The 288358-nt window shown below is 42.9% G+C and overlaps 3 protein-coding genes across 5 annotated transcripts; 1 reads left to right on the forward strand and 2 right to left on the reverse strand.

Moving 5' to 3' along the window:
* Positions 1-24423: 24423 nt before the first annotated feature.
* ATP5PO (ATP synthase peripheral stalk subunit OSCP) lies at positions 24424-34435 on the forward strand (the record flags this gene model as incomplete). Of its 2 annotated transcripts, XM_080696348.1 has the most annotated exons (7): positions 24424-24481; positions 25489-25539; positions 27807-27917; positions 29753-29882; positions 30947-31059; positions 34000-34086; positions 34322-34435. In XM_080696348.1, exons 1-7 carry the CDS (start codon positions 24446-24448, stop codon positions 34433-34435), a joined length of 642 nt encoding a protein of 213 aa, XP_080552474.1. In that variant the 5' UTR covers positions 24424-24445. The 2 variants fall into 2 exon arrangements, with proteins under 2 accessions (XP_080552474.1, XP_080552473.1); XM_080696347.1 differs by lacking the exon at positions 24424-24481 and having other exon boundaries at positions 25362-25539.
* Positions 34436-48475: 14040 nt separating this feature from the next.
* On the reverse strand, positions 48476-221517 carry ITSN1 (intersectin 1; the record flags this gene model as incomplete). 2 transcript variants are annotated; one of them, XM_080695676.1, is made up of 38 exons in its annotated part: positions 48476-48624; positions 50351-50524; positions 51338-51421; positions 51605-51687; positions 53596-53717; positions 54785-54997; positions 58831-58998; positions 62590-62688; positions 65850-66033; positions 72901-73007; positions 74799-74920; positions 97118-97309; positions 98878-98995; positions 103892-104013; positions 106305-106350; positions 109980-110146; positions 116475-116557; positions 117342-117547; positions 121859-122018; positions 124252-124499; positions 135493-135614; positions 137893-138122; positions 141080-141207; positions 158247-158386; positions 158634-158721; positions 162503-162643; positions 162734-162883; positions 164918-165180; positions 167977-168092; positions 170524-170661; positions 174250-174313; positions 178578-178678; positions 182389-182485; positions 188390-188569; positions 199934-200094; positions 216548-216611; positions 219181-219273; positions 221490-221517. In XM_080695676.1, 38 exons carry the CDS (start codon positions 221515-221517, stop codon positions 48476-48478), a joined length of 5151 nt encoding a protein of 1716 aa, XP_080551802.1. The 2 variants fall into 2 exon arrangements, with proteins under 2 accessions (XP_080551802.1, XP_080551803.1); XM_080695677.1 differs by having other exon boundaries at positions 135478-135614.
* LOC308262912 (small ribosomal subunit protein eS1-like) lies at positions 205028-205825 on the reverse strand (the record flags this gene model as incomplete). The annotated part of the gene is made up of 1 exon (XM_080695678.1): positions 205028-205825. One exon carries the CDS (start codon positions 205823-205825, stop codon positions 205028-205030), a length of 798 nt encoding a protein of 265 aa, XP_080551804.1.
* Positions 221518-288358: the final 66841 nt, after the last annotated feature.

Here is a 288358-nt window from a genome sequence, read left to right on the forward strand (position 1 = left end):
ACTCTGCAACTTAATGAGACCCTGTTTCAAAATAAATAATAAGAAAATAGGGCAGGGGATGTAGATCAGAGGTCGAATGCCCCTGGGTTCCGTCCCCACACCCACAAAAAATAAAAATAAAAACTATGCATTCTAATAAATTTTTACTCTTTTTAAGATGATGATCTCAGGAATTTTGTTACAGTAATGGAAACCTGACTAACACATAGCCCAAAGAAAAATGAGCAAAATATGAATACTTAACTTCACAAAACCACATACCAAATTGCTACTATACTTTAAAGTACACACAATCATTAGTCTTCATTGAAATGCAAATCTAATTGGAGGGACTAAACCAAAGCTGGGGGGGGCAGTATCAATTTCTGGGGAGGATGTAGAGCAACTGACAGCACGATCAGCTGAGGGCCAAGCCTTCAACTCATGAGCTTTGGAGGACATTTACAATCCAAACCACAACATCCACTTAGATGGGAAGATTCTTTCTGGCATTGTTTTTGCAGACTAATGTTTGGTTGTAAAGGAAGAGAGGAGGACAGTGAGAAAAAGAGAAAACACTTTCATTGATAAGCCGGGCGTGGTGGCGCACACTTGTCATCCCCGCACTTGGGAGGCGGAGACAGGAGGATCGCGCAGGTTCGAAGCCAGCAGTGCTGGCTTAAGAGACCCTGTTTCCAAATAAAAATATATTTTAAAAAACAGGTCTGGGAGTGTAGCCCGGAGGTAGAAGGGTTTCCAGGAACCCCAGTACCACCAAAAAAAAAAAAAAAAAAAAATGAAAAGACTAAAAAATAGGGCTGGGGATGCAACTCGGAGGTACAAATGCCCCTGGGTTCCATCCCGGTGCTGCAAAAGAACAAAACAGAAACGAAACAATAAAGAAAAAGATATGTTTGTGTTTTGTTTTGTTCTGTTTTGTTTTGTTTTCAGATCATGGTTCCAGAGGTATTCAGTCCATGGTTGCTTGACCCTGTTTCCTTAGTCTATGTATGATGAGGCAAAATATCATGATGGGAATGAGTGACAGAACAAAGCTGACTTTGTGGTGGCCAGGAATCAGAGACAGACAGACAGATAGAGACAGAAAGACAGAGACAAAGAGAAGGGGCTGGAGCCGCAATACCGCCTTCAAGAGCATGCCCTCAAAGACCTAACATCCTTCCACAAGGCTCCACTACCTCTCAACAGCACCACAGGCTGGGGACCAAGCCTGTACACATGGGGCTTTGGGGGACACTTAAGACCCAACCATAACAGAAACTTAATCCTCAAAGTTTCACGTTGATGGGCTTTGGGATGTGGGGCCTTTAAGAGGTGATTGGATCATGAGGGCCCACCTTTATGAATAGATGAGTCTGTGAATTAATGGGTTAGCATGGGGACTTTTCTTTTTTTTGCTAAAGTGAGCTCTCTCTGGCATGCCTCCCTGTCTTGCCATGTGATGAGGCAGCAGGAAGGCCCTCACCAGATTCCAGTGTTCTGCTCCTGCACTTCCCAGCCTCCAGAACAGGGAGCGAAAGAAACCTCAGTTCTTCATAAGTCACCCAGTCTCAGGTACTTTGTTACAGCAATGGCAAATGAACTAAGACAACATCCTGTGCCAGAGTGAAGACAGTAACTTGCCAAGATGCCAGAGCAGGCCAAGGGAGGAAAAGGGATTGGGTCAAGGTCTGTGGACGTCTGAAGCCGGTACTCCTTCCTGTCCAGCACACTGCCAGGTGCTCCTTACCAGCTCTGCAGCCTGCCGCCTCTAGACACACAGTGAGTGCATGGACAGATGGCGCCCTGGCAGACACCGGCCCTGCAAATGGGTACTTCTGGAACAACACTGCCCCAGTGAAAGGCTTGTAAACAGCAGCCTCCAGCCACTAGCCACGGGGTCTTCTCACCTCCAGAAATAGACTTCCTTTTGTCCACACATCCCTGTACTCAAACAATAACTCCATCACCCAGGAGACCACAGCACAAAGGAAGAGAGAGGGATAGAGCAAACCGAGAATAAATAACACGCTCTGTGGGCAGAGAGAAAAAATGATTTAAAGGCAGAACACATCAAGAGGCATCAGGAGGGACTATGTGACACGCAGCCGTTTCAATTGTGCCTACACCCCTTCTGCGAGGAGTGGGCACAAACGGGTCTGTATTTTCAACTGTGTCACGTGTCCTGCTTTGCAACCAAAAACAATATTTGTGCTCCGTGCGCTGCACCGTGGTGTTTTATACACAGGATCACCTGGCACAGCTCCTGCCCCCGGGGATGCAAATTAACATTTTCATGGCGGCTTAGGGGGAGGGAGATGGTCCGGAGGCAGCCCCGGGGGAGGAGAGCAAGTCACCCTGCAGGCCACGCGCAGGCGCTGACTTTGCCGGGCATGACGGATGCTGCCCGCGCTGTTGCTTAGCAACCCAATACCCTTCCAGACAATCCAGCAGCCTCCCTGGCTTGCAAGAGCAGGCAGGGCTAGTTCAGTATGGTGTTGAGCACGACGGAAAGATGATCGTTTTGGTTTTTTTTTTTTTTTTTCCAAGTCATTAATAATCATTCTAAGTGGCTTGACTGATAGACAGGCATACCTGAGTCTGCCCAGACTCAGTAATCCTGCACTAGATTGGGGCTGGAAAAAGCCCAGGCCCTCTCGATCGCCTCGCACGCGGCTTCGGAGCAGTGGAATTTTACTGGCTGGTCTCCCGGTGCCACCGCCGTGGAGAAGCAGCGATCAGGCGTGACTCACCAGCATACCTTCAGATCGCCTTGTTTGTGGGCCCTGGCATGACTCACGGTTCCTTCGGCTTTCTTTCTTTTTTTCCTTTTTTTTTTTTCTTTTCTTTTTCTCAAAACTGAAGCAACTTGACATTTTAGAATGGGGCTGGGGGAAGGTTTAAAAAAAAAAAAAAGATCTTAAGCCACCCTGCGGCTTTGTGTGCCAGCGTGGGGGCGTGTGGGAGGAGGTGAGTAATGGCTGCGGGAACAGGTAAACAGGAGCGGGCTCTGCACGCGCTGTCACCTGCAAAGCCAGCAGCCTGCAAGGACGCCCCAGCGGATGGATATGCCCCGCCGCTGCATCTTAGCTGGCCAGCAGCCCCTCCTCCCCCCAGAGCCCCCTGAATCCCAGCAGCCTAGTGCTCCCAACACCCCCAACAAAGAGGCCGGCTTTCTTTTGCGCAACATGCCAACAGTACCACGTAAGGCTTTAAGGAAAACATCCTTCAGGGATTCTAAGGAACAAAGAATCCTAGGGATCTAAGACCAGAAGAGAGAGGGGCACTGCCGCCCAGCAGTTGCGCCACAGCAGACAGACGGCCTGCGTGCCCCTCCTGAAGCCCTCGGTCCCTGGGGTTCATTTACTTAGCTCACTGCCTGTCGCCCCAGAGGGTGAGCCCCCCAAAGCCAGGCACCTCGTGGGCATCTCTGGATCGTTAACAACCCAGAACCGTCTCAGGTATTATAATACATGCTGGACGCCAGTTGCCTGTTTGTATACAGACATGGGAGAATGAAATAATTAATTAGCTAAATCCAATTAACCTCTCGGAACCCTTATTTGTTCCCTTGTCCAACAGGATGGATTCGATCTGCCCTGTCGTTGCGCAGAAGAGTAATGGGCATCTAGGAACGGTTGCAACTGGAAGCCTCTTAAGTGTTATGTGGTGTCATGACATTATAAGACATCATTAGAAAGGAAAAGGTAGGCCGGGCGTGGTGGCGCACGCTTGTAATCCCCGCGCTTGGGAGGCAGAGACAGGAGGATCGCGCAGGTTCGAAGCCAGCCACGCGTGCTGGCTTAGGAGACCCTGTTTCCAAATAAAAATGTAAAAATAGGTCTGGGAGTGTAGCCCGGAGGTAGAAGGGCTTCCAGGAACCCCAGTACCAAAAAAAAAAAAAAAAAAAGGAAAAGGTAATCAATGATCAACAGTGCTCCCCACGGCAGGGATCAGAACCAAATCTATATATGGGTAAGTTGGGGAACGATTCCAAGCCAATACAAAATCTCTCCCCTATCAAGATGTAAGTGACACAGAAAATTGTCTCCAGCATTTGCCTCTTTGCCTTAAGAGATTAAAGATCCAAAATGTAAATGTTTCTTTGCAGCCATAAATTACCAACCCTTTATTAGCCTCAAGTGTTTTAGTTAAACTTATTAAATCGACTTCCAGCTTGTAGGGGATCTAGGGTTAGATATGATACAGGTATTTTGGGTCTGGTTTGGTTTCATGGAAATATCCAAACATATACAAAACAAGAGGGTGATGTTGTTATAAATGAGCCCATGGGATTGGCTGTAGGACAGTACACTGACGCTGTGGGCTCCCAGCCAGCTCTAAGCACCGTCCTTCTACAGCCAATCCGATGGGGTCATTTATAAGAAATGAAAGGCCTCATCGCAACTCGCTCACACCTAGTTCAGCGTCTACTATGCTTTAGTCTGTTCTCTCCCAAATGCTTGCTAAAATTTGATTCCATTGTAGTGGCTTGGGAGATGGGCCTAAATGAGGTGACTGGGTCATTAAGAGGGATTAATACCTCTTCATTCATTCTCTGTTGTGAATTTTTGCTCTCAAGGGACTGGATTACCTGCTGATAGAATGGGTTGCTGCTCTTACTATGATTATTATTACTGTTAGTACTGCAGTGCCAGGGATTGAACCCCGGGCACGCTACCACAGACCTGTATCCCACCCCTTTTATCTTTTACTTTGACACAGGGTTGTCCCTAAGATGCCACGTGCTGGCCTTGAACCCTTTGGTCCTGCTGTCTCAGCCTCCTGGGTCATAGGTATGCCACAAACCTGGCCTGTGTATCGCCCCTCCTGCAGGTCCTCATTTGCCCCTCCACAAAACAGCACAAGACCCTCACTAGAAGCCAAGCAGATGCCGGCATCACGCTCAGCCTCCGGGACTTGAGCCAAATAACCTTCTTTGCCTTCTGAGTTATCTAGTCTAAGGTAGTCTGTACAGCAACAGAAAATGAACTGACAGTCTCCAACAGACTCTTTCTGTAACACAACCACAATGCCAGTAGTCATTTTTGAAATATCAATTACTTAAGATCACCATATATCTAGTCGGTAGTCAATGTTTATATTTCCCAGATGAAACTCTTCCCCTTTTTTTCAAAATTAATGAACTTTATATTTTTGTTTTGCTTTTGTGGTACTGAAGGGTGGAACCCAGGGAGGGGCTTTCTACCTTCATGCTATACCCCAGCCCTACTATTTATAATTTATTTGGAAACAGAGTCTCACTAAGTTGCTGAGAGCCTCACTAAGTAGCTGAGGCTGGCTTCGAACCTGTGTGATCCTCCTGTCTCAGCCTCCCAAGTGCTGGGATTACAAGCGTGTGCCACCATGCCCGCCTATTTTTTTTTTTTTAAAGAGTAATGTTAGGTTCACAAAAAAGTCCGGCAAAAATTATAGGAAGTCCCCACAAAACTCCTGTACTTACAGACATACAACCTCCGCCACTGCTGACATCCCACACAGGGGCCTCATTGAGACATCATTGCCACCCGAAGTCCATAGTTTGCATTAAGTTTCACTCTTGGTGTCATATCTTGTATTGGTTCTGACTAACATAAGATAATTCTACAGGTTTTGACAGATATCCACCAATATAGTGTCATACCCAGTAATTTCACTACCCTAAAAATCCTCATATTCTGCCTAGTTCTCCCTCCCTCTCTTCAAAAACTCTCAGAAACCACTGATCTCTTTCCTGTCTTCATAGTTTTGCCTTTCCCAGAACATCACGTATTGGTGCTATTGCACATGCCTGTAATCTCAGGACTTGGGAGGCCAAGGTAGGAGGATCACAGGTTTGAGGCCAACAACTTAGCAAGACCCTGTTTTCAAAATAACAAGCCAGGCGTGGTGATGCACACTTGTAATCCCAATACATGGGGGGGGGGGCTGAGACAGGAGGATCACAAGTTCATGTCCAGCCTCAGCAACTTAGTGAGACTCTCGGCAACTTCGTCAAACCCTGTTTCCAAATAAGAGATAAAATAGGACTGGGGGTATAGCTCAGAGGTAGAATGTCCCTCAGTTCAATCCCCAGTACCACAGGGAAAAAAAATTAAAATTAAAGAAAATTTAAAAGGTTGGGGGGGGGATGTAAGTTGGAGGCAGAATGTCCCTAGGTTCAATCCCCAGTACAGGAAGGAAGGAAGGAAGGAAGGAAGGAAGGAAGGAAAAATAAAGAAAGGAAGAAATTTAAAAGAGCTGGGAAAAAGCCAGGTGTGGTGGTGCACACCTGTAATTCTAGTACTTGGGAAGCTGAGACAGGTCTGAGGACAGCCTTAGCAAGTAGTGAGACTCTCATCAACATAGCAAGACCTTGTTTCAAAATAATAAAATAGGGCTGGGAGTGTAGCTCAGAGGTAGAATGCTCCTGGGTTCAAGCCCCAGGACCACAAATTTTATATATATATTGTATGTATGTATATATGTATATGCACACATATAGCTATATATGTATATATACATATACATACACACATATACCTATATATATGGAATAATACCTTGTATACCCTTTTCATATTTGCTTCTTTAACTTGGTAATGTGCACTCAAGTTTCTCCCATGTCTTTTCATAACTTGATTGTCTATTTCTTTTTAGTGTTGGATAATATTTCATTCACACATGTAGCACAGCATATTATCATTTGACTACTGAAAAGTACCTTGGTTGTACCCAACTTTTGGCAATTATAAATAAAGCTTCTATAAATACCCATCAGTAGGTTCTTGTGTGGACATAAATTTTTAATTTCTATGGGTAAATGCCAACCATATATTTAGTTTTGTTAGAAACTGCCAAACTGTCTTTTCTTTTTTTTTCCTGGACTATGAATGGAACCCGGGGCATTCTACCTCTGACCATACCCACAGTCCTATTTTTTAATCTTTATTTTGAAACAGGGTCTCACTGAGTTGCAGAGGGCCTCCCTAAGTAGCTGAGGCTGGCCTCGAACTGCGATCCCCCTGTCTCAGCCTCCCGAATGCCAGAATCACAAGCGTGTGCCACCACGCCCACTTCTTTGCATTCCCACCTACAATGAGTGAGAGTTCCTGTTGCTCCACATCTTGTCAACATTTGACATTGTCGGTATTTTGGATTTGGGCCATTCTAATAGGTATATAGTGGTATCTCGTTATTTTTATTTGCAATACCTTAGCAACATATACTATTGAACATTTTTTCATATACTTTTCTTCCATTTGGTATATTTTCTGTAGCAAAATATCTGTCCCAGTCTCTTACCTATTTATTTATTCTATCATTCATTCATTTATTGGGATTGAACTCAGGGGCATTCTACGTCCAAGCTATATCCTCACCTCTTTTTTTATTTTCTGTTTTGAAACAGGATCTCACTAGGTGGCAGAAGGTCTTTCTACATTGCTGAGGCTATCTCTGAACCTACAGCCATTCTGTCTCAGCCACCATACCCAGCTCTTGTGCCCATTTTTAACAAGACTGTTTCTTTTCTTTTCTTTTTTCTTTTCTGTTGTTTGTTTTTTGTTTCTTTGTTTCTTTGTTTGGGGTGTGTGTGTGTGTGTGTGTGTGTGTGTGTGTGTGTGTGTGTGTGTGTGTTTGCAGGTCTGGGGATGGTACCACCCAGGGGCATTCGACCTCCGAGATACACCTCCTGCCTTATTTTTTATTCTTTATTTCATTTATTTATATTGGTAGTACTTGGGGTGTAACCCAGGGGCTTTTCTACCTCCAGACTATACTCCCAGACCTATTTTATATTTTATTTGGAAACAGGGTCTCACTAAGTTGCTAAGAACCTCACTAAGCAGCTGAGGCTAGCTTCGAACCTGTGTGATCCTCCTGTCTCAGCCTCCCAAGCATGGGGATTACAAGCGTGCGCCACAGTACCTGGCCTTTTATTGTTTATTTGGGGTTTTTTTGTTTTGTTTTGTTTTGTTTTTGGTGGTATTGGGGTTCCTGGTAGCCCTTCTACCTCCGGGCTACACTCTCAGACCTATCATATATATATATAATATATATATGGTTTTGTTTTTTTTTTTTTTTTTGGAAACAGGGTCCCTTAAGCCAGCGAGACTGGCTCCGAACCAGCATGATCCTCCTGTCTCCGCCTCCCAAGCTCGAGGATTACAAGCGTGCGCCACCACGCCCGGCTTATTGTTTATTTTGAAACATGGTCTCACTAAGTTGCAGAGGGCCTCACTGAGTAGCTGAAGCTGTCTACAAACTGCGATCCTCCAATCTCAGCCTCCCAAATGCTGAGATTACAAGTGTGCACCACCATGCCTGGCTTCAGGACTGTTTCTTTTCTTATTGTTGAGTTTTAACAGTTCAAGTTAGTTTTGTTGTTATTGGTGGTGGTGGTGGTGGTGGTACTGGGGATTGAACCCAGAAGAATTCTAACTCCAAGCTACACCTTTTTTTTTTTTTTTTTTTTTTTTTGGTGGTACTGAGGTTCCTGGAAACCCTTCAACCTCCGGGCTATACTCCCAGACCTATTTTGTACTTTTTTATTTGGAAACAGGGTCTCTTAAGCCAGTGTGGCTGGCTTCAAACCTGCGTGATTCTCCTGTCTCCGCCTCCCAAGCATGGGGATTACAAGGGTGCGCCACCACGCCTGGCTACCTCCAGCCCTTTTTAATTTTTATTTTGAAACAGGGTCTTGCTAAGTTGCTGAGACTGACCTTGAACCTGCAATTCTCCTGTCTCAACCTCCCAAGTACTAGGATTACAGGCATGTACCACCACACTCAGCTTACAGTTTGGTTTTGAGGTAAAGGTAAATTCAGAATATGGCAGAAGCTGGTTGCAGGAGAACACTCAGGGGAGGATGGAATGTGAATTCACCTATTTTACTGTTTGGTTTTATTTTCTTGTTCCATGGTTGTTAACAGTAACACAATACACGAGGAAGGACCTAGATGTTTAAGCTGAAATAAAAATTATACTCCTCTTGGCCAAGGACTCACCATTTCTCCTAGTTGTTATAAAAATAATAAAAGCTGTATTGTCTTAACCTGGCAATTGTAGGATTTGATTATTTAATCCTTTTGTCAATTCCACCTGATCATAGATAAGTCAGGCACATTTGTCTGAGCCTTGGTTTCCTTTTAAAATGGAAGCAATAACAGGAATCACCTTATCAGGCTCTTAAGAGAATTAAATATAATGAATGTAAAGGTTTTGGCACAGCACACCCAGAATGACCGTGAACCTCCTTCTCTCATTCCAGTCTCCTTGGAAACAAAGCTGACTTGTGGGGAGGGGAGAAGGGGAGTTCTGGGGATTAAACCCAGGAGCATTTTACCTCTGACCTCCAGCCCTGTTTCATTTCTTAATTTAAAACAGGGTCTTACTAAGTTGCTGAGGGCTTTGCCAAGTTGCGAAGACTGGCCTCAACCCCGTGATCCTCCTGTCTCAGCCTCTCCCAAGTACTGGGATCACAGTGTGGTTTTCAGACTACTTGTATCCAAATAACCCCTAATGGTTATTCAAAATGTAGATTTCTACCAATATTAAAGTATGAGAACTTTTGCTTCAAGCTTACTGGAAGGGTTGTGGAATGGCTTTCCTAAACAGAGAGAAAACATCATTCCTTAAAAACTGGGGATGGAGCTGGGCGTGGTGGCGAACGCTTGTAATCCCAGCGCTTGGGAGGCTGAGACAGGAGGATTGCACAGGTTTGAAGCCAGCCTCGGATACTTAGTGAGGCTCTCGGCAACTTAGTGAGACCCTGTTTCCAAATAAAGTATAAAATAGGTCTGGGAGAATAGCCCGGAGGTAGAAAAGCCCCTGGGTTTCCACCCCTAGTACCACCAAAAAAATAAAGACCTGGAAATGGAGCAGAAGGGACTTGGGGCTTGGGGTTGGGAGACCAGCAGTAGACCTGGCCATCCCTTTACATTTGGAAAAGAATGACGCCTCTCTCGCGGGGCCACAGGGAGAGTCAAATGGGATCCGGAGGTTAGGCAGATGCATTCCATTAATCAGTTAATGTGCGGTGTTACTTGCTTGTGTTATTATTAGTCCTACTCCAAGATCCTAAATATAGCATTCCTATTTGTGCCTCCAAAGGCAGACCATGTGGTCTGATGATTTCCATAATAAAGACATCATTTCTGAGAGCCTCATCCATTCATTCGTTAACAGATATTTATTGGGCGTCAATTCTTTTCCAGGCACTGGGCTGGCAAGGAACCAGAGAACAAAGTATCCTCATTCCCTGCCCTCTTGTTTAGAGGGCTCTGAAATATCCACGGACAAAGAAGCCACAGGGGGAAACTCAGAACAACCCTCACAGAATTCTAGAGCTACAAACGGGCCTTTGCGGACTCATGCTCCATTTCCCTCAAGAACTAGGGAGAACAGAAGAGGTAGACCAAAGAGGTGGGCAGCTGCAGCCGCCATGAGTCTGTCGCTAGGAAATCGCGTTCCTCGGTCCTTCAAATTCTCCTCCCTTTGTCTGTTTTACCTTTTCCTGCACCAAGAAAAGCAGAGACACAAAACAAAGATTGAGTTGCTCTTTCCTGTGTCATCTGGATGAATCACTTGAGTTGACGAAATTCTTCCCACTTAATGCCGTGCTATTAAATTTTCATTTTTCATTTAATTTAAAAGCAGGTTACAAAGCGGTGTAGAGTGGGACTCATTGTTATCAACAATGTATGTGTGGGGCTCAGAAGAATGCCTGTACAGGCCAAGAATTCTCAGTAGTATATGCCTGGGGGATAGAATCACGGGGGCTTTTCATGTTCTTCTTTATATACTTGGAACTTTCTTAGAAATTTCTAAGTCTTTAATGAACACAAATTACTTCTGTAAAAAATAAAAAGGTTACTTCAATAAAGCCTGGTGTTCCTCTCTCTCTCTTTCTTCCTCCTCCTCCTCCTCCTCCTCCTCCTCCTCCTTCTTCTTCTTCTTCTTCTTCTTCTTCTTCTTTTTTCTCTCTCTCTCTCTCTCTCTTCTTCCTTCTCTCTCTCTCTCTATCTCTCCCTCTCTCCCTCTCTCTCTCTCCTTTCTCCTCTTTCTCTGGCCAGTAGTGCATTTTGCCATTTTAAGACTCAATACAATCTCATGAGAATTTTCTAGAAGTGTGTGTGTGTGTGTGTGTGTGTGTGTGTGTGTGTGTGTATGCATGTTATGGAGATTGAGCTCAGGGGCATCCTACCTCTGAGCTATAACTCCAGCCCTGTTTTATTTTTTATTTTGAAACAGGCTCTTGCTAAGTTGCTGATGCTGGCCTCAAACCTGCAATCCTCCTGTCTGTCTCAGCCTTCCAAGTACTGGGATTACAAGCATGTGCTACCATGCCTTGCTGAATTTTCTAAAATCTTATTGTCCAGATTATACCCAAAAGTTAAACCCAGTCTTTGTCATCCAGCAGAAGAGATGTGACACAGAAATGACAACCTCTGCCCGAACCCCTAGGATCTTCTTGTGTTTATGGGGGCAAAGGCTAGCTGTGGTCTTGAATGCAAGCAACTCTTCTACAGATATTCACAGAATCCCTACCCAGTCCAAGGAACAGTGCTGCATCCTGTGCCAAGAGATCAAAGATGTCTAAGACATGATCTTGGTCTTCAAGAAACTTGTAGTTCAGCAGAGGAATGAAGGGACAGATACAAAGTTCACCGATAGGAGCATGATGCTGGCTGCGCCTCATCTGTTGGGAACCAAGCAGTAGACGGGAGCTAGACAGTGTTCCCCGAGTTTAAGGCAGAGGGCCATGGGAAGCTGCGAGGTTTCACTGTTTGGTGAGCAGGGCTATGACAGTGAGGTCTGTGTCTCAGGAAGATGAGGTCTGCGGAGTGGACACTTGTGTTGAGCAGAGGAGGATTAAGGGGTGGTGAGGAGAGAATCATTGTAATCATGGATCTGGGTAAAGCAAGCTGGGGCCATCCCAGCTTGGACACTGAGCAGGCAACTCTGAATCTGTCCCTTCTACAGCCTGGGACAGGAGTTTTCACCCCGCACAAATGAGAGAGTTGGGCTGGAATCTCGAAGGCCCTTTTCAGCTGCCAAAAATCTTTAGTTGTATGACTGAGGCGAGAGTGCTAAGGCCTGCACCAGCGTGTTGGCGTGGCCAGGACACAGATGGCTGGATCCCAGCACACGTCTCACTCGGGGAGAGGCTGTACCATCTTCAGCAACAGGCTCCAATGGAGTGAGACAAGATTTTCTTCCTCTTGTTTTTCACCCCTCAGAAGACTTTACAGCATTTTTCTTTTATTTTTTTAAAACTGATCTGATTTACATACTCTAAAATTCACCTTTTGCAGGTATTCAATTCCCTGTCCCGTGGCATAGTCACAAAGTTACGCATCCATCACCACTAATTCCAGAAATTTGGCATCACCCCAAGAAACAGTGCTTCATCCCCTTGGAGTCCCCCAGCCCTTGACGACCACTCATCTTTCCATCTCTATGGACTCACCCACTTGTGGACAAGTTTTACAAATGGAGTCATGTGACACGTGGCCTTCTGTGTCCAGCTTCGCTTGCTCAGCCTCATCTTTTCAAGGTCCACCCACGTGACAGCATGCGGCAGTACTCCGTTCCTTTTCACGGCCAGATAATATTTCCCTGCATAGATATGCCACATTTTTATTCACCATTCCTCCACGGATGCACATGTGAGTGGAGTCCATTTTTCAGCAGCACATAGATTCTTATCCTCTTTGCTTATCAGGAGAAAGATGGCACATGAACTACTCAAATTTAAAAAGAAGTGGGGTTGGGGAGTAGAAGGGGGGATGGTCCCTGCTGGACAGGAGCAATTCTGTCTTTGTCTGCACTAACCATAGCACTCATTCTAGGAAATTCTAGGAAGCCTTAACAAGCATACTGCTACAGTAAACAAAATATGTCCATCTCCAAAAGAGCGGGTAACTTTGAGTGGAAATTTTCGAGCACCAAAGCCCATTGCATGGATTAAACGCACGCCGCAGGATTAGAGGGTAATCTCCAGCTTTCACGTCCTGCCAGCGCCAGGAAATTGAGTCTGCGGGTTCCCAGGCATGAGGGAGGCCGCCTCGCAGCCAGGGTGACCTGCTTTCCATTCTGTAAACAACCAGTTCAGACCCAGGCACATTGGAGGTCCAGCCTGCTCCTCCCTTCCCACAGTCCGAGCTGTGAATTTCCTCCCTGTGTTTTTAGGAGCCAGAAAAAGATGACATGTTCCTGAACTATCATTGTGGGACAGTAAGATCTGAGATGCCCTTGTCTTTTCCTTAATCTGACTAAACTAAAAAGAAGGCCAAGAAAGCATGTATTCTGCTGCCATGTGATCTCCGGGTTCAGACTTTCCTAAGTAGCAGGAAAGGGGAAAAACAACCTGATATATGTTTTCAGATTTTATTCGTTTGTCATACAAATCAGAAAAACGAATAATAATTCTATGATTATTAACTTTGTCACCAAGAAAAAGTATTTTTTAAGTACCTATTATGTCCTGGGAAGGGCAGTAAGTTTCAAAGATCTCTTGTAATGTAATTGAAGAGATACAACCATTAAAAATTGTCTGGACTTGCCAGGGAATGAGCATGAGGGTTTTTGTTTTTTTTTTTTGTTTTTGTTTTTGTTTTTAGCTGTGGAAATGGATAGCGGTGATGGTTGTCAAAAATACGTACACTTTAAAAGGGTATTGAGAAGTTGGGAGTGGTGGTATACACCTGTTATCCCAGGGAGGCTGAGACAGAAAAATCACAGGTTCAAGGCAAGCCTCAGCAACTTAGTAAGGCTCTCCGCAACTCAGCAATACCCTACCCTGTTTCAGATTTAAAAATAAAATAGGAGTGTAGCTCACAGGTAGAATGCCCCTGAGCTCAATCCCTAATATTGAAAGGGGGGAAAAAAAGGTTAGAGGGTTCAGGGATGTGGCTGTAGCACTAGAATGCTTGCCTAGTAGGCTCGAAGCCCTGGGTTCAATTCCCAGCACCACAAAAATAATTAAATTAAAACAAAAGGGTACATGAACTTTACAGTATGTGTATCACACTTCAATAGAATAAAAACTAAAGCAAGTGGTAGTAACACACCACAGGATATTTAAAAGAAACACAAACATGCCCGGGTGGAGGGAAAGAGAGGTCTTCCTTCAAAAGAGAGTTTTACCACCAAACAAAAACTGTAATAAATTTTCTTACACTGTCATCAACACCCAGATTTGCAGAGACCCTCCCCCAGCTGACCACCCTGCAAGGGCCCAGCTGCAGGGCCCCAGTCTCCCTGAACCCCCAGGTTTCCCTCGTTCAACAGCCCCCCAGGCCACAGACTTGAGTGGGAGTTGTCTTGCTTTACTGCTTTGCCCCCAAGGAAGTGTGTTTCTGGGAAACACTCCCTGGCTTCCAATGTGACCTGGAAATTCGCTGCTGGCTGTGTTTTATGTGCGCTGTCAAGGGTTTCTGACTTTGTGCAAACTGGGACCATGAAGGGCACACAGGTTTAGAAGGTTGAAGTTAAATAATAATTTCACCCCAGGAAACAGGCAGCCAGGGTCAATATTCTCGAACCCGGGAAGGCAGTCTTGCAGACCAGAGGTTGCCCAGTAGCTACTGGTGGAGTTTGCGGCTGGATAATAGAGTTCAGCTCTGGGTACGAGCCAACTGATTGGCTGTGGAGACTCAGGCAAGTTAGTTAACATCTCTGTAAACCTCAGTTCCCCCACCTGTAGAACAGGGATCATTCTACTATAGTTAATCCAAGGGATTCAATAAGTGGATGAAACTAGGATTAAATGAATCTAAATCCTTATTAAGCAAGGGCTTAATACATTGTAGAAGGATTATTACTTCCTGAGGTATTGGTTTTTGACTGGCCAGTTTTTGGAAGGAAGGAAGGAAGGAAGGAAGGAAGGAAGGAAGGAAGGACAGATGGATTGGTTCACCACATCTAATAATCTTCAAGAATGCCAGGCTTATTTGATCATCTTGCCACTTGAATCTCACATCGTAAACAAGACCGTGCAGCTAGTTGAGGAGCTTAAGTACAAAGACCCTCCGAGAAACCTTAATTGAGATTCCATGCCGGAACCAACAAACCAGGTCTTCACATTCCACCAGTTTTCAAAGGCTTTAAGCCATTTAAGTCCAAGCACACACTTCTCACAGGTTCTTAAGGAACGGGCCAGATAGTTTGTCAGAATCACATCGGGTGTTTGTTTTTTATAGGAAATTCCGAGCCAGATGCAGTGACTCACACCTACAATCTCGGTACTTGGGAAGGTGAGACAGGAGGATCGCAGGTGCAGGGGTAGCAAGCCATAACTTAGCAAGACTCGGTTTAAAAATAAAAACTGAGCCGGGTATAGTGGTACATGCTTGCAATCCCAGTACTTGGGAGGCTGAGACCGGAGGATCGCATGCTCACAGTCAGCCTCAGCAACTCGTGAGAGCCTGTTTCAAAGTAGAAAATAAAATAGGGCTGGGCATGCAGCTCAGAGGTAGAACGTCCCTGGGTTTCATCCCCAGTACCACAAAAAGGATAAAATAGGAAGTTCCCAGGCCCCACCCAGGGTGTTTTGCTGGAGCCTCTGAGGAGGGCCTGCCTGTCCACGGAGCTGTGAGCCCGCATGCAGGATGTCAGGCTAGACTTGACAAAATAGACCCCACAGCCCAGTGCCTGAAACTGTCGGTGCTGAGCATAAGGCAAGTGCTTAAGACATTTTAAAATTAATGACAACATTTTAAAGCCTAAAATTAATGACAACATTTTAAAGTCTAAATAAAAATAATCATGAGCAAACAAAGCAGCCACTGGAGTCTCCTTCTTTTGCCCCTCCTCCTCCTCAAATTGTTTCCGAAGAGGAAGCTGTTCGCACTTATTGAAAGAATATCTTCCTGGTCCAAAAACAATATGAGATTGATGCTTAAAATTTAGAAAACACAGAAAAGTGCCAAGGAAGAGACAAACAGAAATCACTGCTCAGACATCACCTCTGCTAATCATTTTTGAGGTTCCTTTTGGCTTTATATATGATGTGTATAAATAACTGGTTATTTAACAAAAATGACCGCATATTATAAACAGAATATTCTCTTTAGTTTTTGCTTCTTTGTGTGTGTGTGTGTGTGTGTGTGTGTGTGTGTGTGTGTGTGTGTTACTGGTGATGGAACCCAGGGGCCTTCTACCTCTGGGCTTTACTCCCCAACCTATTTTATATTTTATTTGGAAACAGAGTCCCACTGAGTTGCTGAGAGCCTCACTAGCAGCTGAAGCTGACTTCAAACCTCCCAAGTACTGGGATTACAAGTGTGCGCCACCACGCCCGGCTTGCTTCTTTTTTACTTACAACGCATTCTGAAGTGTAAGTAAAACCATAAGTAAAATGGTCAAAATGGCAGCATCATATTTACTTATAGGTCTACAATAATTTATTTAATCCCAGTTCAATGCTTAGACGTGCAAATTCAATAATTAATCAAAAATAAAATATGCATGGTAGATCTAACTCATGTCTTAGTGAACAGCTGTAGTCCGCTTTTGTTTTTAAGTTTCATCATAGATTCAATCAGTAGCCAGGAATGATGGCTACCATGAAATACAGCTCCTAGACTAGTCTCAGGAAACCTTTGGGGTTGGGACACAAGAAAAACATCAAGAACTCAAGAGCATCCGCAAATCTGGATTATATAAACGCCATCGTTCCAGGGTGAACAACACTGTCACAAATCACAGGAGAGAACGGTGTCCTCTTGTCATTGCCGCAAGGGGACCGATTTGATCCAGAGCCAGAGAACTGGGACCAATTTCATTTTTGATGAACAACCACTCCGAGAACTCTATAGCGATGCTTTGCCAGATGGAATAACTTATTTTTATCATTTTTTCTCTCTCATTGCTCCAACTAGTCGCTGAGATATGACATGAACTGTGTTATGTTTGGGGCCCAGGTGTAGAGGAAATCCTACATTCTAGAAAACCCAGAGCTTATAAAATTACGTGTGAGTCAGTTTGATGTTAGACAAACGTCCATCCGCTCGCTTCTTGAATGTAGAACTAGGAAAGGTAATTTTTTTTTCATTGTCGTTCTCATTGTTTGGTTTTTGGGTTTGGGTACTAGAGATTGAACCTAGGGACATTCTGCCTCCATACTACACCCCAGCCCTTTTTATTTTTGAAGCAGGGTCTTTGCTGAGTTGCTGAGACTGGTTTCCAACGTGTGATCCTCTTTTTTCAGCCTCCCAAGAACTGGGATGACAGACCTGTGCCCCCATGCCTGGCAAGAGAGATGATATTTAGAAGTGGAATTGACTCAAGAAAATTGGGGGTAGTCCTTGGAGGCCAGATTCCTGTTCCCTGTCACGTCTACCATGATCTCTAAGACTCAGTGAATGTTTGGTGAATTCGTGGCCACATGAAGGAATGAGGAGTGAATTAGGAGGTGGCCCTCTGCCCCATTTGGAGACATATAATACAGATGATGTGAGTTATCTTGTTTTCCTACAGATTTGGCCTTTGTCTCCAAAATACACCCCAGTGATAGACTCCTCATTGCTTAAAAATGAAAATATAGAGCTTTTATCCAGCCTTGGGATTCTAAACACAGAATCAGAAACCTACAAAAATATATCACCAACCTGGTCTCTCCCTGGCCCCCCAGGAAGTGCTCAGCAGAGGGGAAAATGTGGGCATCCTCCAGCCTTTCAGATCCCAGGCTCATCTGCAAGGTCACACTGATTCATTCCCTTCGGACACTGCGACTGCCTTCAAGAAAAAACGTCACCTGTCCCCGCTGTTCCCACGGTGCTCACAGAGCTCCGACCTCATTTCCTGGGAATCCCAAAGTAAGCATTCCTCCCTGTGTGCTTAAAATCAAATGATCGCTCTGCACCCAGGTCTTGTCAACAATCTCTTGGGCTGTACACCCCGCAGTGGGGTCTGGGGAGATCCTCTCACTACGCTAGGACATTTTGAAATTTGTCTAGAGACTTCCCTGCATGTCTGAATTTGGTCTTTGCCTTTTTATTTTTGCTTTTCCTACAGCTAAATGTTCATGTGAAGAAAAAAATAGATACGTAATTTCCTTTTTCACCCTGAACTCCTGAAAAGCCTCAGCAGATCTCACATTTTGTTTGTTAACCAAAGATAAATATTCCTCTTTTATTAAGTAAATGGCATTAAATGTTTGTCTGTTTGCCAGTGTGTCCTGATTGCTAATGGTTCAAAAACCAGTAGTTTTCCTTCCCCTAAAAGCTCTCAGATGAGGACACCCACTTCCGGCCTCTCTAGCTGTTGTTCCCCAGGATCAGGGGCCTCCAAAATGGGGGGTGGACAGTGACCATTCCCCAGTTTGGGGAGGATACAGTGGGGCTCTCATACTTTCTGGAGACACAACCCAGGAAGGAGATGAAATAACACATTAATGTTCCATCGTAAAGAATGACCCGCATCTGTGTTCTTCTCACCTCTACAGAAAGACATGAGGAAAGCCAGGTGTGGTGGTGCACGCTTGCATTCAGAAGGCTGAGACGGGAGGATGTAGGTTCAAGGACGGCCTCCACTGCTTAGTGAGAACCTCTGCAACTCAGTGCAACCCTGTTTCAAAATAAAGAATAAAGCCGGGCGTGGTGGCTCAGGCTTGTAATCCCCGCGCTTGGAAGGTGGGGACAAGAGGATCGCACTGGCTTAAGAGAGCCTGTTTCCAAATAAAAAGTATAAAATAGGTCTGGGAGTGTAGCCCGGAGGTAGAAGGGCTTCCAGGAACCCCAGTACCACCAAAAATAAATAAAAATTAAAAATAAAGAATAAAGAATAAAAATAGGGCTGGGGGTGTAACTCGGAGGTAGAATGTCCCTGGGTTCCATCCCAAGTACTGCAAAGAAAGGGAAGAAGGAAGGAAGGAAGGAAGGAAGGAAGGAAGGAAGGAAGGAAGGAAAGACAGACATGGTGTAGAGTGCCAGGATGAGGATGAAACAGCCCTCGAGTTTATCCTGTGCTGACTCCCTGCCCGCACAACAAGGAATGTCTTACAGGCTTTACCTCGCATGATACCTACTCTTACCACAGAAAAAAACTGAGCCCCAGAGATGAGGTGACCTGCTCAAGGTGCCCAGCCGGGGAGGGTCAGGGCTCAGGAGTTCCGGAGCCTGATGGCAACCGAGCTGACCCCAGGGACAGAGGTCTCCCCAAGCCTCTAGTCCCAGGCAGGGCCACCGAATAAATGTCAACACTGCTACAGCTCTGGATTTCATCAGAAAGGGACCGAGAGGTTCAGTGCACTGGTCAGGACACGTGACACTTACGCCCATACTTGATCCAAATCAACTGCAAGAAGGTCCTGCCGCGGTTATCCACGCCTCCCGCTCTCCCCGTCCTCCACCAGGGGGCGCCCACGTGACTGCGCCGATCGCCCGACCTGTCCCAACCCCCCAAGGAAAGGGACTTTGATAACCAAGTCAGACCCCTGCCCCAGCCCAGTACTGACTGGCGGTGGAGCCGGCGCCCCAAAACCTGGGTTGCTACGGGAAATCTGAGGACCAAGGAGGGAGGAATGTGCGGCCGAAGGAAAGACCATTAGGAAAGGCGCCTTCGAGGGTGTCCGAGGCGGCTTTGGCCCCTGGGGTCTGAGACACTGTAGCTGTATAGATTACGAAACCCCGGGATCCTGGAACACAGCCTTCTCCAGGATCTCTTTTGTTTGTCCGTCTCACAATGCTCCGATTCTTACTTCCAATGTGAGCACGACACCGCGGTTTGGACGCAGAAAGCTCTGGAAATAAATTAATTGCCGACGCCAGAGGCGCTTTATAACGCGAGGAGATGGCGCCCCCTCGTGGCAGGACCATCCTGCAAAAACCTGCACGCGTCGGAGCGGTGACCTTGAGCCCCGGCAGGTGGTGGCTTCAAGGTGGGCTGGGCCCCCAGGCCAGGCGAAGAGGGGAGAGAAGAAACCTGTGCCCGGAGGTGGGTGAGCAGTTTCTGCAGCTCAGGGTCCTCCCTCTGTCGCCTTCCAGATCCGAGAGGTTTGTACTGCAGACCCTCCTGATGTAACGTCAGCCAAAAACAAAAACCCAAACCATCCTGTCCCTTTTTTTAATGTATTTTATTTTATTATCAGAACCGCAGGGGAAAAAAGTTTTTTTAAAAAAAACCTTTAACAAGTATAGAGCACAGACCTCGTGAAAGCTGCCAAGCTCATTTTCCAGTTCTCCTGGTTTAAACGGAAAGATAAGTCACGTGTAAAAGAATTGTTCTAAATCAGGGCTACTGGTCTGTGGTCCCTAAACGGCAAGTGGCCTGCTGTAAAAGTATCATGTACAGTTCTTCAAAGCAACTCAAAAAAAGAACCAAAGAAAGAGAAATGGAAGCAGAACTCAATCCAAGATAAGTAAGCACATGAATAATGCAAACAATATTCCATTTATAACAGGTCCTTTCAGTGTAACGGAAAAAACCTTACAACTGCCTTTAGCCCCTGAACAAATACAATCCTTACTCTGGATTCTGCACAGCTAAAGGAAATTCCCCCAGGCTGGTGGAGTCTGTGTAGAGAATAATCTTTAGAAGGAAACTGGTTGGTGCTTTGATCCAACTCCTCCTTTGCCTTCATGGACTTGATAGAACTAGAGCAGATATACCCTCCTTTTAAGGGTGTGGTAGTCAAGTGGTGATTGTTTTTTTCTTTTTCAGATCATAGTAGTGACCCCTGCTCATTGTTGAGAAATGTAGTTTGTACTTTTCTTCACATCATTAAATATTTTCTCATGTCATCAAGACTTTCTGACAATCTCACTTTAATGGCTGCATAATATGCCACTTAAAAAGTCACTCCCTAGCCGGTGGCAGTGCATGCCTCGAATCCCAGCATTTGGGGGGCTGAGACAGGAGGATCTGGGTTTGCAGCCAGCCTCAGCTACTTAGTGAGGCCCTTTGTAACTCAGTGAGACCCTGTTTCAAAATAAAGAATAAGTCGGGTGTGGTGGCGCACGCTTGTAATCCCCACGCTTCAAAGTCAGCCGCGCTGGTTTAAGAGACCCTGTTTCCAAATAAAAATATAAAAATGGGTCTGGGAGTGTAGCCCGGAGGTAGAAGGCTTTCCAGGAACCCCAGTACCACCAAAATAATGATAATAATAATGATGATGATGATGATGATGATGATGATGAAAGAATAAAAAATAGGGCTAGGTATGTAGCTCAGAGGTAGAATGCCCCTGGGTTCCATCACCAGTATTGAAAAAAAAAAGTCACCCCCTGGGGCTGGGGATGTAGTGCAGTGGTGATATGCTTGCTTGGCACGCAGAGCATAGTGGTGCCCGCTTGTAATCCCAGCATTTAGGAGGCTGAGACAGGAGGACAGCCTCAGCTAGTCAGGCCCTTTGTAACTCAGTGAGACCTTGTTTCAAAATAAAGAATAAAAAATAGGGCTGGGGTGTAGCTCAGAGGTAGAATGCCCCCTGGGCTCCATCCCCAGTACCGCAAAAAATAAAATAAAATAAAAATAAAAAGTCATCTCTTTATACTTAGACTTTTTTTTTTTTTAATTTTGGTGGTACTGGGGGTGGAACCCTTCTACTTTGGGCTACACTCCCAGACCTATTTTTTTATATTTTATTTGGAAACAGGGTCTCTTAAGCCAGGAAGGCTGGCTTCGAACCTGAGCGATCCTCCTGTCTTCACCTGCCAAGCGCGGGATTACAAGCATGCGCCACCACGCCCAGTTTTTTGCTATTTTAACATGAGTGTATGGCCAGGCGTGGTGGCACACAGCTGTAATCCCAGTACTTGGGAGGCTGAGACAGGACGATCGCAGGTTTGAGGACAACCTTAGCAAGGTAGTGAGACTCTCAACCTAGTGAAATCTTGTTTCAAAATAAAAAATAAAATAGGGCCAGGCTTGATGGACATGCCTGTAATTCCTATATTTTGGAGGCTGAAACAGGAAAATTGCAAGTTCGAGGACAGCCTCAGCAATTTAATGAGACCATATTTTGAAGAAGAAAAAAAAGTAGGGCTGGGGGACATGGCCTAGAGGTAAAATTTCTCTGTATTCAATACCCAGTAAAACACACACACACACACACACACACACACACACACACAATGGGGTTAGAGTATACTAGAGACAGCCCTGGGTTCAAGTTTTAAAAAAGTGAGTGTAATGTATACGTTGCACATTAACCGTATCCGGATTTCTGAGGAGTACAGTTGGAAGGGCTCTTCCTGGATTCAAGGGAAAGTCGCTTCATTTTCTAAAACTGTCCATTCAGTGAAGGCCCCGTGCTGCTGCTGCAGTCTACGACCCCATATGGCGCCTTTGTGTAGGAAGTAAAACAGTGAGCAATATTTGTTTTGAATTGAAGGTCAGCATAAAAAAGTGAAGGTAAGACTTGATAGGAAATAATTGGCAGCAGCGGAGCAAAGGAAGAGTTTTCATAAACTGTTAGTGAAAATGTAGGTTGATGACCAAGTGTCTTGAAACGCAGCTGGACCTCATGCACCAAAGTGCTCAGAGTGCTCATACCACGCTGTGCAGTTCTGACAACCTATCTGGAAATTATCCTAAAAATGAAAAAAAAAATGTCTAAAGGTGCTCAGGAGGCACAGAACTGTTCAAAATAGCCAAAACCAAAGATGGAAATCAGCTGAACTATGTTGAAAAAAAAAAAATCACAGAATGACTAAGTTATAGATACTCATTTGATGGATTATTCTGCAGCCGTTAAGTGGTTGTTTATGAAACTTTTAACTGAGAAATGTGCTTATAAGAATGTTTTCACAATCCATATATAATTCTGTATTCTTTCTTATATTAAGGAATAAAATCAGGATAGTGAATTATGTACAGATGATGATTATGCATGTAATAATAATAAATGCAAAATGAAGAACTAATATTACTGAGTGCCACTCTGTCAGACAATTATATATATATATATATATATATATATATATATATATATATATATATTAAGATTTATATATATTAAGATATAACCCAGGCATGGTGCTGCATGCCTGTAATCCCAGGCTTGGGAGGCTGAGACAGGAGGATTACAGGTTGGAGGCCAGCCTCAACAAGTAGTGAGACTCTCGCCAACCTAGCGAGATCCTGTTTCAAAATAAAATAGGGCCAAGAGTGTAACTTGGGGAGGTTCAATCCCCGGTGCTGAAAAATAATTATATATATAATTATATATATAATTATATATATATATATGTTATATCTTTATCACATACATATAATCTTGATTGCCCAAGTAACTTATAAGACAGGCACTACTTATAATACCCATTTTTATAGCAGTCTATAGCCTAAAAAGATATATTGTGAAACAATTTGCCAAAATAATGACAACAGCTGCCTCTTGGGTGGTTAGAAAAGAGAACAATTACATTTCTTTTCTCCATTAAAAAAAAGGAACTTTGATAAATTGTACTGTAAAAGGATAAAATAATGAATTAATCTGTGTTCCTATACTAGATTTGAGAAGATTCATTTTTCTTTTAAATTGATCCCAGAACCCCACTGTTGGGATCGGGAACCTTGACCCTCGCCCTTCCAGTTATTTCTCTTCCTCTACAAAAGAGAAAATTAGAGCATGCCCTATTTGTGGGAAATGGGTCAAAGACAGGTTGTTTTTATGAACACAGCAAAACGGGCCAACTCTAGTGTTGTTTTTGAAGGTTTCATGTCATATTTGCTGAAACCCAGGTTTTTCTCCCTGCCCAGATCAACATTTAGGCCCAGACTCTCCCGTGCCTTAACAAATGAACCCGCCGTGGCCGGGGAGCGGGACGTGGCGGTGGCTCCTGGGACCCAAGGGCTTGTTTTTGGTCTTTGTTCTGTCGTGTTTACTATACAGCGTGAGGAGCAGCCACTGACGCACGCCGTGGCGCGCTAGGGACGAAGGGGAAAGATGCCAATGACGGGTGCGAATGGAACAAAGGCCACTGTTTTTGTTTAAATGTGAATTGTAAAACTGAGGCGGCAGCAGTCGGGCATGGTGACACACGCCTGTAATCCCGGTACTTGGGCGGCCGAGACAGGAAAACTGCAGGTTCAAGACCAGCCTCAGTCATTTAGAGAGACTTTCAGTAACCTAGTGAGACCCTGTTTCAAAACAAAAAATAAAAAAGGCTGGGGTGGGGGTTGTAACGCAGAGCTAGAACACCTCTGGGTTCAATCCCCAGTACCACCAAAAAAAAATCTTAATTAAAAAAAATACAGGAGACAGCAAAAACATTCTATACCAAAGGATGCTTAATGACACCGGGTTTTATTTTCAGACGCAGTACAAGCCCACCTGCCCCGTAGCAGCCCTCCGGGTATCTTCCCTTGCCCGTTTCCAAGGACTACAACTCCCAGTCTGCCAGAGGTCACTGCGCATGCGCCGTAGCGACCTGCGCCTACACTTCCCAGTGAGCCTAGCGGCCACGCTGCCGCACGCTTGCACCGTCGCGCCCCCTCGCTTCCGGCTCGGGTTTGACCTACAGCCGCCCGGGAGAAGATGGCCGCCCCTGCAGCCTCCAGGCTCTCCGGGCAGGTGAGGGAAGCCAGTAGGAGGATCCCTTTTGGGGTGACCAGTGACTGGTGACAGGCCCCGAGCTGGGGCGCGAGGCCACGGCTGGGGGAGCCTGGCGGTCGTTCGAGGTCTTGGGGGCCACGCAGGGGGCCCCGCTTTCGGCCCCGGGGTCATTGGGCGCGGGAGGCCGAGGCTGGGCTGCCCTGGGCTCCGAGGACCGGCCGCGGCTTGGCCCCCAAAGCAGCTTCCTTGGCGTAGTGGTGGAACCTGTGAGGGGTCACTCGTAGCGCTCAGGAATATTTGTAAACCACATTTCGTATTTTGATAAAGAAGAGAGAAAGGCGTAAATGACTCGCCCTTGGCTGCGCTGCTAGTGTTGAGAATAGCGCCCGGCCGAGTCACTGAAGCCGAAATTGGACGCAAAAATGTGCTCCTTGTCCTACATGCACCAAGATGCATAGCGTGACCCCTGGCAGTTTCCGTCGTTTTTCCATCAGCATTAGAAAATCTTTTCATCTTCACAGCCAGTTCTGATGGAGTTCATTCCCGTGCTGGAAGTATGTGAAGGTGACCTGTGCCCTTAGAGGTGCTTTTTACACTGTGGATCCCAGCTTCGGCCTTTGACAGACAAGATTCCATCTTTAAGAATTAGGGCATGTTGTCCTGTCGAACCCCATATGCTGCAGTACATGTTTGCAGATAACGCTTGGATTCCTAAGAAGGTGTATTTGGTGCAAATCATGAAGTGAATTCACACTCGAGTATGATAATAAATCCCAAATTTTTCTTAATTTTTTCTGAAACATGCACTCAGGAAGCTATCTTTTTCCTCTCCTAAGGGTGTGCTAGCTAGCCTTAGCGCATTCACAGTAAGCTAGGAAGTTAGTGGGAAGGCATTTACCTGACATAAGCTTGGTGGTGATAAATACATGAAACTAACCGATTTGTTAGTTTATGCAGAAATCTTTCAAGTGACCTTGTTCGATTTTTTTTTTAACTTGCTTTTTTTTTTTTTTACTGTTTTGAAGGTGCGATGCTTCAGTACATCAGTGGGCAGGCCTTTTGCCAAGCTTGTGAGGGTATGTGAATTTATGTTCTTTTTGTAGTTGTAAAGCAGACAAAAGATGTGAATCAAATTAGAGTACAGTTAGGGTGTGAACTGTTGTGCACTTAATGTCTGCACCTTTCTGTGCGTGGTTTGTGGTTCTTAAACTGCAATGTGTTCCCAGTGTTGAGTGCTCGCTGTACACTGGGCTCATGCATAACCTTTAAATATAATAATTTATTTTTAAAAATCATGTGTTTGTCCCATTAATCTTCCAAAATAGCCAAGCTAGCACTTACCTACTTTTTAAACAAAAGGAACAGATCCAGTGAGTTGAAATGGCATAACTCAGGTTCTGTTACAATTCTAAGCTGGGCCTGGTGGCACATGCTTGGAATCTCAGCATTAAAGAGACTGAGACTGGAGGATTGCAGTTTGCGGACAGCCTCACCTAGTTAGTGAGACACTTTCACAACTCAATGAAACCCTGTTTCAAAAAAAAAAAAAAAAACTAAGGCCGGGAATGGTGGTGCACGCTTGTAATCCCAGCTTTCAGGAAGCGAAGACCAGAGGATCGCCGTTTGCAGCCAGTCTTAGCTACTTAGCAAGGCCCTTTGCAGCTCAGGCCCTGTTTCAAACATAAAAAGGACTAAAAAAATAGGGCTGGGGGTATAGCTCAGAGGTACAGTACACCTGGGTTCCATCACCGGTACCACAAAAAAATAAAAAGAAAAAAGAAAAGCCAGGCATGGTGGTGCACGCTTGTAATCCCAGAACTTGGGAGGCTGAGACAGGAGGATCGCACAGGTTCAAAGCCAGCCTCAGCTACTTAGTGAGGCTCTCAGCAACTTAGTAGTGAGACCCTGTTTCTAAATAAAGTATAAAATAGGTCTGGGAGTGTAACCCAGAGGTAGAAAATCCCCTGGGTTCCAAGCCCTGTACCTCCAAAAAAATAAATAATAAAGTAAAGACTAAAAAATTGGACTAGGGATGTAGCTCAGAGGTACAATACCCTTGGGTTTCATCCCCAGTGCTGCAAAAAAAAAAAAGTTCTATTAAAATTGTGTTGCAACTCCCTGTTCTATCTTGCCTTCCCCCTATCTAGTAAGTATCTGGACACCATTTCTTCAAACAAAACTAGCATGGACAAAAGAACTGCTCTACTTGACAGAGAACAGTCTCACCCTTTCAGTAATCTGGGAGTCCCTTTCTTTTCAAACCAGAAGTAGCCTCATTGACTCCTAAGGGGAAAAAAAAAAAAAACGAGTGTCACTAAGTCGCTGAGGCTGGCCTCAAACCTGTGATCCTCCTGTCTCAACCTTCCAAGTACTAGGATTACAAGCATACACCACCGTGACCAACTTTACATCAGGGCTGCCTTTTCTATCCACCCCAGCCAACAGTGAGCCAATCCCCTCGGAAAAGGTCTAAGGGAAAGATCAAAATACCAGGTCTATGTTCTTATGAGCTGCATCTGATGGAACTTAGGAAAGTAATTGTTATTTGCACTCTCTCACTACCAGCACCAGAACCACTGGTAGTCCTGTTTTATCCTTTATGTGAGGACTTCCCCAGAGTCCAAAATAGTGATAAGGAGTGGCTGCTTTTCCCACTTCACAAAGGGAGAACTGAGGCTCTGAGAATATTTGCTTGCGGTTACTCAGCTTCGTTTTTGAACTGGGCTGGAACTAAATATTTCTCATTCAGCGCCTAAGCGTCCCCACAACCATAGCAACACTGAGCGCTTGTGATCATGCATTTATGGTAGCGGGTCATGTGTAGGAAAAGTCCATTTTATTGTGAAAGATGATTCAAGCCTCAGGCATTTTGGGGATTACTAAAGCACTCTCTTAAGTTGACCATTGGCGGGGACTTGAGTGTGTAAAGTATACTTGTCTGATTCATAGATGCCTTTTTCCTGGCTCTATTCAGAACCGCCTTCTACCAGTGTTCAAAAGCACTCATATTTGGAACTGAATAGTTGAGTCCAAAGGAAGCACAAACTCGCCTTAAAGTAGTTGGTTTAAGAATTAATAATTAAATTCCAGGTAGATAGAGCTGGAAGGGTCTTTAGACACTGTCATCTCGACCTCTCATTTTACAGCTGAAAAATTGGAGGCTAAAAAGAGAGGGACCTAGCCAGGGAAATAGCCCTCATTTGCTGGGGAATTGCTATGCAGAACACCTTTGCTGGCATATTTAAGCTGTTTTGTATTATGAGGTGTGTTTTTAATCATACTGACTCTGTTCACAGCAGAATACTCTGTTATTAACTCGTGTCCTGTTTCCTTCTTATGTAAGCCGCCCGTTCAGGTGTATGGCGTCGAAGGTCGCTACGCCACGGCGCTCTACTCAGCAGCATCCAAACAGAACAAGCTGGATCAAGTCGAGAAGGAGCTGCTGAGAGTGGGCGTGAGTAGCCTTCTCGTTCATTGCTGCTAACTTCCTATTTGTATATTTTTCTCTAATTATTTGATGATGTGTCCCTAATGAGGTAGGTCCTGAGGAAAAACACCACTCAAAAAAAAGAAACTGTTTTCTGTAAACGTGTTATTAGTGATAATACTGAGTCTTACTCGAAACTGTTGTGTAATAGGAACAAGCAGACATATATGTAAGGATGTAAATATTAGGAGCCAAGATTTTCAGTTTAAAAAAAAGGTATAAAATCAGAATATAGGGTGATGATTTAAGAAAAATTGCTATTTCAGAAGAGAAGTCAAAGGTCACCTTTAAAAATCTACACCTATAATTCCGGTATTTTTATCAGTGGTCTTTAGGATATGTTGTGATTTTGTTTTACTGAGAACTTATTTTCTTTTGGAAGCTTTTTCCTGGGTTTGAATTACTTATTATTTTGTTCCAAGATGTGAGGAATAGTGACTGAGAAAAACAGGCTGGGCATAAAGTCAGAAAAGAGCCTTAGCCGGGCACGGTGGCGCACGCTTGTCATCCCCGCGCTTGGGAGGCTGAGACGGGAGGATCGCACGGGTTCCAAGCCAGCCTCAGCTACTGAGTGAGGCTCTCAGCAACTTAGTGAGACCCTGTTTCCAAATAAAATATAAAAAAGGTCTGGGAGAATAGCCTGGAGGTAGAAAGCCTCTGGGTTCCACCCCCAGTACCACCAAAAAAAAGAAAGAAAGAAAAAAGAAAAGAGCCTGCACTCCAGGGAGCCAGAGGCAGAAGGGCCCGGCCACCAAGGGAGTTGAGTGGTTTGGGGGTACTTTTTTGTTTTTGTTTTTGGTGGTACTAGGGATGGAACCCTTCTATCTCCAGGCTACACTCCCAGACCCATTTTATATTTTTTATTTGGAAACAGGGTCTTTTAAGCCAGCATAGCTGGCTTCGAACCTGCGCGATCCGATCCTCCTGTCTCCGCCTCCCAAGCGCAGGGATTACAAGCAGGCGCCACCACACCTAGCGGGAGTTGAGTTTCTTAATATGATAAAAAAAAAAAAAGTAAATAAACTGGATTAAAGAAACCTACCTAAATTAGAGAATCTGTGCTTTAATTTTCAGTGACCTTTCTAGTTAAGAACTTTCTCTGCATTTTATTATTTCCCCTTTTTTATTTTCTGGTTGCCACCTCTGGCAATAAGATCTATATTAAAGAAGTGGAAGGAGACAGAATAGTATATAGTCTCTTAAAATGAAAAAAAAATTTTTTTTTTTTTTTTTTGGTGATACTGGGGTTCCTGGAAACCCTTCTACTTCCAGGCTACACTCCCAGACCTGTTATTTATATATATATATATATATTTTTTTTTTTTTTTTTTTTTTTTAATTTGGAAACAGGGTCTCTTAAGCCAGCAAGGCTGGCTTCGAACCTGCGCGATCCTCCTGTCTCCACCTCCCAAGCGAAACTTCTTAAGGAATTTTACTTTTTATTCAAGGATCGTCATTTTGTCCTGTGTAAAATTATGCTGCAGTATATTCCTAAAGTCGATCGGAAATGTGTTTGATGATACCGGCTTTTCTTGATATGTGCCAGAGAGTGCTGATTGTCTTAGTTCATAAGAAAGTGTGTGTGACTGGGCACAATGATCCTGGTGCTCTGGATAGCAAGTTCCACGCCAGCCCTGGCAATTTGTCAAGGCCCTATCTCAAACAATAAAAGCTGAGGCTAGCTCGGTGGTAGAGCACCCTTGGGTTCAATCCCCAGAACCACAGGATAAGAAAGAAAAGTGTTTGTGGCAGCTGGGATCACTTGTACCCTAAAGGATTACATTTTCTTTTGGTACTTTCAGCAACTCCTGAAGGACCCCAAGGTGACTTCTTCCATCCTGAATCCCTACATTAAGCGTTCCATTAAAATGAAAAACGTAAATGACATCACCGCGAAGGAGAGGTTTTCCCCCATAACGGCCAACCTGATGAGTGAGTACCGGAACCTTCCCCGTGTTCTTAACGCTTGGCTGCCAGGCATGTGCCACGGGCAGGAGCGTGAGCTTCGCGTGGCAGCTGTGGGCAGTGCATGAGCTCAGGAATCTCCCGGCCCACTACGTCCAGATCGGCATCGTGGCTGCCCAGGGAGTTCTTACCCAAGGAGCAGTCTAGGGGCTGCTGCGCTGTGCTGCCGGGGCAGGAGTTTCAGCCACGGAGGCACCAGTGGGATTCATACCCACAGGATGGTGTATGCCCAAGTCAGAATATAAGCCCCAAGTGTAGTTATGTCATCGTTGTTGAATAGACAGTGTATCGATTGAGGGTTGGGGCCAGACATTGGAATCTGCAACGTAAATATGGAAATCAGCTGCCAAGCTGAGTGCAAGAGGTCTGCTGCAAATCCATGCAAGCAAGAAAGACACACACACACACACACACACACACACACACACACACACACACACTTAGATGCTCATTGGGGCAGTAAGACATTGAATATATTTTTAAATAACAAGTCGTAGCTGGGTGTGGTGGCACACACCTATATTCCAGTACTTGGAAGGCTGAGAGAGGAGAATTGCAGGTTTGAAGCCAACCTCAGCATCTTAGTGAAACCCTGTTTTCAAAATAAAAGGGTTGGGGTGAGGTCGAATGCCCCTGGTTTGATCCCTAATACCAGGGGAAAATATAGTTCTATATTCTCCATCCACATTTTTTTTTTTTTTTTTTTTTTTTTTTTGGAGATACCAGAGACGGAACCCAGGGGCATCTACCTCTGAGCTACACCCCCCAGCCTTATTTTTTATTCTTTATTTTGAAACAGGGTCTCACTGAGCTGCAGAGGGCCTCACTAAGTAGCTAAGGCTGGCCACAAACCTCCTGTCTCAGCTTTCTGAATGCTGGGATTACATGCGTGGCCACCTTGCCCTGCTCCCATCCGCATTCTTAGAGGACATGGAGTCTGGTGTTTTAAGACCACAGATGCTTCTGGGTGGATAAAATAGTTATAACCACATCAAGAGTTTGATGTCACTGAGACTCCTTCGCTTTCCCAGACTTACTTGTTGAGAACGGCCGCGTGAGCAGTACTCCAGCCGTCATCGCTGCCTTCACGACCATTATGAGTGTGCACCGCGGGGAGGTTCATTGCACAGTGACCACTGCATCTGTAAGTAATAGGTGGTTGCACCGCGCTGCAGTGACAGACGGTAAAAATCGAAAAACTGGAAAGGGGGCTTGTCACGTGTGCGGTTCCTCTCCTTGTCGAGCCTCTGAACCTCTTCTTCGATGGGGCCCTTGTATCTCTTATTGGTGTTTCTGTACTAGTGATCATTCATAGGGACTACAGGATTAAATGTAGGAATACCAAAGCCTGTTAGAAAATAGTGGTTTATGAGCCGGGCGTGGTGGCTCACACTTGGAATCCCAGCATTCGGGAGGTGGAGACTGGAGGGTCACAATTTGCGAACAGCCTCAGCTACTTAGTGGGGCCATTCATGACTCAGTGAGACCCTGTTTTTAAAAAAAAAAGACTAAAAACTAGGGCTGGGGGTGTAGCTCGGAGGTAAAATCTCCAGTACTGCAAAAAAAAGAAAGAAAGAAAAATAGAAAAAGAAAAGGAAGGACGGAAAGAAGGAATGAATGAATAGTGGTTTATGTTCTTCATTGATTTGAATTACGTTGTAAGTGCCACTGCTGCATAGTTTTCTAGAGCTAGAGTTTGCGCTTTCCTCTGTTGTCAATGGGAACGGGGAGGATAGAGAGGCCGTCTGTTATTTGATATAATAGCAAAAGATTCATATGAAGTAGAACTGTCCTTATTTTATAGATGAGGAAACCAAAGCCCAGGAAAATGAAATAGCTTGCTCAAAGTTACACAAACTAGAATGCAGGTTTAGGGCCAGTCTCAGCAATTTAGCGAAGCCCTGTTTCAAAATAAAATTAGGCTAGGGGGTCTAGCTGAGAAGTAGAATGTCCCTGGGTTCAGTCCCCAGTACCACAAAAACACAGGGTCTTTGTCTCAGAAGTCTGTGCTCCTTAAACTGTGCTGTATTCATACCTCAGAAGTAATGTTGTTACTGTCTTAAATATGTATTGCTTTTCTGATGTGGTTCAGTCAGTTCGGGAAAACGGTATACAGTAGATCTGCTTGCAGTATACAACACTTAACCTCATCTAGATCAATAGTTTTCACTGGGCGTGGTGTCGCACGCTTGTAATCCCAGCATTCAGGAGGCTGAGACAGGAGGATCGAGGTTCATGGACAGCCTTGGCTACTTAGGCCCTCTGCAACTCAGTGAGACCCTGTTTCAAAATAAAGAATAAAAAAGGGCTGGGGGTGTAGCTCGGAGGTAGAATGCCCCTGGGTTCCATCCCCAGTACCGCCCCCCCCAAAAAAAAAATATTTTTTGTATTTAAAAGATATTCTAATTCTCTAAAAGAGCTTTTCTGGGTGGGGGGTACTGCCCAAGAGCATTTTGCCTCTAAGCTATGACCCTAGTTTTTATCCTTTATTTTGAAACCAGGTCTCACTAAGTTGCAGGGGGCATCACTAAGTAGCTGAGGCTGGCCACAAACCTGTGATCCTCCTGTCTGCCTCCTGAGTACTGGGTTTATAAATTGCACTGCCATGCCTGGCTTTAAAAGAACATAATTTTACAGGGAGGTATTTTAGCATATCAATACTTATTTGCATATCTCTAGTTCAGTACATAATTGGTGCCCCCCCCCCCAAAAAAAAAACATGTCTGGCTGAGAAGCATCGCAGCCGTAGGGTTGAGGGAGCCACTGTCGTGACCTTCACAGTGGCCCTGGCACTGTAGCACAGGCCAGAGCCACCATCGGCACGGCCACGCACTGGTGCCGGCCAACGTCCAGCGCATACAAGGATGAGGGCAGGGCTTTTCTAGAGGAGAGTTACTTTTGCAGAATTCCTTAGGACCAGCTGTAATAAGCCATTTGATGTTGATACTCCTGGGTAAAAGAAGTTTCCACTATTTGGGGGGGAAAACGGTTTTGCTTTATTAGTGATTAAGTACATGGGCGTTAGAAATACATAGACCTTTTGCAGATATCAGTGTTGATCTTCACTTGCTGGTGTTTTTAGTGATGTGTCATAAGTACTCTGGGCCTCAGTTCTCTCACAGATAAAATGAGAATAGTGACCACTGGCCTCAGCCCGGCCCGGGTTGGCTGAGATGGAGGGTGTACGCACCAGGTGCCATGGAGGTGTGGATTAGTTCGAGAGATGTCCAAGTCTCAGCAAAGGGTGTTTTGATGGGATATTAGTAGACTTTCACCACCAGAGATCCTGAGAGGTTCACAAAGACATAAATGGTTTGTTAGCTTTGGACTCTGGGCTGGGGGCGGGGCGCAGGTAAAGAGCCTTTCCTGCAGTAACCTTTCCCTTCTCATCTGATGACCGGGAGTGAGAAGGGCCAGGAGAGTCAGCGCCCAGGCCTCTGGGGTGCGACTCAGCCCTGCCGACCTCAGGAAAGCCAGGTCCTGTTTTCAGCCAGGCTCAGGAGTGCCACGGCATGCCAGAGCTCCCGGTGACCGTGGCCCTGGGGAGCGGCGATAGAGCAGGGAAAACTGACAGAAAAGATAGAATCCGAGCCGGGCGTGGTGGCGCACGCTTGTAATCCCAGCATTCGGGAGGCTGAGACCTGGAGGATCGTGGTTCGCGGACAGCCTCAGCTACTACTTAGTGAGGCCCTCTGCAACTCAGTGAGACCCGGTTTCAAAATAAAGAATAAAAAATAGGGCAGGGGGTGTAGCCCGGAGGTCAAATGCCCCTGGGTTCCATCCCCAGACCCGCAAAAAAAAAAAAAAAAAAGAAAAGAAAAGATAGAATCCAAGTGGTCTGCAGCTTCCCCCCAGGAGGTGACGGGCGCACGGTGACCACAGGGCCACCAGAGGAGAGGCCGCACTTGCTCCGCAGGCTTGGGGGGGTCAAGCTCCGCGGACTGCTGTGCGGGAGCAAGTGGGCGTCGGTGCGGCTGCTCCCTGGTCCTCAGTGCTTAGGTGAGTCCCGAGGCCCATCTTGGCGAGGGCCTTTACCTGTGATGGCTTTGTCGCTTTGTCTAAAGAGTGGCTCCTTCTTTTTCAGCCTTTGGACGATGCTTCTCTCTCTGAGTTAAAGACAGTCCTGAAGAGCTTCCTAAGTCAAGGGCAGGTCCTGAAGTTGGAGGTCAAGGTGGGTTATTCAAAACTCAAGATAGAAACTCTGGGAAGAATCCATGAGAAGTTAGATGTGTATACTTACTTTAAACGTAAATGATTATCTGACTCCATACACAGTTTCACAACCACTTTCTTCTAGATGGGATATCTTGTGTTTATAGCACATTTAGTCATTTCAGAGTACGTTTCCATTGATTTGATGAGTGGAATAATATGTCTTTGCGTTTCTGACCTGTTTTCTTTTCTAGACTGACCCTGAAATTATGGGGGGGATGATTGTCCGTATTGGAGAGAAATACGTCGATATGTCTGCCAAAACCAAGATTCAGAAGCTGAGCAAGGCCATGCGGGCCATTATCTGAAAGAGTTGATTTTCTATCATGAGTGACAGTTCTTAAACTTGGGGTAACAATAAAATGCTTCCTGAAGAGACAATATTATGTTTTTTTTTGTCTTTAAATGTGTGACACAAAAAGCCTTATTTTCATAGCTATCTTCCAGTATCCCCCTAGTTTCGAGGTTAAAAGCTCCTTTTGGCTGGAGAATTTGGTTTGCGTGCGTTACTCCTACACAGTCACTCGACACAGACCATCTGCGGCTGCCTTCCAAAAGCTCGTGTCTTTAAGGGCTGATTGAGGGCTCCTGGTCCCTGGTCAGCCTTCTTCAAGTGGCCGTGCTCCATCAGTCCTCCGGGGCAGCCCCTCCTGCTGAGGTACTTTGAATCCTGCCCTCGCTTAGTCACTGTAGGCCACTTCATGGACATCTCTTGGGGCTGCTTAAAGCCTTGTGATGCAGATGGTGCAGGCGTTGGCCCTGGACAAGTTTGAGGGCCCTTGGGATTAGCCCAGAGTAGCATGCCTGGGCACTGGTGGCTCAGACCCAGGTCTCCTGCACATGCTCAGAGCCACATTACTGGCAGCAAGAGCAGCAGGCTGAGCCAATCAGCAAAGTCCCCGCGCCCCTTCCCACTGTCTTAAGATGTTGCCGATATACCCATTAGTGCATCCCAACGCCGAGGCCTGCTCAAGTCTACACAGCAACACCACAGCCTTCATGGGGAGGTGTGCCCTGCGCCCCACCTGGCCACCATGCCAGCTTAAACGCCGGCCTCCTAGTAGCTGGGATTCCCTAAGCCACCATTCCCTAAGCTTGCAGTGGGCCTGGAGCCACCCATAGAGACTGCGTTGACCAGTCTATGTGTGTGCCCTCCCTGCGTCCCCTCAGCAGCGACATGCTTGCAGTCCTAGTCATCATTCACCCTGCCTGGACACACACCAGATGGTGGAAGCTGGAACAGCCCCACAAAGGGGCAAAAGCCAAGGCATGCCAAAGAAGCCGCCACCAGGCCTGGCCACTGACCCCAGGCCGCACCTGGCTGCAGTGGGTCGCCTGTACAGCAGCTCCCCGGCCTTCACCTCCTGACTGCAGAGTCGCCCGCACTAGGCAGCTCCACACTCACCAACAAGGTCTGCAGACCTGGAATGACTGACGCCATCTTTGGGGAAACCCTCGCCCTGCTTCCCAGATACTTGAGAATCAAACGCAACCACCTCCCTGCTGATAACACACACGCAAGGGGAAGTAATCAAGTGCCTCCTACCTCCAAGCTACACCTCCAGCCTGAATGTATTTTTTTTTTGTTTTGAAACAGGGTCTCGCTAGGTTGCTAAAACTGGCCTTGAATCTGCAATCCTCCTGTTGCAGATTATAGGATTTTATGTGTGGGCCATCAGCCCTGGCCCCAAATAAACTTAAAACTAAGATAAAAAATAAATCTGTAATTAGAAAATAAATATTCTTGAATAAAATATTGCCGTAATTATGCTGGTTACTGAATTTGATTAAGGATATATGTTGAACATGTTTAATACTGTTTTTCTGTTTGTGTGGTGGTGTGTGTTATTGGGGATTGGACCCAGGGGTGTTCTACCTCTGAGCTATACACCCCCCAGCCTTATTTTATCTTTTTTATTTTGAAACAGGGTCTCATTTAGTTACTAAAGTCCTTGCTAAATTGCTGAGGCTGGCCTCAAACCTGTGATCCTCCTAGTCTCGGCCTCCTGAGTACTGGGATTACAGGCCTACACTACCACATCCAGCTTTTATGATGTTTTCAGTGTGATTCTTTTCACCCTCCAGGCTGTGCAAAGACCTTTGTCAGACCCGAACTCGGTGTCATTTGGGAAAGTAACCGTGTTTTATTTACTTACGATAGTTTTTTCTTTGGTTTTTACAATGCCAGGGATTGAACCCGAGGCTTCAAGCATGCTAAGCAAATGCGCTATCACTACCCATTTGCTACACCCCAGTCCAAATTTTTTTTGTGTGTGTGTGGTACTGGGGTTCCTGGAAGCCCTTCTACCTCTGGGCTACACTCCCAGACCTATTTTATACTTTTTATTTGGAAACAGGGTCTCTTAAACCAGCGAGGCTGGTTTTGAACCTGCTCGATCTTCTTGTCTCCGCCTCCCAAGTGTGGGGATTACAAGCGTGCGCCACCATGCCCGGCCAAATTTATTTTTAAAAACTTCGAATAAGCCAGGCATGGTGGCGCACGCTTGTAATCCCAGCATTCGGAAGGCTGAGACAGGAGGATCACAGTTCACGGACAGCCTCGGCTACTTAGTGAGGCCCTCTGCAACTCAGTGAGACCCGGTTTCAAAACAAAGAATAAAAATAAAAAAAAATAGGTCGGGGCTGTAGCTCGGAGGTTGAATGTCCGTAGGTTCCATCCTCAGTCCCGCAAAAAAAAAAAAAAAAAAAAAAAAAGTCAAATAGCAACTAAATCAGTGTTGAAATAGGGAAGAATTGCCTTTAAAACCCAGAAGATATAAATAATACAATACAATTCAGTGCTGGTTTTGCTAATGGTATCCAACACTAAAACACAAGAGTCTGAACCTGGAGATCTGTCTATTAGAAGCTTTGGCGAGGGTGATCCTCTTGCGTCTCTTCAAGAGACAATCTTAGCTTTCTGGTCTTGCATCAACCGCTCATGGCATTTTTTACATTAAACAACACAGGACTTCCTAGAGTCTCAGAAGCATTCAGCCCAGGGAAATCTATCTCCAGTTGGTGCCGACATTTATGTGAAGAGGAGTTGTTGGTTCGTTTTGTCTTTAGGTTTCATCTTGCAGAATTCTTGTACATCCACTAAACCTTACATGTTGGAAAAGGAAAGACATTTTGGAAGAGACGCCATCTGTGGGGCCACTAGCTTCCTGTGTGCTCAGCAAAGAGGTGGGGCGGAGAAGACCCGAAATAATCCACCGTGGCAGGGTTGGCTTTTCTCATTTTATTCATGAACTATGTGAAATTAAACCATACAGGTCAAAATGACCGAAGAATTGTTTTGATGAGATTTGTTCGTTTTAAGGTTCAAGATGCACAGGAATCGCTATTTATACTGATGTTCTTACTGGTTTAAAAAAAATTAAAAATTAAAAGAACCTCAGGTGCTGTAATCCAAATTGGTAAAATTAACATTTCACACATCATAAGGTGCCGAAGGGACACGCCAACAACAGAACCACCGCAGCTTCTTCCAAACTAACAGAAAAAGAAACCTAATATTTTGGCCCTGCTTTACCAAACCTCAGACAAATACAGAATTCCACAGTTTATGAAAGTGTCTAGTAATTTTTTTAGAACTCCACTAACATTACATAGCAGACAATATAGTCTCCCTTTTATGGAAAATTAAATAGTACCATTATTTGGCAACGGAAGTATATTACAATCAACAGGATTTCTTTCCATCAAGAAGGAGGCCTAGCGCCATCCTGGGCAGGGCTCAGAGGGAAGCAAGATGTCACCAGCACTATGGCCGAAGTGTCTGGAAGTCCGAGGCCCTCGTGTTACGGTTGATGACATTCTTTCGCAAATGAGCAAAGCTCTACCAGGGATGGCTTGCCCGCTGTACTGGGTAGGGCTCTATGCTCTGGCTTTTCTCCTCTGCAGACTCTTTTAGAGCAGCCTGGGTCCAGGGAGCAGCTGACCGGCCCGTTCCCACTCAGAGCCCCTCTGCACCCCCAGCCAAGAGGCGTCACTCTGGAGAGGAAGGGTCGGGCCCATTCTGGGCGGATGGACCGGAGCGTGCCTGCTTCTGCTCGCTATCCTGACGTGGCCTTCCTGCGCTGCACTTGAACAGAGAGCTCTCGATGGCTCCACCCGAGGGAAGAAAGGCAACTACAGAACGTGCGGACAGTTCCTCAAGATGATGTGCGGAGGATTCATCCGCCTCCGAGGAAGCTTCCAGACAGCACAGCTTCCCACGGCCCTGAAGTCCAGGAAGTGGCTTGGACCGAGTTCAGCAATGTCAGGCCTACAGGTAAGAGACTTTCACTGTGGCTTGACAGCGTGAAGACGCTCGCAGCCTGTTGGAAACCTAATGCTCAAACTCACTATTGTCCTTTCAAGCCATTGGCCCTAAACTTTCCACAAACAGTGATGAACGTTCAATGCCCCTGAGTCACCAAACACCAGCTCGTCTCAATCCAGAGACACTTCCGGGCCATTCGGTGAGGCTGGGCTCATGTCCCACCTCCTGAAGTTACTTCTAAATAGATCTCTTGGGGGTTGGACACTGAGTTTTAAGGAATTCTCCCTGGGTCACCTGCAGGGACATGTCACAAACCTGTGCCCCAGAAGCAGCCTGGACTTGAACTTTTCCGGGTGTAGGGAAGGAGAGGAAGACTTCTTTGCCCTTGGAGTCTCCACTGGGGACACTGCCTGTCCACAAACAGCTTAGCCCAGAAACCCCAAACTTTGCCCCCAATCCTGGGGCTGTACAAGGGTTAGAGAGGGTGAAGCCACACCAGGACCTCGCCTGGAACATGCAAACACTAAAGGGGACGCTGATCTGTCCAGAAAGAGAAGAGGAAACGGTCCCAGGAAGTGGCCCCCCTGAGCTTCTGAGCTCTCTGGTAGGACAGCTGGGTCACGCCCGGATTCCTGACCTCTGACAGAACCCAAGAAAGCTTCCTTGGCACACAGAAGGACCTGGTGGACCACAGGGTCTCAGGCTCTCATCCTTCCGGACACAATCACTCTCCAGAAAACGCTGTCTGAATACATGGGTTTTTAATGCAACACAGAAGCCTCATCTGAGCTTATGGGGACAGGGCACTTTGACCTCAACACATCGCCACACATTTCGTGGGAATCTGTCATATTCCCTGCAGGGGAAAAAAAAGCCCAATTCCTGGAATTTCTAAACATATACAACTTGGACTTTTTTTAATATAAGAAATTTAGTTAGTTGGGTTGAACCCAAGTATTCTGATTAAGCATTTCCCACTCTATTGGGATAGGTTTAAAACTTTTTTCTATAGTTTTATGCACTTAAATTAGATTCCTAAAATACTCTCATATACATACAGAAAAATAATCTCTCGATGACAAATCACATTTTACAGTAACAAGCTGAATATTTTAGACTACACAAGCTGTGTTAGTGTGTGCAACACTTGACAGCATAGTCTTGCATACCGTATATACATTTAGTCATGGTCATTCCCGTAAACATACAGCAGAGATTTCACAACTCACTGTTTGAAGCGCACAATCTTTTTCACGTTATGTAGTGGGACTCTGCCTTTTTCTTAGCTGGAAACAGCAGAAAAACCAGACCCCGTGAGCTGATTATCATACACAGCACATTTTGTGGCAGTTTCTCACTTGGATACATCTATTTACACCTATGTTCACGCAGCTGATGGAGCGAAGGCAATACATCAAGGGTGAGATGGTAGCCGACTCCCCCATACACGAGACACGAAGGGCGCGAGGAGGGCACAGACTTAGCTGGAGAGGCTACAGCAGACGAGATTTGAGGTTGCTCTCACAGCTGAAAGATACTTTAGGTTATCGGTAATGCATGCCTTCAGTGCATGTCTAAAACTAAATGTCACTAACAAAGACCTTGCTAGAATATCTACTTCTGACACAGTGCATATTTAGTCGATAACATATCAAGGATGTTGACTTGGAAAATGGGCCTCAAAATATTCATTCATTCAAACGGATGCTAACACCATATTAATTAATTAAATGCCTCTAGAGAACACTTTGGGAGCTTTTCTACTTTGGAAGATTGTATGATACGTGGAACCGAAGCTATAATTTGCTATTTTGTTCAAGGTGACTTAACCAAATCCACTCGAGATGGGTTTGCAATTTCTGTTTGTCCTGTCTGTCAATGTTTTTTTTTTTTTTTTTTTTTTTTTTTACATAGCCAACAGAACCCCAGATAGAATCCAGAAACACAGTAAGGATGATTGCTGTAGGTGTGTAGAAATGGGACTTCATCTGCAAAAGCAAGCCCAAGTGCAGAAGTTGGAGCATCTGGCCCAGTGACAGCAAAAGCCGCGACAGGAAGCATCACACAGCAGGAGGGTGAGCCGGGGTGAGGGGGGGGCGCACCCAGGCGGCCCTTGCACCCCAGCTCCATCCTCTCTGCTGTGGATCTGGAAAGTCCCCCCAAAGCTGACGTGGTCCCCAGTGTAGTGAGGTTCAGGGTGGCGCTCGTAGGTGACAACTAGATCCCGAGGGATTTGACCTCGTCAGCCGACCCATCCATTTGGTCCATTAAGAGCTGAGTGGGCTCCTGGGAGGTAGGCCTGAGCTGGAGGAGGTAGATCACCGGAGATGTGCCCAAGGGCTTGACGCGCTCTTTCTCTTTCTCTCTCTCTCTCTCTCTCTCTCTCTCTCTCTCTCTCTCTCTCTCCCCCCCCTCCCCGCCCCTCTCTCTCTCTGTGGACTGAACCTGTCTGATGGCAGAGGCTCAAAGGCCGCTTCCCTTCCAGTGGCATGACCAGGGCTGGGAAGCCAGGGATCAGCTCCTGCCTCTGTGGGTGACAGCTCCATCACAGGCCTCGGGGGGTATCTTAGGGTCAAGTCGGGGCTTGGGGTTTGCATCCTCTGATTAGTCCAGCCATTTGCACTTTTAGGAAATAAAGGCTGTTTGTTTGTTTGTTTTCAGTACCAGGGATGGAACCCAGAGGCATTCTACCTCTGAGCTACACCCCCAGCCCAAATTTTATTCTTTCTTTTGAAAGAGGATCTCACTAAGTTGTGGAGGGCCTCACTAAGCAGCTGAGGCTGGCCGAGAACCTGCGATCCTCCTTTCTCAGCTGCCCAAGTACTAGGATTACAAGCGTGTGCCACCATGCCCAGCTCAAAAGCACATTTTGAAAAGCATTGTCAGCCCAGCTGTGAGCAGCTGCCAGGGAGCATGGCTAGGACTGTGTGTGTGTTACCTGTACAGTCACCAAGGGCCTGCACCCAGAAGGGACCCAGCTCAGCATGATACCCTCCGGTCACCATCTTGAAATTCTTAATCACGTAGAGCAAAGGGCCTCAAATTTTCGTCTAGCACTTGGCCCATAAAGGATGAGCTGGTCCTGAAGGTGTTGGGACAGCAGGCTCCAGGAGCCTGTCTCTCCCTCAATCCACACGCCTATCCCCACCTTACACAGACACACATACTGGGGCCCACACAGACACATGTACGCACACAAACATACACTCATACGCACACAAACACCCACACACATATACCATTCAAACTGCTGCACCCCACCAGCACCTCATGCCACTGAAATATTCCATAAGTCAAAGTCTGCAAGCGGAGACTGTTGTAAAGCAGGCCTGACTTCTAGAACTCTGGCTGGGGAGAGGAGCCTCCTCCCACCTGCTCTGCAGTCCAGCCAGCAACAAGGGGGCACCTCCGACTCACACACGAGGTCTGCGAAGGCTGAACGGCAGGGGCACCGCTAGCACAGATGCAGAGAAGACAGGAGGGCTGCTAAGGTGTCCGGCCCCCACCCCAACCCCAGGCAGCTGGGAACAGCAAGGTCTCGCTAGGTGCCCCAGGAGCGCAGGGCTTGAGCTCCACCTTCTTCCCTCTCTCAGCTCCAGTTTGCCCTCGCCTAGGAGAGTGCTGGTGCTCGGCCTGGCTCTGAGTCAGTTTCCCAGCCCTTAACTTTGCGCAAGCTCCTTTTGTGCTTTTCACAAGAGCAATGCCCCAGAGCTCCAGCAGATGGAGCCAGAACCCCGGGACCTGCCGTGGGTGCGCCCAGCAAGTGTCCATCCAGACGCTGCAAAGCCCCCACCCTGCCGTGTGTCCCGTCTGCCCGAGGCCCCAGCTGCGTCACACAGAGACCGGAGGGGGCGGGAGATGGATGTGTACCTAAGAGGAAGACGGCAAAGGAACAGAGAAGCCACGATGCTCATGTAAACAACAGAAATATAGAACCAGAGCCCAAGACGAGCGCAGGCAGCCCTTCTGCAGCCTAACAAGAGCCCCTGCTCACTGCTCGGTTCTCAGGAGTCAGAGGGACACTGGGTACCACGAGGCTGACTCGAGCCCGCTCCCTAGCACGCTTGCTCTTGGTGGGCTTTGACTCCTAAAACACTCATCACACAACAGGGGGGAAATAGGCTGGTACAGGAAATAGCACAGAATCTCATTAAAACACAACTCACAAGAGAACTCTGACCCACAGTAGGGGCAAATTTACCCTGAAATATGACAGCCTGCATAGTACTGAAAATACTATTATGGGAGTGTTATCTGGTCCCCCGAGGCTGGAGTAAAGAGGGTTCTTTTTTGTGGACTTGACGGAGTCTGCAGGGAAAGGAAACTGTTATCTGGAGGTGGATATGAATTTTTATAAGCATTGGGCGTTATTTAAATGACTTAAAGTTAGACCTGAATTGGACCTGCCTGAGAGCCACAAAGAGCAGCCCCTTTAGGGCCCCCTGAATGCACCGTTATCATGACCGGCCACGTTTCCAAGAGGCAACAACCCAGAGATAAGACTGTGCAGTGTGCCGGCGTCCGGGTCTGGATGCTGCCCAGTTAGAGAGCTCTGGGGTCCTGTTCCGTCTTCTCATGGGCTCCGCTTTCCATGCTGATCATGAATGGAGTCCTTTCTGACTCCCACAGATATAAAGTCATGCACCATAGTTAGGCTGATGACCTACAAACACACAGACTCAGTAAAACATAAGGTGAGGAAATGTGGGTTCTAGAACTCTCCCTTCCTGGAGTTCAGATACATATCTGCTTTCCAAGTACAAGGGAGCCTTGGGCAGAAAGAGGAGGCTTAGTCTCTGTGTCAACCAGCCAGGCGCCTCCTCGGAGTCAAACCTAACAATGAGACCCTCCTTACGTCTTTGTCCCCTCACAGGGCAACAGTGATTGATCAGGACTCCAGAGAGAACTGAAGCAGCCAAGACGCGTGGGGACCGGTCACTTCAGGAGGCTGGCGCTGGTTCCGGGGCCTGCTGCCCTAGAGGGGCCAGCCAAGACACAGGCCAGCGACAGCGGGGTGAGCCACGCCTTCATCAGGGACAGGGCACGTGGGGGCAAGTGGGTCTGGGGCCACTTCCCTGGAATGGCCTGACCTTTGGAGCCCACCCCCAAAGGAGTAGGTTTCAGGGAGTGAACCCCTCGGCCTCCTTGGCGGCTCTCACCAGGCCAGAGGGCTGGGGGATGCACGCAAAGCCCTATTTGGGCTTTTTGTTTCGGGTCCTTTGTTTTGCTTTTTCTTCTACTGTTCTACGTTATCTTGTGACGTTATCCTCACCAAATGCTTACACGCCTGCCTTGCCTTGGAAGGGGTCCAGAGGCAGGTAGGCAATTACAGCGTAAAGGAGAGAGAAGAGAGAACGAAGGAGGAATGTCTTCATTTTATCAAGCCCCGGCCCTCCCCTAAGGGACCTACATATTTATGTGCAAGAGATCAAGGGAGGCTGGCAGCCCAGATCATGGCACCTGTGTTGGGATTCCTGACTCTCTCTTACTGGTCTACAGAGCTCAAGGTTGTTCCAAGTTAGCACCTACCACTTACACAAGCCTCTTCCTGTCCCTGAGATCAATCCCAGAACAGAAGCCTGGCCCACCCACCCTCCTCTAAGCCAGCCTTCCCAGAAATGCCATCTCCAGTGTGGCCTTAGAGCCAAAGAATCAGAAACACAAAGAAACACTAGAATCTGGTCTCCCGGGGCCGCTCCGGGAGGGAAAAAGAAAAGAGGAAAAAAATCTCAACTTTATTTGCAAAATACAAAAAGATAAAATGGCTCGGTAAATCTTGGTAGTTGACCCGGGCTATCCCCAGCAGCAAGGGGAAGTCCCTGGCAGGGATTTCAGCACCCTAGGGTGCAGAGCGGGGACGCTAATTCTACCAAATGCCTCTTCAAGTGGCTGGGGCCGCACTGTCTGAGGGCTTCACCACGCCATCGGTCTCTGGGGATACGTATTATGCTTCTGCTGGTATGAACCAAAGGCCTTAGACTTAAGAGCAGAACAAAGGCATCCAGCCTTGTTTGTTTTCAACTCCTCACTCTCTGGCATAAAATGCTCTAGGCTTGCAAAGCAAGCATATCTGAGACGAACAGATCTCGTATAAGCTCACACTGGCCTCAAGTCTGAAGCGACTCGGTGACATCTAAAGTATGCCAGGCGTCCATGCAGAAGTGGAGTGAAAAAGTCAAATCAAATCTCACTTTCCGTTTCCGGTGGAAAGTCTTAAAGTTGTTACACACTCCGGTTTTCCTCCTATGCATCAAAAAGGCCCAACCAACTAGGAAAAAAAAAACTGCCTTGGAGGAGAGACATACAAGGTATTAGCAAAATCTAAAACACACTCTACGCCGGGCGTGGTGGCGCACGCTTGTAATCCCCGCACTTGGGAGGAGGAAACAGTAGGATCTCCCAGGTTTGAAGCCAGCCTCAGCTACTTAGTGAGGCTTTCAGCAACTTTGTGAGACCCTGTTTCCAAATAAAATATAAAAAAACAGGGCTGGGAGTATAGCCCAGAGGCAGAAAGCCTCTGGGTTCCACCCCCAGTACCACACACAAAAATAAATTTAAAAATAAAAAAAAAAATAAAACACACTACGATTTCCATCTTTTTTTTTTTTTTTTTTTTTTTTTTGCGGGTCTGGAGATGGAACCCAGGGGCATTTGACCTCTGAGCTATACCTCCTGCCCTATTTTTTATTCTTTATTTTGAAAGAGGGTCTAAGTTGCAGAGGACCTCACTAAGTAGCTGAGGCTGTCCGAGAACCGCGATCCTCCCATCTCAGCCTCCCGAATGCTGGGATTACAAGCGTGGGCCACCACGCCCAGCTAGATTTCCATCTTTCAAATAAAAGCAGGGGGCGGGAGGGCCTTGTCCATTTCTCCCTTTATCTCCAGCCCTAGCACATCCTCACTCTATATGGTCACCCTTGCCTCAGCCAGCTCCAGAAAGACAGACAGAAGGCAGACCTTCGATCCCTCTTGTCCCCAGGAGATAGCCCTGAGGATATCACGGGTGTTGGCACCTTATCACCAAGATAAAACATGGTGCATGGGGGCAATTTACCCAGTTTGTATGAGATTTTTTTCTATTAAGTTCAGGTCAACTCAACCAGATGTTACTGGATACTTTCATATGCTTAGGTCACGCTTTTATACAAAAAGTAAAGAAGAAAAAATATCCCCCCTCTTTCATCAATATTCTGTCATTAATGTTTTTCTCTGCCATCAGGGGACAGAGGCATATACTCCAAGCAGTCAAACAGGAAGACTGACCTGTTTCTTGAGCATTTCTAGTGACCCAAGCCTAGAAAGTTCTCTCCTCTCTAGTTAGCCCACTCTGGATCTGGATGGACCATGGGCATCTTCAGGTTTCCATGGTCCTGGTGCCTAGGAGATGATGCTGTATATTTACTTGCCAAGAGAGAAAATCAGCCAGAGAAGCCCTGCCCCAGAGGAAAGATGATGCAAAAAGACCCTTTGGGACAGCTGGTCTAGGAAGAAGGCCTGGCCCAAGGGCTCCTGTCTTTTGTGCTCCCAGGATAACTCATAGGGATGACTGAGTATCAGAGCCTAGGATGTAACCAGCAACACTCCTTTGAGAGGAGGTCAGAGCGTGCAAGAGGAATTAGCAATGTGGCTCAGGGAAGAGGGGCATTTGCTGAAATGTCTAAAAGATGGGGATCAGAATGCCAGGACGCATGGCCTGGAGAGACCCTGTACTTAGAAAGCAAGGAGCTAGGAGGCAGACTCCTTCCTGCAACTGTTTCGTCTCTATCGGGCAAAGCGAAGGAGTAGATGGCCCAGGGCTTGCGACTTCACGCACTCCTCGTGTTCCTCTACCCCCCAATCCGACTGCTGCGTCTGAGGGCCAGCTCAACTCCTCCATCAGTCCCAGCAGTCACCCCACAAATGACTCCAGTGAACAAAGGGACGGTAATCCAGAACTTGTTACACCAGGAGCATCTCAAAGATGCGCAACAGAGTCACCTGGGAAAAAAAGACTGTCGTGTTGCTTTCTCAGGCTTAGGTTAAATCCCAGGATGGGACTCTACGAGTAGAGGACCTGGAATCTAAAAGGTTATAAGATGTTTGTCATTGTGCTTACCACACGGCCTCTACAAGAATGGTGATGTCCAACATTAGCACGAAAATAAAGCCAATGATACAAAAGAGAGAACAGAAAGAAAAAGATTGGAATGGTAACCCAACGCTATCCCATTTGTACATTTAGGACTTTTTTTCTACTATGGTAACAGGTCCTTCACAAACTCTATTGGCTATAGAAATAGGAAAGCATGAGTTTCATGTCTATTTATAGATTTAAGAGCTTCTTAACAACATCAACAAATATAAACTTAAAGGATTTTAACCATGTTTTGCGCAGGGAAGTGGTAAACAAATGCATGCCTGAAGTTAAACCTGGTCTCTAACATGTTCAGTTGAAAGTTTCTAACTAAAGAGGGTATCTGCTTGTTTCAAAAAATACTTGTGTCTGATACAAAATTCTGCACTATCTTCAATAAATAAAGTGTTTCTTAGAAGTATGAAATGTAAACTTTGTCGTCCTTTCCAACACACGCTTTTTAAAAAAATTGCTTGAAATATGACAGGACCCTCGTGAGAAGTAGTGACGCCAGGCATTGGGTTCCCAGCACTGTAGGTACTCTGCCACTCTGGTGGCACCATCGTGCTGAAAGCACGTCAACAACCTTCATTCAATTCTAAGGCCCTACCATCAAGAGACACCACCCCACGCAGAAACCGGACTCCAGTACCAAGAGGACACGCAAAGAGCATTTGATGCCACGAGGAACTGCACTTATGAGAACGTTAACATGCCAACAAAATATGGCCTCCACTTTGATTAACAAATCAAGTTGTCCAATTAACCAACCCATCTCCTGGCATTTAAGGGAAAAAAAGAGAAGCACTTAAACCAGATAGCTTGGTACGTGGTCGTACACTAACTCCCAACTCCACATCAAGCACAGGTAGCTCCATCACTGAGAGGCTGGTCTGCATCTGGCGAAGCAAGGGTAAGTCTTGGGCCTCCTCCGCAGACTCGTGGGGCTCATGTAGTCTTGGGGTCGTTCCCTCATCTCAGATTGCATTTTCTTCACATCTTCCTACCCCACCTCCAGCTTGTCATTTTTCAATTTTCAAACATTAAGGATGCAGGACATGCCTCTTTTTTTTTGTTTTTTGTTTTTTTTAGCTACTACCAAAGACAATATTGACATTTGACTCTTGTCATGAAATATCACAGGGCCTCCAAGCCAAAAGTAAGTTTTCCAACAATGGCTAGCAACCAGAACCCAATGACATTATAAAGTTGCCTTCCCAGTGACCTCGGGGATCTAATCCAGCAGAGATAACTTTGTAGATAATGAGCTGCTGTGAGCATCTTCCAAGCATGCTGGGAATCAGAACTGAATCACCCGATGGTACACCAGTGTGTTTTCATTGACATATATTAATACAGGGCCTACAAGGGAATGGAAGGGCAGGAACCACACACATGTTGGAACCAGCTCTTCAAAGAGCTGTCAGCGCCTGATCAGGAGACGGTCACATGGAACGGTCGGATCCCGGGCAGCGATTCCCTGCGGGGGAATGAGATTCCGAAGCAAGAACAATTCCATCACAACTGCTTCTAAACACACCAAGGACTGGACCTTGAAGGCTAAGGAGTCCACCGAGGGGCTGGTGAGGTGAGAAATAAGAAGGTCGCATGAGTTCTCCAAAAATACAGACATTGTGTTTATATATCTACTTTGCAGTAACCAGACCCGTGCCTCAAGCCCAAGGCTGGGCCAAGCTCCGAACCGAGCCTGGTGCAGGGTTACGAGATTCAGAGACCTTATACGCCAGGACAAGGCCTGTATTTAGGACAAAAGGAAACAATTTTTGTTTCATAAAATGGGAAACTGAGGGGACAAGATTGTCAAGAATTGTTCCTAGAAGCTTTGAGGGGCCTGTCTTTGCTGTCCCGTCGCTGGACGCCAAACAGTGGTTTCTTAGAAAAGGTACGCAACTTCCAGACAGCGCGTGTGGTTTGGGCTGGAACCGCTCTGAGCGCAGCCGGCTGCTCCTACGGCTCATCAAACAGCTGCAGGTCCAGGCGGACCACGATCTCCCCCGTGGGGACCTCGTGCAGCAACAGACATTTTGTAACTGGCCCCTTGGAGCCCTGGTCCTTCTTGATGTCAGCCACACGGATTTCTGTCCGACCCAAAAAATCTGAAAGAAAAAGCAGACCCCGGATCAGAGAGAATTACTTGTCTTGGAGGCACGGATCTGTCACCCTGGAACCTCCTAATATACTCTCCCTTCTTTGATCTTTGATGTAAGACCGGCGCTACAACCTCCAATTTCCTCACCAGTAGAGTTGTCAATGTGTCGGGGCATTTCGCTTTTGTGTGTGTGTGTGGTACTGGGGATTGAACCCAGGGACATTCTACCTCCATGCTACACCCCCAACCCTATTTATTTATTTGTTTGTTTGTTTGTTTGTTTGTTTGAAATAGGGTCTTGCTAAGTTGCTGAGACTAGCCTTGAACCTGCAATCATCCTGTTTTAGCCTCCCAAGTACTGGGTTGACAGGTGTGCACCACCACACCCGGTTGGGTATTAAAAAAAAATAGAAGCTGGAACACACCTGTAATCCCAGTATTTTAGAGGCTGAGACAGGACGGTTGCAGGTTTGAGGATAAACTTAGTGAGATCCTCGGCAAATCAGCAAGACCCTATTTCAAAATAAAAAGGGCGGAGGGGTGTAGGTTGGATGTAGGATCTGCCTGGGTTCAATTCCCAGTACCACAAAAAAGAAAGAAAGAAAGAAAGAAAGAAAGAAAGAAAGAAAGAAAGAAAGAAAGAAAGAAAGAAAGAAAGAAAGGAGGGAAAGAAGGAAGGAAAGAATGACAGACAGACTGCATCCCATACCTTTACTTATCAGAAAAGAAACTGACAATAAAACACAGTAGTTAAGATCCCAGCTTGGAAGTCATACGGTGCCGAGCATTTTCTGACCTTTAACAGGCAATGTGACTGTCTTTGGGTGAACCAACAGCATGTAACTTATGTGCGAGAATTCCTATCAAAAGTTACCGAAAGACCAAGACCACATGGAGGCGCTGAAGCCTAGCCTGGGTGTTGCTGCACGAGACCTTCATTCTTGTCACTAAATTATAAATACTCCTCTGATTGTATATGCTGACTATAATTGAAACATAATCCTTAAATTTACTGTCTGATTTGTATTGGGGAATCCTTTTTTTTTTTTTTTTTTTGCAGTTCTGGGGATGGAACCCAGGGGCATTCTACCTCCGAGCTATACCCTCAGCCCTATTTTTTATTCTTTATTTTGAAACCGGTTCTCACTGAGTTGCAAAGGGCCTCACTAAGTAGCTGAGGCTGGCCATGAACCCAGATCCTCCTGTCTCAGTCTCCCAAGTCCGGGGATTACAAGCGTAAGCCACCATCCCCGGTTCATTGGGGGATACTTTTTTGATTCATTGGCCAGAGATCCTTCTTTTCCAGGCTTAAAGCAGAAACAGAAGGCTGGTTAAAGGTGGTGCCCCCCAACAGAACTGCCCCCTGTGCCTGACCAGAAGGCCACCCAGAAGACAGTGGCCAACTCCACTGTACCTGCCGCCATCAAGCGCTCTTCCAGCACTGCCAGCCAGTTTTATCCCATGGCTTTCGCCAAGGATTACCCTTTTGCGATTGGCCTTGGGTGCACCCCTCTACGCCCTCACCTGCCCTGCGATCTTTGTCCAGGGCAGCAGGGACTGCCAAAACCAAGCCTATCTGCCCACATCCACTCAGACACCCCAGCATCTCCTATCGTGTACCATCGTAATCTCCCAGGAGGGAAGGGCCGCGATTCCAGGCACATGCACCCTGGTAAGGAAGCGCGCACACACACCATGAGAGACCAGGAGGGAGGGCGCCACGTTTTACTCACCGTCTGGGGAGAACTGGTCCCTCTCAAACACGGTGATGCAGAGGACTTCCTGCTCCAGGTCTCTGATGAAGAACTGGCAGTTGGAATTCCACTTGGGGTTGAGCGTGTCCTGGATGGTCTTCGTGATGTGACACTGGGAGCCCATGGTCACCTCACAGTACGGGTTGCTCTTTCCTGGAGTGAACGAAAGCCCCTGCCACGTGGGAATGATGCCCCCTGGTGCTCCCCTCCACTGTCACGCTTAGTCAGGGCAAAATCTGGGTGAAAATTAGCCAGGCAGGGTGGGGCACGCTTGTAATCCCAGCATTGAGAAAGCTGAGACTGGAGGATGGCGGTTCCAGGCCAGCCTCAGCTACTTAGTGAGGCCCTCGGCAACTCAGTGAGACCCTGTTTCAAAATATAGAATAAAAAAGAGCTGGAGATGTTGCTCAGAAGTAGAATGCCCCTGGGTTCCATTCCCAGTACCAAAATAAAAAGGGCTGGGGTGTAGCTCCAAAGTAGAATGCCCCTGAGTTCAACCCCCAGCACTGCAGAAAAAAGTCAAACAAAACAAACCATAAAAAAGGGTTGGGGGCTGGGCGTGGTGGCGCCCGCTTGTAATCCCCACGCTTGGGAGGCACAGACAGGAGGCTCGAGCAGATTCGAAGCCAGCCACGCTGGCTTAAGAGACCCTGTTTCCAAATAAAAATGTAAAAAAGTAGGTCTGGGAGTGTAGCTGGAAGTAGAAGGGTTTCCGGGAACTCCAGTGCCACAAACACACACAAAAAAGGGCTGGGGCTGTAGCTCAGAGATAAAATACCCCTAAATTTAATCTCTAGTGCCAAAAAACAATAAAATCATCAACAACATAATTTTTTTTTAAAAAAACAGCTTTTTCACAAGTGCTAGAGAAGCCAATTCCAGAGAGAAATTAAGACAAGAAGCCATTCTCTGGCCTGCAGGTGCGGTGGGCGTGGGAAGCAGACCCAGGGCTCCGGGGGCCCTTACCATGCGACCGGCAGGGCTTGAGCTCAATCCCTTCCACGACGTTCACCATCAGCCTTCCGATGCCCGTGGCCCTTTGAGAACGAACTGCGCGGGGGAGAGGAGAGCACACGGTACCGACCCGGGGAGCACACGGTACCGGCCCGGCCGGCCTCCAAGTCGCCCTCCTCTGGAGCCTGCCCTCCGCCCCTCAGCCGGCCCCAGCCGCCCCCTCCCCACCCCTCCCAGGCTTTGCAGGGACCACGGGCCCTGCGCCCAGAGGTGCTTTACCAAGGTACGCCTTCTCTCGCTTCTTTTTCTCAGTCTCTATGTAGAGCTCCGAAGCCGCTTTGATTTTCTGCACCCAGGCAGTCCTTGGTCGGGAAAAGACAGAATGTTGCCAAACAGAACTCAGGAAAAAGGCGTCAGGTCTGTTCAGAGTCTGTTTCCAGGACTCTGTTCCATGTGCTCTTTTCCTTTTAATGAGGAAGGCTCAGGAGAGAAAGTCGGATTTTATGATCCTAGTAATTATCCCTACCATTAGTAAGAAAGACATGAGTGGGGTGTGTGTGTGTGTGTGTGTGTGTGTGTGTGTGTGTGTGTGTGTGTGTGCTGGGGTTGAATCCAGAGGTGTTCTACCTCTGAGCTATACCCTCAGCCTCCCCTTTGTTTTTTCAGTACTGGGGATGGAACCCAGGAACATTCTACCTCTGAGCTACACCCCCAGCCCTATTTTTTTTTTATTATTCTTTATTTTGAAACAGGGTCTCACTGAGTTGCAAAGGGCCTCATGAAGTAGTAGCTGAGGCTGGCCTCAAACCACGATCCTCCTGTCTCAGCCTCCCAAATGCTGGGATGACAAGTGTGCACCACCACGCCTGGCTCCCCTCAGCCCTTTAAAAAAATGTTTTTCTCTTATTTTGAAATAGGGTCTTGGTAAGTTGTGAAAGGTCTTGCTAAGTTGCTGAGACTGTCCTCGAATTTGCAATCCTCCTGTCTCAGCCTCCCAAGTACTGAGATAACGGGCATGCGCGAGCAGTATTTTTAATGAATGTTCTCAAGCTCTGCATCTGTGTCCCCTGGGGGAAAAAAGCCTGTGGTAAGCCTGGTCCTGGAGCAGGTCTCAGCACACAGCTTTCTTCCCACGTCAGAAAGCCTCACATATTTGGCCATCCCAGTAGGGCAGAAGGCTTTCTCTTACAAAATCACCCACGGGAAGAACAAAAACCCTTTCCCAGATTGGGAACAACTTCGCATGAAAGAACGAAATTCACTGCAGGAAGCGCTTTGGCATGGGGCTTTCTCCTAACTCTTCCTGAGAGCCATATGCACGTAACTTTAGCCAACTTTCTTACTTGGCACACATCTTTGGAGCCTTGTTGGCCTCTGTCAAGCTCACCCTTGGAAAATGATCTGCTGTAATTACTTGGACTCAGGACACCGTCTTGAAGACCAGCCTGGAAGTAAAATGTTCACAGCCCAAGATGCTAAAATGAGCCGAGTGCCAGGGGAGAATTCAGGTGTGGGTGGTCCTACTGGTCCTCAATCATTTTTCCTATTTGTCTCTGCCACCCAGAAACCGGGACAAACCTAAAATGCTCCATTTAGCTCGAAGAACACCAAACATTTCTTTTAAAAAAGATTTTCAGAGCTGGGTGTGGTGGCGCAGGCTTGTAATCCTAGCATTCGGTGGTTGAGACCTGAGGATCGTGGTTCACGGACAGCCTCAGCTACTTAGTGAGGCCCTCTGCAACTGAGACCCTGTTTCAAAATAAAGAATAAAAAATAGAACAGGGGGTGTGGCTTGGAGGTCAAATGCCCCTGAGTTCCATCCCCAGACCCGCAAAAAAAAAAAAAAAAAAAAGAAAAAAAAATATCAGCCAGGCATGGTAGCACATGCTTATAATCCCAGTACTTGGGAGGCTGAGACAGGAGGATCACAGGTTCCCGGCCAGCCTCAGCTGCATAGTGAGGTCCTCTTCAACTTAGTGAGACCCTACTTTAAAGAATAAAAAAAAAAAAAAAATAGGGCTGGGGGTGTAGCCCAGAGGTAGAATGTCCCAAGATTTCATCCCCAGTACTGCAAAAATAAAAATATAAAGTATAAAAAGATGTCCAAGCAAAATTAGTTTTGACTCCATTTTATTTGGGTGGGGGGAGATTCGTGCCCTGTGTCGAACTTTTGAGAGACGGTGGGAAAGAAGGTAAGAGTCTCCCCACCCCACCCGAGGTCATGGCTCTGCCTCTGCCGACCCAGGTCCTGTGCCAGAGTCGGGTCTTACCGTTCATTTATGCTTTCTGCTCGGAGGGTGTAGACTCGGTCAATATGGGAAATGTGGAAGATGGGTTCGTCTCCGGAAGGGTCAGTGGGTAATTTTACTAGAACTTCATTTAGGAAAATCGGCTGGAAAGGAACGATGCAAAGTATTACAAAACAAAGCCAGGGGTCTGTGTGCTCCAGTGAACTCTGACCGTGTGTGCGCGTGTAAGCATGTCTTAGTGGGTGAGGCTGCAAATAAGTAGAGCGTGCACCCTTGTACGTGTATTCCAGTAAACTAGACTGTGTGTGTGTGTGTGTGTGTGTGTGCGTGTGTGTGTGTGTGCGTGTGTGTGTGTGTGTGTTCCAGTAAACCAGATTAAGGACGTGTGTGCTTCCTAGTAAACAATCTCAGAGGAAGAATTATATATTAATATTGTTTTTATCTATTGCACATTATCAGTGTGAATCCCCCCCTTAGTTTTTCAGGTATTTTTTAAAGCCTTCAAAATATGATCCAACTGGCCTCTTTGGCCTCTAGTAAGTACGTCCTAAATAAAAGCAGACCCCATCAGCTTCACAGCTAAGCGAGTCCCTCTGAGAAGTTTCCTGGGAAGTTTCTGCTAATGGTCTACGTAATACATTGTTCTTTTGTCCCCAAAATAAAACCAACTGCTGCTTCTGAGGAAATTCTCCAGTAGAAATATTCCCACACAGATAAACTTAGGGAAACACCATCCTACAACAGAGATGCACAGACACAGCCGTGCAGCAGGCCTGGCACGGCTTAGGGCACAGACGTCTCCAGTCCCGTGAGAGTTTGGGGAGGGGGATTCAAGGTGGCGCGGAAGGGGGCAGTGGGCGCTTGGGCTGATGATGTGTTGTGGTGAAGCTTTTCGTGCTGTCCTTAAAGGTACCCTAGACTGTGGAGACCGTGAGCTCCTGCAGGGGGAGGTATGCATCTGTCAGTCCCTGGGGGTAGCACAGTAGCCACTCGGCAGCTGATAAAGATGGGACCGATGGGACTGTGCATTAGTGGAACTGCAGGGGGCACAGACGGCCCTCCACCTTGGCCACCCTAAACCCTGGCTCAGCCCCTTTGCCTTCTCCTCCGCACTGTAGCCCCAAATCTTGCTGAATTTCTGGGCTTCTGGTGGAAGCTCCTTTCTCCCAGACACACCAACTCTGCTAGCTCAGTCTGGAATCGAACTCACCGTTTTGTACATTTTATACTGCAGGTTAGATTTGGGGCTGAAGACTTTGTCGGTGCCGGAAGACCCTAAGGGCTTGGTGATCTGAGTCAGCAGGAGGAAGTCATTGAAAAGGAAACCATACAGCTCCTTGTTGCTTTTGGCCTTGTAGAGCTTCCCGCTATGCAAAAACTTGCGTGGCCCCAAGCAGTTGGTCACTGAGTTGAACACCAGTTGCTGAGAAAGGAAAACAAAAGCCAGAGAAGACAGGATGAGGGAAGGGAGGCAGGCAGGAAGGAAGGTCACGGGGTCATTCAGTTCCTCTGCACCTGAAAGCCTGGGTCCCACGGGAATCTGAGGCCTGTATCTTGGGCACAGATCAAGGCTGGCTTTCAAGACTTCTGGCAGCACCTTGCGGAGCCCAGAAGTCCACATCAAAGGCGTGGCCCTGGGGGTTCCAAGTGTCAAGGTGGTTATAATTCCCAAGGCCTTTTTCCTAGGAGTTTTCTGGGGTCTTAGAGCGTGGTAGGTGTGTCTCTCCCTTTTATTTGTTGGGGAAACAGGCAGTAGGGAGAGAAATGCCTCCCTGGTTCCTATCTTGGTGACTATCCGCTGGGTACAAGGTGCCACACTGGAGTGGTGGGAGCCAACTCCAACACGTCAAACACAGTCCTCCTCACTTCTGGAAACCAGCAGAGCTTTTCTCTCTCTCTCTCTCTCTCTCTCTCTCTCTCTCTCTCTCTCTCTCTCTCTCTCCCCACCCTCTCTCTCTCCAGGTTTTATGGTTTAGATATAGAATGTCCCCTGAAAGAGCTCATGTATTGATGTTCAGAGTTGATGTCATGAGGGTTGTAATTTCATCAGTGGGTAAATCTATCTTAATGGATTTACTGGGTGGTAACCTAGATAGGTCGGGCGTGGCTGGAGGAGGTGTGTCTCTAGGGGTGTGGCCTTGGAGGTTATATTATGGTCTCTCCTCCCCTTGCTTTCTTGCTTTTAGCCTCCATGATATGAAAGTAGAGCCCTTATATTTTCATTCATTTTCTCTTTCTCTCTCCCCCTCCTCTCTCTCCTTCCCACCATCATGTCCTAAACTCTACCAACTAACCTGGCCCAACAAGGACTGAACCCCTGAAATCTCCAGAACTGTGAGGAAACAAATCTTTCTTCCTCTAAATTGTAGTGGCCAGTCATTTTGGATTATAGCAGTGAGGATGCTGACTAATAAAACAAGTCCCAGGACAGATGCTACTTACCCAGGTCCACTCAGAGTCCAGGCCCCAGCACCCGGGTAACTGCAAAGCTCAGTGGTGCTTAGTGACCCTCAAAGCTGAATGCAAGACATATCTCATGCACATTAAATCTCACCCAACACACTCATCTTGAAACCGTGAAGGAGTCAGCTCTCTCTGGGAACCTTCCCAACCCGTAGGGATGACTGTGAGTGTCGAGACGTAGCTCTAACATCTCCCTGGTGTCAATCATCTTATGGTTATGAAGGAGCAAAGGGAGGCTGAGGTTGAAACTAAGGAAGGCCAGGCCACAGCCACACTCCAGACAGTGAGATGAGCCAGGTAGATGCTGACCTTTACCATCGCCACCTGCCCACACATCCTCTTGTGGTCCCCCTCTGCCCAAGGGGACGCTCTGCCCAGCATCTTTCAAGCCCAGAACTCTCTCCAGAGCTATGAGCCCCACAAACCTCTCTGAGGACAGTGTTTGTGAAGGGGCCACAAGGCTCATAACAAATGTCTCCCAGGAAAGCTGTCAGTGATCTGGTCAGCTCCAATGTGGGAGAAATGCTGGGCAGTGCCTGTGACCAAAGAGGTGACAGGGAAAGTGGCCACTATGCTCTGCTCTCTGGTCCAAGGAGGAAGGACAGTTTCTAACCTCTCCTCCCACCCTGAGGCTATTATGGAGCCTGAAAGACTGAAGGTAAAACCCCAAGAGGAGCCTCCAAAGAATATCCTTCACCCCATACATGCTTAACTGGAGCCTGGAGATCAGTCCAGTCTTTCTTGCTTGCCAAGACAGGGTCCAAGGCACTTGGTGACAGTGGTTCCAGAAAAGGCAGATGTCGCTGGATCTGATGTCACCAAGAGGATATCTCCCACTCATACTTGAAAGTTTACAGCTGGCCAGGCTGACACTGGCCACACATGAATCGGGAATCATTTTTACATTCTTTTCTCTTCACCCATGAATACCAGAGTCATAATTAATTTGAAAGCTAACCATGAAACTGGGCGTGGTGGTACATGCCTGTAATCCCTGTGCTTAGGGGGGCTAAGACAGGAGTACTGCAAGTTCTAGGACAGCCTAAGAGGGTAGTGAGGCTCTCATCAACTTAAGGAGACCCTGTTGCCAAATAAGAAATAAAATCAGGCTGGAGGTATAGCTCAAAGGTAGAATGCCTCTGGGTTCAATCCCCAGAACAAAAGAAAGAAAGAAAGAAAGAAAGAAAGAAAGAAAGAAAGAAAGAAAGAAAGAAAGAAAGAAAGAAAGAAAGAGCAAGCTAGCTAACCACTTGTGTGTCCAACTCTGGGCCACACATGATCCACAGCAGTCCACATGTTCCCTTCCCATTACTGTGAATGCCATAAAGACAACCACAGCTGGATATGATAGTCAGGAACAATCAATCAATAAAAAACAATAGTCAGCTTTCAAAGGAGAAACTCTCAAAAATAAAATGACAGGAACTTATTTTATTCTAATATCTTGCAGTGAAGGCCCAGACTACTGAAGCTCTCTGATTGAAGCGGCCAGACAGAGGGAGGGCTCTTTCTAAAATGCACGCTGCCCCCTTGGCATCTCTGCCTGGAAGATTCAGGGGTTCTGTGGGTCCACTGTCTCCAGGACCGAGGTAACATTGCTTTAGATGGTCTACAGGCCTTGCGTGGCCAGGCCTCCATCCACGCTACATCCGAGGGCCTGCCATTTCTCAGCATTCCCACCGATGCCCTGTGCAGGCTAGGTGCTCCACTCAGGATGCTGGCCCTGGAGTCCTTGCTGGGGGAGAAAGAGAGATGTTCATCTTCCTACACCCAGGCAAGCATCCCCCTGTCCAGTGCCCCCTCGGACACCCTGCACGACTGTCCTCTCCTCATCACACACTTGTCCCCAAGCTCTGCCTCATCGTTGCTCACATTTTGCTGTTAGCTCAGCGTCAGAGCACTTGCCTAGCATGTGCAAAGACCAGGGTATAATCCCCAACACAGTAGTAATAAAAATAATAATAATCACAAAATATACATAAAACAAGGCCCGATTAGTGAGAGCTAGCAGAAACAAAAAAAAAAAATCTATAACTAGGTGTTGGGACTATTAGATTTGGAAGATACAGGAATATGCTTAAAATGTGTTAAGAAATAAATGAGTGGCCATGTGTGGTGGCACACCTGTAATTACAGTAGTTGGAAGGCTGAGACAGGAGGATCACGGTTTGAGGACAGTCTCAGCAGTGTCGTGCAGACTCTCAGTAACCTAGTGAGACCCTGTTTCCAAACAAAAAAGTAAAAAGGGCAAAGGGCTGAGAGTATAGCGCAGAGGTAGAATGCCCTTGGGGTCATTTCTAAATGAACACTTGAGCAATGAACAAGACCTATGAAAGAAACCAGCAGATTAGAGAACATAAATGGAGCCACTGGAAATGGGAAAGAGCATGACCAAAATAAAAAGCTCAATGGATACATGAGAAGCAGCCGAAGAGAGAATTAGAAAGGTGGGAGCTGGAAAGGAGGATGGTTCACAATTTTGGTTCCTCTTTGTAGTGTGTGTGTGTGTGTGTGTGTGTGTGTGTGTGTGTGTGTTGCTGAGAGTTGAACCCAGGGGCACCCTGCCTCTGAGCTACACCTATACCCCCAGCCCTACTTCATTTTTTATTTTGAAACAGGGCCTCGCCAAGTTGCTGCAGCTGGCCTTGAGCCTGTGATCATCCTTGTCTCAGGCTCCCAAGTACTGGGATTACAGGTGTATGCCACCACGCCCAGTATCTTGTCTCCTTTCCTACTGGCTTCTGAGGCTGGCCAAGGGGAGACCCAGGGCCCCCCTCGCCTGCAGGCAGCTACCTCAGACAGGCCTTCGCACTGCACGTGGGCTTGGATCCACTCGAGCCGGTCGGAGTTCTCCTTTTCGCGCACGCCCTCGTTCACCTGGGAGCACAGCTCTTCCGCCTTCTCCAGGGCGTGTTTCAGGTGGCTGTGGTCGGGGTGGTTCTCAGGAGTGTTTTCCAGGATCTACACAGGAGAACAGAGGACAACCATCTCCTTGGTGAGCTATCCTTCAAAGCCACATGGGTGGCCTGGGGTCTGTGGTCCTGGAGAAACCAGCCCAGCAGAGGCAGCGCACGGCCCTTTCCTGAGTGGTGCCCAGCTGAGCAACCACAGCTCTGAGCTGCCACCAAGGCATGGCACTGGCATGGGGTGTGCTGGTCCCTCCTCGGAGGCCCTGGCGAGTGGCCTTGCTGGAGACTTCTCTTCATGGGCTCAGGGAGGACAAAGCTTCCCACCAAGAGGCACCGAAGGTCCTGCCCCCGAGGCCTCAGCCCAGCCTCACATCTTGAGGGTCCCCAGAGTGAGCAGTTGACCTGTCCTGCAAAACGCTGACCTCCCGGGGTTAACTCAACCATACGGGCAAACTCTCAGGATCTCGGTTGGTACCAGAACCACGGAGCTAGAAGGGACCTGGAGAGTCTCTTTGACGACCTTCACCCTTTTTCACAGAGACCAAAGCCAGAGGCCAGCATCCCAGCGGGGCCAGCTGCAGCTCTTTGCCAATCTGCCTACTCACCTGAGAGAACCTGGAATGGGAGTCCATGACCGATCTGACCAATGCCCCGTTAATGCACTGGTGAATGTGTGACAGTGGGCAGGGGGGGCACGATCGCTGGGTAGCATGCAGCCCCCGGTATGAGGAGAATGGGGCACAGGTGGCTCCTAGAGGATGCCTCTTTCTCCGGTCCACATGTAGTATGGGCATCATTGTGTCAATGAACTGCCTGTAAATGGGTGCATCGAAGCAAATATGTAGGGTTTCTTATAAGACTTTTCTGAGCTAGTGGTCAAGAGTGCCAGTTCCTGAGCTAGACCTCCCGAGTTTAAATCCCTGCTCTGCTACTGAGTGGCAACAACTGAGATTGGTTGCATAAGGCCTCTGGATCTCAGCTTCCTCAAATGAGAAATGGGGGGTGTAAATAGCACCTCTTAAGTGGCCTGACACAAATGAGGCACTTTGCTAAGCACCTGCCTCTTAGAAAGCTCTCAAGGAGTTATAGCAATTACCACCAGATTCCCAAAGGACTTTGAGGCCCCTAAAAATAGTCATCACCCTCTGCCCTAGGACTGAGAAAGCCCATAAGCCACCTTTGAATGTGCCCGGAGAATGTCAAGGGTCTGCTCTCCCGGACCTTGTACACGTACAAATAATTCAAGTGGACCTTCCCATGCACATTACTCACCTCAGAGGCATTCGCCTTAAAATCCTAAGTAGGTGTCCAAGTTGAGACACATCCTATTGACATGTTCTGGTTTTGTACATATCCACTTATCAATTCCAAGTGATGATCTCATCCTCTCGACCAATTCGAGCTACACATTAGAATTTCTTTGAAAAATCTTGAAGCCTCATGATGACCATATGAGACTCCTGGGGGGCAGAACTCAGGCTTTGGCATTTGGGGGGCTCTGCAGGTGATGCTAAGGTACAACCGAGTCTGAGGACCACTATTACTGGCCAGGAGCTCACACACTGGCTTGTATAAATTTGTTCATTTTGTTCCAAAATAAAAACAGGTTTATTGATTTTTCTAATTGTAAAAGTAATATGTGCAAAACTTAGAAAATTCATAAAGTTGCACAGAACCTAAAAATCACAAATAAGTTCCTTATCTGGAGAGAACTTCTTTCTGTATGTTGGTTACTACATTCTGCCTGAATACATTATATATATAGTGTGTGTCTCTGTGTGTGTGTGTGTGTGTGTGTGTGTGTGTGTGTGTGTGTGTGTAGCTGGGGATTGAACCTAGGACCTTTTTTTTTTTTTTTACTTCTGAGCTATACACCTAGCCTATTTTATTAATTTTTTAACAGAGTCTCACTAAGTTACCACATGTTGGCCTATAATCTTTGATGCTCCTTTCTCAGCCCCCAGAGTACTGAAATTACAGGCATACACCACCACTCTTGGCTCATGCACAATTTTTTAAAAATTAAAATTGAGCCAGGTGTGGTGGCACATGCCTGTAATCCCAGTATTTGGGAAGCTGACAAGAGGGTTGCAAGTTTATTATTAATAATAAGTTATAATAATAATAATAATAAGTAAAGTTTCCCCCTTTTTGCAAAATAGAACATCCTATAGGATTATTCTCTGAGTTGTTTTTTCACACAAGAGCATTTTCTGAATATCATTCCACGTTAATATATAGAATAGAAATCGTCCTCCAGCTTTTAAAATATTTTCTTTCCTTTCTGTGATACCGGGGGATACACATACTGGATAACAGGCAGGCACCACTCTGCCCGGCTTAGACTACCTCTCTGAAAGTTGGTTTCCAACTTTAATTTGCAATTAAACACTGGGGGAAGTAAAGGAGTACTGAGCTAATTAAACGGAAACCACGGAGTTGGGGGAGAAGAAACAGTCGACTGAAAGACATTTTCAAAGCCAGTGAGCTCAGCCAAAGCGCCTGCAGCGGGCTCTGTGGGGCCGAGCTGTGGCTGGACTGAAGAGATGGCTTCTGTGGGAGGGAGCTTTATTACAGAGAAGGAGAAGAGCAAACAAGGTCACACCTGAGGAAAATGAGAGCCAAGCCTCTCACTGAGGGCAAAGTCACAAATCTAGAAAGGGGAAGCTATTAAAAGAAACTCTGTGGTCTTGGATTAGAATAGGAGGCATTGGTGTGAATGTGAGGGTTTTAACATATATAGATAAATAAACTGATCTAGAAAGAAACATAAGCATATGGGTGTATACATATGCATATGCAAATATATGTATGAATATACACACAGGCATTTCCCAGTTCTGCCCTTTGAAAGGTCCAAAAGGCACTGACAAAGGAGACATGGTGGTGCACCCCTGTAATCCCAGTGTCTGGGAGGCTGAGACAGGAGGATTGCAGGTTCAAGGCCAGTCTCAGCAATATACTGAGACTCTCACCAACCTAGTGAGACCTTGATTCAAAACAAAAAATAAATAAGAGTTGAGGGTGTAGCTCAGAGGTAGAATGCTCCCAGCTTTAATCCTCAGTACAAAAAAAAATTAGAAAAGAAGGTATTGACATCCCACTAGTAATGAGCACATCCTGCCCAGATTCAGGTTTTTAAGTACCATTCTCCATTAAGAGGAACCACATCTACAATATCTCTCTAGGATCTATACTCCCTGTGTGTTCCTTTCTCTTGGTATTGGCTTTCTTGAAGTGACAGGAAAAAAACAATTGTCTGACATCAATGCAGAGGGTGTTGGAATGGCCTTCTGAAGATGGGTGATAGGAATCAGGTTTCTCTCTTTCCCGGTAGGAAAATCCAAGCGCAGAGTCACTGTGCCCGTACTAGGAGAAGAATTCAGAACTGAGCTCTCATTTTCTGGCTTAGGAGGTAGGAGCCATGTGGTCCCAAACCAAAAGCTATGTATTAGTGGCTCTTTTCATGCTAACCCAACTTTTTCTCTGAGTTACCAAGCAGATGAACCCCCACACCCCATTGGTACATGATTTCTACACAACAGCTACCAGGTATGTTGACTAGGGCCCCCACCCATGACCCCAGACCCCTCCAGGGCTGAGAAAGCATGCCTCTGTTCAGCAAGGCACGACGGGTACTCACATTTTTAATGATCAGTGGGTATCTCGTTACTCGTTGCATGGGCTTCAGGATAAAACTAGATAGTGGCATCCCTTTGCACCGAGGGTCCATTGCCAATCTCTGAAATAAGATATTTATTTTAATGTGCTTCGGACATCTGCCAAATTGAAAATCCGTAGCATCGACACTAATAACATCTTGGACTCCACAATCTATTATATCCTTATCTGGAGGAGAGCTGAGGAACCTGGGGTGGGATGGGCCTGGCTCGTCATGATGGTCCAGCTCGAGACAGCTCCCAGTGGGAGAGTGGGAAACGCCTGCTGTGACCCCTCCACCAGGGGCCAGGCCCAGCTCTCTTCCATGGGACATGGGTCCTTTCTCACAGAGAAGAGATTCTGGCTTTACACATAATACTCCTTCCAGTGTCTGAAACAGCTTTCTAACATTCCAGGGAACGAGAGGAATCAGAAAACTATCTGCTCAAAATGAAAATTCCCCTTACATCCTAGAGATGCTGAAAGGACTGAGTGTCCTTGTCTGGTTTTGGGTGGAGCCAGCTCATGTCTCTGCAGTCTGAGCAGGACAGAGAAGCAGCTGAGACTCGTGGGTGAAGACTCTCCCGGCCTCCTTCCTCCCACCCCTTTTGCAAATTCCATCAACCCCTCTGGGGACTAGAGTCCTGCTACCCTGAGAAGAACAACCCGTCTACAAGTCTCAGGGTGATATGGCAACTTATTGCTCAAAGGCTCTGGTCTGGGTTACTTGGGTTTGTTTTTTATTTTGTTTTGTTTTTCCCATACCAGGGATTGGACTCAAGGGCATCATTATACTCCCAGCCCTTTTTATTCAGTAATTATTATTAATTTTTTTTGCAGTATTGGGGATGGGGCCCAGGGCATTCTACCTCCAAGCTATACCCCCAGCCCTATGTTTTATTCTTTATATTTTAAAACAGGGTCTCACTGGGTTGCAGAGGCCTCACTAAGTAGTAGCTGAGGCTGTCCAAAAAACCCCCAGCCTCCTGTCTCAGCCTCCTCAATGCTGGGGTTACAAGCATGCGTCACCATGCCCAGCTTTATTCATTTTTATTATTTTGTTTATTTGTTTTGATATTGGTGATTGAACCTAAGGGCTCTATACATTTGAGCTATACCCCCAGCCTTTTAAATTTATGTATATTGGGTGAATTCATTCAACTCCCCCCCCCCCCACACACACACACACCACTCCTGAATGGCATGGGGCTGTAATTGTTTTCTGTATTTCTATCTTTTTAATAAACTCATTTAAATCTTAAAAAATAAATGTATTTATGTTTATTATTGTATTTGTTCATTTGTTTTGATACTGGGGATTGAAGCCTGGGACATTCTACCTCTAAGCTATACCCCCAGCCCTATTTTATTTATTTATTTATTTATTTATTTATTTATTTTTATTTTGGAACAGAGACTCACTAAATTGCTAAGGCTGGCCTTGAACCTGTGATCCTCCTATCTCAGCATCCCAAGTACTGGGATGACAGGTGTACACCACTACCCCAGCTTCTGGTCTGATTTAATGCCCCAGCATAGGCAGCTGCTGTGATCTGGTGCCCTGAGAACTGATGGACCCCTGGACCTGCTGTACAGCTGTGGACATCGTCATTCCAGAAACACCTCAGGGCAAGTAAAGGCATGTTAAATTCCTACCCAGAAAAGGAGGGAGGGTAAAGATGAGAGGAGGGGAGGGACAATAAGCCCCTGCCCTAGGCTGTGCCAGCATGTTCCTGAGGTTCAAGTGTGTCTGATGGTGACCTCATCCTGCCTGTGACCAGGAACTGGGCCTGTGGCTGACAACCCAGGCAGCCCGTGGTGCCAGCAGCCCAGCATCTGCTCTCCCATCCCCATCTCCCCTGGGCCTACTCTTGCCCATTGTTTTCACGTGTGAATGGCCTCAGAATTTCTCAGTCATTGGCTTCAAATCTAAACATTTAATGTTGAGAAACACCAGAGGGGGAAAAACCCCCAAAAGCTTCTATGTGAATAGAAGAGGCCACTCCATCCCTCACAGTGGTGACTCAACAAACACAATTCTTTGGGAGGTGAGTACGCCCCCTACTGGATGCCTAGGGTACAAATCATTATAGTGATTTGGTTATTTATTCATTAGAGTGCACCTGTTTGATGGAAATTACTTTATTCCCTTCTATTACGGTTAGATATAGAATGTCCCCTGAATGTTAATGTTCAGAGTTTATATAATGAAGCCGCGAGGACTGTCATCTCATCAGTAGATAAACCCATTGTGATGAAGTTACTGCTTGGTAACGTAGGCAGGTGGCATGTGGCTAGAGAAGGTGGGTCCCTGGGGTGTGGTCTTAGGTACTGTGTTTTTTTTTTTTTTTGTCTTTGAATCCTCTTGCTGGCTTACTCTCTTGCTTCCAGCCTCTGTGATGTGAGAGCAGAGCTTTAATCTCTCCCTTTCTCTGCTTCCCACTGCCATGCCCTGAGCTCCACAGACCCAGCCTCACATGGACTAAACCTGAAATCTCCAAAAATTGTGAGCAAATAAATCTTCCTTCTTCTAAGTTGTGTGGTCAGTCATTTGGGATTATAGCAATTAGAATGTTGTTCAAGACACCTTCTATTTGTTTCCTGGGTAAAGTGGAGGCTGTCTGGGAGCCTAGTGTAGCCAGCATGGATCCACTCTGGCCAACATCACATCTCAGGACTGGGTCCTAGGGTAGGGACCTCCATCAGCTTGGTCATCTCCTTCCCAAATGGCCCCTTAGTGGGAACATGGGTCTTCAGGCCACACTTGTCCTAAGGCAAAGGCCATGGCATTCCATACTGAGTCCCCTGGGCTACCCAGAGCTCAAGTTCATCAAACAGAACCCACTGGGACAGGGATGAGGAGCCACTAAGACTCCAGGCAACTCCCTCTGCAGGTAAAACCTGCAAAGAACCTAAGATGCTGAGAGTAAATAGCAGGGAAACTTGAGCCCTGCTGGGGCTGGCAAATGGCATGAAAGACTTAAACGTGCCTCAAAAAAACATTATGGGCCCCAGAGAACAGTTTGCTAAAGCCACTTCAAGACTTCCTGGCCCCTCCTCTTCAAGCCTTGGTGACAGCCACACCTTCGACCTAGTGCCAGGCCTCGATTGCTTAGCCAGGACCTCCATCCTGCCAGCCTTTCCTGCAAAGATGCTTGCAGACTTTTGGACCAGGCCCTCACACGCCCAGCTGCCTGGAGATGCCCACTCTGGGAAAGTCTCTGTGCACCTGGGGTGCCTTACTTTGACAAAGTCCTTGAAGTCCGGGGCCTCGTCAGTCTTTTGCTGGATCAGGGCCGCTCCATTGAGCTGGCAGCTGCAGAAGCGGATGTAGGGCTGCATGTGCGGCAGCTGGGCGCTCAGGATGTCACCAATCATCTTCACAGGCATCTTCTCCCCAGACATCTTCTTGCGGACCCTCAGCGCTCTGCACGGAAACACGGGAGGTGAGCCCCCACCTTCACGCATCCTGACAGCTCTGCAGTACACCTCTAGGTGGTACAGAAATGGAACGTGTGTGAGGGGCACAAGACCCGAGGGCCACTAAAGCAGGTGTCCAGGAGACAAGGAACAGAGAGGAAATGGGTCTGTGCTACAGAGAGCGCTACAGAGAGGGATCACTCACGGGGCAATTTTCTTTGGCTTGGTGGCTGTTTGTCATAATTTTTTTTCTCATGGAGAAATATGGAATCCTTTTAAATAATTCAGATGGGACCCCTACACAGATTAACCATGGTGAAAACCCCAGGCCAGGATGCCCTGAAGGCTGAGCTTATTTCTGGGGCCACTGCCACCCAAGAGAATTGTCACCAGGACATGGGGAACGATGTTTACAGACCACACAGAATATGATTAAGATGGCTAAGCAGTTGCCACAATAAATAATCTCCTTAGGTTTACCTAAGCCAGGTATAAATGATGGTTTGGACTATCTCTGCCAGTCACTAGTTCATTGCTAATTTGAAGTTAACCAGATTAAGGGTTCTGAAAAGAGGAGTCTTGTACTATAACAATGGACCAATGAGCTAAAACAACTTATATCCTGGGAGCTGAGGAGAGGCGTTGGAAGGACTGGGAGGTGCTTGTTCCGGGGTCCACCGGCAGCCTGAGTGTTCAGAGCCAGGACTGCACATCCATATTTCCATGTCTAGTGTGTGACCTCACAACCCAGCACCTGGAAGAGGCTGAGCTTTTACATGGTGAGGAGAGCAATGCACTATGGGTAGACCCATGACGCCGAGGCCCTGAGTGTGACCCGCTGCCCTAGTGGCCACAGGTGGGCTGGTGGGTGGGTGAGTGGGTGGATGGAACAGACTGGTTTACGATTTTACAAGAATGTCCCTGTGGCTTCATTTGGCTATTTTCACGGTTCTGTTGGAGAAGCTCTTGAGGTATATAGCTAATATGTAATTCTAAGGAGGCTCTGGAATACTTGTATTAGGCTTCAAAAACTTGAGATAATTTTCTTTTCATTTCTGAACTTTTTTTTCTTTTTTGACTAAGGAAAATTTCCTTGGACTAGGCAAACCATGGAATAAAGCTTGGGGGACAATAGATTATGTGCCCATCACCAAGGCCATGTCTGGTGGACAACCGCATGCGAGGTTGGCACTGACTGCCCCGGGGTGAGGAGTAGCGGTGTGGTGTCCTTAGATGGCCTGGAGGATACTGTCCTACTGAGGGGTTGCTGTGGAAAATTCCTGCAGAAATTTGTTCAAGGCTGGTATTATTACTAATTATGGGAGTAAGAGTCCATAAACCCTGTGACAAACTTGTCGGGGTGGAAATAGGAAGAAATGCATCCTTTTCCTCTGCCTGCCTGCCTGCCTTCCTTCCTTCCTTCCTTCCTTCCTCTTCTTCTTCTTCTTTTTTTAATCTGGTATTGAACCCAGGGGCATATTACTTCTGAGTTACACCCACAGCCCTTTTTATTTTTATTTTGAAACAGGGTCTTGGCAAGTTGCCGAGGGTCTCACTAAACTGCTGAGACTGGCCTCAAACCTTTGAGCCCCTTGCCTCAGCCACCCAAATCCTGGAATTATAAACATGTGCCATCACACCCAGCTGAAGAAGCAGGTTTTCTATTAGGGCCTAGCACCTACTGGGTTCAGTCGTGGGCCTCTTTCTCGGATGTCCTACTGCGCAGACAAGGCTTGGGAGGAGTGGGGGGTGTTACCCACGGGTCACGTGACTCTGTGTGTGGCCCTTTGGTGGGCTGACTTGCTATCTCATAGAAAGGTCTGCAGGTGGGAGGTCTTGAGCTGCGAAGGGTAATGGGCCAGCTACTGCGCATTTCCTAGAGCATTCCATGTGTGCTGAACACACCCATGTTCCTCGTCCTCGGGGGTCCACAGGCTGAGTAGACAGTTGTAAGGCTAGTATTTATTAACGTTTCCCATGTGTCAAACACTTTTAATTTACTTAATAGTTTGGATATGGTATGTCCCCCAAAGACCCATCTGTTGAAGGCTTAGTCTCCAGCCTGTGGCACTGGGAGGAGGTGGAACCTTTAAGAGGTGTGTCCTAGTGGGAGGAAGTTGGGTCATGGGGGCATGTCCTTGGAAGGGATATTGGCACCCACTACTTCCTGTCTCTCTCTTTGCTTCCCAGCTGCCACAGGGTGAGCAGTCTCTTCTGTCATTAGCTCGCACCATGATGTGCTGCCCCATCATAGGCCCAGGAGGAGTGGGGTCAAGTGACCATGGACTGAAACCAAGACTCTGAGCCAAAGTCAGGCTCTGTGGTGCACACCTGTAATCCCAGTACTTGGGAGGCTGAGACAGGAGGATCTCAGGTTCAAGGACAGCCTCAGCAACTTAGCAAAACACTCAGCAACTTAGACTTTGTTTCAAAATGAAAAATAGAAAAAGGGAGTCAGGCAGGTGGTACACATCTGTAATTCCGGTACTTGGGAGGCTGAGACAGGAGGATCCCAGGTTTGAGGATAGCCTCAGCAACTTTGCAAGATTCTCAGGCTAACCAAAGACTCTTCTCAAACCAAAGAAAATAAATAAATAAATAAATAAATAATAAATAAATAAATAAATGGACTGAAGGTATAGCTCAGAGGTAGAATACCCCTGGATTTGATCTCCAGTACCACAACAAAAACAAAAAGAGTTGGGGGTATAGTTTGGAGGTAAAATGCCCTTGGATTCAACCCCCAGCCTCAAAACCCAAAAAACTATGAGCCAAAATAAACCTTTCCTCTTTTTAATCTGATTGTCTTAGATGTTTCTCACAGCAACAGCACTAATACAATTGCTTATTAGACACACCTCCTATTGGGGGAAACTGAGGCAGACTGAAATTGAGTGACTTTACTAAAGCCACACAGCTCATAGGTGACAGGGCATCCCTCGGACCCACGCCCAACTCCAGGGCCTGCAGTTGAGACGGCTGCTCAGGCGCCTGCTCAGCTCCCCAGGAGCAGGCCCCCCTTCCTCTCCTCCTGCACCCTCAGTCTCTGCACCCCTCCTCCTCCTGCAGCCCACCAAAGCTCCTCAGCCCCTACTCTCTTCTGATCTAGTCTTAATCACCAAGATGCATTTTTATTTTTCTTTTATTTTCTGCTTAAGCAGGATAAAATGCCATTCATTCTTAAGTTAAAAAGTGAAGACGCCAGGCGTGGTGGCACACGCTTGTAATCCCGCGCTTGGGAGGCGGAGACAGGAGGATCGCGCAGGTTCGAAGCCAGCCGTGCTGGTTTAAGAGACCCTGTTTCCAAATAAAAATATAAAAATAGGTCTGGGGGTGTAACCCGGAGGTAGAAGGGCTTCCAGGAACCCCAGTACCACCAAAAAAAAAAAAAAAAAAAAAAGAGAAGTTTTTAAAAAAAGAAATGATTAACATTCTTTATACTGAAGAAAAACACTCTATGGAAAAGAAAATTTTATTTTTTCTCTTAAGCTTTCCTTCCTCCTTTCTTCCCTCCGTCTCTCTTTCTGTCTGTCTTTCTTTCTTTGCGGGGGGCTGGAAAGAGTTGCCTTGGCCACCCAGCCTCTATTTTTGCTTCCCTTTATTTTTTCTTTTTTCTTTTTTTCCAGTACTGGGGATGGAACCCAGGCACATTCTACCTCCAAGTTACACGCTCAGCCCTATTTTTTTTTTTATTTTTTATTTTGAAACAGGGTCTCACTGAGTTGCAGAGGGCCTCACTAAGTAGCTGAGGCTGTCCGTGAACCGTGATCCTTCTGTCTCAGCCTCCCAAGTACTGGGATCACAAGCGTGCGCCACCACGCCTGGCTCCTTCTGCTTCCTATCTGCTGCATGCGGGGCCTGCACCTGGGTTCTGGACATTAAAAAATTCTAGATCTTTCTGCCCTGCCTGCTTTTTGAAGGCATCTTCCTGAGCTCCCAGCTCAGCAATGAGAAAGCCAAACATTTGCTCTAACCTCCAAGCAGGGCGTCATTAGTAGGGAGCTCAGAGGTTGCCCTTAGCTCCTTTACTTTCCACACAAATAGAGTTTGTATTTATTTGGTAAATCCTAGGGCTCCTCTACGTACAAGGTGTGTACCCCGATCCTGGGGTCCGGGACAGCAGACATGAGGAGCTCACTGGCAGCTCTGCCGGGTCTGCGGCCGTCGGTTCCCGGGACCCCAACTGCCTCCAGAAGCTGGGACCCCCAACCTCCCCACCGCGAAGGCCGCCCCTCGCAGGGAACATCACGTCTATGCCGCCAAGTGAATATAGAAAATGCTCCTTGTATGATTTAGCACACAAGTGTGCTCTCTACAATTCCTCCGAGTTCTCTGTAGGTTTGGAATTGTTCATCGTAAGATCTGGGAAAAACAAAGAAATCAGATCCGCAAAAGGCTGTGGCTAAACCTGAAAGTATTTTATCTGAAAGATGAAAACTTTAGCCACTCTGCCCAAGCAAGCCCATCAGCCATCAGAGGAGCAGGGACGGAGGGCAGGGCCTGTGGCGAGAGAGGGGTCAGATACAGGACTCCTGCTCCTTTTAATGACCCTGACGATAGACAGGACGGACGCCGTGCCTGCAGCCTCACGGGTCTAAAGGATGGGACAGTTACCTGCTCAAGGTAGTTGCCTGAAGAACTTAGAAGGTGCTAGAGCCCAGACAGAAACTCGGGGCATCTGACGCCCGGTTCTACATTCTTTGCACTGGGGACAGGACCAAGTGGAGCCCTTAGCTCTGGGATGTGGAGGTCAGGCACAGAACAGCCAAGTCACCGGCCTCTCTGAGCTCGCTGTTCCCAGACGCCGCAGCGCTTCCAGTTCCCACTTCAGGGCTGGAAGCAGGGCAGAGCTAACAGGAGGAGCAAGCACGGAGGCCTGGCTCGCTGGAACTCAGGCAAGAGCTGTCTGTCCTGTGATGGGAGTAGGAGGGAGGGTAGCATAGGAGGCTGATGGGAAGGCCCAGAGAGTGACAGCCAGCCCTGGGTGGGGATGGGGTGTGAGTCGTTCTAAGGGGTAACTGGGAACATCAGGCACACCCCACACCCCATAGCTGCCCGAGGAAAGGGGTGCTAACTCACAGGAACATTTTCTTTTGTGTGTGTGGGGGGGAGGTGGGGCCTAGTGCAAGGTACTGAAGTCACTGGAGAGAACCAGTGTGGCTTTCACAGGAGCTTGGTCAGTTCCTGCAAAAGCAAGTTGTGATGAAAGAGGGAGCCTGGCTCCTGCAGCTCTCTGGCTTCGTTTCTCTTCTGTGATCTCTTCCCTGCCCTTGTGATGCTAGGGGTCTAACAGAAGGGGATGCCTGACTTTAGGCTTTTAGCCTCCAAAACTATGAGCTAAATAGTCCTCTTTTCTTTATAAAGGACCCAGCCTCAGGTATTCTGTTATAGTAACAGGAAGCAGACTAATAAAACCCCTGTTTTACATATAAGAACACTGAAGCCCAGGGACTGACTGTATGTGTGCCTTGCCCACCATAGCCAGAAGGCAACAGCATGATATGAGTCCCAGACATGTAATCTTTCCATGGCACCCTCCTCCAGGAGGACAATGGAAAAACTCTCTTGAAGTGTCCCCCCCAGGTCTATCATCTGTGATTATCTTCCAGAGCACAGAGTGAACAGGCATTATATAATGGTTTGGATTTAGAATATCTCCCTATCCTCCATGGAAACAATGTAGCAATGTTAGAAGTGGGACTTGGTTGCCAAGGAGGGGTCCCTGGGGGTGTGGCCTTGGGGATTATGTAAAGCCTCTCCTCCCCCTGCTCTCTCTCTTGCCTCTGGCCTCCATGATGTGAGAAGATAGCCTTACTCTCTACTTCCCAGCACCATGCTCTGAGCTCCGCAGACCTATCCTGACATGGACTAAACCCTGAAATCTCCAAAAACTGTGATCAAACAAACATTCCTTCCTCTCAGTTATGTGGTCAGTTGTTTTGGATTATAGCAGTAAGAATATTAACTGAAACACATTATATATCTTTCTTCATGTTCACCTGTCTAAGCCTCTGTGACCATCCCTGCATCCAGTGTCAAACATACACCCAAGAGAGTGGGGACCTGAAATTACTTCATGAAAACAATGCGGGGTCAACATTTAGGCTTCCCAGTGACCTGCATGTAGACATCAGGAAGGGCCACAAGCTTTGGGGTGGCCACACTTCACTCTCCCGCCAAGGGAAGGGTGCCCCTTGCCCCCAGCTGGTGGATCACACGTTCTGGAGGCCGGCACTTCCTCTGTGATCCTTTATCATGAGAGCCTGGTAGACATGGAGTCTGGTTATTTATTTATTCATTTATTATTTATTTATTTTAGAATGGGAGGGGACCTTCGTGAGATGATCTATTCCAACCTCCTTGCTTTATAGATGGGGAAACTGAGGCTCAAAGAGGGAGTACAGTGAGGTGGGATCCAGGCCCAAGTCCCTGGACTCCAGCCCCCACAAATGCCTCAGCAAACTGGAATAGGAATAAAATAGACATGGCCCCAGGCCAGCTACTCAAAGCCATTTCAAGGAACTGCTCACACTGGCAGGGAACAGTTCTGCACTCTTCCATCTGCAGATGGAGGGATGAACTCCCAGGATGGAGTCGGCTAGCAATCAGGAGCCAGAACTGGCCCCACTCTGAAAATTCTGGAACCATAGTCAAAGCAGAAACTGGGGTCCCCTGGCGATCTGCTCCCTGCAGCGAGAATTTTCAGAGCGTGTTTCTGGAAAGCACAAGGACACAAGGGCGATGGCGCTTGTGAGTAGCAACGAGCAGAGCAAGACAGGGGTGGCATGCAGGCGGGACACAGGACCACACAGACGCGCTAGTGTGTGAGCCGGGGAGGCGCGGTCAGGCTGGGGATTAGCGGAGAAAGGCTTACTTCAGAAGTTTGATATTACACATAATCAGCTCCTTCCAGTTAACAAAAATCATAGCAACCTCTTTTTCTGTCAGCAGCTCAGACTCCATCAGGGGTTTCTGAAAGATCTACAGGTGCAGAAAACGAAGTGGTTCAGAAAGCAGTTAGCTCACGGCCCGCACACACGCGCGTGCACGCACACCAATCTGTTCAGAGCAAAAGAAAGGGCAGCGGGGGCCTGTGACTTGCCCAGGTGCCCACCTTCCTGGCAGGGGTCTGCGGCAGAGGGGAAGATTCCCACCAGGGCTGCATTGTTTTACATGGGAGAGGGGACAGCTGGATCTTTGGAGGATTAATCTTGGCTCCACAGGTAAGAAGTTGGGAGGCCGGGTGATCTCACCTGCCCACTAGTGGGAAAGGAGCCTGCGAGGAGAGAGGGGGCCTACCAGTGCTGGTGGGGTGGACCACTCCTTCACTCCCAATAAGCTTGGGGCAGCCCCAGGTAGCTGGGCCTCTACTAAGCAATGCTACCCAGGGGACCCTCAGGGGCTGACCCACTGCTCCATCCTTAGCCTCCAGGGCTGGGCCCACACACGCTACCACGTGCAGGGGGTGGCTCTGCCCTTTCCAAACTCTGTGTGGTTGGTAAACCAAAGATCTCAGTGGAACCCCACAGCTGAGCCCCTACCCACACGGAGATCCTTATCTCCCACTGTTCTTTGGGGACAGGGACAGCCTGTCTTTGAAATAAACTTGGCCAGGTTGCAGCTGATCCCTGGGGGCCGCTCCTCTGGATGAGTCCTTAAGCTGATGATGGACCAGGCATATCCCAGGGCCACCACGTATGGCACAGAAAGATACCGCTCTGAGGAGCCGAATCTAAGAGGGCGACACACAGCCTAGACGCCGGGAGAGTATTTTGAAGCTCAGCACTTCCTATGTGTCAGTGCCATCTTGTGGGCCAGCAACCCATTCTGTACTTAATCTTCACTGGCTGGGACATATATATGGACCATAGATGTCAAGAGTATCAGACAAGATGGCTTCACAATGTTTGGTGGGTAGGGGAGATTTCCAAGCTCTTACAGTACTTTTTTTTTTTTTTTCAGTACTGGGGATGGAACCCTAGGGCATTCTACCTCCAAGCTACACCCCCAGCCCCATTTTATATTCTTTATTTTGAAACAGGGTCTCACTAAATTGCAGACGGCCTCACTAAGTAGCTGAGGCTGTCCACAAACCGCGATCCTCTTGTCTCAGCCTCCCAAGTACTAGGATTACAAGCGTGCACCACCACGCCCGGCTCTTAACTATAAGAGCTTTTCAAGTTGTAGAGTGACCTTCAGGTGCAGCTCTGCAAATCCTCATTTCTTACTAGGATGGCCTCCCCTGCATATGGACCAAAGGCATCCCTTTCCTGCAGTGCCCCGCCCAGAATCGCCCCATCCTTCTCAGCAAGTGACTGAGGCCCTTTGGCAGCTACCTGAAGGGACAGACCCAGCCAGGGGGCTCCAGAGGCCTTGGAGAAAACACCTTAATATTCAGTGATGTTTGTTTGTTTTGTTTTTCCTTCAGGAGCTTAGCACTAAGAAGACTTTGAGAGATCAGCCACTGGGCTGCCATCTTCAGACGCTAACACCAAGGGCCAGGGGCGTTGAGGACCAGTTCTGTGCGCTCGGCTAGTTAGTGATTGAGCTGAGATTTTTCTGACTAGAGCCAGGATTCCCAACTGACAGTCTGTAGGTCCCCTTCCACCAGCCCTTGGCACGGGTGGCTTGGAGATGGCCACGGTGAGGACCCGACCATCTCCTCTTGGGTAGGATCTCCTATGTCATCTGCTACCGACACATGGGAAAGTGTCCCGAGCTCCGAGTCAGCACACAGGCCTCCCTGCCCCCCGCCAGCCCCGCTGCCCTTACCTCTGTGACCAGCTGCAGGTCATTCACGTAGTTCTCCTCTGTGACGATGAGCTCGTGGATGTATCCTTGTCGCTTTCTTTCAGTTGGGGTCAACATATCCAAGAGATGTAAGTCTGAACACCCTGGAAGACACAGCCATTGGGGATAATTTAGGCCAGGTCTAGGGTAGCTCACACCACTTTCAAATGATGGTACCCCAGATCCTTGTGGCTGCTGGGCCCCAGGGCCTCCACACCAGCTCCGCAGTGTTGTGGGTTCAACTGTGTCCCCCAAAAAAAGATTTGTTGGAGTTCTTAATCTCCCTACCCCATACCTGCCAATGTGATCTTATCTAGAGATAGAATCTAGAAGATGTCATTAAGATGAGACCATGCACAATGTGTGTGTATGGGGGCTAATTCAATATGGCTGGTGTCTTTAGAAGAAGAGGAAGGAGAGACAGAGACAGACAGAAAGAAGGCTATGTGGCCATAGAGGCAGGGATTGGAGCGAGGCATCTGTGAGCCAGGGCCTCTCTGCTACAAGAGACCAGAGCCTCCACTACATCCTTCAGGGGAAGCACGGCCCTATCCACACCTGGACTTCACATTTCTGGCCTTCAAAACTGGCTGTGGCAGCCCTTGGAAGGAATACGGGTAACACACTCCTGTTTCATCAAAACTATAGAAGGGATGTTAAAAAACTTAATAACAACCAGCCATATTTCCAGGCCAGGCACTTGACACTGACACCTGCCTCGAAGCATTGATCCTGGGGTCAATGGTCCTGGGATCATTCCCATTACACAGACAAGAAAGCCGAGGCTTAGTGAGGTGAGCCCTCTTGGCTCAGCAGCAGTGAAGTCGAGTCCAGTCCCAAGACATCGGCTGCAGAGGCCGTGCTCAACCCCAGACCATCAGTAGTGACCCCAAGCCACAGGAGGACACGAGGTTAGCCTGAGGTCAATGTCTGGAGGGTGAGATGGCCGTGCTGAACTCCCCATGAATCTGGGGACCAGGCAGACATGAGATGCATCCAGACAGAGAGTGGAAAACTCTCCCAGACAGGGCCTGGCCCCTGCGGATAGCAAAGCCCGTCTGGCTGCAGACAAGGTCACCCGTGACATGGGCCAGCCCTTGACTTCACTCATGTAGCTTGTTATTTGGTCTTTGTTTGCCTGGAACGTTTACCTCTTAGGGGAGAGGCTGCCCCTGCCCCAGATGCACTGTACTGAAGAACAGAAAAGCTTAATTCTCAGGAGCACACCCCACACGCAGGTTTGGGCCTGCCTCTTCCAAGCCAGTGGTCCTCTGCTTTTTTTTTTATTAGAGTCTTTATTTAATCACAAAAGTCACAGATTTGTAAAAAAGGATGTGGTGGTGGTGTGGGGCACAGTCCCGTTCAATTTGGTTCACTTTTACTTTGAGTTCTTCTCTCTTCCTCCCCCAGGGGGAGCAGTGGAGCATGGTGAGAAGGCTCCGGCCAGAGACCAGGGTTCCCAAAGTGTGGCCCAGGCCTGGCAGCAGCAGCAGCTTCATAGAGATGTGAATTACCAGGCCCTTGCCAGGCGGGCTCTCCAAAGTGGCACTCGGGAATCTGTGACTTCACAAGCTCTCCAGGTGAATTTTTTACTTACACAAAGTTTGAAAAGGCTGTTCTGGACATCCTGGGTTCTTCAGAGATTCCATGTCCTTCCTACAGGGATGATCCCAACTCATACCTGAACTACTCTACGTGCTGGAAGCTTCTGGAATAGAATAAACCCTCTGGGGCATATGAGTGCCACGGACTTCTTGGCAAATGCTTTGCTGCTCCAAAGATTAGCTCTAGGGCCGGTTCCTCCCTGGGTCTTGTTCCCTCCCCTGGCCAATTGCCCTTTGTTGGGATAGGGATGTCGCAGGACATGCCGGAAGATGCCAGGAAAGCAGTCAGAATGAGCTATGTTATAAAAACACCCTCCACACCCTGTATCCTGGACCTCACTAAGCCACCATGCGGGGCTGAGCCAGGTCTCTCCCGGAACTCCACGGTCAGTGTGAACCTCAAAACGATGGCAGATGTCTCTGCACCCAAGCCTTCTGCTCAGCCACCCATCCGGCCTGCTTTTCTTCCTGCCTGGGGGAGTTGAGTGTGTTTTATGAAAACAGCTGCATTAGCGGCGAGCTCTCAGGAAGGAAGCGGGGTGGACTGCTCACTCCCGCGGGTGGGCCGGCGCTCCCAGCTGCTCTGTGAGCTCAGGGCTGTGGGAAGCTAAGGGACCGCCCTAATTTCTTTGATTTTGTTTTGGGAAAGTCACCCAGGAAATACTCCTGAGTTGGGGGGAGGGTGCATATCCAGTTGCTGCCCTATTTTTACCCCCATTCTCCTGAGAGGGAGTCGAAGGCGCCAGGACCGGGGCCACGTCTTGTTCTGGGGTGAAGTGCTGCCGTGCACCTGGGCTGTGTGCCTCACAGAAGCAGTCTCCTCTGTGTTTTCAGGACAGTCCCTTCTGGTCACTGGGCAAAGCAAATAAACAGGCCCAGCTCCTATCTATCACAAAAGAGGCCAAAAATATAATAAATTGGCCAATAAATACTTGTAATGTTCCTATGAAGTCCAAGAGACAGAAATAAGTATCTGTGGGGATGCTGGAATACCGGCATGGAGCTGGGGTTCAAGATTCGCTTCACAAACAGGGGGCCATGACGCGTGCAGGGATGCAAACGTCAGGCAGGCGGTGAGCACTGATTGGGCCAGTTTTCAATGCCCCTTTAGATCATAAAACCCTTGGGGAAATCTGGCAGATGCTATGGGCTCTTGCCACAGCAATTGCATGTGTACCACACACACACACACACACACACACACACACACACACGCACACACAGCGTACGTACACGTTTGGCACACGATTTTATCAAGTTTGCAGTTTCTCTTGAAGCCTGTTCAGAGACCCCATTCACTCATTCTACAACTTTTTATTGATTCCAATGTGAGTCTGTGCTGGGTGCTGGAATTCAGAGAGATGCGCCTTCCAGAGCACAGCTGAGAACCCGGGGGTTCAGAGGTCCCCAGCTGGAGGCTGTACTACCCACCCCCAAGCTGATGATAATACTGCCCCTGCCAGGCTAACGATGGTACTGCCCTCCCAAGGTTCCTGGTGGTACAGTCTCCTGAGGCTTAAGGTGGTACTGCCACCACTAGGTCAAAGGTGGTACTGCCCTCCTGAGGCTGACAGCGGTACTGCCCCCTGAGGTTCAAGGTGGTACTACCCACTCCACACACCAGGTTGAGGGTTGAACAGCACCCCCACCCCATCCCCTGGGGGTAGAGAGTGCGTTCTTGTTCTAATCACAAGAATGAATTGGCTGGCTGGGCCAGGGCTAAAATGACTTGCAGTATTCGCAAGAACTGCCCAACCCACATGCTAACAGATACCCTTGAAGAACAGCAACTTTACTAGAAACTGACAGTCAGACCAGGTTACACTCTGCAGCAAGGGGGTGCCAGGGACCAGAAGCCACACCTCGAACTACTGAGGACTCAGAAACAAGCCCTGCCTGCAAGACGACTGGCCCACCTTGGACAGCCTCTGGGTCCCGGGATCACTTGGTGCATGTTTTGAAGAGGCTCTGAGCCACAGCGACTGCAGAAGGTCCGGGGTAAATGTGGGCCACTGAGCCCAGGTGCCTGGGGCTGGCTCGGGACGGGCTGGAGGGCTACCACACAGCCTCCGGCCCCGGACAGTCCTGGCCTGGTCCTCACACCTGCAGGGGCCGAGTCTCTGGTGGTGGAGCAAGAGGCCTTAGAGAACTAGGTGGATGTGTGCAGCTTGTCCAGTGAATTCCACCTAATGCAGGTCCAACTGCCAGCCTTCCTGGAGGCAGGGGACCGACGCTGATGGCCCTTCCAGGACCCAACGTACAATGAAAGGAGAAGGTTTTTTTTTTTTGGGGGGGGGTCTGGGGATGGAACCCAGAAGCATTTAACCTCCGAGCTACAGTCCCTGTCCATTTTTTTTATCCTTTATTTTGAAACAGGGTCTCACTGAGTTGCGGAGGGCCTAAGTAGCTGAGGTTGTCCGCGAACCACGATCCTCCTCTCTCAGCCTCCCGAATGCTGGGATTACAAGTGTGCGCCACCACGCCCGGCAAGGGGAAGGTTTTGTGGAAGCTCTTCTCCACAATACGCACCAACCATGTTGGCTTGGAATGGTCCTTTTAGCGCCTAAACTGCCCCACAGGATGCTGTTTAAAAACGTTCTTACTGGTGAATGCCAGACCAAGAGAAACATGAAAGATTTGAAAGCAGCATTTTGAACTAAAAAAATATAGCCTTTCTCTGAAAATTTAATATTAAAAAAAGAGATAATTTTTTGGTGGTACTGGGGTTCCTGGAAGCCCTTCTACCTCCAGGCTACACTCCCAGACCTATTTTTTTTTTTTTTTTGAAACAGGGTCTCTTACACCAGAGCGGCTGGCTTCGAACCTGCGCAATCCTCCTGTCTCCGCCTCCCAAGTGCGGGAATTACAAGTGTGCGCCACCACGCCCGGCTTAAAAGAGAGAATTTTTAAAACCCCTCCATTGTTCAAGGCAGGCCACTTCCCACATACCAATCTGGGTCAGTATCAACAATTACCTGTTAATTGGAGCTGCGCCTGTACGAGGCCAGCCTCAGCAACATAGTAAGGCTTTCAACAACATTAGCAAGATCCTATTTCAATATAAAAAATGAAAAGGGAAGCCGGGCGTGGTGGCTCACGCTTGTAATCGCAGCATTCGAGAGGCTGAGACCGGAGGATCGCGGTTCATGGACAGCCTCAGCTACTTAGTGAGGCCCTGTTTCAAAATAAAGAATAAAAATAGGGCAGGGGGTGTAGCTCAGAGGTCGAATGCCCCTGGGTTCCATCACCAGACCAGCAAAAAAAAAAAAAAAAAAAAAAAAGGAAAAGAGCTGGGGGTTTTATAGAATGTCCCTGGGTTTGATCTCCAGTACAAAAAAATTAATAAATAAAAAAGAGACAGCAAATACTTGTTCATTAGACTCCTGAAGTCTACACTGTGGGCATCTATAGGGTTGTCCTGGATTGAGAAACGGGGGCCCTGCAGCCCTCTTCTGTCCTGGCAGGTTACCCTACATCCCGCCCCACCTCTGGGTAGACTGACTCCTCCTGGGAAAATGAATCTAACTGCGCACTCCTCGACGTCCTGGGCAGAGTGGTACGTGGGAAGTGGCCCGTCGCTTAGGAAAAGCAGGTGCAGCCCACGTGGCTATGACGTGAAGAAGGTTCTCTGGCCACTGTTCCTCTGCCCCACGGCTGATGTCCGAAACCCCAGCACTCTCCACGCAATGACGGCGTGTGTCCCTGCTGTGAGCCAGCATTGACTGGAAGCGGGGTTCGGGTTGGGGTGAGGTGTGCTGGGTCCCCGGTCCTTCGGGAGCCCGCCGTCTCCTGGCATCCCAGGTGACCCCCATCCTTGGGGGCTGGGCACCTCTTGCATAGCATCACTGAGGGTTGTTACAAGTGCTTAAGACCTTGGAGCTGCGAATCCTTAAGATTTTGTGTTTATGGGGTCTAGAGAAACTGGGGAAAGATGCCTGCGGTGAGAGACGGGGATGCCACCTGATGGCACCAAAGAAAGACCTCCACGCCTCGGTTCAGCTGGGCCTGGGCATCCCACTCTGGCCTGCCCTAGTGACCCGCTGTACCCCACGTCGCTGGGACCCTCCATGGGCGTCCGCTCAGCTGCATTCAGCTCTAACCCAGAAGCTTACACTTGATGTTGGCCAAAAGGCTAAGAAGCAATTAACCCAGAAGCCTAGAAGTTCCAACACGGCCTCTCAGGAAGCTCCGTCCTCCCCCAAGAAGGGCCGTCCTGTCTGCGTGGGTTGCCAGGCAGTCTAGTGACTATTGAGAAGCGATGAAAATTAAATTCCCCCCAGGGATAAATCATCTCTTGATTGGCCATTAATATGAATGTTAGGGGAAAAGATTGTTTATGGTCTTGAAACTGATGATGTAATTCCTGGCACGGTGTCGCGGCCCTCAGTGGTACATGCTGTAGCTCATTCCCAGCGCCACCCATGTTTCTCTTTCCTCCCGAGCTCCCACTTTTGGTGGGCCCTACTCTGTGGGGGTTTAGGCGCCCTCAGTAGCTGCTGTAAATAAATCCTCAGGGGCATAAGGCAGACAGGTTGAGGCGTTATAACTGAAATACAAGCTTGCTTTCTTCTTTCTTTCTTTCTTTCTTTCTTTCTTTCTTTCTTTCTTTCTTTCTTTCTTTCTTTCTTTCTGTGTGTTACTGAGGATTGAACCCAAGGGCATTCTACCTCTGAGCTATACCTCCAGCCCCTTTTTAATTTATTTAATTTATTATTATTATTTTTTTTTTTTGTGGTACTGGGGGTGGAACCCAGAGGCTTTCTACCTCCAGGCTACACTCCCAGACCTATTTTATATTTTATTTGGAAACAGGGTGTCACTAAGTTGCAGAGAGTCTCACTAAGTAGCTGAGGCTGGCTTCGAACCTGCCTGATCCTCCTGTCTCAGTCTCCCAAGCGCGGGGATTACAAGTGTGCACCATCACGCCGGGCCTTTTTGTTATTTATTTGTTGTTGTTGTTTTGAAATAGGGGCTTGCTAAGTTGCTACGGCTGGCCTTGAACCTGTGATCCTCCCTTCTCAGCCTCCTGAGTGCTGGATTACAGGCATACGCCATCATAGCCGGCTATAAACATGTTTCTCTGGCAATGTACGGGAGGAAGCAGCAGTTTTGAGTGGAGGGTCTGGAAATATTTCACAGAGGTTGGAGTCGGGCTTCGTGATAGTCGAGTGTGTCCCCCAAAGTACTTGTGTTGGAAACTTGATCCCCATGGCGACCGTGGTGAGAGGTGCGGCTCGTAGGCGATTAGCCTTCATGAGCGGGTCATGTCATTGCGTCAGGAGTGGGTTCCTGCCCCCCCCTCTCTAGCACTTCCGCCCTGTGTCCCACAGCTGTAATGATGTAGCGGGAGGGTCTCCTTCAGATAGAGCCCCTGGATCTGGGACAGCTCAGCATCCAGAACAGTGAGCCAAATAATTAAAAAAAAAATATATATATATATATATTACTCAGCTTCTGGTATTGTTATAAGCAGCACAAAATTGACTTATGACAGACACCATCAGGCAGTAGTGACGGACTCAGAGAGGATGGTTGGCGCCAAGGTAAGGAGGACCAGGGTGCTTGAAGCCCTGGGGACAGATATGGACAAGGGAAGCAGACATGTGTGTGTGTGTGTGTGTGTGTGCGCATGTGTGTATGTGCGTGTGCATGTGTGCACATGTGTGCATGCGTGTGTGTGTGTGTGTAGAGTAACAAGAGTGAACACCGAGTGCCGTTCTGAACCCGCAGCTCTGTGCACGTATTAACTCACGGAATCCTGCTAAGAGCTCACGTCCTCCGCGTTGCGCAGATGAGGAAGCTGAGGCACGGAGACACTGAACAAGTGGGCAGAGTCTCAGCTAAGAAAAGCGGGGAGGGGCTGAGGCCTGGAGCCGTCACGCCTGCTCCCCCCGGAGGCTGCAGGTCTGAGGCCGGTCTCGCAGGGCTGCTGGCCTTGCGGGGAGCGCCTTCTCACATGCTCTTCCTCTGTGCGCTCACCCCGGGGTCCTCTGTGTGTCCGCCTTCTTCTATGACACGGCTGGGTCGGATGGTATTCGGGCCTCCTTTGAACTTAATTACCCTTTTGAAGATACTATCTCCAAATTTTGGTCACGTTCTTAGGTACCTGGGCTGAGGCTTCGGCCTGGAGAGGCCGGAGCCACCGTTCAGGCCGTAGCAGGAGGGAGCACAGTAGGGAGCACAGTTGAGGAGGCTCCGGCTGAATTTCGGGGGGATCAATGCGGCCCCTGTGTGTAGACGGATGGAGCCGTGGCCTCCGGTATGGCTGCACACTGGAGCCACTCGAAGAGCTTCTTTCTTTCCCTTCCTTCCTTCCTTCCTTCCTTCCTCCCTTCCTTCCTTCCTTCTTCTTTCTTTCTTCCCTTTGGGTATTGGGGGATTGAACCTAGAGGCATTCTACCTCCAAGCCACACCCCCAGCTCTTTCTTTTGAATCAGTCCTTTTTATTTTGTCTCACTAAGTTGCTGAGGCTCGCCTTGAACCTGCAATCCTCCTGTCTCAGCATCCTAAGGACTGGGAATTGCAGGTATGAGTTGCCATGACCGCGGTGTGTGTGTGTGTGTGTGTGTGTGTGTGTGTGTGTGTGTGTGTGTGTAATTTAATCCAGGGGTGCTCTAGCACTGAACAAGACCCTCATATATATTCATATATATATATATATATATATATATATATTTTTTTTTTTTTTTTTTTTTTTTTTGCGGGTCTGGGAATGGAACCCAGGGGCATTCGACCTCTGAGCTACACCCCCAGTCCTATTTTTTATTCTTTATTTTAAAACAGGGTCTCACTGAGTCACAGAGGGCCTCACTAAGTAGCTGAGGCTGTCCGCGCACCATGATCCTCTGGTCTCAGCCTCCCGAATGCTGGGATGACAAGCGTGCGCTGCCACGCCCGGCTCCCTTTTTATATTTTAAGTCAGGAGATCACTAAGTTGTTGCGGCTGGTCTCAAACTTCCTGCCTCAGCCTCCCAAGTACTGGGATTATATGCACCACCATGCCCAGTTTACTCAAAGAGCGTTTGCTTGTTCTGTGCTGGGGAATGAACCCAGAGGCGCTCTACCTGGAGCTTCATCCCAACCCTAGTTTATTTTTTATTTTGAAACAGGGTCTCACTAAGTTGCTGAGGGCCTGGCTAAATTACTGAGGTTGGCCTTGAACCTGAGATCCTCCTGTCTCGGCCTCCCAAGTACTTCGATTACACGTTCACATCATCAGGCCTGGCTGCAGAGAGCTTTTAAAAATCAGTGTTTCTGCTGTACCCAAGACCAGTGGATTCTGATTGACCAGAATGGACTCCAGTGTCTGCCATCTGTCAAGCTCTAGGGTGGTTCCACATGAGCTGAGGGAAGGCCACTCAGGGGAGGGAAGATGGTCTGCGAACGGAGGCGCCTCCATGGAGAGGGAGCCCAGACCTGTTGGGCACATGGAGCGTGAGGGCTGCTCAGCTGAACCCAGCCTGCCAGGTCACTGGAGCAATTGTCCAAGGGGGCTTGACGGCTGTGACCCCGCTGTCCCTCCAAGGCCGTCCACAACCTGAAGTCCAGAGTCCCTGACGCTCTGCTCCCAGGCCCCGGCAGCTGCACATGGGGCCACAGCTGTCCCCCAGCTCCAGGACGATGGCTTTGAAGGTCCCCCCACTCAGCACTCTCGGTGTACAGAAGGGACAGCGGAGCCCGGAGGTGGGCTCTGACTTCCTCCATCTGGAATAAAGCCTTTGCTTGCAAGGTCTCAGGAAATGGAAGCACAGGGAAAGCTCCAGTTTTTCAAAGGATGGGCCAATGGGGGTGTGCACCCCTTCCAGGAGCTTCTTGTAAGGACTGACGGAGAGGACACACTTGGCTTTGGGGCTCAGGGGTGCTGGGGGCTGGTGGCGGCCAGTCCAGGTGAAAGCAGATGGGCCTTTTCCAAAACAACCCTTGGCTGACCAGCCCCAGGGGCAGCCGCAGCCCCGGGAGCCTCTGGAGGCTGTGCAGAGGCACAGGTGTGCCTCCCAGCCCAAGGTCGAAGAAAAATCTGGTCCTTTTTTCTTTTTTTTTTTTTTTACAGTCCAAAGGATTAAACGGAAAAGTGCCCTACTACTGAGTATACCTTTTTATTTATTTGTTTTAGTGACAGGGTCTCACTATTTTTTATTTGTTTGCTAGTTTTCGGTACTGGGGATTGAACCCAGGGACATTCTACCTGTGAGATAATACCCCTATCCCTTTTTATTTATTTTTTATTTTTATATTTTTTGTGGGTCTGGGGATGGAACCCAGGGGCATTTGGCCTCCGAGCTACACCCTTTGCCCTATATTTTTTTTCTTTATTTTGAAACAGGGTCTCACTAAGTTGCGGAGGGCCTAAGTAGCTGAGGCTATCCTCGAACCGCGATCCTCCTGTCTCTCCCTCCCAAATGCTGGGATTACAAGCATGTGCCACCACACCCGGCTCTTATTTTATTTATTTTAAAACAGGATCTGGCTAAATTGGTGAAGGTTCACTAAATCACGCAGGCTGGCCTCAAACTTGCAATACCCCTGTCTCAGCCTCTCAAGTACTGGGATTACAAGTGTGTGCCCCTGGGATTATAGGCATGTGCCACCACATATGACCATTTTACTTTTTATTTTGAAACAGTCTTGCCATGTTGCTTAGGCTGGCTTTGAACCTGCATTCCTCCAGCCTCAGCCTCCTGAGAAGCTAGGATTACAGGCATGAGCACCACATCCAGCTCTTGGAGTCTCTCTTAACCTTGGAAGACTGACCCATTGGAACACAAGAGATACCTTGAAATCAGGACTTCCTGCTCAGCTTCAGCACCTGCATAGACCCGCCTGGGGCTCCACTTTGGGAAAGACAAAAAAAAAAAAAGAAAAAAAAAGGAAAAAAAAAAGAAATGTGTGATCAGGTGGTATGTAGGGGTCACCAGAATGATGAGAAGTCGCTATGATTAATAAACTCCCTTCCCGCCTTCGGGTCTTTTCATGAGACTCTATTCTTTCAACGACAAAGCCCAGCACAGGCACTGTGCTGGGCTCTGAGCCCGAAACGAACGCCATGACACCTCAGCATCAGGAGGACTGAACTGGGGGAACGGGGGTGGGCAATCCAGGCCCTGTGGTGGCCCGCACTTCCTGAGCAGCTTCCAGAAGGGAGGTGCCATGGGAGACGTGTGGGGAGATGCTGCCCTCCAGCTCGTAATCATGGGGAGACAGTAAGTCAACTCTACAGGAAAGGGCACCATTGCTCTTGACAATGGTTCTTCCTGGACTTGGGCCCTGGGCTTCGTGCTTGCTAAACACTGGCTTTACTGCAGCCCCTCTGTGCAGACCGGTTGGTTTTTTTTTTTGGGGGGGGGAGGTGAGTACTGGAAGTTGAACCCAGAAGCATTCACTCCTGAGCTATACTTCAGCCCTATTTTATCTTTTATTCCAGCCCTATTTTATCTTTTGAAACAAGGTCTTGTTAAGTTGTTGACGCTGGCCTCCAACCTATTCTCCTCCTGTGTCAGCCTCCTGAGCACTAGATTACAGGTGTGGGCTACCATGCCTGGCCTCTGCAAGACCCAGAGATTTTTTTTTTTTTTTTTTTTTTTTTTTTTTTTGGTGGTACTGGGGTTCCTGGAAGCCTTTCTGCCTCCAGGATACACTCCCAGACCTATTTTGTACTTTTTTTTTTTTTTTTGAAACAGGGTCTCTTAAGCCAGCGTGGCTGGCTTTGAACCTGGGCGATCCTCCTGTCTCTGCCTCCCAAGCACGGGGATTACAAGCATGCGCCACCACGCCCGGCTTGACCCAGAGATCTTAATCTGAGAGTCACGGGTCTTGTCCCCAGGAGCTCACAGCCTAGTAAAGAACTATATATTTGTGCATCTATGATCTGTGCATTAGTGTACCTATGTATTTGTGTACCTATGATCTGTGCATTTGTGTATTTATGCATTTATATATCTATGATCTATGCATTTGTGTACCTATATATTTGTATATCTATGATTTGTGCATTTGTATACCTATATATTTGTATATCTATGATCTGTGCATTTGTGTACCTATGTATTTGTGTACCTATGATCTGTGCATTCGTGTACCTATATATTTGTATATCTATGATTTGTGCATTTGTGTACCTATATATTTGTATATCTATGATTTGTGCATTTGTATACCTAGGTATTTGTATATCTATGATCTGTGCATTCGTGTACCTAGGTATTTGTATATCTATGATCTGTGCATTTGTGTACCTATATATTTGTATATCTATGATTTGTGCATTTGTATACCTATATATTTGTATATCTATGATCTGTGCATTTGTATACCTAGGTATTTGTATATCTATGATCTGTGCATTAGTGTACCTATGTATTTGTGTACCTATGATCTGTGCATTTGTGTATTTATGCATTTATATATCTATGATCTATGCATTTGTGTACCTATATATTTGTATATCTATGATTTGTGCATTTGTATACCTATATATTTGTATATCTATGATCTGTGCATTCGTGTACCTAGGTATTTGTGCACCTCTCTGTCCACTCACTGTTACGTGTGATGCAGAGTTCAGTAAAGGGCTAAGTCCTGAGGTGGCAGGACAGGAAGCAGATAGCACTGGAGGGTGAAAGTAGGTGGGTAGGCAAGTAGGGGAGCGGGGTTGGGGAGGGCACTTCCTGCTGGGGTGCACCGGTGGCTCCAACTGGATACAAGATACCTGGGGTTGTGGTGGGAACACCAGTGATGGGAAGGTTCTGTGCTGGGTGAGTGTGGACAGGCAGGGCGGTTGGATGATGGAAGGGTCTGTGGGCCCAAGTACCTCCTGATTGGATAGGTGACACGTGGGCACCCTGGGAGGAAGACGAGGCTCAGGGAAGTTGAATCATGAAGTCTCTAAGATTGGAAGTCTCCGAATCCATGCACACACAACCCTCGTATTCTCCTGACGCAGGCCCAGGATGCTGTAGTGGGAACCAGGTGTGGGTTCCAGCCCCTGCCCAAAACTGCCATGATGGAAACGGTCTGTTCCATAAGGTGGTTTGCAAGTTGGAGGAGACACAGTTTCCAGGAGGGTGGCTGGAGAGCCACAGGGGCCACGGAAGCCTAGGCTGCTGTGAACAGTCACCGTGGTGACTCAAAAAGTGATGGGCAAAACTAGCAAAAGGCACTGGGCCAGGACCCCAGAGGCCAGCCTGCAACCAGTTCCACCTGGGACTTTATCTGTGGAGCGCAAAGGAGCAGGGCTAGGAAAGGCCTCCAGGAAGTGATGACGAGTGCTAGAAATGTAGCACAAACAGGAATAAGCAAGACCGGAGAGGCAAGAGGGATGGGGAAGAAGGAAGGGCCAGGTCGGGCCGGGTCTTGTTGACCAACTAGAAGATTGGGTCTTTATGCTGCAACGCTGGGCCCTTTCTCAGGGGTTTTAAGTAGAATTTGTGTTTTTAAAAGAGCTCTCTGTTCACAGCATGGAGAAGAGACTGGAAGGTGAGGACAGGCAGAGACCAGTTAGAAGACTCTTGTCTTCCTTATGGAGGGCCAGGAGCAGCGCATTGGCCTCCAGGCCATTGCATTTGCTGTCTCTTGGGATGAGAATACTCCTCCCCTCCACCTCCTCTGCTAGCGAGCTGGCCCCCAGTTACACGGTCCTGTCTGTCCATCATGAGTGGAAATGACTGCTGAATTGTCTTCTGTGTCTCTTCCCGATCCTACAGCCTCCTCAAGCACAGGGATCACATCGCCTTATCAACAAGGTGGGTTCCAGATCCCAGGCCAGGGCCAGGACTCACGGGGAAACTGAGGCAGGACAGCTGTTCCTGGTCTCCAGAGCCTTTGGTGCAACAGGCAGGTAAGGGGAAGAAGGGAGAGGGTGAGGGAGGACGGGCAGATGTCATCTGCCCCTTGAGGATGGGCTGGGTGAGGGATCCTCCTGGATACTGAGTCGGGGAGGGCCATAACTGAGGGCTCAGACCTGTGGGGCCTTCCCATGGGGCCTCATGGCGCCAAGGCAACGCCCCAGAAGGCCGAGCGCCCTCTGGCTGGCCGCTCCTCCTCTGCTGGGGCGCACTGCGGCTGGGGCTCTGCTGGAGGCCTTGGCAAAGAGCAGACACATTCAGGGCCTGGGTCCTGAGCAGCTTCTCTGGATGCATGAAGTGGGGCAGGAGGAACATTAACCCTCCAGAAGCTTCCAGGGGGTAACTGCTCTGGAAAGCGCTTTCGGGAAGCACATGTCTCTCCATCCAAGCTGCATGACTGCTTAAAAGAAATAAAAGACCTAGTGGCTGGCCTGTCCGGGGGGCTGAGTGTTCCATTCTTCGCTGGCAGAAGAACACAAGGCCACAGAAGGAGAAAGAAAGGCCCCGTGACTCCACGCATGTGTGGCAGGTTTATTGTGCAGCGCTGCAGGGGCCTGCCAACACAGTCCACAGACTGTGACATTGAAAAACCGCGCACATTCCATTTCCCCCACTGGCTGCCCCACCTTCAGCCCTAGGAAACACAGGCGGCCTGTCCCACAGTCTGCTGAGGGGGCTCTGGCCAGAAGGCACGGTTCAGGAATGTGGGAGGGAGGGCGCTTTTAAGAGCTGCTGGCAGCCATGCAGGTGGGCCTCTTGCAGAGAGGGAAGGGGTCGTGATTTGGGTGCAAATCAGTGGGGCAGACTTGCAATGAGCTGTCTGCACACTTTACAGGAAGCTGTCCAATGGCCTCTCTCTGAAATCCCTAACTTAGAAAACCATGTTTTCTGATAGGTCTGGAAACTCACTGAACCCCCTGGCCAGCTGTGTGTACTGCAAAGCAAGCAGGAAGCCACCGGACTGGATTCCTTGACGCTCAGGCCAGACGCACAGGACAGGCCTTTTCTCCAAAACAATTCCCACAGAGCTGCTGTCTGCTGGGCTCGCGCTCAGCTAGGAGTCCTGATTAGCTCTCCATATGCAAATGAAGGGCTGGAAGCACAGAGCGCTTAAATCATTTTCCTGAGTCCCCAGAGCTCAAATTTGAACCCACGCTCTAAATGCCATTCTAGATGGCTTCTCAGCCCCTCTTAAGTGCCAGGCTGTAGCCATGTCGATCCCCCCTCTGAGTGCCCATCTTCCTATAAGCGGTCACCTACAGGAAAACAAAATGTTCCAATATTCTGAGACAGGGAGTAAAATAGTAGACTCAACTTAGATAAGTGGCGTGAAATTGTAGGGCACCATGGTCTCCAGGAATGGAAATCCAGAAGCTGAAGTTGGGCCAGAACGAGAGCGTCTTGGGCAAGCCTGTCTTTGGAGAACTTGTCTGCAGTCAGGGACTAGAGGTCGTGTCAGGCCAGAACACACGGAATCCTTGCTGACAGCTCTGAGCTCCTGCCACAGTCCCAGTGGTAAGTAAACTGCACAAGGGAAGAGAGGGACCCGTTCCCCATCTTTCCAAAGATGCAGCCACTTGCCGGGAGTGGTGGCGCACGCTCGTAATCCCAGTACTTGGGAGGCTGAGATGGGGGTCACAAGTTCTCAGCCAGCCCCAGCTACTTAGTGAGGCCCTCTGCAACTTGGTGAGACCCTGTTTCCAAATAAAGAATAAAAAATAGGGCTGGGGGTGTAGCTTGGAGGTAGAATGCTCCTGGGTTCAATCCCCAGTACAGCAAAAAATAAATAAAATAATAAAATAAAATATGTAGCCAGTCATTCTGCGAAGGCGGCACCTCGGAGGCTTTGGGGCAGAGAGGGCTGCTCTTCTCAGATGTTACTAGAAAGAGGACTGGCCAGGGAGTTGGAAGAACTGCTTCGAAGATCCCCTCCGTGTCCCTCTCCGCCCCCAGTGTCCTGTGTGGCGTGCAGGTCTTGTTCCCAACTTTCCCTAAGATCTAGATGTCATCAATTGACCTGCAGGGGCCTCTCTCTCCCCACGCACACCCCACACCCTTATCCTCCCTCCCTGGGGCCCTGGACCGCAGCACAGTGGCTCAGGGTCACGAGTGTGGGGAAGGCGGTGGGGGAAGCCGGGGGCCTCGGGGTGAAGCAGCTTCCTCCAGGAACACTGGCAGGTCACGGGCCCTTCCCCTCTTCTGGGTCCGGGCTCAGAGAACTGCATCAAGAAAAGGGAATTTCTGTATTTTTAAAAAGATAGTAGGTGGAGCCAAGGAAGGGACACTTCCTCTTTGAGGCTTGCAGCAGGACTTGAAACGCTGTGCCAAGCAGATGTGGAAAGAGCAGCTGCGAACCTCTGCTAGAATCTTCTAGAGGGTCAGCTATCCGCTTTCTGGATGCACCCTGACCTCGCTGCTCAACCCAGTCTCCAAGCTATAGATGAAGGCATCTAAGCCACCTGGAAGTCACTCTGCCTTCCTGCCTGTGTCTACACCACCCCTACCCCGACTCTAGACACCAGAGAAGTCTAGCTTCTAAGAGGTGGTGCGCTGAACCTGTACAGACGCGATCCATATGCATCTCAGGGCTGATGCGCAAATTTTTCCAGACAGCACCATATGATTCTTGTGAACTGAGTCATACAGTTTAAAAATGCCTCGGGAGATTTCAATATAAAGAACCTTCTAGAGAGGCTATGGAACCCTTTGAAATGGATTAGCTAACCACATCAGGAAACATTCTGAAAGTCTAGTTTTTGTAAAGGAAAAATAAAGGAGGGGATAAGAAAACTCTGGATGAAGTGACATATCACGACCTTTATGTTGTCCAATCAGATTAATTGTATCAGACATCTTGTATTTCTCTATACATTTTTTGGACCAGTGACATCCAATGTAGTTTCCATAAAAACTCTTAGGAATTTTTGAAATTAAAAAATGAATTTATGGCTGGGCGTGGTGGCGCACGCTTGTAATCCCCGCGCTTGGGAGGCGGAGACAGGAGGATCGCGCAGGTTCGAAGCCAGCCTCACTGGCTTAAGAGACCTTGTTTCCAAATAAAAATATAGAGTAGGTCTGGGAGTGTAGCCTGGAGGTAGAAGGGTTTCCAGGAACCCCAGTACCACCAAAAAAAAAAAAAAAAAAAAAAAATATATATATATATATATGATTTTGCCAGATGTAATAAATAATGCTCACTGTCTCTCAAATATAAGTTTTCCAGGGAGCAGGGCTGACTGTGCCTGTCCCTCAGCTCTTAAGGATCAAAGCCCCTTTCCTCAGCCTCCTCAGACCACGGGAGGCAGACTCCAGGAGCAGCCCCTCCCGGGGACCTTACCGCTTCTGGAAAGCTCACATCTAAAGAGAGAGGAAACTGGGGAGACCTCTGGTTGCTCTTGGAGGGCAGTGTGGAGTGTCAGGGACCTGAACTCTGGTGTCTTCTTTAGCCAAATCACTCACCCAATAAGCCTTTTCCAGCACTTAACCTACCACGTGGCAGGTGATGATACTGGGATAAGCCATAAGAAATTGAGAGACTAAGAGGGTAGAGAACTAGGGTGTTTCTGTTGTAAAAATGGAAAGTGCTCTGAGCTCAAGAAGTTTTTACTTTTGCAGTACTGGGGATGGAACCCAGGGGCATTCTGCCTCCGAGCTACACCCCCAGCCTTCCTTTTTATTCTTTATTTTGAAACAGGGTCTCACTGAGTTGCAAAGGGCCTAAGTAGCTGAGGCTGGCCTTGAACCGCAATCCTCCTGTCTCAGCCTCCCCAATGCTGGGATTACACCGCCACACCAGGCTTAAGAAGTTTTGATTATAGGTAGTATAGTCCATGTATTTAAAGTATACTCTTAGCCAGGTGTGGTGGCGCACGCTTGTAATCCCCGCGCTTGGGAGGCCGAGACAGGAGGATCGCGCAGCTTCAAAGCCAGCCGTGCTGGCTTAAGAGACCCTGTTTCCAAATAAAAATATAAAAGTAGGTCTGGGAGTGTAGCCCAGAGGTAGAAGGGCTTCCAGGAACCCCAGTACCACACACACAAAAAGTATACTCTTGATTAAATACAACTGTTTTATATGCTTGTTAACTTGACACTTGGCTTAACAGAAGTTATAATCTGATGGATATACAACCAAGATTTATCTACAAAAGATAAAACATTACATTCTTGGCATGAGGAGGTTTGGGAGCTAAAACTCTTCTGAGCTTTTAATTTCAAAGGGCTCTGGTTCAATTCCTCTGTTTAATTCGTCCCTTCATCTTGAGGGAAACGGGGCATAGTATCATAGGTAGGAATCGGGAATGTTGCTGGGCACAGTGGGATAACAGTATCCGTAATCCCAGGGACTTGGGAAGTTGAGGCAGGAGGATTCCAAGTTCAAGGCCAGCCTGGGCAACTTAGCAAGACCCTGTCTCAAGGGAAATAACAAAAACAACAAAAGGGTGGGGATGTAGCTCAGTGGTACAGAGCCTTGGGTTCAATCCTTAGCAGGCTGCAGAAAACCAGAAACACCACCCAATAAGCTTACATGGCTAAACCCACTAAAGGGTTTCCCTAAACTACCGTTACAAAGTCTTTCTTCTGATGGCATTAAACCTATTGGACAATCGATTCTTACGAATAACCCAATCACCATTTGTGCTGGGAGTCTGCACCTGCCCGGGAAACCTTCCAGAGACAGAGCAGACATGTTTCCACCACACATATAGTGCTGCTAATATTTTATAACTTTACAAGGACAGGTCCCTGCCTTAGATCAGCTCCTCCCAATATCCTCCGATGCAGAGGCATTGTGGGCCGGGGCCGCGGCCTTAGGAGGGTGTCTCGAGTGCACTGTGACGGTGACCTCTTTTGGACTCACTCATCTTGTTTATATGCCATTGGAGCAAAACTGTATACCAAGTTCAGCTGTGAATATGTTCACACAGACCAATGTGAAATCAAAGATTCAATGACACTATTTTAGTTTAGCAAATGGCTCAAAAAAGAATCAAACACAGGCGGGCGTGGTGGCACACGCTTGTAATCCCCGCGCTTGGGAGGCTGAGACAGGAGGATCGTGCAGGTTCGAAGCCAGCCTCGGCTACTTAGTGAGGCTCTCAGCAACTTAGTGAGACCCTGTTTCAAAAATAAAATATAAAATAGGGCTGGGAGTACGGCCCGGAGGTAGAAAGCCTCTGGGTTCCACCCCCAGTACCACACATACACAAAAAGGATCAAACAAAAACTGACACCGTTAGACTCTGGTGCTGCAGAAGACACCTCGTGTCCCTTCTCCAATTTAACTAGAAGACGCTTTCTCTCCCTTTTATTCAACTTCAGTGTAATCTGGCATCACAGGGCAGAGACTATAAGGAATAATCAAGAGGACTTTGAAATATAAAGCCAAGGCTCTGGGATATTTTTTATGCTATAGATCTGTGAGATGAGCTTATTAAATGATTAAGTTTACTCAGCTGTAGCTGCCAGAGCAACCCCAGTAGCCACTGACAGGGCTACCATCGTGGTGGTGGGCAGCAAGGTGAACATGAGCTATGGTGCCGGTGGGCGAGCCGGGGTCTCTCAACCTCAGCACTGGTAGCATCGGTGCCACCTTGCTCTCCACCGCGGGGGCTTTCCTGTGCCCTGGAGGACGCTGAGCAGTGTCTCTGGTCTCTACCCATTAGAAGCCAGGAGCCCCACTGGTTGAGAACCACGGGGTCAGATGAAAACTTGACTACCAGGGCAAGTGGGTGAGCAGTTCCGAGGAGAAGCCTGTGTTAGCTTCACAAACCCAGAGAGGGAGAGAAGTACTTCACAGAGCATTACCCACCTTGCAATCGTACCCTCCACCAGCTTCCAAACCTGAGAAGAGACACTTGCTTCTAAAGGTGCAGGGGCCTGGGGAAGAGACGGGGCCAGCTGACTTGACTGCTGATCCACAAGTGGGCTGGGACAAAAGGAACTACGCTCCTCCCCACTGGGCCTCGGCATGTCCTGACTCCCTCGCCCACAACAGCCGCGTCTCTCGCACTCCACCCGCCTCCCCTTCCCCGTCGGGTCTCAGCTTTGACATCACTTCTTCCTAGAAGGGGTTGGTCCCTTTCGCCAGTGTCCTCCTGCCCACCTGCTCTGGGTGGCTTGCTCAGTGGTGCCTTGCACCTAGAGTTTTCCAGCACACCCCCCATATATATTTATCACACCCCCATATATTTTTTCATCACATGGCCTCCATATTTATTTCTCATCATACCCCCATATATACTTCTTATCACATCCCCCATATATATTTCGATGGGCTTTGGTTTTGTGCTTGTTCTTCCCATTAGAATATGAAGTCTATGAGGGAGGGACCCCGTCTCAACTAAGTACCATACTTTCCCAGAACTCGGCAGGTACCCAACACATGGTAGATGTCTTCCCCCAAATATTTGCTGAACTGATCAAAGAAATCACCTTCCAACAAAAGGGCAGGGGAAGCCTAATAAATGAAGTTCATGAGGATGAAATCAAGCACGTGGTCACCATAGCAAATAGCATCGTCAGTGCACACTGGCTGGTTTCTGCAAAGGTGGCTGGACCAGAGTGTGCCAGGCAGAAGCGGACCCTGAACAACAAGATGAAAAATGTGCAAGTTCCTGTTTTTACCCACATATTTTGGGTGTTCACCAGACCCTTATTATGAAATCTCTTTTGGACAAATGTTTTGTAACTGGAGACAAATCACACACCTGCTAATGTGTCAATAACATATACCAAAAGCCCGATGAGACAGTTGACCGCTAAACTGGGTGGTAGAGTTCTATGCCTCGAAACCAGCATTGCAAGGAGCCACTGTTTCCATGCTGATGGGGCGGGTGGGGGCGAGGGCCATTCCACAAAGCCTAGTGAGACTCTGGTGATGTCTGCATCTCAGCGCGCACATCGTGACGGTGACATCCGGTCTGTGTGGTGCCCCTCACCTGGGCCGGGTTCCAACATCAAGAACACAGAGACGTTTCCGGCTAACTTTTATATGAAGAATTTAATTATCTATACACGTAACTAATCCAAAAGGCTGTATTACAGTTGTTAAAGCCGCAGGTTTATATATTTATATATTTTACATTCATATCCATGAAAATACTGAAGCGCAGGTGAACGAGGAGGAGCTGCCCTCATGCCCTGCCCCGTGCATGGAGGAGGACCTCTACACAATCAACCGCAAGCACAGCGTCTCCCAGAGACGTGAGCACAGAAGGGACGAGTGGTACAAGGTCGTTAGTGGACAGACAGGTCGTGCTTGAGGCCGGTCCCACCCCATTTTCTGTGCTGTCGGCAATGGGTGTTTTTATTAAAAGCTTCCAACTAGTGTATAAAAGACAGACATGGCTTCAGCTACAGCACAGCTAACACATAAACGGACCATGAGCTCCATTTCATAATTTTCATAATTCATAAATTTCATTAATCTGTAGAAATTCCACAGTCTAGTTAAAAAAATGTAAACATTGGAAATTAATTGCAGGGAGACTCCTACACATTCTTTCTTGTCAAGAAAATTATTTGTTCAAAATATGTCATTCCATGAAAATTAACTGGAACAAAACTTCATGTAACAGAAACTAAGGAAGATTTGGATACTGTTGATCATTAACAACCGCAGCGGTGTTGTCGACTGATTTATGGTATGAAAACACGCAAAATTAAAAACCCCACACAAAACACCAACTCAACCAGATAAATCTGAGACCAAACAAAACACAGGTGCTTTCCCATGTGGCTACAAGGTCACTGTGCAAAATAAAATTAATGCAATGCGATTAGAGCATCATACACGGTAATAGCGTTTGCCATGGGGAGAACTGATTTCTTAAGTACAGGATGTATTGCATGCTCAACAAGGTACATCTGATACACACACAGCACAAAACACCTTCTGTTTAATTGGGCTCATTCTACACATCTTCAAAACAGATATACTGACTGCTCTGTACTTCTAGGGGATAGGGGATCTCCAAACTACACAATTTAGTTGGTAACACTAGACAAAATGAAAAAATACATCAAGTCTCAGATTTATGGACATTTGGAACAATTTTTAATAGCACATGCAGCATTCCTTGATAGTGGGTCTTTTTGCAAAACCAAAATAGCAAAGAAATAATTGATTTATTTTTATTAAAAGGCTAAAATATATATATTTAAAAATAAGTTTAAAACTATTGAAAGCACCTGTGCAAAGGTGGGGGAAGTCAATTGAGTAACTAGGAAAGCCACAAAAGGACCCACTACCCTGTGTATTTTTGTAATTTTTGCTTCTATCTCTGTAAGTAATAACTCAAACATTGTGATCGCATGCAACTACAGTAAAATGAGGTAAACTGCTCTGCAGTGAGTTCTTCTACTCAGAAGGCAGTAGGTGATCATGCTGGAAGTCACATGATCAAGGCTGCATCTCCCATCATCCCTCTGGGCAGTGATATGGGATAGTGGGTCTCTTTGAGGACTTTCAAGCCTGAGGGGGGGATGGACAACATATGATTCCTAGAAAAAGGAGGAAAACAACACATAAGCAAAACAAAACAATGAGCAAAATTCAAGCTAGGAAAATGAGTCAGGCATGTAAACAGCATGGTGCCAAAATGATTTAAAAGAAAAAAGGAAAAAGGGGGGAGGGCAGGAAGGGGGCATGCTACAGAAGGAATGAAAATTTAAAAAACAAAAGCAAAACAACCCCACGAGGTAAAGTCTTGCATTACGGAAGGTCTTCAAAGAGACTGTCGCGAATGCAGCAGTGGTCTGGCTTAAGTTCTGCAAACGAAGCTCGGCAGAATCAGAGCAATGCTGTGTCTTACTGGCAGATACAGAGAGGAGAGGAGTGAGCCTCCAGGGCACTTACATTGCTGGCTTGGGTCCATGTCTGTGGTCAGCTTCACGTAGTTGGAAGGGAAGAGCCCCACTTGCCCGCTGACTTCTCCTTTCCACCAGTCGGGGTCCTCCTTGTTGAGGACGTTGATGATCTGGCCCTTGTTGAAGGCCAGCTCGTCGTCGTTCTGTGCGGTGTAGTCGTACATCCCGATCACCTGGCACACTGCAGGAGACAGGGCTGGGTGAGCAGCTGCGCAGCCCGGGAGGCGTGCACTCAACAGCCCACGAGGCCCGCGCGCATTTTCATGGATTGATTTTGCCCTTTCAGAAGAGAGGACAACGAGGTGGAAGTGCCCCAAGGGGCTTCTCAGAGCGAAGGATCAAGAGTGAAGACAACAGCAAAATTTTCACACTAAATACTGTTCTTATAACATTTTCCTCTTTTTCATGTTTACTTGTCAGCCTGGTGGAGCTCCTAACGACGCCAACTAGAAGGCTGGGGTAATACCCTCTCGGTTTCCACTGCACAGGCCAGACAGTGGGGGACCCTGGGCTCCTCTCCTGCATTTCTCCTCCTTTTTGTCTTTATGATGCTGGGAGTTAAACCAAGGAGCTCATCCATGCTAAGCAAGTGCTCAACCACTGAGCCATAGCCCAGCTCCTTCCTTCTTTGTGCCTCAAAACTTTGTCTTGAAGAAATTCCTGCATGTAAGAATAATTTTTCTTTTTCTCTCGAATCTATAGGAGGTTAAATTGTTCTCATTTCCTGCCATCTCTAAACTTTGAGGAAGTTTGCACTGTTAGGTCGCAGTATCCAGTGAATCTTTCATAACTATCTATATATAGGTTCAGGGCTTTAACTCTCCAACTAACTGATCACCCAACAAAAGAATAGTGGGTTCCAGCCAACCTTGCACACTGTCGGTAGGGGGACAGTGGATTCGGCTAGTATCATACCCCTGGGTCTACACAAAGGTCTTGGCTCAAGCAAAGAGGCCCAGCTGGCATCAGGATTCAGTCACAAAGTTTGCCAATCCTTTAATTTCTTGCAAAGGCTGTTTATTTCACCGAGGACACCACTCAGACATTTAGCCAAGAGGTAATGGAACAAGATTCCCTATTTTCCATAAATGCTACCCATGGTGACTTTAAGACTTAAAACAGAGATCTGCTCCCCTTCCCTCACCTCTCTAACATTACTGAAGCATCTAGTTTAGTCCCTTAGATCAGAAAATAGCCAACCGGGTCAAGAGCAGGGCTCTGCCCCTTTCAGTCCTCTAGGAAGTGCGCAGAGCATCCTGCCCAGTCAGCGAGGCCCCTCTGTCCATAGTAAATGTCACAAGGGAGTTATTTCTGTCTTCTGTGAACACCACATCATGACCCACAGAGCCCTGTGGCCTCCAGCTCTATCTTCTGACCTATCTAGACCCCGCAATTTATTTTTAGGAGCCCCTTTCTGTTGCCGCACACACTAGCCTATATCTCAGCATAAAGAGCTGGAAGGAAATCAAGAGAAAAACATGGCTTTAATGTCACAGTGTTAATGTCACATGACTCCTTCAGGAGAGAGTTCCAACAAGGGCTCTGTTGTGCCCAGCACAGTGAAGCTACTTAGATATTTGGTCCATTTTGAAAAACATATTCTGTATCACATTAACAGCATGTTGGTTCCAGCAAGCACAAGAAGTGTTAAAGCACATGTGAAAACCAGTCTAAGACATTTAATTAGAACACTTTAGTTTTAAAGTGGCGTGCGGACCATTTCTCAAGGAGAGACTGCAAACTCCTTACCTGCTGGCAGTGCCGCTGACTTGGGAAGCTCTGTTGGAGTGATTTTGCTCGTCCCAGGGCTTAGAAGTTTGACATAATTAGCGGGGAACCAGCCTATCTGGCGCTTTTTCCCTCGTGCCTAATAAGAAAATAATGGCATCAAAAAATGGTAGATGTTCGTCTTCTTTTATGATCCAATTTGCTTTGGAGCAGAGTACTTACACAAAATTTACATAGAACAGAAATACCAATGGCATTAACAGTAGAATCTATTAACTACTATGTCACAAAAATAAGATGTCACTAAAATTAAAATCGTGGCAGCCATTGATCAGCAAACCTGGAAGGTTTCTGCAAGAGCTAGATCATGAAGATCACAAGTTCAGGATATTCTGTGGTGGGTCTAAGGCAGGAAACTAGTCAGCACTTAGCCGCTCATTTCAGGTACTGTTGAGACTATGGTTAATGTTACTAATACTGGCCATCAACACTCCCTGAGTGATTTCATGAGCCATGCCAGGCACCTGATGTGCATCTACCCACCCAGTTTAAGGACAATACTCTTATCCCTCAGTTTGAGAGACGAGGAAAGTGAGCTTAGAAAAGCTACATGACAGTCCCAAGGCCACAGGCTAGTGTGGAAAGCCAAGCATTACATGTCCACACTCTTCTTTATGGTAAATACATACACCTTTAGATGCAGACGCAGGATTCACAGAGCACAAGGATTCTCAACGTGACACTCTTAAAAACCGGTGAGACCCAGGTGACTGATGGCTCCAGCCACATCTTCCACCACCCTCCTTTCTCCTTAACTTCCATGGGATTCAGCACAAACTCCATCAATTGTTTATATGCCAGGTGTTGTTGGAAAGGATTAACGCGTGGCGTGGAAGGGCTTTGACAAAGCTCTTTGATAAACCAAGGTTTGCAGTTATGATACAACTCCACGAAAAGTCTCTAGTCAGGAATCACTGGCAGGACTATGACTATCCTACAAACTACCAGAGAACATGTTTGTGTACACACACAACACACACACACACACCCTATCTCTAAAAACAGGACCTGATAAAAGCAGTTGCCTTTGGGGACAGGGGTCAGAGGGATACATCTGTATTCAGTTTTGTAACTTTTAATTTTAATTTAATTAATTTTTTTTTTTTTTGGGTGGTACTGGGGTTCTGGGAAACCCTTCTGCCTCCGGGCTACACTCCCAGACCTATTTTATGTTTTTATTTGGAAACAGGGTCTACTAAACAAGCGCACGCGGCTGGCTTCGAACCTGTGCGATCCTCCTGTCTCTGCCTCCCAAGCACGGAGATTACAAGCGTGCGCCACCACGCCTGGCTTGTAACTTTTAAATTTTAAATCACATGAATATAAATACCTATTCCCCAAACAAGAAAATAGGACTAAAAGAAACCTTACATCTGTACTCCCACCTGTCAACTTACAAAGCAAGACATCTCCAGGTTACTTTTAGGAAGGCACATCAGGTTGTGTCCTGCTAGCGTCTGAAAGACTTCATGCTCTTGGCTCACGGAATAAAGCGCTTGTTTTCACAGTGCGACTGCTGAGGACTGAAGCCAATTGTTTATACCTCCCCACATGTTAGTCTATCTAGTGAACTGCCACATGACCCCCAGCGACTCCTGCATGCCCCTTCTGTATAATACAGATACCTCATTGGTAATGTCTTCGTTTGTGTATCCACACTGAGAGTCATCCTGGGTAAAGTGTCAGAAACTACCTCGGACATGGGAAGCCACCCATCTTACTGTGAGTTCAATATTCTCTTTTGAACAAGGTGCTAGGAAAATGAGGATTTAAAGACATTCCATCCTCAAGAAGTTACATTTATATGTGTGTAGGTAACAAATGCTCACGGAAAGCAAGGTAATACTATCAATGTCAGCTATGGAAGACCAAAGAGTGGTGCTGGCATGGGGCCATCCCCAAGGTCAGGAGGAAAGGAGGCTGAGCTTCTTGTTGGGATGGCCCCAGAAAGCTTCTGGAGGAAGTGTAATCTGGCCAGCTTTTTTTTTATTTTTTGGTACTAGGGATTGAACTCAGGGACATTCTACCTCCAAGCTATACTCCCTTGGCCCTTCTTGTTTTATTTTTTTAAATTTTGGGAAAGGACAGGTATTGCTAAGTTGCTAAGGTTATCCTCAAACCTACAATCCCTGTTTCAGTCTCATGTCCTGGGAGTATGGGGGCATGCCACCATGCCCAACGTGGCCAGCTCTTGAGGAACCCAAGAGGGAAGAGTCAACCCTGTGAGGAGTAATGTTGTGAACCAAGAGAGCTAGGTATGACTGTCTGGGGGTGTTGGATGTTTCAAATGAGGCTAGAATTAGCTGGGCATGGTGGCCAATGCCTGTAATCCCAGTACTCGGGAGGCTGAGACAGTAGGATGGTATGTTTCAGGACCCTGTTTCAAGACAGAAAATAGCTCGGAGGTAGACTGTCCCTGGATTCAATCTTTAGCACCATTAAACACACACACACACACACACACACACACACACACACACACACACCCTCTGAAAACAGACAAACACCCTAAGAGACTAGAGCAGAGATGTTCCTGCAGAGTGGTAAGACATTCAGCTGCAAAGGGAAGGTGATGGTGGAAGGCTTTCATGGGAAGGTTCAGGAGGAAGGGCAATGGAGTCTTCAGAGCAGGGGAGGGACATCCGGGGGGCAGCACCAGTGGGTGATGAGGGCACAATTATAGAGTGCCCCCCCCCATGGAGCAGGCCTCCCCTGCCCAGCAGGGTTGGGCCCCATGAAACAGAGCGGGTCTCTAGGATTGCCAAGGCCAGATCCGCACAGTAAACCATGGCTGGCCAGCTCTGTGGTGGGGTTGTTATGGCTGCCCCACAGTGAGCCCCGAGAGTTTCACAGTTAGTCATACTCCAGGCTACGCCTTCTCTCTTGGCAGAGAGCATTCTAGTCCAGGAGGGGACCTATGTCCACCTCAACCCATCTTCCCTGCTCTGTCAGGGCTGGACTGGAGACCTTCCCCTTAGGCCGTCCCTCCTGAGGCCCAGGTCCCTACGCCTGCTGCTCTGGATGCCCTGCCCAGTGCCTTGAGGACCGGCCCTCCACAGCCAGCATCCTCACAGCCAGCTTCCTCCTCCCTCCCACAGCTCTGCTCACGGCCAGACGAAAGCCAGCTGGTGACGGCCAGCCCAGTGACCAGTGGGTTACTGCAGGCCCCCTCCTCGGGACTCTAGGGTTCTCAAAAGGAATTCCAGAGACTACCTGTTCACATGCTCACAAATACTTAGCGAGGCCCCTGTGCTCTGCAGCAGGCCCCATACTCCCAAGGAGGACATGGAACTCTGTCTCCCTGCTACCCATACTCCTGCCAGAAGGCTGTTGGGAACTCAGCTCCTCGGCAGGTCCCCCAGGAATGCCTGTGGGGGTTAACCACGTAGGGTGCCAGCCTTCACACTGTGCATGGAGCCAGGGGGGCTGCTTGTCCAGGCTTGGTCTTCAAACGGGGAGTGGGGCAGATTGTGGGGAGGATGGAGAAACCTTCTGTTCAGGAATCAGCAGGCTTTTACCAAAATCTGAGGATGCTTAAGTCCATTATGTAAAATGGCATAGTATTTACACATAACCTATGTACATCCTCCATGTACTTAATCATCTCTAGAATGCTTATAATATCTAATACAATATCAATGCTATACAAATAGTTGTTATACCATACTGTTCAAAGAAAAATGACAAGGAAAAAAGTCTGTCATGTTCAACACAGGTGCAAAGTTTTCTCAAATAATTTCAGTCGGCTTTTAGTTGAGTCCCCAGATGTAGACTCCATGGCTACAGCTATGTTGTTACTGTAGAGGTCACTTTTTAAAGAAAAGCATAAGGAGCATTCATACACTCTTCAGCTGGGTTCACCCATTGTTAACATTTAATCCCACCTACTTCCTCATCTGACATTCTCTCTCTCCCTTCCCATCCCCTTCTCTGTAATTAATTTTTTAAAAAATATTTGATTACAGTTTCCTTCCATCATGGCTCTTTACCCCTAAGTACTTCCATTGGTATTTACTAAAAGTAGGAATATTCTCTAAGAGAACCACAGTACAGCTATCAATTTTAGTAAAATTATGGTGGTATAGTAATTTTATCTAATCTGGCATCTATCCCAATAATGTCCTTTAGAGCATATTTTTCTCATATGAGGTCATGTCAAGTAGCAGATACTGCCCTCAATGGTTACATTTTGTAAATCTTTTTCTTTTTCCCATTGATGTTTTTGGAGAGAGAATACGGTCCCTCCCTACCTCCTTTTTACTTAGACATCCTTTATTTTGCATTTATCAAATGCTTCCTCATGATTAGACTCAGTTGATGTTTTTCTGGTCAAATGAGTATGGAAATGATACTGTGTCTTTTTCAGGCAGCCTGCTTGGACAAGTATTATATCCATTTGTCTCCACTGGTGATGCCCTCTTTGATCTCTCATTAGGGTGGTGCCCTAGTTCCTAGCTATATAATTACTGTATTTCACTAGCAAATAACACATGATCTGTAGGAGCCATTTGAAGGCCATGTGCGTTGTCCATCCTTACCAAAAACTTCCCCTTGGTTTGGCGTCCAACGATGAGTCTGACCATCTTTATTGATGGTGTGCAACACTAAGCTGTCAGCATACTTCCTGAGACCACTGATGAAAGGCTCCACTTCTGAATGCCATGATCCTAGGGATGGCTCTGTGTAGGCATTCATTATCTATGAATTCTCATGGTCCCTCCACTCATGATTTCAACTCAGGAATTGAATGAATGAATTTTCAGATGAATCCTAGCTCTGAGAATTCTGAGACAGCTACTAGCTGTCTCAGCTTAAGAACCAAATAGATTCCGATACAGTGGTATCTCCCACTAACTAACTGCAAGATTTAGGCAGTGAGCAGTTCTTTGTACTTTGCAATGAAATACTGCTCCTTTGGGATTTGGCATATTCAGACTTGGACAGGGGATTTTAAATAAATAGATAAGAAACTAACTTGCAGTTCTCCTTCCCACCATCCGCCTGGGTTCTTTTTTCGAATCAAAATCAGCTGACCAGGGGCCAAAGTAAGTTGCTCGGGACCGGTGGCAGTATACGAAGCAATAACCTGAGCAATTTCTGAAAAACAAGATCAAACATTGCGGCACACTGTTAGAGTCGCAAGGAGACCCTAGGGAGACAGCCACCTACCAGGGTCATCGATCAACGCCAGCAAAACCGGCATAGCAGGCTGATTTTCTGCTGAATGTGGGAGGCTCTGAACTGCGCCCCCTCCCCACAGCTATGGTGAGAATCAGCATTCGGGCTTGGCTGATCTTTCTGTCCAGCTGTCCCCTAAGAGGTCCTCTCTTTATCTCAGACTTACCAGCTTCCTGAGAAGGAAGTCACCCTTCAGCCCACTCTGTGCAGCATGTGTCCCAGCCCCTCACTTACCAAAAACACCAGATACAGGGGCTGGGCCTCAGATCCCACCCCGCCCCCACCAGCACTCAGTGAATGAAGGAACCCAAGGAAGGCTTTTCCTTTTGCCAAGTACAGTAGAAAAAGAATTCTATTTTCAGGAGCCTGGCAGCAGCAACTCTTTATGTGTTGTGGTTTCAGATTCTCCCTCCCACAAATATAACCATTTTATGGCTCACATTTTGGGGGTGATCCCTAAACTTCTGATACGAACCGTGGCAACAGGTTTAGTTGTTTTTATTTCAAATTAAAGGAGGAACCTGGAGTTCAGGAGGAAATTTCATGCAAAAACAATAATTCAGAGCAAAAAAATAAAATATGCAAGCCGTTCTGCATTGTTCCTGAATGTTAGAAATCCCATGGGAAGAATTCTAGTGGGACCGCAGAGCAGGCTCTGAAAAGTGTACTTCTGATGGCACTGAGGTGGAGTGTGAAAAGACAGGCTCCTCCTCTCATGGCTTCTGGCGCATCAGCAGCACCGCTGCCTGAGCTTCTAGAGGCCAGACGGAACACACCACTCTATTCCTCTATACTTGCTCCCTGTCCTGATGGTTTTAAAAGGGGTAAAAGGGCAGAGAAAAAAGGAAGGAAAGAAAAAGGGACAAAGGAGAGAAAGATGGAAAGAAAAGAGGCAGAAAGCCCCACACTCCAGCAGGGTCGTCTGTGTTTCTACCAACTCCAGGGGAGGAGTAAGACTTGGCACTGCCCGAGGCCATTCTGCAGTGGGAAGACAGTCACCACGGTGGGGTGCCGCTCTGCTCTGGGGCAGGCCTGGCCTGCCAGGGGCTTCTGAGAGCTCAGGGAAGCAAGAACGCCATGGCCCCGCTTGCAGACGGCTTGGCTCTGACTGAGAGTCTAGTGGGAACCTACGTGAGGATGAGGGCTCTCCCGTGATGTGCCAGGAAGGAGCCCTAGGTTCCAAGAGTTTTCGGTTTGGACAGAGTCCCACTTGGTGTCCTATTTGGCATCAGAGGTTTCTGCTCCTCCACGGACCTGGCATACGAGCTAGCGATCTGCCCCGACATCCTGTGCTGCCTTTGGGTCCTGTGCAGCTTGCTAGTTTCAGGGTGAATGAAGTTCAGCCCACCTGGACCTGTTACATGAAACATCTGGACATTGTGGAATGACAAATGTTAAAGATGTAGAGGACTCACAGTTTGAGCAGATGTGACCAGGTGGTCCAATTTTCTGGAGTCTGACTAGCAAACCCCCTTTTCCTGGCCACATAAGCCCACTTGGAGCTGTGCACCAGACAGACACAAATCCCTCTCAGCACAGCAATGACTGTTTCAACCTATTCAACCTATAATTCTCTAAGGACATGACAGTCAAAAGCACAAATAACTCAGACCAGGAAGCCAGGCCATACTAACCATATTATTTCACATCTGCTTCCTTCTTCTCTCTTTTATGCCACTATTTATAGAACAGGTGATTTTGCTTAAATAAGCTAAGATGGAATTCAGAGGCACGACTATAATTTTGTCCCTTCGATGCATACCTGGGAAAACCACCCAATGGCTTCTCCACCAAAAGGACCTGTAATCTGTAATACCTGTTGCTCCTCTGCTCTCCTCCACTGACTGTGTCCTGAGGTTCAATGTGCTATCAGGAGATGACAACGGGGGCTTCCTGAGGCTCCCTAGAAGATGAGCGGGGGGCTGCTGCCCCACAGCCCTGCAGCTCTGTGCGCGCAAACTTCCCACCATCTTGCCTGAGCTATTTCCTCACAACCCAAGAGGACATTCTGTCTCCCCATGTGTGAAGCGAGAGTCAAATTTCATAACCATGTATATATTATTAATGAATTACGAAGAAAAGATCTACTCCGACCATAATTAGGAAAGATTCCTTTGTCTTTAGGTTTCTGGCTCTAATAAACAAAACTGGGAGCAGCTATCAAATATATTCATAACATCGAAACATAAGCATTAGGGTTTGTAACTTACCAGGTTTTTTTCCTAAACTCCCTGTTTTCCCAGCAGTTCCAGAGCCCTTAAAACAGAGCAAAAGGTCTCATTTGCACGCTGAAGAATTTTGATCATGTAACTTAAAAAACAATGAAACAAACCCACTTGAGCCCCTAAATCCCACTTTTTATTCTGAGGGAAACACAGTAACACTCTCTCCTGACAGGAGAGTACACCTCAGGATACACGGGCCTTAAAACAGGTGGCTTTTACTCTTCTTTTTGGACTGAAGATTGAACCCAGGGACATTCTACCTCTGATTTATACCCCCAACCCCTTTTATTTTTTATTTTGAAACAGTGTCTAACTTGCTGAAGCTGGCCTTGAACCTGTGATCCTCTACTCTCAGCCTCCCGAGCACTTTCAGGATTACAGGCATGTAACACCACACCTGGCTGGCTTTAACTCTTTAAGAGGAGAAAGCACGGTGCATGGCCCTAGAGATCCTAGAGAATACCCCGGACAAGGGCAGAGCCAAGGGGAGGCTCCCTGCTGCCGGCTCCCTACACACGTGCGCAGGCAGCAGTTAATTAGGCAATACTTCACACACAAAATGGATGGACACTGCAACAGACATCCATGAGTCTATCTTCCAGATTTAATACAGTAAAATATCACCACTTTGCTACAGGTGCCCCAGAGTTTTCTTTGTTAAGCAGCACACAAGGGTGGTGGAATCCCCTCCCCCTCCCCATTCAGCCTGTTCCATCCAAAGAGGGGCTGCTGTCTTGGGTAACCTTCCCCCCAACTTCACACTGTCTAAGCACTGACATTTCTCTACCATGTTGGAACCACAGCCACAGAAGCAGACTGTATTTCTTTCCAGCTACTAAGTGTTCGAGCACTGCTCTGACTGAATTCCTCTCCTGGGTACTCATGGAACTTCAAACCAGCTGAGCCAGCCAGAGACCTCGAGAGCCCAGACAGGCCAAAACGCAACTGCTGTGACAGAGCGCTTTACTGTAAGTTAACGTTCACTCTCCAGTCCCTGTCTTGCGGTAAATGAAGTATTCCTGAAACGAGAGCTGCCGTACGAATACAAAGGTGAGGAATTCAACTTATCACGGTCTCTGTATTTTGGTCATTGAAATTTAGTAACCGTTTATCAGAAAAGTCTGGGTCAACCTTTACTGGCTGTGCATTCTTTAATGAATGCACACATACAGCAGCAGTCTTTCTTGCCGTTTTTTTGGCTGCACATCAAATAAAGGAATGCCAACGAAACAGGACTTGAAGGACCGTCATTTGCCCTGTATACTCCATAAACATAAGCAGCACTCAGTGCAGGCTAGGCCGTGCTCCTGCCGAAGACTGGCCCCAGGCTCGTGCCCACAGCGTGGTGCCAGGAGAGAGGCTGTATGTAAGCAGGACAGAAGAGCTCACTTGCTGCATTTGTTCATTATTAACAATATAGCTAGGCATCCATCTGAAAACATCTCCTCCCCCTCTCCTTCTCTACTGGGGTTAAACACGGCATCCCACCTGAGCTGCACCCCAGACCTTTTATTTTCTTATTTTGAAATAGGGTTTCACTAAGTTGCTGAGAGCCTCACTTTGTTGTAGAGGTTGCCTCAAACCTCTAATCCTCCTGCTCCAGCCTCCCAAGTACTAGGATTACAGGCATGTGCCACCGAACCCAGCTCTACTAATAATTTATGTAGCTAATAACTTCTGACTATGGTTAAGGGAGCAACTTATAACTCAGCTTACCTTTTAAAAAGTCAGTTTATTTTAAAAACATTTACTGACTTCAATAAGGGTTTTTAATTAGAAAACTGTGATTTACTGAAATACAATACAAGTAATGGCTTCTATATTTTCCACTGTTGATGCAGATTATTTTCTTAAACTCTTTAGGTAAACATAGGCAAACTCCAAACACATTTTTTTTTTTTGGTACCAGGGATGGAACCCAGGGGCATTCTACCTCTGAGCTATATCCCCCAGCCCTATTATTTATTTATTTATTTATTTATTTATTTATTTATTTATTTATTTTTGTGGTACTGGGAGTGGAACCCAGAGGCTCTTCTACCTCCGGGCTATATTCCCAGACCTATTTTATATTTTATTTGGAAAAAGGGTCTCACTAAGTAGCTGAGGCTGGCTTCGAACCTGTGTGACCCTCCTGTCTCTGCCTCCCAAGCGCTGGGATTACAAGTGTGTGCCACCACACCTGGCTCTTTATTCTTTATTTTGAAACAAGATCTCCATGAGTTGCAAAGGGCCTCACTAAGTATCTGAGGCTGTCCTTAAACTGCAAGCCTCCTGTCTCAGCCTCCCAAATGCTGGGGTTACAAGCATGTGCCACCACGCCTGGCTTTCCAAGTACTTTAATAAAGTAAAAATAAATTTAAATGCAAACCAAATGGCTTTTGTATTTTAACGGATCCAAAAGGTAGTCACTTTAGAAGTTTTCACGCATAACACCAGAAATCAAGCTTCATTTTTAGGTTTCCCCATTCCCCTTTAAGTCTTGTCATCTGTATGGTCTTATTGGAGCCACTTGGTATGATTCTCCCTCTCCAGGTCTATGGGGCCCAGTGGGCCAGTGGTTATATAGGAGGAAGTTGCTTTCTTCTAGTCTTCTGTGAAATTCTCCAACAGCGAACAGGCTCACACAAATCCAGCCCGGAGAATTTCAGCAAGCTACTCTCAAGACCACAGGAAGACGAGCAAAACAAAACAAAATATAACAATAATGACACCCCTTAAAAAAACCAACTCAAGCATATAAAACTTTTCTGGAACTGCAGGGAGGTGGGGACAATGGTAAAACCAGCCCCGCAAAGTGGGGCAGCTGCACCACACTGGGAGCGCAGGCCTGCAAAGGAGCCGGCGCCACCTCCTCCTGGCACTTAGGTGGGAGAGCGCCAGCTCTGCCCACCTGCTCACACTTGGGCACGCGGCCTGTGTGTGCTCTGTGAGGAGGAAAAGAAAACTACTGCGCATTGACTGTGTTTTTAAAACAAAAACAAAAGAAAAAAGAAAACAAGTGCCAATTCCTCTTGGTTTGTTTATGTGGTTTGTCTATTAAGTCACTACATCTATACCCTGAAACTCTCCACTAACTGAACCTGGCCACCCACGCTTTGTGGGAGCCCCTTACCCCACTGTGCTAAACCTGCACCACCTCGAGACCACATTTTATGCAATCAAAGTTTTAGGACTCCACTTAACAATAATGGGAGCCATTTGCAATTCACAAGGCCAATAGTGTTCTGAAAGTGTGCCAGCCTCTTAGGTCTTGCATTTTTCTATGGTGTAGACAGAAAAACACAAATTGAAGAAATTTTCTGCCTAATATTCGGGGGCCAGAATACTTTCATTTACATTGGCAAAATATTACTCTGGGACATCTCAAACTCAATGACCATAAAGAACAAATCAAGAAAGTACAATTCAAATCATAAGTCAGTTACATACAGGAACAGAGATGAACACTGAATGTCATGACCCAGCTGATAAAGAGCAGCCCGCTTAAGGCGGCCTCCCATGGCCCTTGCAGTTCGCTTTTGGGCAGCCTACGCTCACCCCACAGCACCGAGTAACAAGGCCAGGCAGCTGCAGGCCCGCTGTAGTTACTGTCACACACCACGACTCCCCACCAAGAGAACCACCGCACGGAAAGGGAAACAGTTGATGTGGGTTTACCTCTGAGTCTTTAAGCCTCACATAGTTAGAAGGGAAGACTCCGGACTTGTCGCCCACTGTTCCCGTCCACCAGTCACCATCTTTCTTGGTAACCAAAATCACATCCCCTTGCTGAAAGGTTAAATCTCCTTGCTCAGAACTCTCGTAAGTGTACATGGCAATAAATTCTGGTGGGGAGAAATATTGAGATACGGAAAGAGCTTGATTGTTTAAGGAAATCCCAGATAGTGTTGCAAAAGCAAGTTTATGAATCAGGAAATTAGGATAAGATCCATTTAAGAGAAAGGCTAGTCATAGATAACATACTGAGCTGCAGAATACCCTGAATTCCCCCAAATGCACATAAAGATGCGGTGACTGCAGAGAGGGAGGCAATTTCTGTGAGGACCCAGCCTCAGAAACAAAGAACCAATTACATGTCTAGTGACACTGCACTCCAAGAATGATGTATGACTTAGGGTCAGCGTTTCTTTGACCATCTAAATGAAGATGGTTTTTACATCAAGTTTTAACTGACATTTACTGAGTACCTACTTTGTGCTGAGCACAGAGTCAGAGGCATTCACACACAGGTTCCTGATGTGCAAATATCTGCATTTCAGTTTCCAAGTCTGAAAAACTCTTACAGTTTACCCTTTATGTAAGTTAAAGACACACTTTTTTTTATTACGTCCTATTATACCATATACAGATTGCATAAAGCTGTTACAGTGCAAAATAAAAAATATGAGACATTTAGTTAAAAAAGGACACCTACTTGTCATTCAAATGTATAAACAGAGTAGATTGATGATGAAAGTAACATGTACCGAATCCTAGAAAATAATCAAGCCTTTCTCAAAGAGTTAAAAAGACCTTTTACTTTTATTACATTTTCTTATTCATGTAACTTCCCCTTTAATTTTTTTAAAGTACACTTTTACTAGTACATCGTGGTCTCCTATCATGCAAACAGCACTGGGTGAGCTCAGTCCTCTTCCCCACACATGATACTGAGATTGGCATGGATAGTTTCACATATGTATATAACATCAACGGAAGTGTTTTCATTAATTCTCCCTAAAATTTCCTCTTAAAGAATAAGAAATAATATTCTGTAGTGTCTTGAATTTGAAGGGTGTGTGTTCCACAAGAAAATTTTCTTTTTTAATTGTAAATAGAACTCTACGTTTTCATTTGATTCTAAGGCTTAGAACCAAGTATACTATCAGAAAGACCACTAGACACTACACTAGGTATAGCAGAAAAGATTTACAGAAAGATGTGTAAAGTTCTTGTTTCTATTTTTCTCTATTTCATCCTAGCCCTTTGTGTGTGTGTGTGTGTGTGTGTGTACAGCCTCCCAAGTACTGGGATTACAAGGTGTGCCACCATGCCCAGCTCCTTTGTATATTTTTTTAATACAGAGAAACTACCATTTACTCAGAAAGTTCATTTTTATGATGGATGGTTTAAGTTTCTCACTAAAACTACAAATGATTTTCCTTAAATGCAAAGTCTTAATATTAATAGGCAGAAACTTAGTACGGAGACCTCTACTGGCCAATGATACCTTCTATAATTATACCAATTATATCTTGTATTATGCCTCTATAGAAGGTACTAATAAAAACTAAAGCAGACACACAGAAAGAGAAAACCTAACACTGTGCTAATGTGGGCATCCCAGAGAGCTCTGCCAGGACCGCCTTCAGCTTCAGGGTAACCTGTGTGCTGTCCAAGGTCAGCGGCACCTGCTGGGAGAGTGCTGGAAAACATCCTTGGGGAAAACAGGACTCTGTCTTTAGTTCTCCAGCACCGGAAGCACACACCGTAACGGTTAAAAGTGGAAGAAATCATTTCTCATTCAAGAAAATGACAGTCTGGAGGCTTTAATGAGGGTATTCTTTTGCCACTAAAAACTTAACATTCAAACCCTTCCCTCGTCACCTTGCTCCCTGCTACTATTCTTTAGTTCCCACTTGGCCATTTCAGATAGGATCATGGGCAATCTATATATTTCCCGTGATTCCTCAACTTAAAGGTCACTTTTGTTAAAATGGATCCAAATTTTGAAGACACTTTCAAAATGCTTAGGAAAATTCAGAAATATCACTCCTGGCTAAACTGAATATTGCAGTTCAAAATAAAAAGTAGCCTAAAAGACTGGGAAGCTTCCTGTACCCACGACATGCACAAGGCACTGTGAGGTTGCTGCATGATTACAGTGAAACCCAGAGATACCTCTAGGGATGTCAGAGGGCTCAGGCCAGGACAAAGTCACTACTATAAGAGTACCCAAATGAAGAATGTGTTTAATCTGGTTTACAATTAACTTTAAATTAGAAGACGTTCAATGCAGTATCAGCAAGAGGCTCATTACTACTCATGGATACCTCTACTCAGAATTTCTCATGCTTCTACGTCTGCAATCTTTCCTAATATTTTTAATTCATTTCTAAACAGATGACCAACTAAGATCAGAATTTACCTATATTCTGTTGCCTGACTTAAAAAAGTTTAGTTAATCTGTGACCTATTCATTGAGGCCAGAAGTGTTGACACCTTTGTACATGTTTCAAACTAAATAAACATTTCTCCACATCCTCTGTTTTAGGAGATGGCTCTAACAGTAATCCAAAAAATAAAGCAAAAAGAGAATAAAAATAGCAAATGTTTACTAAGTTTTATTCTAAAATCTTTACACTATTTATTTATTTACTTATTGGTGGTCCTAGGGAGGGACTGAACCCAGGGGCATTCTATCTCTAAACTACATCCACACCGCCCCCCCCAGCACTTTTTATTTTGAAACAGAGTATCATTAGGTTGCTGGGAGTCTAGCTGTGTTGCTGAGGCTGATGTTGAAACTGCAATCCTCCTGTCTCAGCTTCCCAAGTACTGGGATTACAGGTATATGCCACAACACCCAGCTACCTTTACACTTTTTCTAGCATAATCCTCATAATAACTTCCTACCTCCAGAGATGGTTATTATTCAGTATCACAGGTGAGACAGTTAAGCATGACTAAAATAATACAGTTAGTATGTGTGGAGGTCGGGACAAAGCCCAGCCTTCCAATGACACTGAGTCACATAGAAAATGCTGAAGCTTTGTGGCTGGTATTTTGGAGGAGGGGAAAACTTTGCTTTTTAATATGCCAACTGGATATGTTGTGTTTAAATGTGCTTTTTGCTTTGTTCTTCTAATAATGCATGAAAAGTTATTAAGATAACAAGAAAGTGTAAAGAGAAGTATGCTAGTAGCTATTTTAATGCTGGTACAAAAACAGGATGTGATAAAAAGCTAGCTCATTTTAGAGATGAGGAACATTTATAGTTATAGTTCTTTTTGTAGTGCTGGGGATGGAACCCAGGGGCATTCGACCTCCAAGGTACACCCACCGCCATATTTTATTTTTTACTTGGAAACGGCCTCACTAAGTTGCTGAGAGCCTTGCAAAGTTGCTAAGGCTGGCTTGAACCTGTGATCCTCCTGTCTCAGCCTCTCAAGTACTGGGATTGCAGGTTTATGCCACCATCCTTGTTTAAAAATTACTTTTGGCCAGAGTGGTGGTGCATGCTTGTAATTCTCAGTATTTGAGAGGCTGAGACAGAAGGATCATGGGTTCGCAGAAAGCCTCAGCTACTTAGAAAGGCCCTCTGCAACTTATTTAGAAGCTGTCTCAAAATAATGAATAAGAAATAGGGCTGGGGGTATAGCTTAGAGGTAGATTTCCCCTGGGTTCAATCCTCAGCACTGCAAAAATGAATGAATAAGTAAATAAACAAAAAATTAAAAACTAAATAATTACTATTAAAATTCCTCTTGAAAAAGAAATGTTGGTGTAACTCTGAATTACAATTAAACCTTAATCCTTGCTGTCTCTATTGAAGCAATTTATTATTTATTATTTATTTTTTATTTTTTGTGGTACTGGGAATTGAATACAGGGGCATTCTACAGTCAAGCTCTACCCTCAGACCTTATTTTTTGTTTTAAAATAGGGTCTCACTAAGTTGCTAAGCCTCACTGAATTGCTGAGGCTGGCATTAAACTTTCTTTTTTTTTTTTATGGTACTGGCTATACCCCCAGACCTATTTTATACTTTATTTGGAAACAGGGTCTCACTAAGTTGCTGAGAGCCTCACTCAGTTGCTGAGGCGGGCTTCGACCTGTGCAATCCTCCGGTCTCAGCCTCCCAAGTGCTGGAATTACAAGCGTGCGCCACCACACCTGGCTTGCCATTAAACTTTTAATCTTCCTGTCTCAGACTCCCAAGTACTGGGATTACAGGCGGGCACCAGAATAGCCAATTCAAACAATTTTTTTTTTTTTTGGTGGTACTGGGGTTCCTGGAAACCCTTCTATCTCCAGGCTACACTTCCCAGACCTATTTTTATACTTTTTTTTTTTTGAAACAGGGTCTCTTAAGCCAGCGTGGCTGGCTTTGAACCTGCGCGATCCTCCTGTTTCCGCCACCCAAGCGTGGGGATTACAAGCGTGTGCCACCACACCCGGCCTTAAAACAATTACTTTAATAACTGTATTCTTCATAGGCAAAGTTTCTATGGAATGCAACAATTTTATTATATAAACCAAATAAATCATTCTATCCTTGTAAAATTTATTCTGGGAACCCATGAAAATTTACAATATAATTGGTAAACTATGACATCTTTATTTTTTTTGGTGGTACTGGGAATGGAACCCAGGGGCCTTCTACCTTCGGGCTACACTCTCACACCTATTTTATATTTTATTTGGAAATAGGGTCTTGTAAACCAGCTGAGGCTGGCTTCGAACCTGCGCGATCCTCCTATCTCTGCCTCCCAAGCGCTGGGATTACAAGTGTGCACCACCACACCCAGCTTAGTTTCATTTTATTTATTTTATTTTTTTGTGGTACTGGGGTTCCTGGAAGCCCTTCTACCTTTGGGCTATACTCCCAGACCTATTTTTACATTTTTATTTGGAAACAGGGTCTCCTAAACCAGCGCGCATGGCTGGCTTCGAACATGCATGATCCTCCTGTCTCTGCCTTCCAAGCACGGGGATTACAAGCGTGCGCCACCACGCCCGACTTAGTTTTATTTACTTATTTATTTATTTTTTGTGGTACTGGGGTTCCTGAAAACTCTTCTACCTCCGGGCTACACTCTCACACCTATTTTATATTTTATTTGGAAACAGGGTCTCTTAAGCCAGCGAGGCTGGCTTCAAATCTGAGCGATCCTCCTGTCTCTGCCTCCCAAGTGCAGGGCTTACAAGCACGCGCCACCACGCCCGGCACCAATTATGACATCTTTTTTTTTTTTTTTTTTTGCGAGTCTGGGGATGGAACCCAGGAGCATTCTACCTCCGAGCTACATCCCCTGCTCTATTTTTTTTTCTTTATTTTGAGACAGGGTCTCACTGAGTTGCAAAGGACCTCACTAAGTAGCTGAGGCTATCCACGAACCGTGATCCTACGGTCTCTGCATCCCGAATGCTGTGATTACAAGCGTGCGCCACCACGCCCAGCATAAATTATGACATCTTTTAATTACAAAATCTGCTCAAATTTCTACATATGGAAATCCTAGTTCTGGTCACCCTCCTCAATTAGTAATATGATGATTGTTGTGAATATGGTACTCATGCAACTTTTACCAGTAGGGCATGAAGTATATAGGTTTTGTTCATTTTTCATATTTAGGACTATGTCATGGAGCAGAAAGTAAGCAATTAATTTTGACTTTTTTTTTGGTACATTCTACCTCTGAGTTACATCCCAAACCCTATTTTATTTTATTTTCTATTTTCAAACAGGGTCTCATTAAGTTAAGGAGGCTGGCCTGGAACCTTGGATCCTCCTGTCTTAGCCTCCTAAGTTCTGGGATTACAAATGTGCTCTACCATGCCTGGCTAATTATTTTTACAATATATACTGCAGATGAATATTTTAGACCAAAGCAATCTGGTTTAGTTATTTACATGGAGCATGAAAACAACTTCTGCTTCAGCTGGAGTAGTAGCAGTGACACTTGTATTACTGTGGGAACTTTAAAGAAAAATACTCATCTAAATAAGTGGATGAGACAATACATTAGGGAGAGTAATTCCAATAATTTAGCTAGAGATTCTCAGAGAACTTGATCCTTAGTGAATGGAATGTCAAAGAGCTCTCAAATCAAATCAGAAAATTTAATGTTTTTTGTTTTTCTTGTATTATTGGAAAATTAGACCCAGGACTTCATGTATGCTAGACAAATGCTTTACCACTGAGCTACATCTGAGTTCCCAAATTCAGTTTTTGATGAGCAGCATCTCGATAATATTTTGAAAGCCTCCATAAAATACTTTTTGTAAAGAGCTGAACCTTCATTTTTTTTAACCTTAGTTTATCAAACTGATTCTAAATGAACATAGCCTACTTAGAAGTGAAATCCAGTTTCATTTCAAACATTTGTTCTTTGTACTGTAAAATGTCCTTTACCTTCCTAAAGAACATAATAGGATTCAGGTCCTCACCTTCTCCTGAAACCGTCGGCTTGGTTGCCGGGGAAGCTACTCTCTTCAGGCTAGCAGGACTTTCTGAAGAACCTGAATCAATGCTGAAAAAGTGAGAAGAAAAGAGTATTTTAGTTCTTATCAACAAGAAAATAATACAAAAGATATCAATTTTTCTCTTTTAAAACTTTGAACAATCCTCAGATGAAACAGTTGTACTTAGCTAAATTAAAAACACAGTCAGATGCTAGAGGTGGGGGAGGGGTTCTCATATTCATTTTTGTTATGCTGGACCCACAGCACTTTGCTGTGTTGGACACACAGCCTATGTACTACTGGTCTATTCCAAAGCATGACGGATAGATACTCTTGGAATATTTTTGCTATTTTTATCTTAAAGCTTATAATTTGTTTTGAACATTTCTATGGTTGGAATGATTAAACAACAACTTTGTAGGTTCCATGCTATACATACACCCTAATGAAAAAGATAATTCATTCTTCCAAATATTTCCCCCAATGCCTTGGGCTTCCTAAGTATGTATGTATGTGTTTATGTATGTATGTGTATGTAGTATAGATGTCTTTATTTGGTATAACATTAGATATCAAGCATAAAGAATCATAATCTCCAACCAATGCATGAATGTTCCAGGTCTCACAGTAAAATCATTTCTTGTATAATTTGGTAAGTAACAGGGTGAACAGGCTTATGAGCACGTATCTGTAAGAGGCTCCCTTTCTATATTACATAGACTAACCGTTACAGTTCAAGATCCCGAAGGTACAATAATCATGCAGCTTCCATCTATAAATCTTAACTAATGCAAACAATATTAAACGCCTAATATTTTTTCATCAAGCAGAAGCAGATAAACACAAAAATACCTTGTAGATTTCCTTACGGGCCCTGAAATGAGTTTCACGTAAGACTTGGGGAACCAACCCTTCTGACCTTGAACTTCTCCAAACCACCACATGTCTTGCTGCTCCAGGACGGTGATGACGTCATTTTTGTTAAAATTTAAATGGTTGTCTTTTTTGGCTCTCCAGGGATACAGGGCTTGCGCTTGTAGCCCCTCCACCTTTTCACCCTTGTGTGGAATGACATAAAGGACCTCTCATTACATTGCGGTTCGTTATCGGTTACCAATGTTCATGGCTGCTTCCTTTGCCTCGCGAGCACTCAGTCAAAAGCACCCTGTCTCAGCACAGCACGATCACTGATGGTTCAGTGTTTCTCAGAAACTGTTTATTTCCAGCAGTGAAGGTGAAAATCTGGCAGCATATCCACAGAGGTATCGTCTGGCCACCTAGTATTTCTTATTTACTTGATACGGGGTCTTGATATGTTGCCCAGGCTGGCTTCATATTTGTAATCCTCCTGCCTCAGCCTCCCAAGTAGTTGGTATTTCAGGCATGCGCAGCGACAACCAGCTTTAGATTTTTCTACTAAGCTAGAGAGTCACTACTATGGCACTTGGGAGTATACCTTTACATTCTGGTTCTATTTTAACTGTTAAGCTGCCCGGGGAACCTGTCCATTTTCAACTGGACTTCTATTTCTAGTGGAGGATTAACACTGGAGCAGAAATCTGGTGAGGTAATTAAATGATATTTTAATTTGGGTGGAAATGGGAAAATATGCCATGTACTGGATTGTGCTTGTTTTAGAAACAGGATTTCATTAGCATAATTTTATTATAATCACCACTTATTGTCCATCTATATGCAATGCACTGAGGAGTTACAAAAAGCTGCATAAAACACCATCTCTGCCTCCCCCCAGATAATCTGGAGTAAAGTATTTTATTAACTGTACAGGACTATAAGAATGGATAGTATGATATGATTAGCTCACAGTCAATGGGAAAGAAAGAGATCAACACAAGTAAATATACCCCCTGGCAGAGCGAAATACTCTACAAAGAGGCTCCAACTAGTCACTGTAGGAACACAGAGGAAAGAGGGATGAGCTCTGCCTGAGAGTATCAGGGACACTTCCACAGGGCAAGAGCCATTTGAGCTGGGTCTTGAAGGATGAGAAGGGTTCTGGCAGCCCAGGCTGTGGAGGAAGGGCACTCCAGGCTGAAGGCACAGCACGGGCAAAGGCCGCCAGGTGGTACACTGCATACACTGCCCAGGGTCCCGGGGCAGAAGGAGCACAGTGCAGGGCTGCGTGGAGCCTAGGCTCATGCAGGGGTGCAGGAGATGAGGCTGCAAAGGCAGGATGAGCCACTCATTACCTTTTAAAATAACTCTATTATAAAACCATTACAATATCTTAAACATTTGCTAACAAACAAAACAATGTCGACTTTCAATCATCTGCATAAATGAACAGCAACAAGGAGAGTTAGTTCAGAACTAATTTCTGTTTGCCTTTGGAAGCTATTTTTAATTTTTGTATTAAGATATGATTTTGAGGGCTGAAAATGTAGCTCAGTGGCAGGGTGCTTGTGTAGAATGTGTAAGGCCCTGTTTAAAAAAAAAAGAAAGCAAAGAAAAAAAAGGAAAGAAAAGAAAAAGAAACAAAGATATGATTGTGATAAATGAAGAATTGATAACAAGCCTGACAGTTTGAGTGTCTATGTGGATAACCTCTAGGTCCTCCTCTTCCTAGGTTCTCAGCTTCCTAAACCTACAACATCCCTATTTCTTTCCATTTCTGTCCTCAGAACCGAGCTTTCTCTCAATTGCAGACAGGATCCCGTATTCTTTAGCTCCCACTCTCCTCTCACAGTGAACCTCTGCCTCACCAATCCACAGCTTTTCGGCCTCTCAGCTACTTTCACTATTTTCTCCACCAGGACCGGACCTCAGAGTGAGCCATGTCTACCAGGCGTTCATAGTATTTCTGACCCTCTAATCTGAGAAATGTCCCCTGGGCCTGGTCTTTTGAGTCTTTTCACATGGATGAGCCCCGGCAAGCCCAGCCCAGGTCGCACAGAACAGGGCCCCTGCGCCTGAACCCCGGGTCTGCCATTACTAATCCTGTGTACTTTGCCAATTGTTTAATCTCTCTAAACCTCAGTCTCTCCATCTATATGACATAGACAGCACTTTCCTCAATTGCTAAGAAAGTTGGGTGAGATTTGTGCACAGTGGTAACAATCGCAGCATTTCATAGTACTGCTATCATCCCTAGTCTCAAGCTGTGTGGCATTGCTAGAGACAGCTGAGGGGATGTGCAATGACTAAGATTCAGGTCAAACCCACCTAGGCAATCCTTCAGGAGTTTGACAAAGGACAATAATGTGCGTACTCCTAAACGTCTGCACCCTGCAGGCCCTCCCATGAGACGGATGCCATGTGCCCCACCGCAACCTCCTTCTCCGTGTTTCCTCTCCAATCTCTCTTCACCCTCCTCACCCAGAAGAAAACAAATTCTGCCCTCTTTTCTGTGCATTCATAACTGTGTCCACTTTGTGGCAGCGAGGCCCTCCAATACTTGACTTTCAGAGCCCTCGCTCAGCTGGCGACAGAGTTGGCTGGTGCCTTCCCAAGACCCCCTGCGGCTGCTCCTTCTCTACCCTCCACAGATCTGCCCTCTGCTTACCACTCATCTCCTCCTCTGTGCCCTATGGTGTGTGTGTGTGTGTGTGTGTGTGTGTGTGTGTGTGTGTGTGTGTGTGTGTTGCTGGGCATGGAAGCCAGGGGCACTCCACCTCCGAGCTACACCCCTAGCCCCATTTTGTTTTTTGAAACAGAGTCTCACTAAGTTACAGAGGGCCTCATTAAGTTGCTGAGGCTGGCATTGAACCTGCAATCCTCCTGTCTCTGTCTCCCAAGTACTGGGATTACAAGTGTGCACTACCATGTCTAGCTATAATATGGGTTTATCTTACTCTTTCCTAAGTCTGTAAGATAGTCTACTTAGCACACACACTGATCTTGTCTTTATTCTGACCACAGCCTTAAATAATATGATCAACTCCTCACTCCCAACTTCCAGAAACAACTCCCTCCTCCCTCGATTGCCCACTCCTGTCCACGCCACATCGTGCTCCTCCACTCCTTCCTCTGTCACCGAGTCACCATTACTGCACACAGACGTGTTAAATGGAGAGTCAGGGCAGATGCAAGGGAAAGTATGTCACCTCCTGCTCAGTAGCTCCTTCCTCTTCCAGGCCACATAATGCACAGTGCTTGGGCATTTGCTATTGGAGAAGTCATCCTATATATTATTTTTTCTAGGGAGGACTCCAATGTATGTTTATGCAAAGATAAGTCATCTTTCTTTTACCCCTCAGACATGTTCCACCAGCCTGCCATCTTCTTGTGTTCTTCATTTCCCTTTAAAGTGGATTTTTTTCTTCTTCTTTTTTGGTGTGTGTGTGTGTGTGTGTGTGTGTGTGTGTGTGTGTGTGGTACCAAGGGCCTTCTACCTCCGGGCTACACCCCCGACCTATTTTATATTTTATTTGGGAACAGGGCCTGACTAAATTACTGAGAGCCTCACTAAGTAGCTGAGGCTGGCTTCGAACCTGTGCGATCCTCCGGTCTCAGCCTCCCAAGTACTGGGATTACAATAGTGCGCCACCATGCCCTACTAAAGTGGATTTTCTTGTTAATCTTGGGCCTCTTTCCTTCCCTGCTGGCCCACAGGTGTGAATCCACCCTACGGCGGCTCCTCCCTGTGGCTTCACTTATCCCCCTCCTCCACTTTCACTGGCTCCTCCCTACTTGGCAAACGTGTGCTCAGCCAAATCCAGGCTCCCTTGCTCTCATCCGGGCGCTAACAGGCATCATACCCGCGCAGCCTCTGCTTTAACCTCCTTGCACACCACCTCTCCCGGGATGCGCACCCAGCACCTGCCTTCCATCTGGGTATTTTCAAAGTAGACACTGTCCATGACCCACTCCTGCCTCCCAGATGTGTATTTGCTGTTTGGTTTGATTGTTTACAGAAATTTCATTCTTTTAACTCTATTGTATTAAGTGAAAGAACAACATTCAGAATAACCACCTTTATCCTCTCAGAAATAATTCTTCTATCCCAGGGCACTTTTGAATTTCCCATTAACCTGCAACCAGTCTGTCTTTTCAGGAAATACCCAATGGGCGAGCCACATGGATTAACCTAGGATTTTGCTTGCACACATCATGACTTCCTGCCTTAAACCCTCTTCTCATAGCATTTTCTGTACAATATGCCTGCTCTTCCCATTAGTAAGGTCTTACCCAGGAGTAAGGTATAGCTGGAATGTCACAAGCGAAGCTTCTCTGATTAGCCTTCTTCAGTGGAGAAGTTGAGCCCTCAGGCTCCTGAGCCCGGTTCAGCCAGCCACCCCAGCCACGGACAAGGAGACTTACTTCTAACCAACATTCCCAGCAAGCAGCTGCTGATGCTGTGGGTACTGCAGAGCATGTTAAATCTCTACACCATCACTGACTGTCCTTACCTGGCCCAGCACAGGAGACGGGGAGGAGCCAGTGGCTGTGGCCGGAGTGAAGGCTGATCTCTGCCTTAACTGGCCGGTGCTGGGTACAGTAAGAGAAGGCTGGGCTGCCCACGCATCCCAGTTATCTGTTTCTGGCTTCTCATTTGTGTTGGTGGGCCACCTGGAAGGAAAATCACACACTATAAATAGTATTTTCTAGCACACCAGCTTTCCACCCACCGTGTGTGTGTGTGTGTGTGTGTGTGTGTGTGTGTGTGTGTGTGTGTATACGTGTGTGTGTGTGTGTGTGCGTGCACGCATGCGCGTGTGCTGGGGATTGAACCCAAGGGCATTCTACCTCTGATCTACAGGCCAGCTCTTTTGTTAACAGGATCTCTCTAGGGTGCTGTGAGAGTCTTGCTACATCCCAGAGGCTGTCCTTGAACCTGAGATCCTCCTGTCTCAACCTCCCAAGTACTGGAATTATAAGCATGCAGCACCATGTCTGGCTGAAGCCATCCATAGTTAAAAAGCACAGGAAGGACAGGAAACAGTGCTGGGCTTAGGTGTAAATCTGAGCTTCACACAATACTATGATCCTCCCTGAATCTTGATTTTCTGACTGGAGCAATATTCTGCCACTTTGGGTTAGTTGTAAGGGTCACCTGAGATAGAGTGAGGTACTGAGAAACTCTTAACGCTCGGTAAAACATACTCATGTGATGATTATCATTATTTGTAGTAACAACAGATAAGGGAGAAAAAAGCAATCAAATGCCATATATGAAAACTTGTCAGCTTGAAGCCAGAGCTTTTCTGTCCCACAGGAAGCACCTGAGCAAGCCTGGACACCACAGTAACTGCAAGTGGCATCCTTGGAGAAGCAGATGTCCTGGATCTTAGAAAAGTTCCAATTTTGTGATTTCATAGTATTAAAAAAAAAAACACATCTGAGTACAGATTTAAATGCAATTTTAAGCTGTTTGTATCTTTATAAAACATAAGCAGATTTGAAAATCAAAATAATTCCTTTGTTAGACTGCACATCTTGATTTTTGGCTTAGAAAATAAGACTTATAATTATAGCAGGAGACTTGCACACCACATATTTAACAAGGAAGGGAGTAGACACTGATGTGATCCACGGCAAAAACAAATCCTGGAAAGCATGGTATTAGTCTTCTATTTTAACCAAAGCTTAGTTTAAAAAGTCAGAACTTTTCTATCAAGATCAAAAGAAGCCAGGCGTGGTGGCGCATGCTTGTAATCCTGGTACTTGGGAGGCTGTAAAAGGAGGATCTCAGGTTCACGGCTAGCCTCAGCTACTTAGTGAGACCCTGTTTCAAAATAATGAATAAAAATTGGGCTGGGAGCATAGCTTGAAGGTAGAATGCTCCTGGGTTCAATCTCCAGTACCTCAAAATACACAAACAAAAAACAAACAAACAAGTCTTGGAAGCCATGCCAATGGAAGGCTATTTTTTTTTTCAAAGCAGAGATTACATAGGGAAGAACTTCTTCAGCACTATTAATATTTATATGAAATATAAATATGAAAAAGTGCTATTCTTTGCATTCCGCCTATTTCTTCCTGCCCAAGGTCATTCTTCTTTCCCTCTTTCTTTCTGTCTCTGTTTCTTTCATCTGTTCTTTGTCCAGAAACATATCCTGACTTCTTGCCTTCCATGTGTTTCTCCTGAAAGATGATTAGACTTGAAAAGAAATTTAAGGCACTGCTTACCCAAACCATTCTCACTAGCATACTGGTATAAACATTTTTAGGCAACTGCACATCGAGGTCACAGCCTACAACTGGAAGTCTGGACCATGGTTTCATCTACCATTGCAAACATCAGTGTACATGCTATTTGCCTAATGTCATTTCTTGATGATCAAGGACAAGTAGTTAACAGGGGCTAATATATACCTTTTCACTGCACAGTGCATGTATACAAGACTAATGAGAGCAGAAAGCTTTAGAAAACACAGCTTTCTCTCACTCAAAATCACATGACTGAATTCAATTTCTGTTTCTGCCCAGAAAAAAAAGTGCTATTTGCCTGCATGCAGGAAATGACTGAATATTTGCTGAATGACAAGGATGTCAACACAGATTACTAGGAAGCTGTTTTTCTCCATTTCTTTCCCAAGAACAAAGATACAGATGAATTACTGAACAAAACATGATGATCAGCTTTATTTTGTACCATGGAAAATCACTGTTGGGCAATAGTATCATTAAAGTCAGTTCAGAGACTGTTACCCCCGATTGGCCAATAGACCAGTCCAAGGAAGGGGTCATGAAAGCAAGCCAGCGCTGTCATAAAGAGGGACAACTCAAGACTACACACTTAGAGGAAAAAGAGATAACTGAATTGGGATTTCAAAACCTGAAATAGCATGTCTACACATACGTAGAGCTGAAGTCGGCCCAGTTGTTGGGGGTCGTGGAGGGTTCAGAAGAGGTCACTGCCAAAGGAGCCGGGGTCTCACGCAGAGCCAGTTTTGGGGCAGGGGCGGATGTCAGATCAGTCACTGGTTTGGCTGGTGTGGGAACCTCATTTTCTGGAATCTTCTCTGCATAGTTTGCAGGGAACCATCCCGTCTTTCCTTTTAATTCTCCTCCAAGCCATCCTGGTTCTCCAGTTTGGCTTTCATCCACCTGTGGGAAAGTCACAGCATTTCATCTAAACAGAACTAAATCAGCCCCTTCACCAAGCACCCCACACACAAGGCCCCAACTGACACATGGCATAGAAACTTCTCCACCCTAGTCTAAGTACCTGAATATCAACTATGGAAACATGGTAAGCAGGATGGTAAGGATCATTACTCAAATTCGTGTTCTTTGTACTTTTTTAAAAAGCTTTTTCTTTTTTCTAATAATGGCAGTTTGAATAAAGTGCCTAGAGCCCTCAGGTACATAGTTTAATTAAATTTTCAGGGCTGTTTTGAATTGGGCAGTAATCTGACAGGATTCATCACTGAGGAGGGCATGTAATTATTAAAAATAGTTTAACTAGGGTTATTATTTAAAGTTGAAAGCAAAGGTCACAAGCAATGTAAAATTTAGTGCTTGAAAACCCTCCAATAAATAAGTTGTATTCCTTCAGCATAGGGACAAGCAGGACACAAAACAGAGCCTTGGATGCTTTCCCTAAGAAGCAAAGCCGATTGCTGAGTTTAGCCATTTAAAAGCTACAGATATAAGAAAATGAAGGAGGCAATTATTTACAATCAATTTCATTAAGGCCCTATAGATTTTTTGTGTACAAATTTAACTTTGATATCCACAGAAGTGTACATGAGAATATAGAACTGTGTTTAAAAATATCACAAAGGCTATATATTAAATCATCTGCTTTTAATGCTTATGGTTTATCTTGGTTCGGACTCAAAAGGATCATTCAAAATGGCCAAAATGATTCTACTTATCTTCATGAGTTGCCTCCACTATTTTACAAGCAACACAAGAATGATTTTATTTATTTATTTATTTATTTATTTATTTATTTATTTATTTATTTATTGGTGGTACTGGGGTTCCTGGAAGCCCTTCTACCTCCGGGCTACACTCCCAGACCTATTTTTGCATTTTTATTTGGAAACAGGGTCTCCTAAGTCAGTGCGCGGGGCTAGCTTCGAACCTGCGCGATCCTCCTGTCTCTGCCTCCCAAGCGCGGGGATTACAAGCGTGCGCCACCACGCCCAGCCACAAGAATGATTTTAGAGGACAACTATATTCCCTATTAGGAAATTCGTTTCATGGTTATTAGTTAATTAAGGATTTATTATCTTTTATTTTTTTTATCTCTTCATATACTACTTAAGAAGGTAAAATATTAAACACTTTCCTAGAAATTAACATTGCCTTTTAGAAATCACAGAAATGAGTTGGTATGGTTTAAATTATAATAATAACTTGGGGAAATTGGGCAAAATTATCAGTTATCTAATCCATTCAACTATTCAGTAAAGAACAAGACAAAGCAAAAACTATTCAACAAACCAAACATCTGTCTGCACTTACTGCAGAATGAGCAATAGAGTATTATAGTTATTTGCTTCTTTAAATAGGGTTGGAAAAAGTAGAATAGAAGGGCTTACTTACTTAATTTTACATATTATTTACAAAATATCAGCAAGCAGAGAACACCATGTCACTTTAGGAAACCTTTACTATTGTCAATAAATGCAATTTCCAAAGCAAAAAATTCTCCCAATAATGAAAGGGGAGTTCTCTCTGAGCAACAGCAGGTTGCCAAGGTTCTACAGTTGTCATTCCTGCTGGCACAGATGTGAACACAGTAGCCACTTTTCATTTAACTCCATTGTTTTGTTCGTTCATTTTTTTTGGCAGCTCCAACTAGATGAGGATATGAGACCATTTTTTTTTTTTTTTTAACTTGGATCTTCTCTTATACTAAACTCGACTGCCTGGATGCCTTTCCTTCCTGGTTTATATTTGCTGCTGCTGGTATTAGGACACACTGTTAACTGTGCAGCTGCTCCGCTCTGCAAACACAGCTGCTTTTAAGTGTGCCAGGCCCTCTCCCAACCTCTCCGCAGGTTCAGTAGCCACACCCGGCCCCATTCTGGGACCTAAGGAGATGTTAGGCAGGGGCGAGCTAAGAGTTGGAACCAAACAGCATCAAACCTGCAAACTAACGACTGAGAGAAGGGCTCTGCAATTAGACTACCTCAATTTAAACACGATTTCTATAATTTATCAACTGGATGACTCTGGGCAAGTTTACCTCAGTTTTTCCATCTACAAAACGGGAATAATAAGAATACCATCTTTTTTGGTGGCCGTGAGGTTTATTTACTACTCTGCCTGGCTTAAAGACTGGTTTTTTTTGAAGCCATCTCCTGCTGTCCAGCTGTGAGTTTGTGCTGTGGCTCTCTTATCTGGGCTTTTGTCTTGTTCTAGAGCTTGATAGCTACCTAATTCACTCTGAACATTCTCTGTTGGGTTCTCTGCATGGAAGATCTCTGCTCTGGGCACTTGTCTGGGACTCTTACCAGAGAGTCGTCCTCGCCATGGTAACTTCCTGTGGGGCTCAAGTTGATCTCTGACCACTGCCTGGCTGGAGTTCCCACGGGGCTACTCAATTTAGACCTCAAATGACAGCTGCTTTATCTAGTTATGTCCTATGGTCTACTGTCATTCCAATGTGACTCAAGGGTCTTGTCGGCTTAGTAAGATCTGGGGTATCTGTTATTGGATATAAAGTCCGGAGGTAATGTCCCACCCTAAGGGCCAGACTAGCTCCACCTTCCCTTCAGGGGTCACACCCAGCTGTCCCCAGATAGGGAGGAGAGCAGGCGGCACCACTGCGTATTCCTAGGAATGGCTGAAGGGGCCGCTTTGACCTCTTGGCTGTAAAAACAGGAGCTTCTCCCATTCCTAAGAACAGTAATAAAATCTGTGTGTATTTCACTTTTAAACAAGGACATTCATAATCCTAATTAGCTCAATTTATTCTCTTTGGGATCCATCCATTGCAATGATAAGATTTTAATTTTAAGGTTCAGAGAAGATGATAATTATTCACTCTTAAAACCTAAAGTAAATTAACCACTTAGAAAAAAAAAAAAAAAAGAAAAAAGCCACAAGGGGTTTTTATATAAAACCAAGAAGTACTTCTTTCTGGATTTAGGAAACTTGACCCAAAATGTGAATCCAATTTTGGGAAAACAAGATTATAATAGACCAAAAGGTTAATAATCAAACCAACATCTTCGTAAAAAGGCAGGCTATAATCTGGGCTTTTACTCGAAGTACACCAATCTACTAGTGGCTATTAAGAGAGATTTTATTATTAACAATTCTGGTCTTAATACAACTTTATTTAACCAGGCCTCCTGCAACCACCCAAAGTATTTTGGGGCAATTGTAGTAGGATATCAAAATGAAGCACAAACTCTAGGTATTGTTTAAATTTCTGGTATTATACTATAGAGCTAGCCTACAAAATATTAATAATTGCATATTGTATATTATAGGCCACTGATTAAATAGTCAAATGTACATAGCAGTTATTTCAGATATAGCCCATTTGATTAAAGCCTGATAATACCATGCATCTTTCCTCAATGATTTATGCTCAATTGCTACCATTTTCATTAGATAGTATTAATATCTCTAACACCTCCGATAAAGGAGGTGCTATAGTTTGGTTGTTTTTTGGGGGGGATGCTAGAGGTTAAATCCAGGGGCATTCTACATTCAAGCTAAAACACAGCCTTTTTTATATTTTATTCTGAAACAGGGTCTCACTATGTTGCTGAGGGAACTTGCTAAGTTGCTACGGCTAGCCTTGAACCTGTGGTCCTCCTGTCTCAGCCTCTCAAGCACTCGGATTATAGGTGTGTGCCACGACTCCCAGCTATAGTCTGGATCTCGAATGTTCCTGAAGGTCCTTATGTGAAAGGCCTGCTCAGCAGGGTGGAGCTATTGGGAGGTCTGCAGTGGGATGCCCCTAGAGGGGACTGTGGACCCACCCCACCTCTCTAGCTTCTGGCCATGAAGTGAGAGGCTTGCTCCACCACGTGCTCCTCCCACGGTATGCTCATCCAAAGCAACAGACTCACCGATCACGAACGAAACCTCTAAAACTGTGAGCCCTTGTTACAGTCGTGAAAACTGACTAACCCAGGAGGAAGCAGAAATTCCTCTTTCCTTCAGAGTATAATAAACGGGAACAGCAAACAGGTTTAAAGTGTGTACAGAATCAGACCAGCTGATAGTGGCTGCCTGAGCCGTGCTGAGCGACGCAGGTAGCAGCATGTTTCGTGGACTTGCCAGTTTTCAAAAGAAGGTTTCCTTTCAATCTTTAAGATGGAGATGTTAAAAACTCTTTTCTAAAGCTCTACCCCAGAGATCAGAAAAGCTTTTCTCTGGTATAACTACTCAAGTCTGCTTTTGTAGCACAAGAGCATGCAGACATGTAATGCATGAGCCTGACGCACACCAGTAAAACTTCAGCACAACACAGGCAGTGGGCCAGACCTGACACAGGCCGGTAATCGTATGAGTGAACTGGTCCCTCAAAGAGCAGGGGCATTAAAGTCAGTTGTTACACAGGCTCAACGCGGTGTTAAGTTTATGAAATCTAAGGTGGGTAGAGGAAAAAGGTACTGACAATATATTTTTTTAAAATTCTCCATCCAGAGAAAAGGAAAAAAAATGAGTTCAAATTGTTATAAGAGTAATTTTAAGAAAACAAACACTTTCTATAGTAAAATGACTAGGTGCTGACTGATAACTGTTAAAGCAATCTGCTCTTTTTGACTTTTTTTAAGGAGAGGATATTTTCCCAGAAATGTTTCAGGATTAGTCCTGACAGGAAAAAGAGACAGGTTGGATCAGTGGTTCTTGAAACTAACTCCATAACAGAACAACTTTGAAAATCCTGAATACTGCATGTGAATGAACATTTCCTAGAATCTCTGGTGAGTCCAGCATACTAATTTTTGAAGCTTCCTTAACAATTTGGATGCACTGTTTTACACCAGACCTAGGACCAGCATATAAAAGACCAGCCTGTGTTTTTAAGATAATCCTCAACAGAAATGGCAGTGGGCAGAGGTCTTTTTTTTTTATTTTTTGATCTTCCAAAACATTATGGATATCGAGCTTGATTTATTCATCCTCCAGCTCAGAAGAGAAGTCATCTATTTTCAAAGCCTCTAAGCCCTCACCATTAAGGTCAAAGTCAACTAGGAAGCCTTCATTAAGACGTTTTCCCTGAGCACATCAGTTCACATGGATTCCTTTCCTTTTTTAAACTGCAAAGTAAATGAATATTCATCAAGAACTCCTACCATATACTGGCCTTTTCATGAGTTTCTCCTATTTTTTTTCAAAATGATTCAAAATGATTTAAAATATATGAATGGCAGAAATCATCTTCTATTTCTGTTTTATCACCAACATTTAGAATGGGAGTATATATGAGATATCACATTAGGTTTTCTGGTTTATTATTATTATTATTTATTATTATTATTATTATTAATTTGCGGTACTGGGTATGTATGTAACCCAAGGGCATTCTATCTCCAAGCTACATCCCCAGCCCTATTTTTTATTCTTTTTATTTTGAAACAGGGTCTCACTGAGTTGCGAAGGGCCTCACTAAGTAGCTGAGGCTGTCTGCGAACCGCGATCCTCCAGTCTCCGCCTCCTGAAAGCTGGGATTACAAACATGCACCACCACACCCAGCCACACTACGTTTTTGATAACAATTTAAAAAATATATGTGTGTGTGTGTGTGTGTGTGTGTGTGTGTGTGTATATATATATTTTTTTTTTCTGGAGAAAACTGGGCTGAAAATCCAATTTTCCTAAAAATATACTGAAAACTCCCTCTTTTCAAGATGGCTTACAATACAAAAGAAAGGAAACACTGGTAGGCTTCTAAAATCTAACATGTATAGCTAGCTATTTTCCAAATAAGTTTGAGAAATCTGGAAGTGGCTATTACTGAACCAAGACAGTTTGACAGTAATTTTATACTACATATGCTTTTATGGTTTATGTTTCTTAACTATAAACTTCATGAAATGATCATTAAAAACCCCCAAGCATTGCTATACATGTCAATTTTCATCTTTTTTGTACTAGTTATCCTCACAAAGACAACACAGCTGAGGACAATGGCGAATGTGTGATGTGTTGTGCAATGGCACTGCTGTCCCTTTAGCAAGCCACTAAATCATGCCCAGTAATGCAGTCCACGTTGTGTGCGTGTGCGTGTGTGTGTTGGGTACTGGGGATTGAAGCAGGGGTATTCTACCTCTGAGCTATACACTAACTCTATTTAATTTTTAAATTTTTATTATTTATTTATTTATCTATATATTTCTTTTGTGGTACTGGGAATGGAACCCAGGGACATTCTAACTCCGAGCTACACCCCAGCCCTATTTTTTATTCTTTGTTTTTTCTGAAACAGGGTCTCACTGGGTTGCAAAGGGCCTCACTAAGTAGCTGAGGCTGTCCGTGAACCAGGATCCTTCTGTCTTAATCTCCCCAATGCTGGGATTACAAGTGTGAGCCATCACACCTGGCTTTAATTTTTTTATTTTGAAACAAGGCCTTACTAGGTTGATGAGAGGCTCATTACTTGTGACCTCAAACATTGGATCCTCCTGTCCCAGCCTCCCAAGTAATGAGATCACGGGCATGAACCAGCACACCTGCCATCTTCCACATTTCAATACAAGTTAGGGTGTCTGAAGTAAAGTACATGCACCTTCAGCACTGAGGTTTGAACTCAGGGGCATTCTACCTCCGAGTTCTACCTCTAGCCCAATTTTTTATTTTATATTTTGAAACAGGGTGTTGGCTAAGTTGCAGAGGGCTTCACAGGTTTCTGAGGCTGGTAGTGGATCCTGTCTCAGTCTCCCAAGTACTGGCATTTCAAGCGTGTGCCACCGTACCCTACATACATTTATTTTTAACCAAAATGCAATTATATGTACTGATTCTATTTTTCTTAATGGAAAACCTATTTGTATATGTAGATCTATATAATTTTTAAAACATTCTCTTTATATTACTTAGCTATATTGTAATTTATTTACATCATCCATTACGGATGGACACTGAGCTGTTTTTTGGGGGGAGAGGGTACTGGGGATTGAACCTACTCTCTCTCTCAGCTATACTCCCAGCTCTATTTTATTTTTTATTTTAAAATAGGGTCTAGCCAAGTTGCTAAGGCTGATCTCAAACCTGTGATCCTCCTGTCTCAGCCTTTATTATTATTATTGTTATTATTATTATTATTATTATTATTATTATTATTTTGTTTTATACCAAGAATGCTACCCATACATGTATACGTATTTGTTTGGGTCCATCAAAAAAGCCTAGTAAGGGGGTGAGTAAAATCTTCTGGGTCAAGGCAAATTAAAATTTTAGATCTAAATAGAATAGGTGCTGCCTTAGTCTGTCAGTGTCCCTTCTTACCCTCTGCTACTTGTCTAGGGTTAATGAGTCTCTTATGGTAACTGTTCAAGTCTATGTAATTTGAATAGTAACCCTTGGTCTCACACATTTTAAAATACAGAAAATTTAATGTTTGTACATTATAGTATTTGTCTACTTTTGCCTTTAATACCTTCGGGTTTTAATAGCTTACAAAGGCTTTCCTTAGCCAGGAAATTATTCCAATATTCTCCTTTTAAAAAACATGTTTTTTTCCTCAAAACATCTATCTTTATTTTTCATTTATTTTGGAAACATTTTGTTTTGCTGCTATGAGAAAATGATTCTGAATGATGGTTCTTTATTCATTCTATACTAGGTTCCATAAACAGTATGTGATGCCTTAGAATTTCACATGGGCTATAATAAAATGCAAAATAAAATAACAATGTGAAGTTTCAGAATATTATCCTTTAAGTTTAACCTACTTGGAACCTTTCTGTCCATGAATTGCTTTGGAGACTTATCAGATGCAGAGCCTCCACGTTGCCCTTTATATGAATCCAGCAAATAACAACCCAGCACACAGTCAAGACGATTCACATCTTTTTTTTTTAAGCACAACCTACTACACAAACTCAAAACATATTTTTACTACCACAACAACATTCGAAGATATGTGTGCTTACACAGAATTAAAAGAATTTAAAAGAACACAACACTGAATAAAGACGCAGGCTTCCTGACAGTAAGGCAACACTTACCCATTCCCCTTTAACCTCCACCAGGAAAGCAAGGGCGTGGAAGCAAGGCAAAATGTATGTTTAATGAAATGTTTTATTCTTACAGTATATGTGAACTCTATTCATCTAATCAAGCTGGGGGTTAACTAGCCAATTCAAGAAAAAGAATTCAACATTGTTATACTAGGACTCGGGTTGCAGGTATTACTAGGGTACATAGGACTATTGCTGAAGAGCAGTATTTTTTAATTATAATACAGATCACCTATAGCGCTACTATTTCCTAGTATGAAAAACAGGTTGGCCTCAATTCTTTTACGTAGGGGCATTCTATCTCCAAGTTACATCCCCGGTCCTATTTTATTTATTTACTTATTATTATTATTATTATTATTATTATTATTATTAATTTTTTGTGGTACTAGGGATGGAACCCAGGGACATTCTACCTCCCAGCTACATCCCAGCACTGTTTTCTTCTTCCCCTTCTCCTCCTCCTCTTCTTCTATGAGGGTCTGGGGATGGAACCCAGGTGCATTCGACCTCTGAGCTATACCCTCTGCCCTGTTTTTTATTCATTTCGAAACAGGGTCTCACTGAGTTGCAGAGGGCCTCACTCGGTAGCTGAGGCTGTCTGCGAACTGCGATCCTCTGGTCCGCCTCTCACACGCGGGGATGACAAGCGTGTGCCACCATGCCCAGCTCTAATTTTTTATTTTGAAACAGGGTCTCACTAGGTTGCTGGGAGTCTCGCTAAGTTGCTGCTGAGGCTGGACTTGAACCTGTGATCTTCCTGTTTCAGCCTCCCAAGTACTGAGATTACAAGCAGGCATTACCACGCCCAGCTTCAATTCCTTATTTTCTATCTATCTATTTATTTATTTACTTATTTATTTATTTTTTATTTTTTGTGGTACTGGAGATCCAACCAAAGTTTCATGCCTGTAAGGCATGCACTCTACCATGACCTACATCCAAGTCCTTTTTATTTTATTATTTTACTTATTATTATTATTTTTTGCAATACTGAGGATTGAACCCAGGGGCATTCTACTTCTGAGATATTACCCCGAGCCCTATTTTATTCCTTATTTTGAAATAGGGTCTCAATAAGTTGCAGAGTGCGAACCTATGATCCTCCTGTGTCAGCCCCCAAGTACTAGCATTACAAGCGTCAGCCACCATGCCTGGTTCTTTTTATTTTATTAAAGTTGTGCAGGATGGCATAAATTTGCACGCCTCCTGCCTCAGTTTCCCAAGTTGCTAGGATCACAGGTGTGCACCCTATGCACAGCGTGTTTGCCTCAATTCTTAAGTTTCATAGTTCTTTTAAAATTTGGAACCATTCCATCTTAAAAAACAAACAAACAAAGAAAACTGCTATAAATAATATAAAATCTGACTACTTATGTGAATCATTGGATTAGAGAATTATTGTTTTCCCTTAGAAAACAACTTAGGTCAACCACATTGCTTTACTTTCATGCTTAAACTACTTCCTAAGTTTTAGTCATAACCATAAGATTATACTTAATTATTATCAAGAGACAAAACTATAAAAAAGTAATATTCTAAACTTTTCTGCTAAGTTTTAGAGTAGCAGACTCACTGTTAATTTATTACCTCTTTTACATATTTCAAAGTTAATATAATTAAGGGAAAATGATGCTTTGACCCAAAGATATGAAAGTTATCAATGCCAATTATAAATGATGATAGTATTTTGCTTTTAAAACTAGTTCTTAAAGCCAGGTGTGGTGGCACACACTTGTAACCTCGGTACTTGGGAGGCTGAGACAGAAGGATCATAAGTTCAAAGCCAGCCTCAGCTATTTAGTGAGGCTTTCCACAACTTAGTAAGACCCTGTTTCAAAGTAAAGAATAAAAAATAGGGCCAGGGTGTAGCTCAGAGGTAGAATGCCCCTGAGTTCAATCTCCAGTAACACACACACACACACACACACACACACACACACACACACACACAGAATTCTTTTTTTTTTTTTTTTTGTGGTACTGGGGGTGGAACCCAGAGGCTTTCTACCTCTGGGCTATACTCCCAAAGCTATTTTTTTTTATATTTTATTTGGAAACAGGGTCTCACTAAGTTAATGAGAGCTTTACTAAGTAGCTGAGGCTGGCTTCGAACCTGCGCAATCCTCCTGTCTCAGCCTCCTAAGTGCGGGGATTACAAGCGTGCGCCACCATGCCCAGCTTCACAGAACTCTTAAAGAATACTCACAGTATAAATAATCATTTCAGAAACTACTAAACAGTAATAAATTTAAAATATTCTAAGGTGTGATAAGAGCATTAACAACTGTGTTTTCAAATGATTATATATATAATTTTGTGGTGCTGGGGATGAAACCAAGGGTATTCTACCTCCGAGTTGCACCCCCAGTCCTATTTTATTTTTTATTCAGAAACAAGTTAAGTTGATGTAAGCCTCAGGATGTTGCTGAGGTTGACTTTGAATTTGTGATCCTCCTGTCTCAGCCTCCCAAGTACAGGGATTATAAGCATGTGCAACCATGCCCAGCTTAGGATATGTTTTTTTTTTTTGTTTGTTTATTTTGGTGGTACTGGGGTGGAACCCAGGGGCTTTTCTACCACTGAGCTACACTCCCAGACCTATTTTATACTTTATTTGGAAACAGGGTCTCACTCAGTTGCTGAGAGCCTCACTAAGTAGCTGAGTGGCTTTGAACCTGTGCGATCCTTCTGTCTCAGCTTCCTAAGCACTGGGATTACAAGCATGCGCCACCATGCCCGGTATTAGGATATGTTTTTAAAATACCATATTTCATCATAATAAAAAGAGAAGAATACTGAACTTATACTTCACAAACTAGATACTGGATTCCTGGATTTCATGCTTGTTGACAATTTCACAACTGGTCAACAAAGTGCAAAAAGGTGGCAGATGCTCACCATCAAAGGAAACGACTCTCACAGGCGTCTTTCTTACCATGACTATATCTCCCGGCTGGATGGTGATCTCATCATGACTTCTGGATTCAAAGGGGTACAGAGCTCGGTAATACACCACTTTTACATTCTCCTGTGCAGAAATAGTAAGCGGGCCTTTTTCTGTTTACAAAGAAAAGCGGAGTGGCGGGTATTATAAGACACACCAACATATGACAAGCCAAAAAACCAACATCTCTACTTCCTATCTCAAATTAATAACTGAACTATTTTCATCTCTTCAAGAAATTTGCATTTGTGTTACTGGGAATTGAACACAGAGGCATTCTACCTCTGAGCTGCAGCCCCAGCCCTTTTTATTTTTTTATTTTGATAGAGACTCACTAAGTTGTGAAGGAACGAAGTTGCTGAGATTGGCCATGAACCTGCACTCCTCCTGTTTCAGCTTCCCAAGGACTGGGATTACAGGCATGTGCCAAGGAATTTCTGAACCACATATGACAGCAAAATCTGCTGTCTGCAGCTCAAGCCCATCAGACAACTCATTAGTGGCCTCTCTCCCAAGGCCATTCCATTGCAGAGTGCAGGAGGCAGCCTAAAGGTTTCCTCTCTGCCTGCTGGCCTGGGTTCCAGCAGCGCACATCTGTAAAGCATCAACACCTCTTTCTCGTCCCCACCCAGGCTGCTGAGCACAAAGCAGCAACTAGCATATGACTGACCCCAGATCTGATTTAACCAGTGAACTCTTGCTTGGGAAGGAGTAGAAAAGCACAACTGTCCACATTAACAGTCATGGAAACATTGAGGTTTTAGGTCCTTAACACAGTCATATAAAACCTAAGTGTTGATTTCATGATACTCCCTGGTGAAGCCATGTCTTCCTCTGGGGAAAAATGAGCCCTTGGATCCTAGACAAAAATAATTTATATTTTAAGTAAGATTTTAAAAAATGCATGCAAACAGAGGATATTTTGGATTCTGGTTAACAATAACAGCCCTATGGACTTCTCTACCCAAGAGCTGCAAGTGTTTTGCCATCTACCCATCGTATTCAAAATGCGGTAGGAGGAATTACATCTCTGTGTGGTCTTGAACCACAAGATGTACAATATTTCCCACTGACAAAAAGTGGAAAATAAATTCTCATTACTAGGAGGAGAAACAAAGAACCTAATTTCCTAATGTTAAGTAATAGTGAAATTCTTTTCAGGATAGAAAAAAATAATAAATCTGCCCTTCCTATGACAGGGTTGCTATGCCAGGACCCAGGACCTTTCAGACTTTTCCCTGAGTTACATGCACCTTAGGCAGGATGGTACCTGCCCAACTCTGTACCCTTACTCCATCCCTGTCCAATGTAGATGGGAAACAAATGCACATTTATGGATGGCTTAAAGATCTGTTTTTCTTTCCATGTACTATAATGCTACAAAAGTAAACTGACCAAACAAATAAAACTAATACAATTTACCAGAAAGCAAAACTAATTACTTTCTTCTGCTGAGTATTATTTGCAAAACTGTACAACATTATACTAACACACCCACACAAAAATATATTTTAAGCTGCATCGAATATCATATATAATGGATAGCTTTTTCTAGTTACTTCAACTGGACCGGGTTTTCATCTTTTTTTTTTTTTTTTTTTTTTTTTTGGTGGTAATGGGGGTGGAACCCAGAGGCTTTCTACCTCTGGGCTATACTCCCAGATCCATTTTATATTTTATTTGGAAACAGGGTCTCACTAAGTAGCTGAGGCTGGCTTTGAACCTGTGTGATCCTCCTGTCTCAGCCTCCCAAGCGCAGGGATTACAAGCGTATACCACCACGCCTGGCTTCATCTACCTGTTTTAAAATGAGGCAAATTATGTATGAAGGGCAAAACACAGTCATACTTTTCAGAAGATAAAAAATAAGAGTTTTACGCACAGAAGACAGTGAGTGCTACCTTGGTGTGGGTGCCACTTTCTGCTGAAGAAACAATTTGGAAATGCCTGGGAAAGTAATAAACCAAAGAAGCAGCAAACTCTTTTTGTCAGAGAGGTTCTCTGTGTTATAAGCCACCATTTGCGATGTGGGTGTGTGAGTGGAACTTGACAGTGGAACTCATGCCACTTTGGTTAAATCTGTAGAGGACTCCGGAATGGCAAGGGGTAGGAGTCTCAAACAGACGTCTAGTGGCCCTGAAGAATGAAGAGAGGCGCTGTTCAAAAGAAGAAACTGAGGATTTCATCTCCATGAACATACCCATTATAGGGCTTGATCAGAGACAGACATTTCTCAAGAGGCTCTTGGAAAATGCATGACCTATTTTCTATAATCATTTTTTTGGGGGTGGGTTGGGTTGCTAGGGATGGATCTGGGGCCTCGAGCATGTAGGCACATACTCTCCCCCTGAGCAACACCCAACACCTAGAATCATTTGCGGCTTCTAATACCTGCAGTAGACCAGGGTGCCTGGATAGCTGGCTTAGCAAGGTCTTGGTGTGGGTGGAAAAGCCGACTCAGCTTGTCCTGGGCCTCTGGTCTGCCCTTTTCCTCAGCATCCTTCTTCCGGATGCTTTCTTCCCTTTTCAGCCTGTCCTCCTCGTGGAGTTTTCTTGGCCGCTGATGCTCATCCTCCTGCTGCATGTGTTCCAGCCACTGCTTGTCCCTTTCCTGCGCTCGTCTGCCAACAAAGATGCTTGATTACAGCGAGGAAGCAACTCCAATTTAACACCACTCTTGTCTCTTTTCATCAAAGAGCTCGGTCTAGTCAATGGGCTGCTAAACATCAAGGGAATATTGTTCTTCAGAAAAAGCAACTGAATTCATGAAACAAAGGCTTTAGGACTCTAATTTGCAGTGAAAATCATGTGATTTAGAAAAACCCAGAAAGAAAATCTGTGATGTATTTTACAAAGTGGTTATAAGGATAAGAAAAAATGCTTCTTAAGGTTGACACTGGTATTAAAGTACAAAAAACGAAACCATAGAACACAGAAGAATCTAAGAATCTTTATGTAGATAAAATAGTCAACAAACTGAGAACTTATAAACTTAAATAAGCACATAATCGATCAGATCATTACAATTCCTCCCTAGTGAAGGTATGTCACATTTACATGCACATTTTGCTCCAAAACCCAAAGTTGAAAGAAACAGGTTATTTTGCTGACTTCAACTATTTCTTGTTTTTCAAAGTAGCTAACATAAATAGATAAATACAACTATAGCTAGGCATTGAACATTATGCTGGCCTCAACTTGAAATTCACAGGGAAAGATTAGAGATGACTTTTCACTTAGTCCACAATACTATGTAAAATTTTGCCGGGTGTGGTGGTGCACACTTGTAATCCCCACGCTTGGGAGGCAGAGACAGGAGGATCGTGCTGGTTCAAAGCCAGCTTTGCTGGCTTAAGAGACCCTGTTTCCAAATAAAAATATAGAAATAGGTCTGGGAGTATATCCCCAAAAAAACTATGTAAAATTTCAAAGAAGCATTTATTTATTTATTTTGGTGCCAGGGATGGAACCCAGGGGCATTCTACCTCTGAGCTACACCCTCAGTCCTATTTTTATTCTTATTTTGAAACAGGGTCTCACTGAGTTGCAGAGGGCCTCACTAAGTAGCTGAGGCCGTCCACGAAATGTGATCCTTCTGTTTCAGCCTCCCAAATGCTGGGATGACAAGTGTGCGCCACCACACCTGGCCAAAGAAGCATTTTAAATAAAACTAATGTGCATGTGTGCTAATGCTATAATGATGACAGCTAGCTTTCCATACAACCCTGACACCTGGCAGGTAGGACCTGTTCTTATCCTCATTTTATAGATGCCAAAGCTGAGGCAGAGATTTTAAGCGACTTGTCCATTTCACACAGCATCAGTGCCTGTGGCTCAATCCTAAGCAGCCTGGTTCCACAGTCTCCACCCTGAACTGGTGTGACATGGGCAACATTTAAAGGTTATCTTTGGGAATTAGAAAACTACCACAAGTACATAATGTAAACAAATGAAACCTTTACCTTAATCATCAAAAATTATTATTTATTTTTACTTTATGAGTGTGGAAATTTAGTGCAGAGTCCTTTTTAACTTAATGGTTTTTTGTTTTGTTGTTGGCTACTGGGCATTAAACCCAGGGTTATTCTACCTCTAAGCTACACCCCCAGCCCTTCTTACTTTTGTTTTGAAACAGGGTCTTACTAGGTTGCTGAGTCTTGCTACATTGCTGAGGCTATCCTAGTACCTGCAATTTTCCTGTCTTCAGCCTCCCAAGTACTAGGATTACAGGTGTGTGCCACCATGCCCAGCTTTTAACTTAAATCTCAAACATCTTATTTATAATTTAAAAGTGTCTTTCAAGGAAACATCAGAAAAACCTCACATTTTTTGATGGGGTTAAAGATATTAAATGTTAGTCATAACCAAAAAATAAAACACAATAAAAATAGCTTTGAATTTTCTACCAATGATGGTCACTATATACTTATACACTTATAGTGTATAATCATCAAATAGCTGATATTAAAATTCAGGTACTGTGTTTAATTGGAATATGTATTACATGCTGCATTTGTATTATAGTATTTTCTGTATTATATTTTCCATTTGCACCTACTCTGTGGAATCTCAAAGTTTGCTATAGCACGAGGTAAATAATGAAAGCATTTTATAAACACTAAAGATAAGATAGTTAACTGACACCTCCAATGAGGTAATCCTTCATCTTACCACCATGAAAACCATACAATAGTCCTCTAAAGTGATAGATCTCAGCCACCTCCTCACTGGCATTTAAAAACAAAAATTATCAACAAATACTAGGCTGACTCAGAATATAACAAAGCACACACAGGTCTAGGCAGTTCACATGAATTAAGCCCCTAAAGTCAATGGCGTGCCTCAAGCGCTTGTTTCTTTCTCTTTTCAGTCTAATTTCAATAGCTAATTTTTATAATTTATAGCACACCACTGGGACATCAGGTGATTCTTGTTTCAGAGCATTTAAAACGAACTGAAATTTAAAAAGCACATATCCATTAACAAAATCAGACGTACCAAAAGGTAACAAACACATTTCTACAGTTTAATACAGACTGTTACAAGAAAAAAGAAACCACAAACACAAATATTCAAACAAAAACAGACAAAAGTGTGTTTGCATCCTAAGCAGCAGGGGCCAATCTCCTCCTTTTGTCCTCAAGTTTAATTTGCAGAGGCAAAAAAGAAGAAAAGAGACAGAGAGGCACAATCTTGGTCTTGCGAGAGAAGCCCTGTGTGGCTGGTGAGCTTGGGGGCTTTGATTTCAGACCAGGCACTTTGACCGACGCTGTTATTAAAAGGCTGTGGACTGGAAACGTATTTTGGTCATTAGCATGCAAATGAGCCAACCAAGTGTCCCAATTTCCTTGTATAATTCCACTAATCTACATAGGAGAGCTCTGGGAACTAACTAAAAACTTCAGGGGGTACTTACATATGCAAGGATTTATATGTGTGTGTGTTTATGCTTGTCCACACACACATATTAAAGATTGAGGGCTTTTTCTGGTACAGGAACCACTTAGAGAAGTCAGGCAGAGCAGAGCAAATACTCAGCTTCTTCCCAACGGGTTCACAACCCACTGAAATGTCTCACCTTTGGGCTTCTTCTTTTTGCTTTTCTAATTCTATTATCTTTCGCTCTTGTTCTTTCTGTTTCAATCGTTCGGCCTCTATGGACTTTTGCTTCTGGAGTTGCTGCTTACTGTGTATTTCTCTTAGTTCCTATAAGTAATGAAGACACAGTTTCTGTCATGACACAAGGGGACAGGCATTAACTGTTATCAGTATGTTATCGACATTTCATAGTGAGGAAGCCGAGAGCACTAGGAGGTGACATATCAGGGTTGAAAGAAAACTAAAATCAGTCTACAGTTTGACATGACTAATCTCCAAAGGCTGCTCACGATTACATTCTAGTGACCACAGCACATATACCATTTCCCATCATCTGAGGAGCAGAGGCTGCTACAGGCTCAGTGGAATAACCAGGTTTGGTTTTTTTTTTTTTTTTTTTTTTTGGTGGTACTGGGGGGTGGAACCCAGAGGCTTTCTACCTCCGGGCTATACTCCCAGACCCATTTTATATTTTATTTGGAAACAGGGTCTCACTAAGTTGCTGAGAGCCTCACTAAGTAGCTGAGGCTGGCTTCGAACCTGTGCGATCCTCCTGTCTCAGCCTCTCAAGCTCTGGGATTACAAGCGTGCGCCACCATGCCCAACTATAACCAGTTTTAAGATATGGTGATATTCTTGAATCAAATCTTAACAGTTCTTCTGAAAATGGATCCCCACCAACCTCCACTGCCTCTGAAAATGTACACACTCTCTCTACTCAAATCCCACTGCCTTTTTGTGATAGACGATCTCAGAGCAAACAGATGGCTCTCAGCTCTATGACTTCAACTCTGTTGTGATTTTCTCCAAATCACAACTCTTCCTGAGCCTCTTCTCTTACTAAATCCAGGTATGAGGTTGCCAACTGCCTCAAACTAACCCAAAGGTCAGGTTTAAAGAGCTAGACTTTGATGATCATCTCCTTGGGTCTGATTTCCTCATTTGACACCAGCCCCAAGAATAACCTTAACTTCTTTAGAAGGCTACTGAAAATAAAATGCACTCTATGACATTGAGTCAGAAGTTTAAACACTAAAAAGTATGAAGAAAAAGAGAACATCTGTTGAGGGGGAACCCTCTGATTTTATAGGACTCGAATGATCACTCACAGATTGTCATGAAAACGCTTCTTTCTTGGGTCAGTAATAGATCTGATGAGCCCAAGTGTTCACTACAGCCATGTTTTCAGCTGACTTCTTGGTTAGCTCGCTATATCTGGTCCTCCGAGAAGGCAGTTTGTCAGGTCTCTGCGTGAGATTTATGGACTGAGGACTGCCCTGTCTTCTGTCATCTTGCTCACTGGCAAGTTCAGATGGGTAGGATTCTTCCCAGCCCTAAATTCTACCTTTAAATTAAATCTTGAACAACAAAGAGATTTTCTGTAGCAGGTCAGTGTTAAAATGCACTTATTACTGGGGAAAAGGTCCTTAGGTTTTCACCAGACTTTTCTTGCTAGTTAGACTGTTAAGAAGGTAAAATTGGAATGCATATACAAGTGTTTTGTAAACTGTAAACGGATTTGAGAGTCTCTAAAAGGGAACAAAGATAAAAAAAAAAAAAATAACTGGCAATTAGAGGGTTAGGGAGAGAAGCGGCCTGGATAAAGGGAGAAACTTGAGGGAGGGATAAGATGGGAGGGCAGAGATTCAGTGGGGAACCCAGCAGAGACACAGCAGGAAAAAGCAACTCTGTAAGGACCTAGTGAACTAATTCCTGTGGCACAGCCCTGGGTATGTGGTGTCTGAATCAGGGACAAAAGCTTTAGCTAGGGAGCAGGCAGAGGTGGTCAAGAATGGAGAATGGACAGTAACAAGAAAATCTCAATCTAACTGTTCTGACTGAGAGGAAAATCAACTCGAAGGAAAAAGAAAAGAATTCCATTTTTCATTATCTTTCTCACTCCCATACTATAAGATATAAAACTTAATTTTAATATATTAAGAATTCAGCCACATTGATTTTTATAGTAATTTGGAGTCAACATGAAATGATAATTGATATTTCAAAGAGAAACCAAATAATGGGTCAATTCCTGTTGTAAGGAGTAATCAGCATGCTTGGCTCAGCTTAGTGTCTCTACATGAAAAGGGAAACTGAAATGGAATAAAGGATCCTAAGGGAGGGACCAGAACTCAAAATGGGTAAGTTCATCTGTCATTACCTAATGACAAAACCTTTTTTTTTTTTTTTTTTGCGGTACTGGGGATGAAACCCAGGGGCATTCTACTTCCGGGCGACAAATCCAGCCCCATTTTTTATTTTGAAACAGGGTCTCACTGAGTTGCAAAGACCCTCACTAAGTAGCTGAGGTTGTCCTCAAACTGTGATTCTCTTGTCTCAGCCTCCTAAATGCTAGGATTACAAGTGCGCACCACCCATCTTTTCTCATTTAAAATTTCATTTTTACTAGTATAAATTTCTTATATAAGTTCAGAAAGAATAATTGGTAAAATTAGTAAGAAAAAAATAAATGGTAAAAAGCTATAATTAAAAGGTCCTGATCCAAGACACCTAGATCCTGAACCCAGGCCAGCAGATGAATCAGAAAAATAAATGGTTTTTTAGGGTTTCTTTTACCTCTAGGATGTTGAATTCTTAGACACTGTTCATCACATGAAAATGTGCTCTTAATTTATTTCAGTCTTTTTTACTTAGAGTTTTATTCTTACTGCAAGAATAAACCAAAAATGTATAGACAAAATAACCCGGAGTGAAATTAAATACAAAGAAGTAAGAAATGAGAGGGGGAAAAAAAGAATTTTAGTTTGATGCTCAAGAACCTATATATTTTTTAAAATTCTTATTTTATTCAGGATAAGAAACCAGTGATATTAAAATATTTAGTAAGAGGTACTGCACAAGAATGGACATTAGCATGCTGGGCATGGTGGTGCATGCTTGTAATCTCAGCATTTGGGAGGCTGAGACAGGAGAATTGCGCAGGTTCGAAGCCAGCCTCAGCTACTCAGTGAGGTCCTTTGCAACTCAGCGAGATCCTGTTTCAAAATAAAGAATAACAAATAGGTCTGGAGGTGTCGCTCAAAGGTAGAAGGTACCAGAGATGGAACCCTGGTACCGCCAAAAAAAAAAAAAAAAAAAAAAAAAAAAAAAAAAAAAAAAAAGGACACAATATATCACAGATAGCACAATTAAAGATACTTTTTTTCCAAGAATCACAGTACACATTTCTTTTTTTCTTTTTTTTTGGGGGGGGGAGAGGCATTACTGGGGATTGAACTCAATAGCACTTTACCTGTGAACAGCACACTCAGCTCTTTATTTTTAATTTGGAGACAGTGTTTGCTAAGTTGCCCAAGCTGGTCTTGAACCCACGATCCTCCTGTCTCAGCCTTCCAAGTACTGGGGTTATAGGCATGCGCCACCACACCTGGCTGTGCACATTTCCTTTCTAAATGAGCTCTAGTAACTGGATACAGATTGACAGATCATTTTACTAGATGTCACAAAGACAGATGGAAATAAAGACAGTACTTTGTTAGAAGGTACTAGATAATGAAAAAGTAACTAGAAGTAAAATTTAAAGACCCTATAGAAAAATAATTATGCCAATGAGACAGCTTTAAAAATAAATTCTAAATGTTTCCAATATATGAAGGAAGAAAAACGTAAAAACACATTTGTTTTTGAGGACAGCACCGTCACAGGATACGCTAAACCTATCTTTGGAAGGATCTAAGTAAGTGGCAGCTTCAAGTACCTCTCCAAGGAAATGGAGCTTGAGGGAGCCACAAAATAACAGATGTCAAAGAAGGTGCCAGAAGGCTCTGGCAGATTTGAAGACTGCAAAGATTTTCTATCATTTCTTTCATCCAAGTTAAGCTCTGTTGAGATACACAATCAATTTTAAGTACATGGGGGTGACCTCAGCAGGTCTGGCAGGCTTTTCAGGTCTTCTTTTCCCTTGGACTTTGGGAATTTAAGATGGCATGAAAATATATGCAGAGCATTTATAATTCTAGGAACATAAACTTTTTTTTTTTTTTTTTTTTTTAAAGAAGGTGAACTTCCGAGAAGGCAATCTATAAGGGCTGGAATATGTACTAAAAGCTAGTGAATAGCTTTCTTTCCTTGGCCATAACAAAGCCCATGTGCAATACCCGGTACTTTCACAAGGGCGACAGATGGCTGCACTAGGCTCTTTTCAATACTGTTAAAGAGACTCAAGTCCAATTATAGTTCTTTTAAAGTACCCTTTTAATTCTTCCAAAGTGACAAACAAATCTGGTGTCATTTAATTGCTTATTTATCTAGGAAATTAGTGAACTATTATTAGGAGAAGTAGTTATGAAAAAAACTACAACAGTAATGTATGAACTTTGCCTGGGGGCAATCCAATTTTTCAGTAACCCTGCAAATTCTCTTTTGTTCACATGTACATTGTCACAGTTTTTCTCTACTATGGCAAAGGCAAAAGAAGAAAAAAAAAGAAATTAAGTATCTCACTCATGCCTCTAAAACTAACTTATTTTTTAAAATTATTTACTATATAATCACAGAAATATGGCTGGGTATTTATCTAGCAAGATGGTATTAAGTACACAACTCTTTTGACTTCAGTGAGGGGTCTTCAATGGTACATTTTTCAGTAGGTAGAGTGGGCAATAGCATAACATTATCTTTTTTTTTTTTTTTTTTTTTGGTGGTACTGGGGTTCCTGGAAGCCCTTCTACCTCTGGGCTACACTCCCAGACCTTTTTTTTTTTTTTTTTTTTTACATTTTTATTTGAAAACAGGGTCTCCTAAGTCAGTGCACGCGGCTGGCTTCAAACCTGTGCGATCCTCCTGTTTCTGCCCCCCAAGCGTGGGGATTACAAGCGTGCGCCACCACGCCCGGCTTAACATTATCTTCTACTAAAGTACAATTACATTTTTTTGGTATGTGTGTGGTACTGGGGATTGAACCCAGGGACATTCTGACTCCAAACTACTTTTCCTGTACAGGGTCTTGCTAGGTTGTTGCAAATCTCACTGAATTGCTGGGGCTCTCCAACCTATGATCCTTCTGTCTCAGCCTCCCTAGCAGTGGAATTACAAACATGAGCTACCATGCCTGGTAAATTACTCCCCTCCCTCCTTCCCTGCCCCCCCCTCTCTTTTTGTGGTATTGGGGATGGAATTCAGGGGCATTCTTCCTCCAACCTATGTCCCCAGCCCTATTTTATTCTTCTCTTTTGAAATAGGGCCTCCTTAAGTTGCCAAGGCTGGCTGTGAACCTGCAGTCCTCCTGTCTTGAGCCTCCCAAGTACTGAGATTAACAGCATGTGCACCACGCCCGGCTTAATTGCTTTCTTAATGAATAAGAAACTGTTAAACAAGCATTTAACAAGTGTTACCTACAAGCTACACATAAGTCCTTTTATGGGAAAAATTATGTGTAGCACACATAATTGAAAAATGGTAAAAGCTATAATTAAAAGGTCCTGATCCCAGACACTTAGATCCTAAACCCAGGCTCCTGACACAGGCCAGCAGATGAATCAGAAAAATAAATGTTTTTTAGGGTTTCTTTTACCTCTAGGATTTGTTTTTAAATTCATTATGAAACAGGGTCTCACTATGTTGCCCAGGCTTGCCCTGAACTGAGTAGCTGGGACTATAAGGTGTATTAACTTTGCCGAATTTAAAACAATAAGAATTTTATTACCAATAACATGAAAAGATTTCTATAGATATAAACTTTTGAGTTTCTTAACCAGAGTCCATAAAAAAGCTTTGGCCCTAAGAATGCTATAAAATTAGGTAGGGAGTATGTACATTTTTTCTAGTAGAGAAGGCATATAGCTTTTTTTTTTAATTTTTACTTTTTACACTACTGAAGATGGAACCAAGGAACATTCTACCTCCAAGCTACATCCCCAGCTTTATTTTTTAGTTTTTTTTTTTTTTTTTTTAGGGGGGAGGGTGGTACTGGGGTTCCTGGAAGCCCTTTTACCTCCGGCTATACTCCCTGACCTATTTTTATATTTTTATTTGGAAACAGTATCTCTTAAGCCAGCACGGCTGGCTTCAAACCTGCCTTGATCCTCCTGTCTCCGCCTCCCAAACTAGGGGATTACAAGCGTGCGCCACCACACCCGGTGTAGTCTTTTTATTTTTGAAACAGGGTCTCATTGAGTTGTGAAGGGCCTCCCTAAGTAGCTGAGGCTGTCCGCGAAACAGGATCCTCCAGTCTTCACCTCCCGAATGCTGGGATTACAAGGGTACACCACCACGCCCAGCAGCTTATACCTTTTATTAGATTCTCAAAGGATCTCTGATCAAACACAGATTATAGACCACAATAAAAAAAAGCAAATAAAAGCTCGATCCTGTATTAGTTGAGATAAAATGAAAATGAGCTTGTTTTTAATTTTCTTCCCTAAATTAAAGAAGGAAAAAGTCACTTATTTCCCCTAAAGAGCTATATAAAACATCTTTGGACATCTTGTGGCATATAGCCAAAGTATTTCAAAAGCAATATATTTGACAAATTGAATACCCAAAAAGGCTCAACTATTTTTCCATTGAGAAATAGGGCTGGCTTTGAAGTTCACTGAAGATGGCTTTTTTACTGCTGTGCCAAAGGGCACAGCATGGCTTGACTTGATTACTGTGAGTGCTTCTTCATTTGGTCTGAGAGACAGTTGAAAAAAGATGTATTATGTGAAAGGATGTTACTCGAAATATCCACCTGCTTAATACGAATGAGATTCCTTCTCATAAATGTTATTTTACATAAATGCCTGCAAAGGGAAAAAGATAAACCAGCAAAAGGGGCTTATGAAAGAAGACCAACAGTTAATGAGAATTTATTTGCTGAGTTGGACATCTAAATTTTTGGAAAGATAATTTTGCTTTTGATATTTGCCTCAGGCTGTTTCTTAGAAATGGGAGACAAAAAATATTCTAATTACTTAAAATTCACTCAACATCATAAGTAAAGTTGCTTATTCAAATTAAATCTGGCTAGGTGTGGTGGCACATGCTTATAATCCTAGTACTTACGAGGCTGAGACAGGAGGATCACGCAGGTTCCAAGTCAGCCTCAGCAACTTAGTGAGGCCCTCTGCAACCTACTGAGACTTGGCTCCAAAATAAAAAATAATAATAATAATAATAAAATAGGGCTGGGGATATAGCTCGAAGGTAGAATGTCCCAGGTTCAAGCCCCAGCCACACACACACACACACAAACACACACACACACACACACACACAAACACACACACACACACACACACACACACACACAAATTTAAATTTGCTTTATAAAAACTGATCTAGGTACCAGCACCAGAAATTCCAGGTGTTTGTTTTATCTATAATCTAGTACCTAGAGAAAGCCAAAAGTAGAATTGCTTTTATAGAAATAATAATTATTTCTCTCCCAGGGATAATACGTAACACATAATATCAAAAAATTTAAAAGGCCTTCTGATTTTTAAAATACACAAATTTTCCCAATTAAGTAGTGAAATAAGTAAAAAATAACAAAAACAAAACAAACAAACAAACAAACAAAAACTACTAAGGAACATATCCAATGAAGATAGAGGAACGTGTACCTGTAAGGAAAATTTGAAGGATAACTATTTCAGGACACAGAAACTGTACCCAAATCAAGGTAAAAGGGCATTCCATTTATCACAAAATTATAAAGTTTATTCATTTGTGAAATACTAAAAGTGGCATGAATATAAAGAAAAAGATATATTGCTTGGTTACTTAAATTGAAAAACACTAATGTTTAAAAACATGTTCAAATATTACTTAGAAATCTGAAGTCAGTATTTCTTAAATAGTAAGCACATTTCCCATGACTCAAACTGTAGTCAATATATCAAAAATGCTGTGGGAAACTGAGGCAGGGTATATGTGACGGGGATGGAGGAATGAGCTAGAAAACTCTGTGGCCTTCACAACAGGAATAGAACCTTCTCCTAGGAGGCACTGGTAAATTACCAGAAATTACCTATATTACCAGAAAGCACAACTAACTCCAGTCTGTCCTGAAAATTAGAACTCTCTCCAAAATAGCTGTTTTATTCACAAACAATATATTATTATTATTATTATTATTATTATTATTAGCGGGTCTGGGGATGGAACCCAGGGTCATTCGACCTCAGAGCTACACCCCCCCTGCCCTGTTTTTTATTCTTTATTTTGAAACAGGGTCTCACTAAGTTACAGAGGACCTAAGTAGCTGAGGCTGTCCGCAAACCGCGATCCTTCAGTCTCAGTCTCCCAAATGCTGGGATTACAAGCGTTCGCCACCATGCCCAGCTAATACTCTATTATTATGATAATTTTTTTTCAGTATTGGGGATTGAACCCAGGGTCAGTCTACCTCTGAGCTACACCCCCAACCCTATTTTTTGTTCTTTATTTTGAAGCAGGGTCTAAGTTATAGAGGGTCTTACTACGTAGCTGAGGCTGGCCGCAAATCTGCGATCCTCCTGTCTCAGCCTCCCAAGTACTGTGATAACAAGTATGCGCCACCACGCCTGGCTTATACTCTGTTGTCGTCGTCGACGACGATGACATCATCATCATCATCATCATCATCATTATTTTTCTTTTATAGTACTGGGGATGAAACCCAGGGGCATTCTACCTCTGAGCTCCACCTTCAGCCCTATTTTTATTCTTTATTTTGAAACACGGTCTCACTGAATTTCAAAGGACCTCATTAAGTAGATGAGGCTGGCAGAGAACCGTGATCCTCCTGTCTCAGCCTCCCAAATGCTTGGATAACAAGCGTGCACCATCATGCCCAGCTATTACTCTATTTTTAATTTTATTTTATTTTTGGTGGTACTGGGGATGGAACCCAGAGGCCTTCTACCTCTGGGCTATATTCCCAGACCTATTTTATATTTTATTTGGAAACAGGGTCTCGCTCAGTTGCTGAGAGCCTCACTAAGTAGCTGAGGCTGGCTTTGAACCTGTGCGATCGATCCTCCTGTCTCAGACTCCCAAGCATGGGGATTATAAGTATGCACCACCACACCTGGCTTACTCTATTATTTTTAATGCACATCATTCTGAATGATAAAGTTGTTAAGGGATATGGGTAAATAAGAGAATAAAATAAAAGAGAATAAAATAAAAGGGCGAGGTGGCATATACCTGTAAACCTAGCACTTGGGAGGCTGAAACAGGAGGATCACAAGCCAGTATGTGGTAACTTAGCAAGACTGTTTCAAAATGAAAAGTAAAACAGGGATGGGGGTGTAGCTCAAAAGTAGAATGACCCTTGGGGTTCAATACACAGTACAAAAAGAGACAAAGAGATAAGAGAAGAGAATAGGAGAGGGGAGGGAAGAAGCGTGGGGAGGAAGGAAGGAGAGGAGAAATTGAAAATAAGACCGAGTTTGCTTTCTTCTCCTTCTAAATATCCTTTTATCAAACATTTCTTAAAATCTTAAAAAGAAAAATCCTACAGTATAACTAAAAACTCAGTCAACCACTAGTCTACTTGTATGGCACAGATACAGTATCTGTTAGCTATTTTGAATCTGGGAAATTTCTAATTATTTGCTTATATTCTCACAACCACAAGTAATAAGTTAAAGCATTTTATTACTTCTATGCAGAAGAAGTATGTTTCAAAGATCATAAAAAATTTCATCTTAAACAAAATAAGATGGCCAAATATGTGTTGGCATCTGAGTTCCCTGATTTCACCTGCTGCTGCTCCATCTCCTCTTTCTGGACCTTTCCGTCACTGTTTCCTTTCCCAAGCATTTTACCCTGACCTCTCATTCTATTCTGCAGCGCCGTCTCCAGCCCTTTTGTTTTCTCCCCTTGCTGCTAAACATGTTGCCTTTCACTGCCTTCATAATGAGCAAGCCTGACATGAAAGCAAGTGTCTGAAACCAAGGGCTTTTATAAAAGTCTGAGTTCAGCAAACCACCTTATTTGCCATAACTGGCATTCTCATTTCAGGCATTATCATTTTAACAGTCCCTGTATGTAACTTAGAAAGCCTGAATTTCCCAGTATATTGAGGAATGACACTTTTTTTTTTTTTTGGTGGGGTACCAGGAATGGAACCCAGCTGCACTCCCAGCCCTATTTTTTATTATTTATTTTGAAACAGGGCTCAGAGTTGCAAAGGGCCTCACAAGTAGCTGAGGCTATCTGCAAAGTGCGATCCTCCTGCCTCAGCCTCCCAAGTGCTGACATTACAAATGTGTGCCACCACTTCCAGCTCAGGAATATGGTTCTTTTTATGTGTGCGTGTGTGGTACTAGGGATGGAACCCAGGGATATTCTACCTCTGAGCTACACACAAGCCTGTTATTTTTTTTGGTGGTACTGGGATGGAACTGTTCAAACTCCAGACTACACTCCCAGACCTATTTTATATTTTTATTTGGAAACAGGGTCTCTTAAGCCAGTGCGGCTGGCTTCGAACCTGTACGATCCTCCTGTCTCTCCCTCCCAAGCATGGGGATTACAAGTGTGCACCACCACGCCCGGCAAGCCCTGTATTTTTTTATTCTTTATTTTGAATCAGGGTCTCACTGAGTTGCAGAGGGCCTCACTAAGTAGCTGAGGCTGTCCTCGAACTGTGATCCTCCTGTCTCAGCCTCCCAAATGCTGGGATTATAGGTGTGTGCCACCACGCCCAGTAGGAATATGATTCTTAATCTGTCTTAAATTTCACTAAGAAATAAAATACTGTACACTTTTGGAATAATATACTCACCAAAATATCTCCCATATGATGGAAAAACACACATACACACAAGCAATAATCAAGTGCCTTTTCAAATTTTTATAGTGGCAAATTTAATTATCTAAAATGTCTATCATAAAGGCAATGGTATTCAGCACCTTGTTCAACTTTAATTCAAAACCTACACTACCATACATATGAATTGTCAAGAAGGTTCAATGTACTCCACGATGAATAATTACTAGTCGTTATTAACTGTTACAAAGAAGGCTATACTCCACGTTGAATAATTACTAGCCATTATTAACTGTTACGAAGAAGGCTAGTACTTCCTGGTAACGCTGTCTTGGACACTGAGCTCTCATCTGTGTAGGGGAAGCTGAAGCAACGGGCTGGATATGGCTTATCATTCTTAGCCTGAGAAATATATGCAGGTGGGTGTGGTGGCGCAAGCTTGTAATCCCAGCATTTGGGAGACTGAGACAGGAGGATCATGGTTCTCGGACAGCCTCAGCTACTACTTAGTGAGGCCCTTTGCAACTCAGTGAGACCCTGTTTCAAAATAAAGAATAAAAAATAGGGCTGGGGATATAACTCGGAGATAGAATGCCCCTGGGTTCTATCCGTAGTACTGAAAAAATAAGTCCCTATCAGTAATGTTATTTGACATTAACTAGAAATATAATTTTATATCTCTAGGTAAGCACCAAAAGTAAAAAAACAATCAAAACAACATCTTTATGTGTCATTTAGGCATATAGAGAGTTTTGATGTTCCTATAAACTGAGATATAAATGTTATAGTTAACAATTTAACATTGATGTTTCTGGAACACAAGTTTAAGATGATGATTTCTTAACATAAAAGACTGGTTGCATATGAAATATATTTTAAAAGCAAAAATTTATAGTAGATAAATTTGATCCACTGAATTAAAGCTGCTTTAAGGAGTATTAGTTCATGCACCAAAAATCGCCAACAAAATCAGTTACTTCTGGCTAATTCACTGCTTGGATATTTCACCTGATTATCAGAAAGCTAAAAGTTGGTTTACACCAAGGTGACATAAATACAAAGGCTGCTAACTGGAGAATTTCTAGTGTAGGTGCTTCAGTATCTTAAGGTGCTAGAATTTCTCCTTTTGTTTATTTATTTATTTATTTGTTTATATTTATTATTATTATTATTATTATTATTATTATTATTATTTTTGGTGGTACTGGGGTTCCTGGAAGCCCTTCTACTTCTACCTCCGGGCTACACTCCCAGACCTATTTTTACATTTTTATTTGGAAACAGGGTCTCCTAAGCCAGCGCGCGCGGCTGGCTTCGAACCTGCGCGATCCTCCTGTCTCTGCCTCCCAAGCACGGGGATTACAAGCGTGCGCCACCACGCCCAGCTCCTCTTGTTTATTTTAAAAAATAAAACCAAAGTTTATGTACTATGGTGCGAGTTTTCTGTTTCCTTTCTCAAGTATTTCGTAGTTTGAGTTGATAAACTAGAAAGACAGATCTTGGGGTGTATGGGGTGCTGGGAAGTGAATGCAGGGTTTGCTAACGCTAAGCAAGTGTTCTACCTCTGAGTTATACTCCTACCTCCACCTTGGGAACTCATTTAGAAAATACTAAATATCACATCATAAGGTAAAGGTCTATTTAAATACACAAAAAATAGGCATTTCTGGAAGGAAAGAATAAAGCACCGATTTCTAAAAGATCACAGAGAAACAAAAGGGCCCATATGGTGAATCTGGAGTCATGAACAACAGTGGACAGTAATTCTAAGTCTGCTTTGTATTTTCAGTATTGCCTCCTATCTGAAAAAAAGACAAGTAAACCTAATTACAATTGTAATTTTTTCCTCTTTAAATAAATTTGAGAATTGCCATCATTGGTTACCATGTTTTGTGCAGAGAAGGTGGAAGTATTATCTTTCCTGCAATGAAGAAAATGGGAAAAGCCCTCAAAAGAAGAATGATTCTGAAATAGACTTCTGTAGGAAAGGACTAAATCAGAATATGTTATTTTTTAAAATGGAGAAAGTATTAAAATACACATAGTCTCCACACTTTCTCATTCAAGAAACTAAATAGACTGTCTAATCTCTGTCTTATACTTCAGAATCAAGATACAATTATCCTCTATATTATCTTTATACTGATGTGCATGAAAGTCATTAAATAACTTATTACAAACTTTTAAAAACAGAGAGATCATTGGTTTTCACTAAATGTTAGTCTCATTTATAGAGCCAACAATTTAATAGGTTTAGTGTCCTGGTCAACTAATTTCGAACATTTGTACGAGCCATATCGAAGGAACTGCATTTTCTTGTTCTACATGAACGATATCCATGAATATGAAATTCAACTGCTAAGTCCTAATTTCTTTTCTATATTCTCCATCTGGCTTCCTTTTTGGGAAGAAAGGTTTGGAAGAAAGCAGATTCATGACTGGACAATTGCCAATGCTTCCCTCTGGGCAAGACAGACGTAGATTTTATCGTCGTTAGTGTGGATGCTCTAAAGGCACGGCTTATCAAGAGGGCACCTGAGAAATTCCAAAAGTCAGGCTGCTGGCTCTTCCTGGCTCATCATACTAGAAATCATAGCTGCTCATGAACACCTCATCTAAACTTGGGAGGAAATCCCTCACATTTTTCAGTGTGGCCATAACAAAAAACAGTGGGTAGGAAACCTCCAGAAAACTAAACGTTAACTCAGCCTCTGCATTGTCCCGATCACATGATAACTCCTGATTCTTCAATTTAACTGTTTCTGTTTCAGCTTCACCAGGTTTCAGAGGAATTCTAGAAATAGCTATAAGGCAACATACCATATTCAGTAAATTTTCCAAGTGGATGTTCAACATCAAAACAAGATTATATTTGTTTGTAATTTTTTAACTTACTATATTACATTTAAAGTTAGTGAAAAACCAAAATTAACTTTTTTGTTGTTGTTGTTCTTTTTGGTCTTTGTCTTTTGGGCACTGAGGATCGAACCTGGTGTATTGCACTTGCAAAGCAACCACTTTGCCATTGAGCTACATTCCAGCCAAAATTAAAATTTAAAAGACAGAAATGTTCTTATTTAAAAACAAGTACAGGCTGGGTGTGGTGGCGCATGCTTGTAATTCCCACGCTTGGGAGGCTGAGACAGGAGGATTGCACAGGTTCGAAGCCAGCCTCAGCTACTTAGTGAGGCTCTCAGCAACTTAATGAGATGCTGTTTTCAAATAAAATATAAAAGCTGGGTGTGGTGGCGCATTCTTGTAATCCCCGTGCTTGGGAGGCAGAGACAGGAGAAATGCACAGGTTCGAAGCCAGCCTTGCTGGCTTAAGAGTAGCCCGGAGGTAGAAGGGTTTCCAGGAACCCCAGTACCACCAAAACAAACAAACAAACAAACAAACAAACAAACAAACAAACAAAACAAGTACATTTGGAAAAAGGGCAAGTGCGGAAAAGGGCTAAATTAACTTCTATAATTGCATAAGAATTACTCTAACATTGAAGGCAGCACTAGTCAGTTAAATAGTAATTAGTCACAAAAGCAACTCACCACATTTGAAGAGTGGTCTCTTTACCAATGACAAGAGTAATTAAACTGCCACACTTATTTAATCCATAAATCTTCTGGGCATTAATTAAAAGTCTTGCCCTAGCTAGGCATGGTGGGACATGCTTGTCAGCCCAGTGCTTGGGAGGCTGAGACAGGAGGATCACAGGTTCAAAGTCAGCTTCAGCAAGAATTGAGACTCTCATTAAATTAGCGAGACCCTGTTGTATCAAAATAATAAAAATTTAAAAAGTTGGGGTGTAGTTCAGAGGTAAAATATCCCTGTGGAGCAATCCCCACATACACACACAAAAAAGGGTCTTCCCCTAGAATATCATCTTCTAACATCTGAACCTTGTTTGGGGGGAAAATAAATTTCTAAAAAAGGAATCAACAGCCAGGTGTGGTGGCGCATGATTTTAATTCCAGCACTTGGGAGGCTGAGATAGGAGGATCACACAGGTTCGAAGCCAACCTCAGCTACTTGAGGCTCTCAGCAACTTAGTGAGACTATATTGCCAAATAAAGTATAAAATAGGTCTGGGAGTACAGCCCAGAAGTAGAAAAGCCCCTGCATTCCACCCCCAGTACCACCAAAAAAAAAAAAAAAAAGAATCAACAATAAGATAAATCTGTACCACTGCTTGGTTGAGAAAGTATGTGAATATTTAACAGTTTATATTCCAAGATACTATTATAAAGTACTGCATAATTGCAACCATGTTCTATTTTTTCTGCTTAAAAGGGTGACAAGTCAATGAGAGCTAATCTGAGTATTCTTATTATACTTGGATAACTTATAATTGCACTTTTAACACTGATGTCATATATAATCACATACATACAAATATAGAACATACATAGTACAAGCATGAAAGAAACCTGAAGAGAAACATCAGTTGGCTAAATAATATTTTCCCTAAGACTACTTTGCCAGAATTGTACAAATGAGGAGAGTTCATTACCTTGTCCACAGAAGGAACAGCACAAATACTTCAAACTCAGATGTCTAGACAATCTGGCCTAGACTCTAAAACCGGAGAGGGAATAAAAATCTCAAATATGCTTTCAAACTTATTTATTCATATTTTTGGTTTTGTAATAGAGAATGGGAGTTTTACTTCTTTCTATCCCCCAAAGCTAAATTGGCCAAAATCAATTATAAAAAATTTTAAGTTAGAAAAGGAAAGCAAATATTGGGAGGAAAAAAACCTAACATCCAATTTCTAATAAGTACGTAATAGATAAAAACTAAAAAATCAGCCAGGCATGGAGGACTGGAGGTTTGCAACCAGCCTCAGCTATTTAAGTGAGGCTTTCTGCAACTTATTATTTTGAAACCCTGTTTCAAAATAATAAAAAAAAAATCTAGGGCTTGGGGCATAGCTTGGAAGCAGAATGCCTGTGGGTTCAATCCCTAGTACCACCAACCAACCAACCAACAAACAAACAAACAAACAAGCCAGGTGTGGTGGCACATGCCTGTAATCCCTGTACTGGAGGATTGAAGGTTCAAGGATAGCCTCAGCAAGCAGTGAAACTTGCATCAACCACGGGAAACCCTGTTTCCAAATAAGAAATATAATTGGGTTCAGGGTGTAGCTGGAAGGTAGAATGTCTTTGGGTTCAATCCCCAATATCAGAAAAAAAAAAAACAACCCTCAAATATCTACTTCAATCTAAAATAACATATAGCTGGGTGTGGTGGCAAACGCTTGTAATTCCCATGCTTGGGAGGCGGAGACAGGAGGATCGCACAGGTTCATAGTCAGCCTCGCTGGCTTAAGAGACCCTGTTTCCAAATAAATAAGAAATATAAAATAGTTCTGGGAGTGTAGCCCGGAGATAGAAGGGCTTCCAGGAACCCCAGTACCACCACCAAAAAATTAAATAAATAAATAAATAAATAAATAAATAAATAAAATAACATATAATTATTATTTAAAAGAAGTAGGCAGTTTGCATAAATTTATTATGAGTTAATTAACATTCTCAGGATGAAAAAGCTGTGACATTAAAATGAAAACATCCAATAGAAAGAAGCTGTACTCTGAGCTATTTTATTTTCCCTTGGAGCTCTGCCATTTTTCTGAGTTCTACTGTGCAAACGTGACAAAACCATACACCACTCCTGCCAGAGAAACAAAGAGCAATTATTCCACTAAATAATAAAAAATTAAAATGTGAGGTAACAAGATAAAGATCTATATAGTTAAGCACAATCTTGAAGGTAAGAAGTGACAGAAAGAAATCTGTTTTAAAAGGGGGGAAAAAAACCCAGTCCCTTTCAGGAGTACTCAAAGAACCCAAGAAAAAGGAAATTTTGGGGAGCCTACTGTTTAGAATTCAACTTGATAAATAAGCAAGAGGATGGAAATGCATAAAAATATTAACTAGGTCAAAGATAGATGTCATGCTGGGGCACTCACTCAGCAGTAGTTTAAAAAAGCTAAATTCGTGTATATATCACACACACACACACACACACACACACACACACACACACACACACACATATTTTGGTGGTACTGGGGATGGAACCCAGGGGCCCTATACCTCCGGGCTATACTCCCAGACCTATTTTATATTTTTTATTTGGAAACAGGGTCTCTTAAGCCAGCAGAGGCTGGCTTTGAACCTGTGCGATCTTCCTGTCTCAGCCTTCCAAGTGTGGGGATTACAAGCAAGCGCCACCACGCCCAGCTCGTTTTTATATTTTAATGGAGAAAAAAAAATAAAATTTAGATCATATACTGCTCATTCATCAATATGAAGGCTTTCACCAAAGCTAAAAAACTAGCACAACAAATTTTTCTGCCTGGGTTCAATATCAACTAATCACCAGAGGAGTTAGGAAAATTAAAGCATAGGGCACATATGTGGACATACACAGAACAGTTACCTTTAGCTGGTTATTGAAAATATCAATCTCCTGCAGTTTTGACCTAGTTTCTTTCTCCACCTCATCCAGTTGGTCTCGTAGCTGCTGCCGAGCTAATTCTTTTGCTTCTAAGGCTCTTTTGAGTGTGAGAAGTGAATCTCCTAGTTTAGAAAAACATTGTGAGATAGGAAAAACTTTAATTGGCAGTGAGGAAAATGGTATTTAAAGTTTTCATGTCACTTAAGGAAATTATTGCTAGTAAAAAATGAAAAGGTCACAGATGGGGTGCAGCTTGGTGTTAGAGTATGCACTCAGCATGCAGAAAGCCCTGGGTTCAATCCCCAGCATAAGACAGAAGGGGGCAAGAGAGGGGAGGGGAAAGGGCAATTTTAAAAATAAAATACCTACTGTGCAAACTGTTCTGTTGAACTTGTTTTAACTGATCATTGAGAATCTGTTTCTCAGGAATAAGTCTTCCAAGCATTTGCTGAGATTCCTAGGAGAAGACAGGAAAATAAGAATGAATGACAAGGAACACTACTACGCCCATGGTAACCACGGCCCACAAAACAAAGCTTAAGTCAGTTTTCTTGACCCTTGGAGACACTCCTAATCTCACCCCAAATCCTTCATGGTGAAATGCATTTAATTGCTACTCAAGGAGGCTCTTGCTTTCTTGCCAAGGAATTAGCTGTTTGCCAAATGCTTTTCACTAAAATCAGCTGAAGGCAGTTAGAGCTCCCTTGATACCACTTGCATTCTTGTTGACTTAGTGGATTATTTATAAGCATTTAAGAAATGCACTGGAAGTACAAATGCAAGAGAAAAAACTGAAATAATCATCTCTAAATTACACAAGGATCGAGTACACATGCAGTGACCCTGCTGCTCATAAATGAATTCAGTAGAAATTATTATTCCAATCTGAGCTTTGATACTTAATTGGGCTGAATTTATGTATAACACATATCTAAAGTTGAGAGATTCTTAGCTGCTGTACACATTTTTCCACCACACAGGATAGACTTTTAAACAGGTACACAAAAGTCTTTAACCAACTATTTTTTAACTGTCACAAGAAAAAAGCTAAAACCACACTGTACGGCTGTTTGCAGATTTCACGGACAACTTGCCAAGCACAGTATTTACTTAAGTTCAGCTGAAACTATCCTGTATAATTTCTACACATTCCAGTAAAAATGGTTGTCCTTCCAGACATAATAAGGAATATTTGGCTTCTATTTTTACCTTAATAAAAATAATCCTTAAGCCTTGACTTTTGGTTTGAAAAAAAATAAAAAGAATCCTTAATTAAAAAATTTCTGAGCCAGCATGGTGATGTTTGCCTGTAGTCCCAGCTACTTGGGATACTCCAATTGGAGGACGACATGAGCCCAGGTGGGATAGCCTCTCAAAGAAATAACAGTATCATTTGGAACACCCACACTCAGATACAAACTGGCTTATGTGAAATAAAAGTGTATAGTCCAAGGGCAGTTATATAAATTAGTTCAACAGAGAGAATTTAAAAGCCTTTTCTTCCATGTATAACTCCCCACCCCAGAAAAAGTCACAAAACAGAACACAAAGGTCAAATCATTTTCTCAAAAAAGCATAACCAACTAGTTTCTAATCTTATTCATCTCTCTAAATTAGGGTAAGTCCTCTCAATTGATTCCAAATTTTCTTTACTAAACTATGGCAAAGAAATATAAAGGCAAAATCTGGCTCAGATCAGATTGTGTTACTTATAAAAACATTACTGCTGGGCACAGTAATCCCAGCATTTGAGAAAATGAGACAGGAGGATTGAGGTTTTTAGACAGACTCAGTTATTTAGTGAGGCCTTTTGCTACTCAATGAGACTCTGTTTCAAAATAAAGAATAAAAAATAGGGCTAGGGGGTGTCACTAAGAGGCAGAATGCCCCTGGGTTTAATCCAGAGTACCACACAAAACAAAACATTACTTTCAAATGTATAACCTAAGTTTACAAAACAGGTCAAAATCATACAAAGGGCTACCTGATTCATTTGCAAAAGCAATTATCTGGTAATCCACGAAAGGAAAGAGAACTAATATCTATCTTCCTTTCTTTCTTCAAATTATGCATTATTTTTCACTTATGTTTTAAAGAATACTGATTTGTATTTATTATCAATACCAACATTCTAGGCATCAATCATAAATAATACAAATGTGTTTGGTTACTCAACATTAAGGAATATTATTGAGATAATAAACTAACTGCCTTTAATCCTAAATTTTCCAGAGGAATATATTTTCTGAAACACCTCATCATAGTTTAAGAAGCCAGGCATGGTGGCAAACACCTCAGGGAGACTGAGGATCACAGCAGGTTCAAGGACAGCCTCTGCAACATAGTGAAACTCCCAGCACCTAGCAACAGCCTGTTTAAAAAATAAATAGCTAGCTAGCTAGACAGACAGACAGACAGACCGACAGATAGATAGGAAGGACTGGGGCTTCAAAATAAAAATAGGAATGGGGGTATAGTTGAGAGTAGAATGCCCCAGGGTTCAATCCCCAGCACCAAAAAACAACAATAAACAAGAAGGTAAACAACAACAACAACAAAACCCCCACAAAAGTTAATGAAACACACAGAGTCACCATAAAGAAAATATTACTTTAAAAGGTGCATACAACTTTCATTTGGGCAGAGATACTGAGGACTGAAACCAAGAGCCTTTTACCTAAGCCACACCCCCATCCGTCTTTATTTTGAAGAAGTTGCTGAAAATCTCACTAAGTTGGAGAGAGAGAGAGAGAGAGAGAGAGAGAGAGAGACACGTGTGTGTGTATGTGTGTTGAAAAGAACCTCACATGTTTCTAAGCTAAATAACATGATTCTAAATAACTCATCAAAGAAAAAATGGCAAAGGAAATCTAAAAAGATTTTGAATAGAATATGAAAAAAAACAACATGTTTTTTTTTTTTTTTTTTGGTGGTACTGGGGGTGGAACCCAGAGGCTTTCTACCTCCAGGCTATACTCCCAGACCTTTTTTTTTAATATTTTATTTGGAAACAGGGTCTCACTAAGTTGCTGAAAGCCTCACTAAGTAGCTGAGGCCGGCTTCAAATCTGTGCAATACTCCTGTCTCAGCCTCCCAAGCGCGGGGATTACAAGTGTGTGCCACCACGCCCGGCTAAAACAACATGTTTTACATGAGAAATGAAGAAAGGTCCAAATTCAATCAACTAAACTTGTTGCTTATGAAGCTAGAAAAAAGAAAATAAAACCCTCAAGCATTATATCTCTTAGGTGTACCCCTAACCTGATTTTATTTTTAAACAGGGCCTCATTAAATTGCTGAGGCTGGTCTCAAACCTGCAATCCTCCTATCTCAGCCTTCTAAGTACTTCTAAGAGATTAATTAGCATGCACCACCATACCTGACTCAACAGCTACTACAGTAACAATAATTAACAACGACAACAATAATAAAAGGAGGTTATTGCAAACTTATATAAATAAATATGGTAATCTAGATGAAGTAAACAAATTAATTAGAAGATACAAATTATCAAAACACATCCAAGAAAAAAACAAAAAATCTGAATACTCCTATATCTATGAAGTAAATGTTAAAGTTAAAATTCCTACCACAAAGAAAACTTCCATCCCAGAGGATTCACTGATAAATGTTATCCAAAATTTAAGAACCATACCATTGCAACACAAATATTTTTTAAATAGAGGAGAAAAAATATTTTCCAACTTATTTTCTGAGGTCAGCATTACTCTGATACCAAAACTATAAAGATATTACAAGAAAACTACAAACCAATATCCTTCTGGAATTTACATGGGAAGAATCTTAATGCAATAATAGCAAGCTAAATCTTGTAGTTTTATAAAATGTAACACACCAGGAGGAAGTGTGTGATTTATCCCACAAATGGAAGGCTGGCTTAACATTTGAATTGCAATCAATATGTATCACTATATTAGCAAAATAAAAAGGGGAAAAATCCATATAAAGAAACCCAGCAAATCTTTGCTGTGCAGCACCATGTGCTGGGCTCTTATTAGTACTGAGGATACATCACTGAACACCAGTGGCAACAATAGAGCTGAGTTTGTTTACTTGACAGTCTGAGGCAAGAACCCCATTTACTTCATAACTGCTTCCCAAAACTTAGTTCGTGGTAGATGCTTACTGCTGTTCAATCAATCAATCAATCAATCAATCAAATGGATCGAAGGAAAGCATGTAAGTCTAAAATCTTTTATAGGACATCATTTTCTCACCTGTAATTGTTGCTGTAAATGGGTGATTTCAGCAATTCTCAACTCTCTAGATTTGTTTGTACTCTCAATTTCTTGTCTTTGGGTGGTTAATCGACATCTGATATCTTGAAGTTTTCCTTCTAGTTGATGTTTTTTATCATTCTTTAATAAATGAAAGATAACAGGAATTATTATCATTTTTAATAGGCTCAATGTTAGTATACAGCCAAAGCATAATCAAATTTCACTCACTAGGGCTTCTAATTCAAACTCCAAGGTCTTTTTCTTGGCTTTCAGCACAACTATGTCCTCTTGTTCTTTGTTTCTTTGATTTAAAAGTTCTTGCCTTCGATTCCTTTCCCATTCAAGTTGTCGTTGCCTTTCAAGTTCCCGTTTTGCAGCCTGTGACATTTACAGAGAGTTTATCAATTTTTCATTTCTTATGCTCTACCATGTCTTTTAACAAAAGTTGTCATCTAGTAAGTCTTTTCTTTTAAGGATGAAATATTAAACATTACAAGAAATCATAAGACTACAAAAAGCTTTATTAAAAATACAGTTTAACTTCTATAGAAAAAAAGGAGTACTTAGAAATGTTGAGAACTGACGGGGCATTTCATGTTGGAATTTCATTTTCATGCCTTTAAGAATGCATGATGTAGTAGACACAAGTATTCCTTCTTATTTACAGACTCATAAAGAGAAAACTTCTTTATCTAGTAAAATCAAACTAAAATCTTCCCAGAACAAAAACAAATACAACTTGCCTTTCTTCCATCAAAAGAAAACTATTATTTACAATTTGAGTATCCCTTACCCAGAATGTTGGGACCAGAAGTGTTTCAGATTTTCAAGGTTTTCAGACTTTGGGAACATATGCATAAACTCTACTCATTGAGAATTCCTAATCTAAAATCTGAAATCTTTGAGTGGAGATTCAGATATGGGGATGTTTTGGGTTTCAGATTTTTAGATTAGGGATCCTGGAACTGTATCTCATGTTTTTAAAAGTCTGTAATTCCTCCTCCCTAGTCACTGATTTCCTTTTTCAGCACAAAAGCTGTAATTTCTCTGGAAGTGTCAGCCGGCTCTCATCCACACGGAGACTCTCATGACTGCTAGGAAGAGCAGGCGTCAGAGCCCCTGGAATTCCTTAATGAGACTGCCCCTGGCTCAGGAAGCTCCGGCTGTGCTGCAAAGCCCCAGAGGACCTGCGGGCATCTAGTCTTCACTGTAGCCACAGGGACCAGAGATGCCTAGCAGGTAGTAAAAATCCACCAAATCATTCTGAAAGAAAACTTTAAAATGCCATGTTTTCTTTTTTACATTGAAGAAAGGAAGAAGAGGTATATCTATTTTGTTAATTAAAATCTTGCTAGGGGCTGAAGGTGTAACTGAACAGTAGGACACACTTAGCGTGTGCAAGGCTCTGGATGCAATCACCAGCATCAAATAAATAAATAAACAGTTAAAGTCTTGTTAGTATTTGCTTGAACGAAAAGTAGATTATGGCTACATGCTTTATAAAACAATAACTATGAGATAAAACTAATGTGCTGCTTTTTGTGTGTGGTACTGGGGATTGAACCCAGCAGAGCTTGACCACTGAGTTATACTCCCATCCTGTTTTATTTTTTATTTTGGAACAGAGTCTCCCTAAGTCACTGTGCACTGGCCTCAAACCTCTTACTCCAGCCTAACAAGTAACAGGTTTACAGGAGTGTGCCACTGTGCTAGACAAAGTATACATATATATGTTTTAAACACACACACACACACACACACACACACCCTCATTTTTATATTTCATTCACAGGGAAGCAACATGGCATTATTTCTGTAACAATACACAAAAACTGAAAGATAGATAAGAGATTGGCTTGTGCCAGATCTGGAACCAAATTTATGAAGAAGTACACAGAATATACTTAGGATTTCCTGAATATATATTTTAAGAGTAAGAAAAACAAAACAAAACAAAGTTGCAGAATAATACAAGTGATGTGATAGCATCTGTGGTTTTAAAACATAACCAGGTGCAGAGATGCATGCCTGTAATCCCAGTACTCAGGAGGCTAAGATTGGAGGATCATAGGTTGGAGGCCAGGGCGTGGCAACTCAGACCCTTTTTCAAAATAAAAACTAAAAAGGCTGAAGGTGTAGCTCGGAGGCGAATACCCCTGAGTTCAGTCCACAATAACCCCCCACAAAAACAACAACAACAAAAAAAGGGGGGGATAGAGTGGGGAGTCTAGTTCAGTGGTAGAGCACTTGCCTATCATGTGTGAGGCCCTTTGTTCAATTTCCAGTACTGCAAAAACAAAAGCAAAAATTTGTAAAAAGGAAGAAAATAGTGTTCTATATGAATAGATGATCAGGATGATTTTAAAGAGAGCGAGCTCACACAGCAGCCGTGGGGCCGCCCACAGCGCTTACCTCTCGCCTCTCGATCTCCTTCCTCCTCTCCTCCTCTCTCTGCCGTTCCAGCTCCCGCTGCTTTTCCAGCTGCTTCTCCAGCTCCAGCTGCCTCTTGCGCTCCTGCTCCTGGCGCTCGCGCTCCTTCCTCTCCTGCTCGGCCCGCTCCAGCTGAGCCAAGCGCTCTTGCTCCTTGCGCTGCTGCTCCAAGAGAGCTTGCCTGCGCTTCTCCAGTTCCAGATTGCCACGCTCAAAGTTTTCCCGCTTCTTATCTTCAAATGTTACTTTACGACAAAGAACAGAACAATTACAAAGCCACGACGTCCAACAAACTATTTCCAAAGGAAAAACGTATTGGCATATTTGAAACCGAGAGTTCAAGTGTCCACCCAGAACTCGCTCCATCTCCTGACTGGACGCTTGTAATAAGTACTGCAAATACACCCTTCCCCTAACCTTTCCTCGGTGATCCACACCAAGTACTTTGTCTATTAAAATCCTTCTCAGTTCTGTATCATCACCCAAGCGCCTTTCCTTTCCTTTCCTATTACTGTATTTGTTCCCTTCTCCGTGTCTTGCTTCAGCAATTGTTCCCCTCTCTCTTCTGCATCATGAATCTCTCCCTTCTGCCTTACTTTGTAACTGTGCTAATATGTCTTGTTCCACCAAGATGACTTCTCAAAGTAGACAAAGAGGGTGAGCACTGCTGGTTTCACACTGAAGAACACGCTGGGCCTTCATCATTATGTAGATCACAGTCAATAAATCTTTTCAGATCCATTATTCAGTTTGCTTCTTTGACACCAAGTTTGAATTTTAGTTCTATCATTTCCTCCTAATCCTTATTGACCCTCTGTTTACATTCAGTTTATTTTACATGTAAAATTCCCATCTGCCACTTCCTTTCCTGTTTTCAGCATGGGCACCTCCTTGGTATCAACCCTGGTAAGGGGAGCTCTCCTGCCAGCCTGTGTTCCCACGCCTCTTTGTTCCAAACCTACTTTAAGAGCTGTCACTTCTCCCTCTGCCTTGACGCCTGCAGTTGTGAGCATGCTTCTTTGACTTCTCTCACACTGCTTTAGACAGACATCCCCCTGTACTATGGTCAGGGATTAACATAACAGATGGCAAGTATGTTCTGGTTTCTTAGATGATTTCAGAAGAAGTAGTATCCACATTACTCTGCCACCTTAAAACTGAAAGTCTCTCCACCCAGAAAGAAATGAGGTAATGATCTGTGCTACAAGGAGAGGAATCTCAAAAATATTAGACTAAGAGAAAGAAGCAGAAGCCAAGCACAAAGGTCAAATACTGTATGATTCCAATTACATGAAATATCCACAACAGGTTAAAAAAAAAAAACCAAAACCCAGAAAGCACACTTGCAGTTGCCAGGGGCTAGGGGAGGATGGAGAATGACTGGGCGGGGAGTTTTCTTTTGGAAGAAGACAGAGGTGGTGGTTGCAGAGCATTGTGAGAATAATAAATGCCACTGTTATGAAATAAATGTGCCTCATCCTTCAAATTCTAACACTGAATTCCTAACTACAACAACAGTGGTATCTGGCAATGGGGCCTTTGGGAGGTCATTAGGGTGCGATTAGGTCAGCAGGGTGGGGCCCGTGTTAGTGACCTTATAGCAAGAGGAAGAGAGCAAGAGCTCCTTTTCTCTGCATGCACGCACCAAGCAAAAGCCACAGGCAGACATAAGGAATAAGCTGCTATCTGCAAGTCAGAACTGAACCGCCTGGCACTCTTACTTTCAACTTTTAGCTCTAGCACTATGAGAAATACATTTCTAATGTTGCAGCCACCCAGTACATGTAATTTTAACAATACAAACTAAGCCACGAAAGTGTACATTTTTAAATGCTCAACTTTATATTATGTGACTTTCATTTCAAGTTTAAAAACACTGAAAATCTCTCTACACCTTTTCAATCCCAGTATCTGGTACTATTTCTAGAATAGAGGCAGTACCTCATAAATGGCCATTGAGAGAATAAATGCAAAAACAAATATTCGGATAATGTTACTTCCTTTTCAAATTCTTACATGAATGTCTACTACCAACAGAAAAAGGAAATTCCAAGTTCTAAGAATCCCTACCTTTCCCTTCTCCTGAGACTTCATTTCCACTGTTATCAAACTTGGCCTGTTGCTCCCTTCCACTTGCAGGGACCCTACCTATCCTATATCTCTTTATCTGAGATTGAGTCCCTGGAGATTTAATTCCTCAAGTCCTTCCTGGTCTACACCGACCAACCAAAAGTAAGCTCTATTGTGCATCTTTAAATTTCTCCAGGAACTTACCACACTTATGTACTCCTTTGGAAACTGTTTATCTGAATGTCTTACATCTTCTAACTGTAAGTTTCTAGAGGATATGAACCATGTACGGGCAACATTTAGATTCCGTGCTACACTCAACATATGCCCTCACACATACAACTGTAGTAAGAATTCCATCACTGACCAGAGATGAAAGTAAATTAGAGAATAAACTGGAAAAGACAGTGTTGTGACCACTTACATGCTGAGAACTTTAAATGCAGCAAAAAGACACTGACAAAGTATTTATCACAGAGACTTCATAAAAAATTTTGACTGCTTCTTAGTAGCATTTCATCATTAATATTTATAGCCACCTTTGACTATTCTAACAGTATGATGGATTTACCATTGTAAATGAGGATTATTTAAAATAGGTTCACATTAAATTTAAAAGGGGTTCCTGTTGTTAAGGAGTTTCCAAGTCTCTTATACCAACATGCACTGATCCTAAGAAACCACCTTAACACCAAGTTTAAAGCGTTCTATATTCCAAAGACAATATTTGTAACACATTTGTTTAGCAGTATATAATCACATTTCAGGTTAAAAGTTAGCAGAATACACATGTTCTTATTTCTCTACACAGCTCCAAGTCCAAAAGCAAATTAAAAGTGTCTTTCTCTAACTATGATCAGCTAAAGAAACAGCAAAAATGTCAGCAGCTAGACTTGTTTTTACTTCTATTTTTTGCCCTGCAGATAGAAAATCTCTCATGTGGTCTAGGTCAAATATAAAGGCTGCTTTACCAGGTAATTTCTTTTCTAATTGCTGTTGTTCATCTTCTAAAGCTGGTTCTTCAGGCAACCTCTGATCTACAGATCCTGCGCTGACCACAGATATCCCACTGCCGGATCGAACTCTTCTGCAATTGTGGGGGAAAAGAAACAGATCCACATAAAGCCGTGCAGGTAGAACTGAACAAGTTAGAAAAAAATCATGTTTAGATTATACTATTTCACAGAGCAGGTTTCAATTATTGTGATCAGTAATAAAGTTCTGGTCTTTTCTACTCACAAAAGATTTTTAATTGATTGATTAATTTTCATGGTACTAGGGACTGAATCCAGAGGCATTCTACCTCTGAGCTATACCCCCACCCCTATTTTTTACTCTTTATTTCAAAACAGGGTCTCACTAACTTGTGGAGGGCCTTACTAAGTAACTGAGGTTGTTCACGAACCTGTGATCCCCCTGTCTCAGCCTCCCAATTACTGGGATTACAAGTATGTGTGCCACAATGCCTGGGTTATAAAAGGTATTTCTTAAATAGATATTTGAATGTTACCAGGTTCTGAGCGCCAAACTTGTTTAAAGTGCTGGGGCTGGGCATTGGGCTCAGTAGTAGAGCACATGCCTTGCAATAATAAGGCCCAAAGAATCTCCAGTGCTCTCCATCTGAAAACCTCATAAAATGTTTAGAGCTGCAATCCAAATGAGGATAATATCAAAGAGCTAAATTAGGTAATAAAATGGCTAAAATACTGCCTAGTATACAGAAAGCATTCAGTAATAGTCTACCACTATTACCATTATCTTCACATTCTTTTTACTTTTTCCTGATACAGGAGATTGAACCCAGGGGCTCTCTACCTGTGAACTATGCCCCAGTCCTAATTTATTTTTAATTTTGAAATAGGGTCTTGCTAATTTACTGTGTATGGACCTTGAACCTGTGTTCTTCCTGTTTTAGCCACCCAAATATTGTGATTATAGGCATCCATTTCTGTGCACAGCTACCAGTATCCTTTTTTTTTTTTTTTTTTTGCACCAGGGACAGAACTCAGGGGCATTCTACCTTTGAGCTACACCCCCAGTCCTATTTTTTATTCTTTATTTTGAAACAGGGTATCACTGAGCCTCACTAAGTAGCTGAGGCTGTTTGTGAACCCCGATCCTCCTATCTCAGCTTCTCAAATGCTGGGATTACAAGTGTGCGCCACCATGCCTGGCTTTTTATTCTTTGAGACAGGGTTTCACTAAGTTGCAGAGGGCCTTACTAAGTAGCTGATGCTGGCTTTGAACGTGCAATCCTCCTGTCTCAGCCTCCCAAGTACTGAGATGTGCACACCACACCCGGCTTACCATTACCCTCTTAAGTTTCCCCCAGGAAAGATAAGAAGCTCAGCTAAGTGAAAGCAACTCTTCCCTTTACAAAATCTCTCCATTTCATCACTTTCTAAACACATAAATGTCTACAGTTCTGAAAACAAATACTTTAGTTTACTGGTATCACTTTAAACATTTAATAAGGTTCTTTTAAAACAATTTTCTCAACTTTCTTTTTATACCTTTTTAACAGCTTCCAGCGTTAAAATTTCCTTCTTAGTAATTCTTGCCACTATGGGATTTTATAAGCAAATTGAAAATATTTTTTCTTTTTGTACTGGGGATTGAAATCAGAGACATTCTACCTCTGAGCTACATTCCTGGCACTTCTTATTTTGAAACAGGGTCTCGCTAAGTAACTGAGACTGGCCTTGAGCCTGTGATTCTCTTGTCTCAAGGAAGATCCTTCTGTCTCAGTAATACAATCTCAAGTACCGAGATTATAGGCACGTGCCACCATAACTACCTCCTGTGGTTTCTTATACAGTCAGTTTCTCACCTTGCTGCTCTACCACATATGTGCAACAGTGGTGACTACTTCTCTTTATTTTAGGGGGGTGCCACAGTTTTTCCTGCAGTTTGAGGACTCAGGATAGACATCTGTAATTGTGCTTCTTCCATTCTCTGTGCTTGTAAGATCTTATATTCATCCTTTACATTTAAAATCAGGAGACGGAGCTGCCCAGGGTGGTGTGTCTATGCAAAGAGGCCCATAAGTGGGGTTGACAGTCATGGCTGACTTTGCTGACTGGACATCGGGGGACTCTCTTGATATGACTACTGAGACTTCCTGGCTAAAATTTCTACTCTCCTAAGGTTTCTGTTACCTCATACGTGTGCATAAAGTACAGCTGGGATTCCCGTTTTATCTCCTAGGTACAAGTTCATTCAGTTTCTCTCTCATTGTTAGCATCTGTCTTTAAAATCCCAGGAGAACTTCAATTACATAGATTGGCATAAAAAAATCAACAGCCTTTTCATCTTTTGTTAGTTTGCATTTACTAATGTACTACAAATGCCTTGTAGAACAGAATGGCCCAGGACTAACATGGAATCTAGAATAAAAAATTCTCTGGAATTCAGAGATATGTAATTTACTTGCCAGAAACAAAAAACACTCTAATGAAGCTAAATCTGGAATTCGTATATTCAACACACACTTTCTTTTAACAGGCAAGCTGCCTTACCTAAAGGAAGGCGGAGTGTATTCTGGAGGCAGGACAGGTGGCAGTGGCTGGCCTGACATCGCAACATCGATTAGGTGCATGGCCAGGATAAATTCCTCTGCTGTGAGTTTTCCATCTTGATCAATGTCAGAAAGATTCCTAATTCAACAAAGAAAGGTCATTTCCAGCTTAATGAAATGGATGCCTGAGAGATTGAAAAGTTGTTTTCTTATTCTGGTTCTAGGCCAACGGAGTCTATCTGTACCTCAGTTTGTAAAAAGAGTACTATCTCATACCATTGCAAGGATAAAATGAGATATTCCACACAGCTAGAATGGTGTTCAGCATTCAACAAATGCTAATACTGTAATGATATTCTCAGTCCCAATAAGCATACTTAAAACATGTCAAATTCATGCTCTGTGTGTCTTTAAATGCTATGTTCTAGACCAGAGATTGGCAAACTATTGAAAAATATTTTATGGTTTGTAAGACATACAATCTCTATGATACTGAATTCTGCCCCTGTAGTAGGAAAGCAGCTTTAAACATATTAATAAGTGGGCATGGCTGGGGTTTTTTTTGGGGGGGTGGTACTGGGGATGGAACCCAGGGGCTTTTCTACCTCCAGGCTCTACTCCCAGACATGTTTTGTACTTTATTTGGAAACAGGGTCTCACTAAGTTGCTGACAGCCTCACTAAGTAGTTGAAGCTGGCTTCAAATTTATGTGATCCTCCTGTCTTAGCCTCCCAAGCGCTGGGATTACAAGCGTGCGCCACCACGACCGGCTCAACATGGCTGTTTTTAATATAAAACCTCACTTATGAAGACATGTGCAGGCCTGCCTTGGCCCACTGGGCAGGCTGGTCACCCTGATAATGGGCCTGCAAGAGCTTATCTCTGCACCTTCCAGCCCAAGGGTCAAGGTGCTCCTTCTCCTCATTTTAGGAATTCAGTATCCATCATTCTTGACAATGAACTTGCCCAAGTACCTAATTACATAAAGAGATTTACCTAGCAAACCCATGAATGTGATTTTATTTAACAATGTCTGAACACCAAAGAAAGACACAAGACAACACATCTGTTCACTAGAATGTCAACATGACAAAGGCTACATTAGGAAACTGGCTTTGCTAGTGACAAAACCTAAAAAACTTTCCTCTGAATTCTGAAATTTCTTTAAGTGCCATTAGTTTTGTTATTATTATTTGTATTGAATAATTTCCCCATAGTAACATTCTTCCTTTTTATAGTATGATCTTGTGAATTTTGACAAACACACTCGGTTGTAGAACTATTGCTACAGTATAGAACACAGACAGCACCATGTGGAGTTCCCATGGGTTCCTGCAGTCACCCAGGCCCGAGCACCCTGCTCTCCAGCTTTGCCTTTCCCAAATGCTACACACTTTTCTCTCCCCCTGTGGTACTGAGGATTGAATTCAGGAGAATTCTAACTCTGAGTTATAACCCCCACCCCTACTTCTTATTCTTTCTTTGAAAGAGGGTCTCACGAGGTCTCTAAGTTGCTGAGGAAGGGCCTCACTAAGTTGCTAAAGTTGGCCACGAACCTGCGATCCTCCTGTCCTAAGAACTGGGATTACAAGTGTGCATCACCATACCTGGCCACACACTCATTTTAGGTAGAACAGAGACACAACTGAAAAACACTGCCAAGCCGGGCGTGGTGGCGCACGCTTGTAATCCCCACGCTTGGGAGGCAGAGACAGGAGGATCGCGCAGGTACGAAGCTAGCCGTGCGCGCTGGCTTAGGAGACCCTGTTTCCAAATAAAAATGTAAAAATAGGTCTGGGAGTGTAGCCCGGAGATAGAAGGGCTTCCAGGAACCCCAGTACCACCAAAAAAAAAAAAAAAAAAAAAAAAACAAAAACGAAAAACACTGCCAAGCTGGGTATGGGGGCACATGTCTGAAATTCTAGTACTTGGGAGGCTGAGATGTGAGGTTTGCAGGTTCGGGGCCCATCTCCACAACTTAGTGAGACCCTGTTTCAAAATAAAAATAAAAATAGGGCTGGAGGTGTAGCTCAGAAGTATAGCTTCAGTATTAAAAACAAATAAACAAAAGCAAAACAAGTAACAACAAAAACCAACAAACTACTACCTGCTCATCTTTTACCCTTTCCTTTTCATAGAACACAGATAGCCACTGCTAGGTGCATCAGATTAGAAGGTAATCAGAATCTTTGTTTTTCCCATAATTGCCTAAATTATGTCTATAAAATTTAATTGAAATATCATTTTAATGTAATAAAAGAGAATACAGCTTTCTGATAAGAGATGCGTCAGATGTTTTTACAGAAGGTGAGTTATAAATAAGAAACTTAAACATTTAAATATATTCTGTTGTCAAGAGAACAACCAAATGTGCCACCAACCTCACAGATAAAGGCTGTTTATTAGTTCATCTATTCGACAGCAAATGGCAGACTCTACTATGCAGCAGAAGGGAAGAGGAGGGCAAGAAGAGCCACAATAGAGCTCGGCCACTTGTGAAGGAACCACACCAATGTGGCTTGCATGAAAGAGGCCTGTGAACAATTAGCGGTTCTCAACCGGGGATGATGTTGACAGATCTAGGTGGATCTGTCAGTGTCTGGAGAAATTTTGGGTTGGTATAACTGGAATTTAGTATACATGCTACTGACTTCCAGTATCTAGTTAAGGCCAGAGATGCTACTGAATATCCTACAATGAGCTGGATACACCTGGTCGGGAGACTGAGCTGTGAGGGTTTCCTGAGTTGACCAGCCAGGTCAACATAAAGAGACCACGTTTCAAAATAAAACAACATATGCCACAATGCACAGGACTACCCCCTGCAACGAGGAATTACTGGGCCCAAAATGTCAACTGTACCAAAGTTGAGAAATCTTGCTCTAGATCCAATTACCAATTCAGAAATATAGAAACAAGTTAACCGCCATCATAGGGATGCAATCAACACACGTTAGGCCACTGAAAAACTATAGAACAAATGAATGGCTTGTTTTAAGGGGAAGAGGTTAGGGGATGCGTAGAAAATGGAGAATTAAGAGATAAAAGGAGACTTAAAAAATGTGTCAATCAAATGTTGTAAAGTGGGGTCTAGAAGTAGAGCTCAATGATATAGCACATGATTAGAACGCACAAGGTCCTGGTCCAATTTCCAGAATGATGATGATGATAACAATAATAGTAGTATTAATAAAAATGCAAAGCATATATTTTTCAGTCCTGCTTTGAATAAAACTATTAAAAAAAAAAAGCTTGAGTCAATCCGAGGAATATAAATACTACCTGATATAACTTGATGAGAATGACTAGTAAAAATTTTAGGTGCAATATTGGTATTATGGTTATGATTATAAAATTCTCATCTCTTGAAAACACAAGGTGAAATATCCATAGTTATTTGTGAAATCTTAACAGTTTCACAAAATGAAATTACTGAGTTGACTTAAAATAACTACAAAGGAGGGAGCTGGGGGAAGAACTAAGCCCTGGGTTGAGGACTGTTAAGCTGTATTATTAGTTCTCGAGAATTCTTTGTGTTAATTTCTTGGCCTTTGTGTTTTTCTGAGTAGAGGAAAAAGAGGACAATCATCCCAATTCACTAAAAATTAAGCACAGTCTAAATATCCGTCCCTATATATTTATAATTAATCTAAAAACTCACATGGCCACACTCCTCTAAGAAATAAAGTCTCCACTTCATAGAAACCAAGAACTTTTCATTCCTTACCATATTGAAGCCAGCTGAGCCTGTGGTAAACTTGATTGCATAAGAATAGTTCTTGCTTGGGGACCTAAATGGAAACCAGGGAAAAGAAATAAGAGATGAGTCAGCAAATGTTCCCTGTACTGAATAGGCAGGCTGTGCCATGGACTAAGCAATCTCAAGCAATCACAGAGCTTCCCACAGTTATTTGCTCTTATCCGGGAGACTTTTTAAAAAGAAAATTAAGCCCTAGAAAAAGAGAAGAAACACAAAGCAGAGCAGGGCATCTGACACATAGTCAGTAAGGTTTCTTTTCAATTAATGTTAAATAAGGAATGGGTATATAAAAGATTAAAGTTTCAAAATATAACCTGCCCTTTTGTTCAGATTACCATCTCTATTTATATTGGGTTTTTATTTACCAAACTGAGATTTAGCCACTATAAGCGGAACATCTTCTGCCATGGCTACCACCTGCTATCTCCAGTAAGACCATCATCGTACAAACTGAGGAAAGATTCACCAAATCTTAGATAAGGAAAGTGCCTTCATGAGACTTCTAATCATTCCATTGTACACACACACAAAAAAGGATAAATTATTCAAGACTGCACAAATGTAACATTAGGATCATAGCCATGGTTTGGAACATATTTCTCAAATTAGAAAAGAAAGTCCTGGAATTTCAACTCTTCTTTCAAAATCAACTCTCATTTTCTTAAAATAAATATCTTCATTTCTGGCATAAAACTAGCTTCAGCTATCAGACAGAAGCTACAACGGGAGATCTATGAGTATTTAATGGACTAGTATAGAGAGAGGGAGAAATAAACATGTCTTATTTCCCACACTGCCTCTCAAAGTGTGGTTCCAAGAAGATCCATGGACTAAGGAAGAGAAGGCTGAAGCAATTGTGAGAAAATTCCCATGTACAAAACTTTTGCCTTTAGCTTTTTCAGTTTTCAAATATCAGCACATTAAAAAGAAGAGGAGGATGAGGAGGAAGAGGAGGAAGAGGAGGAGGATGATAAGGTATTGCCCAGCAAGTTGTGGGGTCTGTTATCACCATGCGGCTCCAGGACATCAAGGCCCCAGAGAAGGAAGGAAAAGTCCCATTGAGAGGAGGCTTCAGGCAACAGGCAGTGGTCCAGGCTCAGGTTACTCTAGGCTGAGTTACTTGGGGAAGGCGATTTCCTCAGTCATTCAGAGTTATTTCATCTTGGAGGTCCTTTCCAGATTAACAAACTACAAGCCATCATATAAGAAATCGTAACACTGAACTCAATGTTAGCATTGAGTGCTAGCACATAAAATGTGCTCAAAACATGGCAGTTAGCTAGGTGTTGTGGTACATGCCTGTAATCCCAAGTATTTGAAATGTCAAGAAAGAAAGACTATAGGTTCAAGGCCAGCATCAGAAACTTAGCAAGGCCCTCAATAATTTAGCGAGATCCTGTTTCCAAATAACAAATGAAAAGGGCTGGGAGTAGCCGGGCATGGAGGCTGAGACAGGAGAATCACAGTTCTTGAACAGCCTCAGCTACTTAGTGAGGCTCTCTGCAACTCTGTTTCAAAATATAAAATAAAAAAATCAAGCTGGGGGTGTAACTCAGAGGTAGAATGCCCCTGGGTTCCATCCCCAGCACTGCAAACAAACAACAACAACAACAAAAAAACCCAAGAACAACAATAACAAAATGCCTGGGAGTATAGAATACAGCTAAAAGGTAGAATGCCCCTGGGTTGAATCCCCAGAACAAAAAAACAAATCAAACAAAAAAAAATTGCTGTTTATATTTATTACTAATGATATTTTAATTTTTATCTAAATATAAAATATTGGCTGAAAAGCACATATGAATCTATATGTATATTAGCTAACATTCAGCATTTCCAAACTGAATTCTCAATCAGTAACCAGAACATAAGTGACACCCAGAAGCCCAAGTTTGACTCCCTTTTACTATCACCTCCCACCAAGTACAGGACTTCTAACCACAGGATACATCTGTGAGGTCTGGCATATGTGGCTCAATGTATCACTGTAGTAGTTGTAGAAGATAATCCTCACTGCTATACAGTGTACCACTGTGTGATAGCTCACAGTTTATTATCCATTTTACTTTGATGGGCATTCAGGAAATTTTTAATTTGGGACTCTTATAAATAGTGAACATTGTGTTTTAGTGAATATATAAATGTGTTTTTCTGTGTGTGTGTGTGTGTGTGTGTGTGTGTGTGTGTGTGTGTGTTGGGAGCATCTAGTAAATAGTCTATTGAATTAAAGCAAAGAATCTAAAGTTTCTGGGTTGTATTGGAATGAAAACAGTACACTGGCTATAACACTGTATTTAGAAGCCTAGAATTAGCAAAACTTTAGTGAATGCTTTAATTTATACTTGTAACAATTCTCCCCACTCCAGAATTATATAAAGTTAATATTTTATCTACTTCAAATAAGAACGCTAACAATGAATGTGGAGAGCTAGGTTTACCCCTGATATCAAGAGACTTAGATTCCACTCTTAACTCGCTAATGATATGTGGTATTAACAAAACTACTTCACAGCTTTCTAGAATGAAGTTCCTTTATCTCTGCCATGAGGGAAATAACAGAATGGGCTCTGGTAAGCAGTGGTCCATAGGTCATCCTGGCTCAGTGCTTGTTTTTATGGATAAAGTTTTATTGAAGCTATCATGCCTATTCATTGGTGGCTATAATCAAGACCATGACCTTTCATTTCACCCATCGGAACAAATCAGCTCTCTTTGCTTCAACAATCTAGCCTAAAACACAGAAATAAAAAAAGGGTAACACAAATTAAATTTATTATATTTAATGACATTTTATAATTTACAATAATAATTTTTCTACCTGACCTGGCTATACAAAGCCCTGGTTAAAAATAAAATTCACGTCTTAAATTCTTGCTACCACAAAGTGGTAATAAGCATGCAGATAAGTGAAAGTGAAACCTGCCTTCTTTTCGGGACATATATTTAAAAATTCTAAATATGCAAGTGCCTGGGTCATTATTGTTGGGATAAAGAAACTGCATTTCATTCATAAAAATACCTCCCACTAAGAGGTAATTTCAAAATCAACGTTACATTTGAATACTGTTTAATTAATTCACAGTAAAACACCAACACTGTTTTGAAGAAATATTTTCAGGTTTGATGGTCATGTAGTTCTTGGTGTGTACGGAGCACTGGTGTTAAACACTGAGTAAAGCAGAACTCAGAGCTGTACTGGTGAATATTCCCTAATGCCTGCAAACGCTAGGCTCTTTCTTTTATATACCTAGAAACATGGCAGCCATGACATCAGCAGAAGTGAGTGTGGCCTAGACAGGATCTGTGTGTATTTACTATATGCCCATTATGTAAATATGTTTACTTGAGGTAACTGCTGAGATCCTACAGGGAAAAGCTCAAGATTAGATCCGAACCCTTCATTTTTAAACATGAATTAATTTTTCTTTTGGAAGTAAAAATTGCAATTACCAGTAATGGCAAACACTGGTAAGGAGAACTTAAGATTATTTGTGTTCTATACTTAATGGCTTGCCCACCCATACCAGGAAAGTACCTATTCTCCTTTCCTTTCATATTTCTTAGAGGAATGTTGAAGTTCCTTCCTTTTATACTCAGTGGTCACATCAGGAGTCTCAATTTTCCTTTATTAAAGTTATGTTTTGCTCCGTAAAATACATGCAAATTGACTAGATTTTAAGTATTTAAACCTTCATCAAAAAGGTTTAGGATGGCATCTCAAATTTTTCTCTACCCTTGCCATGTGGATAACTGAATCAGTGTATTTTTAAAACTCTACTGAGATCATGTAAATCAATTCTGGCCTTGTATAGATGAAGATGTAAGACCCTACAGGGTGGGCCCTGGAGAGTCAGGGGCAGAGACGTGTTCCTGAGCTGGCAACTCGTCACCATACACACAGCCTCAACTCTGCCGTGTGAGTGGGCAGCTCCGAGTCTAGCCCAGAGCTGGCCTTCAGAGCCTAGAGCTAGTGTCTGTTCATAGCACTGTCTCCTTTGCTGGAGCCTTGGCTTGCCTAGTAGTGGCTTACAATTTGCAGGAAGATCTGCAGTCTATGCTCCATTTTACCCAGAAGCAATGGGCAAAGGCCAGGAGTATAGAAGAATAAAGTAATTATTGATGAAGTGAGTTATTAGTAGTTAAAAATACAAGATAACAGAGACAATGAAAACCCTGCTTAGAAATAAGCAAACAGAGAAAGGCATTTGGAAAATACCTTTGATATCTAGAAATATCTAGAAAGGATCTATATTTAGAACAAAGATCACATTTCACTTATCTTTACTTCTAAGTACCTGTTAAGTGTCCACTCATGGTTTTATCATGACTATTGAATAACTGCCTGTATTTCAGTCTGGAGGACTGAGGCACAGCCCATTCTGCTGCTGGAGGGGCACTGTGGAGAAAAGAGGAAGAAGAGAAACGCAATTAACAGCCTTTTGGGGTTCTTCAAAACAGAAAAGTAAAACTTCTCTATATATCTAACTTAACCAGTACTTCCTCTGTGTGGTGGGGGAGGGGGGATGCCGAGGGTCAAATCCTGGGCCTCCTGTGTCCTAGTAAGAGTTCTGCCACTGAGCAACACTTCTAGCCCTTTCCATTTTTAAAGTTATGCCCATTTTTCTCAAAATGGGTAAATCCATTATTTTTCCAGAAATAGGGAAAAACCGAACAAGTGACTGTTTCATGCTACATCTATAATTTAGTTATACAAAAGTTCTAGACAAGTCTGGAAAATCTTAGAACTGAGGTAATATAAAACACTTGTTTTTCTAAGCATCCAGAACATTTCTCCTTTGGCTAAAAAGCAATACTGGCAAACAAGTGCCTCTAACGGTATCACTTCTCCAAAATGTTTAGTTTTCTATATATCAAAATAGCAGACCTATTTCTTAATGAAGTGGAAATGTTTAATTCTGGGAAACTCTTATCAAGTAGAGTGTTTCCGAGAGAGAGAGAGAGAGAGAGAGAGAGAGAGAGAGAGAGAGAGAGAGAGGAGAGGGAGAGGGAGAGGGAGAGGGAGAGGGAGAGGGAGAGGGAGAGGGAGAGGGAGAGGGAGAGGGAGAGGGAGAGGGAGAGGGAGAGGGAGAGGGAGAGGGAGAAGAGAGCGCACGCGAGTGCTGGCAGAGGTGTCCAGGGTCCTAGCCAATCAGCAGAGCAGTAATAGAGCTTCCTTTTCCTAACTGTGATCAGTGTGTCACAACCCTGACCTGAGGCACCCTGTGAGCAGTCAGGCAGTCAGGCGGGGTCTAGACATCTCTGACAATGCATTCCTCACATTCCACGGCCCACAGGAGTGCCACTGGTACCAAAGGCTTAAATCAAGTAATTTAAACACAAATTTGAAGCTGACAGTAAAAATGGCACTTGACCTTCATACAGATTATAATTAATGTCCCAGATACAACTTCCTTTCATTTCAACAAAAACATTTACATTTATACATAAAAGCAAAATTTCAGCTGCTCGGTCCTCATTTCACATGTGTTACAAATGCATTTATATTTACTGTAGATTGTTCATAAAGGAAACCGTTCTCAAACACTTGGAAAGTACCTATATAGGTTTACCTTTTTCAATTTTGATGAATTTCTTAATAAAAATCACTTACCGTGCTCTATTCTGCTGTGAGTACCTCTGCAACAACTCTCTCATTTTAACTAACTAGTATTTTGCTGATTCCAGCCTCTGCCTATTTGTCAAGAAACTGACTATCTTACTCCTGCACTGCAGGGAAGTAGGGTGTATGCACAGAAGTTGACCCAGATTACACTTATCGTCATGGTTTTCAGCCAAATTCCTGAGAGTATAATTTCGACTAAAAACTCATTAATATGTTACACAAAAGTTAGACAGTACCTTGTAAAACCTTGCCGAAAATTTAAATTATTGAAAAGATGACTATGAACATAAAAAATCCGCTATTTTAACAGCATTGCTATTTCCTAATAATGAATAACATTCATTTTAATGTTACAAATCCATTTTAAGGCAGATTTATTTATTTATTTAGTTAGTTAGTTAGTTAGTTAGGTAGTTAGTTTTGGTGCTGGGATTTAACCCAGGGTCATTTCACTTCTGAGCTATATCTCCAGCCCTATTTATTTTTTAACTTGAAACAGGGTCTTGCTAGGTTGCTTACAGTCTCACTAAGGTACTGAGGTTGGTTTTGAACCTTAAGGAAGATTTTTAAATCTCCTGTTAACAGTCAGAGAAAATATAAATTTTTAAGTACAGTATAGAGGGAAAAATATATGGAGCATAGTATTTTATGATGATAGGAGTTTTGACCTCAGCTCTACTGTTTACTAAGCTCTAAGTTATAGGTGAGGAAAATAAACCTCTCTGGTTTGCTTCCTCATTCAGTCTTGAGATAATACTGCATAGGTAGCTGTAGGATTGAATGGGATTAATAAGGTGCCTGAAAAAGCAGATGCTAAATAAATGTTTAAGCATCTTAAGTCTTACAAATAACCTGCATATCATAATTAATTGAAGATTTTAGAGAAAATTTGCAGTTAGGAACACATGCCTTAAACTCAGAAAGAACTGTTAGTATTGTCAAATGTTACATTAGCTCAGGCCAGTAATGTCTCTGGGCTTGTCTATTATCTATAACATAAAGAAAATTATAGTCATCTTAAAGAAAGAATGAGTTAGTATACATGAAGCTTTTTGTACCGTGCTTTTTAGTGTATGGGTCCTCCTTAAATCATTTTTTAAAAAGGGAATATATTATTGAATTACATTCAACATGTTCTTCTTCTTAAAGAAAAAAAAATGACACGATTCACATGATTCGTGTTAGAAAGAATTCTAACACGACTGACAAAAGAAAAACTTTAATAATCTTCATTTATGTCTGCCTTCATTCTAATAGTTTGAGACTATTTGCAAGATGGACATGGTGGTGCACATCTGTAATCCCAGTACTAGGGAGAATAAGAGAGGACTGCAGGTTCACGCACACTTGTAATCCCAGCATTTGGGAGGCTGAGACAGGAGGATCATGGTTCACGGACAGCCTCAGTTATTTAGTGAGGCCCTTAGCGACTCAGTGAGACCCTGTTTCAAAATAAAGAATAAAAAAATAGGGCTGGGGATGTAGCTTGGAGGTAGAATGCTCCTGGGTTCCACCCCCAGTATCACAATAAACAAACAAACAAACAAACAGTTAAATATAAGATAAATTGTGGCTCAAAAAAATTTTTTTTGTGGTACTATGGATTGAACCCAGGGGTATTCTATCTCTGAACTACATCCTCAGTCCATTTTTTATTTTGAAACAGAGTCTCACTAGGTAGCTGAGGGTGTTGCTAAGTTACTAAGCCTGGCCTTAAATGTGTGATCCTCCTGTGTCAGCCTCTCAGTTATTAAGATACTGGTATATGACCCCAGGACCAGCTGTACCAATTGTACATAAGCCAAGTGCAGTGGAGCTCACCTGTAATCCCAGTGACTTGGGAGGTGGAGGCGGAGGCTGAGGCAGAAGCATCACAAGTTCCAGGCCCAAGCCTATAACTTATTGAGACCCCCCATCTCAAATATAAAAAAAAAAAAAAATTTAAAAGGCTAGAAATACAGCTCAGGAGTAGAATGCCTGGGGCCAATGCACAGTACCATATCCAAAATTTTATACATAATTTTCCTTTTTTTTTTTTTGCAATACTGGAGATAGAACCCAGGGAAATTCTACCTCCAAGCTACACCCCCAGCCCTATTTTTTTATTCTTTACTTTTTAAACAAGGTCTCATTAAGTTGCAGAGGGCCTCACTAAGTAGCTGAGGCTGGCCGAGAACCTGCAATCCTCCTGTCTCAGCCTCCCAAGTACTGGGAATACAAGTGTGCGCCACCACGCCCAGCTTACACAATTTTTTTAAATGATTCACATAAAATAGCTAATTTGTTTTTTTCCCCCTTATCTGATATTCCATTTTACCATTTTAAGAAATTTCAGTTTTCTTTTTTCTTTTTTGGTGCTTTATCATTCTACAAAGTTAAAGGAGATAATAGCTCAAGCAAGCTCATAGTTCAATTTTAAACTAATGAATTAATCAGATAATGACTTTATAACTAAACTTCCCATTAAAAACAAGCAAGCTTACCTGGCTACATCAAATGATTGTGCCTTCTGTAATTTTGTGTTTAATTGTGATCCTGGACCAGATCTACTGAAGGAAGAACTCTTTGGCAATGTGGCTGCTGTAAAAAGAAATGAGTGGTTTTAATTCTATCTAGGTAAGAAACTCCCCTACTCACAAAAATTAAAATGCATAGTCATGACATCTGAGGCAGAGATAATTCCTCCTTGCTTTCTAGCCTGGATTCAAAAGAGTTATATTTCCTCTTTTGTCTCTGTCCTCCTACCAAAAATGTTCCTAGATTTACTTGTTCTACTGAGAATCACCTTGCTGAGTGAAATGCTGACATTCCTAAAATTCTACTCTTCCCAGAGCAATTAGCATCACATTTTATGTGATCTATTTCAATAGCTAAGGAAGAAACAACTTAAATATGTAAAATGGCATTTTCTTAATTATGCCGAAGGAATTGAAGTATTTCAATTCCTTGTTTCAGATGTATGGGCGGGCGGGTGCCAAGTCACAATGGGCGAAAACCTGGCCAGGGACCATGTGATGCTAGGGAGGGGCAGCTTTTGTGTCTGATTCTCATTTGACCTGATTAGTTTTGTGTCAGAACAAAGCACCCTGAGTCTCAGCCACATCCCCTCACAAGATTCAAAGAATCACAAGATTCCAAGATTTGGCACGTGTGATTGCTGAAACTACTAGAAAAACAACTGCATGCCCTTCCCCATCTGCTATCACATCGGAAGTCACAATCATACGTAAACAGTGGAACACATGTGATAAGAAAGTTAAATAAAAGAGTCATTCAATTATTTGCTTATCATTAAGGCACATATAATAAATTCAGGTGTCTAAGGCGCAGAAATAATGTTTCAAATATAATGCTAAAACCCCTGCCTTCATTACTATAGATTACTCAGATATATTTGAAGTGCTTTTATTTATTTATTTTCCTGTAGTATCAGGGATTAAACCCAGGCGTTCTACCTCTGAGCCACCCCTGCCGCCCTATTTTATTTATTTGAAACAGTCTTCCTAAATTGCTGAGTTTGCCATGAACTTGTGATCTTCCTGCCTCAGCCTCTCAAGTATTGGGTTCATAGGTGTGGGTCACCACACCCACCTCCGAAGTGCTATTAAGAAACCGTTCATGTTGATATGAATCTTTAAGATGTTAGACTAAGCCAGGTGTGATGGCGCAGGCTTGTAATCCCCGCACTTGGGAGCCTGAGAAAGGAGGATCTCACAGGTTTGAAGCTAGCCTCGGCTGGTTTAAGTGACCCTGTTTCCAAATAAAATATAAAATAGGTCTGGGAGTGTAGCCCAGAGGTAGAAGGTCCCTGGGTTCCATCCTCAGTACCACTAAAAGAAAAAGAAAAAAAAAAAAAGATGTTAGACTAAGCCTATCTACATCTACAGTTGATGCTTTCTTTTATTCAAGGGAAAAGACTGAATAAAGTCTCAAAATGAAGTTAACTAAAAAGGAAATAAGGGACTTATTTTTTAAAATTCTTTCCTTCAATTAAGTAAGCTTGTAATACTAGGGCTTAATATATTTCATCATTTACTTCACTTCTTTCCCCGTTTGCCTGATTCATTCCACCTCCTCAAAAACAAACAAACAAACAAACAAACAAACAAACAAAAAAGCAGTGTTCATTTCTCCCCTGCCACACAATTCTGTTCCTAGGGGACTGGGCTTGCTTACTAGCAATTCACAGAGCTAAAGAAAAATAGTGACGCCAGCCGGGGCCCGGGTCGCGGGACTCTGGGCCCCTGGCCGAACTGCGCATAGCACACCAGACCCCTGAAGAAACCGGGCCCAGTAAGTAGCTGGGTTCTGGGCAGAGGTCTCACGCAGGGCACGCCAGATGGGGCCCGGCTCGCGGGACTCTGGGCCCCGGGCGGAACTGCGCGTAGCACACCAGACCCCTGGAGACTGCGCATAGCACACCAGACCCCTGAAGAAACCGGGCCCAGTAAGTAGCTGGGTTCTGGGCAGAGGTCTCACGCAGGGCACGCCAGATGGGGCCCGGCTCGCGGGACTCTGGGCCCCGGGCGGAACTGCGCGTAGCACACCAGACCCCTGGAGAAACCGGGCCCAGTAAGACGCTGGGTTCTGGGCGGGGGTCACGAGGAGCACGCCAGCTGGGGCCCGGGTCGTGGGACCCTGGGCCCCAGGCGGAGTAGGGCAGATCACTCTGGACCCATAGGGAAACCAACAGGGTTACAGTGCCACTGAGTGCCTGATCCCACTACCTCCTCAAACCACATATACTGTCTTCTCTTATTAAAAAAAAAAAAAAAAAAAAAAAAAAAGGAACAGAAAAAGAAAAAGAAAATTATCGGAGAGGAGGTAAGAAAGCCGTTATGGATGCCAGGACACTGGAGATGCAGACAAAACTTATCTAAATGCACTGGAACTTATGGAAAAATTCCCCGTGAAAGAGGACTACTATTTCTCTATATTGTTAAGAATCTCAGACATCACCTGTAAGGAGAGAGTTTAGCGGAGACCAAGGAGAAATGCGGTGTTGAAAGAGTTCTCCAAAATGGTGGTGGAGACTTGTATTCAGGAGAAGCAGAAACCGGATCCTACCAACTTTATTATTTTTGGAGAAATTACACCAAATGTCGAATGCTACCATCGCGCATGCTTAGCAACACTGAACAACATTCAGAGTGGAAAAAGAGCCTGGGAAGGATTTGAAATGGTGGAGGCAGTGGCAATACCAATGGCCAATACTCAGGGGAGGCAGAGATCTGATACATTACACCTGGAACCTTTGAAATAATAACCACAGAGACAATGATCGGAACCTGCTGAGGGGTTAGGCGGGCGCCGGGGCCAGTGGCCGACATCGGAGCTTGCTGTGAGGCAAGGCCACTACTGAGGCCTCCGTGGCCGGGATTGGAACCTGCCGAGGGGTTAGACCGATGCTGGGGCCAGCGAGGCCGGCATTGGAGCCTGCCATGAGGCAAGGCTTGTGCTGGGGCCTCCGAGGTCGGGTCCGGAACCTGCTGAGGGGTTAGGCCGGTGCTGGGGCCAGTGAGGCCGGCATCGGAGCCTGCCGTGAGGCAAGGCTGGTACTGGGACCTCCGAGGCCAGGATAAGAGCCTGCCAACGTGTTAGGCCGGTGCTGGGGTCAGCGAGGCCAGCATCGGAGCCTGCCGTGAGGCAGGCCGGTGCTGGGGCCTCCAAGTACGGGACCGGAGCCTGCTGAGGGGTTAGGCCAATGCTGGGGCCAGCGAGGCCGGCATCGGAGCCTGCCATGAGGCAAGGCCGGTACTGAGGCCTCCGAGGCCGGGATAAGAGCCTGCTGAGGGTTAGGTAGGTGCTGGGGCCAGCGAGGCCGGCATTGGAGCCTGCCGTGAGGCAAGGCCGGTACTGGGGCCTCCGAGGCCAGGATAAGAGCATGCCGAGGGGTTAGGCCGGTGCTGGGGCCAGCGAGGCCGGCATCGGAGCCTGCCGTGAGGCAAGGCCGGTGCTGGGGCCTCCGAGGCCGGGATTGGAGCCTACCTTGAGGCAAGGCCGGTACTGGGGCATCTGAGGCCAGGATAAGAGCATGCCGAGGGGTTAGGCCGGTGCTGGGGACAGCGAGGCCGGCATCGGAGCCTGCCGTGAGGCAAGGCCGGTGCTGGGGCCTCCGAGGCCGGGATTGGAGCCTGCCTTGAGGCAAGGCCGGTACTGGGGCATCCGAGGCCGGGATAAGAGCCTGCCAAGGGGTGAAGCTGGTGCTGGGGCCAGCGAGGCCGGCATCGGAGCCTGCCATGAGGCATGGCCGGTGCTGGGGCCTCCAAGGCCAGGATAAGAGCCTGCCGAGGGGTTAGGCCGGTGCTGGGGCCAGCGAGGCCGGCATCGAAGCCTGCCGTGAGGCAAAGCCAGTACTGGGGCCTCCGAGGCCAGGATAACAACCTGCCGAAGGGTTAGACCAGTGCTGGGGCCAGCGCGGCCGGCACTGGAGCATGCCGTGAGGCGAGGCCAGCATCGGAGCCTGCCGTGAGACATGGCCAGTGCTGGGGCCTCCAAGGCCGGGATCGGAGCCTGCCAAGGGGTTAGGCCAGTGCTAGGGCCAGTGAGGCTGGCATCGGAGCCTGCCTTGAGGCAAGGCCGGTACTGGGGCCTCCGAGGGCAGGATAAGAGCCTGCTGAGGGGTTAGGCCGGAACTGGAGCCAGTGAGGCCGGCATTGCATCCTGCTGTGAGGCATGGCCGGTGTTGGGACCTCCGAGGCCAGTATCGGAGCCGGCCGAGGGGTTAGGCTGGTGCTGGGGCCAGCGAGGCCGGCATCGGAGCCTGCTGTAAGGCAAGGCCGGTACTGGGGCCTCCGAGGCCAAGATAAGAGCCTGCCGAGGGGTTAGGCCGGTTCTGGGGCCAGCGAGGCTGGCATCGGAGCCTGCCATGAGGCATGGCCAGTGCTGGGGCCTCCGAGGCCAGGATCGGAGCCTGCTGAGGGGTTAGGTTGGTGTTGGGGCCAGCGAGGCCGGCACCAGAGCCTGCCATGAGGCAAGGCCGGTACTGGGGCCTCCGTGGCCGGGATTGGAGCCTGCCGAGGGGTGAGGCCGGAGCTCGGGCCAGTGAGGCCGGCATTGGAGCCTGCCGTGAGGCAAGGCCGGTGCTGAGGCCTCCGAGGCCGGGATCGGAGCCTACCTTGAGGCAAGGCCGGTACTGGGGCCTCCGAGGCCAGGATAAGAGCCTGCCGAGGGGTTAGGCCGGTGCTGGGGCCAGCGAGGCCTGCATCGGAGCCTGCTGTGAGGCAAAGCCGGTACTGGGGCCTCCGAGGCCAGGATAACAACCTGCCGAAGGGTTAGACCGGTGCTGGGGCCAGCGAGGCCGGCATTGGAGCCTGCCGTGAGGCGAGGCCAGCATCGGAACCTGCCGTGAGACATGTCCAGTGCTGGGGTATCCTAGGCCGGGAACAGAACCTGCTGAGGGGTTAGGCTGGTGCTGGGGCCAGCGAGGCCGGCATTGGAGCCTGCCGTGAGGCTAGGCCGGTGCTGGGGCCTCCAAGGCTGGGATTGGAATCCTGCCAAGGGGTTAGGCCGGTGCAGGGGCCAATGGCCAGCATCGGAGCCTGGCGTGAGGCAAGTTCACTCCTGCGGCCTCCAAGGCCGGGACCAAAGCCAGCTTAGGGGTTAGACCGGTGAAGGGGCCAGCGAGACCAGAACTGGGGCCTCCCATGAGGCAAGGCTGCTGCTTGAGCCAGCGAGGTCTGGATCAGTCCACTGAGTAGCCAGGCCACTACTGGGACCATCAAGAGTGGGATCGGTGCTTGCAATGCAGCATGCACAGAGAAATATCACAGAAAATATAAATCAGATGCTTCTCTTAATCAGCAATAACTAGGAGGAAAAGGGCAACAGGAAGAGGTTGAGCTATAGAAAGGGCCCTATAGTGAAGCAACTAATGTGACCAATCAGAGGGTATGTAATACTGGAGGATGGAGCCTCTTTAAAAAGCAGGAGGTACATAAACAAATGTATCAATCACCAAAGAAGCCTGGGATGGAGGGAGGGGGAGGGAATGGGATGGGGGCTGGAGGAGGGCTAATTGGATAATGTGTGCTTGTATATCCTCTCAAGTCTTGTACTCCAATGTGATTGATATATGACTGCAATGCACCAATTTAAAAAATAAATTAATAAAAAAATTCATACAGAAAAAAAAAAAGAAAAATAGTGAGTGATACATGAAAATACAAAATGTTCAAACACTGTTCAACTTCAGTTGCTCCTATGAAGCCCTGAAAGCAAATTATGCTCTAGGCTTTCACCTGAGTTTGCCTTGGCCCAGAGAGGTAACCAGACATCTACATTCCGTTTTCTTTTTCCCTCTCTGCTCAAGCATATGTTACTTAATACATTGGGGGAAAAGAGAAATTAAATGAAAAAATATATATATATATATATTCCTTTGGAATAAAATTTAAATGTGATCAGAAAGTATCAAACCATTTAACCAGAAGGATAGCAAAATAAAAGTGGAACTTCAGCCTACAGTTCTGGCAGGTCACGTACCAGGATGAGCAAACGCAGGCAGAGGCTGTATGACAGGAGGAGCCCCATTAGCCAGGGGAGGCACTGCTGCTGGAGGGACAGAAGAGACTAAGGGTGGAGACATTCCAACAACTGGGATGGATCCCATTGGCACTGGAGCAACAGCGGTAAGCGGTGGCATGCTGGCAATACCTCCTATACCTAGCAAGACAAAAATACCAGTGAAATCACATCCATTCACATGGCAACCTTCGTGACACCCCAGTTCTGCTAGAAGAAGACCACTTTACAGTTATATTACCATTTAAAGTATAGTTTCAGGACTGGGGATATAGCTCAGTGGTGGAGTGCTTACCTAGCATGCCCAAAGCTCTCTGGATTCAGTCCCCAGCACCACAAAATTAACTAATCAGTAAAAATAAAATACATATAATACATATATGTATATATATATGGTTAATCATCTCAAAGAATATCAAAAGTTATGTCAAAGATCACATCAAAAGGACGAGGCCCAAATTAAAGAGAGTTCAATCAAGATGAAAACCAGTAAGAATACTAACTTCAATGAATTTAAAGCCATCAAATACAAGTAAACCTTTGAGTGCAAAATGATATTTTAAAAAGAGTAACAAGCTGGGCGTGGTGGCACACACCTGTAATCCCACTACTTGTTTTTTTTTTTTTTTTTCTTGGTGGTACTGGGGTTCCTGGAAGCCCTTCTACCTCCGGGCTACACTCCCAGACCTATTTTTACATTTTTATTTGGAAACAGGGCCTCCTAAGCCAGCGTGCGTGGCTGGCTTCGAACCTGCGCAATCCTCCTGTCTCTGCCTCCCAAGCGCGGGGATTATAAGCATGCGCCACCACGCCCGGCCTAATCCCACTACTTGGGAGGCTAAGACAGGAGGATCCCAGGTTTGCAGCCAGCCTCATCTACTTAGCCCCTCTGAGACTTAGTGAGATCTTGTTTCAAACTAAAGAATAATAAATGGGGCTGAGGGTATAGCTTGGAGGTAGAATGCCCCTGGGTTTAATCCCCCAGTACCACTGACACACACACACACAAAATTCCTAACTAGTCCCCATAGGAAAATGCTAGCAATCTCGCCGGGCATGGTGGCGCACGCTTGTAATCCCTGCGCTTGGGAGGCAGAGACAGGAGGATCGCGCAGGTTCGAAGCCAGCTGCGCGCGCTGGCTTAGGAGACCCTGTTTCCAAATAAAAAGTAAAAATAGGTCTGGGAGTGTAGCCCGGAGGTAGCAGGGCTTCCAGGAACCCCAGTACCACCAAAAAAAAAAAAAAAAAAAGAAAAAAAAGAAAATGCTAGCAATCTATTTATAATTTCAATTTTGAAGCCACACCTTGGTGGTTCATTACCATAATTCCAGTACTTGGAAGGCTGCACAATAGGATTACAGGTTTGAGTCCATCCTCAGCAACCTAGTGAGATCTTGTTTCAAAAATAAATAAATAAATAGGGCTGGTGGTGTAGCTGAGAGGTAGAATGCCCCTGGAGTTCAATCCCCAACATACCCCCCAAAAAAAGAAGTGTGTGTGTGTGTGTGTGTGTGTGTGTGTGTGTGTGTGTTGAAAACCAGTAGAAGGGAGCAAAAAAAAAAAAAAAAAAATTCAACATTTAACCAGGCTTTCCTATATATACTGAAACTCAAGGTAACCATATACTTGATGGGGATGGGGGAGTATTTATAAACATACTGCAACCAATAAACGAAGAGATATATATGGTAGCATTATAATAGATGTTTCTTTTTGATTTATCTTCTCCACTCTAACGTCTTTTCCATAGGCACAGAGCTGGGGTGGGCCACCCTCATCCAACTGCACACGTGCACAGCCTCAGCCACGCATACACTTGCCCTGGCCATGTCACAGCTCCAGGCTCTTGCAGCTAGCTACTGGCCCTTTCAGCCCACCTGTGGCCAAGATCATCACATCCACTGGCAAGGAAGGCTGCTGAGCACAGGCACGTCCTCACTCCAAAGTAAAGTAGGCACCACAGCAAGAACCTCCACGATAACTAAGCTGAGGCGTGGGGCACAGGAACATGCCCAGGATAGACTGCCACAGACTTCTACTGTGCCCACCTGAAAACAGCTCTTTTTAAAATTTAATCCATCTTCTGAGTGTTACATGCCTTTGGTTTATTTGCAGAGCACCGACGCCATTTTGTCAGTTTTGTACATTTTTATAGTAGCTCTTGGGGAAGGATTTGTTGACTTCATGCTGCTGTGGTAAAAAATCCCCACTGCTAAAATGTCTGTTAAGGCTCTTTTCAATAAGGGCTCCTCTCTACCCACTTTCTTTACAATTTATCTGTTCAAAGATCCAAGCCATTGTAACCTGTAGAGTTTCTAAGTCGGGATTTTGCTGATTATATCCTAATGGTACATTTCAACATTTTTGTCTACCTTCTGTATTTCCTGCAAACAGAAAGCCAAATCCAACAACTGGATTGGATTCAAGTTGCATCTCCTTGTCAAGACTACAGGAAGCACGTATATATTGTCTTTTTGTGATCCTGAGAGTCATTCCTGAGGAGTTATAAAGTAATCATGTTCTAATCCTACCATTTCTCAGTCATTTATTAATTAAAATACTTTTACAAAGAGATACTTCTAATAAGGATCTATTAATCAACCAAACAGTACAGCTCATACAAAAATACTTGATTCTCTGTCTTATTTTTAAGACAATTTTTTTTTCCCAGTACTGGGGATGGAACGCAGGGACATTCTACCTCCTAGCTATACCTCAGCCCTGTCTTTCTTTCTTTCTTTCTTTCTTTCTTTCTTTCTTTCTTTCTTTCTTTCTTTCTTTCTTTCTTCCTCTTTCTTTCTTTCTTTCTTTCTTTCTTTCTTTCTTTCTTTCTTTCTTTCTTTCTATTAGTTATTTATTTGTTTTTGGTGGTACTGGGGGTGGAATCCAGGGGCTTTTCTACCTCCGGGCTATACTCCCAGACATATTACTTTTACACTTTATTTGGAAACAGTCTCACTAAGTTGCTGAGAGCTTAAGTAGCTGAGGTTGGCTTTGAACCTATACGATCCTCCTGTCCCAGACTCCTAAATGCTGGGATTACAAGTGTGCGCCATCATGCCAGGCTAAGACAATTAATTTGATTTTCATGATTCTCGTAAAGTGAGTTAATCTGGCCAAACTCATACACTGGAGAAAAGACAGCCTTTTCAACAAATGGTGCTGGGAGAACTGGCTATCCATTTGTAGAAAGTTGGATCTGAATCCTTACTTCTCACCATGCACAGGAATCAACTCAAACTGGACCAAAGACTTAGAAATTAAACCAGAGACTGTGAAGTTATTAGAGAAAGGCATAGGATCTACACTTCAACATATAGGTACAGGGAGTAACTTTCTCAATAAGACTTCCAAAGCGCAGGAAATTAAAGCAAGAATTAATAAGTGGGATCTCTTCAAACTAAAAAGTTTCTTCTCATCAAAGGAAACCATCAAGAACCTAAAGAGGAAGCCTACAGAACAGGAGATCTTTACCAGTCACCACTCTGATAGGGGCTAATATCCAGAATATACAAAGAGCTCAAAAGACACTATACTAGCAAAACAAACAATCCAATCAAGAAATGGGCAACTGAAATGAATAGACAACTGAAATGAATAGAAGAGATAAAAATGGCCAATAGATACAGGAAAAGATGTTCAACATCACTAGCCATCAGGGAGATGCAAATCAAAACTACGCTGAGATTCCATCTAACCCCAATCAGAGTGGCAAACATAAAGAAATCAAACAACAACAATTGCTGGTGAGGTTGTGGGGAAAGAGGAACTCTTTTACACTGTTGGTGGGAGTGCAAAGTAGTTCAGCCACTATGGAGATCAGTATGGAGATTCCTTAGAAAACTGGGAATAGATCCACCATTTGACCCGGCTACACCACTCCTGGGTATCTTTCCAAAGGGGCTGAAATCAGAGAACTACGTTAACATATGCATACCCATGTTCATAGCAGCACAGTTTGTAATAGCCAAAATATAGAACCAACCTAGATCTCCATTAACAGATGAGTGGATTGCAAAATTATGGGAAATACACACAATGGAATTCTATTCATCTATAAAGAAAAATAAAATAATAGCATTTGCAAGAAGATGGAAGGAACTAGAGAACATTATGTTGAGATTAGTCAAGCACAGAAAGAGAAGGGACATATGTTTTCTCTAATATGTTCAAGCTAGGGAGTAGTGGTAATACCAGAGGCACTCCAGATGATGGAGGGGAAATCTCAGCAAAGCTTGAACGGAAGGATAGGAGAGGAAGAAAGCTGAGGTTGTTCAATGGAGGAGCGACATACGAATATGTGTAACAGCATAAATACAACATGATTGACCTGGATACTCTCTATTGCGGGAGAAGGGAATGGGAGGGGGAAGGGCATGAAGCACAGTGTAAATGTACACCACTCTCAATATGTTCCACTTATAAAAAAATAAAAATTAAATTAAAAAAATGTAAAAAAAATAAATAAAGTGAGTTAATCTTTTAAAATACACATCTCAATGTTTAGTCATAGGTTGAAACTACTTATTTGAGCTTTAATCCACAAACTTGTTATTATTAAAGTTTAAAGCATCTGATATATGTGAGCCTCTTTAGGTTGGCTTCTGAGAACTTTAGCTCTTAGCCTACTATCCTTTGATACCTTCCATGCTGACAAAATGAGTTTTTCTAAGTTCATCATACTCATTTAATACTCCAGACCTAGAACCAGGCATTTCTCCAAGAAACTCTGGCTTGCTTTAGTGAGAAACTATTTCAAGTCTACAGTCTGGGCTGTAGGGACACTCACTGCACTGTGATTGACCACTGTTTCTAGGCCTTTTCAGTAGACACAGCTAGGAGACACATGGATAGATAGATGAATAGATGGATAAGTGAATACATGAATAGAGCTCGTTCCTAATACATTTCCCAAGAAGGGCTCATGTCAGTATTTCCTGAGTCCTTACAAGCTGGTAACAGTTTTTCTATATGCTCCTACTTTGAAAGGCAGTGTTCCTGGACAAAATCCTTGGCTCATTCTTCCTCTAAGAATTCAAAATATGTTACTCCATTTTCTTCTGGCATAAAGAAAGTACTGCTGTGGAAAAGTCTGAAGCTAATCTAATTTTCTTTCCCTACAAATCATGTGCTTGATTTTCTACATGCCCAAGTAATTTTTTTCTTTTCTATCTTATTGTAGGTATTTCCAGGTTGATATTCTCAGGCATATGATACTCTCTTTCAAATATAGTCCCAAATCATTTATTTCAGGAACGTTATCTTCAATTCATTTTGCTTTTTTTTCTTCATTTCTCTGATTTGAGAATCATTTTCCATTTTTAAAACCAGTAACAACAATATTTATAGACACTGAAATTCCAGCAAAGAGAAGAAGAAAAACTCTGCTGGGTTTCACTAGGTATAAATTTGTTAATTATAGTCCTTGCCTCAAGCTCCCCGTAGCTGGGATTACAGGCATACATCATGGTGCCTGCCTGATCCCTACTCTTAAAAGGAGGTTAATCTCAAAGATGCTGAGAAAGAAGACTTTAAAATATCTCAAATTAAATGACACCCAAAAGACTAGATAAAACCAATTAATAATTTTAAAAAAACCAGTTTAACCACTAAACTGGTAAAAGCATTTTTTAAGCTTCCACATTTATTAAAGTCTTTTATTATATCATCATTTTTTCCACTCTAAGTAACTCACTCAGCTTTTAAAAAGCCATTCCAATGATTTCCATCCTTTTATCACATGATGACCTTTCCTGAACAAAAGATTTTCTAATTACATTAAATCTCCTGGAGACTTATTCTGGATGCCATCACTTCTTCAGGTGCTAAGTCTTGATTCTTGAAATCCCCCCATCTCTCCTGCATCACTGAGTCTTCACTCTCTACAAAGGGGCAGCTCACTACAGTTGACGTTTTCTCCAGGTGGCTGTTCCTTCCAGCTCACCTCTCCCTTCGGCCAAGTCTCCAGTCAGGCTTGGTGCTCACCTCCCTGAGCTGCTAGCTAAGCCCACTCACAAGCTCATCGTGTCGCTACTTTTCTGTCCTATTCTCACCTGTCCTCTCAGAAGCAAGCCAAAGAAGGGGTCACTCCTCCTTCGTGAAAAGCTGCTTCTTAGCTACAAGAATGCCTTCTCCTACTTATGCCCACAGTACCTGCTTCTGGCCTCTTCTTGCACAAAACCCTTCAGTGTCTTAATCACCAAGGCTCAGTGCCCCTCTAATACTTTCTCAAGCCATGCTTTCTCCCCTCAGACACTGACGCAGTGCCAGGGTTTTTAGCACCATCCAGTCCCTCACTCCAGAGCCCACTGATGTGTTCTCTAGCTCCAGACACGGGGAGTCTCCTGACCATCTCAACTTGAAATCTTGGAGGCCACTCAAATATGGAAGACCTTTGGCTTTCCCTCTCCAAAATCATTCCTCCTCCTGGTTCCCATCTCAGTCTGTAGTTATGCCATCCACCTAGTTATTCAGGCTAACTACCTTAATTCTCTCCCTTGGCTCTTATTTCTACCCCATTAAAAGGTCTTTTTTATTTTCCCCTCAAATATAGAAAAAAATGAATCTAATATGGCATCCACATTACTAACACCCAGATCTAGATCACCATGATCTTTATTGAGCTGAGAGGTCAAAGTAGAACTATTAGCAAAGACCAGATCTCTTCAGCAAACTTGATAGAGACCATGTAATTTTATCTTTCCCTATTCTGTTTACTGAGAATGGAGATTGATGACAACAAGGTGAAAAATGTCACAGGAAAGCCTAGGGAGAGAGCTATGAGCTGACAGTGTGGGGTCAAAATCTTGGTGGGTTCCCATGGTACCAATGGCAGTTGACTGAGTGACGGTAAGGCCACCAGTGGTGAGGCCACAACCTCCTGAAATAAGTCAGCAATGTTTCTACATTTGAACATGCCAGAGAATGGAATAAGAGAAAATAAATTAAATGTTAGAGGAAAAAAATCTGACCCCATGTTTGAGAGAAAAAGAAAATAAGATGCCAATGGTCATTGGACCCTTTCTCGAAAAGAACTTCCTTCTTGTAGCACTAGAAGGAGACCAAAAGAAAACCAAACATCCTCTAATTGTTAACACATGATCCCTGACCAAAAGTGGGCTCTTGGGACTTTCAGGGATTTCGAGCAAAATGATTACATGATTTAAATGGCCAACTAAAGACTAAGTACCATGAATACAAAGGAGTAAGACAAAGACCTGATCACATATACCATTTACTTATATTCTCCAAGATTTTGCTCAGATACAGGTTTTCTTTGTTCTTGTAGACCACTGTATTACTTGCCTAAAAATCCCTCCCACGTGTTTCCTCTTATAGAAACCAAACTGCACTCTACACTTTATCAAAATGAAGGAATACATTGGTATGTTTACATATCACATCGATATTCTTATACTAGTTATGCTCAAAATAGGCAATGCATAATTTATTCTTGGTAAAAAACTTAAGAAGTAAAAGCAAAGCTGTTTATCTTAGCATATCATTAATTGTACAAGATACAATCTTGAATTGCTATTCACTGACCATTCTCAAATCTACTTCATTTTATCACCTATCATCAGATATATCAGGATGAAGGTAGGGAAAGAAATTCTATACACAATTTTTGTGTTTTGTTTTCAACTTCATAAGAACCTCCCCAGGGAAAACTACAGACCAACACACTCAACAGCCCACCAGGCTCCAGAGAGGAGCGGCGGACAGCGAGCCAAGGTGAGCTACTGCGGAACAGCCGGGCGGGATTCAGCAGATTTTTTGGCGCATGAAGCATCTAAAGCTCCAAATGGCTGAGCTCAGCACACGCTGCAGGGATTCAGAGCGAAGCTCAAAACCAGAGAACAAATACGCCAGCCTCATGGCCGAGGGTGTGGCAGCGGTGCCATATTGCCACCGGCGGCAGCAGCAGTGAATTCACTGAGTCTACTACAGCTCGATCTGCGTACTCAAGAACAGTGAGTCAAATTGCGGGCCCCAGAGGAGAAATCCCAGTACTGCACTCCCAGGGACTTGACCCAGTGGGGGAGTGGCGGTGGCAGAGATATCACACCATAGGAGAACGCCCAACTTGGCACCCCCCCCATAATCTAAAGCAGCCTCTATTGACTCCCTGGGTCTGAAACTCTGTGACACAACCCAGTAAAGGAGTAGTAGGGTCTGAGATACCACAGACTCAAGATCCAGAGCACCTTAAGCAAAGTTGTAGTGACCCAAGGGAAGAACCCAGAGAAGGCACAAACTTCCAAAATCATGGGAAAGAGGAATAACAATGGAGCAATGAATGCCTACAACCCCACAACATCAGAACCTGAAAAAACAGAAATTCAGAGATTTCTAGAAGATCAAATCAGGAAAATAACTGTAGAAATAATAGAGGTGTTTCAAAAAGAATTCAGAGAGCCAAAAAGAGATAAAGGATGCAATTAATGAAGTAAAGGCCTCAATTCAGAGTACAAACAACCGATTAGACCACATGGAGAATAGAATCTCGCTCTTAGAAGATGAGCAATCCAAAAATGGACGGATAGTTTCTAATCTAGAAAAAAATATCCGACACCAGGAATCTGACATTGAAGATATATGGGCCCATTTTAAGAGAGTTAACCTAAGAATAATTGGAATAGAGGAGGGAAAAGAAAGTGAAACCAAAGGGATCAACAATCTCTTCAAGGAAGTAATAGCAGAAAATTTTCCAAACATAGAGCAAGAGGTCGATACACAGGTCCAGGAAACTTATAGAACTCCCTTTAGACAGGATCAGAGAAGAGGATCCCCAAGCCACATAATTGTCAAAATGACCAATGTGGAAGCCAAGCAGAGAATCTTAAAGGCAACAAAAACAAAGGGCCAAGTGACATTCAGAGGCAAACCAATTAGAATCACTCCAGACTTCCCAAACCAAGTCATGACAGCCAGAAGGGCTTGGAGTAACATATTCCAAACTCTGAAAGAAAACAACTTCCAGCCCCAAATTTCCTACCCAGCAAAACTTTCTATCAAAATAGATGGAGAAATAAGAAGCTTCCATGACAAACAGAAACTGAAGGAATTTATGTCTTCAAAACCAGCGCTAGAGAAAATACTCAAAGAGATTAACTACAAAGAAGAAATAGGTAACACTCACCAGAACCAGAGAAAAAAGATTTTCCATCCAACAGACAACTAAGATTGGTTATCTGTGGAGATTCATTATTTATGTTAGTCTTTTACCTATCTCTAAATGGTATTGTTTGCTTTTATTGTTGCTAATTCTTAGGATTTCTAGTTGGAATATTAATATACCTTCAGATATAGCATTTGGAAATATTTTATCCCATTCTATCAGTAACTTTTAACTTTGTTTACATTGTCTTTGGATATACAATATTTTTTTAGTTTTTAGGGAGTTTGTTTACTCTTCTGTTGCCTGTGCCATTGAAATCATTTCCAAGAAATCACTGCCAATTTCAATGTTGTGAGGTTTTATGACCCAGATTTTCTTCTAAAAGTTTATAGTCTTAAGATTTATATTTAGGTCTTTTATCTATTTTGAGTTAATATTTGTATATGGTGTTAGGTAAGGGTCCAATTTTATTCTTTTTCATGTAATTATTATTTTTCAACAATATTTAGTTAAAAGATTATTATTTCCCTCACCAAATGTTCGTAGAAACCTTGTCAAAAATAACTTGACAATATAGGGAAGAATTTAGTTCTAGGCTTTTATTTAACTCCAATGGTTTATATATCTGCCTTTAGAACAGTACTACACTGTTTCAATTATTGTAGCTTTATATGGTTTGAAATCAGAAAATATATATATCTTCTAGCTTTGTTCTTTTTTGAGATCGTTTTGGGTATCTAGAGTCCATATTCCATATTAGGATAGATTTTTTTTCTGAAAAATAAATATATAAATATATGATAGTTTCACCTAAAAAAAAAAAAGAAAAAATATTCTCTGTTAAGAAAGAAAGCAAAAAGAAATATTGAAATGTTATCTTTAAGTTATCAAAAGCTTGGTATCAGACAAATGAAACTGTTATGTGAGATTATCATTTTTAATTTTGGATAAATTGCTATAATACTAGATGTCAACCACTAAGCCAAGCATGGGAAGGAGGAATGGGGAGGGAATGGGGTAGGGATTGGGTGGGGGCTGACTGGGTGATGTGTGCATGTATGTCTACATAAGTTTTTTTGTACCCCACTATGAATACAGTGCACCAAAAAAAAAAGAACCTCCTCATAAGTCAAAATGTTTCATTGATTATTATAATCTTCAAATCAACCAAGTCTAGGGTGAGTACAGAGAAGAAATAAAAAATGCTGATGATTTCAGTCAACTGCTAATTCATAAGGAAAAGACCTACCTGAAACATAATTTTTTATGGAAATACATTTTTTTTTTTTTTGGTAGTACTGGGGATGGAACCCTTCTACCTCTGGGCTACACTCCCAGACCTATTTTATATTTTATTTGGAAACAGGGTCTCTTAAGCCAGCGAGGCTGGCTTCGAACCTACGTGATCCTCCTGTCTCTGCCTCCCAAGCGCGGGGATTACAAGCGTGCGCCACCACGCTGGGCTGGAAATGCATTTTTAGTAGGGATAACGATATCTCTTTTTCTGTTCCTTTTTAGCCTAAAAAAAAAAAAAATTAATGTGGCCTGCTAATGTTTTAAAGCCAAAGGTTGATGTGCTGGAAGCCCAGCCCCCTGTGTGGCAATGGGGCGGATGGTGGGCCTTTAAGAGGAGGTGCCCACTGGGAGATACTTAGTCAGTGAGGCAGCTCCTCCTGGGAGGACTGAGGCAGCTGCCCTGGGGCGCTGAGCTCCCTCTTTCCCTAGAGTTGCTTTAAGTGCGAGTGTGAGCCCTGACTCGCTCTCTGGTTTCCTGCTTCAAGATGTGTTCTCCTTTCCCACTGTGCTGTCATTTGCCATGAGGTCCTGTCCAGAACTGAGCTAATGTTTGCACCTTGCCCTTGAGTCTCCAGAACTGTGCACTAAAGAAATAAACTTCTTGTTTTTCATAACATTAGCCTGTCTCAGGTATTTTGTTAGAATGATGTAAAATGGACCAATACAGGGGGCATCTGCCTCAATACCATGAGTCAAAAAACATATTTTTAGACAACATAATCTAAAAGAACTGTTTATGGACAATGACAAATGAAGGTATTGTAGAAACAGAAACCAGAGGGAAGTAGGTAAGCGCAACCACAAGAAAGGTCTCGGCAGAGAGCAGGAAGAGACAGGTGCCCTCTGTGCCCTTCCCTGACCAAGAGGCACACTGCACCTCTGCTTTCCTTGTGCGGACTTTCACCTTAGAGTTCACATGTACCTACTCCATCCCCTCAGCAGTAGTTTCCTGCAAAGGCCCATCAGTTTTCAGACAGAATTACCCCCCAAGAATTTCATAATGTTATAAACTCAGAGGGGAAAAAAAGAAAAACACCTATTTTAAAATATACAATGAAATATAGGAACCAATTCATTTTCAGACTTACCAAATGCAGGTGCACTAGACATGGCAACTGGCTGCTGCTTCATGACAGGGGGAAGTGCAGAGGGCAGCTGATATCCTTGTAGCTTCAGTTTGATGAGCTTCATAGCTATGGAAAATTCCACTTGATCCATTCTTCCATCATTATTCATGTCAGCTAGTGCCCTGCAAACCAGCAGTACAGCCTCAGAACCGCTGAGCACAAAAGAACCTTTCCCAACCACCACTCCCACTGACACGAGAGCAAAATAATCAGCCCCCATTCCTAAGGAGAACAAATACAACAAAACTTATCCACCACGTGACGGGGCAGAACCTACAAGAACTGGCAAGGTTTTACATGAATACCAAATGACTTTTGATGTCATTCTTTACCTGTATATAATATATCATGTAATTTTCAGCTTGAGTCTGCAGATTTAAGATAAAAGATTTCATTTTGAGAAAAAAATGTTCTGAAATTAGATACTGATGATGGCTATCCAACTCTGTGAATATACTACAAACCACTAAATTATATAGTCTGATAGTGAATCTTATTACATAAATTATGTTGCAATTAAAGTTGGTAAGAAAATGAATACAAAACCAGAGAGTATTTGTTCTAGAGAAACTTGGTGAAGTTACTCTGTAGAGTTCTAGACACTTCCACAGCGGGACATGCCATGCTGTGTTATGCTGTGCTTGCTTTTCCATGACATACCAGACTGGAATACTTCTAAGGCTGTTAAAATTAACTTTTCTTTAGAAACCTACCCTGTCTACTCAACAACCCTGAATTTATGAGTGTGCTTGCTATTTGAAAATGATACTCAAACATAATTTGTCCAAGTGAAACTTGTAATGAGCTTCTAAATAAAGTATTAATTCTCAAAGAAGAATAAGGAACAGGAAGAAAAGGCTTAGTACTTACAATTGGAAACTATATTATACAACCAAAACTGCATATGCATGACTTACATGAGAAATATTCAGATTTTATTTCTCTTGGTAGAGATATTAAAAGAGTAAAGATTTATTTTTTTAAACTAATCCTAAGAAAAATTTTATTGGAAACATCAAATAAGACAACTAGCCCAAATAAAATGCCATGGCTAGCAATCTCTTAAATTCAGCCACATCCAGACACTGTCCCCAAAAAGAAAATTAAATTACACAACCTGGGCATTATGGCACACACCTGTAATCCCAACTACTCAAGAGGTGGAGGCAGAATGATCACAAATTTGAGACCAGTCTGGGCAACTTGGCAAGACTGTGTTTTAAATTTTTTAAAAAGAAGGGATGTGGGGAGATGGCTCAGTGGCAGAGTGCTGCCTGCTTAGCACATGTGGGGCCCTGGGTGAGTCCAACACACATCAAAAGAATGCCCACCACGAAGAATAAAAATGTTTAAAATGACAAAAGCTGTAAAGGTCAACATGATTATTTTGGAAAACAGCCACAACGCAAGAAGTTCCTTCTACCTCAGGCCTTCCTGGTCTCCCTGCAGTCATGGCCCCTCTGCACTTCCTCCACCACTAATGAGCTCGGTCAGTTGGATTTGCTCTTCACTGCCCAGTTAGGCCTTCAACTCCCGCCTCAGACTCCTGCGTGGCTACGATTACAGGTCCACACCACAGCAGCCTGCTGTGCTTATACAATTTTATTTAAAAAATATTTTTTTGTGTGTGGTACTGGGGATTGAAGTCAAGGGTGCTCTAACACTAAATTATATCCCCAACCCTTACACTTTTTCTTTAGAGACAGAAACTCAGTAAGTGGCTTAGGCTGGCCTTGAATTTGCGACCCTCTTGCATTAGCATCCAGAGTTGCTGGGTTGATAGGCCACTGCACCCAGCTACATTTCAATCTGTAACAACTGCAAATTTGACCTGTGTGTGACATGCTATCCCAGGGACTGATTCTGGATATTTCTTAACATTTTCAACAATATTTATTACTAATGTCTCCTCACTGAATTTAAACATGTTTTTGTTGTACATCAAGTGTTCATATGATGCAAGACCTATTTCTTTCTTTCTTTTTTTGTGGTACTGGGGATAGAACCCAGGGGCCTACTACCTCCAGGCTACACCCCTGACCTATTTTATATTTTATTTGGAAACAGGGTCTCAATGTGAGACCTATTTCTGAATTCTCTGTTCTAACCAAACAATTCCCAGGCCAATATGATGATGATCTGATGACCCTGGCTCTCTGGCATGTTAGGATAACTTGCAAGGTTCTTTTCCCCTTTTTAAAATTTTTTCTTGACTCTTCATGAATATTTGTATTGCTCTGTGAACTTTAAGATCATTTTCTTTATTCTACACACTCTATAAGACCCAAAACTGATTTATATAATTTTTATAAAACTGATATATTATAAACCAGGCATGGTGGCACACACTTGTAATTCCAGCATTCAGGAGGCTGAGACAGGAAGATCGTGGTTCACAGACAGCCTCAAGTTACTTAGTGAGGCCCTTTGCAAATCAGTAAGACCCTGTCTCAAAATAAAGAATAAAAAATAGGACTGGGAGTATAGCTTGGAGGTAGAATGCCCCTGGGTTCCATCTCTAGTACTGGGGGGGGGGGATATATATATATATATAATAATCTTCCCACCAGAGAAAACTGTCTTCCCATTTCTTCATTGGGACTGCATCACTTTCTTCATATAAACAATAAAGTTTCATTGATAAATGTATTCTAAACAACTTTGTAAATTTTGCCTTAAAGAGTATTTCCCTTATTTCCATCTTTTGGTGCTCATTTCCAGCATAAAGAATTTATTTCATTTTATGTTTTATTTTATAGTTGTGGTACTAAGGCTCAACCCAGGGGTGTTTTACCTCTCAGCCATATCCCCAACCCTATTTTTTTACTTTTCTATTTTGAAACAGAGTCTCACTGGGATTACAGGAACATAGCATAGCAACTGGCTATCTATCTATCTATCTATCTATCTATCTACACACACACACACACACACACACACACATTTTTTTTTTTGCAGGTCTGGGGATGGAACCCAGAGGCATTCGACTTCCGAGCTCCACCCCCTGTGCTATTTTTTATTTTTTAATTTGAAACAGGGTCTCACTAAGTTGCAGAGGGCCTCACTAAGTAGCTGAGGCTGTCGGCGAGCTGCAATCCTCCATTCTCAGCCTCCCAAATGCTGGGATTACAAGCATGCGCCACCATGCCTGGCCTGGCTAAGATTTTATCTTGTTTATTTTTTGGTATTGGTACTGGTCCAGGAACATTCTACCTCTAAGCTACATCGCCAGCCCTTTTTATTTTATGTTTTGAAATAGGGTCTTGCTAGGTTGTTGAGAAACTTCCTAACTTTCTGAGGCTGGTCTCAAACCTGTGGTTCTTCTGCCTCAGTCTCTAAAGTAATAGAATTACAGGCATGAACCATGACCAGCTAAGATTTTATTTATTTAAGTATTTATTTATGTATTTATTTATTTACTGAGGTACTGGAAATTGAACCCAGGAACACTCTACCTCCAAGGTTCACCTGTAGCCCTATCTTTTAGTTTTTATTTTGAAACAGGGTCTAAGTTGTGAAGGCCTCACTAACTTGCTGAGGCTGGCTGCAAACCTGAGATCCTCCTGTCTCAGCCTTCCAAATACTGTAATTGCAAGTGTATACCACAATACCCAGCTATATTTTATTTTTAAAAATGATTTATAGCTGGGTGTGGTGGTGCCTGCCTATAATCTCAGTACCTGGAAGGCTGAAACAGGAGGATCACAGGTTTAAGATCAACCGTAGCAAATTAGCTAAGGCTAATTTTTATTTTATAAAAAATAAAATGAGTCTGGAGTATAGACTGAAGATAGAATGTTTCTGGGTTCAATCCCCAGTACCGCAAAATAAAAAAAGAAAAGAAAACCTACTATGCTATATATAGCTATCTTACCAAACCTCTATGAATCTTATACTAAAAATATGTTAAATAAGTATTCAGTCATATAACTAGAAGTAAAAAGCATTATCTTTCTTTTCCAATATTTATACCTTTTTTTCTTTTTTTTTTTTTGAGCACTGGAGATGATACCCAGGTGCATTCTACCTCCAAGCTACACCCCCAGCCCTATTTTTATTCTTTTTTTTTTTTTTTTTTAGCACTGGGGATGAAAGCCAGGGGCATTCTACCTCTGAGCTACACCCCTAGTCCTATTGTTTTATTCTTTATTTTGAAACAGGGTCTCACTGAGTTGTAGAGGGTCTCATTAAAGAGCCGAGGATGGCTGTTAACCATGATCCTCCTGTCTCAGCCTCCCGAATGCTGGGATTACAAGTGCAAGTGTGCACCACCACACTTGGCTTCATCATTTTTTTTTTTTTTTTTGAAACAGGGTCTCACTGAGTTGCAAAGGGCCTCACTAAGTAGCTGAGGCTGTCCGCCATGATCCTCCTGTCTCAGCCTCCCAAGTACTGGGATTACAAGCATGCGCCACCACACCTAGCTATACCAACCTTTTTATATTGGTCTTACTACCACTAAAACAGTATTAAATATCTTCTTGCTATACCCCCTACCCTATTCTTTATTCTTTATTTCAAACCATGGCCCCACTAAGTTGTACATGGCCTCACTAAGTAGCTGAGGCTGTCCACGAACTGTGATCCTCTGGTCTCAGCCTCCTGAATGCTGGGATTACAAGTGTGTGCCACCACGCCCAGCTGAGTTCTGAGTTTAAATGAAATAGCTAACCTGTGCAGTGGTGGCTTTAATCCCAGTACTTGGGAGGCTGAGACAGGAGGATCACAAGTTCATGGCCACCCTCAGCAACTTAGTGAGGCTCTCCACCACTTAGTGAGACACTCTTTCAAAATAAATAAAATAAAATCAGGTATATAGCTCAGAGGTAGAATGCCTCTGGATTCAAACCCCAGTATCACAAAACATACATAAATAAGTAAATAAAATAAGTGAAATGGCTTCAGTATTTCACTGTTTACAATATTTTGGTAAAGATTCTTGGAAAGTAGTCTGGCATATTTAAACAGTTTTCATTCTACTTATTAAAAAAGGTTGCTGTATTTTTTTTTTCACAAATAGGACCTTTTATTTGTCACTATTAAAAATCTGGACTTTTAAACAGATTCTTGGACTGGTGGTTCATATGAATCAGGTCGCTCGACTTTAGCGCCTGTCTCATCCCCAGTAGCTTTTCCAGAACTGCTACCTTCACCATGAAGCTCCATTAGTTTTCCCAATTCAAACTTGGGTTTCTTCAGCATTTTTACTTTTCTAACGAAGACATCATGAAGAGGATAAATAGACTGGCAAGCCTTTTCTATGTCCTTCCCAATGCTATCTGGAATCAACTTATTGACTACTTCATTGACTAAGTCATTTGTCTGCACCTCCCGGGTCATGATTTCCATCATCTTCTTCCGGATTTGGCGGACCTGTTGGTGCTGAGCATAAGAGGTCTTCCGTATCTGATTGTTGCGTTTTTTAGTAAAACCAACACAGAAGAGACGCAGCAAATAACCATCGGTAGTCTTGACATCAACATGAGCTTCAATCATAGTCTGCCATTTTTTGACCATGGAACACATCTTGTCCCGTGTAAGATCCATGCCATGGAAGTTAGTCAGGCAGTTCTTACCCTGAACGTCCTCAGTGATTAGCTTGAATTTCCTAAATGCGACTTCATCATTCTGCAGATCAGCAAGGCTCACTTCAAACACACGACCCTTGAGGCCATCAGATGCAATTTTAGTTCCTTGAGTCCCCGTGACTAGTGTTTTCCCAATATTTCTTATATTGAACATGGCCGGGGCTTTCACATCATACCAGTCTTTCTTAGAAAATGGATCAACCACTTTCTTCTTGGCTCCCTTCTTGCCGCCTTTAGTAAGGCGCTTGTTCTTGCCAACCGCCATGGTGCCGCTGGGAGAGCCAAAAGGGCTGTATTTTTTATCAAAGGCCAAATCTGTACCTGCTAATCTAATCACAAATCTTTTCCTCTTGTCTGGTGATATTAAGGCTAATGGTAATACAATTTATTGGTTCAGGACCAATCTTGAACTACTGGCCTAACGTTGCCAGAGTATATTATTCTTTTGATACACTGTGAAATTCCATGTGCCATAATTTTCTTATTTTTTTCATTTAGATTCATAACTATAATTAGTCCCCATGATTTTTATACTATCTTTCAAAGTTAGGTAAATAAAACGAAATAGCAAACATTCCTTCTTTTGCCAAGTATTCTTAAAAAGATATTCAGGTATGACTGGGAGTGTAGCTCAGTGGTAACATGTCTGCCTAGCATACGTGAGGCCCTAAGTTCAACTCCAGTCAGACACACACACACACACACACACACACACACACACACAAACACACACACTTGAATAAAAATAAAGGTTGTTTAAAAAAAGATATTCAACTACTTTAAACAGTTTTCAGGGGGTAAAATGTTAATAAAGGAATAAACAGCAGTATGGATACTTTAGTATTTATTTTTAAATAAATAAATCAGACAGAGGCCCACCCCTACTCCCCATGCTGATGCCCCCAAAATGTGTCTTCTAGTAAATACCAGAAATATCTAATGTGGGATAATGAGTGGGTTAGGAGAGAAAAGAGTTCCTAGTAATGGTTTAATTAGAATAATTTAGTGTGCTAAAAACTTTCCCACGTAAGTGCCTCCATGAGTAAGAAGAAACATGTAATTCTCAGATGCTAGAGTCTTAAGTTTAAATAGCTACCATAATTTCATCATTTGGTTGAGAGTTTTGCAATTCTTAAAAATGTTTCTCCAAATCAATAAGCTCAGCTTTCCACCCTTCCCCCAACACACTGGACTAGAGCTGACCTTCTATTTCACAAGGCTTCTCTGATAAACTGTACTTCAGTTCTGCCATCCATTTCTTCTCCCGTTTATTTCTTTCTCTAGTTAACTCATTTTTCCTAATCCCCTCAAAGACTGTAAGTCTGACGATACTGAGATTAAATTCATAAAACTTCCAAAGTAAAAATACATGCTAAAACAGCAATTTCTATACATGACTCTTGAAACAAACTTGTTTTGAATATAGCATTTAGCCTGATGTTAAAAGCTGTAGTTAGCCATGCATGATGGTGCACACTTGTAATACCAATAGTTAGGAGACTGAGACAGAAGGATCACAAGTTCAAAGCCAGCCTTGGCAACTTAGTGAGGCTTTAAGCAACCTAATGAGACCCTCTTTACCAAATAAGAAATAATACTGGGCTGGAGGCAGAATGCCTCTGGGTTCAATCCTCAGTACCAAAAAAAAAAAAAAAAGAAAAAAAAAAGAAAAAGAAAAAGAAAAAAAAGAAATGGATGAGATATGCTGGAAACCAAAGCTCAGCTTTTTTATTTGATTTGTACAAATAAATGATACATCACTCTTACACACTGTTGATGGGGGAAAGCACTACAACTGCTAATGGAAGGAAAACCATGTAATCAGTGATTGTACACCTAGGAAATGCATCTAAAGATACATTTCCTATAACACAAAGGCACATATGCATAAGGTCATTTACTGTTGGACTATCTGTAATTGTAAAATATTGTAAATAACTTAAATGCATGGACACAGGACATCGGTTGAATAAACTACAGTATGGCCTCCACAATGAGTACTATAGAAATGTAAAAGGAAAATGAGGAAGATCTCTATGGAGTGATACAAGGTTTCCAGGACATGTAATGAAATGAGAAAAGAACAAAAAAGGCAATTGTAAGAAATAATCTATGTATAAATACATACACATTACACATGACGTACCTAATTTTCCCCCTTATGGAAGTAACAAATAAGGGCTAGCAAGAAACTAGCAAGTCAGGCATGGCACTTCACGTCTGGGAGTCTAAGATAGGACGATCTCAGGTTCAAGGCCAGTCTTAGTAATTTAGTAAGACCCTGTTCAAAAAAGAAAGGAAGGAAGGAAGGAAGGAAGAAAGAAAGAGAGAGAGAGAGAAAGAAAGAAAGATAGGTGGGAACAGGAAATGAAGAACAGGAAAGTGACTGGCCTTCTCTGAGTGAAACTCTTTGGATAATCTGAGCTTTTAGAAACTTTTTAATGTATTATATATTAAAAGGATAAAATTGGCTAGGCAGGTAATTCAGTACTTGGGAGGCTGAGACATGCAGATTGCAGGTTCAAAAACAGCCTTAGCAACATAGTGAGACTCTCAGCAACCTAGCGAGATCTTGTTTCAAAGCAAAACCAAAAATAGTAGTAGTAGTAGTAGTAGTAGTAGTAGTAGTAGTAGTAATAATAATGATAATGAGATGAAGAAGGAGGAGGAGGAGGAGGAGGAGGAGGAGGAGAAGAAGAAGAAGAAGAAGAAGAAGAAGAAGAAGAAGAAGAAGAAGAAGAAGAAGAAGAAAAGGAGAAGGAGGAGGAGGAGGAAACAACCACCGCCAGATGCGGTGGTACATATTTATTATCCCAGTACTTGGGAAGTCACAGGTAAAGACCACTTAGTGGTAACTTAAGAAGACTGTGTTTCAAAATAAATAATGAAAAGGGCTGAGGTAGAAAAAAAATCCAGTACCATAAATAAATAATTCCACAAAGATGAGAAGGGATACCTAATAATATTTTAAATAAATGTCCTAACAGGAGGGGAACAAAAGCTAATCTAAATAACCACTCAAGAGACTTCCGGGAAGATGGCAACCAAGAAAAGCGGGGCTTAAGAGCCCCGCTAACAACTAATCTCCATTACCACAAAATCAGCACTTTCATAGCCAGAAAACACCATCACCAGAGAAACAAAAAAAATCACCAGGCTCCAGAGAGGAAGGGGACTCAGAACAAAGCTCAGAGCCACAGAGGAGATACATCGGCCTCATGCCCGAGGACGTGGCAGCAGCACCTTACTGCCGGCGGCAGCAGCGAGTTCACCGGATGGCTACAGCGAGCCGAGGTGAGCCGCTGCGGAGCAGCCGGGCGGTATTTTTCGGCGCAGGGAGCATCTAAAGCTCCCAGTGGCTGAGCTCAGCACACGCTGCAGGGACTCAGAGCGAAGCTCAAAACCAGAGAACAAATACGCCAGCCTCATGGCCGAGGGTGTGGCAGCGGTGCCATATTGCCACCGGCGGCAGCAGCAGTGAATTCACCGAGTCCACTACAGCTCGATCTGCGTACTCAACAACAGTGAGTCAAATTGCGTGCCCCAGAGGAGAAATCCCAGTACTGCACTCCCAGGGACTTGACCCAGTGGGGGAGTGGCGGTGGCAGAGATATCACACCATAGGAGAACGCCCAACCCGGCACCCCCCCATAGTCTAAAGCAGCCTCTATCGACTCCCTGGGTCTGAAACTCTGTGATACAACCCAGTAAAGGAGTAGTAGGGTCTGAGATACCACAGACTCAAGATCCAGAGCACCTTAAGCAAAGTTGTAGTGACCCAAGGGAAGAACCCAGAGAAGGCACAAACTTCCAAAATCATGGGAAAGAGGAATAATAATGGAGCAATGAATGCCTACAAGCCCACAACATCAGAACCTGAAAAAACAGAAATTCAGAGATTTCTAGAAGATCAAATCAGGAAAATAACTGTAGAAATAATAGAGGTGTTTCAAAAAGAATTCAGAGAGCCAAAAAGAGATAAAGGATGCAATTAATGAAGTAAAGACCTCAATTCAAAGTACAAACAACCGATTAGACCACATGGAGAATAGAATCTCGCTCTTAGAAGATGAGCAATCCAAAAATGAACTCAGAGTTTCTAATCTAGAAAAAAATATCCGACACCAGGAATCTGACATTGAAGATATATGGGCCCATTTTAAGAGAGTTAACCTAAGAATAATTGGAATAGAGGAGGGAAAAGAAGGTGAAACCAAAGGGATCAACAATCTCTTCAAGGAAGTAATAGCAGAAAAATTTCCAAACATAGAGCAAGAGGTCGATACACAGGTCCAGAAAACTTATAGAACTCCCTTTAGACAGGATCAGAGAAGAGGATCCCCATGCCACATAATTGTCAAAATGACCAATGTGGAAGCCAAGCAGAGAATCTTAAAGGCAACAAAAAACAAAGGGCCAAGTGACATTCAGAGGCAAACCAATCAGAATCACTTCAGACTTCCCAAACTAAGTCATGAGAGCCAGAAGGGCTTGGAGTAACATATTCCAAACTCTGAAAGAAAACAACTTCCAGCCAAAAATTTCCTACCCAGCAAAACTTTCTATCAAATTAGATGGAGAAATAAGAAGCTTCCATGACAAACAGAAACTGAAGGAATTTATGTCTTCAAAACCAGCACTAGAGAAAATACTCAGAGATTAACTACAAAGAAGAACTAGGTAACACACACCAGAACCAGAGAAACAAGATTTTCCATCCAACAGACAACTAAGATTAGTTATCTGTGGAGATTCATTACTTATGTTAGTCTTTTACCTATCTCTAAATTGTATTGTTTGCTTTTATTGTTGTTAATTTTTAGGAATTCTAGTTGGAATATTAATATACCTTCAGATATAGCATTTAGAAATATTTTATCCCATTCAATCAGTAACTGTTAACTCTGTTTACATTGTCTTTGGATATACAATATTTTTTTTTTTTTTAGGAGTTTGTATACTCTTCTGTTGCCTGTGTCATTGAAATCATATCCAAGAAATCACTGCCAATTTCAATGTTGTGAAGTTTTATGACCCAGATTTTCTTCTAAAAGTTTATAGTCTTAAGATTTATATTTAGGTCTTTTATCTATTTTGAGTTAATATTTGTATATGGTGTTAGGTAAGGGTCCAATTTTATTCTTTTTCATGTAATTATTATTTTTCAACAATATTTAAAAGATTATTATTTCCCTCACCAAATGTTCGTGGAAACCTTGTCAAAAATAACTTGACAATATATGAAAGAATTTAGCTCTAGGCTTTTATTTAACTCCAATGGTTTATATATCTGCCTTTAGAACAGTACTATACTGTTTCAATTATTGTAGCTTTATATGGTTTGAAATCAGAAAATATATATCTTCTAGCTTTGTTCTTTTTCGAGATCGTTTTGGGTATCTAGAGTCCATATTCCATATTAGGATAGATTTTTTTTCTGAAAAATAAATATATAATTATATGATAGTTTCACCTAAAAAAAAAAAAGAAAAAAAATATTCTCTGGTAATAAAGAAAGCAAAAAGAAATATTGAAATGTTATCTTTAAGTTATCAAAAGCTTGGTATCAGACAAATGAAACTGTTATGTGAGATTATCATTTTTAATTTTGGATAAATTGCTATAATACTAGATGTCAACCACTAAGCCAAGCATGGGAAGGAGGGATGGGGAGGGAACGGGGTGGGGATCGGGTGGGGGCTGACTGGGAGATGTGTGCATGTATGTCTACAAAAGTTTGTATCCCACTATGATGTATGAATACAGTGCACCAATAAAAAAATTTAAAAAATAATAAATAAATAAATAAATAACCACTCAAAATAATGCTTACTATGTCCTCAGTTCAAAAGTAAAGAGAATTGCCAGGCTTGGTGGTGCATGCCTATAATCTCAGTACCTGAGAGGCTGAGACAGGCAGATTATAGGTTCAAGGCCAGCCTTGGCAACTTAGCAAGATTCTCAGCAACTTAGTGAGAACCTGTTTCATGCTAAAAATAAAACAGGGCTGGGGTGTGACTCAGAGGTAGAACACCCCTGAGTTCAATCCTACTATCTCTAAATAAATAAGTGAATGAATAAATTAATTAAAATATAGAAAGAACCACAAAGTAATTTTGAACTCTACTTATAGGTGTGTTGCTTGTATTGTACATAAGGGTAGCTATTCTGAAACTCCTCTGTATATGCTGTAGGATTAAAGGAGGAGGCCCCATCACATTCCCTGCAGCAGAGCAGAAGCTGCAGATTTCTTTCGGAGCCCACCTCTTCCACAGGCCTGTCAGGGGCTGCTCATCTCCCACCTGGTACCCACTAAGGTAAAGTTCAAGGCCAAGCAATAATGCAGATCAACTCAATTTGGTCAACCATGGAAGGGGGACATCTACTAAGGTCCAAGGATTTGGAGTTTTAACTGTACAAAAGACAGACAAGTCCCTCCCTCACAGAACTTTTATTTTGGTGCAAGCAAACGTTTTACACACACACACACACACACACACACACACACACACACACACAAACACTCTACACACACCTGCATGTAACAAGTGCTATTCAGCTAATGGGAAAGAGAAGTGGGAAGAAGGAAGCACTTCAGTTGGTCAGGGAGCACCTTACTGGGTGGTGACAAACTGAAACCCGAAAGGTAATGAACCAACTCTGTGAGGGTCCAGGATTGTATTGTGGGAAGAAGGGACACTAAGTGCAGTGACTCTGACGCACGAAAAAACCTGGCCCACTTCAAAACAGGTCAATTTCTGGAGGGTAGAAATCAAGGAAGAGAATGATGCAAAATAAAAGAGGAAAATAGAGATCGTATTGGGACTGGTACCCTTGGTAATGACTTTAGATCTTATTCTCAGTGGAGAGTTTTAAGTGGATTTACTTTTTAAAAATATTCCAGCTGCTATTGGGAAAATGAAGTCTCAAAAGGGAGCGTGAAATCGAATCCAGCCTAGGTGCTCCAAAGGAGGACCCAGGTAAGGTGGCAGAGCAGGAGGCCACCCGCCGAAACAGAAGAAGTGGCCAGCTTGGAGATAACGTCTGTCAATGGCCTCAGAAGCACTGCTGATGGGTGGATGTGGGACAGAGAGGAACTAGGTGCGCCCCTCAGAGATGCTCCTGCACCCAGGGCCATGAGCTGGGATGGTGAAGGCTGGGAGGCAGGGCGGGCAGAGGAGATCCAGACCCCAGGGGGCTCCCTCCGGCCCTTGGTGAGATGATCCAGCTGCTGAGCCATAACTCAGAAGTATCCTGCACAGCACAGGTCCCATGGCCCTACCCTGCCCACCCCCTCCCGGGACCAGAGCACCCGCTGCCCAGTCCTCTGCTGTGTCTTCGCCCCAACTCTTCCCTCAGGAGCCTGTTTCTGAGGGGCTCCCCTCCCGTCTTCTCTCCTCCAAAGGCCCTGCCACCCCGATTCCCAACCTTCATCTAAATGCCACGCCACACTTCTTTTTCTTTCCTTTATCTTCTGGTTTTGGTCAATCCCCTCCGCTTTCTCTTCCCAGTCGACATCACAGCAAGGCTGGAACAATTTTAAGCATTCCAGTTGCCAAAAGGATATCCGCCAGTTTCTTTCCAGTTCCTTATTCGTAAGGAAATTTCTAGAAAGATGTATCATCTTTGGCTATTGTTATAATTTGGCATTACACACAATGACCAAACCCCATCTTCTGAGAATTCAGGTTTCTTGTACTCTTCATTGGAAATCAGATGGGAGAGACAAACAGTCTTCATAAAATGAATAGTTTACAATTTAAAAGTTGAGAAACTCGCTAACTAGACTATAGTTTCTACATGGAAACATTATAAAGGCAGCTCACATATACTCCTAATCAGTCTATAACCCTCATGTATTTGAAACAAAGTCCAGAGTCAAGAATGTAAAGGAGGGAGGGAGAAGAAGGGAGAGAACAAAGAATACTCAATTTTCAATGAAAAATTCTCTTCTAATCCAGATGCTAGACACAGGAGCTAAAACTTCAGAGCCAATGCCTAAAACTTCAGAGTCCATCCTATCCCTCTCCCTATAAGGAGCAAGGCAGCCCTGAGACCTTTAGAGAAAAACCACATAATACAAGAATAATATGGAGGGGGGATTGTGGGACAAACTGTGATTACTTACCAACCATCTAGACTAGAAGAAGGCAAGTACTGCCAAGGGTTACTATTAAGCAAGTCCAAGACCTGGAGCTAGAAGACAGATCCTGCTCATCCTCTGGAATACATTATCCCATCATGTTAGTACATCTTTAGTCCACAAATTTTGAATTACTTTTCATAAATATTTCTTTAGGGAAAACATCGGCATTTTTAACAATTTTTTAAAATAGGAATTTTTTATAAAAGTAAAAGGTCATCACAAATTTATTTGGCAGAATGTCAGAAAACAAAGATATAAAAAACATTTCTGATTCAACTTATGACTACTAAAGTGCCATTTTTTATTGCTAGTAAAAGTTTTCATTATAAAAATAAATTAGCAAAAGCTATCATAGGTGCTGGGATGCAGCTCAGTTTCCCTAGCATGTACAAGGCCCTGAGTTAGATGCCTAGCACTGGAAGGAAAAAAAAAAATGACTTTTAGCCATGCAGCTAAAGATAGAAATGACTTTGGGCCACTAAACTAAAAACAGTTTAGACAACTGACAATGACCTTAATTATGAAAGTAAAATTCATTAAATAATATTTTGCTTTTCTCCTTGACACTCATTATTATGTGACAACTTTCTGTCAATATTGACTTGACTATCTCCTTCCACAAGTTTGTAATTTTGAAGAAAGTCCAGATTTTGTCTATTTTGTTTCCTATTAGACCCTGTGTCTACAACAGTCAAGGGCTCTAGTAGACATCTGTTAAATATGTTTTTAGTGTTGATTTCCTCAGTAGAGTATTCATCATAAGATACTTCTTGAATGAAACTTCAATAACTGTGACTCTAACAGAAAGTCTGAGTCAGTGGAGGAGAAACCAGGCTTGGAAAAGCAGGTTGTGCTGAGAGGTCTTGAAGGAGGGAGGCGGGATTATATGCCAGGATGCAAAGCAAAAGAAGCTGCTATGATTAAAACAGGTGCCACAGAAGTCTCTGCACCTAAATTTAGGTGTACCTGACAGGACAGAGCTCCTGCGCCTGCCTGGCATGATTTCTCACTCAAATGCTCTTCTCTTCTCAGTCTTTTCCTTCTCTAGCTCTAGCTGATCAGAAATTATAACTAGAGTGGCTTCAGAGGCACAAGGACACAAGCAAAGAGAGAATCTAGCAGCCAATTCACTGACAACCAGCCGAGATGTCAGGAAGCCAAAATAAAAGACAGCAGACATGCACGCGCAGTACAGGGACCTGGGACCGTTTAATATAAACCTGAATATATCCAAACACAATGAAAAATATATCTTTCCCATGAAAGTTTTTCTATTTCACAACATAAATTTTATAATGGTGACATTTAATCAAAAAAAGCTTAGGCTGAGTTCTGAAGACTGAAATCAACAAGATAAGAACAAGATAAGGTTATAACTAAAAACAGCTGGGTCATTTAAGAAGATGAGTAAGTAGTTAGAAAGTTTACAATATCAAGGCTCTGATGCTAATAGCTACTGTGTGTGTGTGTGTGTGTGTGTGTGTGTGTGTGTGTGTGTGTGTGTGTGTGTTCTGCTGAAGATTGAACCTAAGGGTACTCTATCACTGATTTACATCTCTAGCCCTTTTTAGACTTATACTTTTTTTTTAAATTTTGAGACAAGGTCTTGCTAAATTGCAGAGAATGGCATTGAACTTGTCATTCTCCTGTCTCTGTCTCCAAAGTACTGGGATTACAGGCATGCACCACTGCACCTGGCTTTTTTTAGTTTTATTTAGAGTGCCTACTATATTATAGGCCAAGCACCACACTAAGACCTTTTTTTTCCTTTGGTGGTACTGGCGTTCCTGGAAGCCCTTCTACTCCGGGCTACACTCCCAGACCTATTTTATACTTTTTTATTTTTGGAAACAGGGTCTCTTAAGCCAGCAAGGCTGGCTTCGAACCTGCGCCATCCTCCTGTCTCCGCCTCCCAAGCGCGGGGATTACAAGCATACGCCACCACACCTGGGGTATTACTATTATCTTTAAATATACTTTTTCTGCTAATCCTCTGAGCAACTCTGAAATAAAAGTACAGGCACTCCCATTTTCTAGACTGAGAAACCGAGATGAAAGGAGGGATGGACACACACACACACACACACACACACACACACACACACACACACGGTATATTTATGTTCGAAATCATAGAGACAGAAAGCAGTGTAACTAGGATTCAAACTTAGATACGTGGCTCTAAGTCATATGCTCTTTCTATTAAAGCAAGCTGCCTTCATAACACTAACAAACTCAGGGAAACCGAGTACTAAGTTTAAGAACCACACACTGTGGGGAAATGTGGCTGCTTCTAGGACAACACAATTCAGCCTGGCTCTCCAGAGCCATGGGCCTAATCCTAAACTATTATTTGCCACTCTTTTCAGTACAATCTCTTTCCTGTGGCTTCAAATGACCAAATGCCTGTTTGTGACAGCAGAATTCAATAATATCTATCCATCATTCACCCTTCATGTACCATACTGTAAGAAAAACTGGTTATTTCTAATGTCTACAAACTCTCAAATATTTTCTTTACCTTTTATTCTTCAAGCAATAAAAGATAAAAACAATTCCATATGAAGCAAGAAGTGTGAGACATTCAAATGAATATAATGGATGTGGATGAAGGCCCAAACTAATTGTTAAGAAAATATTATTATCTAGTGGAAATTCAACTTTTTGACAGAGCATTGCCATTGTTTGGTATCAAAAAGACACTTTCCAGAAGTACTTCCCTAGTAAAGAGTAACAGAGTATTAGAGACTACAATAATACGTACTCCTTCTAAGAGCATAATAAATCATATTACTGAATAAATAGGACTGGACATTCTGCTTATGTAAAATTCCAACTTACCATATCTGTGCTAAGACAGGTTGAGGTAACCCAGATTGAAAAAAAAAGCTCCTTGCTTGATCACCTGTAAGTTAAGTGGAAAAAGTTTCAGAAAAAAACAACAGCTGACAGAAATAGACAAAATCACAAAAATAACAGCAAAGTCACAAAAATAACAAAGAGGCTGCACCCTATATATAAAATTAAACACATAGAAGTGAAATGGTGAGTCTATAAGCAACAGTAAGACCAATGTAATGGCACTGACATAAAAACTGAACTATAAAAAAATCATCTCAAAAAGGCCCTACTATTTGCTAGAATCAATTGTCTGCTTTAATCTGCTATGTGATAAGATGTTAGCTACCATCAGGACTACCATAAATCTGGACACTTAGTCTCCAGCGTGGCTCTACTGAAAGGTGGTGGGACCTTTAAGAGGTGGGGCCTAGTGAGAAGTCTAGGATTATGAGGGTTTGTACTCAAAGAAGATCCTGGGACTCCAGCCCCCTCCTCTTCCTCTTTCGGGCTTCTTCTGCCACATGGTTTTGCCATGATGTATTATGACACCACAGACACGGAACAGCTCCAATCAGCCATGAACTGAAATCTCCAAAAATATGAGCCCAAATAAACCTTTCCCATTTATTTGTTTGTTTACACTTTTTGTGGTATTGGGGGCTGAAGCCAGGGTTGCTCTACCACTGAACTACATCTTAGTCCCCACCCCTTTTTTGTGACACTAGGGATTGAACCCAGGGGGATTCTACCTCCAAGCTATATCCCCAGCCCTATTTATTTTTATTTTGAATCAGGGTCTCACAAGGTTGAAGAGAGTCTCACTACTTGCTAAGGCTATCCTGGAGCCTGCTATTTTCCTGTTTCAGCCTCCCCTGTACTAAGATTACAAGCAACACCACCATGCCCTGTTTCTCTAGCTCTTTTTTTATGCTTTATTTTTGAGAGAGAGTTTTGCTAAATTGCCTAGGTTGGCCTCCACCTTGCTGTCCTCCTACCTCAGCCTCCCAAATTGCTAGGATTAAATGTGTGTGCTACCACATCCAGCTGAACCTTTCCTCATTATCTGAGATACTTTGCTAAGTAGTAGAAAACTGATTAACACAGTGACAAAGCACAGCTACAGAAATCCTTAGGGAAAAACTAATGAGCCATACTTTATTTTTAAGAAAATACATAAGCCAGGCGTGGTGGTGCACGCTTGTAATCCCTGCACTTGGGAGGCGGAGACAGGAGGATCACGCAGATTCGAAGCCAGCTGCGCTGGCATAGGAGACCCTATTTCCAAATTAAAAAAAAAAAAGTATAAAATAGGTCTGAGAGTGTAACCCGGAGGTAGAAGGGTTTCCAGGAACCCCAGTACCACCACCCCCCAAAAAAAGAAAGAAAGAAAATACATTGCAGCCAGGCATGGAGGCACACACTTGTAATCCCAGCATTTGGGAGGCTGAAACAGGAGGAATGCAGTTCATGGACAGCCTCAGCTACTACTTAGTGAGGCCCTTTGCAACTCAGTGAGACCCTGTTTCAAAATAATAAAAAAAAAAAATAGGGCTGGGGGTGTAGCTCGGAAGTAGAATGCTCCTGGGTTCCATTCCCAGTACCACACACACACAAAATACACTGCAGTCAGGCATGGTGAGGCACACCTGTAACCCCGGTACTTGGAAGGCTGAGCCAGAAGGACCACAGGTTATAGGCCAGCCTCAGCAAGTTAGTCAGGCTCTCAATGACTTAGTGAGATCCTGTTTCAAAATAAAAAATAAGCCGGACATGGTGGCACACACCTGTGATCCCAGTACTTGGGAGGCTGAGACAGGTTGGAGGACAGCCTCAGCAAACAGTGATACTCATCAACCTAGCAAGACCCTGTTTCAAATAAAAATAAAAAATAGGGCCAGAGGTATAGCATGGAGATAGAATGTCCCTAGGTTTAATCCCCCATACCACCAAAATAAATAAAATAGGGCTGAGGGTGTGGCTCAGCAGCAGAATGCCCCTAGGATAATATCTAGAACCACCACCACCAAAAAAAAAAAAAGCTATTTCCAATACCTATACTCCAGATTTTGGGTGCTTCTGATATATTTATGGAGAATATATAACAACTAACTAAAAGAGTACATCAGTGATGAGGAATTAAAAAACTAAAAAAGTTACATTTTAAATACATACAAAAGCATTTCTCCAGAAAATCCATAACCCATTTTTCCTAAAGTGAATTCCTGAAGAATAATTAAACAGGAAAGACAATAGACAAGGCAAAGTACAAAGTGACCTTTAGAGAGACAGCAATAAAATCCTTTTTTAAAATGTTTACAATCTGTTAATAGTTTCCTGAGTCAGTCGGGATCAGAATTAAGCAAGTGTTTTAGCTCCAGGGCCACGATCTTAAGAAATATGGTCCATTGATTGTAACCATCCCTTCCACGATATGTCCCCAACAAGTGACTAGCATGACCCAAGAACAGCAAACAAAGTCTGAAAATGATTACAAGAAAAGCAATTATAAAAAGCCAGGCTGAAGTTCGAATAAACCACCCCTGGTCACCTGCTGAGTTCTACTTTGCATAATAATAGTCCTCCAGGGACATAGGTGCCCGGCTGCTAAAAGTGAAAATACTGACTTGAATTACCAGTAATAAATCCAGAGATTGGCTTTAAACTATGGAACTGCTGGTCGTGCTTCGCTCTTTCCTCTACAGTTATGGCCCAGATATCCAGGCTGCCTGCAGTCCAAATGAAAGACAAGTTATTCAGCGAGAAAAGCAAGACACTCACACGCACAATTTCCATAGCACTTTAAAGGTCTGTCAGTGTGTTAAAACTGGTTTGATAAAATAACATCTGCTTGTCCTGGAAAGAAATGCATTTGAAGTTAGAAAAGTAGGAGTAAAGCAGGACCAAAAAATAATTGGCACAGATTCCTTTCTTGGCAACTTGTCCTGTGAAGACATTGAGTTAATAATTTATTTATATAAGCCTAAGTAATAGATTAAATTATCTGAAACTTAAAACCACATTCTCGGATACCTTAAATGTTACAGGCAAACGTTATGAAAGAAGATGAACGTGTAAGGTCATGGGTTAAATCCTCAGCGTGTGCGCGCCACACACACAACACACAGAAAGAACAGAAACAGGAGAAAGCAGCTGAGTCTCACAGCTAGGAGCCTGTGTGTGTGATTCCACGAAAATCTCTTTGAAGTGGTAAATATACTCAAATACCAATATTCAGCACTCAAATGTTGTGATGGTTGCACAAGTTTGAAAATTTACTAAAAAACCACTGTACAGTTAAAATTATCAAATTTTGTGGTGAGTTATACCTCACTAAAGCTGTTTTCACAAATGAGTATTTTGGTTAAAAAAAAAAAAAGCCAATCAAAGAGCCTAGGATTTAGGTTTTCCTTTGGTTTCAACTCTTTGACCAGAGATCTCTTGACTCTTGTGATTTCCTAGCTTTAGTCCTTGGTCTACTCAAATCCATTAAAATAATTCTAGTTAACAGACTTGGAAATCTGTCAAAGTCCAGACACTTTGCAAAAAGGCAGAAACAGAATAAATATGTTTTATACAAAATGTGAATAGGCCTGGCAAAATGTTTAAACACCGTGTCTCCCTTCTCTACAGATATGGATCCCTTTAGTCACTGGAAATATATTCACTGAACACTCTGATTGTGTCAAAGACTGCATCAGAGTACCTTAAAAAATTGATAGTAATTAAGAAAACGGACAAAACAAAACCCCCACACAAAACAATAACAATACATCTTGAAAGTCTATAGATGTCTATATCAATTCCATAGCTGTGATCACAGAATGGTGCTTTGTGCCCCTGAGCCTCTTCATGACAACTGGATCTGACAGGTGCCAAGAGGGATCTGTTAACATGGCACACAGACTTCTGCTGAAAAGATAATGGGGCCAGGAAGGAAGAACTGCATTTCACAATTTCCAAGGAAGGTCAGGGAAAATTACATTTCTGCACATTTTATGCAGATTGATGTTTCAAATTGATGAACAAAACTAAAAGACCTTATGTTTTAAATTCAAAGTATATAATAAATGATCAAGCCACTTCAACAAATACGTTAAAAAGAAAAAAATGAGATGGAGGAAAGCGTTTCTAAACTCAGTGACTCAGAAAACATATGAATTAACTGTGATTTAGGAACCTCACTTGGATCTCAATTTGGACAAGCAAACCATTACAAAAAATGCCTAAAGACTATCAGGGAAAATTATTGTAATAGACATTTTATAGGTATGATAGTGTGGCATATAAATTTTTATATGTTTGACAATGGTATTATAGTTATATCTTCAAAATGTTCTTATATTTTAAACATACTAAAATATTTATAGAGGAAATTATATAATGTATGAGATTTGCTTCAAAAAAATACAGGTAAAACAATATTGGCCATAAGTTGATAATTACTAAAACCGTAAGATACAGTACATGAGGGCTGATTATATTATTTGCTCTGTGGGGATTTTTTGGTTTTTTTTGTTGTTGTTGTTTTTTGTTTGTTTGTTTTTGGTACTGGGGAACTAAACCTAGGGCATTGCACATGCTAGGCTAAAGCTCTACCACTCTACATTAAACTATACCCATACTATACTTTTTTTTTGGTACTGGGAATGGAATCCAGGGGCTTTCTACCTCCAGGCTACACTCCCAGACCTATTTTATACTATTTTATATTTTATTTGAAAATTAGGTCTCACTAAGTTGCTGATACCCTCACTAAGTAGTTGAGGCTGGCTTTAAACCTGTGCGATCCTCCTATCTCAGCCTCCCCTCCAAATACTGGGATTACAAGCGTGCACCACCACAACCGGCTCACATTATACTTTTTTACCTGAAATTCCCATCATAGTAAATTCTTAAAATCTGCCCCAAAATACATTTAAAAAGAGAAATTTTGAAAACTTACCACCAAAAGGCGTTGGAAACTGAGCCATGGTTCTGTTACTTTTACCTTGCTAATCTTGGCCTGTAATTGAAATGCAACATTTAAGCTTATGAAAATGCCACTCCTATATACTTATAAACATACTAACTTGCAGTCTTTAATGATCAGAAGGCAACACTAGAGCTAAGGAATATCTCTACAAGTGAAAGTTTCAATGGAAGCGCTCCATTCACTCATTCTCTGCAGATCTTAGCACAGAGTGATGGAAACAAGGAACGCCGATGAAGGAACAGCGACAGCTATCAGTCTGATGAATGATACCAAGAGCGCAGGGCAGCCTAGTACATCACAGTGCTGTACCTGCTACTTTTAAACATGCTTTTTTCTTAACTGTTTGTATACATCATTTCAACCACTGGATGGTTATAATAGCTTCTTTTTTATTGACCACTTAATATAAGCTGCATATTGTATTAGGTGATGTGGGTGGGGAGATACTGGGGATTGAACGCGGGCATTCTACCTTTGAGCTACACCTCTAACTCCATTTCTTTTTTTATTTTAAACAGGTTCGCAATAAGTTGTTAAGGGTGTCACTAAATTGCTGAGGCTGGCCTTGAACCTGAGATTCTCATATTTCAGCCTTCCAAATACTAGAGTTAAAAAGATATGACACCATGCCCAGATACTTATAAGGTAATTTATAGGTTTTTTCTCATCTTCACCACAACCCTGCAATAGGTACTATAGTAGCATCCCCACTTTACAGAAGAGGCAAATGAGAACTAGAGAGAGAAGTGATTAGAGCAGTATCATACATTTGGTGGCTGCGCTGGGATTTGGGCATGGATAGCTGCGTTCCCTGCGTCCCACCTGTGAAAAACAGTGTCTAAGATGCTGCTTAAAGATTATGAGAGCCTGGCATGGTGGCGCACGCCTGTGATCCCAGTACTTGGGAGGCTGAGACAAGACTGCTGATTTGTAGCCAGCCTTAGCAACCCAGGCCATCTACAACTTAGACCCTGTTTCAAAAATAAAAAATAGAATAGTGCTGCGGTGTATAGCAGGAGGTACGATGCCTCTGGGTTCAATTACTAGTACAAATCATCATCATCATGAGAAGGGAGCCTGGCCTGATGGTTTGCATGTAATCTTAGTACTTGGGAGAATGAGACAGGAGGATCACAGTTGTGAGGACAGCCTCAACAACTTAGCAAGGCCCTCCACCCTCCGCATTTAGTGAGACCCTGTTTCAAAATAAAATACTAAAACTGGGCTGGGGGCATAACTCAGAAGTGGAAAGCCCTAGGTTCAATCGCCAATAACACACACACACACACACACACACACACACACACACACACACACACACACTTATGAGAAATGTATAAATGATACATATTGTACTAATGTCTGCCCAGAATATCAAACAGAATCTAATACTCCAAAAATTCCCACCAGGCATTTATGAATAAACAGCCAATATACAACTTAAAAAAAAAAGGCAAATTTAATGAGTGTTTTTCCAGCTTGGTGTAGTGGCACACACTTGTAATCTCAGTACTTGGGAGGCTGAGACAAGAGGATTGCAGGTTCACAGCCAGCCTCAGCTACTTAGTGAGGCCCCCTGCAACTTAGTGAGACCCTGTTTCAAAATAAAAGAATAAATGTCCCTGGGTTCAATCTCCAGTACCACAATAAATAAATATATAAATACATATTGAGTATTTTTTCTTATGCTTAATTTAATTTTCACATAGCAAAGAAGCACAGTTAAAAAATTACTACTCAGCCAGGCGTGGTGGTGCACTTGTAATCCCCGTGCTTGGGAGGCGGAGACAGGAGGATCACTCAGGTTCGAAGCCAACCATGCTGGCTTAAGAGACCCTGTTTCCAAATAAAAAAGTATAAAAATAGGTCTGTGAGTGTAGCCCGGAGGTAGAAGGGCTTCCAGGAACCCCAGTACTACCAAAAAAAAAATATATATATATATTACTACTCAGATTACAAAGTTTAAATGAATTAAAATATTTTTAAATGAGTCTCTTGCCCTAATACATTGCAAATTCAACTTCCAATCTGTTCATGATAATTTTCCAAAAATCATATTTTTAAATTTCCAAAAGTTTCTTTTTGTTCTCTACTCTTTCTTAGAACCCTATCTTTTTTAAAACAAAAAATGTTTTTGTTTATTTTGTACTGGAGATTGAACACAAGAGTGTCCTCCCTCTGAGCTGCACCCTTAGCTCCTTTTAATTTTTCAGTTTTGAAAACAGTGTCTCCCTCTGCACACATGCTGGTGTTCAACCTGCAATCTTCCTGTCTCAGCCTCCCAAATACTGGGATTATAGGCATGCCCGTGCCTGGCTCTTTTTAAGAATGTTGAAAGGACACTTGTGTTTCTTCTGCTTTTTGTTTTTGTTGCTCCTTTTGCTTTTTAGTTTTCTGTTTCTTGACTCATTTAGTTCTTCCAAGTTCCTTTTTTGTTTGTTTGTTGGCTGATTATCAATTTGGGTGTCTTTTTTTCATTCTTGAGACTTTCTTCATAATTTAGTGATCCATGGAGGTTCCTTTGCATTTGAGAGTAAGGCACTAAAAAATTGCTCAGAAGCTTGGCATGGGAGGCAGACATGTTGAGTGAAAGGCTTCTCTGCATGATGATCAGGTACACTGAGATGTCTTTTCATTGGGAGGCCTCCAAACATCAGTATTCACTGAAGCCACTCTTTTGCCAGAAAGAAGGACTGGCTGGGTTAAGATGAGTAGAACACTGTCTAGATGCTGGAGGAGGTACAGACTTGTATGGGATTCCTTGATTTTCAGTCCCACATTTCAGCACTCTATCCTAGAGTTTCCCTGGTTTCAGCACTCTTCTGACCTCCCAAGAAAAAAAAGGAGATTGCAGTAGTCACCTATCTGCTGAGGAGACAGGAGAGGATGGTTCAAAATATCTGGATGAAGACCCTTAAAAAATTCCCAAATCAGGTGTGGTGGAGACATGCCTGTAATCTCAGTACTGCAGAAGCTGAGACAGGAAGATCACAGGTTTGAGGTCAGTGCTGAGTAACTTAGATCTTTTTTTTTTTTTAAGGGCTGGGCACAGGCTCAGAGGTAGAACACCCCTAAACCCAATCCTTACCACTACTACTGTTACCACTACTACTACTACTACTACTACTAATAATAATAATAATAATAATAATAATAATAACAACAATAATAATAAAAGAAAATAAAGAATCTCCATGTTGAGCTGCTGACATCTGTAGGGCCTTATCTTCCTCTGTGACCTCAGGTACTACTACTTTATTCCCCTACAGTTTGTGAATAATGTTAAAGCCACTGGTTCCTCTATTGTTCTTTTCCTTTATGAGTTAGCATCTTTTATGATTGCTACACCTTCAGGGGAGGAGAAGAGAGCAGGTGGTCAAGCAGCCTTTTTTGTTGTGTGTGTGGTCCTGGGGATTGACCTCAGGGGCATTCTACCTTTGAGCCACACCCCCAAGCCACATTTTTTAATTTTTATTTTGAAACAGGGTGTCACTACTTGCTGAGGCTGTCCTTGAACCTCTGATCCTCCTGTCTCAGCCTCCCAAGTACAGGCTTATTTATGCCAGCACGCCCAGCTCAAGCAGCCATGTTGAAGCAGAAGTCTGAGAATCTTGTTTTAGAATAGACTACTTATTTCTCATGCCAATGTCCTTTAGAAGCTGCTGGTCTCTACCACTGTTTCTTTCTCAATTATGTAGGCAAGCTCAGTGATTTTCAAAAACAGTAATGCATTTTTATCTCACTTAATCCTCATAACATTCTTTTGAAATTGACATGTCATACACCTTCCAAAAAGGGCAAGCTCTGAATTATTAAAACATGGTAAAATAAATATTTAATATACATGTGGAAAATACATTCTGTTCATTCTGTTTTACTTTCATTCTTTGCTATTTATTGAAAAATATAGAATAGTTAGATTTCTTTGTACCCAGCCAAAGCTACATTTTACCATATTTTCTTACTGATGCTAATCATTTTACAGATATATCTCTTAGGTTTTCTAAATCTTTATCTTCTGGAAATAAAAAAAAATGTATCCTAAAACTAAGATGTATAAAGTAGTTGTGATAGCAGTAATTTTTGTAGCCTCATATTCCTATGGTGATAGTTTCAATGTTTTTAATTTTAATATGCTGGTTTGTTGCTATATTTTTGTAGTCCTTAGGATGTTTAGGCAGTTTCCTTCTATTACTATTTTACTTAATTTTATTAAAGAAGTGCTGCTTATATGTATGCACATACACATATACAATTTATTTATATATATATTTTAAGGAGGTGGTAAAGGCGGCTGAACCCAGGACCTCATGCATGCAAAAGAAGCACTTCAGCATTAAGTTATACTCCAGCCCTTTTTATTTTTTAGTGATAGTCTCGCTAAATTCCCTAAGTTGGCCTCATACTTGCAATCCTCCTACCTTAGCCTTTCCAGTAGCTATGATTATAGGTGTGCCCAGCCTTAAATATATTTTTCAGAAGGTTTTTTTTCTTAGAACTTAATTAAATAATCACATATTTTTCTTTAATTAATATTCTGTTTTACAGTGGTATATTAGCTAATATTGAATTATTCTAGAATTTAAGGACTAAACTCAATTCAAACTCAAACATGTTTTTTATACCAGACAGCTAAGCTTGATTAATTTTTCTTTAGAATTTCTACTTAAGAAAATGTTATATATTAGTAATGCATGCCTACCCATGCAGATAGCAGCATAATTCACAATAACCAAGTTATGGAACCAACCTACGTGTCTGTCAACAGATGAATTAAGAAAATGCACATGTACACAATAGAGTTTTGCTCAGCCATAAAAAGTGAAATTATGTTATTTGCAAGTAAATGGATGGAAGTAAAGAACATATGCTAAGTGGGACAAACCAAACTCAGAAAGTCAAGGGTTGTATGTTCCCTCTTGTATGTGAAGCTAGAAAGAAAAATGGAAGAAAAGGAGACCTGATGAGAGTAGAAGAGACCAGGGGGCTAGAGGAAGAAGCGGGGAGGGAGGAGCGGAGGAATGCTTATGCATGCACAGATACATCACAACGGGTCCCACTATTCTAATGCTGTATAATTATAACACACCAATGTAAAAGCAAATGTACATGATTCTATGCACTAAAGTGGCAAGTCCAGAGGAAATGGATGTATTGATATTTCCCTATAAATTTCTAAATTTATCTTTTAAAATATATGAAACATTAACAAACCACAAAAATCACTGGGAATACAAAGACATAAAATTGAAAGAGATCAAGAAAAAATTATTTTGGAGGTGAAGTTAAATTAACCTTCAAGCAACAAACATTATCTATTATCAAAACCATTCACAGAGAAAGATCAAATATTTCCCTGTCTGTCTGTTTATGGTACTAGGGATTGAACCCAGGAGCATTCTACCTCTAAGCTACACCCCCAGCCCGATTTTTTATTCTTTATTTTGAAACAGGGTCTCACTAAGTTGCTGAGGGCTTTACTAAGTAGCTGAGGCTGGCCAAGAAGCTGGATCCTCCTACCTCAGCCTCCCAGCTGCTAAGATTACAAGCATGTGCCACCACACACGGCCTCCCCGATTTATTTTTATGAAGCCGGCATACTCTTAATTCTAAACTATTATAATAAAAGCATAAAAACAGACCATTTCACGTATAAATATAGGTATAATTTTATACCTTACTTTAAGGTATGAAATAAGCAGAATTGTACAAAAAAAAAGGTTATGGATAAAAAATAAACTGAAGTTTGATTCTCAACACTGAAAAAAATAAACTGAATTTTTATATACTAGCAAGCAAAAAATTATTAAGTAAAACATTCTCATTTACAGTAGCACCAAAAAAATATAAAATCCCTATTTAACAAAATATATACATGGCCCCTGTACTAAAAAGTAAAAAGTATTGCTAAGAAAGATTCTAGAAGACCTAAATAATCAAGAGATACATTCATGAACTGTAAGATTCAATGTTGTTAAAATGGCAGTTCCCTCCCAGTAAATCTGTACATTTGATCCAATCCCAATAACAAACATAGCAAGCTTTTTAGTAGAAATTGGCAAGCTCTTATTAACATTAATATGCAAATGAAAAAGCCTAGAATAACCAGAGCAAGTTTTAAAGTATCAAAATTAGATGATTTACCCTATCTGATTTCAAGATTTACTATAAAGCAACAGTAGTCAAGACCTTTGGTATTAGTGTAAAGAGAGAGCAATCAATCGAAGAGTTCAGAAATAGACCTACATATGTTTGGTCAATTGATTTTTGGCAATGTTGCAAAGGTAACTTGAAAGAAAAAAAAGTATTTTCAACAGAACTGAATCAACTATAGATAACCATGTGGAGAAGAAAACAAAGAACACAGACCCATACTAACATTTCACATAATAAACTCAAATTTAATAGGTCTAAATATAAAGGTCACTTACAATTTTAAAATAAGACAACTCAGTGAGGAGATAATAAAATAATTTACAAAATAAAGGTCAGGTGTGGTGGTGCACACTTATAACCCCAGTACTTGGGAGGCTGAGACAGGAGGATCATGCAGGTTCAAAGCCAGTTTCAACTACTTAGTGAGGCTCTCAGCAACTCAGACCCTATTTCCAAATAAAATATAAAAAATAGGTCTGGGAGTGTATCCCTGAGGTAAAAGCCCTGGGTTCCATTCTCAGTAACACACACACACACACACACACACACACACACACACACACACACACACAGTAGGTATAGTAAAGCATCTGTGTAATCCCAGGCACTAAGGAAGATGAGGGAGGATGGCAAATTCAAGGCTGCCCTGGGCAACACAGTGACATCTATTTCCAAAAATAAAATAAATACATGAAAAGATGTCCAACATCATTAGCCATCAGGGAAATACAAATTAAAATTACAATAATATCCTACTCTAGTTCTACTAGAGTGGCTGACATGAAAAAAAATGACCATCCATTAGCATGGATGCCAAGCATCTAGACTCACACACTGCTGGTGGGAATGCAAAATGGGACAACTCTGAAAAATGCTGAAAACTTTTCTTAAAAGCCTATACAGCTGAGAGGGGCATGGTGATGCACACTTGTAATCCCAGAATTTGGGAGGCTGAGACAGGAATATCACAGGTTCACTTAGCTACTTCCTGAGGCCTTCCCCAACTTAGTGAGACCCTGTTTCAAAATAAAAAATCAGCCAGAGGGTATAGCTCAGAGGTAGAATACCCCTGGGTTCACTCCCTAGTACTGAGAAAAAGAAAAAAAAAGCGATACAGCTGGAAGTTGGGTACCTCAAGGTGGCAGTGCCGAGGTGGTAGAACTTCTAAGAGGTGGCCCAGTGCAGTAGGGCTGGGGATGTAGTTCAGTGGCAGAGCTTGCATAAAGTATGTGAGATCCTGAGCTCAGTCCCCACTAAAGTTAAAAAAGAAAAGACTGATGAAGTTCTGGCAGTCCCCTGGCAGTGCCTGAAGGGGTGAATGTGTCCACTTTGTCTCTTCCCTCCTGGGTTGCCAGTGTGGTGCCACCCGCCATGTCCTCACAACAGCCAAGCAGAAGCTGGTGCCATGCTCTTGGACCTCCAGAACTGTGAGCAAGTGAACCTCTATTTATAAGATGAAAAAATACAAAAGGTTATACAGCTACCATTCTAGCCGGCCAATAATTTCTAGGTATTCAGCTCAAGGAAATAAAAATTTACATCTACACAAAGGTTTCTATACAAAGGCTCACATCAAACTTTCTTTCTTAAGTGTCAAAGTCTGGAACCCAAATGTCATATGATGAACTGATAAACAGTGATCTACCACACAATGAAATACTACTTAGCAATATAAAACTGCTGTTACTACAGGCAATAACAGGCAGGGATTTCAAAATTACCATGGAACATGAAAAAAGCCAAGTTTTTAAAATTACAAAGTATATACTCTATGACTCTAATTTTATAAAATAGAAAATGTAAACTAATTTTATGATATGGAAAATGGAAACTAATCTATAGTAACAGCAAACCAATCAGCTGTTGCCTGGAGAATGGAGTGAAGACCTGACAGAATCCGCAGAAGCAAAAGGAACATTTTGGAAGAACGGAAGGGTTTTCTCTTTGGGGAATGGTGAATGGTTCCACAAGCATATGCTTTTGACCAAAGTAACCTAACCATAGACTTTAAATATATGTAGTTTAGTGTACAGTCATGTGCCACATAATGTTTCAACGATGGACCACATATATAATGGTGTCCCCATAAGATTACAATGGAGCTTACAAATTCCAGTCACTCAGTGACATCCTGAGCAGTCAGAACACTGCAGTGCAGCGCATCACTTGCATGTTTGTGATGCTTATGTAAACAAACCTACTGTGCTTCTAGTCATAAAGAAGTATGGCACATACTACTTAATAAGCAACTATGTTACTGGCTTATGTATTGACTATTCTATAGTTGTCATTATTTTAGAACATATTCTACTTATTATTAAAAAAAAAATTGCCAGCTATGATGGTGTATGCTTGTAATCCCAGCATTCAAGAGGCGAAGACCAGAGGATCCAGTTCCACAGACAGCCTCAGCTACTTAGCGAGGCACTTTGCAACTCAGTGAGACCCTGTTTCAAGGATAAAAGGAGCCGGGCGTGGTGGCACACGCTTGTAATCCCAAATAAAAATATAAAAAATAGGTATCTAGGAGTGTAGCCTGGAGGTATAAGGGCTTCCAGGAACCCCAGTACCACCACCAAAAATAAAATAAAATAAAATGACTAAAAAATAGGGCTGGGGTGTAGCTTGGAGGTAGAATGCCCCTGGGTACCATCCCCAGTACTGCAAAAACAAATAAATAAATAAATAAACTAAAAAATAGGGCTAGGAGTGTAGGTCGGAGAAAGAATACCTCTGAGTTCCATCCCCGGTACTGCAAAAGAAAAAAAATTTGTTGTAAAACAGAATGCTGTGGGGTAAAGGCATACCTCAGTGACAGACCCTTTGACTAACATGCACAAGGCCTTGGATTGGACTGCCAGCATAAAAAAAAAAAAAATCAAACAAACAAAAAGTACGCTGTATCGAGCCAGCAAAAGCCTCATATGTTTACCGTGTCTCTTGACTGCATTTTCTCTTGTGCTAGTTAATCCTGCGTTGTTCTGCATGTACACCATGACATATACCATACATAGATTATAGCAGGCTATACTACTTAGGTTTGCTTACATATACTCTATGATGTTTGTTTAAGAACAAAGCCAGTAATAGCCAAAGAACTATTGAAAAAAAAAAGTCACAAAGCACAAAGAAAATACTACAATAAGAGCCAAGAGATTTGTAAGCCCAGCAGTTCAATACGAATTAGAGCACACATATTAGTGCAATTCACTCTCTCCTCGAAGAGGAACAGTTCTCAATAATTATCAACAAAGATTTCATCTTTAAAATTTTTCAACTTTAATCTTAATCTCAACTTTTTTTGGGGGGGGGGTGGTACTGGGGTTCCTGGAAACCCTTCTACCTCCAGGCTACACTCCCAGACCTATTTTTTTTTTTAATTTTTATTTTTATTTGGAAACAGGGTCTCTTAAACCAGCGAGTCTGGCTTCGAACCTGCGCAAAAGTGTGCGCCACCACGTCCGGCTAATCTCAACTTTAAAACTTAATTGAGAGGACAAAACAAATGACAGACAGTAAGTAAGGCTCCAGAGCAAAAATTAAGCAGAACTCAGGCTGCCAATAGGAAACCTCAACATCAGTTACTAAAGCTGACCAAAAAATAGTTCATTCTTTTTTTTTTTTTTTTTGGTGGTACTGAGGATGGAACCCAGGGGCTTTCTACCTCTGGGATATAGTCCCAGACCTATTTTATATTTTATTTGGAAACAGGGTCTCTTAAGCCAGCTAAGACTGGCTTCAAACCTGTGTGATCCTCCTGTCTCAGCCTTAAACCCTGAGATTACAAGCGTGCACCACCACACCCAGCAAACAGTTCTTTCTTTTAAAGTTTTTTGTTCTGGTAGAAGTGAGGTAGGGCTGAGTCTATGTGGAAGCTGAAATGCTTTGCTAGAAAATATAATTTCCCACCTTAATACAACATATCTAGTTTCTTTGTTTGCTTGTTTTAACAAATGCTCTTTGTTAAAATACTAAGGACTGACTGTCAGAAGACTTTGGTGTTTAAAGAAAAATAATCGCCAAAATGTTTGTGTGCCTCTTTGTGCATACCTGCTTTGCAAGCTCTATTAGAAATGCCACTATTGCTATTGCCAGGCGTGGTGGCGCACGCTTGTAATCCCAGAAGCTGAGACAGGAGGATCGCACAGGTTCGAAGCCAGCCCCAGCTACTTAGGCTCTCAGCAACTTAGTGAGACTCTGTTTCCAAATAAAATATAAAATAGGTCTGGCGGTATAACCCGGAGATAAAAAGCCCCTGGGTTCCATCCCCAACACCAAAATTTAAAAATAAAAAAATAAAAATAAAAATGCCACCATTAGTAATAAAATTTAAAAAATACTAAAACCAGTGATTTTCCAAATACCTTTATGACCAAGTAACAATGAATATAACAACTATATATTGATATTAAATTTCATATAAATGAGGAAAATGCCTGGAAAGTATAGAATACCAAATATTACTTGAAATGCCACCAAAAAAAAAACTTGTCTACCTTTGAAAACATAAATTTCACATACATCCTAATTCAAAGTAGTCTCATGGATTTGAATATAACTTGAATATAACAAAAGACTATATATGAAACCTCATAGATTAACATTTGATGTGTGTGAGAAATACACATATTCCTAGAGGCAAGGCCTATAAAATAAAAGGCTTTGGAAAAAAATTAAATTAGTTTCACTGCCATAAATAAATAAAAATGTGTAATTATATTTTATTAAATCCTTTTCAAATTAATCTTCCAGACATAAAATTTTCAAGTGTTAAGCCGGGCATATTGGCACACGCTTGTAATCCCAGCATTCGGGAGGCTGAGACCAGAGGATCACAGTTCGCGGATAGCCTCAGCTACTTAGGGAGGTACTCTGCAACTCAGTGAGATTCTGTTTCAAAATAAAGAATAAAAAATAGGGCAGGGGGTGTAGCTCGGAGGTTGAATGCCCCTGGGTTCCATCCCCAGACCCGAAAAAAAATTTAAATAAATAAATTAATTAAATTAAATTAAATAATTTCAAGTGTTAATAAGTGAAAAGTTTTCACTTTCAAGTGAGAGCTTTAATGTGTTACCTACTTTTTATAGTCATCTCACTTGTGATTAGATTACCCTGACTATTTAAGAGCTTACTTGAAGATAAACATTTATATCTTTCCTTGATCTTACTGACTTACTCAGGAAAAGGTTTTATTTCCACATTTTATACAAAGCTATACTAATCAGTAGGCTAGTCTAAACAGAAAGCTTTATAAACAGTAGTCTAGGATCAGTGATTTTTATCTCCTCCTTAAACCATTTTAAAATTGTCATAAAAGCTGACTTCAAAGGTCTTAATCTCATTTGAAGGACAATTTTAAGTTCCCTTCTGCCCAGAATCAGAAAATGGTCTACACAATGACAAAATGGTGGATTCAGCTTTGGTAAGGATTTACTAAGCAAGACTTTTACTATTAAGGAGTTTATAATTAAATAAGGAACGGAAAACAGATATCAAAAATGTATATGTGTAGGGAGAGACACATCAAAACCAGCTAATAACAAAACTTCAAGCATTCTTTATACACCTGACCTGGATTAGCCAATTTAATTAAATTAATAACCCTAAGGGCTAGATAATATTCCTATTCTGTCTTACAGATGTGGAAATAAGACAAAGTTTATAGTTGTTAAGTGCTGAGAGGGAGTTACCATAATCATAACTTCCTACTTTCAGAGTAAGAATTCTTCAAGTACTCCAGACATAGTTAGCCTGGAAAACTAAGCAAGGCAGAATCGGAGGATAGGTGTACTGGACCAAGAAATAAAGACCTTGGAAAACAAAAAAGGAAGAAGAAAGGGAAGTCAAAGAGCTTTTAACATGTCACAGCAGACTATGGAGGATGCTGGCTGGGAAAAATAAAAATGCTGACGTGTAAGTCCAAAGAGCATTCACTTCTTACACAAAACAGGAAAGCGTCCTGAAGTGTAAGCATTTATTTCATGGAAGCTAGAAGCCACATAAAAAAAAAAAAAAAATTAACAGAAAGCCTATGGCAGGCAGGGAGTTCTACTATAGGACAAAATTTCTATAGCAAGCAGGTCACCTATGATGAAAATAAACAAACGCAGAAACCTACCTAAGGCAAAGCAAGGACCACATTCCTCCGCCCCAGGTCCCCAGCCACTACCTAGGAAGCAGGGAGGCAGGGCTTTGACAGGAGCGCAGAGCCATGTCTGGGCAGGGGGGGGGGGGCCGCTGGACTTTCTCTAGGCAGGAGACATATGAAGAGAAGGTGACCACAAGTAGGGAAATAATGCCTCGCCCATTTACTACTCCCTGTCTCTTCCTTCTGAAACATCTGCAGCTTACAACAGTGCATACGTCATGACCACCCACACTTTCCCGTCAGTGAAAAGGAGCAAAGACGATCCTTATGATAAACTCAGTATTTAAAAAAGAGAAGAAGGAAAATCCTGATTTCACTAACCTTAGGCAACTGCCACTAACAGCTTGGTATTTATAGTTCCTTTTCCTCTTTTTCAATATACAATTGTTTCTTTCTTTTGCACACTTTATATAGTAATATGTTCTTTGGTAAATTATTAAAACCTTTCCTAAACATGTTGCTGGACTTAAGATATTTTTAGTGAGGCAAATTCTCCCATATTTATATACAAGAAAAAAAAACAGAAAACTATACACTCAATACTGAGAAATGAAGAAATAGGCAAATAACTTTTTAAAGTTTTAATAATGTTAGGATTGTTTTTTAACCAAAGTTAGAATATTTGAGACTTTTTTTTTTTTTTTTTTTTTTTTTTTTTTGCAGGTCTGGGGATTGAACCCAGGGGCATTTGACCTCCGAGCCATACCCCCTGCCCTACTTTTTATTCTTTTTTTTGAAACCAGGTCTCACTGAGTTGCAGAGGGCCTCACTAGGTAGCTGAGGCTGTCCGCGAACCGTGATCCTCCGGTCTCGGCCTCCAAAATGCTGGGATTATAAGCATACACCACCATGCCTGGCTATTTGAGACTTTTTAAAAAATCTTTTCTGGCTTCAGCCTCAGAAAGAAGAGCCAATTACAAAAAGTCAAAAGAGTACTGTACTACCATTTTGGCACTCGCATTAAACTCCCAAGTGTTTACATACTTAAGTAGAAGACCTCTATAGACATGTGTTTAGAAAACAGAATAATCATGCTTAAAATACTTCTTATCAAAATGCCATTTCTCATGATAAAGTCTAATGAAACAGGTTTGTTACTGATTTCCAATGTTTTGCTATCATAAATATAGGGACAGAAAATATGAAATAAATACAGAAAACCAAGATAAAGAACAAAACATGTACAATTAGGATTTACTTCTAGCACATAAATATTAAATTTATCAGTTAAAACAGTCAAAATTCAAACATGAGGAATAACATTTCTAAAGTCTAAGTTACTGTCATAATTTAAAACTTCTAATTTTAGGAGCAGTGGCACACACCTGTAATCCCAGCACTCAGGGGGCTGAAGCAGGAGAACCACAAGTTCAAGTCCAGACTGAGCAAATCAGTGAGACCCTGTTTCAAATTACAACTGTGTGTGGGGGGGGGGGGGTGGGGGGGTGGAATCAGGGCCTTTTCTACCTCCGGGCTATCCTCCCAGACCTATTTTATACTTTATTTGGAAACAGGGTCTCACTAAGTTGCTGAGAGCCTCACTGAGCAGCTGAGGCTGGCTTCGAACCTGTGTGATCCTCCTGTCTCAGCCTCCCAAGCGCTGGGATTACAAGCATGCGCCACTATGCCTTTTTTTTTTTTTTTTTTTTTGGTTCTGGGAATTGAACCCAGGGACATCCTACTACCAAGCTTCACCCTCAGCCAGACCTCCCTCTTTCTTTTCTTCCTTCCTTCTTTTCTTTCTTCCTTCCTTTTCTTTCTTTCTTTCTTTCTTTCTTTCACAAAACAGGGTCTCACTAAATTGAGAGAGCTTCACTTAAGTTATTGAGGTTGACTTTGAACCTCCACTTTTTCTGTTTCCGCTCCCAAGTATTGGGATTACAGGCATACAATACCATACCTGATTTCAAAATAAAATTTTAAAATTTTAAGAAGGGCTGGGAGTATAGCTTAGTGGAAGAGTGCTTGCCTAGCTTATATAAGGCCCTAGGTTCAATACCAGGACAGCAAATATATATACACACACACACACACACATATATATATATATGAATAAGAGGGAAATACCATTAAAATAAATATTACAAGATAAAATGTGGTAATTCAAATATTTATTTATAGAGAAAGGAATCTTCAACAATTAATGTAGTTATAATAATTAGCAGATTTCTAATATACCAAAGCAGCGCTAATTTGGTTTACTAATGGAAAGATTGAAAGAAGATTATGGTCAGACTTGGTGGTGCACGCTTGTAATCCCAGCATTTGGGGGGCTGAGACAGGAGGAATGCAGTTCAAGGACAGCCTTAGCTACTACTTAGTGAAGCCCTTTGTAACTCAGTGAGACCCTGTTTCAAAATAAAGAATAAAAAATAGGTTTGGAGGTGTCGCTTGGACATAGAAGGTCCCTGGGTTCCATCCCCAGTACAGAAAATGAAAAAGAAAAAAAATATTATGAACATACATCATCTGCTTTTCACTCAATTAATGACCATTCCCTCACAGAAATCTTGTAATTGTCTACTCAAAAAAAAAAAGTTCTGGGTATACTGGCACACGCTTGTAATCCCAGCATTCAGGAGGTTGAGACCAGAGGATCATGGTTCGCGGACAGCCTCAGCTACTTAGTGAGGCCCTCTGCAACTCAGTGAGACCTGGTTTCAAAATAAAGAATAAAAAAATAGGGCAGGGGGTGTAGCTCAGAGGTCGAATATCCCTGGGTTCCATCCCCAGACTCATAAATAAATAAATAAATAAATAAATGAATAAATAAATAAATAGGTCCCCACTATCAGAGATGAGCAAAGGATACATCCAGGAAGAGGCAGACGCTCAAGCTGATAGGTAAGAAGATACCACTCAACTAGGCATGGTGGCACATGCTTGTAATCCCAGACTTGGGAGGCTGATATAGGAGGATTGCAGATTTGGGGCCAGCTTCAGCAATTTACAGTGAGGTCCTCCACGACTTAGCAAGAATCTGTTTCAAAATAGGGCCAGGCATCGTGGCGCACGCTTGTATTACCTGCGGTTGGGAGGCTGAGACAGGAAGATCGCACAGGTTCAAAGCCAGCCTCAGCTGGCTTAAGAGACCCTGTTTTCAAATAAAATATAAAATAGGTCTGGGAGTGTAGCCTGGAGGTAGAAGGCCCTTGAGTTCCATCCCCAGTATCACCAATCAATCAATCAATCAATCAATAAATAAATAAAATTAATAGGGCTGGAGGTATAGCTCAGAGGTAGAATGCACTGTGTTTCAATCTCCAGGAATTCACACACACAGACACACATATACACTGGACGCAAACCCAGAGAACACCTAGTCTCAATCCCTAAGGACCTCCTTGATAGAGAGGGCATTTTTTACATAATGGAACACTTGCAAAAGGATTATATTTATATTCTTTCTTGGTTTCCTTAATCTTATAGTAGTCAGCAGTTCAAGCTGTGAACAACTAAATATGTCCCCCTCCCAAAGACAGGTTAGCTCGCTATCAGGTTTGAGAAGCCAGAGGGGAGGACAACAGGATTACTCCTCCCTCAGCTTGCACTGAACAGGTCTGTTGTGCAGCCCATTTCCCAGCAAAGTCTCCCAACACTCAGCTATCTGAAATGTATTTTCATGGTACTACCATCAATTCATCTTTTACAAAGAAATATCTTTAAAAATTTTGGTCTTAAAGTTGTTCAAAAGTTTAGGGTCAAAGGACCTATACAACATTAAGATAAAAATAGAAATTAAAATAAATAGAAATTCTGCATCAATGAGCATTGAAGGGAAAGGGAAGGGAAAAGATGTACGCATATTTAAACTTCCAAAAGGATATAAAAATATCCTCAGGAATATAAAAGGTGTATAATATACTCTACCCATATCTGACTACCTGATATTTGAGAGTTGTGAGGGTCTGGTTTGGGATATTATTCTTTCTATATGTACAGAATAAAATTTTAGAGTAATTGCTTTTTAAATCACACACACAATTGTCTCTCCACTATTTTCCTTTCAGAGACTTTGCAACTCTAAAAATTCAGCCTTTGAAAACCTTAAAGAAAAATCCAAAGAAATATTTTCCTTTTTAAAAAGATGCTAGGTGTGGTGATGTACGTTTGTAATTATTTGGGAGCCTGAGACAGGAGGATTGTGGTTCGAGGCCAGCCTCAGCTACTTAGTAAGGCCCTCTGCAGCTTAGTGAGACCTTGTTTCAAGATAAAGAATTAAAAGTAGGGCTGGGGGTGTAGCTCTGAGGTAGAATGCCCCTGGGTCCCATCCCCAGTACTATAAAGAAGAAGGAGAAGAGAAGGAGAAGAAGGAAAAGAAAGTTTGTAATAAATGGAAACAACCAGAAGAACCTATACCACCCTGTCTATGACTGAGGCATGTGCCAAATTCCACTCTTGTGATGGCTGTTTGAGCAGAAGAACAAAAGGTAAAACATTGCCCTGTCGGATTCCACATAAAGGCAGGAGGTACACAAAGCTCTTTTGAAACGCAGAGAAAAGGTACTGAAAGGCAGACAATAAAGGGACAAAGGAACTGACAAACCCCAAACATACAGCCAACCTGATCAATGCCCTGTTGTCATGTGTGAAGTCGGGAGCCTCGCCTCTGGCTTGTACATGTGCTGCTGCGGAAGCCGAGCAGGGACGGCCAGATCCGCAGCTTGTTCACCAGGGAGATTTTAAAACTGCCTGGAAGGCAAAGAGCCTGGCGGGAAGGGGGCACTCACTGCTGAGGCCGAAAAGCTCCGGTATTACCAACATTCCGCCTGAAACACTGAAGCAAACCCTAGAGTTGTCTGTACAAAGGGAACGGGCATTCCTTCCAGATGTCTGTCGTTTAGGGGAAGTGGCCGCAGGGCGGGGAGGTGCAAAGGGGATGGTCGGGATGACCAGTGTCCAGCAATCACTGTCAGGCCCAGCTGTCCGCGTGTCACCTGGCAACACTCACTGGCATCTCAGAGGATTCGTCCCTTGACTCAGTACCATTTACCTCCCACAAAGACAATCCCAGGATACTGAGCATGGAGAGCTTGACAAGCAGGTCTGTAACCTCGGTGCCTCTAAATCACCCGCACGTTAATATTTGCAGTACAAGAGAACTCATTAAGGGAGCAATAAAGCCAAAACCCAGCGATAGTGCAAACATGAAAAATGAGGCGCAGCAAAGAGAAGGGCAAGAATCTTTGGCTAAGCGAGAAGTGGACATGAAGAGCCCCTCCTTGGGCTTTCGTTGCCACTTCTAGACTACCTGCTGCTGCAAAATAGTATTCAGAAAGTCAAAAGAATATTCAGAAAGAATATTCTTTGTCTAAATTGTTTTGAAGAGTCAGACTGTAGAGTACTATAGCTGCAGATAGGATAATCCTTCATAAGGCACCAAAAAAGTAATAAAGGACTTCACTTCTACGAGGTCCCACTTTCAAGAGGGTCATGATACCTCAAAGCAATGAAAACTGAAAAAGGAATTCCTAACAAAGCATGTAATTCAAAACCAAACAGCAGACAATAATTTTAAGAACCACTAAATGGGAAGAAGAGCATTTCAGGTCAGATTTTATTTTAAATATATAAGTTACAGAACAATTTCAAGATTATCAGCCAAATTAATGAGATTTTATAAGTTTATCCTACATTCAAGTCATATACTTTCCAATGCCCTCTCATATAGAAATTAGGTGAAGAAAAATACTGAAATTCCACACATAATTGTAAATACTTATTTTGTCACATATAAAAAACAAAATGTTGTCATCTGCACTGTGTGGTACCTAAGGTCATGTGGTCATTAAAGAAGAAAATCTAAAAGCTTTTTTCTCAAGAAAAACACAAGTTCGGCATATAACCAAGCACATGCACACTTGAAGGAAAACAGGAAAATAAACCTCCACACTTAGCTTAAGAACTGACAGCAAGCTCTGTCTCAAGTCAACACACTGATGTAGTAGTCTCACCTTTATCTCTAGTAATTAACTCGTGTACCTCTAAACACAGCCAGCAACCAAGCCTTCAACTATCAGTTCACCTGCAGGAACACTGACTGAAAGTAGGCAGAGAAAAGAGTGTTCAGCTTAAGGAACTACACAGAAAGCACCAATTGTGCCAAATACCAGCACAACACTGCAAAGAGCAAAAAAGTAGGAAAGACTCCTGCCAGATTTTAAAGCTTGTTTCAACAACATAATGCAAAAGCTGGAACTAGTGAATTAAATATGGGCTGACAGCATAGTAAAAGAAGAAACATGTAAGTAGTATTTTTTTAAAAAATGAGGCAGTAATTATCAAATAATCTACCATTGAATATATTCATCAGAATTAAACTGGCTATATGTAAACCTTGATAATAAATATACAACTGAGAACCCAGAGAACATTTCACATCTTTACAAATGCAGCAACAAAATGAACAGCAATGACAGTCAGACCCTCCCATCCAATACACCTGACTTCTAATGCCAATCATACCAAATAGAAACGTCAGTGAAGGTGTGTTTTAATCGCTTACAGTCTTTGCCAAGGACAATTAAGCACTTGTCCAATGAGGAGAGAAAGGGGTCTGCAAGGGCACAAGCTGATCAGCACATAGACACTGAGGCCTCCTACCATAGCTGAAGATCATTTACGAATGTGTGATGAATGGGTGAAGCTCAAGAAAATAAAGCCTTACTGCAACATCAATGAAAAGTCACCGGGTGTCATGAATAAGAGGAAAGGACAATGCAGTCATTAACAAAAACCAACTGTGCTCTGCTAAGTGACTTAAAGGACTTGCATGCACAACAAGATTTATCACTACTAGCAAGTTGTAGTGCTAAACCATTCAATAACATTAGCATCACTAAAACACAGACTGCAGCCAATAGAAAGCAAGACCATTTTACAAAGCAACAGACACATTATTCAAATATTTAATTCACTTCACTTGACTGAGATACACGTAAATATATTGAAGCCTGAGAAAAACTGCAAAGAATCCTACTGCTGGCGATTTTTACTGGGCATTTCACTCAAATTCTTTAAGTAGATCCAGGTGTACCATTAGAGGGCAGAAAAGAAAGTTTAAAATTTTCTGTCAAAAATCACAAATACTCTGACTCTAACTTAAAGGAAGAAAAAGAAACCTCAGGTTTTCTCAATTTTGTATTTCCCTTAGAAAGGTTCTAATACAAAAAACCTTGTAAAAGCCAATTTTATAATTAAAACATGTTTGGATTACAATCTAATATCTCAAATTCCATTGTAAGCATGACTTCACATTCAAAGTTGAATTAATATGTTCATGCTTGCAAAATCCAAAATCCAATTCCAAAAAAGAGAAGATAATTATTGTTACTGAAGGGGAAAAAAGGTTCATTTATGTAGCATGTACTTCACTAAAAAACATTCATCTAGATGTGGACATTATAAAACTAACTATTCCATTCCCTCTCTAACAAAACTTTTATTTCCCTCTTTTTCCTCTGAGCCACACCCCTAATCCTTTTAATTTTTATTTTAAACCAGGGTCTCTGGCGCATGCTTATAATCCCCACCCCCGCGCTTGGGAGGCAGAGACAGGAGGATCGCACAGGTTGGAAGCCATCCATGCTGGCTTAAGAGACCCTGTTTCCAAATAAAAATGTATAAAAAAAAATAGGTCTGGGAGTATAGCCCAGAGGTAGAAGGCTTCCAGGAACCCCAGTACCACCAAAAAAAAAAAAAAAAACACAAAAACAAACCACACACAACAAACAAACAAAAAACCAGGGTCTCCCAAGTTGCCTAGGAACTTCTGAGAACTGCTAAAGCTGACCTAGAACCTGTGATCCTCCTGTTTCAGCCTCCCAAGTTCTGGGACTAATAAAGCTTTTCTGATTTCCTTAATACCTCAACTTTAACATAAATCTCATCAAATTTCTATCCAAAGAAAACTTTACCTAGGAATCTAAGCCAACTTACTTTAAGGTTAGCCTATAGTGGTTCACTACAAAGGAATGAAAAAATAAATAAATAAAGGTTTATTTTAAAGCAAATATAATTTCTAGTATTAATAGCACTATAGGAAAGATAGCAATTTCTCATATTAATTTTTTTTAAATTTTTGACACAGAGTCTCACTAAATTGCCCAGGCTGGTCTCAAACTCGGGATCTTCCTGCCTCAGCTTCTTGAGTAGTTGGGATTATAGGCATTCACCATGACTTTATTGTTAAGAATCTAAAAATGAAAAAATCTTAAATGTTTACTAGTATAGGAAATGTTTACTAGTGTAGTAAGTATACTATAAAATATTCACATAATGAAATATATGACAAAAGTGTTAATCAAACATATAGAACTTTATAGAAGTATTATGCCCACCAAGTTTTAATTTTAGTTATGCACAGAAAAAGAAAATACACTATATTGTCAGGTACAGAATGTTCCCTGAAAAACTTAGGGTTGATACAGTTACCTGAGGAGGGCTGTAATCTCATCAGTAGATAATTCCATTATCAGGTAGTAGCCCAGGAAGGTAGGGTGTGGCAGAAGAAGGGGTCCCTGGGGACTTGGCCAAGCTTGCTCCTCTTCTCACTTCTTGCCAGTGCCATGCCCTGAGCTTCAGGCCCTGGCCTCACATGACTGAACCCAGAATCTCCAAAACACTATGAGCAAATAAACCTTCCTTCTTCTGAGTTGTGTGATCAGGTCTTTTGAATGATAGTAACAAGAATGTTGATCAAGACATATACCGAAAAATTAAAAGTTGGATAAAGTTTTATAAATATTCTAACAATTCAAAACTTGTACAGTGAGTCACGGGTACTACTTTCATATTTAACCAATGATAGAACCCTGTGGTCTTCCATCAGGCTGTGAAAGACCAGAGGGGAAAAGCCACCACCCCCTGAGACTAAAAACCACATCATAAAAGAGCAGCAAGTATGATTTAAATTAGAAGCATTATATAGATACATCTAGGAACTGCATTCTAGGATTAAAAAACAGCAGGAACTGGACGAACAAGGCATCACACTAAACTGCAAAATGCATAAAGGGGTAGGCCTGAATTGCAAATATGTAGGTGTAAGGAGAGACTGCAAGAGATATGATAGAAGGAATGGGATTCAGGTATAGAAGGCAGTCTGGAGGCTGCCTTGTGCTCCAAGAACTCTGCATAAAGAGGTTTTCTCTTAGAATACACAGCAGAAGCCCAAGAGAAGAGCAGCTATAAGTTATCATACCTGATATTTTTCTTAGAAAATTGAGTAAAATCAAACAAAAATGACCATATTTTTTGGTGATGATCACCTATTAAAAATGATCATGTATTACCATTTAGAAAATATCTGATTCAAGTTCTTGGGACCCTAGCCAGAGCAATAAGGCAAGAAAAGGAAATCAGAAGAGTACAAATAGGAAAAGAAGCCAAACTTTCACTATTTACAGATGACATGATACTAGACCTAGAAGACCCAACAAACTCAACCAAAAGACTTAAAGAACTGATCAACAAATTCAGCAAAGTGTCTGGATACAAAATCAATCTCAAAAAATCAGAAGCTTTTCTGAACACCAACCATAAATACATTGAAAAATAAATTCAGAAAACACTTCCATTCAGGATCTCCCACAAAAAAATAAAATACTTAGGAATAAACTTAACCAAGGAGGTAAAAGACCTCTACAAAGAAAATTATAAAACACTGAAAAAAAATCGAAGATCTTTGAAGATGGAAAGATCTGCCATGCTCATGAATAGGCAGAATAAATATCATTAAAATGGCCATACTGGTCCGGGCCCCCTGGCCCCGACCCTGGGCGGGTGGGCAGGCGCTGGCGGGGGCGCCCCTAGGCGACCCCCCTCTCCACCCGGAAGGATCCTGTAAAAAAAGGAAAAGAAAAAGAAAAAAGGAAAATATCAGAGAGGGGTCAAGGAGGTGGCGGATGACAGGATACTGGAGATGCAGACAAAACTTATCCAAATGAACTGGAAATATTGGAAAAATTCCCTGCTAAAGAGGACTGCTTCTTCTCTACATTGTTAAGAATCTTGGACAGCACCTGTAAGGAGAGAGACTTTAGCAGAGACCAAGGAGAAAGGCGGTGCTGAAAGCGGTCTCCGCGTTGGCGGTGGAGACTTGTATTCAGGAGAAGCAGAAATCGGAGCCTACCAAACTTATTATTATTATTATTTTTTTTTTTTTTGGGAGAAATTACACCAAAGGTTGAATGCTACCATCGTGCATGCTTAGGAAGACTGGACAACATTCAGAGTGGAAAAAGAGCTTGGGAAAAATTTGAAATGGTGGAAGCAGTGGCAATGGCAGTGGCCAGTACTCAGGGGAGGCAGAGATCTGATGCATTACACCTGGAACCTTTGAAGTAATGACCCCAGAGGCAGAATGCTACCACCACCTTGCACCCTCGAGAACGTGGGACAAATAGTTGGGCGAAGAGGGTGCTCGGATTAGAGCCTGCCAAGGGGTGAGGCCGGTATCGGACACAGCAAAGCTGGGATCGGAGCCTGCCGCGAGGCAAGGGCGGTGCTGGGGCCTCCGAGGCCGGGATCGGAGCCTGCCGAGGGGTTAGGCCGGTGCTGGGGCCAGCGAGGCTGAGATCAAAGCCTGCCGCGAGGCAAGGCCGGTGCTGGGGCCTCCGAGGCCGGGATCAGAGCCTGCTGAGGGGTTAGGCCGGTGCTAGGGCCACTGGCCAGCATTGGAGTCTTCCGTGAGGCAAGGTTGCTATTGATGCCTCTGAGGTTGGGATCGGAGCCTGCCAAGGGGTTAGGCCGGTGCTGGGGCCAGCAAGGCCGGGATTGGAGCCTGCCGTGAGGCAAGGCCGCTATTGAGGCCTCTGAGGCTGGGATCGGAGCCTGCCAAGGGTTAGGCCCGTACTGGGGCCAGCATGGCCAGGATGGGAGCCTGCCACGAGGCAAGGCCGGTGCTGGGGCCTCCGAGGCCGGGATCAGAGCCTGCTGAGGGGTTAGGCCGGTGCCGGGGCCACTGGCCGGAATCGGAGCCTTCCGTGAGGCATGGCCGCTATTGAGGCCTCTGAGGCCGGGATCAGAGCCTGCCAAGGGGTTAGGCCGGCACTGGGGCCAGCAAGGCCGGGATCGGAGCCTGCCGTGAGGCAAGGCCGGTGCTGGGGCCTCCGAGGCTGGGATCGGAGCCTGCCGAGGGGTTATGCCGGTGCCGGGGCCAGGGAGGCCTGGAACAGAACATGCCATGAGGCAGGGCCGGTGCTGGGGCCTCTGAGGCCGGGATGGGAGCCTGCCGAGGGGTCAGGCCGGTGCCGGGGCCACTGGCCGGCATCGAAGCCTTCTGTGAGGCGTGGCCACTATTGAGGCCTCTGAGGCCAGGATCAAAGCCTGCCGAGGGGTTAGGCCGGTGCTGGGGCCAGCGAGGCTGGGATTGGAGCCTGCCGTGAGGCAAGGCTGGTGCTGGGGCCTCTGAGGCCGGGATTGGAGCCTGCCGAGTGGTTAGGCCGGTGTTGGGGCCAGCGAGGCCGGGATCGGAGCCTGCCATGAGGCAGGGCCGGTGCTGGGGCCTCCGAGGCCGGGATCAGAGCGTGCTGAGAGGTTAGGCCGGTGCCGGGGCCACTGACCAGCATCGGATCCTTCCGTAAGGCAAGGCCGCTACTGAGGCCTCCGAGGCCTGGATCAGAGCCTGCCGAGGTATTAGGCCGATGCCGGGGCCATCACTTAACATCGGAGCCTGCTGTGAGGAAGGCCAGAGCTGGGGCCATCTGAGGCCGGATCGGAGCCAGTTGAGGGGTTAGGCCGGTGTCGGGGCCAGTGAGGCCAGAACCGGGGCCTCCCATGAGGCAAGGCCACTGCTTGAACCAGCAAGGTCTGGATCAGTCCACTGGGTAGCCAGGCCACAACTGGGGCCGTCAAGAGTGGGATCGGTATTTGCAACACGGCATGCACAGAGATCGCAGAAAATTAAAACCAGATGCTTCCCCTAATCAGCAATAACTAGGAAGAAAGGGGCAACAGGAAGTGGTCGAGCTATAGAAAGGGCCCTATAGTGAAGCAATTAAGGTGACCAATCAGAGGGTATGGAATAGGGGAGGATGGAGCCTCTTTAAAAAGCAGGAGGTACCTAAACATATGTATCAAAGTTAATTACCAAACAAGCATGGGATCGAGGGAGGGGGAGGGAATGGGATGGGGACTGGATGAGGGCTGATTGGATGATGTGTGCTGTATATCCTCTCAAGTCTTATATTCCAATATGATGTATGATTACAATGCCCCAATAAAAATAAATTATATATATATATATATAGCCATCCTTCCAAAAGTGATCTACAGATTCAACGCAATGCCCATTAAATTACCAAGCTCATTCCTCACAGACATAGAAAAATCAGTCCTTAAATTCATTTGGAACAACAAAAAGCCCAGAATAGCCAAAGTAATTCTCAACAACAAAAACCATGCAGGAGGAATCATAATACCTGACTTTAAACTATACTAAAAAGTCGTTGTAATAAAAACAGCATGGTACTGGCACAAAAACAGATACATAGACCAATGGAGCAGAATACAAGACCCAGAAACAAGTCTATACACTTATAGCCAATTGATTTTTGACAAAGGGGCCAAAACATACACTGGAAAAAAGATAGCCTGTTCAACAAATGGTGTTGGCAAAACTGGTTAACCGTATGCAGAAAACTGGAAATGAATTCCACTTTCTCACCCTGCACAAGAGTCAATCCAAGATGGATCAAAGACTTGGAAATCAAACCAGAGACCTTGAAGCTCCTTGAAAAGGGCATAGGTCCAACACTGCAACACATAGCACAGATAAAAACTTTCTCAACAAGATCCCAAAGGCACAACAAACTAAAAGGCGAATCAATATGTGGGATTGCATGAAACTGAAGAGCTTCTGTCAGCAAAGAAAACTGTCAAGAACCTCAATCGAGAGCCAACCGAATGGGAGAAAATTTTCACCACCTACTCCTCCAATAGAGGACTAATATCTAGAATATACAGAGAACTCAAGAAATTCAATACTAAAAAAAAAAAATCCAATAAAAAAATGGGCAAGCAAACTAAATAGACACTTCACGAAAGAAGAAATTCAAATGGCCAATAAATGCATAAAAAACTGCTCAATATCATTGGCAAACAAAGAGATGCAAATCAAAACTACCCTAAAACATTGTTGGTGGGATTGCAAATTAGTGCAACCACTTTGGAAAACAGTATGGAGAATCCTCAGAAGAATGGGAACAAATCTACCATTCAATCCAGCAATACCATTTCTGGGTATCTACCCAAAAGGAAGGAAACCAAACTATCAAACTAATGTATGTGTATCTATGTTCATAGCTGCACAATTCACCATAGCCAAACTATGGAACCATCCAAGATGTCCATCAAAAGATAAATGGATTACAAAACTGTGGGATATGTACACGATGGACTTTTACTCAGTCATTAAAAAAAACTCAATTACATCATTTTCAGGGAAATGGATGGAACTGGAGGACATTATGCTAAGTGAGATTAGTCAGTAACAAAAAGTAAGGAATCGCCAGGCGTGGTGGTACACTCTTGTAATCCCTGTGCTTGGGAGGCAGAGACAGGAGGATTGCGCAGGATCGTAGTCAGCCTCGCTGGCTTAAGAGACCCTGTCTCCAAATAAATTTTAAAAAAACAGTCTGGGAGTGTAGCCCAGAAGTAAAAGTGCTTCCAGGAACCCCAGTACCACCAGAAAAAAGTAAGGAATCAAATGTTTTCCTAATATGTGAAAGCTAAGGTGAAAGGGGTCACAGGAGGAACTCCAGGTGAAAAAGGAGATCCAAAAGAGGAGCAAATAAGGCAACCTAACTGTGGAGATGAGAAGGGATAAGAAGGAAACTCTAAAGCGCACAATATACTAATTCATATCATAGTCAACCACTAAGAAAGGGAGGGATGGGGAGGGAGCAGGGTGGGTACTGGAAGGGGGCTGGCTGGGTGATGTGTGAATTTATGTCTACACAAGTTTTTGCTTCATCATGATGTATAAATACAATGCACCAATAAAAAATTTTAAAAAAAGAAAATAACTGATTCACAAAGTTTATAGGATAACTCACCCATATTTGCAGAACTTTTCATGGAATGGGATTACTGATCAATGTTAAAATTACTCTTTATGTTCAGAACATTTGTAATCCTAGTTTTTATATTTTCCTCCTTCAAAAGGCAAGATCCAGAAATCGGACTGAAAAAAAATGTTATTCTGATAAATATTTAAATTGAAGTGTATAGTGATTACTACAGAGATACCATCTATTTTAAATTTCAATACAGTGGCTAACATCTAAATGTCACTTTGTATTGACTTGAGTATGCTGCTACAGTGGCAATCAGAGGCTCAGACAACATTGACAACAGCAAGACCAGAAGTCATCCTCAAATGGAGGCAAATGTCTACTGGATCTCATAGAGGTCAGCAAGAATTACCTGAGCCATCACCACAGGCAGGACACACTCCAGATGATGACCAACAACTTAAGAGTTATCAGAGATGGCAGCCCAGCAAGCATCCAGCACTGGTACTTAGTGTCTGTGGATCTGAGGTGAGTTGCTTAGCCTCTTTCTAGGCTTTATCTACTTTATCTATAAAATGCAGGAACTGAGAGTACCTAACTCAAAAGAGTCCTAACCAGGACAATAACTTGATCCTTGAGCAAACATTAAGCAGGATCCTCTGAGCCCTCTTCTCAATTGAGCCCCAATTTCTCCAGCTCAACTCTTCCCATAAGTCTGCCTCCCTCCTCCTAAGGCAGCTTAGGAAGAATCCTCCCACTTCAATAGCTAATCACACCTGATATCTGGTCAAGTTTCTCACCCTCTGGTTTGCCTTAAGCAAAAATCCTATTATGTCGGTGGTATGACTGAATGTTCATATCCCCCCAAATTCATTTGTTGAATCCTTAACCACCAAGAGATATTTGGAGATGAGGTCTTTGAGAAGTAATTAGGTCATGGGAATGGAACTCTTATTAATAGGATTAAGTGCCCATATCTGAACAGAAACCAGAGAGATGCTTTCTCTCTGCCATCTGAGGTTACAGCAAGAAGGTGGCCCACAAACCAGCCCGTTGATCTGAGACCTCGCAGTCTCCAGAACCTAAGCAGTGAATCTCTATTGCTTAAGGTGTCCAGTCTATGGTGTTTTGTTACAGTAGCCCAAGAAGACTGGTATAGTTTTGCAAGGAGCTCCCTACCCTTGGTGACTCCTCTTAGTAAATTTCCACTCACTGACCTTTTCTCTCTGCTACTTAGGTGTAAATCCCTACTTGTCCCTGTGGTATTTGGAGTTGAGCGCAATCTCTCTCCTCTACTGAAGTAGCCTTGAATAAATTCTTCCTTACCAATAAAACAAGCTTCAGAATTAAAAGAAAAATAAGTTTAAATTAAACTTGGAACTATGCCTTATTCAGAAAAAAAAAAGCTCAAAAATGTTAGCTTTTATTCAATTATAATTATCCTGTAAAAATAAAAAAATTAAATTTTAAATGTGATCATACTCACCTTAAATCAATTGTAATCTGTTCACTTAGTGCGATGAAATATAAAAGCCCAAGTAAAGAAAGATAGACCTTGCCTCAAGATCATATTTAGAAAAGGGACAGAGTAAACAATGCTGGCACTGTGTGCTTTGTGCAACAATGGAGAGCAGGTCAAAGTATAAAGGCAGCAAAAAGAGAAGGCGAAGCCCTAAGCCTGGAGGAAAGGCCACTGGCCCCCAGCGAGACTGCAGGATGAAGAAAAGTCCTCAGAGTTCTCTCCAGGCGAGAGTGAACACTGGGGAGGAAGGATCCATCCAAGGGAAGGGTACAGGTGGAGAGGGGACTTGCCATGGCCTTCCCTTAGTCCCCTGCGTGAGGGAGCCTCTGAGGGGTCTTGAACAGGAGAATGTCAGGATGAGATTAGCTTTTAGGACGCTCCCTCTAGGGCAGTGCAGAAGCTGGATTTGAGAGGCTGTAGCTTCAACCTGAATAGATACAGGTTACCTATTTATCAAGAGAATGTAGACACTACCCATCAAAACAAACAAACAAAACTGAGCAATTAAAAAATGTGAGCATAGACACTTTGTAGAAACACACCAAGAGAAAGATGTCTAAATTAGTATGTCACCAACCCGAGGCAATCATAAACATGTAACCCATGTCCAGTCACCACACACAGGTCACCATGAAGTGGGGAATGAGTCTCTCAGAACTGAGCTTCTACTTTGCAGAACACTGCCATATTCCCTCTGCCTCGGCCCCTCTTGTAATTCTAACTCTGGGTGCATGTTCTGTTTAAACCCTGGAATGATCTCCTCTAGTCTCTCCCCATCTAAGTGTAGTACGAGATCCACTGTAAACTCTGTCCACTGTGCCTCCTCCAAGACTATTCCCTTGACAGCAAGGACTTGGCTGTACATTTCCACACCTGTTGTATGGTTTGGTCCATAAAAGACTATAAATCATGTGTACTAAATTAATGCATTTTTTTTTACTTAATGTTTTTCTTTATTTGTGGTGCTGTGAGTTGAAGCCAGAGCCTCACACATGCTAGGCAAGCAACTACCACTGAGCTACATCCCCAGCCTGCAGTTTTGAATTTGTGAGTGAATCGATGAAATACTGTGCAATCCATATGACGGCTCTTCTACCTCCAGGTCAGAACTAAACAAGGAATCTTATCCTATTCAGATTCCTGCTATAGAGTAATGCTAGCCTTATAGGAATCAAATTTAATTCCATAAGGCGATAATTAAATACCAAAGTAAAAAAGACTTTATTTTAAATGCTGATTTTGATTACAATTATATTCTGACACCAGAAATGAGACACTAGTTTCCTAAACTTACTGGTATTAATATTAGCCATCTATTTTCAAGTGTTACCTGAGGTTCTGACAAAAATACATAAAATAAAGTCCAGGTAAAAAGGCTGATGCTTAAAAATATACCTTTTTGTGAATAAAGCAATCAATTAAAATATTAACTTTCTTTTTAAAAAAGTATTATTTGAATATAGGTAAGGCAGCTTTTTTAGATAAACAAGGCAATCATATTCTAGAAACATGCTATTTTGGAAGCAACAATCAAAATGCTTAGATGGTTCCTCTTTATCTGCACACAGCACAAGTTTTTCTTAGAAACAGTCTTCCTTTATTTGGCCTCAAAATCAAAGAAATTCAGCTCAACATCAGAGGTTTCCTTGCTTTATTTATTCAGTATCAAAGCATGTTGTTACTGTTTTTAAAGAACCTTTTTAAAAAACAAGGTGGCTGTCCTAAGATATAAATTCCAGTTGTGTGATAAAATATGGGCCATGTCAGACATTTCGGAAGCAAATGTTTCTACCTGTAAATTTGGAATGCGGTCCCAACAAGCCATATGATTTGTTCCTATTTGTTCATTCATTCCCAACATAAACAAAACCAACCATCTGAGAAGGTCAATATAACAAGTTATCAAAAGAGACCACCCTGGGAGAAAGAGAAGTCCAGTTCCCTGGATGCCAATCCCCCATACCCCAAATACTTAGGCCTTGCAATTCTATAAATCAGAGATGCCAGAACCCAAATAAAACCCAGATTGTTTCACATGAAAAGTTCAGGTCTCTAAGTATCCCAGTAAGTCGGGCAGTCTTCATTAGCTACAAGGTTGACCAACTATTATTAGACACTAAAGAAAAATGAACATTCTCCAAAATATACATGAACTATGTCCAAACTGTGTTGAAAATTCAACTATGTTGGTTAATAACAAACAAAGCCACCCAAGCCAGATAGAGAACAATTTCAACCACAAACGCATAACGGGAGTCCAGAAAAAAGGGGGAGTTAAATGAGTGGGCTCTCGTGTCAGATCTGCCTATTTATTAGCTTTGACTCTCTAACTTATGCCACACAATGAGAAGGATCTCGTTTTGACTTTGTTAGGCAACACTCATCTCTTCTGGAGAAAAGGACTAGCTCATCCATCTTGAAATCTAAGATATAAAAGGAACTGGGGGCGGGGCATGAGGCCAGACAAAAATTGAGCTCAAGACAGCCAGGCAACAGGCACACTGACTCAGGAGGCCCAGTCACAGTGAAACGTGTCACTGTAAACAGTAACTGGACCCTGAAAGTAGAGAGGCCAGGTGGATAAGCAGGCGAGCACTTAGCACAGTTTAATTACCTCGCCATCAACTTAGCCACATCCAGATGCTGCACTGAATACTAAAAATAGGACTCGGGAATGCTTTTACAGCATCCCAGCTACAAAAAGTTGAGAACAAATTTCAAAACATTTATTTGAATGTATATCAGGAAGAGAGAAAGCATTATATATCTGTAGTGTCAAAAGCACAAATCAAGGAAAATGAGATGTGATAACACCTTGCTTTTATATAGCATCTATGTTTGAAGCAGCTCAAATATTTTTACAAATGTTTAAAAAATCTAATGATAGTAATTCTAACAATATCCCTGTGAAATATATGAAATGTAAATATAATTACTTCAGTTTAGTTACTGGAGGAAACCAAACTGAAGTAATTTCAGTTTAATAACTGATATTTGGTAACATATTTATTCACATTGCTAATTGACATTCCTGATGGAGCGTGACTTGGCATCTCTAGATTACCATTCAGCCAAATCACCAATTACCCTCTAAACTGTAGGAAAGATGCAAAAGTGAACCTCACAGTTTCCCAGGTTGAGAACTATACTCTAAGAAAGAACAATTATAACAAAACTGGCTTTAGCTATAGAAAAAAAAAAATACTTTGAATTTTTAAAAGTCTATAGAAAAAAATACTTTGAATTTTTAAAAGTCCAATAAATTTACAAAGAAAAATAAAGTCATTATGATCATCATTAAAGCCACTTAACATGTAGAAATTATACAGAAAAGTGAAAATTCTATTTCCCACCTTCTCCAACAGGAACTGACAACTTTATCTTTTAAAGGACAAAGGAATTCAGTTTAAAGTACAAGGTCAAAGTATACAAAAAGACATGCTGGCCTGGGAAGCCAGTAAGTTTAACAACAAAGGCTAAGTCAATCAATACTTACAGATCTCAGATTCTTGGAAGAAAAAAAAATTTTGTCTTTCTTTTTTGGAACCTGGGATCAAACCCAGAGCGCCACATCTGCAAAGCAGGCGCTTTTTCACTGAGCTACATCCCAGCCCCTTGAAAAAAATTTTTGACTTTAAAAAAGGAATTAATTTGCCCCACTTAGAGCTAGGGAAAAAGATAACCTGTAAGTGTTTTATTTGCACATTTTAAAAGCCATCGTTATGAGGTACCTTTAAAATGCAGTATATTGCCAGGCATGATGGCGCACGCTTGTAATCGCAGCATTCGGGAGGCTGAGACCAAAGGATCGCGGTTCGCGGACAGCCTCAGCTACTTAGTGAGGCCCTCTGCAACTCAGTGAGACTCTGTTTCAAAATAAAGAATAAAAAAAACAGGGCAGGGGGTGTAGCTCGGAGGTCAAATGCCCCTGGGTTCCATTCCCAGACCCACAAAAATAAATAAATAAATAAATAAATAAATAAATAAATAAAATGCAGTATATTATTACAAGCATTACAGAGCATTTCCTAAATATACCCAATGTATCTAACTCCTCTCAAAGCCAACTCTTGATGAAATAATTCTTTCTTCCATTCAATACTATTTAGATAAGGCACAGCCAAAGGAATACAAGATGACTAAACCTGAACTTGCTATACGAATTTCCAAACTGATAAGAACTTTGCCAAAAGGTCCCTATTTAAAAAACAGGAGAAACTTGAAGAAAGTCCCTGGTTCCCTGAACACTGAGTATCCAATGAAAACAGGAGCTCCTTTCCTCAAAGGTAAGTTCTTCAGTGTGTTAGAAATTTCCATGGTGTCATAAGAAAATAAGTCCACAAGGCAATTTTTCTTTTTACAGAAAAGCTCTTGCCACCAGGGAACCCGGTATACAAAAACACTGAGCAGAAGCCCACCCAGTTTTATATTTCTAACCAACACTTTTTTTTTTTCCCCCTGGTACTGGGAGTTGAACCCATGAGCATTCTACCTTGGAGCTATACCCCCAGCCCTATTTTTAATGCCTAATTTTGAAACAGGGTCTTACTAGGTTATGGAGGGCCTCACTATGTTCCTGAGGCTGGCCGCGAACTTGCAATCCTCCTGTCTCAGCCTGCCAAGTGCTGGGATTACAAGCCTGTGCCATCATGCCTGCCACCACGCCTGTAACACTGGTTTACAGTCTTAACAGGTTGGCTAGAACAGGATGTTTGGAGAGGGCTTAACATCGGCAATTTTTAATAAATGCTTTTTACAAAAGAATGAGAGCTTATACAAGGTTACTTGTAATCCCAGTACTCGGGAGGCTGAGACCAAAGGATCTCAGGTTAATGGCCAGCCTCAGCTACTTAGTGAGGTCCTCCACTACTTAGTGAAACCTTGTCTCAAAATAAGGAAAAAACAGGGCTGAGGGTTTAGCTTGGAGGTAGAATGCCCCTGGGTTCAATACCCAATACTGAAGAAAGAAAAAAACTTAATAGAAAAGACTTCACTACATTCTCAAAAGTGCAGGGACTGTCTCCTTAAAATTTTACTCAGCCCCTAAAGTTAGTGCTAAAAAAAAAAAAAAAAGTGCTTTAATGAAATGATATGTTGTCAAGAACTTTTTCAAAATTCAGGTGCCAAGATGGGGTTGGGGGCTGAGGAAAAAAATTGTCCAGAGTTAAGTGTTACTGAAGCTGAGTAATAGCTCCATTAAGAATGCTTTACTATGATCCTTTATTTGTAGATGCTGGGATTTTTCATAAAAAAAATGTTAAACAGTGAGAAGAAAGCTTATTTTAGAAAGTAAATGCTTCTCAAATTGTCTATTTCTCTAAGTAAGAGTTACTTAACCAAAAATCTCCAAAATATAAGAGGGTAATTTAATTTCTTTCTTTCTTTTTTTTTTTGCGGGTCTGGGGATGGAAGCCAGGGGCATTCGAACTCCGAGCTACACCACCTTTTTTATTCTTTATTTTGAAACCGGGTCTCACTGAGTTGCAGAGGGCCGCACTAAGTAGCTGAGGCTGTCCGGGAACCGCGATCCTCCGGTCTCAACCTCCTGAATGCTGGGATCAGAAGCGTGCGCCACCAGGCCCGGCTCAGTAATTTAATTTCTTAAATTCCTTACAGTCACAATTAGGATGTTCTTGTAGTTTGTGTTGTTCACATAAGAGGAAAAGACTAAATTAGGAAATTCCCTGTCTCCAGTTTAATAGGTTTTCTACCTTAAATGTCATTTAAAGTGTCTGATTTAAAAGAATGACTCTTTTGTTTTCCTTCATCCTGACAACACAATCTTTCTGAGGTAAAAAAAAGAAATTTATAAGATATCCTCAGGGCAACTGCTTCTACCCCAAATCCAGATATTAAATAAAACTTAGTAAATATTTAACTATCCCTTATATGTTTCTAAGAGCTAGCCTTAGATTAAACTAATTTTTAACATATTACCTTAATCTTAAATATTTTCATAAATCATGCCATTCCATATTTGGAAAAATTCATTCTTTTGGATCCTACTAAGAAATAAGACAAGTTGGGTGTGGTGGTGCACACTTATAATCCCAATGCTTGGGAGGCTGAGACAGAAGGATCAAAAGTTTGCGGCCAGCTTCAGCTACTTGGTGAGGCCCTCCGCAACTTAGTGAGACTATTTCAAAATAAAAAAATTTTAAAAAGGGCTGGAGGTGTAGCTTGGAGGTAGAATGCCCTGGGTTTCCTCCCAAGACCACGAAAGAAAGAAAGAAAGAAAGAAAGAAAGAAAGAAAGAAAGAAAGAAAGAAAGAAAGAAAGAAAGAAAGAAAGAAAGGAAGGGAGGAAGGAAGAGAGAAAGCAGGAGGAGGAGGAAAATTTTTTAAAAAGAGACAAAACCTTATTTAAATTTTTTTTTTTTTAAATAGAACCAGTACTCTAACAAATGACATTAGATCACTTTAGTCTCCAGAAATTATTAGAAACACTCAACAATCAAGATTGGTATCTGACCTGTGAGTTGACATTAATAATGGACACTTTTCTCAAAGGAGATGCATGTGAGATTAGGTAAGTAGTCAGATGAAAATTCAAATTTATTACTGAATCACGTTTCTTTTAAAAAGTTATCAGCCCTCTAGTAGTACAGACTTAATTGAAATGCTTTAATAAAACAGGGGAAATAATGATGAAGTCCAGGATGGGAAATGAAGATGGGCTCGCAGGGCAGCCTCTGACAGATGCTGCAAGGGGGTGAGGGGGCTGCATCTCCTCCTTTCTCCCCTTTGATCTGGCAGCTTTACTGAGGGGCCTCTGCTTCAACAGCAAACACACACATTATTTAAGCTGTCACTCTGTTCACATTCCTAACCTACTTGGCAGAGTGGATGTTTCTAAAATAGAAAGCAACTAAAAAGGTGGTGAAATTAATCAAATCTCAAATGAAAACTGGTCACTGAGCTGAGATCCTGTCGGTAGTTAAAATACCTACACTGGGTATTTCAACATATTTGGAAGTTGCATTAAACAGAAGAGTTATTTAAAAGTTTAATAAATAGTCCAGTTAATCATGTCATCTACACTCTGGTCAGATCTCTTTGTAAAACAGACACAGAAGGTACTTTTTAGTAACATGTTTATAAGGAATTTAATCTATGCTTTCCAGGCGACCAACAGTTCTCAGACTCAGACTGACAACAGCAAATATTTCGCACATTCACCTCATCACTGTGAAGAGCGAGATGACTCCTTAAGGCTTGGGTAAGGATGATGAATGACGCAAAAGAACAAGGCATGGGGAAGCTGCACAATAGCTGCTCACATAAAAGATCACGTTCTAGCTCAGAAGTGCTTCCAGCTTCAATAAACAGGGCCTGCCAAAGACAGGTTCAAGCAGGAGAAAGGTACTTGAATAATTCCCATTAAGATTATCTAGTGTATCAATGACAAAAAGATAGCAAGACTAAAATCAATTTCTTATCCAGTTCTTGACCTTTACATCATTCACAAGACTGGACAAGCTGAGCACTTGAAATCCCAGGAACTGGGAGGCTGAGGTCGGAGAACTGTAGGTTCAAGGCTAGCCTCAGCTACCTAGTGAGGCCCTCCACAACTTAGTGAGAACTTGTTTCAAAATAAAAAATTAAAACTAGGGCTGGGAGTGGGGCTTGGAGGTAGAAAGCTCTGGGGTTCATTCCCCAGTTACTCAAAAAAAAAAAAAAAGACTGAACAAATTCAAGAATAAGAAAGAGTGATCTCTGAGAAGAGAGTTCCAGACATGGTGCGGCACGCTTGTCTTCCCAGTACTTGGGGGACTGAGGCAGGAGGATGGCAGGTTCAAAGCCAGTCTCAGTAACTTAACAAGACCCTCAGCAACTTAGTGAGACCCTGTTTCCAAATAAAACATTAAATAGGACTGGGGATGTGTCCTAGAGGTAGAATGCTCCTGGGTTCAACCCCTAACACCACAAAAGAAGAAGAGGAGGAGGACGACGACGACGATGACGACATTACAAGGACAGGAGGAAGAATCATCCTCCAAGGTAGATTCCCCAGGAGCTAATTATCCACTTGTAAAATCACCATGGCACCTTATTCTTTATGCCAGCTTCTACCTTTCATTATTCTGGTCATTTCCATTCTTGACATGGTTGGGAGAGAGGACAGAAAGAGGGTAAAAATTTTGGATTAAGCGAATGGAGGAACGGAGTCAGGAAGAGTCGGAGAGAACGAGGAGAAAACACTGAACTTAGACTTACCATTTCATCTGTGACCCTTAAAATTATTGATCTGCAACATTATAAATTAAGCAAGAGATATTACAAAAAGTACAAAACTAGCCAGACACTTTTCATTATATATAAAAGGTGCTGCCGAGTGTCTAGCACACGCTTGTAATCCCAGCATTTGGGAGACTGAGACAGGAGGACCAGGGTTCCCGGCCATCCTCAGCTACTCAGTGAGGCCCTTTGCAACTCAGTGAGACCCTGTTTCAAAATAAAGAATAAAAAATAGGGCTGGGGGTGTAGTTAGGAGGTAAAATGCCCCTAGTTCCTAGTTTCCATCCTCAGTACCGCAAAAAAAAAAAAAAGGTGCTATTATAGGAACTGCTCTAAACTATTCCAAATAAAACCATTCCAAGCAAAGCCACAAAAGGCCCCCAAATAGGAAAAGAATCAATGTATTTTCTTGCTATTGTTAGACATTTTGTTCACTAATTCAACAAGCATTTATTAGGAAACACCAGGATTTAGGTTCATTGACTACAAACATCCCTAAAATGGTAATAAAGATTCATTTAATAAATGTCAGTGGTGACAGAGAATGCAAGCCACAGGCCACAAACCTTCCTGCACCAACTTCTCACAAGGAACAGTCCTCAGAAAACCTAGAAAACCTTTCAGAGTATTACTGCCTCCAAATATATACGATGACAGAAAGTGTTACTGGCACCGTATTTGCTGCCCTTCTCAGATCCTTCCCACCCTGGCCATCCTTTCAGGGGAGCTATATTCTTGTCCAATGAGTCCATGCATGAGCATGTGACTTGCTTTGAACCAAGGGACTATGAGCAGAAAGGCATATCCCCTTTTGAGCAAAAGCACTGAGGGCAATCTGGAGGTTCTACCAAGGCTCTTTCTTCATCTTGATTCCTACAATGATGCTCACAAGGGGAACTAACATGAGAAATAAACTTTTGTTGCTGCAAACTACAGAAATCTATGGATTGTTACTGCAGCATAACTTAGCATAAAACTGACTCATTTATATACCAGTAACTATGTAAGAGGTAGATGATGAGGACACTGGGTCAAACAAACTGCTTTACTTTGTTTCCTCTCCAAAAGCCTGAGCAGTCCCCCGTGCTGAACATCAGACATTTGGAGCTGTCCTCTTAGTCAACCCTTAGACATACATGAATTCCCTTGCTTAAAGAGAACCACGAAGCCATGACATAAATTAAAATATATTCCACAGAAAATTCTCCATAAGAGAACAAGAAATGTCCAGATGAATGAAATCTACTACTTCCCTTTAAAATAAATTAGCTGGAGGTTATTTTTAGAAATTAGAAAATATGTGCTTTAAAAACAATAAAATGCAAGCCAGGCGTGGTGGCGCTGGCTTGTAATCCCAGCATTCGGGAGGCTGAGGCTGTAGGATCGTGGTTCCCAGACAGCCTCAGCTACTTAGTGAGGCCCTCTGCAACTCAGTGAGACTTGGTTTCAAAATAAAGAATAAAAATAGGCCGGGGGGGTGGGTGGGGGTGGGGGGGGTGGGGGGTGTGGCTCAGAGGTCGAATGCCCCTGGGTTTCATCCCCAGACCTGCAAATAATAATAATAATAATAATAATAATAAGAAGAAGAAGAAGAAGAAGAAGAAGAAAGAAGAAGAAGAAGAAGCAAAAGAACATATCTATTGAATACAAATAAGCTATTATGAAAAGAAAGGCCAAACTAACTAGAAATACACCTAAAATAAAAGAAATTGAAAATAAAACAAATGAGCCAGGCATGGTGGTACACACTTGTAATCCTAGCACTTGGGAGGCTGAGATAGGAGGATCACAGGTTCACAGCCAGCCTGAGCAACTTAGTGAGGCCCTCCACAACTTAGTGAGAACCTGTTTTAAAATAGGCCCAGGGGTGGGTGAAGCATAAAGACAGAATGCCCCTAGGTTCCATCCCCAGAACTACAAAAAATAATAATAATAAATAATAAATAAAATAAAATAATAAAAAAGATAAGTAAGGATCAATCAAAAAACACAGGAAAGGGCAATGGTAGAGTGCTTGCCTAGCACAAACGAGACCCTGGGTTCTATTTCTAGTACCACAAATAAAAACAAAAACATACACACAATAAAAGAACTGTTGCTAAATTTAATAAAGTGGCACTTAAGGCAAAAACTATAATTATAATAAAATATATTTTCATTACATGTATCATCCACAATGAAAGCAACATTTACAAACTTTAAAGTCTCAATAATAAAACATGAAAATGCCTAAGAAAAAACTAAAGGTAATCTCTCTCTCTCTCTCTCTCTTTTTTTTCCCCCCAGTACTGGGACATTCTACCTCCAAGCTATACCCCAGCCCTATTTTTTATTCTTTATTTTGATACAAGGTCTCACTTAGTTATGGAGGCTGAAGCTGAGGCTGGCGGCAAACTGGATCCTCCTGTTGCAGCCTCCCAAATGCTGGGATTACAAGCGTGCGCCCTCACACCTGGCTTAAAGTTAATCTCTTTTACTTAGTGGTAAAATGTAGAAAACTATAACATAAAATGCAATTGAAATGAGTTTCTAGATAACAAAACAGCCAAAAGCAAACATACTGAAATTTGCTTATGATCAAATGTCACAAAAATCAACTAATATTTAGGGAACAACAACCTGGTACACGTTAGAGTATCAGTCTGGTAAGGAGTAAAAAATTAAATATAAAAGTCACAAACTAGAGTGTTTACAATTTAATAAGGAAAAAGGGAACATAAACACTATGTATATACATATATGGGACATTTATACGCATGAATAATACACCTGAAACATAAATATTTACATGACATGGCTATATAAATGCTTAGGCTTGCAATTCAGGAAGCACTCTTTAAAATCAGTAAATATAAAATGATCTGCTTGTAATCCCTGCCCTTGGGAGGCTGAGACAAGGAGGATCACACAGGTTCTAAGCCAGCCTCAGCTACTTAATGAGGCTCTCAGCAACTTAGTGAGACCCTGTTTCCAAATAAAATATAAAATAGGTCTGGGAGTATAGCCCAGAGGTAGAAAGCCACTGGGTTCCACCCCCAGTACCACCAAAAAAATAAAAAAATAAAATGATCTAAACTTCCTAATTACAGGATGAAACTATGGTATGAAATTCAGAAAAGAAAGCATACTCCTGGGCAGAAAATGTTTAAAATCATTATGCTATATTCCTGCTTATTCCTGCTCGTTAAAAAAAAAATTGGGAACCATATTACTAATGTATTTGTGAAAGTATATGGAACATTGCCAGATATACTTCGCATAAATCCTTATCTTCCAAGGAAATTATCCTCAAACTTTTGTCAACGAAGAAAACTTTCTGTTAAAAAAAAAAAAAGGACTTCCGGGAAGATGGCGACCGAGAAAAGCGGGGCTTAAGAGCCCCACTAACAACCAACATCTATTACCACAAAACCAGCGCCTTTCATAGCCAGAAAACACCACCACCAGAGAAACAAAAAAATCACCAGCCCCAGAGAGGAGGGGGTCTCAGAACGGAGCTCAGAGCCACAGAGGAGATACGCCAGCCTCACGGCTAAGGAAGCGGCAGCAGCGCCTTACTGCCGGCGGCAGCGGCGATCTCACCAGACAGCTCCAGACCAATGCATTCAACAGCCCACCAGGCTCCAGAGAGGAGCGGCGGACAGTGAGCCGAGGTGAGCCGCTGCGGAAGAGCCCGGACAGCGAGCCGAGGTGAGCCGCTGCGGAAGAGCCCGGCGGGATTCGGCAGATTTTTCGGCGCAGGGAGCATCTAAAGCTCCCAGTGGCTGGGCTCAGCACACGCTGCAGGGACTCAGAGCAGAGTTCAAAAGCAGAGAAGAAATACGCCAGCCTCACGGCCGAGGGCATGACAGCGGCGCCATATTGCCACCAGCGGCAGCAGCAGCTCCATCTGCTTATTCAACAACAGTGAGTCAAACTGCGGGCCCCAGAGGAGAAATCCCAGTACTGACTCCCAGGGACTTGACCAAGTGGGGGAGTGGCAGTGGCAGAGATATCACACCATAGGAGAACGCCCAACCTGGCACCGCCCCCATAGTCTAAAGCAGCCTCTATTGACTCTATGGGTCTGAGACTTTGCGATACAACCCAGTAAAGGAATAGTGTGACTGAGATACCACAGACTCAAGATCCAGAGCACCTTAAGTGAAGTCGTAGTGACCCAAGGGAAGAACCCAGAGAAGGCACAAACTTCCAAAATCATGGGAAAGAGGAATAACAATGGAGCAATGAATGCCCACAATCCCACAACATCAGAACCTGATAAAACAGAAATTCAGAGATTTCTAGAAGATCAAATCAGGAAAATAACTTTAGAAATAATAGAGGTGTTTCAAAAAGAATTCAGAGAGCCAAAAAGAGATAAAGGATGCAATTAATGAAGTAAAGGCCTCAATTCAAAGCACAAACAACCGATTAGACCACATGGAGAATAGAATCTCGCTCTTAGAAGATGAGCAATCCAAAAATGAACGCATAGTTTCTAATCTAGAAAAAAATATCCGACAGCAGGAATCTGACATTGAAGAAATATGGGCCCATTTTAAGAGAGCTAACCTAAGAATAATTGGAATAGAGGAGGGAAAAGAAGGTGAAACCAAAGGGATCAACAATCTCTTCAAGGAAGTAATAGCAGAAAATTTTCCAAACATAGAGCAAGAGGTCTATACACAGGTCCAGAAAACTTTTAGAACTCCCTTTAGACAGGATCGGAGAAGAGGATCCCCACGCCACATAATTATCAAAATGACCAATGTGGAAGCCAAGCAGAGAATCTTAAAGGCAACAAAAACAAAGGGCCAAGTGACATTCAGAGGCAAACCAATCAGAATCACTCCAGACTTCCCAAACCAAGTCATGAGAGCCAGAAGGGCTTGGAGTAACATATTCCAAACTCTGAAAGAAAACAACTTCCAGCCAAAAATTTCCTACCCAGCAAAACTTTCTATCAAATTAGATGGAGAAATAAGAAGCTTCCATGATAAACAGAAACTGAAGGAATTTATGTCTTCAAAACCAGCACTAGAGAAAATACTCAGAGATTAACTACAAAGAAGAACTAGGTAACACACACCAGAACCAGAGAAACAAGATTTTCCATCCAACAGACAACTAAGACTGGTTATCTGTGGAGATTCATTATTTATGTTAGTCTTATACCTATCTCTAAATTGTATTGTTTGCTTTTATTGTTAATTTTTAGGATTTCTAGTTGGAATATTAATATACCTTCAGATATAGCATTTAGAAATATTTTATCCCATTCTATCAGTAACTTTTAACTCTGTTTACATTGTCTTTGGATATACAATTTTTTTTAGTTTTAGGGAGTTTGTTTACTCTTCTGTTGCCTGTGCCATTGAAATCATATCCAAGAAATCACTGCCAATTTCAATGTTGTGAGGTTTTATGACCCAGGTTTTCTTCTAAAAGTTTATAGTATTAAGATTTATATTTAGGTCTTTTATCTATTTTGAGTTAATATTTGTATATGGGATTAGGTAAGGGTCCAATTTTATTCTTTTTCATGTAATTATTATTTTTCAACAACATTTAGTTAAAAGATTATTATTTCCTCCACCAAATGTTCGTGGAAACCTTGTCAAAAATAACTTGACAATATAGGGAAGAATGTATCTCTAGGCTTTCATTTAACTCCAATGGTTTATAGATCTGCCTTTAGAACAGTACTACACTGTTTTAATTATTGTAGCTTTATATGGTTTGAAATTAGAAAATATATATCTTCTAGCTTTGTTCTTTTTCGAGATCGTTTTGGGTATCTAGAGTCCATATTCCATATTAGGATAGATTTTTTCTGAAAAAAATATATATAATTATATGATAGTTTCACCTAAAAAAAAAAAAAAGAAAAAATATTCTCTGGTAAGAAAGAAAGCAAAAAGAAATATTGAAATGTCATCTTTAAGTTATCAAAAGCTTGGTATCAGACAAATGAAACTGTTATGTGAGATTATCATTTTTAATTTTGGATAAATTGCTATAATACTAGATGTCTACCACTAAGCCAAGCATGGGAAGGAGGGATGGGGAGGGAATGGGGTGGGGATCGGGTGGGGGCTGACTGGGCGATGTGTGCATGTATGTCTACAAAAGTTTTTTGTATCCCACTATGATGTATGAATACAGTGCACCAATAAAAAATTTAAAAAAAAAAACCTTGCTCTGAGTCTCAAGATAGAAAAGCTGAGCCATTCTGAATATAGTGGAAGCAATTCCACAGACGGTCACATGGTGCCTACCACCTTCCATAAGCCAGACACAGGGCTAAACGCTGGAGATTCACAAGTAAACTGCTCTCAGGGAGCTTACAATCTAGAATGGAAACAGAGTTAATAAGTAAGCAAACAAATACGATCATTTCACATATAAAGACTCACTCTAAAGAAAATAAGGCAGGGTAACAAGGCCAAGGATATCTATAAGTGGTATTTGAGGAAAGCCCCTCTGAGAAAACGGTAGTAGTTTCTAGGACATTCTAGAAAAGGTTCAGTCAGTGCAAAGAACCAAAGAAGAAAGAATCTGTTCAAAAGATAGAAAGAGGCCAGTTTGGCTGGTACAAAGTAGACAAGAGGCGTGTAGGAGAGGAAACTGGAGAGGCAACAGAAGCCAGACAAGTAGATCTTTTATAGTGAGACCTGGATTTTATTTTAAGTAATGCACAGTCTTTGAAAGGTTTTAAGCAAGGGAATAACATGATCTGATTTACTCTGCAGATTACAGGCAGGCAAGGAGGACCAAAACATTGGGGAGGAGACCGTGACAGGTCACCCGTGTGACCTGGACCAAGGATCTCATGGTGGAAGCGGGAAGTGGTCAGATTTGGGTATATTTTAGAAAGAGAGACAGCAGGACTTGATAAAAGAATAGATATGAGATGGGTGGCAGACAGAGGAGTAAAGGATAGTGGGGAAGTTTTGAACCTGTGCAACAGGGTGGATGATGGCACTATTTACCAAAACCAGAAGGGTTCAGGGTATGGAGATTACGGTGGGCATACTATTGAGAATTCTGTTTGGGCCATGTTAATTTAAAACAGCTAGGGCTGGGTATAGTGAAGCACTGCTATAATTCCAGCACTTGAAAGACTGAGACAGGAGGATTACAGGTTCAAGAAAAGCCTCTGTTAGCCAGGTATCATGGCTCAAGCTTGTAATCCCACCATTTGGGAGGCTGAGATAGGAGGACAGCCTCAACTACTTAGTGAAGCCCTTTGCTACTCAGTGAGACCCTGTTTGAAAATAAAGAATAAAAAATCAATCGGGCTGGAGGTGTAGCTTGGAGGTAGAATGCCCCTGGGTTCCATCCCAGTACTGAAAAAAACAAAAACAAAAAAAACAGCTTCAGCAACTTAGCCAGACTGTTTCAAAATTTAATGTTGGGGGGGGGGGAGCCCTGCGGGTATAGCCAAGATGTAGAATGCCCCTGGGTTCAACCCCCAGTAAGTCACTTTTGGTAGTATGGTCATCTCCACAACATTGATTCTGACTATTCAAGAACATGGGAGGGGGTCTTGCCATTTTCTGAGGTCTTCTTCAATTTCTTTCTTTAATGTTCTATAATTTTCATAGTAGAGGTTCTTTACCTCCTAGGTTAAATTTATACCTAAACATTTTATTTTGTTTTATTTTTTAGGCTAATGTGAATAATTATTTTCTAGATTTCTTTTTCAGTAGATTCATGGTTAGTATATTAAACAGCTATTGATTTTTGTAAGTCGACTTTGCATCTAGCTATTTTGCTAATTTTTTTTTTTTCAGTGCTGGGGTGGGAATCCAGGGATATTTTACCTCTGAGCTACACCCCAGCTCTATTTTTTATTCTTTATTTTGGAACTGGGTCTCACTAAGTTGCGGAAGGCCTCACTAAGTAGCTGAGGCTGTCTGCAAACCGTGATTCTCCTGTCTCAGCCTCCCAAGTACAGGGATTACAAGCATGTGCCACCACGTCCAGCGTATTCTGCTAAATTTATCAGCTCTAGAAGGTTTCTGGTTAAACTTTCTGGGTCTTCTAAGTATAATACCATGTCATCTGCAAATAGAGACAATTTCAGTTCTTTTCCCTAAGTGTATTACTTTAATTTCCTTTTCTTGTCTTTTTGCTCTGACTAGAATTTCAAGTACTACACTGAATAGAAATGGTGACAGTGGGCACCTTTGTCTTGTTTCTGATTTTAAAAGGAATTCTTTCAGTATTTCCCCACTCAGCATGTTAGTTTTAGGTTTATTATATATTGCCTTTATGATGTTGAAGTAAGTTCCTCTATCCTTAATTTCTTCAGATCCAGAAGAGACAAAGCAATTCTAAGCCAAAAATAAAAGAAACAAAACAAAACAAACAAACAAACAAAAAAAAAAAACCCCACAGTGGAAGCATCATAACACCTAACTTCAAATTACACTACAGAGCTACAGTAACAAAAACAGCATAGTATTGGCCCCAAAGCAGACATAGACTAATGGTATAGAATAGAATAGAAGATATAAAAACAAATCCTCACACTTATAGCTAATTGATTTTTTTACAAAGGACCAAAAACATAGGCTGAAGCAAACATAGCCTTTTCAACAAATGGTGGTGGGAGAACAGAATATCCATATGTAGAGAAAATGAAATTGGACCAAATCTCTCACCCTGTACAGGAGTCATCTCAAGATGGCCCAATGACCTAGAAATTAAACCAGATACTTTGTAATCATTAGAAGAAAACATAAGACCAACTTCCCAATATGCAGGCATTAGTAGAGAATTCCTCAATAAGAACCCAAAGCTCAGGACATAAAAGTAAGTATCAATAAATGGGATGGCATCCGATTTAAAAGTTTCTGCAGAGCAAAGGTAATAATCAAGAGTCTGAAGAGACAACCCACAAAATGGAAAAAAAATCTGCCAGCTACTCCTCTGACAGAGGACTAATTTCTACAATATGCAAAGAACTTATTTAAAAGCTAAGAAGAAGCCGGGCGTGGTGGCGCACACTTGTAATCCCCGCGCTTGGGAGGCAGGAGACAGGAGGATCGCGCTGGTTCGAAGCCAGCCTCGCTGGCTTAAGAGACCCTGTTTCCAAATATATATATACATACACAAAAATAGGTCTGGGAGTGTAGCCCGGAGGTAGAAGGGCTTCCAGGAACCCCAGTACCACCAAAAAAAAAAAAAGTAAAAGCTAAGAACAAACAACAACCCCCCCAAAAAAATCCAATCAAAAATGAGCAATTGAACCAGCCATGTTGGGGGACTATAATTCCAGTTCTTGGGAGGCTGAGACAGGAGAATCACAGGTTTGAGGCCAGCCTCAGAAACCTAGCAACACTTAGCAACTTAACAAGACCTTACTTTATTTTTGTTGTTTGCTTTTTTTTTTGCAGTACTGGGGATGGAACCCAGGGGCATTGTACTTCCAAGCTACTCCCCCCTGCCCTATTTCTTAGTCTTTATTTTTTGAAACAGGGTCTCACTGAGTTGCAAAGGGCCTCACTAAGTAGCTGAGGTTGTCCTTGAACCATGATCCTCTTGTCTTAGCCTCCTAAATGCTGGGATTACAAGTGTGCTCCACCACGCCTGACTGCAAGTCATTGTTTTAAAAATCAAAAAGTGTTGCCGGGCATGGTGGCACACGCTTGTAATCCCAGCATTTGGAAGGCTGAGACAGGAGGATCTGGGTTTGTAGCCAGCCTCAGCGGATTAGTGAGACCCTGTTTCAAAATAAAGAATGAAAAACAGGGCTGGAGATATAACTCAGAGGTAGAATGCCCCTGGGTTCCGTCCCCAGTACTGGGAAAAAAAAAAAAAAAAAAAAAAAGAGTTGTAGTGTAATTTGGAAGGAGAATGCCCCTGGGTTCAATCTTCAGTACCTGCCCACCCCCCAAAATTATATATATTCAGATAAATGAAAAGAGAAATCAGTAGAAGAGTGGAAGGAGATTTAGGAGGATGAGGTGAGGAGGGGGAAAGGAGGCTTAATGAAGAAAAGATTTCAAATAATGCTATTCCATATATGAATATATCACTATCCATCTCACTAGCATGTAGTGAGGGAGCTTCCAGAGGTATACATCAACTGCTGTATGCAGGTATGTTTATATCATTTTGAGCCTCACTGTGATATATAATTACAAGGCACCAATAAAAGTATATTTTTTAAAAAGCTTAGTATTTTTGTGTGTTTTTTATTTTGATGCTGGGGATCAAACCAAGGGTCTCTCATATGCTAGGCCACTATGGGGGACAGAGGTCAAAGCTGTCGGAAAAGATTCAGGTACAAAATATGTTTTACAGAATAGGATATTCTATGCCTAAATAATGCTTCAAAATTACATCTACTGATAGGAAAACGTAACAAGTGAAAAATTTAGGGTCTGAAACCATATGGCCAAGGTAATACATATAAATGGATATATTTTCATAAATGAATCTCTAATAAGGAAATGAATGTTTTGTGGCCAGGCATGTGGCACATGCCTGTAATCCCAGTACTTGGGAGGCTGAAACTGGAGGATCACAGGTTTGAGGCTAGTTGGCAACTTACTGAAACCCTGTTTCAAAATAAAAATAAAAAAGGGCTGAAGATATAGCTCAGAAATAGAATGTCCTTGGGTTTAACCCCCAGTACCAAAAAATAAAATAAAATAAAGTTAATTAGTGCTGTGTTTGAAAAGACTTTTTTTCTTTTTGGTGGTACTGGGAATTGAAAAGGGGAGGGGGTACTCTTCCTCCAAGATACACCCCCAGCCTTATTTTTTATTCGTTATTTTGAAACAGGGTCTAAGTTTCAGAGGGCCTCACTAAGTAGCTTAGGCTGGCTGAGAACCTCAGATCCTTCAGTCTCAGCCTCCCAAGTACTGAGATTACAAGCGTGTGCCACCAGACCTGGGTTGAAAAGACTGTTTTTTAAAATCTTTCTTCTCTCTTTATAATAAGAATAAACACTTTGATAATAAAACCTTCATTTTCTGAAATACAGAAGTCCTATACATAAAGAAATAATGAGTGAAAATTATTCCAAAAGAGAAGGAATCAAGTAATAAAATGTTTTGAGGAAATTTTTCCTCTTTCAGAATAAAAAAATTTCTGTACTTGTGACACGTTCCACTGAAACATACATTGCTCTTACAATAAAAAATAGATAAAATAAACTCTTAAAAATCTTTTCCAGCCAGGTGTGGTGGTGCATGCTTGTAATCCCAGCAATTCAGGAGGCTGAGACCAGAGGATCACGGTTCACGGACAGCCTCAGCTGTGTAGTGAGGACCTCTGTAACTTAGTGAGACCTTGTTTCAAAATAAAAAAATCAGGCTGGGGGTGTTGCTCGGAAATAGAATGCCCCGAGGTTCAATCTCCAGCACCACACACACACACACACACACACACACACACACACACACACACACACAATATATATATATATATATATATATATATATATATATACACATAATCTTTCCAGAGCCATGTGTGATGGCACACACTCATAATCCAGGTACTTGAGAGGCTGAGACAAGAGAATCTCAGGTTCAAGTCACCCTTAGCAATTTAGTGAGCCTCTCAGCAACTTAGCAAGACCCTGATTTCAAATAAAAAATAAAATAGGGTAGGGATATAGCCCGGAAGTAGATTGCCCCTGGGTTCAACCCCCCCATACCGCAAATAAATAAACAAACAAACAAACAAACATACTGGGTCACATATCCCCCTTCATATTATTACCTTTAGTTATCTTCCACATGTTAATCTAAGGTTTCCCAAGCACCAGCACTAATAAGAAACTTGTTAGAAATATTAATTCTAGCCAGGCGTGGTGGCGCACACTTGTAATCCCCACACTTGGGAGGCAGAGACAGGAGAATCGCGCAGGTTAGAAGCCAGCCTTGCTGCTTTAAGAGACCCTGTTTCCAAATAAAAAAATTTAATATAAAAATGGGTCTGGGAGTGTAGCCCAGAGGTAGAAGGGTTTTCAGGAACCCCAGTACCACCCCAAAAAAAAAAAAAGAAGAAAAGAAAAGAAATACTAATTCTTGAGACACATCCCAGATCTAGTGAATATGTACTAACATTTGAGAACTACTCACTATATCAGCCTATATTTTTTGGGCCTTTAGAATCCAGAAACTCCTCTTTAAAAGAATCAAATCACATTTTAAATGATTCTTCTCAAAATGTCAACAGTAACAGATTAAGTCACCCTAGAGATTTAAACTGCTTAATCTCCAATCACTGAAAAACTCTTGAAAGAAAAAAAGATGCAGCCAGGCGTGGTGGCTTGTAATCCCAGCATTCGGGAGGCTGAGACCAGAGGATCGCGGTTCGTGGACAGCCTCAGCTACTTAGTGAGGTCCTCTGCAATTCAGTGAGACCCTGTTTCAAAATAAAGAAAAAAAAATAGGGCAGGAGGTGTAGCTTGGAGATAGAAGGTCCCTGGATTCCATTCCCAGACCTAAAAAAATAAAAAAGGATGCACAGTAAAAGAAATCATACCTGAAGAGATGTCTTAAAGTCACCAGTGAGTTCAAGAGACATCACTACAGCCTTCAACAGTCTCGGAGGTTTTTGGACACTGGTTCCTCCCGGAAGAGACTTACTACAAACTCATGTAATTACACAGTAAGAGGCAGCAGCCACACAGCCAAACATTCAACTAGACTCCTGAATAATAACATTCAAGCCACATGTAGACAGCAATACAACAATCAGGTATGCTAAATAAAAATTTTAGAAATATATATATTTATTCTGCCAGGCGTGAATCACAGTACTTGGGAGGCTGAGACAGGAGGATCTCGGTTCGCAGACAGCCTCAGCTACTTAGTGAGGTCTTCTTCAACTTAGTGAGACCTTGTTTCAAAATAAAGAATAAAAAATCGGGCGTGGTATCACAGACTGTAATCCCAGCAGTTGGGAGGCCAAGACAGGAGGAACGCAGTTCGCAAACAGCCTCAGCTACTCAGTGAGACCTTTTGCAACTCGGTGAGACTCTATTTAAAAATAAAGAATAAAAAATAGGGCTGGGGGTGTAGCTCAGAGATAGAATGCCCCTGGCTTCCATCCCAAGTACTGCAAAATAAATATAAAAAATTAATTAATTAAAAATAGGGCTGGAGATGTAGCTCGGAGGTAGAATGCTGCTGGGTACCATCCCCAGTACTGCAAAAAATAAAAATAAAAATGAAACATCTTTATTCTGAATTAATAAATGATCCCACTTGTAAGACCTACTCAAGTGTGATGGGTAGAGTGATTGAAGATGTCAGTGATGGAGAAATAGCCTTGATAAACATGCAGAAAAGTTTATTTGCAGTCCAGCAGCACCGAAAACACCCACAACATACACATTACAGGTAAGAAAGCTGAAGCTTTGTGCTGGTAAGTCACTGTTTAAGACTCCCTACAGGTCCCTGTGTTCTACGCTTGCCCTCCAACCTAGCACCACCCTTTATCCATTATATGTACTTAAGGTATACAACATGATATTTTGATATAAAAATGAAGTGAATCAGCTGGGTGTGGTGGTGCATGCTTATAATCCCAGCACTTGGGAGGCTGAGACAGGAGAATCGCACAGGTTCAAAGCCAGCCTCAGCTACTGAGTGAGGCTCTCAGTAACATAGTGAGACCCTGTTTCCAAATAAAGTATAAAATAGGTCTGCAAGTATAGCCCGGAGGTAGAAAGCCTCTGAGTTCCACCCCCAGTACCACACACACAAAAAAATGTAGTAAATTTTTCTGGCAGTGTTAATCAGTCAGGTAAAGTAATGTATCCATTTTCTCACCTTTGTCTGATATGGTAAGAAGACCCAAAACCTATTCAGTTCATGAATTTCCAGTATACAATATTACCTCATCAGGCTGCACATTAGCAATTGAGATTTATTTATCCTACAAAACTGTATATCTTTATGATTCTGGGCAGTGTTTTTCTTTCTTTTTAATAATTCATCTTCAAAAGCCTTTGAAATGAGAAGTTTTCAAAGAAGCAGGAAGGAGGGGCACTCTCTCACATGGGATATGCTGAGCAGAGTCACAACCCTGCAAGGCTCTGAGCTTTCCACACTCCACTACTCAGGTCTGGGGCTGCCAGTGTGGCACTGTTTTCCTCCCAAGGAGTTCATGGTAGATTAGCAGATGTGTCCACATAGCACAGAAAATCAAGGAGTAAAAGCCTTTAAGTGAAAGTACAATGGGAGAGAAAAAGAACTATAATACCCCCAACCCCCCCCCCCCAGTACTGAAGAGTGAACCCAGGGGCATTCTACCTCTGAGCTACACCCCCAGCCCTATTTTTCATTCTTTATTTTGAAACAGGGTCTCACTGAGTTGCAAAGGGCCTAAGTAGCTGAGGCTGGCCGAGAATCGCGATCCTCCTCTCTCAGCCTCCCAAATGCTCTGATTACAAGCGTGCGCCACCACACCCAACTTCAACCCCCTTGCAGAGGCGCCACTGCTATGGTGTAGATATAGACAGTGTCCCCCAAAGGACTATGTGTTAAGACTTGGTCAAGGGGGCTGTACTTGGAGATACTCTGGATCTTTTCTTTTCTTTTCGGTACTGGGGGTTGAACCCAGAGGCATTTGACTTCCAAGCTACACTCCCAGTTCTAGTTTGTTTGTTTGTTTTTGGTGGTACTGGGATGCCTGGAAACCCTTCTACCTCCGGGCTACACTCCCAGACCTATTTTATATTTTTATTTGGAAACAGGGTCTCTTAAGCCAGAGAGGCTGGCTTTGAACTTGCGTGATCCTCTTATCTCTGTCTCCCAAATTACAAGCATGTGCCACCACGCCCGGCTGTTTGTTTTTTAGCAGAGTCTAACTAGTTGATGAGTATCACTAAATTGCTAAGACTTATCTGTAACCTGCCTCAAGTACTGAGATTACACACCTTTAGAAGGTAGAACACAAACCGGGCGTGGTGGTGCACACTTGTAATCCCAGCGCTTGGGAGGGTGAGACAGGAGGACCACATAGTTTCAAAGCCAGCCTCAGCTACTAGTGAGGCTCTCAGCAACTTGGTGAGACCCTAGTTCCAAATTAAAAAATATAAAATAGGTCTGGGAGTATAGCCCAGAGGTAGAAAGCCTCTGGGTTCCACCCCCAGAACCACCAAGAGAAAAAAAAAAAAAAAGGTAGAACATTATGGGAGGTTTTTGGATCCGAGGAAGGGCCCTCATAGGGGACGGTGGGACCCCAGGCTCTCTCTACCTGCTCCTCCCCATTTCCCAGCTGAAGTGATGAGGATTTCTCTCACCTGTTCCTGCCTGACAAGTTACCCTCACCAGATGCCCTAACCAATGGAGCCATTCCATCTTGGACGTGAAACTCTAAAACTCTGAACAATACAACTTTTCTTCATAAGTAACCTGTCCAAGATACTGCCATAGTAAGATAAAGTTAAACAATGAACGACATTTGTATACTGCTTCTGTGGCACTTTTTAAAAAGGACAGCTCCCACCCCTTCGACCCTTTCTTTCACTTCTAGTGGGTAGTAAAAACCCTCAGAAAAGATCAAATGGAGTTAAGTGTTTGACCCACTTACATACAGAGGGCTGAAGAAACTGTGAAAACATATGTTGTTCCAAAGGGCCACAGAAAACGGGAGAGGTCCTCTAAAGCATGAGCCGAGCCACTCTCCAGCAGAGAGAAGTCCAACCAGCAAACGGGACGAGACGCACCGTGGCATGAAGTTGCGCCCTTTTGCTCCTCATCCCTACCCTCGCTTCCCTCTCTCCCCAAACACTCTGCTGCCCAGCCTTAGACTCCAGCTACCCAAGGAGGAAGAAGTGTCGCCTAGTAAGTGGGAACTACATAGTATTTCCACTATTAAACAGTGTGAGCTGGGCATGACGGTGCATGCCCATAATTCTAGTACTTGGGAGGCTGACAAAGGAGGATTGCAGGTTCACAGCCAGCCTTAGCAACTTACTGAGGCCCTTCACAAATGAGTGAGACCCACAAACAAACAAATAAACAAACAAACAGGACTGGAGCTCTATCATAATGCTCTGGACTCAATCCCCACTACCCCCCCACAGCTGTGCATAAAGAGGTAGTACACAGTGCAGCAGTCACTGTATAGACTCACAGCGTCAAATACCAGATCTCCACTCGCTAGCTGTGGGGATATGGGTAAGTTGCTTAATCACTTTGTGCCTCGGCCGTTAGTAGAAATGATAGTATCTATTCTGCAGAGTTGTTGGGAAAATTACATGCAAAATCGCCTAGAATGTTGCCTATACATGGCAATCACATTACATGTCATCATTCTATTTCAAATACATTATAGAATGAAAAATCTTACAGAACTATGGTCAAGTTACCCACCTCTAATATTCTTATTTATAAAATGTTTTCAAGGTTGGATTATGGGCCTAACCGGTAATCAAGACCTTTTCCCTAAACAGGAGGTCTGCAGTGTCCTGAGAAGAACACCTCAGTTCCAAATCTAATAACCTCTAAGCAATAAAGCTGATAAAGGCTAAGAAACAAACAAACAAACAAACAAACAAAAGCCATTTGGCTATTTGGTCTTAAATGTGAGATCCTCCTGCCTCAGCCTCCTGGGTAGCCAGAATTTCAGGTATCTTCCACTAGAAACTTACTGAGAAACCAAGCAATTGTTTTCTACACCAGCACCACTATTTTTTTTTCTTTGCGGTACTGGGGATTGAATCCAGGGGATTCTACCTCCAAGTTACACCCCAGCCCTATTTTTTCCTTTATTTTGAAACGGTCTCACTGACTTGCAGAGGGCCTCACTAAGCAGCTGAGGCTGCCTGTGAACCGCGATCCTTCTGTCTCAGCCTCTCAAAGGCTGGGATTACAAGTGTGTGCCGCCACGCCCGGCAGCAGCACAACCATTTACACCCACAGCAACCAAATATGAAGATTACAGTTTTTTCACATCCTCATCAACACTTGTTATTTTCCATTTTTTATAGCATCCATCCAACCAAGCATGGTGGCACATGCCTATAATCCCAATACTTGGGAAATTGAGAGCAGAGGATCACAGGCTCGAGGCCAGACTCAGCAAGTAGTGACACTTTCATCAACCTAGAAAAAACCTGTTTCAAAAGAAAATTAAAAAAAAAAAAAATAGCTCCAGGAGTGTAACTTGGAGGTAGAATGCTCCTGGGTTCAATAACCAGTACACACACACACACACACACACACACACACACACACACACAAATGTTTCCATCCTAGTTCATATAAAGTATACATTACAGTTTTCTAATTCCCTAGTGATTAATGATATTCAGCATCTTTTCATGTGTTTTTTGGCCAGTGGGTTATTTTCTTTGTAAAAGTGCCCATTCATACCTTTGTCTGTTTTTTAATTGGGTTGTTTTTCTTTTTCTTTTTGAGTTGTGTGATGTCTAATTATTTTTAGTAAGTAAATGAGAATACCTTTAAACCTATCATGCATCTCGTCCTCTCCTCTATCAAGCTTTAAACAAATGGCAAAACTTTTGGATGGTAAAAAGAGCAACTGAGATCACACAACACATGTGCAACAAAATTACATATAATACCTTATTCTGGACTTGGGTCAGAGATGATGATAAAATAATACAAGTATTATTTCTTATATAGTACTTCTTATTCCGTGAGGCACTGTGCTACGTGGTTTAACATCCTTACATTACCAGTCAAGAACTTTGATCAGTCCCATTTGATAGATGAGAAACCTGAGGCTCAGAAGAGTTAAATAGCTTACAGTCACATAATTAGTAGTTGTACAGTCTGGTCCCAGAAACTCTTTGGTATACTGTCTTTCAACCATAAAATATCAACACATATTGTCCAGTCTCCTAAATGAGGAGTGTTTTGGAAAATGCCAGTAGCTACATTGCTAAGTCACTTTAAAGTTCCAACCTCAACTGCACAAATCTCTGAAGTAATCCTTGGTTCTAGAACTTACTTCTTTAATCAGATTAGAAATATCACTCAAAAAAAAAAAACAACCAGATGGATGAATGGCATTTTGTCATCTTGATTTAGATCTTTTTTAACATTTCTAAATCTGACAAGACTACTCAGTATATTCTGAGTCAATAGTCTATTACCAAGAGCAGAGTGTTTATTTGCATCCTGACTGCGATCTTAAGCAGTACAATTGTTAGCACAGCTAGAGCTCAAAGGCCTATCTAATACCTCAAATTTATAGTACAATTTCATATCAGCTAATAGCTTTGTAAACTGAGTCTAAAAGAAAATCTATTTCATAAGAAGAAATCTAAAAGACAATATATCTTATAACAAAACCAATAGAAGTACAATGCTAGAGTACACAAATTTCATTTTCTGAGCAGTAATTACAGACATAACTTCCAGCTATATTGAGCACTGCTGCAACTGCCTACAGAGCCATGGGACTCAGGATTTGATGGAACATTAGCCATATCTAGAACAATGCTTTATAAATGTCCCCTGCGGCTTCCGGAATCAAAAGGCCGACCAAAGCCCTGAAACGAGCCTCTACTGACCAAGTTGATGTATATCTGATTTTGTTTCACAATGCTAAGGCATATAAGATACACACACACACACAAACACACACACACATTGTTTACTTATATATTTACTTATGTGATAACTAAGTAATTTTTTTTTGGTGGTACTGGGGTTCCGGGAAACCCTTCTACCTCCGGGCTACATTCCCAGACCTATTTTATATTTTTATTTGGAAACAGGGCCTCTTAAGCCAGCAAGGCTGGCTTCGAACCAGCACGATCCTCCTGACTCTGCCTCCCAAGCATGGGGATTACAAGCGTGCACCACCTCACCCAGCTGCAAGAGTTTTTTAATTTAAGTTCAGTTGCCCAATATACCATTTGTAATGTTTTCAGTACTATAAATGGTAGCAAATCTAGGATTCTGTTTCCTCTGTAACATAAGCATCCTATCATCTATCTCACACAACTTTGGAAAACAAATTTTGAATGGCGTATGTAAAACTCCTGCTGAATCCCTGAAAAGTGACAAGTATACAAGAACACAAACCTGAAATTCAATCACCAGCACTAAAAAATAATGAAATTAAATAAAAATAATAAGAAAATAAAATTAATTATAAAGGTGACATGACATGTGGTCCCTGAAGTTCCCAAGGCCCTTTCAGGGGACCCAGAAGACCGAAATTATTATCATGATAGTACTCAAATACTATTTGCCCTTTCCTTGTGTACAACAGCTGCCACCTTAAAAGTGGCACCAAACACATGTGGTCACTGTACTTTTCATTGGCAATTTATTAAAAAAAAAAGCCAGTTTACCTCAAAATATCCTTGATAAACTAAAAAATTATTACTTTATTACATCTCAGCCTTAAGTATATGTCTAATACACATATGACTAAGTACTCATAAAGCACTTCCACGGCATACAGAATTACAATGGGTGGTGGCACATGCCTATAATCCCAACTACTCAGGAGGCTGAGGCAGTAGGACTACAAATTCCAAGACAGCCTGGGCAATTTATTGAGAATTTTTCAAATTTTTAAAAATTTTAGGATGTAGCTTAGTGGTAAAGTTCCCCTGGTTTCAATCCCCAGGATGTGTTGGTGGCGGGGTGGGTAGGGAGGACAACACTTAGGCAATCAGCTGACTTGTAAGCTCAACTAGCTGCTATTTCCATTTGTTTGTTTGTGTTGCTGGGGATTGAACTGAGGGACATTCTACCTCTTAGGTATACCCCCAGATCTATTTTATTTTCTATTTAGAAACGGTTTTTCTAAGTTGCTGAGGCTTGAATCTGCAATCCTCCTGTCTCAGTCTTCCAGGTACTGAGATTATGGGTGTGTACCAGTATGCCTGGCTACTAGCTGCTATTTTCAAGAAATGCTTTTATTTTTTTAATGACAGAGAAACTATGATTATTAAGACTTGATTATCTGATAATTTTCCAAAAATAAAGACTGTTGCTTCCAGAAAAAAACACTCATAGTTTTTTATACTAAAGATAAAACTCAAACTTGGGTGAACTAGAATTTTGGAAAAGTTGTATCTGTGAGCTAGACTGCTTCATAGCACTTAAAGATTATCTAATAAGATGGTTAGTGAAATAATTTAATAAAATATATGACTTATTAGAAGATCTATAGTGAACCTATATTTTAAGTGACCAATACATGGTGTTTAAAAACATACAGAATAGCCGGGCGTGGTGGCACATGCTTGTAATCACAGCATTCGGGAGGCTGAGACAGGAGGATAGTGGTTTGCAGACAGCCTCAGCTACTTAGTGTGGACTTTGCAACTCAGTAAGACCCTGTTTCAAAATAAAGAATTAAAAAATAGTGCCAGGTATGCAGCTGGGAGGTAGAACAACCCTGGGTTTCATCCCCAGTACTGAAAAAAAAAAAAAGCATACAGAGGTAAAATGTCCATTCAAAGTACAAGGTGGATTAATAGATTCTACTGTAACAAAGTATGAAGACTCCATGGAGAGGATTTCTCACTCTATATTGCAAATAACTTAAAAACTCAGCCCATGTCAAGTTTTGGCATACAATATATAACCAAATATATCAATGAATAACCACAATTTTCTGAAAATGCTATTAAAAGACTCCTGCTTTTTTCCAACTACCTATCTGTACAAGTCCATACTTACTCAACTACTTCAACCAAAACATTTCATAACAAACTAATCAAAAGAACAGATATGAGCTATCTTTATTTAAGCTAGTCATGAAAGAAACTTGCAAAAATGTAATACAGCTTTTCACTTTGTTTTATAGTTTTCAGAGAATGTAATTTATGTAAACATGTAATAGGCTTATTGTAGTTACTGAAAATAAAAGTTAATAAATATTTTTGAAGCTGAGGGTGGTAGCACAGGCTTCTAGTTCTTGGAAAGCTGAGAAAGGAGAATTATAGGTTTGTGGCCAGTCTCAGCAACTTAGTGAGGCCCTCTGCAACCTAGAACCTATTTCAAAATAAAAGAATAGATTAGGGTTGGGGGTAGAATGTTCCTGGATTCAATCCCTAATAACACACACACAGACACACACACACACACACACACACACACACAGACACACACACACACTTTTTGTAAATTTCTGTTTTAATTTCTAATCTGAAAAATAGTGATAGACAAAAACCCACATGAAGAAAAGCTCCTTAGCGTCCTCAATCACTGATAGGTATATACAAGAATCATAACACCTGAAGTTTGGGACTTGTCACCTTAGGAGATAAAATGAGAGGGAAAGATTTTAGTTCTGTGAAATAACACATGAACGAATATATTCCTCTGGCAGCAACATGCATGCATGTATGTATGAATGTATGTATGTATTTATTTATTTATTCATTTATTGGTGGAACTGGGGGTGGAACCCAGGCGCCTTCTACCTCTGGGATATACTCCCAGACCTATTTTATATTTTATTTGGAAACAGGGTCTCTTAAGCCAGCTGAGGCTGGCTTCGAACCTGCGTGATCCTCCTGTCTCAGCCTCCCAAGTTTAAGGATAACAAGTGTGCGCCCAGCTAGCAACGTGTATTTAAAAACAAATTAGGAAGCCAGACCAGTCAGGAAGCAGCCGCCATTCAAAGCAAAGTAAAGTGAAAAATGATAAAGGTCTAAATTGAAACAATAGAGCCAGGCATGGTGGCGAATGCTTGTAATCCCAGGACTAGGAGGCTGAGACAGGAGGATCGCACAGGTTCGAAGCCAGCCTCAGCTACTTAGTGAGGCTCTTAGCAACTTAGTGGGACCCTGTTTCCAAATAAACTATAAAATAGGCCTGGGAATATAGCCCAGAGGTAGAAAAGTCCCTGGGTTTCACCTCCAGTATCACAAAAAATAAAAATAAAAATAAAATAAATTGAGACATTAGTAGAAAGGGAAGAAAGCAATTATTCAAAAGATATTTTGGTAGAGAAATGACAGATTCAAGTGACCAACTTCAGAAGTATAGATGATCCAAGCTGCCAGCTTACAGGATAAACTGTAATTGCCCATCCACCTAATGGCAGAAGGGCAGATGCTAATATTACACCAGATAGATAGATGACAGCTAGATGGATATATAGAAAGCCACATACATACATACATACATACATACATACATACATACATATTATATGAATACTTTGAGTTTAGCTTGTCTAACAACCATTCTCCAACACCAACTAGGTCCTATAATTCATTCCCATTTTGACACTAACTACTGGAGTTACTGTGACCCTCCAGTTAAGGGCTCAGTCCCCCAAGACTGCTCTCACCTCAGGCACAAGTCTTACACATCCCAGAGCTGCCAGCATTTATGCCAGAGTTCACACACACACACACACACACACACACCCCAGTTCAATAATTCACTGGAAAGACTAACAGAACTCAGGGAAGCAATCTACACCTCAGGAAATAGCCAAACGGAAGAGACACGCAGGGCAAGGTGCAGGGCAGGGGAGGAGCTCCACGATCTCTTCTCTGCTGATGCAGGTGCCCACCCTCCTGTACATCAGAGTGTTCACCAGCCCAGAAGCTCCAAACCTCATCTTCCAGAGCCATCTGTAACTTCATCATTTAGGCACGATTGGGTGAGAACTGGGCCTGTGCCGGGCGCAGTCTCCAGTGCCTCTCCTCTCCCAGAGCTGCTGGTGGAGGGCTGAGAGTTCCAATCCTCTCAGCATGTGGTTGCTTGGTTGGCTCCTCTGCACCAGCCCTCAGGCCTCATACACAAAATAAGCATACACTTGTCTTCCACGGAATATGCAGATTAAAGAAAAACAGGAAATAACAATCAGAGGGAAGAGGGTATCAAGGAAAAAGCTGAGCAGAGGTTAAGAAAGATGCATGGGTCCGGAGGACCAAGAGGAAAGAGAATGAGCAGAGTCAGGTCTGGGCTCACAGACCCCCAACACAAGCACTTTGATCATATGCTTACAAGGCCCTGCATGGTCTGGCCCTACCTTCCTCTCTGATCTTATGGCCTTCTTGGCAAATATTCTGAGCTCCTTTACACATGGAAGCTGCTCAAATGCTGGTCCCCAGCCTAGGAAATAATGCATCCCTTCCTGATTAGCTTGCGTAGGTACTTCAGATCACAAGTAAGTGTCACATCTCCCCACAACTTTATGACTGCATTAGGTCTTCTTGAACACTTTGTTCACAGCAGCTGCAACAGCTTGGATTCATTTATTTATGCGTTTGTTTGTATGTCTGCCCCAGCAGAATATAAATAGAGTAAGGAGAGGGACCCTGTCACTACTATCCTCCCTGCCCCTGGCAACAGCAGTCAGGCAGGACATGATTCTGGCACTGAAGGGAATGGCCCCAAGTCTCAGAGGGAACAGGAGAGGACAGCATCTAGAGTGTGGGAAGAGGAAGAGCCCCCTCCATCTTCCTTTCCCCTCAAAAAGTAAAGACTGTCAATAAGATGGATTCACAACGGCTACCTGGGGGGCGGGCAGCAGCCCCGAATGGCAGGCAGAATCGCGTTCTGAGAAGGGTCTTGAGACTTCAGGAAAGGGGCCAAGTTTGGCACAGTATCTGTAAGGAATGCAGAGAGAGCTGAGGAGGAGTGCTTAGGGCACAACTAAGTATGTAGGGCAAAAGTCTCCAAGGTAGTATGGTTTTCTGAGCTGACTTTGAGCAGCATAAATATAAAAAAAGCAGAGGCAGTAGGGTTGGTCTAGGGATGGAAGTTTACAGAGTAGAAATGGCAGAACAGGGCAAATAAATAGCTAAAATGACCCACTCAGACGTCCCAGCAGCCTGGGGAAGGAAACGAAAGCAGGAGGAAACTGACAACCCAAGATAAAGGGGAAAAGTTCAAGGAGGCTTCTGGATGGGCTTGGTGACCAGAAATTTTTGTTAGGTGGGAAGTAAATTACATTACAGAATTATCATCTTATAAATAAATGCAACATTCTTACATTCTTTCAAGATACTATAAGCTTTCAGCACCTACATTTATCAGTCTCTTAGAAAAGTAAAAAAAATAAAATAAAAAAAATTTTTTAAATAGGCCCACACCCTTCTAAAAAAGGTCAAGTGGCTATCTCTCCTGGAGACTAACAGGAAAAGCAGATGGCTGCACAAAGAATGTCTCCAGATCCTTGTTTCCACAGCAAACATGTTTCCCCAACACTTTCAGATAAACCATGAGTTTAAAACCCTAAGTAGGGGCCAAAAGAGAACACTAGAAGTATGCCTTTAAGCATTGAAAAACCTAAGAAAGTTTACAGTTACAGAAGTGAGAATGGGTTAGGCTGATGGTGCACGCCTATAATCCTACTACTTAGGAGGCTGAGACAGGAGGATCATGGGTTCGAGCCAGCCTCAGCAACTTGGCGAGCCTCTCAATAACAGCAAGACCCTGTTTCCAAAAAATAAAATAAAAAAAGGGTTGGGAGTATAGCTCAGGGGAAGAATGCTCTGGGCTCAATTCCCAGCAACACACACACACACACACACACACACACACACACACACACACACACAGAAAATGATGTCCACAGTTCTAAATTGAAGGTGATTTAACCAGATTCCAGATGAGTCTACCAAACTTCATTCTATCTTGGCATGGTTATCACACCTACAATACAAAGACTTAGGCTGAGACAGCAGGACCATAGGTTTGAAAACAGCCTCAGCAACTTCATGAGACCCTGTTTCAAAAGAAAAAAGAAAAAGGCCAGGCGTGGTGGCACATGCTTGTAATCCCCGCGCTTGGGAGGATTGTGCAGGTTCAAAGCCAGCCTCAGGTACTTAGTGAGGCTCTCACCAACTTAGTGAGACCCTGTTTCCAAATAAAAAAAAATATAAAATAGGTCTGGGAGTATAGCCCGGAGGTAGAAAGCCCCTGGGTTCCACCCCCAGTATCACAAAAAAAAAAAGGAAAAAAAAATAAAAAATAAAGAGCTGGGGATGTTGAAGGTGAAACAACTCTGAGTTCAATCTCCAGTACAAAAAAAAAAAAAAAAAAGGAAAAGAAAGAAAAGAAAAGAAAAGAACACAAAATTCAACTCTGGGCAGCATATTGAGTGTTATTTATTTATTTATTTATTCATTCATTCATTTTTAGTATTAGATAGGTATTGAACACAGAGGTGTTATACCTCTGAGCTATACCCCCAGTCCTATTTTTTTTATTTTGAAACAGGGTCTGGCTAAGTTGCTGTGACTGGCCTCAAACCTGGGATCCTCCCAAGTACTAGGATTAGAGGGGTATGCCATCATACCTAAGTATTTCTATTAAAAAAAAAAATTCCAACTATGAAACCACTGAAAAAGAAATCCCAAGAAAAATTCCATTCACAATAACCTCAAAAGCAATAAAATATCTAGAAAGAAATCTAGTCTAGAAGGTAAAAGATCTTCCCCCCAAAATTATAAAACATTAAAGAAAGAAACTTCTGGGCATGGTGGCACATACTTGTAATCCTAGTCCTTGAGAGGCTGAGACAGGAAGATTAAAGGTTTGTGACTTGACTCAGTAACTTAGTGAGGCTCTCTGCAACTTAGTGAGATACTGTTTCCAAACTTAAAAAGTAATAATAAAAAATAAAATAAAAGCCAGGCATGGTGGCACACATCTGTAATCTCAGTACTTTAGAGGATCCCAGGTTCAAAGCCAGCCTCACTCAGCAACTTAGTGAGGCTGTCAGCAACTTAGCAAAACCCTGTTTCCAAACAAAAAATAAAACAGTGCTGGGGTTATAGTTTAGAGGTAGAACTACCTTGGGTTCAATCTTAGTATCACATAAAACAGTAAAATAGAGCTGGAAATGCAGCCCAGAGAGGTAGAATACCCCTGGGTTCAATCCCCAGCACCATAAAAAAAAAAAAATGAATAAGTGGGGGGGGGGGGTAGAGAAAGAAAGAAAGAAATCGAAGATCAAGCTGGGCGTGGTGGCGCACGCTTGTAATCCCAGTATTTTGGAGGCCGAGACAGGAGAATCACGGTTCGTGGACAGCCTCAGCTACTTAGTGAGGCCCTTTGCAACTTGGTGAGACCCTGTTTCAAAATAAAGAATAAAAAATAGGACTAGGGGTGTAGCTCATAGTAGAACACCACAGGGTTCCATCCCCAATTCCATAAATAAATAAATAAATAAATAAATAAATAAATATAGGGCTAGGGGTGTAGCTCAGAGGTAGAACACTGGGTTCCATCCCCAATGCCATAAATAAATAAATAAATAAATAAATAAATAAATAAATAAATAAATAAATAAGGCTAGGGGTGTAGCTCAGAGGTAGAATGCCCCCAGGTTCAATCCCCAGCACTGGGAAGAGAAAAAAAAATTTTCAAAAGAGAAAGCCTACAGAATGAGAGAAGTTCTTTGCCAGTATCCCTTTGATAGAGCATTAATATCTAGAATACACAAAGAACTTAACACTAAAACTTTACACTAAAAAGAAAAATTAACCTAACCAAGAAATGGACAATTGAACTGAAAAGACACTTCACAAAAGAAGTACAAATGGCCAATAAACACATGGAAAAAATGTTCAATATCATTAGGAATCAAGGAGATGCCAATAAAAACTACACAGAGATTCCATCTAACCTCAAACAGAATTACAAACATCAAGAAGTCAAAAAATAATAGATGTTGGCAAGGATGTGGGGAAATTGGAGCTCTTCTATACTGATGGTGATATTGTAAATTAGTTTAGCTGCTATAGAGATGTGCAGAGATCCTTAGAAAACTGGGAATAGATCTACCATGATATGACTATACCAACTCCTGGGTATCTTTCCAAAGTGGTTAAAATCAGAGTACTACAGAAATATATGCATATCCATGTTCATTGCAGCACAGAATACTATAGCAATATATGCATATCCATGTCTATAACAGCACAATTCAAAATAGCCAAATTATGGAACAAATCTAGTTGTCCATCAACAGATGACTAGATTATAAAATTATGGGATTATACACACGATGGAATTCTACTCAGCAATAAAGAAAAACAAAATTATGTCATGTGCAGGAAAATGGAGGGACGTGGAGAACATTGCATTAAAAGATTGGCCAGTTACACCGGGCGTGGTGGCGCACGCTTGTAATCCCAGGACTTGGGAGGCTGAGACAAGAGGATTGCACAGGTTCGAAGCCAGCCTCAGCTACTTAGTGAGGCTCTCAGCAACTTAGTGAGACCCTGTTTCCAAGTAAAATATAAAATAGGTCTGGGAGTATAGCCTGGAGGTAGAAAAGTCCCTGGGTTCCACCCTCAGTACCACACACACAAAAAAAATCACCACTGTAAAAGACTGGCCAGTTACAAAGTGAAGGGTATTATGTTTCTCTCATATGTGGAAGCTAGGGAGGAATCAGGATACCAGAGGGATTTTAAATAATGGAAGCAAAACCCCAGTGGAGTAATGGAGAGGGTCTAAGCAAGGGTGGTTAGTGGGGAGGAAGGAAAACTAAAAGAGGAAACACTTCCCCTGACAGGAAGATTGCAGGACCAAGGCCAGTCTCAGCAATGTAGTGAGACCCTGTTTCAAAATAAAAAATAAAACAGGGCTAGGGGTATAGCTCAGAGGTAGATGGCCTCTGAACTCAAAACAGAAAAAGGACAGTTAAAGGATTAGTGAGAGTCAGACAGATACTCCAAAGGTTCCAATTATACAGTCCCAAATTTGTATCTTGGGTTACCTTACAATCTGAAATAAGAAACTGATCACTAAAGCCCATTGTTTAATAGAACTGATCTAGCCAGGTATGGTAGCACATGCTTGTAATCCCAGCAGTCGGGAGGCGGAGACCGGAGGATCGCGATTCGCCAACAGCCTCAGCTACTTAGCAAGGCCCTTTGCACTCAGTGAGAGTCTGTTTCAAAAAAATAAAAATAGTAAAAAAATAAGGCTGGGGGTGTAGTTTGGAGGTAGACTGCCCCTGGATTCCATCCCCAGTACCACAAAAAAATAATAAGACACCTAGCATTCATTATTTTCAGAATTCATGCCAATAAACAACACAAATTGTGTGGGAAGGTGGCTAAGTGGCAGAACACTTGCCTAGCATTTGCAAGGTCCTAGGTTTGATCCCCAACACTGCAGAAAAAAGTAAAAAATATATATATGCATATATATTATACACACACATATATATATACATATATATTCTATAAATAAAAATGGTCTTTAAGAACTATAACAGTCTAATAAAGCACAGTGGTGCATCCCCATAACCCCAGTGCTCTGCAGGCTGAGACAGAAAAATCTCAGGTCTAAGTCCAGCATCAGCAACTTAGCAAGACTGTTTTGGAAATAAAATGTAGCTCAGAGGTAGAATACTCCTGAGTTCAATATCCACTGCCACAAAAAAGAGAGAAAAAGAAGAATGGGGGAAGGAAGGGAAGGAAAGAGGGAGATTATAGTGGCTAAAATGAAAACACCAAGAGTAATGAGAAAGAACCTTAGAGGGCTGTGGTTCTGTCTTGGTCCAAAGCTCGACACCTAACCCAAAGCCAGGCATACACAATGCACTTGCAACAGTAACTGACGCACCAGCTACACTCAGAACTTCCCTCACCGTAATACTTTACATGTGTGACTGTGCCAAAATTCTGATGGTGTTGACTCTGGGATGGCACCTGCAACCAGCCCTAATTATCAGTGCTAATACAACACTAATATTATCTGATATTAAAAAGGTTGAGAAACACTGAATGTATAACCAAACACTACTAGAATTCAGAGTCGTAGGAAGGCAGCTAGATAACAAATAAATCGGTATGTGGCCAATAAGTATTTTATAAATTACAAAAAGCAAATACAGAACCAGGCATGGTGGCACATACCTATAATCCCAGTACTGGGGAGATTGAGACAAGAGAATCACAATTTCAAGGACAGCCCAAGCAATTTATAGCGAGGCCCTCAGCAACTCAGACCCTGTTTCAAAATAAAAAATAAGACAGGCGTAGTGGCACGTACTTGTAATCCCAGTACTTGGGAGGCTGAGACAGGAGAACTGCACAGGTTCGAAGCCAGCCTCAGCTACTTAATGAGACCCTGTTTTCAAATACAATATAAAATAGGTCTGGGAATGTAGCTCAGAGGTAGAAAGCCCCTGGGTTCCACCCCAGTACCACAAAAAATAAAAAAGTAAAAAAATAAAAAATAAAATTGGGCTGGAGGATATAGTTCAGAGGTAAAATACCCTTGGGTTCAAACACACACACACACACACACACACACACACACACACACACACACACACACACCAGCAAATACAAATAAGTAAGATTGGCTAAGATTTTTTTGATAGGGTTTTAGCTAGTACTAGGAAGGAAATAGGTACATCTCAAATAGGTACGTCTCACACTGCAAGGGGAACACAGGGGAGAGCGGCATGTAGTTCAGATTTTGGAGGCATATCTTCTGGGCCAAGAATTTCACCCGTCTTTATTAAAACAAAAATATGTCCAGCAATAAGTGACTGAATATATGATAATGTATCACAAACAGTTGCAAATATATGCACTATATAGTAGGTGGAAAATACTGAGACACACCTGCCTATACTTGGCGTCACAAATGGATAAGCCAACAGAGATTGTCTTCACCCTCAGATACCTTTGACTGCCAGTGTGTTCGAAAAATATTATGGCCCCCATAAAACCCAGAGGTTTTGTGTTAAATCCACGTTTCTGGCTGTTCTTGAAGAACTAAGGGTAGTAACAGGGTGCATCCTCCCAGGGTCACAAAGGAATGGGCTGACTGAGCTGGCTTGCCCACTGATGAACTTCCAAGTACCTGCAGTCCCCACCAGCTCCCGTGTCTACCAGATACAGCAGCTTTCAGACTGGGCACCTGCTGGGTAATCTGCGCACGTCGACCCTTCAGGCATTAATAGTCATTATCACTGGGTAGTGAGATTCTGGGTAGGCTTTCTGTCTTCTTTTTTCATCTATATTTTCAAGTTCTCTTCAAAAAATATGTATTGCTTTTCTAGTAAGAATAAATATATTCTTTTAAAAATACCAAATCATAACTATAATATCACTTTATCGAATGAGATCAAAACAACTACAGATAACAGATGATGATTGTGGTTTAGAATTAACTGAACTAAGAATTAACGTAAGGTTACAATTACTGCAGGATTCCCTTGCCTTTGATACTAATTAAAACTCCAAATTGGACACACTGCTGTAGCATTTTACAAGACAGATCATTCTCAAAGAGAACAGCTTCTATGGAACAGCTATTTGTGAAGAATTCATTTCCATATATTTAAAGTTTATTTCATAAAAAGAAATAAAGCAAGCTGGGTGGGGTAGTGCATGTTTGTAATCTCAGTACTTGGGAAGCAGAGACAGGAGGATCTTTCGAGGACAGCCTCAGCAAGTAGTGAGATTCTTATCAGCCTAGGGAGACCCTGTTTCAAAATAAAGATAGGGAAAGGCTGTAGCTTGGAGGTAGAATGCCCGGAGTTCAATCCCTAAAACTATAAAAAAAAAAAAGCAAAAATCTCTCCTATCAGAAGCCCATACTCACAACCTGAATTCACTTTATGCTTATAAAATTAAATACTTCTAGCCTGGCATGGTGGCACATGCTTATAATCCCAGCATTTGGGAGGCTGAGACAGAAGAATCGTGGTTCACGGACAGCCTCAGCTACTTAGTGAGGCCCTCTGTAACTCAATAAGACCCTGTTTCAAAAATACAGAATAAAAAAAAAAAATAGGGCTGGGGTATAGCTCAGAAATAGAATAGAATGCCCTGGGTTCCATCCCCAGTACTGCGGGGGGAAAAAAAA

Source organism: Muscardinus avellanarius (assembly GCF_963383645.1).
Source record: "Muscardinus avellanarius genome assembly, chromosome: 5".
NCBI lineage: Eukaryota > Metazoa > Chordata > Mammalia > Rodentia > Gliridae > Muscardinus > Muscardinus avellanarius.